General features: G+C 37.0%; 2 protein-coding genes and 1 non-coding gene across 3 annotated transcripts; 2 read left to right on the top strand and 1 right to left on the bottom strand.

The window, feature by feature from the left end:
• Positions 1 to 53557: 53557 nt before the first annotated feature.
• On the bottom strand, positions 53558 to 70858 carry NTMT2 (N-terminal Xaa-Pro-Lys N-methyltransferase 2). The gene is made up of 5 exons (XM_052654173.1): positions 70705 to 70858; positions 61349 to 61408; positions 59839 to 60014; positions 54554 to 54803; positions 53558 to 53829 (listed from the first exon to the last, which is right to left on the bottom strand). The coding sequence occupies exons 1-5, from the start codon at positions 70856 to 70858 to the stop codon at positions 53558 to 53560; spliced, it is 912 nt and encodes a 303-aa protein (XP_052510133.1).
• A 57415-nt stretch (positions 70859 to 128273) lies between these two features.
• LOC128061918 (U6 spliceosomal RNA) lies at positions 128274 to 128381 on the top strand. The gene has a single exon (XR_008200769.1). It is a non-coding gene; the product is annotated as a U6 spliceosomal RNA (small nuclear RNA).
• A 2653-nt stretch (positions 128382 to 131034) lies between these two features.
• Positions 131035 to 277657, top strand: KIFAP3 (kinesin associated protein 3). The gene is made up of 20 exons (XM_052653813.1): positions 131035 to 131235; positions 150853 to 150984; positions 157062 to 157216; positions 160080 to 160135; positions 160708 to 160849; positions 167555 to 167654; positions 169049 to 169173; positions 170982 to 171080; positions 176597 to 176775; positions 183651 to 183813; positions 208145 to 208245; positions 215872 to 215980; positions 217453 to 217565; positions 218010 to 218175; positions 218791 to 218916; positions 222697 to 222795; positions 224551 to 224636; positions 235649 to 235838; positions 246571 to 246670; positions 277227 to 277657. Exons 1-20 carry the CDS (start codon positions 131204 to 131206, stop codon positions 277333 to 277335), a joined length of 2382 nt encoding a protein of 793 aa, XP_052509773.1. The 5' UTR covers positions 131035 to 131203; the 3' UTR covers positions 277336 to 277657.
• Positions 277658 to 288358: the final 10701 nt, after the last annotated feature.

Genomic DNA, 288358 nt, shown 5'->3' with positions numbered 1-288358 from the left:
AATGTATGCAAATAAATGTTTTTTAAATAAATAAAAATATAGATCTCTGTTCAAATATCACCATATCTGAGAACTCCTACTCCATAACTCTTCATTCCCTTACCCTGTTTTATTCTTCTTCTTAGCATGTCACAGATATTATATTTCCACTCAATGTCCTCAAGAACTAATGGACATTTGGAGATGCGACTTCACTGTTGGATAGCTGAAAAGAAATACAGCAGTCAGCAATTAGCAGACTACAAATGTGTCATACAAATGTTGACTTCCAATCTGATGCATCATACTATCTTACATGAGAGCTTCTCAAACAAAGCTCATAACTAGCTCTTAACTGGTGATAATTATAAGTTAAACTTATTCCAATGATTTGTTTCCTTATATAATAGCCTTTATATCAGTCAGGATTCCCATAAGTATCAGTTGGATAATCAAATTAAGAAAATTCTTGGAAATTCCCTGGAAGCCCAGTAGTTAGGGCTCAGTGCTTGCACTCCTGGAACCTGGGAACTGAGGAAGGAAACTTTCTGATGAAGAAACTGAGGTCCTGTAAGCCCCACAGCACAGTCAAAAAGAAAAAAAAATGAAGAAGAAAACTCCAGGAATTTTTAGGGACCTATTCAAATGCTTTAATAGTTTCAGGGGGTTCCTGTACAAGAAACTAGGTAGCTAAAACAGAAACAAATTCATTATGGGATGGGTTAGGAGGCCAGAAGCCCAAGATCAAGCCTTGATGGCAGGGTCAGTTTCTTCTGAGGCCAGTAAAGAGGAATCTTTTCCATGCCTGGCTCCTAGCTTCTGGGGCTTTGCTGGAGCTCTCTAGCATCCTGTAGTTTGCAGATGCATCACCCTGATCTCTTCCTTCATCTCACATGCTGTTCTTCCTGTGTGCATGTCTCTGTGTCCAAATTTCTCCTTATTCTAAGAACATGGTCACGTGGAAGTAGAAAGTAAAAGCGGTAATCGCTCAGCCATGTCTGACTCTTTGCGATCCCATGGACTGTAGCCCGCCAGACTTCTCTGTCCATGAATTCTTCGGGCAAGAACACTGGAGGAGATAGCCATTCCCTTCTCCAAGGGATCTTCCCTACCCAGGGATCAAACCTGGGTCTCCTGCATTGCAGGCAGATTCTTTACTGTCTGAACCACCAGGGGAAGCCACATTAATGACCTCATATTAACTTGACCATTTTCAAATAATCTATTATATTTCCAAATAAGATCATATTCCTAGACACTGAAAGTTAGGACTTCAACATCTTTTGAGTGGACATGATTCAACCTGTGACACATGGTATAAATATTCATAGAGAATTGCACTGTATACTCCAGCAAATAGAACAGCAGAGCTGTTACTACCGCTAGGCCTCAAAGGATGAGAAGAAGGTTTGGATACTAGCAAGCTGCCACAGAAAAGCAGTGATCTTGGTTGAGCAACAGAGCCAGCTTCAGATGACCCAAGAGGAAGAGAGCTGAGATAATAAATACTCTGACCTCATGTTCCTCCCTTTTCCAGTCTTCTGCCAGGGCTTCCCTTTGTTCCAACCCAACCTGAATTCAGACAGCAAAGGATTCTTTTGCTATAATATTTTAGAAACATTCCTAATTTTTAATGTAATCTTACTGTTTTTAACTTTTGGCTTTTAGCATTTTAAAGAGGAATTTACCTGAAAGATTGGTTTACTTTAGAATTTTTTCTTCCATTTTTATTGAGATGCAATTGACGTACATCACTGTAAAAGTTTGAAGTATACAGCATAATAATTTGACTTATATGCATTATGAAATTATTATCATAATATGCTAGTGACTATCCATCATATCATATAGATACAAAATTAAAGAAAGCTTTTAAATTACATAGTGATTAAGGAATCAAATCCAAGAAGAAGATATACAAATGTTAATATATGTTACACACACACACACACACACACACACACACAAACACACACACCCATCATCGAAGCACTAAAATACATAGAGCAAATGCTAACAGACATAAAGGGAGAAGCTGACAGTAACACAATAATGTAGGGGACTTTATAACACCCCATTTACGTCAATCCACAGATCACCTAGACAGAACAGTAAGAAAACCCTGGCCTTAAATGACTCATTAAATCAAATATTATATATGCATCAATCTGTGGTGCTGAAGAAGACTGTTGAAAGTCCCTTGGACAACAAGGAGATCAAACCAGTCAATCTTAAAGGAAGTCAGCCCTGAATATTCATTGGAGAGACTGATGCTGAAGCTCCAATACTTTGGCCAGCTGATGCGAAGAACTGACTCATTGGAAAAGACCCTGAAGCTGTGAAAGATTGAGGGCAAGAGGAGAAGGGGGCAACAGAGGATGAGATGATTGCGTGGCATCACTGACTCAATGGATGTGAGTTTAAGCAAACTCCAGGAGATAGAGAAGGACAGGGAAGCCTGGTGTGGTGCAGTCTAAGGGGTTGCAAAGAGTCAGACACAGACTGAGCAACTAAAGAACAACAAAAACAACATATATACATGACATTCTATCAAATTAAAAAAAAACAATACACATTTTTCAAGTGCACATGGAACATTCCCCAGGATAGATAACGTGTTAGGCCAAAATATGAATTTCAGTATATTTAAGAAAATCAAAATCATACCAAGTATCTTTTCTGATCACAACATTAGCCAATTAAAAATCAACTACAAGGGAAAAAATGCAAAAACACAAAACATGTGGAGGCTAACCAGTATGCTACTAAACAATCAATAGATCACTGAAGAAATCAAAGAAAGAAACAAACAAAAACCTGGAGACAAATGATAATGAAAATACAATGATCCAAAACCTATGGGATGCAGCAAAAGCAGTTCTAACAGGGAAAATTATAGCAATACAAGTCCACCCCAAAACTCAGGGAAAACAACCTCAAACAACCTAGCTTTACACCTAAAGGAATTAGAAAAAGAACAACAATGACAAAAACACACCATAGAGTGTAAATAGGGTGAAAGAAATTATAAAGATCAGAGTAGAACTAAATGAAATACAGATCAAAAAACAATAGAAAAAATTAACTGAACTAAGATCTGGCTCTTTGAAAAGATAAGCAAAATTGATAAATCTTTAGCAAGATTCATCAACAACAAAAAAGAGAAGACTCTGATCAATAAAATCAGAAATGTTAGCGTCAGTGATTTCTATTTTATTTTTCTCTTATTGGTATAAAGAAAATGCAGGGCTTAAGAGGAATGAAAGTGAAAATAGCTCAGTTGTGTCCCACTCTTTGTGACCCCATGGACTATACAGTCCATGGAATTCTCCAGGCCAGAATACTGGAATGGGTAGCTGTTCCCTTCTCCAGGGAATCTTCCCAACCCAGGGATCAAACCCAGGGCTCCTGCATTGCAAGCAAATTCTTTACCAGCTGAGCCATAAGGGAAGCCCAAGAATACTGGACTGGGTAGCCTATCTCTTCTCCAGTGGATCTTCCTGACCCAGGAGTCAAACTGAGGTCTCCTGCATTGCAGGCAGATACTTAACAAACTGAGTTCTCAGGGAAGCTTAAGAGGAATAGCTTGGTGAATAAAGAAGTTTCTTTTCTCACTTGAATTGACTCGATCAGCCTATCTGCTAATAGGATACCCTCTGCAATCCTCGCTCCACCATGTACAAGATAGTTGGAAATGACTTGTTTGTCAAGCATGTTTGTTCTTGTGTGGAATGAGGACTGGAAGGGAAGCCAGGAAGTCAATAATATTGTGTGTGATGTGACTTCTCCCATAACCTCTCAGATCTTCAGAAAAACCATAAAACGAATCACGTATTTTGGGAAAGTGGAGTCTATGTTTGGATGATGCAGAATGAGTCCAAAGCAAAGCAGAGAAAACCATGAGGAAGAAAGCCATTAAGAATTCACAAAAATTGTAGAGATGGCTCTGAGCTTGCATAGGTACCGAACTGGAATTTTAAACCCAGCTGATCTGTCTCCACAAGATAGTAGAACCACAGCTGACAGCTGGGAAATGTTTAAGGATCCTTAGGGATTTTTATACTTCAAAATTTTCCAATCCACTTTTCATAATCTTTACAGTCAAGAACTTCATGTCTTTATTTAAATTCGTATTGCTGCAATTTCAGCTCAGCCTAGTAGTTGTAGTAATAACCATAATAGTTGCCAGGTATGAGCAGTAAAGTCAGATTGTCTGGGTCTGAATCTCAGCTACACTGCTTATAAGATCGGGAAAGTTACTTAAACTCTCTAAACTATGGTACAGTGTCTTCTTCCACAAAATGGGTTTACAATATCTGTACCCACCATAATATTGTTGTGAATGCCAAATGAGTGAACAATTACAAAAACTTGAAGTATCTAGTATAGAGTAAGTGCTTGATATTTGTTATTGGTATCATTACCATATGCCAAGCATTCTGCTGTTTTACACTAATCATTGTGTTTAATGCTCACAGTTACCCTCAGAATTAGCTGTTATAATCTCCATTTTATAGATAAGGAAATCAAGGTGCAGAAAACTTAAATTTGAATAAAGAATGGCAATTTTATATGTGTCTTTTCTGTATTTATTATGGAATCAATATGATCATGGAGAAATATGTATCTAATAAAGAGCATAAACATTAATATTTTATAAAATATAAGTAAATTTGTCTCAATTATGTCATTTTTTAGTGTTCAGTAAGACTCTCAAACTAAGAGTTTAAGTGTCAGTTTCATTAATATTCCATATTCTTTTTCTTTCAGTGAAGCAATAAAAATAATGTATAAGAAAGAGATGTAAACCACATTGCTTTCCAAAATCTAGCACCTTGACTTTTTGTTTTCTTGGTTCTTTCACAAGCAGCCTTTGAAAAATAATATATCCCAACTGAAAGTAGCTTTCAAAATAAATACATAATTTTGCAATTTCCAGCTAGTCTATAAAAACTCTAGTAGATAACAACCACTTTTCCTTTCTCACTAATATTATACATTTTTAATCAAAAAAATAATATAATATCCTTGGTATAATTTTCCTGCAAAAGTCCATGATCTTTCTAGCTTCTGATTTCCTAACTCTTTGGGTATTTCCAATTTTTTTTCTCAGAGAGCATTTTAATATTCCTTAGAAATAACGTTGAATTATCCAAACGGTTCATCTCTGACCATAGTCTGTCTATTTTGGAGCTGAATCTATAATTTGAAGTTAGCATTAAAACCTAGGTCTTCCCAGGTGGCACAGTGGTAAAGAATCTGCCTGTCTCTTTTGAGGCAGGAGCCTCTTTTGATCCCTGGGTTGAGACAATCCCCTGGAGGAGGAAATGGCAACCCACTCTAGTATTCTTGCCAGGTTAACCCCATGGATGGAAGAGACTGGTGGACTATAGTCCAGGGGGTCACAAAGAGTCTGACAAGACTTAGCACCTGAGCAGCATGCATGCCTTAAATCCTATTGTCATAGTTTTGCATAAGCCAATCCTTCTTGCAGATACAGAATGCTCTGCTAAGACTGTCATTGGAACATAAGCATCATCAAATGTTTACATTTCCCTTCTCTTGCCTGCTACTGATTCTTCTGCTATTTTTGCAAGTAATTCTTTACTATAAAGTAGTTCAAATTCTGCCTTTCATTTGATTCAAGGATGTAATGAGAAGTAAGCCTGTGGTGCAAGTACAATGATCTTCTGGGCCTCAAAGTACACTCTGCCAGCTTCTAGGACATTTTGCCACTTATCACTAACTAGTCCATGCCATGATATTAAAAAATAAAGGGACTTCCCTTGTGGTCCAATGTTCAAGAGTCTGCCTTCCAGTGTAGGGGTCATGGGTTCAATCCCTGGTTGGAGAACTAAGATCCCACATGCCAGGGTAGTGGGGTAGGGGGCAATTAAGCCCATACGTTGCAACTACTGAGGCTGCATGCCCCAACTAGAGAGAAGCCCGAACACTGCAATGAAAGATTCTACATGCCACAACAAAGATCCCCCATGCCACAACTAAGACTTGACACACAAATAAATAAATATTTTTTAAAAAGAAGTAAAGTGTACAATGCAGCCTAGAGGGCATGGGATCTAAATGGTCAGGGGTATAGACTTGGCACTTATCTTCTATTGCTGTGTAGCATTTAGTGAAAGATTAATTTCTTCAAAATTCAGTTTATTCAACTTTAAATGACAATGCTGTTTTCCTACTTCCCCAAGATCATAAGCAACTTTAACATCCTCAGATGAAAGTTGCCAGGTGAAATCACAGTATAGCAGTTCTCTCCAGAGACTGACCATGCATACTTCTCAGTTGAAGGGCCTGTTCTCTTTGCCTACCTGTGATGTTCATCTCTGGGTCACCACTTGCTCTTCCTCAGAGGCTCCTCTGCCTTCATTTCTGTGACAGTGGCTCTGTTTTCTGCCTATCTTTTGGACTTCTTTTCCTTCACTTTCCTCACCATGAGCACTGCCTAACTTCTACACCTTTGTCCCCACACTCAGGAAACAGGCACAGAGGTGAGGATCCAGGGACGGGTGGCATCATCCTTGTCCTCAGGTGGCTTTTAGGCTGTTAGACAGAGACGAGCATGAGGGTAAATAAGTGAACTGATGTGTGATGAGTGACTTTGAGTTCCCTCAAGTATGGAATTATTTATCCTTCTCTCACTACTAAATTTTTGGGGGGAAAAAAAGAACTACAGTGGCTACTGTGTATCATTGGTTAAAATTTCTCAAAGCACTACTATCTCCCTGTCTAACTCCTGGTGAGTTGGTTTCCTAGAATGAGAGCTTTTCAGAAGCAGCCCTTTTTTTCCAGATAACTGAACTGAGCCCAGAGAGACAACCACTTGCTGACGACCACACAGCGTGTAAGTGGCAAAGTGGGACCACAACCAGACCTCCTGGCTCTTGCTGCTCCTATTGTTAGACCCTGTAGCAACGCTTGGTGGGCTGAATTTTCCGTATTATTCCATAAGTAATTCAATACTCAATGGAGTAATGATTTGGTATTTCCCTCCTGTTCCACAGAGGGCAATGGCAAGGCCTTCAGATCTGAGGAAGGATAAAAATCCGCACCTCTCCTGACAGTTTATGGAAGATTTACCTGGAAAGCCAATGACCTCTGACTCCCAGGCTGGAGAAATGGTTCCGAGTCCATTAAAATTCATGCTCAGAGTCTGATGGTTCATAAGGGAGCTGCTGTAAGAGAAATCATTCCTTGAGGTCACACGGTGCATTAACCCCCTTGCTCCTCGTCACAGTGATGATGGCTCAGATAAACATTCATGGATGGAATGAATCCTTAGCTAGAGGAGAAAGTCTATCTGGAAAAAGGATAAACGACCTTCCCCCTCAATGCTGCCTGATGTGGGAGACAGTAAAGAAGAGCAAACACTGACAGAAACCTGATATTATCTGGGGAGTTGATTTTAGTAGTCAAGACAACATCCAGACATTCTATGGCCAAGTTGAGAACTGGAAGAAATAAAAAAGGAAGAGGAGGGACAGGAGGGGAAAGAGAGAGAAAGAAAGAAAAGGAAAGGAAGAAGCAGAGGGAGGAAAAGAGGGATAGAGGGAAGGGGAAGGAAGGAAAGAAGAGAAATAGGAAAGAAAGGAAAAAAAAGAAAAGAAAACGTCAAGAAGGAAAACTGTCTCACCAAACTGACGCCTGTCAGATAAAAGAGATTGGGGCCATAAATTCCTCCCAGCGTTTCTAATGGGATTTTAATACAGCATTTGGCCATCATCTTTTTTTCATTCCTCTAATGACATACATGCCCGAAGTGTAGCCACGGAGCCTCTGAACTCTGTATATTTCTGTAATACACAAAGAAAACAGCCGTCACATCCATTTTAAGGAACTTTTAAATACATTGCAGTGAGGTCTATAGGCCCCGAATCCAAAGGGACCTGCACAAAGCCTGTCTGTACATCATCTGTGACGGGCCTGAATTCTAGCCAAGGCAGGTTTTTTTCTTTTAAATAATAAAATAAAATACTGTTGTTTTTTTTTTTAAGAAACATTATATTTTTAAACTGGAAATAATTGTATTTTGTATCTTATGCAGCATCTGAAAGTGATTTAGTTGAACAATGTGGTTTCTGATTGGTATTTGAATTGGTTCCAGAACATTTTTCATAATAACCATCTTAAAGATCCCAATTATCTGATCCTTTTTCCCCCCTTCACATGGTTTCATAGGAGGTTTCCAGAGAAAGAGAAACCTTCAGGGGCAGGCAAGCCAACTCCCATCTAGCTAAGCAGTGTTTGCCTGCTAGGCTCAAAGGGAAGGGCCTGCTGGTTGTTCTGAGTGGTCCAGGATACATTTATGACTCAATAAAGAAGGCCTTGGCATTACCAGAATAATTACTTACTCAAACAAGCCTATAAAACCAAAGGGTCGCCCCAACAAAAGGCAAACAGGGAACTTTTTTCTTTTAGTGTTAACATGTAAATCTAGTAAAGTGTATTTAGATTTCTATAAAATCAGCTCTTGGTGCAAAATGAATGGTGGATTTACCAGGTGGGCAGCAAAATCAACTCCCCAGGGTTACAGAGGAGCTAAGGGAAAGCAGTCCTGTGAAATATGAAAGAATGCTCATCCATAGATGGACTCGGCCTCATTTGTAGCAGGCAGGAATTGCAGTGTATTGGAGAAAGAAGGTCCTGAAATCAGTTGGATCTGATGCAGTCTTCATGACTTGAATGTTATTACCAGGGCAGTGATCCAAACTCTGCATCTTGTTTGTGTAAAGTGGAGATAATGTAATACTTTTTCAAGGCTCACTGGAAGAAATGAAAGGAATAATACATGTGAAGGGTTTAGAATGATACCTTATATGTAGTAGGACACACAAGAAATTGTATTCATTGTTGTAAGTAATGGGCTTCCCTGGTGGCTCAGTAATAAAAAATCTGCCTGCTAGGACAGGAGATGCAGGTTCAATCCCTGTGTAGGGAAGATCCCCTGGAGAAGGAAATGGCATCCCACTCCAGTACTCTTGCCTGGGAAATCCCATGGACAGAAGAGACTGGTGGGCTATAATCCATGGGGTTGCAAAGAGCCAGACACAACTTAGCAACTAAACAATAACAAAAATTATAAGTAATGGAATCATTGCAATAAATAGTACTTTTTATTATGACATATATTAATGAGAATACAAGTAATAAAAAATTTTTTAAACAAAAAAATTAATAATGAGAATAAATATTTTTGAGTGCTGTGTCAGCACATAGTACCTGAGATTATACTAAACCCTTTAAATCTTATATCTCCTTTAATTCTCTCAATGCAAAATTCCTATCTAAGGTGTGAAATCTAGTAAGTGGCAGAACTAGAAATAGGCTTCCACATGAAGCAAATAAAAATAGGATTCCCAATTAAATTTTAAATTCAGATAAATAAGAAATAATTGTTTTAGAAAAAAGTATCTCCCAGATATTGCATGGGACATACTTATATATCTGGCAAACATAAACTAGATTTACTTGAAGCCCATGCTCTTTTTTTTCTTCACTATACAAAGTTACATTCAGAATATAACTGATTCCTTGTATATTTAATTCTCTAGGTTCCCCAACCAAGAGTTTTTTTGGTTAAAAAAAAGAATCCAGAAATTGTATGTGGTTACCAACTATCAGAGAAAGTCAAAATACTTAAGGCAAATAAGATAAACGAGGGCAGCTGGCTGGATGGCTGGTAAAAGAACTGTAAATCAAGTCCTGTGTCCCATTGAGATGATGATCTTAAAGTATGTCAGCAATTATTAAAACACTTAAAAACAAAGTGGCAAAATAACATTTAATGTTTAGAAAAACATTTTTGCACCATAACATGCAGCTATAAATTATACCTTAAAATGTTTTCTTAATGATGTGAGTTAACAGTCTGATTCATTCATTCAACAGAAATTACTGATTGTCCTATATCAAGCCACTATGTAAAGGTTGAATGAACAAAAACAGATGCTGTGCCCCGCTCCCTAACAGAATTTATAGTCTAGGAAAAAGACATAATGTAATTAAATGAGCATACAAAAAATATAAAGTTATAGTCATCACAAGATCTATGAAGGAAAATTACACAGAGAGATGCATGGAGAGAACTTGAGTTCAGAAAGGACATTCATGAAATAGTATAATCTGAGATAAGGTCAGGTTTCCCAGGTGTCTCAGTGGTAAAGAATCCACTTGCCAATGCAGGAGACGGAGGTTTGATCCCTGGTCGGAAAGATTCCTTGGAGGAGGAAATGGCAACTCACTCCAGTATTCTTGCCTGGGGAATCCCATGGACAGAGGAGACCAACAGGCTATAGTCTATGTGTTGCAAAGAGTTGGACACAACTGAGCAACTTAGCACTGTATGCACAAGCTACTATCTGAAGGATGAACAGAATTAATGAGGAAGTTTTAATGACAGGTACCCATCTACATTATTCATGATCCTACCCTGGAATTGTCTTCAAATGTTCTATGGGAAAGAAATAAACAATTATTGTCTTGAGTCATTGTATGTTTGGGTCTAATGATCTAATTGTTGCTGCAGACTAGTCTACTATAGGGCTTCCCTGGTGGTTCAGTGGTTTGAGAATCTGCCTGCCAATGCAGGGGACACTGGTTTCATTCTGGTCCAGGAGGATCCTGCATGCCATGGCGCTACTAAGCCGGTGTACCACATCTACTGAGCCCATGTGCCTAGAGCCTGTGCTCTGCAGCAAGAGAAGCCACCACAATAAGAAGCCCGTACACCATAAGGGAGAGAAGCCTCCACTCACCGCAACTAGAGAAAGCCCATGCACAGCAATGAAGATCCAGTGCAGCCAAAAATAAATTTAAAAATTTTTTAAGACTAGTCTGCTATAACCAGTACATTATCTTCTGCCCCTCCCCCACCTACCCACAATGCTGCCCATTGTGTATTGTCTCCACATCAGCTGAACAGATCTTTCAGTTCTTCATGCTTGCCATGCTCCCTTCTTTTACTGTGTCCTTGCAATTCCAAGTTAGAGGTGGTGTTGACTGATCCTGAGGAACCCACTGTCAGAGATGCATGCTATGCTGAAATTATTCTATCATCTTAAACATGTGGCATTCAAAGTCATCATAAGTTTCACCATCTCAGTCATCTGGTACTATGATGGGGTTTTTACGGGCCAGGCCTGAAAATAACAGAGTATCATTTTAGCTCTCATTCCATTAGTTAGGTTCAGTTACATGATCATCACTAACAGTCAGGGAGACTGGGAAATGTAAACCATCTATGTCATAAGAAAAGAGAAATGGGTGTTATTAACAACCTGCAAAGACTACAATGAGCAGTTGGAGCTTCACGATACAGGATCTTACAAGCCTTGTTAAAAGATTTGGGTTTTATCTAAAGATCAGTGGAAATCCAATAAAGGAATTTAAGCATATAGAAGTGACACAATAAGATTTATATTTTTTAAATGTGACTCTGTCAACAAACTGCAGAACAGATTTGGAGAGTACTGAGTGGTTGTGGGGAGATCAGTGAGGAGGATATCATAGCAATCCAGGCAAGAATTCTTGGTAGCATGGAACAGAGTGGTAGCTGGCGGTGCTAGAAATGGAGAGAAATAGATGGATGCAATAATATCATGAAACATAGCATTGATTACAGAGCAGTAGGTAAATATGTGATGTCCATTTTCTTTGTTAAACTAATTTATACTTTTTGTCATCCCCCTGGCTCCTTAGTTTCTTTTGTACCAGTAGATTTCCTGATTAGCATCAATAACAATGAAAATACAAGTAAGAATCTTCATAAGGAGCTCCTTGAATTTGAAAAACATTATCAAAAGGGCTTTGAGAGATTCTATTCAGATTCTCTGAGGTGTAAAGTGGTGCAAAACAGCCTGATTTTTTTAATACCACACATCCTGGGATCGAACCCCTGTCTCCTGCATTGCAGGCAGATTCTTTACAGTCTGAGTTACCAGGGAAGCCTCATGTAAAATAAAGTTTAAAAATAAGAAAAAGATATTATAATGTGCATTTTGACAAGAAATCAGAAAACACAGGACTTGTGTTACTTTCTGATTTTCTTTTTTTTAAAAGGAGGACAGTAATACCTGCGCATTCTACATCTTGAAATTTGGTTGTTGTGTGAATCAAATGTCACAGAGATCACATCTACTGAAATGCACAGTGGTTCATATTAACAGGGCTCCCTGGTGTTTGAAGTTTCTATAATTGCTTGCTCTAACTATTTACGGAGACATTCATTAAAGTATTTGCACATAAAATAAAAAACTGCACGTTCAAAAGCCTGTTCATTCTTTTCTTGTTTTTACTGCTACCTAATATAAGAGTAAGTGAAAGTTGCTTGCCTAGTATAATAGGCTAAAAAACGCAAGATATACAAGCTTGTTATTCAGTGTTCAGTTTAATTGGAGAGTTGAGAGTTTGGTGGTTGTTTTTATTGGTATAAAAGAGGAAGGCTGCTCAACCCTCTAGATAAAAATGTCCTTTTTCATGGCTACTGGACCTTGATTTTTTCCTCTTATTCATCTAACAAGTTAAAAATAGTAATAAGCAACATATTAAATACCAAACACCATTCCCATAATACATGTAAGTACACACACGTATATCCATCCATATATATATATAAATATAACTCTCACATCCATACAATGTGGAGGATACTATTATTACCATCTCCATTTTTCAGTTGAAGAAACTGATGCACTGAGAGACAATGAAACTTAAACAGAGTCATAAAGTTAGTTAATAGCTGAGCCAGACTTCAAACTCAGGCTCTATCCACTGTATTTCCTCTTTATAATATATTAAGTGCTGAATTAAGTGCTGTAGTCTGCCCCTAACAAGATTATTCTAACTGAAGCTATTGCATTATTTTCTCTAGAAGAATTTTCACCAACAGTATTCTAAATAAATTACTCCAAGAATTACCACTCACTTGACTCCATTGCTATTAAAGGAGGCCAGTAAGATTATCCCAGATGGGTGGAGAAACTGGAAAATTCCACATCCAACTTCAGCCAGTTAAAGTCTTGCCCAGCAAGGAGCAGTTTACCACCACAAAGTTATTCAATCAGGGTGATGAATTCCAGGATCCACAGAGATAAGAAAGTATGGATTCTGGATTCTGATGGTAGAAAAGGCTATATTTAAACTGAATCTTAGAAGTCGAGTAGATGCTCACTGATTTGACAAAGAGAAAGTGATTCCAGCTAGGACAAAGGAAAAAAAAAAAAAGCACAGGAAGGAGAAAGCAAAGAGCAGCAAGAGTGGAGAGAGTAGAAATTAAGTAAGAGGGAAGGCTGGCAGGTGGTCATGGAGGACTTTACGGAATTTAGGAACTTTATTCCATGTAGCTCCAGGAAGCCTCTGAAGGATTTTAATCAGCTGAGTGTGGCCCAGATCATGAACTCCTTATTGCCAAATTCAGACTTAAATTGAGGAAATTAGGGAAAACCACTAAGCCATTCAAGTATGACCTAAATCAAATCCCTTATGATTATACTGTGGAAGTGAGAAATAGATTTAAGTGACTAGATCTGATAGACAGAGTGCCTGATGAACTATGGACGGAGGTTCGTGACATTGTACAGGAGACAGGAATCAAGACCATCCCCATGGAAAAGAAATGCAAAAAAGCAAAATGGCTGTCTGAGGAGCCTTACAAATAGCTGTGAAAAGAAGAGAAGTGAAAAGCAAAGGAGAAAAGGAAAGATATTCGCATTTGAATCTAGAGTTCCAAAGAATAGCAAGGAAAGATAAGAAAGCCTTCCCCAGTGATCAATGCAAAGAAATAGAGGAAAACAATAGAATGGGAAAGCCTAGACATCTCTTTAAGAAAATTAGAGATACCAAGGGAACATTTCATGCAAAGATGGGCTCAATAAAGGACAGAAATTGTATGGACCTAACAGAAGCAGAAGATATTAAGAAGAGGTAGCAAGAATACACAGAACTGTGAAAAAAATCTTTGTGACCCAGATAATCATGATGCTGTGATCACTCGCCTAGAGCCAGACATCCTGGAATGTGAAGGCAAGTGGGCCTTAGAAAGTGTCACTACAAACAAAGCTAGTGGAGGTGATGGAATTCCAGTGGAGCTATTTCAAATCCTGAAAGATGATGCTGTGAAAGTGCTGCACTCAATATGTCAGCAAATTTGGAAAACTCAGCAGTGGCCACAGGACTGGAAAAGGTCAGTGTTCATTCCAATCCCAAAGAAAGACAATGCCAAAGAATGCTCAAACTGCTGCACAATTGCACTTATCTCACACCCTAGTAGAGTAATGCTCAAAATTCTCTAAGCCAGGCTTCAGCAATACGTCCACTGTGAACTTCCAGATGTTCAAGCTGGTTTTAGAAAAGGCAGAGGAACCAGAGATCAAATTGCCAACATCCGCTGGATCATTGAAAAAGCAAAAGAGCTTCAGAAAAACATTTATTTCTACTTTATTGACTATGCCAAAGCCTTTGACTGTGTGGATCACAATAAACTGTGGAAAATTCTTCAAGAGATGGGAATACCAGACCACCTGACCTGCCTCTTGAGAAACCTGTATGCCGGTCAGGAAGCAACAGTTAGAACTGGACGTGGAACAACACACTGGTTCCAAATAGGAAAAGGAGTACGTCAAGGCTGTATATTGTCACCCTGCTTATTTAACTTCTATGCAGACTACATCATGAGAAATGCTGGGCTGGAAGAAGCACAAGCTGGAATCAAGATTGCCGGGAGAAATATCAATAACCTCAGATATGCAGATGACACCACCCTTATGACAGAAAGTGAAGAAGAACTAAAGAGCCTCTTGATGAAAGTGAAAGAGCAGAGTGAAAAAGTTGGCTTAAAGCTCAACATTCAGAAAATGAAGATCATGGCATCTGGTCCCATCACTTCATGGGAAATAGATGGGGACACAGTGGAAGCAGTGACTGACTTTATATTTTTGGGCTCCAAAATCACTGCAGATGGTGATTGCAGCCATGAAATTAAAAGACGCTTACTCCTTGGAAGAAAAGTTGTGACCAATCTAGATAGCATATTAAAAAGCAGAGATATTACTTTGCCAACAAAGATCCATCTAGTCAAGGCTATGATTTTTCCAGTAGTCATGTATGGATGTGAGAGTTGGACTGTGAAGAAGGCTGAGTGCCGAAGAATTGATGCTTTTGAACTGTGGTGTTGGAGAAGACTCTTGAGAGTCCCTTGGACTGCAAGGAGGTCCAACCAGTCCATCCTAAAGGAAATCAGTCCTGGGTGTCCAATGGAAGGACTGATGCTAAAGCTGAAACTGCAGTACTTTGGCCACCTCATGAGAAGAGTTGACTCACTAGAAAAGACCCTGATGCTGGGAGGGATTGAGGGCAGGAGGAGAAGGGGACAACAGAGGATGAGATGGCTGGATGGCATCACCGACTCGATAGACATGAGTTTGAGTAGACTCGGGGAGTTAGGATAGATACGGAGGCCTGGCACGCTGCGATTCATGGGGTCGTGAAAGGTCAGATATGACTGAGCGACTGAACTGAACTGAACTGAACTGATCAGGTTTAGGGGAATGATTGTGGTTTCAGCTTTAGACTTTCTAAGGCTGAGAAAGTCAAACTGAGGGAAATCCAGAAGAAATGTTCTGTGAACAAACAGACATGCATTCTAGTTGAGGAGAGAGATGTAGGCTGGAAAAAGATTTGCGAAACAACTCCAGTCAGCTAGCTATGGAAGTCATGACTGTACAAGAGATTTCCCAGGTGAGTGTATACCAGGAGATTTTTTTAAAGGAGAGATTAGGATCTTGAGGTCTACATTTGAGGGTGGGGACAGATGAAGGATGAGCCTGAAGAGAAGCAAAAGTCAAGAGAATTACTTGAACAGGACATAAGCCAAGGGAGGAGAAAGCATTATTTAAAAGCGTGTGGGCAAAGATGTCAGATGTCTCAGGGGGTCAAAGGAGGTAAAGGCTGAAAAACCCTTGTTCTTTCAGTCGAGTGGCAGGACCAGCTCTAAAGAGCAGGAGGTGAGACATGAACACGAGGTTCAGAGATGAAATGCAAAAGCAGGTAGAGAGGACTCTTCTGAGGAAGGTGAGACAGAGACAGCAGTTTGGCAACCATTCTATGCTGTGTACCTCCTTGGCCCAGTTTCTTTAAGAGACAGGGAGGCTGCACTAAGTTACGTGGCCCTTGTTTCTCTGACAGTCTCTTACAACAGATCAGAGTTAGAGAGACCCCTCCCAGATGCGATTTCATCTGGGATTCCAGCAACCTGTATTGAGATTGTCTTCCAAATTCCTAAGCTGTGCAATATGACACATTGGACCCTTCTTTGGAACTCACTTATATACGATGATAACATACATATGTCCAAAAATGAAGGTCTTAGATATGTCAGGGGCACGTTGACTGAACTGAGTTTTCTCTTGTTATAAAACCCTGGTGATTATTTTTATTTTCTTCAGGGTTTATTAGTCATTTTAGTTTCTAATAATCGTGCAATCACAGGAGTATCAGCTAGAGACAAAACTCATCAAACAACCCCAAATTCATAAAAATTTCCCCACTAGCCTTTTACCATATTTAAAATTTCATGGTTTGTTATATTGACTGCTCTCCTTCTTTTTGATGTGATCTTGGACATGTCAGTTAAGCTCTCAGGATCTCAGTGACCTCATCTATCTAAAAAGGAGACCAGACAAGTTGTTCAGTAAAATAATATTATTCTACACCAAGGGTTAGCAAACTTTTTCATAAACATTTTTGGCTTTGCAGGCCATATAGATTCTGTTGCTACTACTCAACTCTGTTGTCACTACTCAACTCTGTTGTCATACTGAAAAAGAAGCTGGAGACAAATGTGGAAACAAATGAGCATGGCTGTGCCCCAATAAAACTTTATTTACAAAAACAAACCAGGCTGGATTTGGCCTTCTGGCTGTAGTTTGCCAACTCCTGTTCTAAACATTAAAATTAACTCCTTCCGTTTACAAAGTTGGACCTCTTAGAATCACCCGCTAAAACACCCATATCCCAGAAAAGGTAAATTATGCAATTATTGTCAGCCATGATGTGAAAGGAGCCACAATCTTTAGCCTATACACTGCAAATGAGAAAAGCAGAGAAGTATTAACTAAGGGTTAGTATTTTATGGGTAAACACTCTGGTTTTCTTCAAATGCTAAGTGCAAAAAATACATAAAGAATCCAGGCAAACTTAAAATTCAGTTAGATCCAATAATTGAAACAATCTATTTTAGAAGTAATTAACATCTCTTGGTTACAAATTCCCATTATCTTTGAAAGCCTCCTTCCCCTGTGTAAATATATGAGTGAATGAGAAAGAGAAGGGGGGACTTGTGGGATCTCAGGGTGCTCAAAATTCTCCAAGCCAGGCTTCAGCAATACGTGAACCGTGAACTTCCTGATGTTCAAGCTGGTTTTAGAAAAGGCAGAGGAACCAGAGATCAAATTGCCAACATCCGCTGGATCATCGAAAAAGCAAGAAAGTTCCAGAAAAAGATCTATTTCTGCTTTATTGACTATGCCAAAGCCTTTGACTGTGTGGATCACAATAAACTGTGGAAAATTCTGAAATAGATGGGAATACCAGACCACCTGACCTGCCTCTTGAGAAACCTGTATGCCGGTCAGGAAGCAACAGTTAGAACTGGACGTGGAACAACACACTGGTTCCAAATAGGAAAAGGAGTACATCAAGGCTATATATTGTCACGCTGCTTCTTTAACTTATATGCAGAATACATCATGAGAAATGCTGGTCTGGAAGAACCACAAGCTGGAATCAAGATTGCCGGGAGAAATATCAATAACCTCAGATATGCAGATGACACCACCCTTATGACAGAAAGTGAAGAGGAACTAAAAAGCCTCCTGATGAAAGTAAAAGAGGAGAGTGAAAAAGTTGGCTTAAAGCTCAACATTCAGAAAACGAAGATCATGGCATCTGGTCTCATCACTTCTTGGGAAATAGATGGCGACACAGTGGAAACAGTCTCAGACTTTATTTTTTTGGGCTCCAAAATCACTGCAGATGGTGACTGCAGCCATGAAGTTAAAAGACGCTTACTCCTTGGAAGGAAAGTATGACCAAACTAGATAGCATATTCAAAAGCAGAGACATTTCTTTGCCAACAAAGGTCTGTCTAGTCAAGGCTATGATTTTTCCAGTAGTCATGTATGGATGTGAGAGTTGGATTGTGAAGAAAGCTGAGCATCAAAGAATTGATGCTTTTGAACTGTGGTGTTGGAGAAGGCTCTTGAGAGTCCCTTGGACTGCAAGGAGGTCCAACCAGTCCATCCTAAAGGAAATCAGTCCTGGGTGTTCTTTGGAAGGACTGATGCTAAAGCTGAAATTGCAGTACTTTGGCCACCTCATGAGAAGAGTTGACTCATTGGATAAAACCCTGATGCTGGGAGGGATTGAGGGCAGGAGGAGAAGGGGACGACAGAGGATGAGATGGCTGGATGGCATCACTGACTTGATGGACGTGAGTTTGAGTGAACTCCAGGAGTTGGTGATGGACAGGGAGGCTGGCATGCTGCAATTCATGGGGTCGCAGAGAGTTGGACATGACTGAGTGACTTAACTGAACTGAGCTGAAGGGAAGAACAGGGTCCTCAGGAGCCGTGCTCCTCCTTCTGTCTCTGGATTACCATCTGGGTCAACATGGGTGCTGCTTGCCCTGCTAGCATGCAGCAGTTGAGGGCTGTGGGCAGTACAACTTTCCATCTAGCCAGTCTTAGCTTGGACATGGTGATCCTTTTCTGTGGAGGTGGTGGTTTAGTCACTAAGTCGTGTCATGGACAGTAGCCTGCCAGGCTCCTCTGTCCATGGGATTCTCCAGGCAAGAATACTGGAGTGGGTTGCCATTTCCTTCTCCAGGGGATCTTCCCAACCCAGGAATCAAACCCAGGTCTCCTACATTGCAGGCAGATTCTTTACCAACTGAGCTATGAGGGAAGCCCAGTCCTGGGCGGACTCTACATCGTCTCTGCTCTTACTGGTGTTAGAGAACCCTTTGAGGTCTGGCTGTGACTATCATTAGGCCCTGGGTTAAGAGGTCTTCATTGCAACTCTTGCTATAAAACCATTTCATTCTTTTCATTTCTTAGCCAGATTTTCAGCTCTTTTTGAGATCTGTCAATGCACATGAGACCAAGCATGGCTCAGAAAAAGTCAGCTTTGGAGCCTGTCTGCCTGAGCTCACTGCATTATCAGATCTCTGTGACTATGACCCAACCTGATTTAAAACAGCCGCAAAGGTGGCTTCATGTCCGATCCCAACTTGTTTCTTGGAGTTCCCTTCAATTTACCTAATGATAAAGAAGGAGAAAGGTGTCTGACTGCTTTACTCTCTCTTCTCTTCTCTTTCTCACCATCTCTGGAGTCAAAAGAGGAGCTGGTTCTCCCTGGACTAGTCTTCCATTTTACCCTCCTGATGCCATTGTCGTTGTTGTTCCTTAGTCACTATGTCATGTCCAACTCTTTTGCAACTGCCGTGGAGCTGCCTAAATATCATAGGAAAAGACCTATCTTTTCTACACTGGAGGAGTAATCACAGAGCATAAGCCCTTTAGGCTAAGTTGTAACTAAAAGGGAGCAATGTAGAGAGTTGGAGAAGACTTTCTTAATGCCAGGTTGGCCCTCTGGCCTAACGTTTTGTTCACAATCTATTTCGCATGTTAGAAGCTGACTGATTCCTATCTTTCTCACTGAATTCCTTATGCAAAAAATTATAATCTCCCCTCAGGTTGATGGATGGATGAATGCATTCAAAGCACTAAAGATCTTATATTCTAATAGGTAAAATGAGGAGTGCACATTTCCAAAGTATTTTATTGTGCATTTAATTTCTTAATTTATTCAATAGCTTTTCCTATGCAGACAGCTGAATAAGGGGAGGTTCTTGATAAAGCTAAGTTTAGGATGGGGTTGGTATCAGTGCTGAAGTGTATGGAGAGGTACCTGGCAGTGTGTCAAGGGAGGCACACTGAGTGTCCAGGGTACAGTCCATGACCACACAACAGAGCGAAAAGGGGAAAAGTTGTAGAAACGTATTTCACAAATGTATCTAAGACCACCATAGGCAAACATTACCAAGGGAAGAAAAGGTACTGAAGCACGAATCCATCTGCAATCCAGTAAAATATCCTGGGAAGAAGGTTGAAGTAATAAGCTAGAGCAATGATATTGCATTAAGGCTGGAGCTTTGAGTCAGAGTGTGTGTGTGTGTGTGTGTGTGTGTGTGTGTGTGTGTGCGTGCGTGTGCGTGTGCGTGTGTGTGTGTGTGCGTGTGCGTGTGTGTGGGTACTCAGTCATATCCAACTCTGTGACCCCATGGACTGTAACCCGTCAGGCTCCTCTGTCCATGGAATTTTCCAGGCAAGAATGCTGGTATGGGTTGTCATTTCCTTCTCCAGAGAATCTTCCTGACCCAGGGATTGAACCTGCTTCTTTTGCTTTGGAAAGAGGATTCTTTAACATTTTACCACCTGGGAAGCCCTTAAGAGTCAGTAGCTTCAATAAAATAGTACCAAAGAACATAGAACCTTGTTCAGAAATGGGGCAGATTTATTTAGTTGATTGTCCTTATGTGTTTCCCTTGACCATGGGACCTGACTCAAAATGGAGGAGGTATTAATGGTGAAGGGTCCATAAGGATGCCCCCCAAGAGAATAGCTTAAGAGAAACATATGTGAAAATATTTAGCAACTGGATAGAAAGTTTATATTTCACTACAGTTTGGATAATTGTTTATGGTCAGAAACCTTTACCTACGATTTACATGCCATCTTGCTGCCTAAACAGCCAAGGAAAATGCATAGGTAATTTACTCTTGACTTCGAATTGTATTATATAATTTTAGAATCATATTTTTCCCTAATTTTGTCCTCCCATGGCTGATATCAGCATTTCTTGATATGCACTGATTAGTAAAGAGATGGAAGAAGAAGTGAGTGAAACAAGTCAATCTAGCATTAGAAAGCTCCTCAGAGAGTGGAATGTGTATTTCATTACTGACTCCACGTACGATTCACAAAACAATCCCAGGCACTAGGGGATACAGAATAAAGATTACACTGATTCCAATCCTTAAGGAGATTAAGGCCTGATGGGAGAGAAATAAAATACATAAAATCATCATAAATACATACAGATGTGTACAACAATTACAAGAGTGAGATGGTCATATGGAATCAAGAGTTAGGCTGATTAGTTGGGGAATGATTAGGTAAACTCCAAAAAGATACATAAGGGAAATAGAGCTATAGTATTCAAGGTTGTTATCAATGCAGTTTCACAGAAAAAACTTAGTTTCATGATACTCCTGGAAGTCTAAATCTGTAGCATGCCACCCCAGCATTTAAGAAACTTTATTTCTAGGACTTACCATTTGGTACCCAACATAACTGCAGAGTTTAACGACCTGTTATCAACCCTCATAGATTACTACTTCTCTAGTAAAAACATCTCAGTTAAATATGAGAGTTTAACAGCAAACATTCTCATACATAAATATTTGTGCACTAGGACAGGTGCAAAAAATAATATACTGTGACCTACTCTGAAGCCTGATATAAGCAGGTTTTTAACTCTCCACTCTCTGGGATCTTCTGATCTTCTTCTCCAAGTCAGAGGAATTAGAAAGAGAATTGTCTGCCTGTCAGAGAAGAATGCTTTAGATATAATTTTCAAGAAGGGAGATATTAAAAGCAGAGGCCATTGAGAAATCGTATTTTTTGCCCAAAGATGGAACCAGAAAAGACATCTCATTAGAGAAAAAAGAGAACCAGAAATTAAAAATACATCAATACTGCAGAGTCTAGAAAGTGCTTAGAAGGCTCTGGAATCCTACAGGCTGTTTCAGTCATTTATTTGCCTTGCCAAAACCCCGCCCCGTGGTTCTTAAAAAAAAAAAAAAATAGCCCATAGGGACTGAAAACGTTGACTAATAATTCTTGAATCCATCTCCACAATATTATTCCTCTCTGCCAAGGTCAGTTTTGGTCACTGCATGGCTGGAGGTCTGGGCTTGCTGTTCCCAGTTTTATTTTTACAGTAGTTATGGAGCCCTCTATATTTGCAAGGGCCCTCCTGTCACTTATTACCTACCCATCCAGACCACCCACCCACACTCCCACACAATACATCCAGACACACCCACAAATACCCAGATTCTTTAAACCTTATGGTGATTCAGGCTACAGGAAAATTGTCAGCTCCAACTGACTTGTCTCTACATTCTCAGAGTTCCCCAAAATAAATGCTTCCCCTCTCGGGGACCCATTTGTAAGTCTTTCCACTTGGCAAACATTTACAGAGCACCTACTGTGTGCTGGGTACCAAAGGAGGTAGGAGCTAAAGGAAGCTACCCAGGAGGCCAGGAAATGCAGGAGTTCCCAGCTGCCCTCTGTTTCGGGTAACCAGATGGCAACGAGGGAAGGGGAGAAGGGGGAGGTAAAGCCACATCTAACTGGGGAGACCATTTCTTTCATCTACTTTTTCTCCTTCTTTTTTCTTCTTTATTCATTTCCTCTCTTTATCTCTTCAGCTTTCATGTCTCTCTGACTCCCTTCTCACACTCCTTCTTTCTGTTTTTTCTAAGATAAAACCACCTCAGAGTTTCCATCAGGCTTGGGAGCTATCACTGTGCTTCTCCTGCCTCTAAATAAACTACTCACGAAAGTAGCAGACCCTGTGGCTGTACAAACTCTCAAAACATAAAGGTGGGGGGGAAATACTTGTCCTCACTCAGAACACCTGATTTTGGGGAAACCGCATTCCTCCACTCCCTGACACTGGTGCCTGCCTATCAGAAAGGCTGGGAGCGAGAAGGCAGGCCTGAGTTTAGCAGGACGTCCAGCCTTCCGCAGCCTCCCGGGCCCTGAGCCCTTATGATAATTTATGAGGTGTCAGGATATTCTGACCACAAGGTCGGAATAGAATGGTTTTTACACTTCAGCTGCCATGAAAGAGAAACAATTTAATTCTGTTTCTCTCTGGCACTGTCTGTTTTCACAATGAACAGGGGATTTGGGTCTCCTGGAGATTATTTGTCTAAGCACAGAGCGTGACTGCTGCTGAGATTTAAAATGTCTGATTTTGACTCTCCTTCTGCTTCCTTCTCAGTGAAGGAAGGAAGCACTTGCCTATCCTATCGTCCCAGAGTGAGACAGGAAGCCATTTCACCGTGGCAATAGTTATGTGCTAGCGACTAAACCAGACTTCAGAGTCACTCCATCCTCTAACTTTTAGTGGGAAAGAGTGGTTGGGGTAAGTAAGGGGTATGAGATAGCCCTCTCCAAAATTCAGCAGGCCCCAGAGTCTTGGCCAAGCCATGGTCTTGAGTCTGAAGCAGTGTTTCCCTTGGCCGGCAGGCACAGTCTCCTGGCTCCTCCTGAAGCTGCAGAACCAAAGACATTCCACGGAGCAGCCCGAAGCTCTGCCTGCCAGCAAAACCCAACGTCTCCTCAGAGAAATCACAGAGTAGGATTGCAATACTCCAACGACAGAGCAGCCAAGACACAAACGCAAAGCAAATTTGCTTCTCAGGACCCCACCAACCCTCTCCACTAAGCCAGACAGGGAAGGTCATCGAATGCGACAGATAATCACATTACAGAACAGTCACCCAGGAGCCTACTTGACAGAGAGGGGCTCCTGGATTCTTGGGCCTAGAAGCAACAGACCTTTCTGGACCAGGTCATGTGATCTGCTCTGTTAAACTCATCTTCCAGGGTTTGGCCACCTGACAGGCACTAGAGGAGTACCAGAATGAAATAGAGTACATTTCATCAATCTTTTAAAGTTTAACTATAATTAAAATGAAAAAAGTAAAACTCTACATAATAGGCAATAATTTTAAAGAAACATCAGTGAGAAAAAGCAAGGGTACAATACAATGAAAATAATATGCTATGATGTTTTTTAAAAGAGGCTGTTGTATATTTACATATTTTAAAATAGATATTGTTTAGGAAAACAGAAGAAGCTTTTTTTGGGATTCTTTAGAAAAGAGAACCAGAAGCCCGAGGGTCAGAATTCAGATGGAGATTTTCTTCTCACAATGTATTTTTTTTTAATTTATCTAAGAACTGATATTAATTTTCCAATTAAGAAGCAAAGTAAAATTCTTGAGAATAGTAAAGAGAGAGAAGTAAGAAGAGAAGCAAATGATTCCAGCTTAAAATGCAACTTACTATTGGGCCAGACAATTCTCAAAAAAATCACTCCCCTAAATTTAAGCAATGAATTCTTGGTGGGAAGGGTAAAGGAGCTATTTGGTAAATAACCTCTTTGAGTTCCCTTAATAGTAGTACTAAAGTGCATATGGAAGAATTCCTTGCTTTCATGTGGGTGAGAAGATTACTGCCCCCAAAAGGATTTCAATCAATAAGATGGAGCCTCCTGTAATTAGCATCCAATAAGCTTCAGTTTCAAGCAAAGTGCTGAGTCAAACTGGTTTGCCCTTCCCTCTTTCCTAAATCAAAGTTTCTGAAGTCCCTTCTCTATACAACTTGTCCCAATAGTAATCAGTCTTTGCATTTCCAGAGAATGTCATTGACCCAGGAGATGGGTGGTATGGGAAAGAGCACTGGATCCCGGGTCAAACAACATGTGTTCCAGTATTAGCTCTCTCTGGGGAAAACTGATAAATTTTTTAATCTCTCTAGACTTCAGTTTTCTCATCTGTAAAGATAAAGATTTGAATGAGATACATTGCTTTAAATGTCCTAAATGCTACACATCTCTGGTTCTATAAAAACACAGTCATCAAACTGTATGCAGATAGAGCCTGGTAAGTATCACAGGCCTGTCATGCATTTCTATGGTTCCACTTGACCTTTGGGCAGCTGCATATATGAACGTACTTTCTGATTTACTTCTTCATTAAAAAGGGATAATTGAATTGCTGTCCCAAAATGCTCTTCGCCACCAGACCATGAAAACAAGATTCTGAAGGTACCTTCAGCCTTGCCATGTGACAAGCAGAAGAATCTACTACATTATGAATTAAGCCTCAAGGGTATCTTGGTATTGCTTCAGGACCATGGCTAGCTGGCTCACTGCCCCATCCATCATCTGATAGGGAGAGGCTGTCACTGGGGGCTACATCCCTGGTTAGACAAGAAATGCTTCAAAATGAAGACCTCTCTTCCCATTTGTCCTCACACAGAAGGTGTCTGGGATATCAGAAAGTCCTTTCTCCATGTCAGGACAAAGTAGTCTTGTAGAACAGCTTCACAGTGATGCCGTGGTCATGTGAACCACAGAGTCCAGAGAGATGGTGAGAGAGAACGTATAAAAAAGTTGCCAGGACAACAACCCCATTAACCCACTTTACTCTCAGGTGGGAAACTTAAGAACTCAGTTGGTTAGCAGCCAACTTGAAATATATCTGATTATTTATCTGTGACTTTCTCCTTCTCCAACATGTTTCCATCCAAAATATAACTGTCCCTCATTTCTTTCCCCAAACCTTCCAGTTCATCATTGCCATGTGTGTCCTATTCTTCTCAATCCCATAAGACCATCTTGATTGATCTTTTCTATTTGGCTGTATTTTTTCGTTTATAAACCTGCTACAATTTTAGTATTCTAATTTAGTGGTGAAAAACACAGATTCTAGAGAGAAAATATAGGGTAGGGGTTAAGAACATGAACTCTGGAGATAGAATACCTGGTTTAAAAGTCAATCTCTTGCCTTTATAAGATGGCAGTGGCTAGATGAACTATCAGGGACTAGTAGCTTTGGATGTACCATTCATGAGGGAACATGAGTTATTGTACTGGGCCTAGCTGTATCACAAGAAGGTTGTTGGTTATTCTAACAACAGAGAATTCTAACAATGAACAAATCCTTGACAAGACATCCAAAAATGTTTGAACTAGATTGGTGAATGTTCCTGCTGATTGTAATGTAATGAAGTTATAGATTCAAGTGAATGAAAATGTAAAACTTACAACTGCAAGGTTTAAAATATTTGGTTGTGGTTCTGAAATTGATCCAAGCTCATTAGTCTTCAAATCGGTGAAAGGAAAAGAGTTGAAGAAGCCATGACTATCAAAAGCACAGGTGCTGCCAAGGAACCATGCCTTCCTCTCAAAAAATTGCACTGCTCCATGCTAACTGAAAATGCAATCATGATGTCCCTGGTAAACTCTAAACTGGAAAGTGATCTCAAGAAACAAGAGAGACGAAATAAGCCAGTGGATAAACCTTCACTGAATCAAGTCCTTTGTCTTCCTAGTCTCAGAGTAATCACCATAAATGTCAAAAGGCCCATTACACTGTCATTAAGGATTATGAGATAATATACATTTTGCCATTCAGATTATTGTTCTGATACAAGTGAAATATATAGATTAATTGCTCAGAATAGTTTGATTTATTTCAGTCTGCCTGTATTGCCTTAACCCAACTGATGTTTACTTTGAATTATGTGATTGTGGCTGAAACAGTTCCTTGATTAAATTAACACTAATAACTTCCAAAGCATGCTTAACAGTAATTATTCTTGTTGTTTATTTGCCCAGTCATGTCTGACTCTTCACAACTCCATGGACTGCAACATGCCAGGCCTCCCTGTCCCTCACCATCTCTCAGAGTTTGCCCAAGTTCATGTCCCTTGCATTGGTGATGCCATCCAGCCATCTCATCCTCTGTCACTCTCTTCTTTTCCTGCCTTCTATCTTTCCCAGCATTGGGATCTTTTCCAGTGAGTCTGCTCTTTGCATCAGGTGGCCAAAGTATTGGAGCTTCAGCTTCAGTATCAGTCCTTCCAACGAGTATTCAGGGTTGATTTCCTTTAAGGTTGACTGATTTGATCTCCTTGCTTAAGAGTAAAGTCCATAAATAACCACATTTTCCTGTATCTGTTGTTAAGGAATGAGATGTTATTAGGCCTCTTGATGTGATTATTTGAAAGAGCCAATCATTGGGCATAAAACAGATGCACATGAATAATACATTAAAAGAATGTAAGAAGCCAAAAACAACAAAACACAAACTTGACAATGCCTGACACATAGCACTATGTATTAATATTGTTATTGTTGCTGGTGTTGATTGTCTTAGATATTAGATTATCCTTGAGGGCCTTGGCTCACTGTGTTGGGTTCACCAAAAGAGAGTAAGAAGGCTATCACTGAATCTTTCAGGACTTTTCTGAGCCTCTGACTACTTCACCCCTTGTCATGACTGTCATTAGCTGTTTCTTCATGTGCTGTAGCAAATGTAAAGCTTCATCCATCTTTAGTGACACGTTTACTTACTTACATACCTATCTCTCACTTGTCCATATCCTCTCAAAAAAATAAAGCTTGTCTTGCTCTTTAATTTTGAATCATTCTCCTCCACCTTCCTGCTCAAAGCCCTCCTAGTATTTAGATTGGAATAAGAACAGAATAGCTGAAAGTTTGAAAGGAAGAGTCAAACTAACTATAATATTTCATGGGATTCTTGCTTCCTCACCATCTTTGTGTCCATTAGGCAAAATATTCCATTCAAGTCTGCTTTCAGTTGAGGGAGATTAAGGAAGGCATTTTTCCATGTGAAATAAATAAGGTAGTATAGCAAACACTGTTAATTATTTACCCAACATCCACCTCCCCACCCCTTACCTGTTAAATAAACTTCAAGTGTAATTTAGGTAGCAAGCAGACTCCACACTTTTGAAGAAGTTTAGCCCCTTCTCTAGCCCCACTTGCTATTCCATTCCCTTTGCAAATGATTAGAGGTTGTCATATGACTCAGCTCTAGCTAACAAAACATAAGAGAAAGCCTGCTGAGGGGCAGGGAGGAGGAAGTTTCTGGAAACTATTTTCTTTCTTAAAAAAAGAAGACAAAAATCACACAAGGAAGAAAACTTTCTGTCTATTCCTAAATGTCATGAGATGAGAATGTGAAGCTGGGAACTGTGGCAGTTAACTTAGCATAATGAGATACAAGTCTAAGGACCAAAAGCCAATATGCTGACAATGGTAGAGTAAAAATAGAGGGAAAAATGGGTCTTGATAACATAACTGAGCCATTCCAACTGCCCTGGAAAAGTTTATCTCCAGACTTCTTTTAGGAAAGTGTAAAGCAGCTATAATTCAGTCTTCTTTTTTTTTTAATAGTTTATTTTTATTTAGTTGCATCGAGTCTTCACTGCAGCACACAGGAGTTGTGACAGGCAAACTGTTAGTTGCAGTATGTGGGATCTAGTTCCTTGACCGAGCCCCCTGCATTGCGAGTGTGAAGTCCTAGCCACTGAACCATCAGAGAAGTCCCTGGTCTTCTGGTCTTGATAGCTGATCATAATTTATGCAAAGAAATTAGAATAATTGTTAAGTCCTTTTTAATAGCACATTTATTCATTCTTGAGAATCTACTGTGAGATTTAATAAATAATTATTTATACTTTTAAAGACCTTTCTGTATTTCAAGGTATTCTTGCATCTCTATGATTTCTTCTTTACAGTTTCTCTCTTAAAAGATACTTATCCTATAATGTTTCAATTATCTCAGCTCATTTTACTCCAAATTTTCATAAGTAAAAATGTTTTCATTTTTTAAAATTGCAAATCTAAATAATTATAATTTTTTATTTTCTTCTCCCCTCTCTACTTATCCTTTCTTAGGGAAAATCTTGCTAAGAGCATTGAGTTGGAGTCAAAGAGACCCAGAGTCACATCTACTAGCCATGTGGGTGGGTAAGCTACTTATTTTCTTTGCCAATTTCTTCATCTAAATATAATATCTAGGGCTATTACCTAGATGAAATGACGGGACATGGTGAAATGCTTCTCTAAACCTTGGCACAGAATGAAGACTTCACAGATAATAGAGTAAAAAAGGAAGAACTGGGTGTGGGGAAGAAAACGTGAAGGAGGAAGAAGAAAAGGAAAAAGAGGAAAAGAAAAATATAATGAGAAGAAGAAAAAGAAAAGAAGGAGGAGGAGGGCCAAGGGAAGTAAGGGGAAAAAAAAGAAAAAGTGGGGAAAGAAGCCAGAAAAGAAAAAAGAAAAGAAGGAGGCAGAAGATAGAAAGGAGAAGAGGCAAAATAAGGGGAAAAGACGAAGAATAAGATGAGAGGAAAAGTGAGGATGGTGATAATGAGGATGATTTTAATTCAAAGAAGAACTGAGAGTTTAAGGTAAATTTTACAGCCCAGACAAAACTCCCATCATCCAAGTCTCAATACACTGTGATTTTTTCCCTCTAAAGCTTTGGTATTATGTATGGCTGACTCTAACTCTCATGCAGCTTGAATCTGGTTACTCCAGTATCACTACAAAGAAAATTATCAAGGGTTATAAACTTGGGCAGTAGTCCTCATATTTCAAAGAAGGGGTCGATTCATTTAGATTCCAGTGCAATCAAAGAACTTGAAGAAGTACCTGGAGTTTGTTTTTGTCACACGTGAGGTATTGCTAAATTGAATGAGTGAAAAATGAGTGATTCATTAGATTTCTTCTATAATGACCAGGTGTCCTCCTTCAGTGATGATGGAACAAGAGGAAAGAGGCTTTTTTTCTGATACAAGAGAGAGGACTTCTTGTCAGTGCGGGCTACTAAAAACATTTTAGTTACCATCCTATTGGTTAGAAGTCATTTCCTACAATGTGTAAAAAACTGGACCTATTTTACATAGTCAGGGTCAAGTACAGGGCAAGTGATGATAGGTGGAGGACAAGGAAAAACTCTCAAGGCACTTCTTTTTGTACTGCAGCCAGTTCCCATTTATTTTCTACTATGGGGGGTTCAGTTCAGTTCAGTCGCTCAGTCGTGTCCGACTCTTTGCAACCCCATGAATCGCAGCACGCCAGGCCTCCCTGTCCATCACCAACTCCCAGAGTTCGCTCAGATTCATGTCCATCGAGTCAGTGATGCCATCCAGCCATCTCATCCTCTGTCGTCCCCTTCTCCTCCTGTGCCCAATCCCTCCCAGCATCAGAGTCTTTTCCAATGAGTCAACTCTTCGCATGAGGTGGCCAAAGTACTGGAGTTTCAGCTTTAGCATCATTCCTTCCAAAGAAATCCCAGGGCTGATCTCCTTCAGAATGGACTGGTTGGATCTCCTCGCAGTCCAGGGGACTCTCAAGAGTCTTCTCCAACACCACAGTTCAAAAGCGTCAATTCTTCCGTGCTCGGGGAGAAGGAAATGGCAACCCACTCCAGTATTCTTGCCTGGAGAATTCCAAGGGCAGAGGAGCCTGGTGGGCTACAGTCCATGGGGTTGCACAGAGTTGGACATGACTGAGTGACTGACATGGGGGATTGGTGGAAGGGGGTCTTCCTTTCACTTCTTTAGGTTTGTTTGTGAGCATCTGCTCTCTCTCCTCATCTTCCTGTCTCTCTCAAATGCTGACATGGGTCCTACATCTGCAGCCCTCTCCTTCCTGCTATGAGAAACGCATCCACCCTTCCCCTTTTGTCTGTCCTTCCCACTCTACCCAGTTGTGTTCCAAGCTTTCATTGGTATGCATTCAAGCCTGAGACTGTCTGACTTTCCCAAGTAACATATTCCCGCCCATATCCTCCTCTGTTTCAGTTAGCAACTGCTTCTCAGAAATGTCCTGTGATATTATTGCTATTTCTCATTCTCACCTCTGTAAGGTTAGAACTAATACTATCCTTCATCACCATTACCCTAACCATCACCCTCCAGCCCTGATGCTCCTACCTTCCACATTTAAGCTTTCACTTTGGAATTTTGCTACCTTACTTCACAATTCCAGTATAGTGATTTCACCCAAGAATGACAATAGAAGGAAATGCTTGCATTGGCCTGAATTAATAATGAAGAAAAGGGAGAAGTCTAATGTTTTCAGTGCCAAAGATGTGTATACTGTTTGTTGTGAGTAGCCCTTGGGGAGAGAGAGGTTTCAAGTTCAGCATTTATGGGCACATTTTTCAATTAGACAATATGCTGTATGGTATTTCCCTTCCTGCCCCCACCCCTTCCCTTTTATTACCACATGACTTCATCTCCCCATGTGACTGACAGAGCCCATTGGGCTCAACATTGACAAAAAACATCTGGGGGAGAAAAATTGCAATTTAGAAAACAATTAAGTACATCAATTTCAATTCATTTAGTTGGCCAGAGAAAGAAAAGTTCTTTCAAAGAGGTAACTTGATCTACAGTGGTCATGGATTAAAGGGCACACAGATCTGTTTTCACCAGGTCATAGTGTGGAGGAATGCATCTTAGCCCAGAGGTTTAAATGCAGACATAAACTCCTATTTGCAATTTTTATCAAAGAATAAACCTCTGAGGATTTCCTTAATTTTCTCATTTCTTCTCATTTCTAAGACATTTTCCCCTATTCTTCCCAAATTCCCAAAACTTAAAGAGTTTCCTCCATGGATGTGTGTTCCTCTCTCAAATGCTCACCATATGCTCATTTGTTATGGGAGCTCTCCAAGTGAACCTTGGTTTACTGTTAAAGACCCCGTTTGAGGTGGGGTGTTTATGACCTCCCCATCCACTTTCCTCCCTAACTCTGTGAGCACCCATGGGTCCATTAGGTGTTCAGAACCTTTATGAATCAGGATATACCTTTTTGTTCACAAACCTTAAAGAATTGTTTTCCAGTTTTACTAAGAAATAATTTATGTTCATCACTGTATAAGTTTAAGGCATACAACATGATGGTTTGATTTATATCTATTGTGAAATGATTACCACAATCATTTTAGCTAACAGCCATCTTCTCATATAGACACAATAAAAAGAAAAGAATGGAAAAAAGGAAAAAAAATTCTCTTTATGGATGAGGACTCAATATTTACCTTCTTAACAACTATTCTATGTATCATTCAGCAGAGTTAGTTACAGTCTCATGTTGTAATTACACTGGAGGGTTGTGCATTTTGATCACCTTCCTTTAATTTTTCCTTTATCAAACTCACTCTTCTGGTAATCACAAGAGCTTTTGCTATGAGCTTGGTTTTCTTTGGCTTTTTTTTTTCTTTTTTTTAGATTTGATACATAAGTGAGATCATATAGTATTTGTCTTTTTCTGACTGATTTATTTTGCTTTGCATCATGCCCTCAAGTTCTAAATGGTAAAATTTCATTTACTGGCTGAATAATATTCTGTTATGTGCATATATACAGTTTCTTTATCTTTTTATCCATTGATGTACAGTTGGGTTGTTTCCTTATCTTGGCTGTTGTAGGCAGTGCTGCTATGAACATGGGGGTGCAGATATCTTTTCAAGTTCATATTTTTAATTCCTTTAGATATATTCCAGAAGTGGAGTTTCTGAACTATATGGAGTTCTATTTGTAATTTTTTAAGGATCTTTCATACTGTTTTCCATAGTGGTATCTTGTCCTTGAATAGATGTTAGTCAGATTTTTCTAAGGGGGAGCAAAGTTAGAATTAATCAATGTCATCACCTTGGTGATGTCATCCCCCAAATAAAGAATTTTAGTACCAACAAGTTTTGGCTCTGGGTGCCTCCTCCCGTGCCAGAAACATATCTAGGTAAATATTATAACTGCTGCTCTCATTTATTGAACACCTACTATAGAACAATCACTGTAATTCCCATCTTGATCATAATATCTAATTTACTTGGCACATCAATAACATTAAATATGTATTATCATTCCCAAACTTTACAGATGAGAAATTGATGACCTTATTTTAAGACATTAAGATTTTTATCCCCCTCTTTTATAGAGGAAAAAATTGAGCACAGATTCCTCAGCTTCTTAGGTTCGTGCTCTAAATATCACATATAGAAAAATAGCTGTTGAGGAAATAAATTCCAGAAGGTAGAATTCATTGATAACTGAATTGTAAGTCTCTAGCCACTTTTAATTAAGAGAATGTATGTAAAATAAGGAGTTAGTGCCTGGCCTGAAGTAGTTCCTCAATAAATGATAGCTTAATTATTACATGAGCTTCCCTGGTGTCTCAGAGGGTAAAGCATCTGCCTGCAGTGCAGGAGACCCGGGTTCAATCCCTGAGTCAGGAAGATCCCCTGGAGGAGGAAATGGCAACCAACTCCAGTACTCTTGCCTGGAAAATCCCATGGATGGAGGAGCCTGGTGCAGGCCACCGTCCATGGCGTCGCAAAGAGTCAGACGTAATTATTACATAAAACCATCTTCACTTAGTCCCCTACCTTTACCCCCAAACTCTATGGTACACTTGGGATTAACATGTACACTGCTGAGATTTCCTTACAGTCTCTACTTAAAATCATCATCTATGTAGTCTAAGGACCTAAAAGCAAGATCCAGAAGCAGGTATTTTATGTGATCTGATAGAGAATTATTAATTATCAGGAAATCCCATTCCAAGTAGAGGCCAATGGTTGGAAAAGATCCTAAAGGTGATCTGGCTCATTTTCTATTAAAGTCTGCCTCGGGAACCAGCTTAAAATATACCCACTCTTGGGATTTCCCTGGCAGTCCAGTGGTTAAGGCTCCACACTTCTACTGGAGGGGGAGCAGGTTCGATCCCTGGCGGGAGAAGTAAAATCATACATACCAGGTGGCAGGGCCAAAGAGAAAGCATCCATTCTTACAGCATGTGTTTTGTTTTGCCTACTGTAGACAGAGAATGCAACTGTAATAATATCATGAGGCCATATGGAAGTGTGGGGTTAGAACATATTCATGCTGTGATGAGCCAGAGGTGACTGACAGGATCACTCAACAAATGGCACTAGGAGGGCTGATGGCTAAAAAAACATGAACAAAGAGTGGATTTGATGTTAGTGAATAGATGGTAAAGTAACATTGAAAAGGATGTGTGAATTAGAAGGCATTTGAAAGGCAGAGGGAGCTGGCCACTGGAGGGGTTGCTGTTGAACCAAGGAACCTACAGGCTACTGAAATTCAAGGGTTTAGTCTCTGGTGTAGGAAATCAAGGGGTGATCTGGCAGCTCAGGAAAGTCAGAAGGTTTCTGGGGAGAGTTTATTTGACTTAATTATAACAGTAGAGAGATGGAAAAAAATACCTAATTCCAACAGTAGAGTACTTGGGTCCCTGGAAAATCTTTGCTCTAAGTGAGAAATGGGGACATCATGGTGAATTGGAAGGTTCAAGGCATATCTGTCAAAAGAGGTCTCTTGGTGGAATTTGATAAAATGAGAAGTCAGAATGGCCTACTTCTTAAAGGTGAACAATTAAACAACAGCAAGAAAGCAAACCTGGGCATGGTGACAGCAAGGGAAAGATGGAACTAAAAATGTATCTAAAGATTACTGAATCCCTCACCATCCTCCATTCCATCCTGAGTCCGGTAAGTGACCCACGAAGAAATCTTGTGCTTGGTTTCGTGATGAAAATAGGATGAGAACAGTTACCTCCTACTGGCTCAAATTTGCTTGCAGAGAAAGGAAACAGTTGTTCATGATATGTTGGTTTCAGTTTCTGTTTTTATTTTTTGTTTATTTTGGTTTGGTTTGGTTTTTAACCTCCCCAGGTCAGCTTGGGACAGTAAGGCAACTCAAATGGAAAGGTACTGCTGAACTTATCAGAACCATTTGTCTTCTTTGACTTTAAACACCAGGCAGAAAATGTTGCAAAATAAGATTTCCAGTCTTTCTGGCCCCTGTTCCTGCCAAGAATGCCCCATGACTGCCCTCTGAGAGGTAACAGCCTTTCAGATGGTCAGGATACCCTGAAGCTTGCTAATAAAAGGAAAATGATTTTCCATACAAAGTAAACAGATCCCTACCGCACATCTCAAAGGGCTTGGCTTTAGATGTGAGTGAGGGTTTGGAATAGAGTTTTAATTTTTATATTACAGAAGCTCATTCTGAGCTTGAATATTCATGTTTTTCTTCAAAGCACAACAGAACCCCCTGTCAGGAGATATCCAGCAACTGCATTCTTGTGGAACAGCTGTACATTACCCTGCTTTTTGTTTTCTCTTTCCTTTCCTCTTCAAGAAAGGAACTTGAGTTTCCTTTCGGGGACCCAGTAAAAACCTTCTAGGAAGCAGGAAGTGTTTAGAGGATGCATGCTGTTACCTAGAAGCTTGCTTCAATGGAATCTAGCCTTCTCTAATTTCCCCCCTAAAGCTGAAGCCTACTTTTTAGCAGCAACAAATCATAACAGGCAGATTCTGAACCAGAAGAACCATCTTCTTGGGCCACATTGCTTTGTCATTGCACAGCTGAGCAGAAGGTTTGTACAATAAAATTTTCCATGTGAATTAAAAAGAAAAAAGAGAATAATTTTCTCCAACATCATCATTTTATTTATAAAACACTTCTGAGTTCATTGGCAGAAAATCACAATCTAATATAACATACAGGGTGGTCCATTTAAAATAGTCCCCTTTAACACAGGATAGTTTTAAGTGTGGCCCATTCTAAGTGGGTCACCAGATGTATTGTTATGTCACTCCTTCCTGGCATTGTAAAAATAGGGAAGGCTTTCAGGGGTTGGGAGTATATGTGGAAATGCAGCGAAGCTGACTGAGCTTTAGAACTGTGAGAAAACAAGGAATTTATAAGGAAGCCTGCTACCCGGGATATAAAAGTACAAGAAAATAAATAAAAAATGTATTCAATCATAGGACCCTTATTGTCACATGCAAGGGTTTTGGTTGCTATTATGTTTTGTTTTGATGTTTTAGGGTTTTTTCCTAAACTACTCTGATGGTTGCATTTCATTTACTCATTCAGAAAATATTCATTGATCATCTATGTTGGGACAGCCCTCTACTGAATGTTGCAGGTAACAATAAAACAGCTAAGGCAATGCTTTCCAGAGCCTATATTCTATTGTAGAGAGATAAACAGATATATCCATGGTATATAGCTGACATCATGTTAGATACTGATAATGCTTTGGAGAGAAATACAGAAAATGAGGACGAAAGGGAAGAGGAGAATTAGGGAAATCCTCTTTAGTAAAGTAACTTTATAGTAGAGACCTGAAGAAAGTAAAAAGGTAAGTCATGTGCAAATACCAAGGAGAGGAAAGAGCAAATGCAGAGGCCAATAGGCAAGAGCGTGCTTGGTCTTTTCAGGAATGGCAAAGAAAGAAGAACCTAGAGTATAGGTCTCTGGGAGACTCCAGCTTTATTTAAACCTTCCTAAAGTTGACTCATTGGAAAAGACTCTGATGCTAGGAGGGATTGGGGGCAGGAGGAAAAGGGGATGACAGAGGATGAGATGGCTGGATGGCATCACCGACTCAATGGACGTGAGTTTGAGTGAACTCCGGGAGTTGGTGATGGACAGGGAGGCCTGGCGTGCTGCGATTCCTGGGGTCGCAAATAGTCGGACGCGACTGAGCAACTGAACTGAACTGAACTGAACTGAACTGAAAGTTAAAGGATGGAAGTGGAATGGGAGAGAACTTGGGTTACTGTTGTTCAACTGAAAGTAGAAATTGAAGGTGGTGCTAGTGGTAAAGAACCTGCCTGCCAATGCAGGAGACATAAGAGATGGGGATTCCCTGGATCGGGACGATCCGCTAGAAGAGGGCATGGCAACCACTCCAGTGTTCTTGCCTGGAGAATCCCATGGAGAGAAACCTGGCTGGCTGTGGTCCATACGATCACAGAGAGTCAGACATGACTGAAGCAACTTAGCACAGCACAGCACAGAAATTAAAGTAAGGAGACAATAATTAACCTTCTTTCCAAGCCCCCCAGGAAAGTAATCACAGAGGATGAAATATGATTAGCGGGGATTTAAAGGTTGAGGGAAGAGAGAAGAACTTTGCCCACTAAAGCAAATGGGGGCAATCACAACTGGACTGAAAACGAGGTGACCGTCATTATGCTCTACAAGGCGGGCATCTGTAGAAGGGATCACATTTCAGATTAAAAGCAATCCACCATAATTTCCCAGGGACATTTAGATGTAAATATGCCTGTTTGTGCACTGAGTCACCCTTATTCCTGATCACCATTGTTTGAACCTGGGAGGGAAAGAGTGACACATGCATCATACACCCAAGCCCCAGATTAGAGCCCGCATTGAGTGTTCATCTTTCCTTAGTCAAGGAGCTAATCCTCCACTGTGGACAGTCTGGGCTCCTGGCTCCTCAAACCATTTCTTCTGAAGCCAAGTTTATGGTCCCAGGACCTGCTCACATTCCACAGAGGGTTAAGGTTTCTCATTCATCTCTGTCTGGGCCCTGTCCTCAGATTAGCAACCACTGAAACATAATCCTTGTGATGAGGAATGAAAAGCCTGGCATAGAAGATATGTGTTTGGCATTTGTTTATTTACTTATTTTTTTAATATTTATTATTTTATTGACGTATAATTGATTTACAATGTTATGTTAGTTTCAGATGTATGTATATACACACATATATATGTTCTTTTCAGATTCTTTTCCATTATAGGTTTTTACAAGATATTGAATATAGCTCCTTATGCTATACAGTAGGTTCTTATTGTTTATTTTACATATAGTAGTGTGTATATGTGGGCTTTCCTCATAGCTCAGTTGGTAAATCATCTGCCGACAATGCAGGAGACCCGGATTCGATTTCTGGGCTGGGAAGGTCCTCTGGAGAAGGAAATGGCAACCTACTCCAGTATTCTTGTCTGGAAAATCCCATGGACAGAGGAGGCTGATGGGCTACAGTCCATGGGATCGCAAGAGTCGGACATGACTTAGCAACTAAACCACCACCAGTGTGTATATATTAATTTCAAACTACTAATTTATCCCTTCTCTCCACTTCCCCTTTTGGTAACCACAAGTTTGTTTTCAATGTCTGTGGATCTATTTCTGTTTTGTAAATAAGTCCATTTGTATCATATTTTAGATGCCACATATATTAGATTGGTGCAAAAATAGTTGCAGTTTTTACATTGTTGAAATTTGCCATTTGATATTGGAATACATTCTTAAATGTGGTTATGTTATATATCATTTTAAAGTGCATTTCTTGCTTTATGGTTTTTTTTTTTGCTAATTGCTTATTACTTGCCGTTTATTTTAGTTATGTTAAACAAATCATGTTAAACAAAAAGAAAATTTGAGTGATTTTCTTATTCAAGTTCAAAATGGATCATAAAGCAGCAGAGGTAACTCAAAACATCAACAATGTATTTGACCCAAGACAGCTAATGAATATACACTGCAGCGCTGGTTTAGGAAGTTTTGCAAAGAAGACAAGAGACGTGAAGAGCACAGTGGCCAGACATTGGAAACTGACAATGACCAACTGAGAGCCATTATCAAAGCTGACCCTCTTAACTGCTATACAAGAAGTTGCCCAAGAATTCACTGTCAACCATTCTATGGTCATTCAGCATTTGAAGCAAATTGGAAAAGTAAAAAAGCTCAACAAATGGGTGCCTTGTGAGCTGATCACAAATCAAAAAAAAAAAATCATCAATTTGAAGTGTCATCTTCTCTTACAACAACAAACCATTTCTCTATTGGATTGGATTGTGACATGTGATGAAAAGTGGATTTTATATGACAACTGGTGATGATCAACTCAATGAGAGGGTCAAAAAGACACTCCAAAGCACTTCCCAAAGCCAAACTTGTACCAAAAAATATCATGGTCACTGGTGGTCTGCTACCTGTCTGACCCACTATAGCTTTCTGAATCCTGGCGAAACCAGTACATCTGAGAAGTACACTCAGCATATCAATGAGATACACCAAAAACTGCAATGCTTGCAGCCAGCATTAGTCAACAGAAAGGGCCCAATTCTCCACAGCAATGTCTGACACCACATAGCACAATTAACGCTTCAAAAGTTGAATGAATTGGGTTACAAAGTTTTGCCTCATCCGCCATATTCACTTGACCTCTCACCAACTGACTGCCACTACTTCAAACCTCTCAACAACTTTTTGCAGGGAAAACACTTCCACAACCAATAGGAGGCAGAAAATGCTTTCCAAGAATGTGTCAAATCCTGAAGCATGGATTTTTATGCTACATGAATAAACCAACTTATTTCTCATTAGTAAAAATGTGTTGATTGTAATGGTTCCTATTTTGATTAATAAAGACACATTCGAGCTTAGTTATAATGATTTAAAATCCATGGTCCAAAACCGCAAATATTTTTGCACCCACTTAACAAGGGATATCATAGAGTATTTCTTTCTCTTTCTGACTTACTTCACTTAGTATGATAATCTCTAGGTCCATCCATGTTGCTGCAATATATATATATATATTTATATATTTATCATCTTTTGGTAGACATTTAAGTTACTTCCAGATCTTGGCTATTGTAAATAGCGCTGCTATGAACATTGAGCGTATGTAACTTTTTGAATTAGAGCTTTCATCTTTTTTAGATATGCAGAGGAATAGGGTAGCTGGATCATATGGTAGCTCTATTTTTAGTTTCTTATGAAATTTTCATACTGTTCTCCATAGTGGCTGCACCAATTTTCATTCTCACCAACAGTAAGAATTTATCTCTCCAGCATTTATCATTTGGAGACTTTTTAATGATGGCCATTCTGACCCATGTGAGGTAATAACTCATTGCAATAGTTTTGATATGCATTTCTTTAATGTTTGCTTATTTTTAAATAAATTTAAAAATACTCAGTTTCCTATCTCACAGGACTGTCAAAAGAACTACATGAAATCACAGAAATAAAGAACTTAACCATTCACTGAGTGTTTATTACTATTATTATTTTCCACTTCAAAGGAAATTTCAAAGAGTGGAGTTGAGGAAACTACAAAAGAAAAGTACTTCTCATATACCTTCTGAGCCAGGGAAAGGGCTGAAGCGCTAATATTCCAAAGACAGACTAAAATTTCACATCAAGAAATGGTAGCTTGACCCAGTGCAACACCCAGAGAGGCCTGATGAATGGGAATCAATAGGCCATTGGATATTTCATTGTTTGGTGGGCTGGCTTCATAATTTAAATTCAGTTTTTAACAATATATATTGTCAGAAAACATCTGGCAGACACAGAGGGCCTGTCTGCTGCATTCCTTTTTCCTTCTTGACAAATATTCCTAGAGGGGGTGAGAACTAGACATTCTTCCAGGACATCCTTTTTATCTTACAATAACCCAAATCCTTTCTGTGCACAAATTTAATCCTGTAGTGCAGAAAACTTGCAGCCTTCTTCATCTGTCCCAAGTGCAAGTGTTGGTTGCCTTCCCAAGATTCTCATTTTAAGAGTCCCTATCAAGAGACTGCTTCATTTCATCTCTAGCGCATAGCATGAAGATGTTACAAGTTTTAAAATTTTCTCGTTATTTCCTGATCTCAGTTCCTGAGGACACTCAGACACTGAAGACAATTTGGAGTATCTTCCCAGCTCTGCCCCTCTTTTACCTGTGTTCCACAACTACACCCACAATTTGCGGTGGAGAGGATTGGATACCCACAGTCATATTGCAAAGCTGATGGGACAAGAAGCGAGACTCTGATCTATGTCAGGTCATTGGGGATTCTTTCCAGTGAAATGAGAACTGAGAGCAAAATCAAGGGCGACTGAAAAGAGTTAGCCACTCCCTGTGGCTAAATCCAGAACACACAAACCAATAAGCAATGGTTGCCCATGTTTCCTGTTATGCAAGGAGGAAGCAGAGAATGCCACCCACGGGGAAAGAGAAAAATGAAGCATCGAAGGTGAATCCAGCCTCTGTACCTTGACACTGAATTAAATCTCAGAGACAAAGTTTTGAGTGAAGTAGAAAAGAATAGCTTTACTGCTTTGGCAGGCAAAGGGGGACACAGCAAGATAATGCCCTCAAACCTGTCTGTCCCAACCTGGAGGGGGAAGCAAGGATTTTTATAGCAGTGGTTCAAAGAAGGCATGATCAGCTCATGGGCATTTTTCTGATTGACTGGTGGTGAAGCAACTGGGAGTCAGCATCATCAACCTTCTGGTTTCAACTGGTCCAGGGTCTAGTTCTTATGGGCAATATATACAGTTAACTTCTCCCACCTGGTGGGGGTTTCAGTATCTGCAAAAGAGCTCAAAGATATTGTTAAGTATATCCTTTGAAGGGGAACCAGGACACTGCCTCAAGACTTCACTATTTCCTTTGACTGTTCCTCCTTTGACTCTGCATCCCCTCCCTTCCCTAAATAGAAATTGTTTGAATTTGCTCATTGGAATTCAGGGACGGTCAAGGAGGCGGACTGAAGCTTGTTTCTTGTTATCAAGAAATGGCACACAGAAAGGTTTTTTGAGCCCATAAAGCACCAGAGAACCCTGCTCAGTTTCAGTGTATGTGTCTAGAGAAGCAGAGGCTAAAGGTGGAGAGGGTCTATTTCCTGGTTCCCAGTGGCTTTCTTACCTCTGGTCCCATCCTGAGGCCCAGCTGTACCCTGCCTTGAGTTTTACAAGGCACCCTTGCATCCATATACTAAAAATTCTCCTTTGTAACCCAGCTAGAAAGTGATCTAGTACATTTCTTGAGTCTTCTATCTTCCATTTCTCTCAGTGCCCTGACCCTGCACTTTGTATACAGGGAGGGAGAGACACATTCTCCTATTTAGAGCTCACGGATGACTGAGCTACTTAACCTGCAATTATATTTCCATGTTGGGAATGCATATTACTCCATCCCTCAATTTCCACGGAAAAAAACATGTGTGTGCATGTATACTCAGTCTTTGCGACTTTATGGGCTCTAGCCAGCCAGAAATTCTCTCTCCATGGAATTTTCCAGGCAAGAATACTGGAGTGGGTTGCCATTTCATACTCCAGGAGATCTTCCTTACCTAGTGATTGAACCCAGGTCTCCTGCATGGCTGCATTGCAGGTGGATTCTTTACCAGCTGAGCCACGAGGGAATAGGAAGGCACAAATTTCCATTCCATTTTCAGGAGATATCAGTAGGGGAGGAAGGGAGCATCTCTGTCCATTATCCTCTTCTAACTCATGCTTTCACACAGAAAAAGCAGTAACTTCCCTCACTGAGATTGGGAGAAGTGACTGAACTCCCAGTGTAGGCGTTATCTTCTCTTTCCTGCTCTAGTTTCACTGTGGAAAGAAAGTGTAGAGGCCTGACAACCCTTTCCCATCAGTCCTGCATCATCCCTGGGTCAAGGGAGATTGTAGATCTCCTTGTAAATGTTTTGGCAAATATCAGATCTTCAGATCTGATTCTTTACTGCTGAGGTTGAAATGCAATGGGCAGATGAGGGTAATCAAGTCCCAAGATCTAGACTTGTGGAGGGGAGACAGGGCTTGTGAGGAGGGCTTAAGTGGGCTGCAGATGCATGACACATTACATGATACATTGCATGATAAAGTAATATTTGGTTCCTGAGTCTATTCCTAAATTGGATAAGCCATTTAGAGGAAAGAATATGATCGGTTCCTCAGAATCCTCACCAGTCTTGAAGATACGTTAAAGAATGTTGAGTTCCATGAAAGAAATAAATACCTAACTACACAATAACTACACCATAGTGCGTACTCATTAAGACTTTGCTGTGTGACTGCCTATTTAAAGATGGGTAATCTATCATGGTATCTTAGTTGTTCTCCTTTATTTCCTAAACTGGTTAAAAGTAACATATTTATACATAGTGACAATAATTAAAAATCTTCTAGTCTTTCTTGACTCCTTTCTTTCTCTCATTGGTCTTGTTTATTTGTCAAGCAGTGTCAAACTTTTTTGCGACCCCACGGACTATAGCCCATCAGGCGTCTCTGTCCATGGGATTCCCCAGGCAAGAAAACTGGAGTAGGTTTCCATTTCTTTCCAGGGGATCTTCCTGACCCAGGGATCAAAGCCACATGTCCTGCATTGGCAGGCAGATTCTTTACCACTGAGCTATCAGGGAAGCCCCTCTCTCTTATTAACCGCATCAAAATCAACAACTCTTATATGTTTTTACCTTCCGAGGGTTTCCTCTGTTCTTATTTATGGGCATTACTTAAGTTCAGGTCCTAGTTTTAATCACCGCTGAAGCTTTCTGTCTGTCTTCTTTGCCTCCAACAACTTTCACATTGTAGCAAGATTTACCTTTATGAAGCAAGTCTGATGAGGTCAGTGCCCTGACTAAAAGCTTTAGATAGTCCTACAACCGTTTACTTCCAGGAATATCTGAGTGTATTAATATAAGACATCACAATTTGCAAATTTAAGCAATCTACAAATTTCAGCAAGTTCATTTTCTTCCATCATGCCTAACGATATCTCAGTATGTTTACGTCTGCAGCACCATGCCCCATCCTGATACCCTAGCCAGATTTATATAATTACATTTCTTCATACATGTTATTAAATGCCCAACCACTTCACTATGCCTGTAATATTCTTTTGTTGGCGAGGCCATAAGAATAACAACTTACCCTTGAAGTCTCGGCTAAAAGTTTAAATCTTATGTGAATTTGGTTCCATCCATGCTCCTCACTGCTATTTGCAAATCATTCTCATTCTGTTTCCTCCCTAGACACTCTCAGGATTTGAGTTACATATCAATAAATTATATTACTCATTATCTGTCATTGTTGATGTCACTAATGAACCCCTAGAAAATATCCCTTTATTTTCCACAGATCTATGTTTGTTCACTTTCCCTCTCTCTAATACTGCTAATGTCTTAATTCTTTGATGCTTGCAATATACACAGTAGATGACTTAATGCAGCACTTCAGCCTCTCAGTTTCTTAAACTCCTCTCTTCAAGGGATCCAGTCCTCCACAACTTATGGGCCTTTCATTCATGTATTCAATAACCCTAGACCTTCTCATTACCAATAATCCCTCCATGATCTTAATTTAATTCATTTTATTCTCTGATCATAACCTCCATTCATCCTTCTATTGCCCCAATTCCAACTTCACCAGTACCTCCAATCAGTTGATCTTTCTGTTTTTTCACTGCCTCTAACTTTCTTAATAGTCTCTCTTTCTCCCCTACTTACTCATTTTAAATTCCACAATCAATCAATATACTCACTTCTTTGTATATACCCTCAATTCCTTGTTGTATTCACTTGACAAAACCACAACCTTGGTTAAATTCATCTTTTTACCTAATTTGTGCTTTCATTCATGCAAAAAAATGCACTGAAGACAAATGCTCTTGATTATGAAACTCAAGTGAACCCATATGCTGCTTGATGCTCATATAATACTATTTTTCTCCCATTTAAAGTCAGTTCCTTCACTTGAAAACTAGATCCCATCTTGTCTTACTTACTCAATAACATTGCTCTAGCAATTCTCCCATTTCCTCTCCTGAATCACAAATGTCTCCCTCTCTACCAAATTTTTCCCATCAGTCTACAAACTCAATCGAACTATTTATCCCATCTTAAAAACAAAAACAGTATACACTCCTCTTAGCCTTACTTCCCTTGCTTCAGTTCAGTTCAGTTCAGTCGCTCAGTCGTGTCCGACTCTTTGCAACCCCATGAATCACAGCACGCCAGGCCTCCCTGTCCATCACCATCTCCCGGACTTCACTCAGACTCACGTCCATCGAGTCTGTGATGCCATCCAGCCATCTCATCCTTGGTCGTCCCCTTCTCCTCCTGCGCCCAATCCCTCCCAGCATCAGAGTCTTTTCCAATGAGTCAACTCTTCTCATGAGGTGGCCAAAGTACTGGAGTTTCAGCTTTAGCATCATTCCTTCCAAAGAAATCCCAGGGTTGATCTCCTTCAGAATGGACTGGTTGGATCTCCTTGCAGTCCAAGGGACTCTCAAGAGTCTTCTCCAACACCACAGTTCAAAAGCAGCAATTCTTCAGTGCTCAGCCTTCTTCACAGTCCAACTCTCACATCCATACATGACCACAGGAAAAACCATAGCCTTGACTAGATGGACCTTAGTCAGCAAAGTAATGTCTCTGCTTTTGAATATACTATCTAGGTTGGTCATAACTTTCCTTCCAAGGAGTAAGCGTCTTTAAATTTCATGGCTGCAGTCACCATCTGCAGTGATTTTGGAGCCCAAAAAAATGAAGTCTGACACTGTTTCCACTGTTTCCCCATCTATTTCCCATGAAGTGATGGGACCGGATGCCATGATTTTCGTTTTCTGAATGTTGAGCTTTAAGCCAACTTTTTCACTCTCCTCTTTCACTTTCATCAAGAGGCTTTTTAGCTCCTCTTCACTTTCTGCCATAAGGGTGGTGTCATCTCCTTGATGTTGACTTATTTGTTCACAAGTGTTTCCCTTTCTAGTAGAACCCCTTGAACGAGTTGTTTATATTCATTCTCTACAATTCTTTTCCTCCCATACTTATTAATAAATGCTCCAACCCAGCTTTTGCTCCTACTTACTTATCAAAACTGCATGGTCAATTCTCAGTTCTCCTCTTACTTAAATTACTAGAAAGAGTTGATAGCCAATTCCTTTGTTTTCCTTGATATACTTCCTTTGCTTTGGCTTCCAGAATGCTCCACTCTAGCTTTACAGTACTGTTCACACTTTAGTCTCCTTTGCAGTTTTTCTTCTTCTTCCCATTCTCTTAATGTTTAACTGCTCCTTTGTCATTCTATTTTCACTCATTCTTTTACACTCTCATCCAGGATCATGGCTCTGAATACCATCTCTATGCGAATTTTCCACTTCTCCCAGACTTCTCTCCTGAACTTCAGACCTGCATATTCAATGGGCTTCTCAATATCTTCACTGAGTGTCATTGTCATCTAAAAACACACAACTGTTGAGCTTAAACAGTTCTAATTCCTGATCTCTCCATGAAAACTGTTTCACTATCAACTTTCCTTATCTCAAATGATAGAAACAATGTTCTGGTTCAGGTCAAAAAAAATTTACACTCATCTTTGACTTCTCTCTGTTACATTCCCACACACAATCATTTAGCAAATAGAGTTGGCTGTAATTTCAAACATAGCCGGAATCAAACACTCCCCAGTATCATCATTACTGCCACCCTGATCTGAGCCACCATTACTTAACTCCTGAATTTCTGCAATATGATAATTTAGGGATTAGGATAGGTTTTTTGTTTGGTTCGTGTGTGTGTGTGTGTGTGTGTGTCTGTATATGCGTGTGTGTGTGTGTAAGGGCCATTTAGTAAATGTAGGCCATGTTGTCATTGTGGCAACTATAGTGTAATTAGGTGTAGCCGTACTCTGATATACATTTATTTACAAAAAAAGCAACAAGTAGAATTTGGACCATTAGCCATAACTTACCACATCTTCGTCTATCTGGTCTCCTTTCTTCCATCCTCACCCTACTGTTACCTTTGCTCAACACAGCAGCCAGAAGAATTAAAAGCACAGGTCATATCATGTCCCTTCTCTGCTCAAAATTCTGTAATGTCCTCCATTCTTGGTCAGTACAAAAATCCTTTCCATAACCTACCAGACCCTGTGTGATCTGGCCCCAGGCATATCCCTAAAGCTCTTCTCTTACTGCATTCTCTCCCTCATTCACTCAGCTGCAGCTGCACTAACCTCCTTATTGTTTCTCAGATAGCCCAGGCACACTCAAGACTTGGAGTGTTTGCATCAGCTGCCCGTGTGTGGATATTGGCTAAATACCGATACAGCCAATGCCCTCACCCTTTTAACTTGGTGCTCAAATGTCACGTCCTCAGCAAAACCAATCCTGACCACTATTCGAAATTACAGTCTCCCTCTATGAATCTCAATTCCCCTTACTTTCCTCTATTTTTCCCTGTTCTTTTTCCAAAATTTGCCACTTTCTAACATTAAAAAATAATTTATTAATTTATATTTATTGTAATACTATCTCTTCTAGAATACATGCTCCACAAGGCCAGCGATTTTTGGCTTTTACTCCCTGTGTATCCTGAGACCGTAGAGCAGTGTGTGGCACATAGTAGGCATCCGGAAAATATGTACTGAATGAATGGAATCTGTATGAACTCCTTCCAACCCCAGAGATGTAGTAACTCAATCTATTCTCTATGTTATTTAATTCTTTGTACATACTATTATTTTAATCTTTTTATCCTAAATTATTATTACTTTTGTATCTCTCTTGCCCATTACAGAGTCACATTCTTCTTGGACAGCTCCTGCATGTTTATTTGCAGTAAGTAATACAGCCTGTCACCTAGAAAAAGGACAAATCATGCCAACTTAATGAACATACAAAGGTGCTATATATGTGTAGTACTCGGACACCAAGTCACTAACTCTGCAAGTCAGTTACTATTTTGACAGTCTCTCCTTAACCCCACTTCAGATGTATGTATACACACACTTTACTAATTGAGATAATTTTAAACTATTTTTCACATATTTGCTTAATTAGCTTGCAGTGACCTTTGTGAAAACACTGGCCTCTGATGATTATAAGAGGTATTTTTCTGGCATAGACACCAAAGCATCAAAGAATCAGCTAGAACTAAAGAAAGCAATAACACAACTGGTTTTAATTATTCCTGACAGGCAGCTGAATATATCACACAGGCCTTCTCCCCAGTACATCACTCAAAACAGACCAGTTATAGGAAATGGTGGAGTTACAGAATGGGGCCAAAATGTGTCCACAGTATAAAGCAGCTCATCTTTCATGTGGGTGACCTTATTCATTTTGTTTTATATTTTTATGATGATCCTGAATCTATAAAATTGTTGACCCCTTGAGATTTGGCATGCTTCTATACTATTGCTGAGGAGTGGTGGCTCAGGTTCTCAGAAGAGGAGGTAGGTGAAGACTGCACCCCTTCATGAATCATTGGATAAACCAAGGGGTCCTCCAAAGTTCACCTACAACTGCAGACATGTTTGCAATTAATTCATCTATGAAGTACAGGTGCGCACCTTCCACTTCTCTTCAGTTTTCAGAAAAGGATTGACTTCCTCTAAGCCTAGCTGCTCCTTCGGACTTATTGCTTTGCAGGAAGCAGATGAGGATTACAAGTCACTTTGTTAAGACCTACTCACAATTTTAGGGCTTCCCTGGTAGCGCAGATGGTAAAGAATCCGCCTGTAATGCAGGAGACCCAGGTTTGATCCCTGGGTCGGGAAGATGCCCTGGAGAAGAGAATGGCAACCCACTCCAAAATTCTTGCCTGGAGAATTCCACGTGGTCTCAAAGAGTTGGACACGATTAAGTGACTAACACTTTCACTTTATTTTTTTTTCTGTTTCACTCACAATTTTAACATGTCTCTTTTATGAGGTATACCTTCCCACCTAATGAAACAATGGGTCTATGGTTGGCCATATCCTTGAATTGGCTGCTATTGAAAAAAGAGATTTCCTAACTAGGCAGGATTTTGCCCCAGGCCCTAACTTTCTTGCCACAGTCTTCTCCCAGAAGTCTGACCCCTGAGCTTCCTGGTTCTTGCCAGTTTGCATTGTTTGGTTACTCCTTGGACCTGTCTTGTACATTCCAGTGCTCATGGAACTTTAGAAGCTCTTGGTTTTTCCTGCTGCTTTGCTCTGATTCCTGTTTGATGCCTCTTGAAACAGACTGTCCCCTGAGTCTCTCTACTTACATACTTTCAGTAAAATTTGGAGTTCCTTCAGTGAGGTAGTTGGGCTTCCCTTGTGGCTCAGCTGGTAAAGAATCTGCCTGCAATGTGGGAGACCTGAGTGCGATCCCTGGGTTGGGAAGATCCCCTGGAAAAGGGAACAGCTACCCACTCTAGTACTCTGGCCTAGAGAAGTCCATGGACAGTATGGTCCATGGGGTCACAAAGAGTCAGACACAACTGAGCGACTTTCATTTCACTACTTCACTTCAGTGTAGTAGGGGATATAGGTTTCCCTGGTGGATAAGTGGTAAAGAACTCACCTGCCAATGCAATAGATGTGGGTTTGATCCCTGAGTCAGAAGGATCCCCTGGAGAAGAAAATGGCAACCCACTCCACTATTCTTTCCTGGGAAATTCCATGGACAGAGGAGCCTGACAGGCTACAGTCCATGGGGTCTCAAAAGAATCAGATACAACTTAGTGACTAAACAACAATAACTAGGGCATATGACAAAAACTGAGGCTCTAACATGAATGTCCCATTAAGGAGCTCAGAGTTTAATAGAGGAAATGTAAGCAAGCAATAACAATGGCACATGATAAGTGCTGTGACATGTTAAGCAGATGGTATGAGGGGGGCACATAGTAGGGGCATCTAACCCAGCACCTGGAAGGAAGCTTTTCTAGAGTCAGTAACATCTTTACAATCTGAGACCGACAAAAAGAATGGGAGACATTCTGGAACTTCCCTGATGGTCCAGTGGTTAGAACATGCATGTGTACTTAGTTCCTCAGTCATGTCCAACTCTTTGGGACCACATGGACTGTAGCCCCCCAGGCTTCTCTGTCCATGGGATTTTTCAGGCAAGAATACTGGAGTGGGTTGCCACTTTCCTCCTCCAGAGGATCTTCCTGACCTGGGGATCAAACCCATGTGTCCTGTGTCTCCTGCATTGCCCATAGATTCTTTACCCACTGAGCCAGGCTCAGCTTCAAATGGGGGGCATTGATGGGTTCAATCCCTGGTCGGTGAACTAAGATCCCACATGCCACGTGGTATGGCCAAAAAATTTAAAAAATAAAAAAAATAATAAAGTAAGAATGAGAGATAAGGAAGTAACATCAGTAAATGCCATGTGCCGTAAGTCATAGCTCCTTGAGAGATCTATAAGTAGTTAAGCACAATTTCAAGAAATGTGGGAAAACTGAGGCTGGAGAGAGAAGCCAGGGCTAGATCACAAAAGGCTTTATGTCATTCTAAGGTGATGGGAATTCATTTTATCAGTGATGGGGAGTCATTGAAAGTTTATACATAACATGGGCAGTTCAGGTTTTAGAAAGCTAGCATCGGTGTGGAGAATGGATTTCACCATCCAGCTACTTCCCTGAATCTGGCCTGCATCTTGCCTGCCCTATCTTATCTTCCTTTGACTCTGAAGAGCCCAGCTCCACACCTCTTTTATCAGTATCCTCAAAAGTAATGATCTGAATCAGTTTAGAACTTAAAAAATACGTTATTTGATCCCATTTCACAGAATCAGATTCTCATGGGGACCAGGCCTGGGAATCTCTATTTCATAAAATCTGCCCAAATGATTTCGGGGCACTTGGACTATGAACTAATGTAGATTGTCACTTACCATACAACACAGATGTATTGATAAACATCAGAAATATGTTTGCCTTGTTGAAGACGGCTGGAGTAGGTCTCACTCCAAATGCCTTCCTTCTATAGCATCCTTGACTCTACCCAGAAGACCAGAAAATTCAGCCCCTTCCTTGTAACCTCAGATCTTTCCATCGTTTTTAAACACATGCTAACCTTCGCATGAACTATCAGGCAGCATGCTCTGACTCTGATGGCCTCACCTCTCAAGCTACTCTTCCCTTTAGTTGCTAAATCATGTCTGACTCTTTTGCAACTCCATGGACTGTAGCCCAGGCTTCCCAGGTGGCACTAGCAGTAAAGAACCCACCAACCAATGCAGGAGACATAAGAGCTGAATATTCAATCCCTGGGTCAGGAAGATCACCTGGAGGAGGGCATGGCAACCCATGCCAGTTTTCTTCCCTGGAGAATTCCATGGACACAGGAGCCTGGTGGACTACAGTCCATGCATGCATGCATGCATGCTCAGTCGCTTCAGTTGTATCCAACTCTTTGAGACCCCATAGACTATGTAGGCTGCTAGGCTCCTCTGTCCATGGGATTCTCCAGGCAAGAATACTGGAGTGGATTGCCTTTTCCTTCTCCATGGGATCTTCCAGATCCAGGGACCAAACCTATGTCTCCTGCATTGGCAGGCAGATTCTTGACTGCAAGGCACCAGGAAAACTCGCTCTTCCCTTTACCTTGTACTAGCTATTAACTTGTTATAGAGAGGAGATATTGGTATAATTTACTTCCTAATTTTTGTTTTGGCAATTAAGTAAAAAATAGATATGGAGTTGGGAATTTTTTTGTGGCACAATAAAGATGTGGAAGTTTTCTAAGAAGAACAGAAAATTACATAGGAAGAGAAAAGGGACTGCTGATCTATTCCAAAGATTCAACTGAGTTAAAGATTATGTATTCATATTCAGTCAGTTCAGCCGCTCAGTCGTGTCTGACTCTTTGCGACCCCATGAATCGCAGCATGCCAGGCCTCCCTGTCCATCACCATCTCCCGGAGTTCACTCAGACTCACGTCCATCGAGTCCGTGATGCCATCCAGCCATCTCATCCTCTGTCGTCCCCTTCTCCTACTGCCCCCAATCCCTCCCAGCACCAGAGTCTTTTCCAATGAGTCAACTCTTCTCATGAGGTGGCCAAAGTACTGGAGTTTCAGCTTTAGCATCATTCCTTCCAAAGAAATCCCAGGGCTGATCTCCTTCAGAATGGACTGGTTGGATCTCCTTGCAGTCCAAGGGACTCTCAAGAGTCTTCTCCAACACCACAGTTCAAAAGCATCAATTCTTCGGTGCTCAGCCTTCTTCACAGTCCAACTCTCACATCCATATATGACCACAGGAAAAACCATAGCCTTGACTAGACGGACCTTAGTCAGCAAAGTAATGTCTCTGCTTTTGAATATACTATCTAGGTTGGTCATAACTTTTCTTCCAAGGAGTAAGTGTCTTTAAATTTCATGGCTGCAATCACCATCTGCAGTGATTTTGGAGCCCAAAAAAATAAAGTCTGACACTGTTTCCACTGTTTCCCCATCTATTTCCCATGAAGTGATGGGACCGGATGCCATGATCTTCATTTTCTGAATGTTGAGCTTTAAGCCAACTTTTTCACTCTCCTCTTTCACTTTCATCAAGAGGCTTTTTAGCTCCTCTTCACTTTCTGCCATAAGGGTGGTGTCATCTGCATATCTGAGGTTATTGCTATTTCTCCCAGCAATCTTGATTCCAGCTTGTGTTTCTTCCAGTCCAGCGTTTCTCATGATGTACTCTGCATATAAGTTAAATAAACAAGGTAACAATATACAGCCTTGACGTACTCCTTTTCCTATCTGGAACCAGTCTGTAGTTCCATGTCCAGTTCTAACTGTTGCTTCCTGACCTGCATACAGATTTCTCAAGAGGCAGGTTAGGTGGTCTGGTATTCCCATCTCTTTCAGAATTTTCCACAGTTTACTGTGATCCACACAGTCAAAGGCTTTGGCATAGTCAATAAAGCAGAAATAGATGTTTTTCTGGAACTCATGTATTCATATTAATGGGACAATTATGTTATTTCCTCCTTGAGCTCAGGAACCGGGATGCTGAGGAATGGACAACTGTGTCAATCAGCATGTGAGTACTTGCAAAGCAGAAAGTCAAGAAGTAAGAGAATAAGGGTGCTAAATGTAAAAGAAGCAGAAAATGCCTAGGATGGGCTGAAAAGGAAGATTTAGTTAATTTTTTTTTTCAATACATAGAGGATGAAAACATGAGAATTCTTGTTTTCTCACAGTAATCCTGTTTGGTAATGATTCACCGTTTTATTTAATTTTGGTCTCTGGTTTCTCCAGCAATGGTTTTAACTCACATTTTGTTACATTACCCTAAAATGTTGTGAATGACATACTGCAGCTGGAAAGTGCCTGTGGCAGAGTGACATAATTTTCCAGGACATAAAATCAAACTACTAAGTCATGCTATATCAACATAGTGTTTTATAATAATTATTTTCCTCCTAATTTAGAGCTATGACTTACAAACATGATTTTAGGGTGATAACATATGCATTTAACAGATTTTCTTTACTTAAATTGATTGTATTTCATAGAAGACTCAATATATAATACATCAAAAGACAAATAAATCCTTCACATGAAGACTTCAGAGCATTTTAAATAAAATAGAAGTTATATTTAAACATTCTGCTAATAGAAATTAAATTACATTTTTGTTTTTGAAAGATTTTAGATATTTTTAATTAAGCTAATTAATTAAACTAATGCAGTTAGTTCAGTTTTCAGGTTTACCATTTCTTATCTCTTTCCAGTGTACATTCTTATCAATCAAGGAAACAGGAGTAACTGCAATGAAGCAAGTTGTGTTAGAAGCCAGTGACTAAAAGTAGATTATCAGTGACATTCACTTATATGTTCACAGCTGAAATTTCAAGGGTAAAACATTTCCTCCTGAAAGGAGACACTTCCCCATCACTGAAATGCAGACTTCTGTTATGAAATTACATCCATATTATATCATTGGGCAGAGAAACTGACCCCAAATAGAAAGTGAAACCATATTCTTCTATTCCGCTAAAGACAAAATTAAGTAATGGAATTGTTTTACAAGGTTATTTTGACTGGTGCTTTCTTAATTAGGGGGAGATTTTTGTCTAAGAGAAGTAATATTCCCAAAGAGGAAGGAAGGGTAAAGCATCCAGCATGAGGGCAGAGAAAGGTGGTCTAGACTTTATCCCACCCATCCTAAACTACTCTTTCATGCAAACCTTCAGAGACCAACGCAGTTTATATTTTGTGAACGTTGCTCCCTTTCCTGTTTTTATGGGTACACTGGTACAGTTTAGATGTTTTTCCGGATGTCACATTCCATTTGTCTTTTGGAAAAGTCACAGCGTATGTGCACGTACTTACATAATTAGTGGAAACGTGACATCAACTGTTTTGAAACATACATTGTCTCCCTTCTGTTCATTCCTCCATGGATCACAAGGGGTGTAACTTGTGAATCAGAGGAGGGCCACTCTTCCCAAAGCACCTCTGTGCAGTGCAGTCATTCACTCCGGCAGCTGGTCAGGAGCTTCCATCGCTGTGCAGCGCAAACATCCACACCGGGACACATTGCTCTGGAAAGCCGTCCTGCTTTTGCTGGCCTAGCACCACCAGCCCACTCTTCCTAATGAGGGTCTGGAGGATGTCCATGTCCCGAGTCACGCTGCTGTCAGAGAGATCGAAGATGCAGCCCTCCCGGGCCACATTGTCCTTCAGTATGATGATGCCGTTTTCCTTCAGGCCATCTCGGCACCGGGAAAGAAACGCAAGAAGGTCTTTATCAGTCAGGTACCCTACAGGTGAGGCCAAGTAAATGGGGGAACAGGATGAAAGGGTGGGTGGGGAAGGAGGTGAGTAGGAAAGACTGAACGGCCACAAGGCTACAAATCGGGAGCTTGTTTGTTGACTCATTCATGAATTATTTCATAGCCTGAATTGTTTTGTTGCGGAGGCTTTGAGAATTTAGGTAAGAGGACAGGTATCCTCTTTGAGGAGAATCAGTACACTCTCTGTAAAACAGCTATTATACCAACCTAGTCTATCTACCTACCTCCCAGGCACAAAATAAACCACTGCTCATCCCTTGGATTCACAGCTCAACTCTGCCATCGTTCCTCTGTGTCTTACACACACACACACACACACACACACACACACTCAGATCAAAATCTAATTCACTGCTATCTCATTTCCTGAGAATTTAAATCTAAGAAAGCCAAGGTTTGTCAATAATGGGCATACACTTTTTAAAGTTTTTCAAATATTCAGTTTTCTTCTAGGATTTAGGTTGGCACAAAGACACTCCATCCTAAGAATGGGAATCACCAGCCTTGTTCAGTGGATGTTAGGGGCAGAATCCAGAGGACCAGAGCTTGGGGGGAGTTCCCATTATATGTTAGACTAGCTAACTATTCTAAGTGCAGCTAGAGCCAAATATCGCTTTGTGTCCTTGCTCTGCCTCCACAAGTCCTCCAGTTAGCGGGGAGAAGGGAAGATGCAATGCCATGCAGAACTAACCAATGACCCACTGAATCCAGATGACGTCATATCTTCCCAGTGGGGGTGTGAATTCCTGCAGGCTATAGCAGTGGTAGCTTTCTACCTTGTCGCCTTTGACCTGCAAGTAGTTCTGTGCTTCGAGGAGGAACGATTCCATCATGTCCACCAGTTCCACGGAGTTGAAAACCGGCAACAGGACATGCTTGCTGACCCTTCCTATCCCAGAGCCACAGTCCAAGGCACAGTCCGTCCCAGCTCTCCCGGGCCCCTGCAGAAAGGTACCTTGTGGAACAGTCCAATGACAGACATTCACCCTGAGTCTTGACACACAGTTATCTCTTTAAGTAAACTTAATTTAGGTCAAGTTCATATAATTAAATGTGGGTTTCCTTGGTGGCTCAGACAGTAAAGAATCTGCCTACAATGTAAGAGACTTCGGTTTCATCCCTACATCAGGAAGATCCCCTGGAGAAGGGAATGGCAACCCACTCATTATTGTTGCCTGGAGTTGTCTTGCCTGGAGAATTCCATGGACAGGGGAGCCTAGCAGGCTACAGTCCATGGGGTTGCAAAGAGTCAGACATGACATTGCAACTAACACACACGCACACATAAAATTTAATGTACTGTTGTAAATCTACCATTCAAGGAATCTGGACAAATGTATATAGGTATGTACCCACTACCGTGGACTTCCCAGGTGGCACTAGTGATAAAGAGCCCTCCTGCCAATGCAGGAGACATAAGAGACATGGGTTCAATCCCTGGGATGAGAAGATCCCCTGAAGGAGGGCATGGCAACCCACTCAAGTATTCTTGCCTGGAGAAACCCTTGGACGGAGGAGCCTGGCAGGCTATAATCCATACGGTAGCACAGAGTCATAACACTGAAGCAACTTTAGAATGCCCACACCCACTGCCAGAGTCAAGTTATAAAACATCCAATGACTTTTTTCAAAACATATCCAAACATGTCTAGTTTTTGCCTTCTTTATTTTATCCAGTTATAGGTCTTTCAAAGAATTAAAAAATAAGATTTTAGAAAATGTCTTAGGTTTGAGAACTAGGTAATGTTTTATAAGAAGTGGGCCATTTAAAGTCCTATGAAAGTAGAACTTTGTTAATTGCCAATTTGGGTCAAATCCATAACAAATGGACCTGCACTGTAGCTTATTGCCTTGTGGAAAAAGAGAGAGCAAAGACGAGAGAATCTTTCAGACTTTTAAAATTGCTTTTCAAATTCGTGCAGTGAACACATTTCAATTCAGACTGGAGTGGATGACTAAAATTTATTTTTTCAAAACTGATTTTGAGGGCTCTGAATTATCTACTATGCTTGTGTGGAAGATAATTTTTAGGACCTGAGCTGAGGAAATGCAATCCGTTCCATTCTTGGGCCAGAATTTCACTTCAAACTCAGCCTCGGTAGCTTATAGCACATTTATGAGGATAAAAGGTAGTTGCAGCAAAGTCCCCCTGTCTCTTTTCATGCTGAAAATTGTTTCTGCTTTTGTATCAGAAACCACATGACTTATTGGACAAAAAGCCCTTACACTTTTTAAAAGTAAAATTCTGAATTCAACTAACTGACAGTGAAAGATGAATAGTTAGTAGAGATAGGAGGATATCAGCCAGTGAAAGCCTTCTCAGATGTGCTTCTATAAAGTAATATACATATTTACACACACACAACATGTTTATTTATCTATGAAATAAACATGTTATATATGTATATATATGTGTGTGTGTTTATGTATGTATGATATTTGACTGTAGCTATCCTTGAAACAACAGTTATATACAAAACAATTGGGCTTCCTTGGTGGCTCAGACAGTAAAGAATCTACCCACAATGCTAGTGGTAAAGCACCCTACTGCCAGTGCAAGAGACATAAGAGACGCGGGTTCAATCCCTGAGTCGGAAGATCCCCTGGAGGAGGGCATGGCAACCCACTCCAGTGTTGACTGGAGAATCCCTGTGGACAGAGGAGCCTGGCAGGCTACAGTCCAATGTGTCACAAAGAGTCAGACACGAATGAGGTGACTGAGCACATACGTATGCACAAATACACTAATATACAAAAACTGTTATACAAAAATACAGAAGATGCCTCTTACTCAAGTGCTGTCCGCCTTTGCCCCTCACCACTGCTGCCTAGTTGTCTTTATTCCATGCCATTCCCTGTGTTTGGCACAGCCTCGCATATCCTGGCACCAAGTTTTTTCCTCTTTCTCACATTCTCATGCTGTGCCTCCGAGAAGAGACATTTAAAGACTGACCTCTGGGACAACATCTCTACTCTCTTGGACACTATGGCTGCTTATTACTGTGCTTGGATTGAAATTTGATGCACCTCTGTGAATGTGACCAAAACCACATAAATGTGTGATTGCAGAACTTTACTTTTATTATCCTATCTTCATATTTATGGATTTATATAAAATAGTAAAATACTCTTGGAAATTTCATTTTCATTTTGATTCTGTCTATGTCTTTTGTTTCAAAGAATATTATTTTACCTTCTTTCCACTGAAGTTTGACAATAAAGTGTTAAATACCACTGTATAAAAACCATGAAATACAGTTAGCCCCTGATTTTTCAGTCATCCAATCACTGAGAAATATCAAGAGATAAAATCATCAAATACCAATTACTTTTTATAAATTTTTACTTTCCCCTCAAAAAGCTAAAAGTAAGGAATGTTATCAGCTATGCCATTGATATTATCTTGGTATCGTTTGTTTATTTGCTAAAGTAAGCACATTTGCAACAAGTTTAAAAGTGTTTTCCCACTGTCCCAGGTCACTAAGTGTTGAAAGGAAAGCAAAACTTTAAATTAAACAATCTGCCTTTTCCCAGTTGACACAAGGATAAATCATGTCAGATACTCTTGTTCCCAAACTCCTTGTATCTTGACCTGGATACTAATTTAGCATATTATTAAGGTCAAAGTACCAAAATATCATTTCTTTAAAAAGACTGTGTTTGTACTTTGAGGTCACAGCTTCACAATGAGCCTTGTCTACTAAGAAGGACTCCTTATATTTGTTTGAAAAGAGCAGACTGCTCATTTCCAACATAAATATGCCAGCAGAAGGCTATTTCCTTTCCCAGGTCCGTGGGCCTGTGTATGGGCTCTGTCTGAGCAGCATCCCTGTGGTCAGTTTGGCATTCCACATGGAGTGACAAGACAGCTGGATTACTAACTAAGCTTCTGAAATGCACTGGGATCAAAGTCAGCCTCACCTCGAGGCGAGCAGGAAGGATTGCTCTTGGCCAGATTGGGGGAGAGTTGAGGTCTGTGGTCCACACACACACACACAGAGCAGGGATTTTTCTGCTTCATGACACAAATAGAAAAAAATATGTCGTGGATAAGAGCTGGGAATTTGGTATCAGACAGACCTTGCCAGGCATGAGTCCCAGCTCTGTCTCTTACCAACTGCGTAAACTTGAAAACATACTTAATCTCTATAAGCCTCAGTTTCCCCAAGCATGAAAATGAGAAATAATAATAGTACTTACCTCCCCAAATTATTATGAAGAACAAATAAGACAGTGCTTCTAAAGTGCTCATCAGAGTGACTATCAGATAATGTGCTCGGTGAAGTCAGTCAGTAACACTGATTTTAAAATATTCCAAATTAACCTGATCTATAAACAACCACAGCCATCATCTCTAGTTTTGTAGTCCTTTACGGCCACAGCTGATGTCCAGACACTTTGCCCCAATGACTGCTCCATCGTGATCCTATTTTTCTGTACTCAGGCAAAGGGTACTTCAGAGAAAGTTGGATATAAAGTGAACCTCACCTCAACACTAGGGAAACTATTAATATTATGCTTCTAAATAGGTTGACAACCTAATCCCAAATATTTGTAATATTCTTAATGGTTCCTTCATCAGAATAAAATGGAGTCCAAATTTCAGATGAATAACTTCATAGTGAATTGGAACAAAACCTGTTTGCTAGTTAGGACTTTATTCTCAGTAGAACCAACAGCAGCTTTATTATGTGGGTTGTCTGTTCTGAAAACTAAATGAAAAAGTGAAAGTGAAGTCGCTCAGTTCTGTCCAACTTTTTGCAACCCCATGGACTGTAACCTACCAGGCTCCTCTGTCCATGGAATTTTCCAGGCAAGAGTACTGAAGTGGTTTAGCCATTTCCTTCTCCAGGGGATCTTCCTGACACAGGGATCGAAACTGGGTCTCCCGCATTGTGGGCAGATGTTTTACCACCTGAGCCACCAGGGAAGCCCCAACTAAATGAAGCTCCATAAAGTACAGTGACTGAATTATATGAAAGCTTGTTATTAGTAGTAGCAGTAAATGAGCTATATTGCATAATAATTGGGTGCACTAAAGTAAGCATTTGACATATATTATCTCATTTGAGCTTCACATTATCCTACAAGATAGGGTCTGTGGTTATACTCTAGACATAGGTAAGAAAATTGGGGTTTAAGAGAATTTAAGAGTAAACCCAAGGTGGTTTATACTGTAAGAACCATAATAACTCTGGGACCCAAGATTCTGGCTCCTAAAATATATGACTCATCTCCATGTGGCCTGAAAGTCAGGAAGTGGAGTTTTACCCAACACCAAGTCTATAAAGGGATCACATTTTTTCAAGGCAATGTCTCAACTGTGTAGAAAATAATATAAAGATATTCTACTATACTTACCATTTTTAAACTAAACATAAGGCTGCATTTCCCTACAATGTTGAATTTTTATTACAGAGACTCAGTAAATCACCCCAAGATCCCAAATGGCATGATCACTCATCAGTCATCTGAGTGTCAATTGCTTATCTATGGGATCTGAAAGAGAAGTCTTCTTAATCTACTACTTGTAATATTAACGCTGCTAGTTCACCTTCCCCTGAAGCATAAGAAATAAGCTGGTGCTAGGAAAGTGAAATGCTAACTAGGATAAACCAGTCATTTAATGTGAAAGTGAAAGTGAAGTCGCTCAGTCCTGTCCGACTGTTTGCGACCCCATGGACTGTAGCCTATCAGGCTCCTCCGTCCATGGGATTTTCCAGGCAAGAGTGCTGGAGTGGATTGCCATTTCTTTCTCCAGGGGATCTTCCTGACCCAGGAATCGAACCTGGGTCTCCTGCATTGCAGGCAGATGCTTTACCATGGAGCCATTTGAACCTCTTAAAACAGGCTTTCACACTAAACTCGTGGCTCACCCATTTGGCTTTCATATGACTGAAGCGACAACACAGAAGCATGTGAGCTCATTGTTTGCAAGAACTTTGCTTCCTAATCAAACTACAGTTGGATACTCACCCCAACAAATTTCCTGAGAAATTTCCGAGAGGCCTGGATATCTGGGTTGGACAGTTCAATGAAATTTCCCATCATACCCTCTTCTGTAGCTGGTACTTCTTGATAGAAGAGTTTAGCTCTGGCATAGAACTGCATCTCACCATTGATGACTTGACTTGTTAAAGCATACAATTTCACTGAAAATAAAACATTATTAATATTTAAGTGACAAAACAAGTTCATTCTTATCATGCAGCGAATTTCCTCTTAGAAGTCTGCAAATCAGTGGTATGGAGGAAAGGGTATTCATTTGATGTCAGAAGATCTGGGTTTGAGTTCTAGCTCAGTTATTTACTTGCTATTTAACCTTGGGTAAACTTCTCAACCCCTGTGATCTTCAGGCGCCTCATGTATAAATCAGACATGTGGCATTTTCATGATTTAATAAACCTAGAGTTTAATTTTCAAAATAGCTTGTCACTGTGTTTAAAACTATTCAATAGTGTTTGCTACAGTAGAATAAATAATTTCACAAGTTCCACAGTAAGTTTTATCTTTGACCTTAAAATACTTTATGGAAATTTGATCACTAATCCTTACTTCTAACCACACGGTAGATTAGGGATAGGTATTTTTTTCATTTCTTTTTCAAGCAATTTATACCCATATATCTCTTTGTACCAACATGACAGAAAATGTGCTTGAGCCCTAAGTTCTGAAAATAAAATACTAAAAAATATAATATTTTTTGAGCAACAATTTCGTGCTAGATATTATACTAGGCACATTCACATATACTATGTCATTATTTCAGAAAAGAAGTGAGGTATTATTTTTAAACATTTATTTTCATAAAAACATGTGTTCCCACTTCTGAAGGGTAAATGAGTATGCCCTTAAATGTGATTTGTAAATTAAAATGCATCCTTGCAGATATAAAATATTTTCATTAGAGAACATTCAGAAGGAAATTATAGAAAGTGAGTTGAAAGGGAGGAACTTTTTGTTCAAGATTATAAACTGAATCCATCCATTTGTCTTCTCTCATTCCCAATACTCCCCATGAATTGTCTTAATAAACTCAATCTGTAACAATGAAGAAAATGAGGAGGGACCACCAATGAATTCATGATTTCAACAAATTTCTGGCAGACAAAAAACAGATGGAACAAAACTATAGAATTTACAGCTTAGGACATCTGCAAAGGAAATAAAAGTTAATTTAAAATCTGCCTGTAGGCCAACTGGGAGGTGACCAATGCACTCCCTCCCAAAAGTGACAAGCAGCACAGCTATAATCTAAGGGGGGTAAATAGTTTCTTCTCTAAAAAAAAAGGATAACTAGACCCATTAGTGTTGGGATCCTAAAATAGTAATTCTGGCATATAGAAGGTTCCAGGCACCTCATCTGCTCACATTCATCAGAGTCTGGTAAGGTCAACTGGCATATGTAGAGCTTCTGGGCATCCTTTCTATTCAGTGGAGAAGTATATAACAGAGGAAATCTTCTCCACTACCTAAAATCATGTACCTTGTCCTTCATCCCTAACCATGGATAAAAAATGACTTCCAAATACATGAGGGTGAATGTCTGAAAAACAAAAGAGAGATAAACAATCAAAACTGACTCCAAAGGAAATAGAAATAATCCAGGAAATTAATGAGAATTTAAACCAAAACCAAGCAAAAATTTATATCCAGGAGGAGAGATGAGAACAGGTGCATCCATAAATTGAAGATAAGATGTCAAGAAAATAACAATGTAAAACATAATAAAGAATTCTTAGAAATTAGAATTTTGATTGCCAAAAACTTTGGAGTTAATATTGAGTAAAGATTTGGAGTTAACATTGAGTAAACAAATCAGGACATAAAGGAAAAGGTAGATTCAGAAAACAGAAGTAAAAATATTAAAGCTATAAAGATTTAATTCAGAAGACCCAACATCAAGCTAATTAAGATTCTCAAAAACAGAAAATGAAGGGAAAAAAATTATTACAGAAAAAATAGATAAAATTTCTCAAAGCTGAAAGAGATTGTAAGGTCCAGAAGTACTAAGCAATATGGATTTTAAAAACCTGGCTGACTCATGTCACTCTATGGCAAAAACCACCATAATATTATAAAGTATCCTCCAATTAAAATAAATAAATTAATTTAAAAATACTTAAATATACTTGAAATAAAAATAATTTTTTATTTATGAAAATTTTTTATTAAAAATAAAGTCACATTTATACATATCTTTAGGAAATTTCAAAACACCAAGAGAAATGAGAAGATTATTAAGTTATTTATAGGGAAAAAGTTTGCTGAATTTCAAGCAGGGTTGCCAGATATAGCAAATAAAAATATAAGACATGCAATTACTTTTGAATTTTAGATAATCAATGGATAATTTAGTAGTATAAATATGCTCAAAATATCACACATTGCATGGGACATGCTTTTACTAAAAAATTGTTTGTTGATTATCTTAAATTCAAATTTAACTGACCTCATATTTTACCTGGCAGCCATAAAGGAGTAGACTCAGGCTTATAACACAGATCTCATCAGAAACACTGAAAAACAATGTCATCAATATTTTAAGGGAAAATTATTTTGAAGCTAAAATATGTTACCATTCAAATGGTGAGAGAATATTTACCTCCCATATTCATTCTTCAGAAGTTTCTCAAAGCTATATTCCAGCTCAGTGAGTGTTAAAATTGAGACGATATATCATGAAAAACAACACAATTAACCCAGGAATCCAATGAAAAGAAATCCCAAAATGGTAAATATTATTAGATCTAGAAAGAAATCAGTTTATACTACAACAGAAAGCATTGGCTTCAAAAAATATCTTCAGGAAATAAAATGAACTGGATTCTGGGCAATAGATAGTAGGGAAGAAGCGAGAAGACATGAGTAATATCCTTAGGAAGACATATTTTTAACCTCAACAAAAATAAAAGACAGTTGAATGCTCCAAGTAAAACATACAACTGTATAAAAAAAAGTTACAATCAGGATATGAAGCAAACCAAAATATGACATAATTGTACATAGGAGTATAAGAAAAGAGAATCTATTTAAACTTTACTAGGAACACCAAGATTGTGACATTGGTTAATGCACCACATGGCTCTGAATTGAACAACGGTTACATAGTTCCAAATTTTTATTCTAAAGGTTAAAAATCCAATAAACCCTCCTTCTATCCATTGTAGTATATTTCATCTGTGGAGTTACATCATTATTTCCTACCTTGAAGACGCTGAGGCCAATATTTAGACCCTTGAGTGATCATGAATTTGCTAAAAGGAATAGGAATCAGAACACATGTATGTTATTTTCTAGAGACTAACAATATTATATACTATATTTCCTGTATATGTTAATTAATACAATAGATTGTCATTTTAAAAATATAAACCTTTTAAAACTGTTAATAAATAGTCCAGTAGTCATGTATGAATGTGAGAGTTGGACTATAAAGAAAGCTGAGCGCTGAAGAATTGATGCTTTTGAACTACAGTGTTGGAGAAGACTCTTGAGAGTCCCTTGGATTGCGAGGAGATCCAACCAGTCCATCCTAAAGAAGATCAGTCCAGGGTGTTCATTGGAAGGACTGATGCTGAAGCTGAAGCTCCAATACTTTGGCCACCTGATGTGAAGAACTGACTCATTTTAAAAGACCCTGATGCTGGGAAAGATTGAGGGCAGAAGGAGAAGGGGATGACAGAGGATGAGATAGTTGGATGGCATCACCAACTCAATGGACATGAGTTTGGGTAAACTCCAGGAGTTGGTGATGGACAGGGAGGCCTGGCATGCTGCGGTCCATGGGGTTGCAAAGAGTCAGACATGACTGAGCGACTGAACTGAACAATAGATTGTCATTTTAAAAATACAAAACTGTTAATAAATATATAGATTTTTTGACATTTTATATACAAGGAGCATCTGATTGAGAAAATATAACTTTAAAAGGAATGTCCTCATGTTCAAAATCATTGGGTACCGACACCAGTCCCCCTTCCCTAGCACTCAGTAAAGTGTTATGTCAACAATGACATATAATGAATACAACGAATGCTTATAAATTCAACAGGGACAGCAAAAATTAAGCATCACCAGGCCAAAAAAACACGACTGTTCCAAATTCGTCTGGATGTCTCAGAAAATCAGGTTAAGAAATCACAACTCACAAAGTCCTCCCAGAGATGAATGCTTCTGGGGCAAGCCACAGGTAAGCCACAGCCCAGTGCTCTCTTGTTGATCCAACCAAAGCAGCAAAACAACCACTCTCATCATCACCTGCTTAAGTCAACTAGTTGGTGGAGTTTATTAAAACCTTTAATCTGAATATGGGAATGGTCCATTATGCCAGCAACATTTAGACCACAAGTGAATTCCAAGCTCAGCAGGGGTCAGACTCAATAGGTAAGTTTTTATGGTTATGGGCTTGTCACCTAATTGACAGGAACATTTCACTAAAAAGATATATGAGGTGTAATGTCCAGCCCCAGGTACTCCCCTCCTGATAGCTCCTGCAATGGTGCCAGTTGATTGATAAGGTAATCAAACATCAGCCTATGCCTTTTTATTATAGAAATACATCTAGTGGCTTATTCTTGTGGGATTGCAATGTTTTTGTGACACTTGGTGTAGTCTAAACCAGAGGCTAGACACTCTATTAGCTCTTGATATAACATGGTGCTTATTTCTTGACCTACATTATAAGCTGAACTTCCAAGGAATTTCCAATGTTACAAAAAGAAAAATAAAGTACATGTGAATTTGCCCTGAAGAAGAACAAAGATCTTGTGAACCCTCTACGAAAAATTTGTTGAGAGCATAGTGTTTATGCTTGCTGAATACCTTCTCAATTTTCTTTTTTGGTTTGTTTTTTTTTAGTAGGGTTGTATATAACTATTTTAGACTTTATGCTATATATTAGACCTATTTGTCAACTGGAAATTGACCTAAGAGTCTTCAGAGGATATCTAGGCTAGATTTAAACAGTAAGTTTGAAATGATTTGAGATAGAATACTGGATCAAGTTAGTCTTTTATTTATGAGAAGAAAGAAAGCCCAACTAGGAGATGCCTTTAGGAAGTATAAGGTCTTCCATAAAAGAGATTTGTAGGTGATAACTTCTCAATTTAGCCATTAAAGAAGTGACAGTAAAAATTAAGACAGGAAGGGAGGAAAGATAAAAGGAAGGGAAGAAGGAAAGAAGATGTGTCTAGGTACAATAGAATATTACTCAGCCATAAAAGGAAGAAAATTCTGCCATTTGTAACAACATAGATGGACCTTGAGGGCATTATACTAAATGATATAAATCAGACAGAGAAAGATAAATAATGTATGATCTCACTTATATGCGGAATCTGAAAAACACCAAAGTCTTATCGGTTTTCTCATCCACAAGAAAGAGTAGGAGGGAGTGGAATTTCATCAGTGTTCCTGGTAGAATCCAAAGGTCTGTGTGTGCCAGAATACTAGAAAGTCATCATTAACAAGCCTTAGAATTACCCTGAGAGTCCCTCTAGGTTTCATTTCTTCCCTGAATGCTTTAGGAGTCGAGGGTTCCTTGCCTGTAAAATAATGCACTCTCAACCCTGAAAGTGTTAGTGGGCTTTTTCCTTTCTGACTGAGAGCTATTTCAGGGCTTCCCAGGTGGCTCAGTGGAAAAGATTTTACCTGTGAATACAGGAGACACAGATTCAATCCCTGGGTCAGGAAGATCCCCTGAAGGAGGAAATGGCAACCTGCTCCAGTATTCTTGTCTAGGAAATCCCATGAACAGAGGAGCCTGGTGGGCTACAGTCCACAGGGTCGCAAAGAGTCAGACACAACTGAGCACACAAATTCTTTTCAGCCTTCAACACAAGTAAGGTAAAGAAAGGTGAGGAGGGAGGGAAAATACACGTTCCCCACTCCAGCAAGGGTGTATACAAGTTCCCACTGCACATCGTATCCCATACCCACTTGGCCAAATGTCTTCCTCTTTAATTCCTACTTGAGTGTTCTACCTAACCCGCTGTTGAATGTGAAAAGGTCAGAATACAAAGATACTGGGGACAGAGTTTTCACGGAGAGATTTTGCATCGGAAGAGTCAGAAGCGGATCCAGCAGTCACCAGGCCTCCTCTGTACCTCCCTCTGCAGCATCCTGTAGTGATGCCTGTCCCTGTCGCCACATTCCACGAAAATTATCTGTGCGCATCTCTCTCCTACATTAAACCCCAGGACTTACCAACCTGCTGACCCACAGCAGGCCTCCTTAGAGCGTTCGCTGAATAAATGAATATTGTCTAGTTTTTCGTTCTTTGAATGACAGGTTCAACAAAGTAGTGAATGGATATAGGGAATAGCCAACCCACTCCAGTATTCTTGCCTGGAGAAGTCCATGGACAAAGGAGCCTGGTAGGCTACAGTCCACGGAGTCGCAAAGAGTCTGACACAACTGAGCACATGCACGCACACACAACATAATCACACACAGGTCACACTTTTTGTAGTTAATGGAAAGCTATAGGAGGATATATTGATTTTCCTAATTAGGCAAACCAAATAATAAAAATTAGCAATCATCACTGATCAAACATGTATATATGTACTATATATGCTAGCATTTATGTCTCACTGAATATATAAGATAGATGTGACTTTCTCCAGAAGAAATTGCCAACTAGTGAGTGACACAACTGGGATTTAAACCTAGTTTTATTTAAATCCAAAATCCATATTTTACCCATTTAATACTGTGTGTAGGATGGTCTGCTAAAGAGAGGAATATTATCCACTTCTTCATTTCTTTAAAATGAAAAATGGTCTTACATAATTGGTATTGCAAAGGCAACAATAAACATTTGGAAAATGTATCACTGCACAGTGAGTTGTGCAGCCATGCTTTCCACAGGGATGAAATCAATTTGCAAAATGCCAAAAGTTGTATGCTGAGGTGGGCTGCCATCTATGGGGTCGCACAGAGTCGGACACAACTGAAGCGACTTAGCAGCAGCAGCAGCAACAGCAGCAGCAGCAGCAGCAGCAGTGTATTGAAGGGAATGTTTTTATTAATTCTAGGTTTTAATTGTGATAGCAAAGCTGTGACCATTGTTCTCAATTTCTTCCTCAGAGCCTAATTCTTCTAAAAAGAGGTAAGTGAAGGGGAGTTAATAACCATTAGTAGATACCTCCCTTGTGCCTGACATTATGCCAAGGCACTTTCATGTCATCTCTTCATGTTATCTCTCTTAATCCTTACAAAAACTGGAATTGTAATCACTATTTTACAGGTAAGTGATGAAAAAAGTCAGAAAAAGGTAGTAACATGCTCAATATTATGGAGAAAAGAAGTGTCACAGCCAAGTCCTAACCCAAACTTATTTAAATGTAAAGCCTTTGTTCCTTTTGCTAAACTGCATGGAAGTATTATTCTAAGTGCCAAGTTAGACTAAGCCTTTAACAATATCCAGGAGTAATAGATTCTTGCACATTATATAATGAATAAATATTCACTGACTTCTGTGTCCTAAAAAATATGCTGTGGATAGTGCTAGAAGAATTACTGAGGAGTTGGCTTATGTGTCTACCTCCAAGTTGGATTGTATACAGGCCCACACTGTTATACAAACTGGAGATTTACATAAATTGTTTTCCTACTCTACTACCCATTTGTTCACAAACAGCCCCCTATGACAAATTCATTCACTCCAGACCTGTAGCTGAATTTGGGCTGGTATAACTAGATTATATGAACCCATTCACTGGCTCACCCATCTTTCTGATTTCTTCAATAGAAAGCCAGTTCTCCTCATGGACTATTTTTTATATTCCTGTCAGTTGGAAAAATTTGGTAAAACTTAGAGTGCTCCCCTCATTAGTCAAGTTGCCATTTACACTGGGAGGCAGCATGATTTTGTGGTTAAAAAGCCCAACTGGCCTGGGTGCTAATCCTGCTCCACACTCATCACTGTGTGATCTTTGGCCAGTTACTTACTTCCTCTGTGGATCAGTTCCTCAGATTCAGGAGAAAGAAAATAACACCACCACCTAATACAGATGTTGAGAGGATTAACAGAGATAATATATACAAACCACTGAGAATAGTAACAAACATGTTTCCATTTCTTTGTGAAGACCTGTCATAGTCAATGGCATAGCTAAGAGTTCCATTGGAGACTTTGAATATGCATGCTCTTGCTTCTCCAGGAATCACTGAAGTTAGCCAGGGATAGTTCAGCAAGTGTCCCCATGACTGAATGTCACTTCACAGGGAGCTGGTGTGAGGCTGATTGCCTAACGCAGGCAGTTGGAGGGAGGAAGGAAGGAAAGAAGGAATCAAAGAGTCTGGTTAGCCGCCATTCTTCCCATAATTACTCCAAACAACAAACTCTCTGTGCAGATGCTACAGTAGGGTTCCCCAGTCTTTTAAAAGAAGGGCTTTATTTTCATTTCTATGAAGTCTTGAAATCATCAAGAGGAGGGGAAGCCAACTCTAAAACACCCCAGTGAGGGCTGGGGAAGGAGTGCTTCCACTGGCTGAGTTTTACTTCCAAAGTGAAAACATTAATATCAACCGAAGCCTGAAAACTCTCAAACACCAAATTAAGCTTATCTTCGGTAATGCCTGTTCTAAGGAAGGGTGTGTGGTAACTTTAAAGAGAGCTGGATCTAAGGAAGGAAATGAAATGCTACTGCTTACTGAGCATTGATGAGTTTCACATATATAATTGTATTTAATACTCCAACAGCCCCACAGTTTTGAAGAAAATGATGCTCAGAGATTAGCAACTTGCAGGAGTGATTTCTCTGTCAGTAGCAGTGCCAGAATATGAACTCAGGATGTTGGAAACTTGCAATTAATTATTAGTAAGGGGCCATTTAATTTTTCTAATAAATACTTATTGGGGTCTTTTAAATTCATCTTTAGCTACTTTCAGAGATGAGGTTTAATCTCTAATAATTATTTTTAAAATTTGGCAGTCATCTACCCCTTAGCATGTCTCTCATAAGTCATTGAATTTATATCTTTTGCCAGACTAACGCAACATGAGCCAACAAGGTACTGTTACTGAGGTATCGTCCAAAGAGTGTCTCCAGTGGTCTGACAAAACATATGGAGTGGTCAGAACATCATCATCTTCCAAATAAACTGCTCTAATTTTTCCATTTGGATAAAGATGAGATGTCCGCTACGTCCTAAAGGAATTACTTATGGGTAGATCAGAGAGTTTGGATCATAAAGCAAGCTGAGCACCGAAAAATTGATGCTTTTGAATTATGTCACTGGAGTAGACTCATGTGATCCCATGGACTGCAAGGAGATCAAACCAGTCAGTCCTAAAGGAAATCAACTCTGAATATTCATTGGAAGGACTGTTGCTGAAGCTGAAGTTCCAATACTTTGGCCACCTGAAACAAAGAATGTACTCGTTGGGAAAGATCCTGAAACCAAGAATGAAGGCAAAGGGAGAAGAGGGTGGCAGAGGATGAGATGGTTAGATAGCATCACCAACACAAAGGATATGAATTTGAGCAAACTCCAGGAGACAGTGAAGGGCAGTGGAGCCAGAAGTGCTGCAGTCCATGAGGTCACAAAGAATTAGGAACAACGTAGCCACTGAACAACAAAATATGGTCTACCAGAAAGAGCCCTGGTTCTTGCTTTGGTATCTAGGTGAGACCTATCTAGACTGATCTCATCATCTCTGAATTTTCTTTTCCTCATTTTGAAAAAATAGTATAGGGGACAAGAGTGAGAAGGTGCATAGAAAAGTAATAATGCTGACCCTATCTATTTCATCATGTGGTTGGTTATAAGGATCAAATAAAGTCATAAATGAGAAATCTGAATAAGGAATATACATCAGTTCAGTTCAGTTCAGTTATATATATATATGTATATATGTGAGATGAAGCCATTTGTATATCTAGAATTAAAGATTCCCCTCAGAAATGGACTTAGAAAGTGACTTTGGTAGGCTGGTAACATAGTCTTGAATGCAATACAAAGAATTATGTAGCTCCTTGCCCATCTGGAAAGCCTGCCCACATCAAGTGTACAATGGGGCTTTCAGGAACCTTAAGAAAACAGACTGGGGCAAAACATACTGCTCCTGCTTTCACTGGGGGAATATAAATCAAAGGGGATACTTCACTCTTTAATCACAAGTTATTTCCTCTTCAGGGCTGTTGAGAGTGCGCTTAACTAACCGCTTTCACACAGGCTAAGAAAAGCAGTGTAGACAAACCAGATAAGCTTTATGTTGCCCTATTGTCCACCTCCCTGAAAACTAGAGGTAATAATTAAAATGGAGACAGACTGCTGCCCAATTTTTTTCTTAGCATTCAAAGATCACACTAAAATCAGCTCCTTTAAACTCTCAGACTATTATTGCAACTTGGAAAGGCCAGAAAGCATACACATGCAGACACACTCTCACCCCAATAACCTTGATCTATTATTATTTGATCTATTATTGTTTATTCTTTTTCCTTCTTAGTTGATATGCTATTGCGTTAATACTCTCAACCTAATTTACTCACCTCTAAACTTTTGCAAATATCAAAAATGTCCTTTCAAACTCAAGAAATTCATTTCTACAAGCCTGATATTCAGGCAACCAACACCCAGAGAAGCAAGTTACTCATGTCTGCGGTGCATGGAAATCCCAAAATAGAGGCTTGACCTTCCAGGAAGCACTTGATCTTTGCACTCTCCATAAAAGAATGCCATTGAAACATTCAAGCCCATTTAAATGGTTGTGGGTCCTTTTTATTTGAAAAGTGTCCTTGTTCTAATTCCTTTTGGAAAAACCCCACAACCTCACACAGTGGCTCCAGTCATTTCTTATCCCTTATCTAGGAGCTCTGACTCACTTACCCAGGGGAATATTTTCCAGCAGGTAGAGATAGCTCTGAAAGAAGTCATTGCAAATGGCTTTGTGAAGAATAAAGGACATGCTATGTCGACAGAGTTCATCATCGGTCTTCTGCCAGCGGGATCTGAAGGCAAAGTGGGCTCCCAGGTGGGCCATGGTGAAAGGGGATAATAATTATTCCTACAGAGAGAGGAAGCTTGCCTGACAGTTTCTTTGAATTAACTTTCTCTTCCTACACGAACTTGAGACTGTCATTTTAAACCAACCCCTGTCCATCTATATCAGGAGAGGTGTCATGGGGCTTGGGGGAGGGGCAGCAGACACAGGGAGGTCAGACTCTTGGCACGTCTACTGTCTGATTGCTCGGGCGACACCACTCCTGGCCAGCAGGTGCTAAGTAAAGATGAAAACAGGCTGAGCGAGATCCTGCTTCATCCAGGGAAAAGCACACCTCCCTCCTTTAGCTGCCACTTCAAACAAGCAGGAGCACAGCCTGCTAACACCCTGAATACTTGCTTTAATTTGATTCCTAAATTGGAAGAGCCTCATTTCCATTTCAAAGAGTTGTGAATATTTTGCAGGAGATCCAGTTCCCTGATTTCCATCCCTCCTCCTGGAATGCCAAATCCTCAAGTTACAAGGACCCTTCAAAGTCATCTTAGCTACCCATGCTTCTTTCATCAGTTCAGTTTTGCCCAAATCTTTTCCTAGAGATGGATGCATGTTTCCCATTTCTGAGGATCTTCAAGAGACGCAATTATATGAAAGCCTGTTCTGATGTTAAATACCTTTCTCTGTCAGTAAACTCTTCCATCTAGCTTGCACTGAATACCTAGTCATGGAAGACTGTTTCTTCATTTTTCCCTATTAAGGATATGATTTTCCTCATATGCACTCCTTTGAAATCTGTACTGGATATCTTCTCAGCGTCCTCCTGATCTACTCTCTGCTGTTCCCACATTACTGTGTGTGGTTGGAGACTGGACTGTATTGACCCTATTAGTGGATGTCTTGCCTTCTGGCTTCTGGTTGAGTTCTGCCAGTGGGTGGTACCAGCAGAAGGGTGGAAGAAAGTGATTCAGCATATTTATTCCCCTGGCACCCTCCCTGTTGAGATGCTGTTGGCTGACTACTTCATAAGGTGAAAAGTCATGGCTTCTGCCCTGGGGTCTTCTCATACAAAACCCCCTCCCAGTTCTGGTAACTGCTGCTTCCTCATGTTGCTTCAGACCTCAGGAGAGTGATACACCAAGCTGTCTCAACCTCTCGGGTAATGCACTATTCCTTGTAATTCTCTGTACCTAACTTACCACACCTTTGGAAATAGTCACTTTACTAAGCTGGCTCAAATTCTCAATTTGTGAGTGTCATTATGTTTCCTGTGGGGACAACTATCATTTAACTCTCCTATACTCTTAACAGGAAAAATTCATAAGAACTCATACTCCTTTGGCCAATGCCATGTGCAACCACTGACTGCCCACCATCCCTAAAACACACATACACACCCACCCACCTGCATACAAATGAACACATTATGTTTACTTTTTCTTTTTTTTTTCAGTCAATAAGTCATGTCCGATTCTTTTTGCGGCCCCACAGATAGTAGCCCTGTCAGGTTCCTCTGTCCTTGGGATTTCCCAGGCAAGAATACTGAAGAAAAGTTGCATGGCTCAAGGTAACCTGGAATTAAAATTCCCCTCCAGGTCCTCCCCACCATGTGAGGCAAAACAAAGAACTCTCTCACCCGAAGGAAAAATAGACATTAGGTTGATTACGCCCAGCTCCAAGCCGGCCCAGCCTCTGGCCCATCTCCAGAACTCCTTGCCCCAGCCATTTAAGAGATAACTACTCCCAGCAACCTTGGAGAAGAACAGGCCCCCTTAAGACAGTAGCTTTCTACATACATGCCTATATATACTTACTTTTTTCTTAGATAAGTGCAGCAGCTCGCTAATCTGACTGCTGCCCCTTCTTGCCTCATTAAAGGTGATCTGTTCCTGTAGAGTGCCAGTCTCATTCTTTTTCTGAACCTTGCCTACTCTAATTCCATACCTTACAAATACTGGAGTGGGTTGCCATTTCCTTCTCCAAAGAATCTTCCAGACCCAGGGGTCAAACTCCCATCTCTTTCTTTGGCAGACAGATTCTTCATCACTGAGCCACCTGGGAAGCCCACACATAGTAGGCAGCTTCTAAGATGGCCCCATAGATCCCCACTTTATGATTGATTTTCACACTTATCTGTCTTCTTTCTTGAGAAAAGGATAGACTTACTGACTCACTTCTAAAGAATAAAATACAAGTGGAAGCAATAAGATGTCACTTCAAAGATTAGGTTATGAAAAGACTGTCCTGGACATTTTCCTTTGCTCTCTTCCTTGCTTGCTCTCAGGGAAGCCAGATGCCTGCTGTGAGCTGCCCTAAGGAGAGGCCCACATGACAAGAAACTGCCTCAGTGCAACAGCGTAGGAAAAGCTAAGTTCTACTAACAACCATGAGTGAGCTTTGAAGATCTTTCCCCAGTAACTGGATAAAAAGCACTGAGGAAGCTAAGCCATACTGAGGTTACTGACTCACAGAAGTGCTTCTTTGAAGCAGATACATTTTGGAATAATTTGTTACAATGCAGCTGTGCTGTCCTTAGTCCTTTAGTCATGTCCAACTCTTTGTGACCCCGTGGACTGTAGCCCGCCTGGGTCCTCTGTCCATGGGCATTCTCCAGGCAAGAATACTGGAGTGGGTTGCCATTTTCTTCTCCAGGGGATCTTCCCAACCCAGGGATCAAAACCAGGTCTCCCATATTGCAGGCAGATTCTTACTGTCTGAGTCATAGGCAAAGCAACAGTGCAACTAGTGGAGGGCCAATTCACACATTGTCAGTGGAATTCTTTTAAGATTGGGGATCTAACCATGATCTTTCTTTCAGTTTAGTGTATGTGTTAATCTTTTAGTGGAAAGGAACTAAGGATTCCATTTGTTTGACTCATTTTTCTTCATTTCCCTGTGCTTCTATATTCCCATTTCCCCTCTCCCCACCTCAAGGGGCAGCCATTCGATTTCGATGGGATTTTTCCCATCCCTGGCTTCAGGAATTGACTAAACTGCCATCTTAGTTATCCATTTTCCCCTTGCCAGAGTGTGTGCTTCATGGATGGGTACATCATCCTGTCCTGAGCCAATGATGTTCCCCCAGCTCCAGTTTTCATGTGGAAGTGGGCACATTATCTAAATCTGTTACTAATGCCAACTTGAGCCAGGCTTTCTGTGCTAGCAATATGGAATCTCATTTAACACAAATATCATCCTGCCTCATTTTTACTCAATTCTCATGTGGACAGAGATAAAGTAGATGATATTAAACAGAACAGGGAAACTTCAAGTGAGAGTATTTCATGGTATTAAGAAGGAAGGCTCTTAACTATAATTCAGCATATTTGACTAAGTTAGAAACTCATTTCTACCACTTCTATATCTGGAAAAATTAACAAATTCTTAATCTTTCTGAGCCTCACTTTTTTCTTGGGCAATATGAGAGTAATAATAATAATATATATACCTCATATGATGTGTATTGTAAGAATTAAATACACTCCATGTAAAATACCTCAGTGCCTGGAACACACTCCATGCTTAATAAGTGCAAGCTATTATCATTACAATCTTTGGAGGAAAGTTGATAAGTTATGCATCCTAAAAATACTTTCTGTCATCTGGCTCTTTCAGGTTTATATTTAATGTGACATTATCTCTTAGTGTGAAATTTCACTGTATATCCAGGAGAATTTTTGCACTCTAGGCATTTAAAAGTTGAAAAGAGAAGAAACCCAAATTAAACGTGCTACTGGAATTCATTCATCTATCCAACAGAATTTTCTGTTGTTGGAAAAACTAAGCAGCAGAAGAAGATGACTCAGGGAAACCCCTTTGTTACTTGACTTGTCAATTCATCTAACAGGAGGCAGGTTCTTAACCTCAACATTTTAGTAGTATTTTGATAACAGCTCAGATATTGAAAAGGTTAGAATGTGTGGTCCTAGGAGAAGGCTGGTGATCGCTGACTCCAGCTACTCAGTATTCTTTATTTAGCAATTGATACTAGCAAGTTTCTCCATTGTTCAGTTCAGTCAATCACTCAGTCATGTCAAACTCTTTGTGACCCCATGGACTGAAGCACACCAGGCTTCCCTGTCCATCACCAACTTCTAGAGCTCACTCAAACTCGTGTCCATTGAGTTGGTGATGCCATCCAACCATCTCATCCTCTGTCCCCTTCTCCTACTACCTTCAATCTTTCCCAGCATCAGGGTCTTTTCCAATGAGTCAGTTCTTCGCATCAGGTGGCCAAAGTATTGGAGCTTCAGCTTCAGCATCAGTCCTCCCAATGAACATTCAGGGTTGCTTTCCTTTACAATTGATTGTTTTGATTTACTTGTAGTCTAAGGGATTTATTAGCATAAAAATAGCTTGAAAAGATTTCTGAAGCAGAATACAGAGCCTCTAAACAAGCCTATTCACATACGTTAAGTTAATATAAAATAGAGATAATATTGCAATAGAAAAAAGATACTTTCAATAAGACCCCTGATGTTGGCACAATTGGGTTCCCACCTCATAGCCTACACAAACTAATTCCAGGTGGATTGAAGACATAACCGTGAAAAGCACAATTCTGAAACTCTTTGAACAAGTTACAGGAAAATATATTTATGATACCAGGGTATAAAAAAAAGATATTTTTTAAGATGCCAAAACATAAAGAAAGAGAGCTAATTAATTTGACTGAATTAGTATTTGAATAATGAATTTCTGGCCATCAGAAATACATGAAGAAAGTGAAGAGTCAATGAACAAAAAGATAAATATTTAGAGCATCTATAATCAACAAAATTTGTGTGATAAATACCTGAATCAGTTCAGTTCAGTCGCTCAGTCGTGTCTGACTCTTTGCGACCCCATGAATCGCAGCACGCCAGGCCTCCCTGTCCATCACCAACTCCCAGAGTTCACTCAGACTCACGTTCATTGAGTCCGTGATGCCATCCAGCCATCTCATCCTCTGTTGTCCCCTTCTCCTCCTGCCCCGAATCCCTCCCAGCACCAGAGTCTTTTCCAATGAGTCAACTCTTTGCATGAGGTGGCCAAAGTACTGGAGTTTCAGCTTTAGCATCAGTCCTTCCAAAGAAATCCCAGGGCTGATCTCCTTCAGAATGGACTGGTTGGATCTCCTTGCACTCCAAGGGACTCTCAAGAGTCTTCTCCAACACCACAGTTCAAAAGCATCAATTCTTCGGTGCTCAGCTTTCTTCACAGTCCAACTCTCATGTCCATACATGACTACTGGAAAAACCATAGCCTTGACTAAAGGACAAAAATGGTATGGACCTAACAGAAGCAGAAGATATTAAGAAGAGGTGGCAAGAATACACAGAAGAACTGTACAAAAAAGATCTTCACGACTCAGATAATCATGATGGTGTGATCACTCACCTAGAGCCAGACATCCTGGAATGGGAAGTCAAGTGGGCCTTAGAAAGCATCACTATGAACATAGCTAGTGGAGGTGATGGAATTCCAGTTGAGCTATTTCAAATCCTGAAAGATGATGCTGTGAAAGTGTTGCACTCAATATGCCAGCAAATATGGAAAACTCAGCAGTGGCCACAGGACTGGAAAAGGTCAGTTTTCATTCCGATCCCAAAGAAAGGCAATGCCAAAGAATGCTCAAACTACCGCACAATTGTACTCATCTCACACGCTAGTAAAGTAATGCTCAAATACCTGAATAGTTCCTATAAATAAATAATAGTGCAAAGAATCCTATAGAAAAATGGAGATTAAAAAGTATATTGCTGTTCAGTCCCTAAGTTGTGTCCAATTCTTTGTGATCCCATGGACTGCAGCATGCCAGGCTTCCCTGTCCTTCACTATCTCCCAGAGTTTGCTCAAACTCATGTCCATTGAGTCAGTGAAAACAAAAAGTAGAGAAAGACATAGAAAACAAACTTATGGTTACCAAAAGGGAAAGAGTGGAGAGGAGGGATGAATTTGGAGTATGGGAGCAACAGGCACAAACTACTATATATAAAATAGGATTTACTGTGTAGCACAATATTCAATATCTTGTAATAATCTATAATGAAAATATAGATACATACACATATATAACTGAATCACTTTGCTGTATACCTAAAACTAACACAATATTTTCAATCAACAACATTTTGATCTTTAAAAGAGTATATAGAATTGGGGCTAAAACAAGACTGAAATAAAAGTACCTGGATCAACATTCCCAATTCCAATCCAGGGAGGTAGATCTAAAAGACTAAAATAATAGGCCAAAATCAGCTGAATTAAATTTAGGATAAAATCAATATATTTTATTGTACACAGGTTTTAATGAAAATTAGTGCTGAGAATACAGAATGAGTAATTATTGCTTGATTAACTCAGTGTATCTTTGTACTAAAATAGACTTTTAAGCAGACTTTAAGCTTAAAATGAGACAGTAGTGTGAAAAAATGGTAGAAATAGGTTTCAATGAGCAGACCACTAGCTCTCACGTCATTCTATACCTATAACCTCATATGAACTGTTTGCCTCTTTCTTTATCCTATTGTGTTTAAAAAACAGGCACCGAATCAAGATTATCCCTGATTATAACTTGGAAATCATTAAGACAGTTTATTACCCTATATGGGGCTTCCCAGCTGACACAGCAGTAAAGAATCCACCTGCAATGCAGGAGATGTAGGTTTGATCCCTAGTTTGGAAAGATTCCCTGAAGAAGGAAATTGCAATCCATTCCAGTATTCTTACCTGGAAATTTCCATGCACAGAGGAGCCTGGCGGGCTAAAGTCCATGAGGTTGCAGAGTCTGACGTAACTGAGACGCACGCATGCACATTACCCTAAATGTGCTTAGAATATATGGTACAAGAGGAAGTTTGGATAACTATTTTCATCCACTGCAGTGCTTCATATGGTACAGAAAAGCTGTCCATTGGGCATATGAACCAATTAAATTCAAGGTCAACAATCAGATTTCAACTTAACAGCCATTATTAAACAAAAATGTGGCTTAATGTAAATGACCTTCACAGCTGAAGAAATATTTAAACTCATAATTTTCAGGTTAAATCATACAGTTAAACAGAGAGAAAGGCTGGAGTAGCCATTGAAGGACTCCTTCCTGTTGTACTGAGGAGGAGAGAATTTAATTGGGAGGCTTGGTTCTAATTAGGGGTTTGATTCCGCAAGCATTTAGATTTTAAAAAATACATTCACATCTCTAACTAGGGGACATATGCTCTTACCTAAAACATCTGTGCGTGTCTGTGTGCATGTGTGCTTTTATCATTTCTCATTTATGTTAATTTAAGAAATTATAGGGCTTCCCAGGTGGTCCAGTGAAGAGTCTACCTGCCAGTGCAGGAGACGTCGGTTTGATCTCTGATCTGGGAAGATCCCACATGCCACGAGGCAGCTGGGCCCACAAGCCACAACTGCTGAGCCCACGCACCCTGCAGCCCATGCTCTGCAACCAGGGAAGCACGGCAATGAGAAGCCCACGGACCGCAACTGGAGAGTAGACCCGGATCACTGCACTAGAGAAAGCCCAAGCACAGCAATGAAGATCCAGCACAGCCGAAAATAAGTAAAGTTCTCTTTTTAATTAAAAAAATTATAAAACATTCAACTTCATTTCAAATTCTCCTTTTAAAATATAACAATGCTTGATTTCACATAATTTCCATCATGTAATATTTCAATATGATTTCCAGTAGCTAAAGGTGAACACATAGAACACTGTCTAGGCAAATTAACTTTTGCACATTTTCCCTAATTAAAAGATATCAGACAATTATTAATAAAAGAAAATCAGATTATCTTTTTTTTTTAATCTTAAACAATTAAGAAGTATGATGAAGTCTCAGGTTGCTATCTTAATATTTCAGTTTTCCCTTCAGGGTATCAACTCCTATTTTCCTTTTCAGTAGGAAGGAAGACAGAGGGAAGAGGTAGGAATGTGAGCAGAAATGTAAAGAGAGTAAGCCTTATCAGTACTACTCAGTCTCTGTAGATAGGGGCAGAGCATGATGAGGTGAACAAGCAGGGGGGCCCTGGCCTTCCCCACTCACATCGGCCAGAGGGGTAGATTTTTATATAGAAGAATTCTGCATAGATTTTCACTTGAAAATTCAGTGTTCTGCCCCCATCCTTTCCTTTCATCCTGTGCATGTGTGCTGAGTTGCTTCAGCCATGTCTGACTCTGCAAGTCCATGGACTGTAACCCACCAGGCTCCTCCCTCCATGGGATTCTCCAGGCAAGAATACTACAGTAGGTTGCCATGCCCTCCCCCAGAGAATCTTCCCAACCCAGGGATTGAACCGATGTCTCCTGTGGCTCTTATAGTGTAGGTGGATTCTTTACTGCTGAGCCACTAGGGAAGCCTTCCTTTCACGCCTCCCCTTTAACTGGTATCTTTGCTCTAACTCAAGTTGTCCTTGGCTTTCTCCTCAACAATGTTTTCATATGTATATAGCCTCTACAATTACCCTATTGGGCATTTCACAAGCTAAATTTTGGGATAAGTATTCTATCCTCTTCTGTTTTATGGAGAGGGAAATGGCAACCCACTCCAGTATTCTTGCTTGGTAAATCCCATGGACAGAGGAGCCTGGCAGGCTACAGTTCAAGGTATTGCAAGAGTCGGATTCAACTCAATGACTGAATAACAAACTGATTTCAGCTGAAAACTGAACATGTATCAGTAGCAGGTATAAGTTTTTTAAGAACTATACGTAAAAGAATATGCTGTCCAACCCACAATATGTAATACAAAATTAAGTTCCCTCTGTTCTGTCTCTCAATTTCAATCCCTACCTGCCCCCCTCTCTCTCTTTCTCTCCCCAGTGTCCTGCCACTCCTCAACCCTAGAAACTTGTATTCTTGGTGTCCTTTGGATAACTTGGCATTGATAACAGAGTTTCTCAAAGTGTGAACCTCACCCAGGGAGCTTCAAAAACTTCTGGGGTATTTATTTGTTCCAACTAAAAGCTGGAGAAATAGATACTTTCTTCTCTGCCACAATTATGTTTTTTATTTCCTCATTTACTGGATTTTGAAAATTCAGCCTTATGGAGATTTACAAAACAAGCATTCATGTTACCATCAAATGTTAACAAATGCTTTATTATGCTGTATAAGATTTAGATTTGTTTGTCTTTCTAAGAATTAAACAGTCACTCAAGTAGTTGGGAGCTCTTCCCTACCAGGATTGCTCCACTGCCTTTCTGAGAAAGTGAAAGTGAAGCTGCTCAGTCACGTCTGACTCTTTGCGACCCCAAGGACTATAGCCTACCAGGTTCCTCCATCCATGCCATTTCCTTCTCCAGGAGATCTTCCTGACCCAGGGATTGAACCCAGGTCTCACGCATTGTAGGCAGATGCTTTACCATCTGAGCCACCAGGGAAGTCTGTTTTTCTCAGAAAACATATGCCAATTTGAGGTATGCATCCTTCCTATCTAGGTGTTTGTATTTTCATTATATATGTACTTAGCCATAAATTGTCTTGCTAATTTTTAAATGGATACAAGTTGGTATTCTGCAATTCACTTTACTGACTCAGTTATATGTTCTTGATATTTTATCCAGGACATTACATATTCAGTGTACAATGGGGAGAGGGGGAGCCAATACACACACAGTCATTCATTCATCCATTCATTTTAACTACAATATAGTATTCCATTATATAACTGTATAACTTTTCATCTTTCCCTATTAGTGAACATTTAGGTTGCTTCCAATCTTTTACTTTACCACCATCCTTCTAAAAGCCTCCTGGTGCACAGATAAGAGAGTTGCTTTACAGAGTGTGCTCTAGTGGAATTCTTTGGTTGTAGACTATGCACTGGAGAGGGCAATGGCACCCCACTCCAGTACTCTTGCCTGGAAAGTCCCATGGACGGAGGAGCCTGGTAGGCTGCAGTCCATGGCGTTGCTGAGTTGGACACGACTGAGCGACTTCACTTTGACTTTTCACTTTCATGCATTGGAGAAGGAAATGGCAACCCACTCCAGCAGTCTTGCCTAGAGAATCCCAGGGATGGGGGAGCCTGGTGGGCTGCCGTCTATGGGGTCGCACAGGGTCGGACACGACTGAAGCGACTTAGCAGAAGCAGCAGCAGCAGACTATGGACTTCTTTAACTTTGCTACGCATTGCAAAGCTGCTTTCCAATGTGGATACAGACATTTATCATCCACCAGCAGTGTGAGACTCTCAAATTCCCTATATTCTTCCTAAGCTTTGTGATACTTTTTAAAAAGTTTTTCTAATTTGCTTTTATGGGCATTTCACTAATTTTGTTGTTTAGTTGCTAAGTCCTGTCAACTCTTTGCAACCTCATGGACTGCAGCATGCCAAACTTCTCTGTCTTTTACTATCTCCTGGAGTTTGCTCAAACTCACTGATAATACTAAGTAAACATTTATAGAGCACATAAATTATTCCAGGTATTATTCTATGTACCTCTTTGAGAAGGTTCTTCTTTAAATTCCCACTTGATAGATCAGGAAATTGATGCATAGAGAGATTGTATAATATGTTCAAGGTCACAGAGTTGATAAATTGTAGGATTAGGAGTTTGAACTTAGGTAGCCTATCTCAAAAGTGCACTTTCTTCTTAAGTCTCTGCACCAAATCACGGAGGCCTAGGAAGTCATTGCTAAGGTGTCAGGACATTAAAGGTCCTTCCTTCTGTTTCTAGGGTATATGCTAAGTCACTTCTAGGGTATACGCTAAGTCATTATGCAAAGAGTCGGTTGTGCCTGACTCTTTGCGACCAGATGAACTATAGTCCACCAGGCTCCTCTGTCCATGGGATTCTCCAAGCAGGAATACTGGAGTTTCCTCCTCTGGGGGATGGTCCCACTCCAGGGACTGAACCCATGTCTGTTATGTCTCCTGCACTGGCAGGAGGTTCTTTACCACTGGAGCCACATGGGAAACCCGTGTGTGTGTGTGTGTGTATGTGTGTGTGTATATCCCCTAGACACTCTTCCCAGGTGGTTCTAGTGATAAAGAACTCCCCTGCCAATACAGGAGACATTGAAACATGGGTTCCATCCCTGGGTCGGGAAGATCCCCTGGAGGAGGGTGTGACAACCCACTCCAGTATCCTTGTCTGGAGAACCCCATGGACAGAGGAACCTGGCAGGCTATAGACTATGGGGTGTCCAACAGTCAGACATGACTGAAGTGACTGAGCATGGATGTATATATATATATACACATGAAGACAGAGAAGTCTGGCATGCTGCAGTCCATGAGGTTGCAAAGAGTTGACAGGACTTAGCAACTAAACAACAAAATTAGTGAAATGCCCATAAAAGCAAATATAAAATATTACTGTATTTTTTTTTACCTCATTGCTGGATGTTCTTTCACCGAGATAGGAGCAAGAAGAAAGAGTGGAAAACAAACTAACAAAGTTTCTTCTTGCGTGAGCAGATGTGGCAACACTGACCAAAGATGATGGCGAACATTTCTCCACATACTCGGGGGGAAGGCTGAGGCCAGCCTGCAGTCAACCTTGGGTGGAAGCGCATTCCAGTGCCTGGAACAGCCTGTCATGAAGAGAGAGGAATCTGTCCCTTTGCTGCCAGTTGTCCCGAACCCAGGGAAGTTGGAGATGTTACAGGTCTTGATCTGGATCTCCCGACCACTGCCCACCCACTATGACTGAACAGAGAAATGCGCACTAGGAGGCTCCGGCTGCCCTGTGCTCCAATGTGGGCAGCGGCCCCACTGGACTGTGGAGTTGTCCTAGGCTCTATATGAGCCAGTGTCAGTGGACTGAATTTGGACTGCACCCCTCCAGGCTCTTGTGTCCGTGAGATTCTTCAGGCAAGAGTACTGAAGTGGGTTGTCATTTCCTTCTCCAGGGGACCTTCCCCACCCAGAGATCTAACCCCACATCCTGCAAATCTCCTGCATTGGCAGGCAGATTCTTTGCCTCTGAGCCACCTGGGAAGCCCTTGGGTCTATATAATAATCAGCTAATCCCATAGGATGCCATGGTATCAGCTCCAAATTTTCATTCTGGCTTTGAGTTCCCTTTTTGTTTCTGGTACCTAGAAACTTCCACATCATTTTTAAGTACAAGAAAGTATTTTGCATTTTTAGTTGTTGTCTTAGCTCAGACTGCTATTAACAAACTACCACAGACTGGGTAACTTAAACATAGACATTTATTTCTCACAGTTCTAGAGGCTGGGAAGTCCAAGGTTAAGGTGTGAATTGGTAGACCCATTCTCTATTTCCAGTAATTACTATTCTATCATTTAATCATTATTATTGCACTTTTCCAGCTCATATTATTCAATGAGGTTCTTCTGTGAAAGAAGAAAAGAAATATCTTCAGTTGTACAAGCTGCCCCAGCCCCTGGAAAGCAGACATGAAATGGTTGAGATGGCCAAAAGTTGTCACTGGGGACTAGGGATTAGAACCTGGTCAAAGCAGCAAATAAAAAAAATTTAAAAAGCTCTTAAAGGAACCTGACAAGGGAAGCTTAAATCTTATTTAAAGGGTTGGGTTATAGTAAGCCTTGAAAAATTCAATCCTCTGGAGGACTATATCTCACTAAGAAAGCCCCATGTAAGTTTATCATGTATCCAACACCTAGACATTGGACCTTGGAGACCACTAGGATAATATTTCCTCTGGCTTAGCACTGAAGCTTGGAAGTGACATTTGTACGAGGCATACTTTAAACTCCAGGGCTTTTCCGATTACAAAATGATAATTCTGAAGGGAAAAAAGTGCTTACTGCAGAGAGAAGGCCATGATTTATATGTTTTGGACAGTCTTCCTTTTTCACACAGAATAACTTGTTAGACCAAGTATGTTTTGCTTTTACTTTTGTTTTTAACTAAAGCTGTCTTTTGATTGATATTAAGGGTAGAGCATATTTGTTTTAGTGTGTTTTTATTTTTATAGTTCCACCATTCCAAAAGAATGATTGTATAAATGCTAGTTACGGGTGACACTGGCAATTAAGCTGTACACACACCACAGAAACATTACTATGAAATGCCAGTGTTAGGCCAGGGTAACCTCTGAAGCTTCACTGACTGGTCCTCTGTGCAGAATCAACGGATCACTCTCCAACTGCTCTGACTCTCTGATGAAAGCCAGACAAGAATAAAGTGAGGCTGAGATGCTGTCCCTCCTTTACGATTGGTGCATCTATCAAGATCTCTGGAATCATTGTAAAAATCTCCCCGATCATTCCAGTTATAAAGGGTGCTTTGAATGAATTAAATACCTAGTGACAGCCAAGGTCATAAACTGCTTGATTCTCTTGGGTCCTTTTTCTGGGCTGATTTTAATTATATTTCGGCCCCCAGCATGTTATGTTTTGCGCAGTTGTGAATACTGATGGACTCAGTGACATAATTTAAAATAATACGTCTCTCTATTGGCGCTTACATGTGTACATCCAGGGTACCTAGAGAGTAAGCAAGACAGACTTGCATTTGAAGCCAGATGAAGCCTCCTAACTTTTGTTCCATTTCTTAACTGCCCAGGCTGGATTCCTAATTGACTCATCTGTTTTATAAATCTGTGAAACTTGCCAGAGTAGGACTGAGTAACAGATTATGACTAGATCACAGCAAATCCATCACTTCTGGTAGAAAAACAACTCCTAGACTTGCTGACGAGGTCAGTAAAATCATCATTATACAGGGAATTCTTCCCCCTCTAACCTAAAATGAAACTTGAAGCCAAATTTCAGAAGCCAAGTATCAGAAGACAATAACTTTTTTACACCTCCACATATTCTATAGAAAGAATTAGAAACCTGGTGTGAAAAAATTCCTGGCTTCACTTTGCTAATCCACTCTGTGTTCACCTTCCTTTTTCTTTCTTTTTTGTTTTCATCACTCATTCCCTATTCTTAGGCTCACCTCCAATACTTCTTTTATCTGGATTTTGAAAGTTTTTATTAATATCTGAAAGGTATAATATGAAAGTTCTGCACACACTCAGAGCAGTCTAACCACATTTTTTAAAAGTTAGAGTACACATACATTTAGAATTGGTGGTTCTTAAAGTTAGACAACTCTAGAACCACATTTAAAATTGGCTTTAGCCAAAGTGAGCCCAATTAATATAAAATTGTGTGTGTGTGTGTGTGTGTGTGTGTGTGAAGTCGCTCAGTCGTGTCCGACTCTTTGCGACCCCGTGGACTGTAGCCCACCAGGCTCCTCTGTCCATGGGATTCTATTCAAGTACAGTAATTGACATCAAGATTCTAATTTTGAAGAGCCACATGAGGCAATTATTAAGAACTCAAGGAAGACCAACAGAAGAGCAGATATATCCTCCTGTGACTTTGTTGAGTGTAGTACATATCACTAGGTGGAAAAAGAGCAAGTCTTAAAGTTTAGACCACTAATAATCTGGAAGAATCATGGAACATTGGTGATTCAATAGGATCTAATATAGAATGAAAGTCAATGGCTAAATAGTTTTACACCCATGCATCCATTTTGAAACAATTTTTGGAGGGAATTTCCTGGTAGCTCAGGGGTTAGGACATGGCCCTTTTGTTGCCAGTGTAGTGAAGTGAAGTGGTTCATTGTGTCCAATTCTTTCTGACCCCATGGGCTGTAGCCTACCAGGCTCCTCTGTCCATGAGATTTTCCAGGCAATAGTACTGGAGTGGATTGCCATTTCCTTCTCCAGGGGATCTTCCCAACCCAGGGATCAAACCCAGGTCTCCCACATTGTAGACAGATGCTTTGCTGTCTGAGCCAGCAGGGAAGTCTACTTCCCTGGTGTTGTTGCCAGTATCCAAACTTAATCTTCAACTGGGGAACTATGATCCTGAAAGCTACATGGCACAGCCAAAAAAAAAAAAAATTTTAATAAATGATTTTTTGATCACCTACCTTGATACTGCTGTACTAGGCACTGAGGTCAAATAGTGAACAAAACTAATCTCAGTCCCTTATCCTCATGAAGCTTAGAGTCTAGCGCAAGCAATAGAAAGTAGCCAGGTAATCACAGGCTTGTGAAAGCAAACATCTCTCTGTTGAGTGCTAAGGAGAGAGCCTCCCAAAGGTGGAGATGGTCTCTTTAGGGAACACTGCCCTGAGAAAGCTATCCCTGAGCTGAGGCCCAAGGAATAAGCAGGAGTTAATGAGAAGGGAAAGACAGATGCTTCTCATTAGAGTAAATTGGACAGTGTTTCTGGGTTTTTTTTGTTTGTTTTTATTTTTAGCATAATTAATCTATTTAATAGTTTTAAGGACAAGGACTAGAAGATATTAGAAGAAGCACTGTGAACTAGTGGTAACTTTTTCTCCCTCTGAGCTTTACTGAAGTGTTGGTGGTGGTGGTTTAGTAGCTCAGTCCTGTGGGTCTTTTTGGTGACTCCTGAACTGTAGCCAGGCTCCTCCCAGGCAAGAATATGGAATGGGTTGCCATTTCCTTCCTGGGCCTCCTGCATTGCAGGCGGATTCTACACCACTGAGCCACCAGGGAAGCCTTACTGAGGCCCAATTGACCAATAAAAATGGTCTATTTTTAAGGTGTACAGTGTGATGCTTACATATACATAGACATTGTGAAATGTTTATTAATTAACATATCCTTTACCTCACAGTTATCTTTTTTTTTATAAGAATGGTTAAAATATACTTTTTGCAAATTTCAAATATACAATAATTTTTTTTTTTTTTTACTGTGCTTCACAGCTTGTGGGGTTTTATTTCCCTGACTAGGGATTGAATTCAGGTACACTGAATCCTAACCACTGCACCACCAGGGAATTCCCTACAACACAATGGTATTAACTATAGTCTTCATGTTATACATTTGATCACCAGAATTTATTTATCCTGAATATCTGAAACTTAAATTTTTTATAAATCAAAGAAACCTGCTCAGGCCCCTTGCATGGTCTTATTTCCAGGCTCTTTCCTCCACTGTTAGATGTGGCTTTGATCATGGAAATAATTAAGCAAAGGAAGGAGGGAAAAGCATTCCAAGAAGAAGGAACAGCTTGTGCAAAGACCCTCTGGCTTAGATTGCAAGAAGCAATCTGTGCAGAGTTTTATAAACTGTGTCAAAGACTTCTGTCAAACCTAAAAATGCAGAAAGCCATTTAGCACATCTTAAGCAGAAGGGAAGAAGGTGGAGACGGGGCTAACATAACCAGGTTTGCATTTTGGAAAGATTATTTTATCTACAATATGGAAAACAGATGGAAGGAGTAAAATGATGAAAAGTTTGATTGTATATATAACCTCTGCCTCAGAAATGTTTCTAAAATGAATGGTCTCTGTCACATTATATGGAAGAAGACTATAATCGTCTGTCCTGTTTATTCATTCGAATGGCATTTACTGTGCACCAACTCTGTGCTGATTTGGAAGTGGGGCTGTATGCGTGACACAATAGATGAAGTTCTATTCCTAGAGCCTAGAGCCTAGGAAATAGACAAAATATAAAAGCAAATAATATAGCTTGTTAGAAATCGAAAATGCCACAAAGAAAGAAAAACAGAGCAGGATAATATGATTTGGAGTCAAAAGAGAGGAAAATGACATGTAGTTTAAAACGGGATAATCAGGATAGTTTTCATTTACCAGGTGAGTTTTAGTAAAGACTTGAAGGAAGTGAAGGCATCCGCCTTGCAGATGTCTGGGTGAAGAGCTTTCCTGGCCAAGGGGCAACCAGTGCAAAAGTGGAAATGCATCTGGCCTGTTTATATAGCAACTGGGTGGCCAACGTGCCTGGAGCAGAGTAAGCATGGAAGAGGACAGCAAAGATGAGAACAGGGGACACAGGGCCTGGAAAGACGCTGACGGTGCTCAGGGTGAGGACGGAAGTCATTGCAAGGTTTTGAACAGAGAGTCTCATGATAGGACTTCTTTTTTAAATTTATTTTAAAAATACTAATTTTTTTTATTTACTGTGTTGCAAACTTTACAATGTTGTGTTGGTATCTACCATACAACAATGCAAATCAGCCATAATTATATATACATCACCTCCTTCTTGAGCCTTCCTCCCCTCCCCGACCCTAGGTCATCACAGAGCACCAGGCTGGGTTCCCTGTGTTACACAGCGACTTCTCACCAGCTATCTTTTTTACACATGGCAGCATATATATGTAAAATGGTATTGATGAGCCTATTTGTAGGGAAGGAATGAAGATGCAGATACAGAGAACTGGCTTGTAGACACAGTGGGGGAAGGAAAGAGGGATAAAAGGACGTCATTTTTAAAAGGATCACCCTGCTGCTACTTTGAGAATGTACTATAGCAAGGCAAGACTGGAAGCAGGGAGACTACTTAGGAGGTTTCTGCAATAGCCAGATGAGAGATAATGATGGCTCAGACCATCATCGGGGCTTCCCAGGTGGCTCAGTGGTAAAGAATCGCCAGTCAATTCAGAGATGTGAGTTCGATCTCTGGGTCTGGAAGATCCCGTGGAGGAGGAAATGGAAATTCGCTCCAGCGTTCTTGCCTGAAAAATCCCATGGACAGAGGAGCCTGATGGTCTACAGTCCATGGGGCCGCAAAGAGTCGAACATGACTGAGCACACACACCGCACCACAGACTATCATCAGACTTTTGAATGGTAGCAGTGGCAGCGACATAGCAACAATAGGAAGATTTACAAAATTGTGAAAAAGTATTATTTCCATTCTAAAATATGAATATTCCACCAAACTATCCATTATGACATGTAGGAAAAACAATGACCTTTTTTTGACATGGAAGAAGGTACTAAATATTACCTCCCATGTACCATTTTACTAAAAGAAGATACTAAAGAATGTGCTACACCAAAATGAGAGTGTAAAACCAAGAGGGAGACAGGAGATTGTTGATGCTAAATGACATAAAACTCTTACAGTTTTGACTGTATAAAGAACACAGCAGTATCATGGATTTTTTTTCATTTATGATCTTTTTCTCGCTCAACAAATAAACTTCAGAAGTATTTATAGTTTTCACCTCAAAAGACATGTCCATTTGAATATTATTTGAGTAATATTACTGAATATTATTATTATTTGAATCTTATTGTCAAGTCAAAAATTGGAAAGAATATAGTATATATAATAGGATATAGCAATATCTGGGTGTCTTTAAGATTTCTTCTACAAATAATGCTTCTAAGAAATTTTAAATGAATAACATAGTAAGCAAATTTATACTTATAATTGGACAAGAGTATAAAAATTGAGATTTTTGTAAACTTCTTTGATCATCATTTTATCAGGTTGAGTTTTATGATACAGAGATTATCTCTTTTACATAAATGTGAAGAATGAGGGGGCATTTTCCCCTTTTGGTTTTCCTCAGTTTTTTTCACCATGAGGAAGACCTGAAATTTTTAAGGTTAAAAATTGAAATTCTATTATTACTAAGAAAAAAAGAAATTAGCAGACCCCTGAAGCTCAAAGTTTATATTATAAAAATTAATGCACAGAATGTGATTATTGAAAAAAAAAGAACAATGGGGCATGAAGTATTTTGAATCTACAGGATCAAGGAAAATAAGGAATACATGATCTAAAACAAAGAAAACCTCAGGGTTCTAGTGAAAGAAACCTCCAGAACAGCAGTATACAGTTCTAGATAATCATCAACCAGTTTAGAGCAAGACAGTTGAGGTCTCTGGGAGGAAATAAATGCCTTACTTGATATCTTGGATGTAGTAGGAAGAGACCAACAGAGTGTAGGGAGAAATATGTAATAAGTACATAGAACTCTAAGGAACTAGAAAAGGAGGTTTTTAATATTGATTCCAGAGAAAATCAAAAGTTATAAAAGAATAAAAAGTGTAAGTTACTATAATTCCATAGGCTTCCGCAGTGGCTCAACAGTAGACTCTGCCATGTAGGAGATATAAGAGACACAGGTTCAATCCCTGGGTCAGGAAGATCCCCTAGAGGAGAAAATGGCAACCCACTTCAGTATTATTGCCTGGAAAATCCCATGGGCAGAGGAGCCTGGTAGGCTACACTTCATAGGGTTGCAAAGAGTGGGACATGACTAAGCACACATGCATACTATACCTGCATAGCACAGCTATGAATATTACTCATAACACTGAATATGGTTTTAACAAAAATTATGGTTTAATGGTTTGAAAAATGTAGAAGTGAAGTGGGGATAAGAGGCAGGGGTGTAAGAAACCTAGATGTTTGTTTTTCACTACGAGTTTGTCAGTACATAATATCTAAAACTGGAAAATATCAAGAAATAGAAGAGAAGCATGTTATTTAGAAATAAGCTGGTAAATGCAGAAGAAACAGCTAAAAAAGTAACTTTGGGGGAACAAGAATAAAAACTGGGTAGTTGGGCTGAGGCTGGGGACCAATGGACCTTTAATTAGCACCACTATCTGTCATCACGATCCATCAGCTCTCAGGGTCTAAGATGGTGCAGAAACTTAAAGGCTTATACAGATCAGGTTTGTGGTTCATCAGTGCAAAATATATACTTAGGACTGGGGAGGGGATTAGTACAGCAAATTTGGGTAGGTGCTTGATGACCTTATTTCCTTTCCTTTCCCATGAAATTTCAGGGAAATGAGGTGGTAGTTTAGTCACTAAGTCGTGTCCAACCCTGGCAACCCTGCAGACTATAGCCCACCAGGTTCCTCTGTCCATGGGATTTTCCAGGCAAGAATATTGGAGTGGGTTGCCGTTTCCTTCTTGAGGGGATCTTCCTGACCCAGGGACTGAACTCAGGTCTCCTGCATTGCAGGCAGATTCTTTACTAAGTCACTAGCAAAGCTGGCCAAGTTTGAAACAAGATAGGATAAGGGACAGACAGTGTTACCTGGAGGTATAATCAAGTATGTAAGGTTTGGAGGTAATGTTAGTTTTACCAGTGACCTACCTCCTTGCCTCTATACAGATCTTGGCTGTAAACCTGAATCAACATATTTTCATCCTCCCTGAATTTGACCTACAGTTTTCTGACCTTGGCTTAACAATTCTCCTCATTTGTCCCATTTTCTGATTTTTCTGTGGTCCTCTTCTTGCCTTAACAACTCTGCTCTTATCATTAGTGTTCCTAACTTTGGCTTGGAAAGCTGATATAATTTTCTGCATTCTTGATTTTCTTCCAGTTTGCTGCATCTGTCACTTCCTTCATGCTAATCTATTTCTCAGGCCAACCTAGTAACCTGAACTTGATTCTTTGGTTGCCCCATCTGATTTAGGATTTGGTTAAGAACTCATGACACTATTTCTGATTAATGCTGCCATATGTTCCAGACTTTTCTCCTGACTGCGGTATTACTGTGCCAGTATTGGTTGGCTACTTCTTATGAGTGGTAGTGGCCAAACCAGGCCTATGCAGCTGAACCAGATGACTGGACAAGTTAGATCAGGTGCTGACAATGCAGAAATTATAAATAGAATGAACAAAGCACAATAGGACACCCTCAGACCTAGACAGATCCAGACAGAGTTGGTCTTTGAGTCCCTCCACCCCCTCTCCATAGTCAGGGGAGAAACTTTCAGAGGAAGAAGAGAGTCCAAAGAAAGATCTGGAAATGTCATAGCAGGATTTCCGCTTTCAAAGGAATTTCCTGAGTTTACTTTAGAGTTAGGAGGTTTAATGCTCAGGATTCCCACCGTGAACCTAACTTTGTGTTGAAATTTTATAAAACAAAGGATTCTTAAGCCTCTAGATAGTGCACAGTCTCTCTAAATATCAGTACCACCTCAAAGTGAATAAAATTGTTCTTGCCTGATTAAATTTCAGTAGATTAATATTAATATACTCATATTTGACATTAGCTATTCTTTCTTGACTTTCTTTTACCCTGTTGTATTCAATAACCCTTGAACACACTAATTAAGATAAGTCTAAAAAAGGGAAAGAAAAGAAGGAATAAAAGAAGCAATTTAATGATATACTGACTCTAGTGGAAGGAAATACACATAATTGCTTATTCCTTCTTAGAGAGTCCTTTTAATGGGTGGTAATTTTCATCTCTTCTTGGAAAAACAATGAAAAAAAGAACAAAACAGTAGTGAAGACAGTACTTAACCACTTATGAGTATGTACTAGCTGCTACATCTTTATACACATTAATTCAATTAATTCTTATATCAACTCAATGAGATGGGTGTCATTTATTCATGAGGAAAGTGAGATTCTGAGCCATTAAGTAGTTTGCCCAAGGTCATTTATCTGCTAGGGAAAGGGATGGGACACAAAACAGACTAGATGATGCCAGCGACCATAGTCCTAACTTCAAAGACATATATGCCCTTCCCAGCAATGCTGGGAATAAAAAGAAATGATCATTCAAACTGTTAGAGGATCAGTGAGGATTCAGATGATGTTCAAATCCAAAAAGAAATTATCTCCCTTCCTCTATCATTCAGTCAGGAACTCAAAATATCTCACAGGAAATCAAGTGAGAATTCAGTTCTACTAATACTTTATTGAGTACCTACTAATATCAGACTCTTTACTAGGGTTTGGGAAGCATAAGAATGAGTTAAGACAGGCATAATATCTGCCTTCAAGAATGCTGCAGACATTTTAGAAGTAAAATAATATATAATAACTATTAACAAGAAGGGCTTCCCAGGTGGTGCTATTGGTAAAGAATATGCTTGCTAGTGCAGGAGACCTAAGAGACACAGGTTCAATCCCTGGGTTGGAAAGATACCCTGGAGAAGGGCATGGCAACCCACTCCAGGAATCTTGCCTGGAGAGTCCTATGGACAGAGGAGCCTGGCTGACTACAGTCCATAGAGTTACTAAGAGTTGGACGTGACTGAAGCAACTTAGCACGCATGCATGCATTAACAATGAAGAGGAGCAAAACTCTGTGGGAAGGAAAAGTAAGGGTATTTTATGGTCTAGAACATAGAAGCTCTTGATTAGAAAATGAAGGTTGAGCTAAAATGTAAATGATACTATGAGTTAACTAAGTAATGGCTTCAATCTGATATCACAAGGTAATTTAATGAACTACAATCAGAAGACTGACAAGCTCTTCTCGGGAGAGACAGCACTCACCACTGTGTCTCCTTTGACAGAGCAGCAGAAAGAGAAGGACATCAACCCAGCCATGGGTAAAAAGAAAAGAGTTAAAATCTTGATAAATATTAAAAGGCTATGTCTGGGCTGGCATGATAGTAGAGACTCCTGAGAGTCCCAGGCAGGAGGAGAGTCTGAAACATTCATCAACTGTGAAAAAAGTTCACAGTTGAGTTCTTTTCACAGTCCTTAACTGAGAGCCCATGAAAAAGCCTGAGAGCAGGCCTGGAGAATTGCAAGAGTCATCTGCTAAATCACACACATGCAAGGCACCCCTAAGACTGAGGACAGAGCAGAAAAACTGAGAGAATTGCTCTGTGCTCTGGCCCCTGCACTATGTACAAGACAGCAGCCATCTGCTGCTGAAGAAGAAAGGAGACCAGAGAGTTTCCTCGGAGCTCTATGCAAGCGGAAGCTGCTTGAGTCAAGGGCAGAGATGGAAAACCAAGTGAAATCCTTTCTGCCTCCCCACTAACTCTACACACACACACTCTAAGTCTTGCACCAAACACTAGGCAACAGCAGTGTGATGCTAAGGGGAGTAAAGGAGCATTGAGAGAGACTCCACTATGAAAACACAAGGACCCAGGTTTCCCTAAAGCTAAGGCAAAAGCAGCAGAACTGAGAACACCCTTCTGGGTTGTCATATGGGTGCTCAGTTGCTTCAGTCATGTCTAACTCTTTGCAACCCCACGGACGATAGCCCACCAGACTCCTCTGTCCATGGGATCCTCCAGGCAAGGATACTGGAGTGGGTTGCCATGCCCTTCTCCAGGGGATCTTTCCAAGCCAGGGATCGAACCCACATCACTTACATCTCCTTCATTGGCAGGGGGGTTCTTTACAACCAGTGCCAACTGGGAAGCCCATGGGTTGCCATAGATGAAGAAATCACAGTCTAATTCTGGAGAAAAAGAAAGATCTTTGAGACAGGACTACCTTTTGGTGAAGACTTGCTAAATTTTGTGAACTGAGGTACACATTTGGCACTCCATGCTTTATAGTAAGGCAGCATCAGATGACAACTGGGAAAACGTGAAAGCTGTGTTTCCATGAACATACTTAAAGCACTCACAAAATCTGGACTTAATTCAAGCACAGACTAATTTAATCATTTCATGACCTCTCAGAAGAAAAGGAACACATTTTTCAGAGAGTAAATGTTTTTTACCTTACAATCTACTATACTTCTACTCACAGTGTCTTGCATTCAATCAAAAATTATGAGACACAGTCAAAAAATATGAGAAGATAACCCATCATGAAATTACAAAATAGAGAAAACATAGAGATGGCCCAGATAATCACGATGGTGTGATCACTCACCTAGAGCCAGACATCCTGGAATGGGAAGTCAAGCGGGCCTTAGAAAGCATCACTACGAACAAAGCTAGTGGAGGTGATGGAATTCCAGTTGAGCTATTTCAAATCCTAAAAGATGATGCTGTGAAAGTGCTGCACTCAATATGCCAGCAAATTTGGAAAACTCAGCAGTGGCCACAGAACTGGAAAAGTCAGTTTTCATTCCAATCCCAAAGAAAGACAATGCCAAAGAATTCTCAAACTACCACACAGTTGCACTCATCTCACATGCTAGTAAAGTAATGCTCAAAATTCTCCAACCCAGGCTTCAGCAACACATGAACCATGAACTTCCAGATTTTTCAAGCTGATTTTAGAAAAGGCAGAGGAACCAGATATCAAATTGCCAACATCCACTGGATAATCAAAAAAGCAAGAAAGCTCCAGAAAAAATATCTATTTCTGCTTTCCTGACTATGCCAAAGCATTTGGCTGTGGGGATCACAATAAACTGTGGAAAATTCTTCAAGAGATGGGAATACCAGAGCACCTGACCTGCTTCTTGAGAAATCTGTATGCAGGTCAGGAAGCAACAGTTAGAACTGGACATGGAACGACAGACTGGTTCCAAATAGGAAAGGAGTACATCAAGGCTGTATATTGTCACCCTGCTTATTTAACTTCCATGCAGAGTACATCATGAGAAATGCTGGCCTGGAAGAAGCACAAGCTGGAATCAAGATTGCCAGGAGAAATGTCAATAACCTCAGATATGCAGATGACACCACCCTTATGGCAGAAAGTGAAGAAGAACTAGAGCCTCTTAATGAAAGTGAAAGAGCAGAGTGAAAAAGTTGGCTTAAAGCTCAACATTCAGAAAATGAAGATCATGGCATCCAGTCCCATCATTTCATGGCATATAGATGGGGAAACAGTGAAAATAGTGGCCGACTTTATTTTTGGGGGGTCTCGAAAATCACTGCAGAAGGGGATTGCAGCCATGAAATTAAAAGACACTTACTCCTTGGAAGGAAAGTTATGACCAACCTAGAGAGCATATTAAAAAGCAGAGACATTACCTTGCCAACAAAGGTCCATCTAGTCAAGGCTATGGTTTTTCCAGTAGTCATGTATGGATGTGAGAGTTGGACTATAAAGAAAGCTGAGCGCTGAAGAATTGATTCTTTTGAACTGTGGCGCTGGAGAAGACTCTTGAGAGTCCCTTGGACTGCAAAGAGATCCAACCAGTCCATCCTAAAGGAGATCAGTCCTGGGTGTTCATTGGAAGGACTGATGTTGAAGCTGAAAATCCAATACTTTGGCCACCTGATGTGAAGAGCTGACTCATTTGAAAAGACCCTGATCCTGGGGAAGATTGAGGGCAGGAGAAGAAGGGGATGACAGAGGATGAGATGGTTGGATGGCATTATCAACTCAATGGACAAGGGTTTGGGTAAACTCCAGGACTTGGTGATGGGCAGGGAAGCCTGGTGTGCTGCGGTTCATGGGGTCACAAAGAGTCGGACACAACTGAGCCACTGAACTGAACTAAACTGAACTGATACATGGCCCAGATGTTGGAATTATCAAACGGGGATTTTAAAATAAGTATGATAAAAAGTATTTTGAAATCTAATGAAGAAATGGACAACTTACATGAGCAGATGGGGAATTTTAACAAAAAAGATTGACATTATACAAAAGAGTCTAAAGGAAAATCTAAAAATGAAGAAAACAAATTATTGGGGATAGAGAATACATTCAGTAAGTTAATAAGCAAAATGGACACAGTAGAGAAAAGAATCATGGAACAAACTCAGAAGGATGTATTGGTAAATTCTATGAAGCATTTAAAAAAGAAATAATATCAATATTGTACAAAAATAGAGGAGGAACACTTAGAAACCAGCTTTATGAGACTAGTATTACCCTGATACTAAAAACCAGACAGAGAAAAAAGTAAAGCAAAAAAGAAATGAAAACTGAGACCAATATACCTTATGAACATAGATGTAAAATTCCTTAACAAAACACTAGCAAATTGAAAACAGTAATACATGAAGAGGATAATACACCATGACAAATTGGATTTGGCACCAGAATGTGAAGTTTACTTAACATTTGAAAATTACTCAATGGAATTCACTACATCATCAAATTAAAGAAGAAAATCTTATTATTATTTCAGTAGATGCAGAAAAGGCATTTCTCACATTTATGATAAAACTTTCAGCAAGCTAATAATAGAAGAAAATACCTGAAACCGTATAAAATTCATCTACAAAAAACTTAGTTAGTATTATACCTATCAGTGAAAGAGAAAATGCTTTTGCCCTAAAAAGAAAACAAACCCTGTTTACTAAAGAAAACAAAAATGTTGACTTCAATCACTTCTGTTGAACTTTATACTGGATATTCTAGCTTGTGCAAGAAGCAGAAGAAAAAATAATAGAAATTGGAAAAAGGAAAAATCATCTTTATTTGCAGATGACATGATTGTATATGCAAAAGCTCCTAAGGTAACTCTAAGAAAACAACTAGAATTAATACGTGATTTTAATAATGTTTCATGATACAAAGTCAACATACAAAAATCTACTGCATTTCTATATAGTAGCAATGAACAATTAGAAAAAATTTTTTAAGCAGTACCATTTACAGTAACATCAGGAACTGAGACATGAGTGGGAGGCAGTTTTGCACTCTCAGGCTACTTTTCTAAATGCTGCCACTGGCTGGGCAGCATTCTCCCTCCAACCTGTTAGTGCCAGAGGGCACACACCACTGAGCGCCCTGCCTGCTCCCACACCTTGGCTGGACCTCATAGTTGGCCCGCACCCACCAGAGTTCCTCAGCAGCCATTGCAGGTCCAGTAGCCATACTGAAAGCCAACCACACAATGGCATGCAATAGCAGCTGTGGCCCCACCACAACAGGAGGACACACATGGCCCATATACAGGATATCCCTGGAGCACCCAGCTCTGGTGGCTAGGCAGGATTGCACTTCTGAGACCCATAAGACTGCTTCTAAAAAGTGCTACTTCTCAAGACTAGGAGAAACAGATGATTTACAAAAAAACACAAAGGACATGCAAGCTCATGAAGACATCCTCAACATCATTTGTCATTAGGGAGATGCAAAATAAAATAACAATGACATTGTGGTTCTCATATAACAATGGCTAAAATAAAAGAAATGTATATCACATTTTGGAGAGGATGAGGAGTAACTGGGATGCTAATACATTGCTGCTACGAATACAAAATAATGCAACCTCTTCAGACAGCTCTTTGGCAGTTTCTCAAAAGGTTAAACATGCATCACTATGTAACATAGAAATTCTATTCCTGGGTATTCAACCAAGAAAAATGAAAACATATGCTCACAAACAGCCTTGCTTATAGCAGTTGTAACACTAAAGGCCATAATATGTGTGTGTGCTAAGTCGCTTCAGCCATGTCCAACCCTGTGGACCCCATCAACTGAAACCCACCAGGCTCCTTTGTCCACGGGATTCTCCAGGCAAGGATACTGTAGTGGGTCACCATGCCCTTCTCCAAGAGATCTTCCTGACCCAGGGATTGAACCCACATCTCTTATGTCTCCTACATTGGCAAGTAGGTTCTGTACCACTAGTGCCACCAGCTGCTGCTGCTATGTCGTTGCAGTCATGTCCGACTCTGTGCGACCCCATAGATGGCAGCCCATCAGGCTCCCCCATCCCTGGGATTCTCCAAGCAAGTACACTGGAGTGGGTTGCCATTTCCTTCTTCAATGCATGAAAGTGAAAAGTGAAAGTGAAGTCGCTCAGTTGTGTCTGACTCTTATTGACCCCATGGACTGCAGCCCACCAGGCTCCTCCATCCATGGGATTTTCCAGGCAAGAGTACTGGAGTGGGGTGCCATTGCCTTCTCCGAGTGCAACCTGGAAAGTCCTAAATAAAGGCACTTCATACCTAATCATGTGAGACACACAAAACTAACTGTCATCTGCAATTCTGAATGCCCCAAATCCATGAAAGCCAATTTTTTAAAAAACTTGACACCAAAACCTGACCTAATGTGATATGAGGCTTAGTCTTTATTATTTCAATGTATATAAATAGAGATCTCACTGGGGATTTTTTTCACTTTTTATTTTGTATTGAGGTATAGCCAATTAACAAACAAGAGAAGCTAAAGGCAAAGGAGAAAAGGAAAGATATACCCATTTGAATGCAGAGGTCCAAAGAATAGCAAGGAGAGAAAAGAAAGCCTTCCTCAGTGATCAATGCAAAGAAATAGAGGAAAACAATAGACTGGGAAAGACTAGAGATCTCTTCAAGAAAATCAGAGATATCAAGGGAACATTTCATGCGAAGGTGGGTGCAATAAAGGACAGAAATGGTATGGACATAACAGAAGCAGAAGATATTAAGAAGAGGTGGCAGGAATACACAGAACTGTACAAAAAAAACTTCATGACCCAGATAACCTCGATGGTGTGATCTCTCACCTAGAGCCAGACATCCTGGAATGGGAAGTCAAGTGGGCCTTAGGAAGCATCACCACGAACAAATCTAGTGGAAGTGATGGAATTCCAGCTGAGCTATTTCAAAACCTGAAACATGATGCCGTGAAAGTGCCACACTCAATATGCCAGCAAATATGGAAAACTAAGCAGTGGCCACAGGACTGGAAAAGGTCGGTTTTCATTTCAATCCCAAAGAAAGGCAATGGCAAAGAATGTTCAAACTACCATACAATTGTGCTCATCTCACATGCTAGCAAAGTAATGCTCAAAATTCTCCAGCTAGGCTTCAAGAACATGTGAACCGTGAACTTCCAGATGTTCAAGCTGGATTTAGAAAAGGCAGAGGAACCAGAGATCAAATTGCCAACATCTGTTGGATCATCGAAAAAGCAAGAGAATTCCAGAAAGATATCTACTTCTGCTTTAATGATTATGCCAAAGCCTTTGACTGCGTGGATCACAACAAACTGTGAAAAATTCTTCTTCAGATGGAAATACCAGACCACCTGACCTGCCTCCTGAGATATCTGTTTGCACATTAGGAAGTAACAATTAGAACTGGACATGAACAACAGACTGGTCCTAAATAGGAAGAAGTACATCAAGGTTGTATATTGTCACCCTGCTTATTTAACTTCTATGCAGAGTGCATCATAAGAAATGCCGGGCTAGATGAAGCACTCACTGGAATCAAGATTACCAGGAGAAATATCAATAACCTCAGATATGCAGATAACAACACCCTTACGGCAGAATGTGAAGAAGAACTTGAGCCTCTTGATAAAAATGAAAGATTAGAGTGAAAAAGTTGGCTTAAAATTCAACATTCAAAAAACTGAGATCATGGCATCTGGTCCCATCAATTCATGGCAAATAGATGGGGAAGTAGACGAGAAACTTTGTTTTTTGGGGCTCCAAAATCACTGCAGATGGTGGCTGCAGCCATGAAATTAAAAGATGTGAACCTAGAAAACATATTAAAAAGCAGAGACATTACGTTGCCAACAAAGGACTGTTTAGTCAAAGCTATGGTTTTTCCAGTAGTCATGTATGGATGTGAGAGTTGGACTATAAAGAAAGCTGAGCGCCGAAGAATTGATGCTTTTTTGAGCCATGGTGTAGGAGAAGACTCTTGAGAATCCCTTGGACTACAAGGAGATCCAACCAGTCCATCCTAAAGGGAATCAGTCCTGAATATTCATTGGAAGGACTGATGCTGAAGCTGAAACTCCAATACTTTGGCCACCTGATGCGAAGAACTGATTCATTGGAAAAGACCCTGATGCTGGGAAAGATTGAAGGTGGAAGGAGAAGGGGACAACAAAGGATGAGACAGTTGGATGGTATCACCGACTCGATGGACATGAGTTTGAGTAAGCTCTGGGAGTTGGTGATGGACTGGGAAGCCTGGCATACTGCAGTCCATGGAGTCACAAAGAGTTGGACACGACTGAGCAACTGAACTGAACTGTAGTGATAGTTTCAGGTGAACATTAAAGGGACTCAGCCATTCATGTACGTATATCCATTCTCCCCTAAACCCGACTCCTATCGAGGCTGCCACATAACGCTGAGCAGAGTTTCATGTGCTATATAGTAGGTCCTTGTTGGTTATCAGTTTTAAACAGAGCACTGTGTGCATGCTCATCCCAAACTCCCTAATTTTTCCTTCCCTCCATCCTTCCCCCACCCACACCATAAGCTCCTTCTCGAAGTCTGTGAGTCTCTTTCTGTTTTATAAGTTAATTTGTATCATTTCTTCTTAGATTGTATTTATAAGGGTTGTCATACAATATTTCTCCTTTTCTGTCTGACTTACTTCACTCAGTATGACACTCTCTAGGGTCATCCATATTGCTGCAAATGGTACTATTTCATTTTTAATGGCCAAGTAATATTCCATTGTGGGCTTCCCTGGTGGCTCAGAGGTTAAAGTGTCTGCCTGCAATGCAGGAGACCTGGGTTCGATCCCTGGGTTGGGAAGATCCCCTGGAGAAGGAAATGGCAACCCACTCCGGTATTCTTGCCTGGAGAATCCCATGGACAGAGGAGCCTGGTGGGCTACAGTCCACAGGGTTGCAAAGAGTTGGACACGACTGAGCGACTTCACTTTCAATATTCCATTGTATGTATGGACCACATCTTCTTTATCCATTCCTCTGTCGATGGACATTTAAGTTACTTCCATGTCTTGGCTATTGTAAACAGTGCTGCCATGAACATTGGGGTGTGTTTCTTTTCAGATCATGTTTTTCTCTGGATATACACCCAGGATTTTTATAGTGTTCAGTATGTAACACATTGCCATTCTAATATCCAAAAACACTAAATTCTGAAACACATTTGAGCCCAAGAATTTTGGATGATGGATTGTGGACCATGTAATGTATAACTTTTACTAAAATTGCTAGTTTTAAAAATTAAAAAATAATGAGCTAAACATTCCACATATAACAGAGAAAAATTTAAAAGACAGAAATGAATAAAATAAAATCAAAGATATGACAGAAAAGAACAATAAACCAACAGCTGATTCTTTGAGAAGATTAATAAAATAAATAAACATCTGGCAATACTGATTTTAAAATCCTAGAGAAATCACACATAGCATAATATTGGGAATTTAAAAATGAGACAAATATATAAAGACAGCAGAGAGTTAAAATTTTATATATAATGCTAATGGTTTTGAAAACTTTGGTTAATGGGCATATTAGAAAATTTTTTAAAAATTGAAGGAGAATATCTAAATATTCACTTTATTTTCTTGCCTTAGAGCATCAATGAATAGGTGTTTTCAGGTAATCTGATCTTTTTTTAAAAAGTATTTTAAAATGTTACTTTATTAATTCAAATTCTTCAGAGAATCAAAACCAACAAGATGAAAATAGATAAGTAGATAGACAGATAGATACATAGGGATGATTTTAAATAATTGGCTCACTCATTTATAGAGATTGGCTAGTCTGAAATCTGTAGGATTGGCCAGATGGCAGGAAACCCCAGGGAATAGTCAATATAATTCCAGTCTGAAAGCCATTCGCTGACGGTCAGTCTTCTGTTTTATCAGACCGTTAACTGATTGAATGAGGCCCATCCATATTATGAAGAGCAATCTGTTTTACTCTAAGTTCACCAACTTAAATGTTAATATTATAGAACAACTCTCTCATAGAAACATCTGAAATAATGTTTGACCAAATATCTAGACACTATGGTCCAGCCAAGTTGACACATAAAATTAATCGTTACAGCTACCTTTTCAGAATATTGAGAGGAGTAAACGTGTAAAACAAGATGATTCTGGCTGTTGACTGAGAATAGTTATAAGATGACAAGTGTGGGCTCAGGACACAATTTAGGAAGCTACTGCATTAACAGAGGTAAGATGATGCAGGCTCGAGCCAAATTGTTAGCAGTGGAATAGTGAGGAATCAACAGAGTCCAAATATAGTTTGATGGTAAAGCTAATAGAAGATAAGTAAGATATCCACTTGACAGAGTGGATGTGGGATGTAAAAGAAAGAAAAGAACCAAGAATAACTTCAAGGTTTGGAATGCAAACACAGAGTATAGAGTATCCTTCAGTGAACAGAAAAAGCTGTGGGTTCAAAAATTTTGAGAAAATCTCAAAACTTTGAGATGTTAGATATATAAGTGGAGAAGTTGACAAATTAGTTGACATCATAATTCTGGGTTTCATAATTCTGAATTTAATTTTATATTATACTTGTTTACTAGGAGTTATCAGTAAACAAATACAATATAAAGCACTGCAACTAGACAAAATGAAGGAATTGAATATAGATATAGTAAAAAATCCTATAAACACCAAAGACCCTGGGCACTCCAAAAGAAAGAAGTCAAAACATAATTTTTGTTAAGATCTCATACATAATTTTCAAGTAAAATGAAATTTTTATTGGAAATGTATCTTTTAATAAGATAAATTGGATCTCATATTTTCACATACTTTATGTATCTGTAAATAAACAATTGACTAGTACAATGAGACAGAAAAGTGAAAGCGAAAGGCACTCAGTCATGTCCGACCCTTTGTGACCCCATGGACTGTACAGTCCATGAAATTCTCCAGGCCAGAAAATGGGAATGGTTGCCATGCCCTGCTCCAGGAATTCTCCAGGCCAGAAAATGGGAGTGGTTGCCATGCCCTCCTCCAGGGGATCTTCCCAATCCAGGGATTGAACCCAGGTCTTCCACATTGCAGACAGATTCTTTACCAGCTGAGCCAGCAAGGGAAGAACAAGAATATTGGATAGTGGGTAGCCTATCCCTTCTCCAGGGGTCTTACTAATCCAGGAATCAAACCAGGGTCTCCTGCATTGCAGGCAGATTCCCTGATAGCTCAGTCAGTAAAGAATCTGCCTGTAATGTGGGAGACTGGGTTTGATCCCTGAGTTTGGAAGATTCTTCGGGAGAAGACAAAGGCTACCCACTCCAGTATTCTGGCCTGGAAAATTCCATGGAATCACAAAGAGTTGGACACAACTGAGCGACTTTCACAATGAAACAGGGCTGATCAAAATTTTATTTGTTTTAATAGGTATAGACACTGAGAAACAGTCTTCATAGTATAGGAATAAAAGTATTATTACATTATATCTAAATTTTATTTATATTTATGATTTTATGTCAAAATCATGTATGACCTATTCTCTTTTAATTAGATATCAGCTATTAGTTAAATTATATGTTCTTTCTGCTTTGTTGGAAACAAAGAAGTGGAAATTTTATTTGCAAATGAAACTGTAGCCCACAGCAATGATTTATCAATACCACATTAATATTTCAAATCGTCCTACTGTTTGGAGCCACAGAGGTTTTTTTACACCTCAGAAAAATGTATCATAGTAATATCTTAAATGGGATATCCGGAATGTAAAGTGGAGAACAAACAACTGAGAAAAAGAAGGTGAGAAAGTAATACTTGTCCTTCAAAATACTTACTTTGTCTAGGCAGATCAATTTTGGAGACAGGTATATATCAAAGTCAAATGTCTGGATATTTATTCCTTTAACCTATTTCAGACATTTTATTTCTGAGAAAGTCTTCACATACCACCCAAGATTTGTGTACCTTAGCTTGAAGAGTAGGATAAAAGATGAAAGTCAGAATCAAGATCAAGTTTGAAATAGCAATAATAAAATCTTGTATTTGCATAGGAAGTTTTAGTTTACAAAATGCGTTTATTGCCATTATTTCTATTTACTCCTTCAACAATCATGTGAGATAAGAAAGAAGCACAGAACAACAACAAAAAAACACCTTATCATGTGGAAATAGATTGTCTTTAAAAATGTGTACTCCTTGGAAGGAAAGTTATGACCAACCTAGATAGCATATTCAAAAGCAGAGACATTACTTTGCCAACAAAGGTCCGTCTAGCCAAGGTTATGGTTTTACCAGTGGTCATGTATGGATGTGAGAGTTGGACTGTGAAGAAAGCTGAGCACCAAAGAATTGATGCTTTTGAACTGTGGTGTTGGAGAAGACTCTTAAGAGTCCCTTGGACTGCAAGGAGATCCAACCAGTCCCTTCTAAAGGAGATCAGTCCTGGGTGTTCTTTGGAAGGATTGATGCTAAAGCTGAAACTCCAGTACTTTGGCCACCTCATGTGAAGAGTTGACTTATTGGAAAAGACTCTGATGCTGGGAGGGATTGGAGGCAGGAGGAGAAGGGGACGACAGAGGATGAGATGGCTGGATGGCATCACGGACTCAATGGACGTGAGTTTGAGTGAACTCCGGGAATTGGTGATGGACAGGGAGGCCTGGTGTGCTGCAATTCATGGGGTCACAAAGAGTTGGACACAACTGAGCGACTGAACTGAACTGAAAAATGTGTTAGCAACAGTATTTGAGAGATTTGTTATTTTATTCCTTCTCCTTCATATTCAGATAATATTTTCCAGTGACTTTCACCTAAACAAGCTTTGAAAGGGATATACATAGTAATACTTCAGCACTTCCACATTTAGTTTTCATTAAGGCCTACACTTCACACAGATAAAAATATGAATCCACAGGTAAAGCTTATATAGAAGGAAAATTTTTTCTCAAGATTTAAGTCATCAAACCTGCTAAATTTTAAACCTCCCTATTCTAAGAATTTTTTTCCTCATTTTTTGCCATAAGTATTAAGACAATACTGGAAACAAAAATTTGTCCAATAGACTGGCACTGATTTGATTTTTACGATGTTGTGTAAAACCCTTATGGCTAAGAGATAAGCATATGTAATTTAAATCTTCAGCACCATGGCCAGCATCTACTTGGTCTAAAAACTTCTGCTTAGGCTAGTGATGAAAATCACAGATATCATTTAATTTCAGAGATTAAGGAATCCGTAGGTCAAACAATCAACCATCCATTTAATCCCTGCACCTCCTCTACTGCCATCCAGACTCTCACTTGAATGCATCACTCTATGGTTATAGTAATATATACAGTTCACTTTGCTAATGCCATTAACACAAATGAAAAAACCAAGGCTAAAATAGTCCTATAGCTCTGAAAAAAAAGTTTATTCTAAATATATATAACTTTATTTTAGTGTCCAGTATATGCTGGTTCAACTTATTTACTGACTTTACTTATTACTACATCCTTCCATCGAGTATAAGGCAAATTGTTCTGAGTTTCTAGGAACTGAAATGGGTTGAGAAGGGAGAAAAAAAAAACTGAGGAAGACACAAACCTTTCTCAAAGAATTCATATTTCAGTGGGTAATAGTCACGAGAATACAGTAAACTACAACACTGTAATACCTTCTATAATCTAGACAAAATTATTAGAGGAGATAGAAGAAGGAATTCATTCTATTTTAAAATCAATCACTACTTCTTAGGAGAGTTGGCAATGAAAGATGAGTCAAAATGTTAAAGGGAGATAAGTAAGAGAAGAGGAATTCAGAGAAAACAAGCTACATGAGCTAAGCTATAAAGTAGTGAAAAAACAGTGGTTTGTGTTTTAGAAACAGTCTCATATAATTGGAAAAGAGAATATGTGGTGGGTGGACTGCAACTTCTGAAGCCTGCGTATGCTAGAGTCTGTGCTCTGCAACACGAGAAGCCACTGCAATTAGAAGCCTGTGCACTGCAACTAGAGAAAGCACATATGCAGCAATGAAGACTCAGCACAGTCAGAAATAAACATTTATAGTAAATATATACATTTATTATAAAAAAAAAAAAAGTAAGCAGAACTCTTCCTGGGCCAGCTGGCTCAGATGGTAAAGAATCTGCTTACAATACAGGAGACCTGGGTTGGATCCCTGGGTCAGGAAGTTCCCCTAGAGGATGGCTTGGCAACCCAATCCAGTATTCTTGCCCAGAGAGTCCCATGGATAGAGGAGCCTCTCAGGCTACAGTCCATGGGGTTGCAAAGAGTCACAGATGATTGAGTGACTAACACTTTCATGATCATAAATAAATAAAAATATTTCAAAAATACAATAATAAAACATGGATACTTTCTTGAAGAATTTACTCTCAATTGGGAAAGACAGCGGGTAAAAAGATAATTTTGATAAGATTTGGAATGTGCTCTTTTTAAGATAAAAACAGGATTCTGTGGATACTTATTCTAAAAGGAGACTTAGCAAGTGCTTCATGGAGGAGGCAATAATAAAGCTGGTTCTTAAAGAGTAATTTTAAAAAAAAATTTTATTGGAGTATAGTTGATTTACAATGTGTTAGTTTCAGGTGTACAGCAAAGTGATTCAGTTATATATATACATATATTCATTTTTATGTTCATTTCTCATATAGGTTATCACAGATTATTGAGTAGAGTTCCCTGTGATATACAATAGGTCCTTGTTGGTTATCTAATATATAGTGGTATGTGTGTTCATACCAAGCCCTGATTTATCCCTCTCCACCACATTTCTCCTTTGGTAACCATAAGCTTGTTTTCAATATCTGTAAGTCTGTTTATGTTTTGCGAGTATTCATTGGTATCATTTTTTAAAAAATAGATACCATGTATGAATGATATCATATGATATTTGTCTTTGTCTGATTTACTTAGTATGATAATCTCCAAGTCCATCTACATTGCAGCAAGTGGCATTATTTCATTCCCTTTTTTGTCTGAGTAATATTCCATTGAAAATATGTACCACATCTTTATCCATTCCTCTGTCACTGGTCATTGAAGTTGCTTCCAATTCTTGGCTACTGTAAATAGTGTTGCAGTGAACATGGGTGCATGTGTCCTTTTGGATTATGGTTTTCTCCAGGTATACGGTTTTCTCCAGGTATAACTCATTGCAGTTTTGATTTTCATTTCTCTAATGATTAGTGATGTTGAGCATCTTCTCATTTGCTTTTTTGGCCATCTGTACCTTCTTTGGAGAAACGTCTATTTAGATTTTCTGCCCATTTTTTGATTGTGTTGTTTTCTTGATATCGAGCTGCATGAGCTGTTTGTATATTTTGGAGACTGACTCCTTGTTGGTCACTTCATTTGCGAATATTTTCTCCCATTCTGTTGGCTGTCTTTCCTTTTATTTATGATTTCCTTTGCTGTGTGGAAGCTTTTAAGTTTAAGTAAGTATCATTTGCTTAGCTTTGTTCTTATTTAAATTATTCTAGAAGGTAGCACAGAGTCGGACATGACTGAAGTGACTTAGCGGCAGCAGAAGGTAGATCAAAAAATACATTTTGTGATTTATATCAAAGAATATTTTGACTATGCTTTCCTTTAAGAGTTTTATAGTGTCTGGCTTGCATTTAGGTCATTGATCCATTTTTAGCTTATATTTGTGTACAGTGTTAGAGAATGTTCTCCTTTAATTATTTTACATGTAGCTGCCCAGTCTTCCTAGTACCACTTATTAAAGAGACTGTCTGTTCTCCACTATATATTCTTGCCTTCTCTGTCACAGATTAATTGGCCATAGGTTCACGGGATTATTTCTGGGCTTTTGATCCTCTTCCATTGATCTGTACTTCCGTTTTTGTGCCAGTAGCATACTGTTTTTATGGCTATAGCTTGGTAGCATAGTATGAAATCAGGGGGTCTGATTCTTCCAGCTCCTTTTTTCTTTCTCAGGATTGCTTTGGTTTGGGGGAACTTTTGTGTTTCACATAAATTTTAAAATTTGGAATGATTAAGATTAAGTGAGAACATAAGTTGGGGGTCCTGATCTGATGAGACTGGTGTCCTTGTAGGAAAAGACACCAGAAAGCTCTGTTTTATCTCTTCTCAGATGCATGTATCTTGAAAAGGCCATATGGGGATAGAGTGAGAATGCAATTGTTTACAAGACAGGAAGAGATTCCTTACCAGGAACCAACCTTGAATTACCTTGATCTTGAACTTTTAGCCTCCAAAACTGTGAGAAAATAAATTTCTGTTGTCCAAATTACCCAGCCTGTGGTATTGTAGTATGGAAGTCCAAGCAGACTAATGCAGCTTGTAAGTAAAAAAATTAGCACATGCGCTCAAGTCTTCTAACCCCAAATTCTAAGATTTTTAACAGTGCCAAGTATTTTAAAATCTAAGAATCCAGCTACACAAGAAAAATGCACATGAAATAAAAAGGAAAGGACAAAAAATGGCAAAATGTTCAATGAAATATAATCAGATGTAAGGAAAGTGGTATTATTAGAGATCTAATAAAGGATTTAAGGATCTATACAATTTTGGCTAGATAGTAAGATTATTAGGTGGAAATGGTGGAGAAAATAGATAAGAAGGAACAGAAATGAGCCTGGAATATTAAGGCAGAAGGTTCTTACACTCCATGGGAGAACTGGGATCTGAAACATGATTAGTGAGGTAAGACTAGCTGTGGGCTTGAGGTAATAGCAGAGCCTTGGGCAGGCCCAGCAGAAGTTCATTGCTATTGAAACCATCTCCACTTCTGAGGCAGCTTTGAAGACTGGGTTATGCCTGGCAGGATAGAGCACCTTTACCTCCAAGCCAGGGGCCTGGCTAATGTTTAATCACCCTTAATTCAAGATATTCCTTTGTGACAGGAGTTTTATGACAGGATACCTCACCAAAAAGGAGTGTCTAATAATGTTAGACATGGTCCAGAATCAGAAAGCTTTTTAGTAGTAGGAAGCAAAAAGAGCTAGGGGGGGAAAAAAAGCCAGGAATTTATGACAGGGATGAATGCCAAAATGTATTACAATGCACCCAGAATTGACTTTAATCAAGTATGGTGAGGTCAACAGACTAGGAATGACCACTACTGAAAAAAAAAAAAGGCTTATTGCTACAGTTCCCAAGAGGCAGGGGCATTCCATGGCCTGCAGGACCACACAAAGAAGCACTTGGGTCAGTTAGGAGCAGAGGGGAGAAGAGGAAATTATGAGGCAGAGTAATTCCGAGGTAGATGTTTTGAGAGGAGGAATGGGTGAGTACACAGTGGATAGTTTAGGATCACATAGTTTGAATAATTTCAATAGGTTCTAGGCTATAGAGGTGATCCCCGGTTGCATGCTAAGCCACTTCAGTCGTGTCTGATTTTTTGTGACCCTAAGGACTGTAGTCTGCCAGGCTTCTATGTCCATGGGATTCTCCAGGCAAGAAGACTGGAGTGAGTTGCCATTTCCTACTCCAGGGAATCTTCCAAAATTGTATAGATCCTTAAATCCTTTATTAGATCTCTAATAATACCATACCCAGGGATTGAACTCGTGTCTCCTGTATTGGCAGGTAGGTTCTTTACCACTAGCGCCACCTGGGAAGCCAAATCCCCAGTTATCTGGTACCCAGTCACAGGGAGACTACTTGCTTGGTGGGTAAGAATTTGCCATGGAGGTGGTTGGAGGTTATGAGCTCTGATTGGTTGGTTTGCATGTCAAAGGTATGCTCATAAGCAAGTTGTTTGCTATCTCTAGGAACTAGAGAACTGCTGTGAAGGGCAACACTTCCCATGTTCCCCAAGGCACCCAAGATGTCAAATATAGGAAATTAAAAATATGACTAATATTCAAAACACTGTCCAAAATGTGTAGAATGAAAAAGTGAACTGAAAGAATAGGTAAGGAGTCAAGAGGTGATGTGAATCTGATATCTGGATCTTATAATACTTGATTTAGCCACTTGGATTCAGAAATGTAGATAGATGATAGTAGATAGATAGATGGGCTTCCTCAGTGGTTCAGTGATAAAGAATCCACCTGCAATGCAGGAGACCCAGGAGACATGAGTTCAGTCCCTGGGTTGGGAAGTTCCCCTGGAGGAGGGCACGGCAACCCACTCCACTGTTCTTGCCTGGAGAATCCCATGGACAGAGGAGCCTGGCAGGCTACAGTCCAAGGGGTCACAAAGAGTTGGACATGACCAAAACAACTGAGCATGCATACAGGTAGATAGATATTATTAGGCCACTGAAGATGGTTGCTCTCTTGCTCTCTGATATCCCTGCCTGACTAGTGCCTACTTCACATACACCTATTCATATGACTGACCATCCGGCATACTTGTCCCAAGCTCCAGCTAGTGATTACTCTTATCAAAGGGACAGTGAGAGGCATTCCTCTCTACAGATTTCCCTGGTCACAAATAAACCCATCTGACATCAATTCCCCTATAACTGGAAATCCTCCCTTCCCTGTACCCCTCCCCTGGGAGCAAAGACTACCACTATGTCCCGCCTACCATCTGTGGCACAATGTGGGGTGTTGCTCCAGAAGCGTGCTCCAGACATATAAGCTCCCCCATCCATTAAACCCTTGATGTCTCTGTTGCTGATTACGGGTTCTTTCTTCCATCTTGAAGCTGGGCAAGTGCAGGCCTTACAGGCCTATGGGGTGCAGCCCAACAGAGAGAGGGTATTTTTTCCCCTTTTGTTTTAAAGGGGCTACAACATAACCAGGCTGCATTTGGCAACAGCCTGTAGGTTTGTTAGGTAAACCAGAAATAGATTCAGATAACTGCATTTTTGGAAATTTATGAAGGCATTAAGGCCTAAGAATATTGTGCTGGGTATGACCTTACCAAATCATGCCCTTGTGGGTTGAAGCAATTAATGTACCTCCAAATTTACAGTTATGATATTCAGGTATCAGCTTACTTAACTTTAAGTCTCTGGCCCAGTAACTTTTAATGTTCTGAACTTTTAATTCTGAGCATTAAATATTTAAAACAGACATGATTCTAAACCACATTTCATTAACAGGCTCTGTTTTAAATGAGTTTCTTTGTATAAGTAATGCCACTTTGTGCTCAATTTGTTCAAAAGCTATTTAAAATCCCTCGAACCTCAAATGTATTATTATGTTGTAATGCCAATCTCATTTATGGAAATACATGTAAGAGAACAGAAATATTTCATGTCATTCTTTCTTTGCTTCCCCAGAGAGAGCTGAATGTGCTTCTTTAAAGCAAAGTGACAATTTCTGATACAGGTTTATTTAATCTTTAAAAGACTTGCATAGAACAATCAAACATGAGCGTTAATGAGAAACATATGTGAGGTTCCAAATATTCTGTAAATGAATGCAAAGTAACGTTCCAATCAACAAGGGGTCAGGTTTCCTTGCCTGTTTCCGTACATGTGAAATCAGAGAGCACGAAAGGGTGAGTGGAGGTGTGTGACCATTCATGATTCCATGTGTATGTCTGTGTGTGTTGTGAAAGGCCTGCCTCTGCTGCAGCTCCCAGCAGCCTAAAGAAGCAATCTTTTACATGAAGCAAGACACACTCCGGGATATTAACACTCTACCATTTCCAAGAGCCTCTGTTCACACCAGCTCCAGAGTAAACACCATGAAAGAAGGAGCCTCAAGCTGCTAAAAAGCACACAAAGCAACAAGGAGAAACAGTTCCAAATCCCATAAAAATGGAAAATGTTTCAAGAACAACTGCTCGTTTGTTCAGAGAGTGCCCACAGAGCAGGAGGGTAAATAAAACTCAGTACCTGTTAGATTTATAGGCAAATAACCATTATCTACTATGTGTAGATGAGTGAAGGATAATTTTATGCAAACCACAATGAGTAAATTCAAACAGTAAGAAACAAGCTTGCACAGTAAGAGCAGGAAGTTCAAAAAATAAAGAAATGGCATTTTCTGTTGCTGGGTCACCAACCTGGGAAATCCATTATAGAGCGAAAGACTGGAACAGGATTTTATAAAGGCATTGGCTTGAAATAGAGCTTTGAATCCCTTAGGATTTGTGTGGTGACTTCATATAGGCAAGATTTTGCTCCCCAAGATCTAATTACTAATTGGCCTTACATAGTGGATTATGGAAAGTGAAAATGAAGAGTGAAAAAGTTGGCTTAAAGCTCAACATTCAGAAAACGAAGATCATGCATCCAATCCCATCACTTCATGGGAAATAGATGGGGAAACAGTGGAAACAGTGTCAGACTTTATTTTTTGGAACTCCAAAATCACTGCAGATGGTGACTGCAGCCATGAAATTAAAAGACACTTACTCCTTGGAAGAAAAGTTATAACCAACCTAGATAGCATATTCAAAAGCAGAGACATTACTTTGCCGACTAAGGTCCGTCTAGTCAAGGCTATGGTTTTTCCTGTGGTCATGAATGGATGTGAGAGTTGGACTGTGAAGAGGCTGAGCACCGAAGAATTGATGCTTTTGAACTGTGGTGTTGAAGAAGACTCTTGAGAGTCCCTTGGACTGCAAAGAGATCCAACCAGTCCATTCTGAAGGAGATCAGCCCTGGGATTTCTTTGGAAGGAATGATGCTAAAACTGAAATTCCAGTACTTTGGCCACCTCATGTGAAGAGTTGACTCATTGGAAAAGACCCTGATGCTGGGAAGGATTGAGGGCAGGAGGAGAAGGGGACGACAGAGGATGAGATAGCTGGATGGCATCACTGACTCGATGGATATGAGTCTGAGTGAACTCTGGGAGTTGGTGATGGACAGGGAGGCCTGGCATGCTGCGATTCATGGGGTTGCAAAGAGTCGGACACGACTGAGTGACTGAACTGAACTGAGTGGATTATGGAGAATTAGTATATTGGGAGATTTTAACGTAACAGAGTGCACTGTATAAATTCCCTGGGAGCCTTCATGGTGTATCCAATTTTTGAGTGAATCAGTTTCAATCAAGTATCATCAGAAGCCAAACACCCTAAGCAAAGGAGCTTGGGATTTTATGGACGTGGGTCCCAGGGCAGTATAGTTTTTAAATCAAAGCAGTGCTTTTATAAAATTTTTCAAGAGCAGGACATTTGACTTAGTCAAGTTTAAAGTCTCCTTAAATTCTGTAGATTTTAAGCTTGAAAGTGAAATCAAGGTGTTTTAGGTTCAGGTTTCAACTGTGTGTGTGTGTGTGTGTGTGTGTGTGTGTGTGTGTGTGTGTGTGCTCAGTCATGTCCAACTCTTTGCAACACCATGGACTGTAGGCTGCGAGTCTCCTCTGTCACCAAGATTTTCCTGGCAAGAATACTGGCGTGGATTGCCATGTCCTTTTCCAGGGATCTTCTCAATTTACTTCTTATTAAATGGTGGTTTCCTGGGTGGAGGTGAAAGATGAAAAAGGAAGTTTTTAAAGAATTACATAAAATGCCTGTAAATATATTCATTAAAATAAGAGCATCAATTTACTTCTAACAAACCATGTTTTAATGAGGCATGTGTCAAAGAATATGACATTTATATAACTCAACTGAAAAGTATGTGAGCATAAAACCAAGAGGAAAATGTTCTTAGAGCAAGACGAGTGTAGGTTTTAGTGAAACTAATTTTGTTTAAATGGTTGCACTGAATTAAAAGCTCCAGTGACTTCACATTATGGGTTAGATGCATAGTATATCAAATAAACTTGCAAAGGCTTTGAAGTCAGATATAACTGGATTTAAATCTATGCTCTGGAGGGAATGAGGAAGAAGTGGAGCAATGAAAGAAGAGAAGAGGGGAAGGGAGAGAAGGAAGTAGGACAGAAAGAGCATGCATTGAGCAATTTCTCTGTACCACGTCCTAATCAAGATGCATTAAAATACATTTGCCTTCTGCTGCTAGCTGTGTGATCTTAGGCAAATGTATCTTCTTGAGCCTCAGAAAGAACAACTGTTGTGAGATTCTAGGAAGATAGTAGTGGCAGCATAGATTTTTAGGTCCTCCTGGATTACCACGTTAAAAAGACAGCATCTAGATAGCAAAAAATGGGCTTCCCTTGTAGCTCAGTCTGTAAAGAGTCTGCCTGCAATGAAGGAGACCTGGGTTAGATTCCTGGGTAGGGAAGATCCCCTGGAGAAGGAAATGGCAACCCATTCCAATATTCCTGCCTGGAAAATCCCATGGACAGAGGAGCCTGGAAGGTTATAGTTTATGGGGTTGCAAGAGTTGAACACAGTGAACGACTAAGCACACAGATAGCAAAAACAAAAATTCAGCAAACTGGGTAACAAGGCACAACACAACCTCAAAATAAAAACAGGTAGAGACAAACTACCATTAGCCACAAGACCTGTGTGCCATTGGCATCTGTGTGGGGGGAAAAAAAAAAAAACAGTGGAAAATAACAAGGCATTTGATGATCTGAAGAATAAGAGAACAAAGAAACTTCCGGTAGATAGTACCTGAAAAGTACAATGTGCCAGTGTGAGGATAATGGCTGAAACTGAGAAAGGTGTTGTTCCCTCCAGCATCATCTGAATGTAAAGGACCTATTGCCAGTTCTTTAAAGGTGAAGCAGTCTACTGTCCAGGGATGCTCACACTTGACGCATTATGGCACAGTTCTCTATATTGAGGAGACATTTGAAATGCAGGCATGATTTAGAAAGAAAGAGACAAAAAAGGGAGAAGATACAGACAAAAGTGGGGAAGCAGAACAGAGTCTGAAAATTTCAGAAAGCAAGATGCTCTTTTATTTAAATCACTGTATGCAAATAGAAGGGGGAGGACTATAAAGTTAGAAAATCTACAGCTGCTGCTGCTGCTAAGTCACTTCAGTCGTGTCCAACTCTGTGCGACCCCATAGACGGCAGCCCACCAGGCTCCCCCGTCCCTGGGATTCTCCAGGCAAGAACACTGGAGTGGGTTGCCATTTCCTTCACCAATGCATGAAAGTGAAAAGTGAAAGTGAAGTTGCTCAGTCGTGTCCGCCTCCTAGCGACCCCATGGACTGCAGCCCATCAGGCTCCTCCATCCACGGGATTTTCCAGGCAAGAGTACTGGAGTGGGGTGCCATTGCCTTCTCCAGGAAAATCTACTACTACTTTCTAAACATTCAGGTAAAATAATTTTATAAAACATGAACAACTAAAAATGTATCTAGTTCAAATCCCATATAATCACAATGAAATCACACCAGAAAGACATGAAAGAGAACAAAAAAAAAGGTCAAAACTGTAAATTATTATTTCAGAAGAACCCAATCTATGTTAATAATATAAAACATAAAAGAGTAACATAACACAGAAGTGAGGTAATACAATTCAAAACATAATTAAAATTTTAAAATATTTAAGAAATGGAAATTCTACTAGAATACATGAGTAAATTAATGCAACAAACAATTAAAATTTGGAAATCAAGAGGAAAAATTAAATTATAATGAAGTGATGAAATGAATTTAAGAGAAAATGACAAATATTTAAGATAAGATAAAGAAGTTGCAATATACGAATATTAGGAATCTCTGAAAATGAAAACCCAAGGAAGAGAACAAAACAAATTTTTAAAATTATAATTCAAGAAAATATTCCTGATATTTTTTAAAAGGATATGAAACTACAAACTGAAGAAGTGAAGTGAAAGTTGCTCAGTCGTGTACGACTGTTTGTAACCCAGAATTCTAAACAGCCAGAAGTAGCATTTCCCTTCTCCAAGGGATCTTCCCAACCCAGGGATCAAACCCAGGTCTCCTGCATTGCAGGCAAGGGAAGCCCAAGAATACTGGAGTGGGTAACTTATCCCTTCTCCAGGAGATCTTCCTGAGCCAAGAATCAAACCAGGGTCTCCTGCATTGTAGGCAGATTCTTTACGAATGGATCTATCAGGGAAGCCCTACATATTGAAAGAGTACACCATATAACTGACTCTATTCTTGCAAAATAGCCAACCTCAAAACATGGCCCAATAAAATTACTAGACCTTGTGAGAAAAAATATTTGAACTTTTAGGCAAAAAACATGTGTGACTTATAAAGGACAGAAAATTACATTAACAACCTTAATCAGCAACACTTTAAGCCAGAAGAAAATAAAGTAACAAATTTAAGACATTTAAGGAAAGAAAATGTGAGCCAAGGGATTTTATATTTAGTAATACTGAATTTCAAGTATAAAAAGCACAGACAGCTCTTAGCAATAAGCAAGACCTCAAGGAATATTGTTTCCATGAGCTCTTCCTAAAAAATATAGTAAAGACTATTCTTCGGACCACCAAAATGATTACAAGACATTGAATAAAGACTGGAGGACAACCTAAAAGAAAAGGACAAATTCCTAGAAATGTATAATTTCTGAAGGCTGAATAATAAATAGAAAATATGAACAGACCAATTACCAGTAATGAAATTGAATTAAAAATTTTTTTAAACTCCCAACAAAGTATAAGATCAGATGTCTTCACAGGTGAAATTTACTGAACATTTTAAAGAGGAGTTAACACCCATCCTTCTCAAACTATTCCAAAAAATTTCAGAGGAAGGAATGCTTCTGATCTCATTCTACAAAGCCAGCATAACCCTGATGCCAAAATCAGCAAAGACACCACAAAAGAAAATTACAGGCAAAAATCCCTGTTCAGTATAGACACAAAAATTCTCAACAAAATATTAGTAAACCGAGTTCAACAACACATTAAAATGATCATATATTATGATAAAATGAGGTTTATCCCAGGGAAACAAGAATGGTTTACTACCAGCCAATCACTCAATGTGATACACCTCATTAATAAAATGAAGAAGAAAAATCAATCATTTCAATAAATGCAGAAAAAGTTGTGAAAAATTCAACATTTATTTATGATAAAACTCTCAACAAATTGGATGTAGAGGGAACATACCTCAACATAATAAAGGCCCCATATGACAAGCTTACAGTTAATATTATACTCAACAATGAAAAGCTAAAAATATTTCCTCTAAGAGTTGGAACAAGACAAGGATGCCCACTCTCACCATTTTTATTCAATTTAGTACTGGAAGTCCTAGCCACAGCAATTATACACAAAAATAAATACACTAATAAAAGAAATTCAAATTGAAAAGGAAGAAGTTAAACAGTAATTGTCTGCAGATGACACAATACTATATATAGAAAACCCTAAAGACACCACCAAAAAACTACTGAAACTAATAAATGAATTCATTAAAGTTGCAGGAAACAAAATTACCATGCAGAAATGTGTTGCATTTCTATACACTAATAACAAACTACCAGAGAAAAACAATCCCATTTACAGTTGCATAAAAAAAAGAATAAAATGCCTAGTAACAAATCTAACCAAGAAAGCAAAAGACCTGTACACAGAAAACTATTAGACACTGATGAAAAATTGAACACTATACAAGTGCAAAAATAAACTGTGCTCATGGATTAGAAGAATTAGTATTGTTGAAATGACTCTATTTCCCAAAGCAATTTACAAATGCAATTCAATTCCTATGAAAATACCAATGACATTCTTTCATAGAACTAGAGCAGATAATTCTAAAATTTGTATGGAAACACAAAAGATACCAGATAGCTGAAACAATCTTGAGAAAGAAGAACAAAGCTGGAGATACCACGCTCCATAATTTCAAACTATACTTCAAAGCTACAGTAATCAAAAAAAGTATAGTATTGGCACAAAAACAGACACATAGATCAATAGAACATGATAGAGAGCCCAGAAATAAACCTAAACTTTTATGGTCAATTAATCTACAATGAAGAAGAAAATACAACAGAGAAATGGCAGTCTTTTCAATAAAAGTTGTTAGGAGAGCTGGACAGCCACATGCAAGGGAATCAAACGGAATTACTTTCTCATACCACACACAAAAATAAATTTAAGATAGATTAAATATGTAAATGTAAGGCCTGAAACCATAAAACTCCTAGGAGAAAATACAGGCAATATGCTATTTGATAACAGCCTTAGCTATGTATGTTTAACTAGGTCTCCTTAAGCAAGTGAAACAAAAACGATAATTAAAAATAGGACTATATCAAACTAAAAAACCTTTGTACTGCAAAGAAACTATCAACAAAATGAAAACGTCACCTACTGAATAGAAGATATTTGTAAATGATACATCTGATAACTGATTAATATCCAAAATACAAAGAACTCACACATATTAACATAAAAAACAAATAACCTTATTAAAAATGGGTCCTCCATATGACTATATAGTTTTTTTAGTACACTAAAATAGATTTATCCTCAGGCCAGTAGCAACCAATAAGATAGAGACAAAATAAATGCATACTGAGGTGGAAGTAAACAAAGGACTATCACCAACCCTCCCTCTGTCCACTACTCTCTCCATGAAGAATACTATTATTTAAGAGGAAAAAATGCAAAAGCCCCAGATCCTCTTTACTCGAGCGGCCTACATGCAGTTAAATGTAGAACCTACTTTGTTGTTGTTTAGTCGCTGTTATTTCCGACTCTTTTGCAACTCCATGGACTGTAGCTCGCCTGGCTCCTCTGTCCATGGGACTTCCCAGGCAAGAATACTTGAATGGGTTACCATTTCCTTCTCCAGAGAATCTTCTTGACCCAAGGATTGAACCCATGTCTCCTGCCTTGGCAAGTGGATTCCTTACCATTGAGCCACTTGGGAAGCCTACAGAACCTACTACTTTATGAAAAGCACCAGTAATTTTCATTTTATCTGGTGATTTCCCTCCTTGTCTATAGATATTCATTCAAAACTTATTTACTGAACACTTCCTATTACCTATTTTACTTTTCCTTTGCTTTGAGTAAATTGACCAGCAAAATGAAAGAGTAGAGTATATGTTCCTTTTAGTTTATATTTGACTTTCCATTTCAGGCTTTTCATATTTGTTCAGTTTTAATGATATTATAAACTCAAATGTACTGGCAACAGAATAACCCTGGAATCAATCCTAGCCCAACATCTCAAGGGTTTAAGAGAGAAAGGTATTCTGGGAGCCATGAAAATATTTTCATAAGGTAAAATAAAACCAATCTTGTTAAAAAAAATGTTTAGTTGTTAATGTTTCCTTAGTTCAGATGGAGAAATTTTCACCAGCATGTCCACTTGGTTATGGGGGAGATTACTTGATAAAATTCAGTCAAGATACTATTTAAAGTGAAGTACACATTTCCACATCCTGAGGAGACAAAATTCTGGTAAGCACACAAGCAGCATTTTGTTTACTTCGTTTTTACTTTATTTTGTTTTTGTGCTGGAATACTAGCATCTTCTACTTAGAGTAATGCTGACATAGTCTCAACAGACTCATCTGGAAAGAAAAAGAAGTTCATATGCCAGTGAATGGGAAAGGCAGGGAGCGGATTGATTTGAGAGAAATATTTTACAATTTGTCAAACTTGGAATAGCAGCATCTTATTTTTTACCTCTCTCACTTATAAAAAAACAGTAATGTGGATAAAGTATTGAAGTATGAACTGAAGCAAAATGAATTTCAAGTACTTTTGGTTACTAACACACACTGGAAAGACTCTGATCTTATTTCAACCATTTCCCATGGTCTTTGATATGTATCTACTACCTTCCCCGGTATGGTAATGGTTGCTTAAAGGGACATCAATTTGGTAGAAATTTTTCCAAATCAGAAAAAATTCTTTTTCCATTATGCTATTATTTTTATGGCACATGCTATCTACACACAAAAAGAAAGAAAAACAAAAGGAAGAGAATAAGGGATAAAGAAGGAAGGAAGAGAAAGGGAAAAAAGGAGAAAGAAAGAAAAAAAAGTTAAATGTTTTATAGTCAAATACATATTGAAGTGAAGTGAAATGAAGTGAAATCGCTCAGTCGTGTCCGACTTTTTGCTACCCCATGGACTGTAGCCTACCAGGCTCCTCAGTCCATGGGATTTTCCAGGCAAGAGTACTGGAGTGGGATGCCATTTCCTTCTCCAAATACATATTACTTAATTTCAGCCCTATACTTTAAAAGATCGAGTTATGTCACTCATTGGAACATCATATGTTTCAACCCAGGAAGCACAAATTAATTTCTTATCCAACTTTAAAATTGTTGCTAACTGGCCGTTGCTAGGAACTGATCTAGAATGAATTGGCAGTTCTGGTTCTGTTCTTAGTAACCCAAAGGGTATGTCATAAACACTTTGCTCTAAATGCTCTAAACATTTTCTAATTCTGCTACTAAGGTTTCATGGGAGAGGTCTGATTACTAATATAGCCTTTGTCTGAATTTATCCAGACTACTAGTTCAGCTCCATAGTGTTTCTGGAACACATAATATGCACTAAACAAATGTGTATTTAATGAGAGAGAGATAGAATTCAATTAATATATCTAACTCAAGTGAAACTTCTATCATAGTGAAAGATCATGGAATTGAAGCAATAAATTGAAAAGAGATGGTGTGGCATATTCTTTATAGCAAAAAAAAAAAAAAATCCTAATAGGTAAGAGCAGTTTAAAATAATCTAGGATAAACACAAGACAAAATTTAATGTGGAATGTAGATGTGTGGCAAATAAGGCTGAGACACCAATTACTTGTTCCCTGATTGCCTATTCATATATTTGAACTCCTTCAAGGTAAGGTCTGTATTTTATTCTTCTTAAAGCCTCAATTCTTGGGTGAATGCATTGTGCAGAAAAGAATTAAGTGTGTGAATCCACAGTCATCTCCTCAGTTTCTACAGAGATAAATTATAGCTCTATCATAGAATGAATTTCTTTGAAATGTATTCATTTTGTGTGTATCTCTACTGGATGTAGATACAATTCTTCAAGTCAGGAACTACATCTATTCATTTTACCATACTCAAGTTTAAAGTAATGCCTGCTTATAACTTTTGGTTAAGTTAACAAACCCAGCTGATCTGGCTGGATATACTCAGATCCTCTTCTTCCCTCAACATGTCATGCACACATCTCCAAAAGTACATACACAAAAGCTGGGAACTTCCAACTGAACATGTACATATATGACTACACATACAAATTAACAAACACAGTTGTTTGTGTGTGTGCATGAATGTGTGTGTATAAGTGTGACAAAATACATCTTCTGTTTATACTGGATAATATTCATTTTACTGTATGTCTTTAAGAATCATCAGGCTGACATGTATTTAAATAGTTGATACAACTATTTTCTAAAAGTATGGTTCAGGCTGTAAGAGAACATGGGGGAGAAAAAGCACAGAGATTTCTTATTTTCCCTGTGGGCCACTTCCCTCCCTGTTCTGACCTGTGGAGAAAACTAATGATGTCATAGATGTTGTCTTACATCACATTAGTGAAAAACAGAGGTTACCACCATCAAAAAGAGGATGTATTTTAAAGGGTCCTTGTAACTTAAATCTCTTTTGCATTAAGATGTGCAACGTGAGCTCAAATTAATTTGAGAAGATGACTGCATTAATAGCCAGTGGATGTGGATTCTTTGGGCCACAGTGGCCATTTGATGATATCCCAAAGGCAGTCACAAGGTAAGACACGATTTTCTCTGAGCTTTTGAAGTTAATCAGCATTGAAATTTAAAAGCAACTTATATGGAGAATAAAAAATTGTAATTCTTACATCTCTGTTCTATGTTGCTGTGAGGATAAAAATAGAACAATTAATTGCTAAAATAATAAATTTCAACATATAATTTTTCTATATCAAAATGCTTTCATGATTCCTGGTGTGTGCAGAGAATATCCAAATACCATATTCTCTTACACCAGGCTTTCCACAATTTCTCCCCTCCTGAATTTTCCAAATTTACTTTCTACTGCTCTCCCATTTGAACCTAATTCTCTAATCATCTCAACTACTTGCATTTACCTAAATATACAATGATATACTTGCATTTACCTAAATATACAATGATATTTCATATGTTTGTATATACACTGTGTATATATTATACGCATGCATGCATGCTAAGTCGCTTCAGTCATGTCTGAGTCTTTGCAACCCTACAGACTGTAGCCCGTGAGGCCCCTCTGTCCATGGGATTCTTCAGGCAAAAATACTGGCGAGGATTTCCATGCCTTCCTCCAGAGGATCTTCCCAACCAAGGAACTGAACCAGCCTCTCTTACATCTCCTGCATTGGCAGGCAGGTTCTTTACCACTAGTGCCAGCTGGCAAGCCCTTTGAAAAGTGGGGATTCTCCAAGCAAGAACACTGGAGTGCGTTGCTATACCCTCCTCCAGGAGCTCTTCCCAACCCAGGGACGACCTCAGGTCTCCCACATTGCAGACAGATTCTTTACCGTCTGAGCTACCAGGGAAGCCCAAGAATACTGGAGTGGTTAGCCTATTTCTCCTCCAGGGGATCTGCCCAACCCAGGAATCAAACCAGGGTCTCCTGCATTGCAGGCGGATTCTTTACCAGCTGAGCTACCAGGGAAGTCCCCACATATTGAATAGATACTGTGTATAAAGTATTGCCTTTTCCTAGGACATCTCTATTATGCTTTTCTGGTAAGCAATTTTTTATTCATCCTTTGTGAGCTCTAACCTTAGCCTCTATCTGCCATTAGTGGATTATACTCTTCTTGTGTCAACATTTTACTTGTTTCATGCTGCCATTATGACATGTCTCACCATGGTAAAGTTATTTGTTTACATACATAGTGAATATTTCATGTACTTCTTGAAGGTTATAATTATATTTAATAAAGCAGAATTTACCATTTATTAGTTATCATTATGTGTTAAGAACTGTGATTGGAAATGTAATTGGAAATTCATGATTTTATACCTTTTGAATCACTCATAAACAAATCATGTCCATAAAGTCCAGTAAATGCAGTAGGAGAACAGAGAAACACCTAAGTTTGGAACTTAAGAAAAACTTCTAGAAGGTACAGTTTTGCAGAAGAGAACTATGGCATTACAAAGAAGGCTTCCCAAAGCAATGCAGCCCAACTCCTGATGAATATAGGCACAAAAATTCTCAACAAAATACTAGCAAACTGAATTCAAAAGTACACTAAAAAGGACCAAATAACCATGATCAAGTGAGATTTATTCGTAAGCTGCATGGATGGTTCAATATACACAAATCAATAAGTTTACATCATATTGATAGAAAGATGACAATCATATGATCATCTAGATAGATGCAGAAAACGCATTTGACAAAATTCAATCCTTTCTAGATAGAAACACTCAAGAAACTAGGAATAGAAGGTAATTATCGTATTTAAGGCCATCTATGAAAAGCCCACTGCTAACATTATACTCAACAGTGAAAAATGGAAGGCTTTTATTCTAAAATCAGGAACAAGGCAAGGATGTTCCTTCTTGCCCCTCCTATATGACACAGAACTGGAAGTACTAATCAGATCATTTAGGAATGAAAAATAAATGAAAGTCATCTAAATAAAAGCAAAAATAAAAAAATTGGATCTAATTAAAACTAAAAGCTTCTGCACAACAAAGGAAAATATAAGCAAGGTGAAAAGACAGCCTTCTGAATAGGAGAAAATAATAGCAAATGAAGCAACTGACAAACAACTAATCTCAAAAATATACAAGCAACTTTTGCAGCTCAATTCCAGAAAAATAAACGACCCAATCAAAAAATGGGCCAAAGAACTAAATAGACATTTCTCCAAAGAAGACATACAGATGGCTAACAAACACATGAAAAGATGCTCAACATCACTCATTATTAGAGAAATGCAAATCAAAACCACAATGAGGTACCACTTCACACCAGTCAGAATGGCTGCGATCCAAAAATCTGCAAACAGTAAATGCTGGAGAGGGTGTGGAGGAAAGGGAACCCTCCTACACTGTTGGTGGGAATGCAAACTAGTATAGCCACTTTGGAGAACAGTGTGGAGATTCCTTAAAAAATTGCAAATAGAACTGCCATATGACCCAGCAATCCCACTGCTGGGCATACACACCGAGGAAACCAGAATTGAAAGAGACACACGTACCCCAATGTTCATCGCAGCACTGTTTGTAATAGCCAGGACATGGAAACAACCTAGATGTCCATCAGCAGATGAATGGATAAGAAAGCTGTGGTACATATACACAATGGAGTATTACTCAGCCGTTAAAAAGAATTCATTTGAATCAGTTCTGATGAGATGGATGAAACTGGAGCCGATTATACAGAGTGAAGTAAGCCAGAAAGAAAAACACCAATACAGTATACTAACACATATATATGGAATTTAGAAAGATGGCAATGACGACCCTGTATGCAAGACAGGAAAAAAGACACAGATGTGTATAATGGACTTTTGGACTCAGAGGGAGAGGGAGAGGGTGGGATGATTTGGGAGAATGGCATTGTAACATGTATACTATCATGTAAGAATCGAATCGCCAGTCTATGTCCGACGCAGGATACAGCATGCTTGGGGCTGGTGCACGGTGATGATCCAGAGAGATGTTATGGGGAGGGAGGTGGGAGGGGGGTTCATGTTTGGGAACGAATGTACACCCGTGGTGGATTCATGTCAATGTATGGCAAAACCAATACAGTATTGTAAAGTAAAATAAAGTAAAAATAAAATTAAAAAAAAGAAAGTCATCTAAATAGGAAATGAAGAAGTAAAATTATTTCTGTTTGCAGATGACATGTTTTTGTATAAAAACCCTGAAGATTCCACAACAATCTATTAGAATAAATGATTCAATAAAGTTTCAAGATCCAAAACTGATGTACAAAAATCAGTTGTATTTCTATATCCTAACAATTAACTATCAAAAGAAGAAATTTAAAAAGCAATCCCAATAATAATATTAAAAATTTTAGAAATAAACTCCATGGAGGTAAAAATCACATACAATGAAAACTACAAAACACTAATACATGAGAAGAAAGAAGTCAAAAAACAATGGAAAGACAACCCATGTTAATGGATTAGAAGATTTAATATTGTCAATTTTTCTATACCATTCAAAGTTACTTAAAGATTCAATCAAATCTGTCAATGCGAATGAGATTTCAATAGCATTTTATTTTACAAAGTAGAAAGACAATCCTATATTTTATATGGAACCAAATGGGCCTCAAATAGCCAAAGCAATCTTGAAAAAAAACAGTATACCTAGTGGCATCTTACATTCTGATACATACACCAGTGGGACAGAAGAGACAGCCCAGAAATAAACCCACACAGACATTCTTTATTAGAGTGAGGATGTCATCTCTTATTCTTAGTTTTCTGATAGCTTTTTAAATCATGAATTCTGTCAAATTGATTTTCTGCCTCTACTGATGTGATCATATGGTTATTTACCTTTATATTTTTAGTATGGTAAATTATTGGATTTTCATATGTTAAATAACCTTCAATTTCTAAGTTAAACCCCATATGGTCACAGTGTAGTGTATTTTTTATATATTGCTGATTTGACTTACTGGTATTTTGTTAAAAATTATTACATGTATGGTCACTAAAGATATTCGTCTGACTATGATACCATAATAATGCCGACCCTTTTAAATGAGTCGCCAAGTATTCCTTCATTCTCTAATTTCTGCTTGAGTATGTAAGCTGACCTTATTTCTTAGGTAGAATTTATCAGTAAAGCTGTGCCTGGAGTGTTCTTTGTATGAAACATTGTAATTAGGTTTTTTATTTCTTTAAAAAACATAGAGCTTGAACAATTTCTATTTCTTGTTTCAGTTTTAATGCTGTGTATCTTTCAAATCTAATATCTGTTTCTATCTCTCTGATCAGTTTGGTCAAGCTGGTGAAAACATAAATAAAAAATGAAAAAAAATATTTGAACAAAGACTTCAACCAAAATACAAATGGTAAATAAGCACATGAAAATATGCTTATACCATTAATTATCACAGAAATACAACTCTAGTCAAATGAGATATCCCGACACATCTGTTACAATGACTTGATTAAACAAATTAAAAACTTGATAATACCAAGTGCTGGTGAGGATGTGGATGGAGCTATCTGAAGTCATACATTGTTGATGGGAATGCAAAATAGCCCAACCACTTTGGAAAACAGCTTTGCAGTTTCATAGAGTTAATCATATATTTTCCATATAGCTGAACAGTTTTACTCTTGAGTGCTTTCAGGAGAAAAGAAAACTTTAGTTGACACAAAAACCTGTGTGTAAATATTTATAATGGCTTTATTCATTGTTCCCAAATGCTAGAAACAACCCAAACATGGTGAATGAATGAACTGTGATACATTCATTCAGTGGAATATTACCTAACAGTAAACTAGAATAAATTAATAAAACCATATGAATGGCCTCCAAATGCTAAGAGAAAGAAACCAGACTTGAAAGCCTGTATCAACACACTTACATTTAGGTGAGAGTCTGGAAAAAGGGAAATTATAGGAACAGAAAGCAGATCAGTATTTAACAGAGCTTGGTGTTGGGAATAGGATGACTCTAAAGGAACACAAAGGAACTGAAGGGATGATGGAATTGCTCTATATTTTGAGTATGAGCCATGTGCTTGTCAAAACTCATAGAACTGCATACAAAGAATGTATTATTGTATGCAAATTATACCACAGTTTAAAAAACACCGTACATAATCTGCAATTTACTCTTTCATTCAATATAATGTTTCTAAACACTCATTCATGTTGTCTGTATGGTTCTAGTTCATTCTCTGGTTCAGAGAAATCTGATGCATAATATTGCACTGTGTGAATATTTCAAAACTATTTACCCATTCTCCTGCAAAACTATTTTGGAGTTCTTTTTCAGTTTTTCTTTTTCTATTATGCACTACACTGTTCTGATAGTTCTGGAACAAATCTTATTGTGCACATATGCTAGAATTTTCTGAGTTATATAACTATGGGTAGAAATGCACAAATTTAGAGAATATCTTTATTCAGCTTTACAAAATAACAAAGACATTTTATTCTTAAGTGGTAGTCGCAGTGAATACTCATGCCTGAAATGGTTACCACATCATTTCTAGAATGTCACATTTTTACAAGCATTTGATATTGTCAGACTTCTTAAATTTTGCACCCTCCTCAGTGTAACATTATATCTTTTTATGATCTTAATTGGCATTTTCCTGATTATTATTGAGATAAAGCATCTTTTCATTTTTCGTTTTCCTTCCTATTCCTAATTCTTTTTCTCCTTTGTCCATTTTCCCATCGAGTTATTTGTGTTTTCCTTTTTGATTTATAGCAGATCTTGAAATAGTTTAATTGTTTGTTAGTTTTTATGTGAGGCAAATAGATCACATCATTTTTTAACTTATCTTTTTCACTTTCCTTACAGTGGTGGTGTTGATAATCAGAAGTTATCAATTTTAAAGGAGTGAATTCATCAATATCTTATTTTTAGTGCTTTCTGTATCTTGTTTTAAAATGTATACTTAACTGAATGTCATAAAGATAATTTATATTTTCTTCTGAATGTTTTCAGAATTTTCCCTTCTACACTTAAGAGTTTATTCAATGTGGAATTAGCTTTTGAATATGGCATGAGGTAGGGATCCAGTTTGGGCTTCCCTGGTGGCTCAATGGCAAAGAATCGACCAGCAATGCAGGAGATTCAGGAGATGTGGGTTTGATCCCTGAGTCAGGAAGATCCCCTGGAAGAGGGCATGGTGACCCACTCCAATATTCTTGTCTGGAAAATCCCATGGACTAAGGAGCCTGGTGGGCTACAGTCCATGGGGTTGCAAAGAGTTGGACACAACTGGAGCAACTGAGCATGCATGCATACAGAGATCCAAATTAATTTGTTATATATGCATAAATAATTGTTTCAAAAACATTTTGTAAAAATACATTTTTCCCATACTGATCTGAAAAATTCATTTCCATCATATTTCAAGTTTACTTACTTGCATGGGTCTTGTTTTCTGTTTCACTCAGGCTCACTCTCTATGTCAATTCTATACCTTGTAATTATTATTCTGATATATCTTGATATCCAGTTATGTTCCCCACTCTTTGGGATCATCTTCTTTATTTAGTTATGCATGTGATATCTGTTTACCTGAAACTAATAGACTGCCACATATTTCTTTAGCAAAGATGTGTTTATTTGGGCTCAGCAGAGCATTGTAATTTGGGGTCTGAAATTGAGATGAACCACTTGCAAGTGCCTATTAGGCAATGCTTTTATAGAAAGAAAAATTATGTTGGGAGGTCTATAGTAAACACAGAGTCCATGACTTTTCATTGACTGTGACCTTGCTAGGAAAGAGGAAGACTCCTTCTTCTGTCAGGCTCTGCTATCAACAGGGGCCATAAGAGCTCCTCATTCTGCTTCCCAACTCTATTTAATTGAGATTTTCATTTATTAGTCTTTTATGAAAGTGAAGGTGAAAGTCGCTCCGTTGCATCCGACTCTATGCGACCCCATGGACTTTACAGTCCATGGAATTCTCCAGATCAGAATACTGGAGTGGATAGCCTTTCACTTCTCCAGGGTATCTTCCCAACCCAGGGATCATTTCATTGCAGGCTGAGCCACAAGGCTAAGCCCTTTTATAGATATAGATTAGTCTTTATAGATAGAACAATTTCGTTAAATTCAGGTTAATTTTCATAAAAAATACTTAATAGGTGCTCACTTCAGCAGCACATATACTAAAAACTGGAACAATACAGAGAAGATTAGCATGGCTCCTGCGCAAGGATAACACGCAAATTCATGAAGCGTTCCATATTTTTAACCACTACAATACTCCAATTAAAATAAATTAAAAAAAAACTGTTAAGTTGCATAAGGAAAAAAAAAAGAATATTTAATAGGTGATCTTGTGTGCTTCCTATTGCATATACTATCAGGGACTATGACTACTAATGATGCCTCATTTACCTGTTTGTTTAAAATGCTGATCTCCCCATTGTAAAGTGACATATTTTTTTCCATTTAGAATTATCAGGTAATCTGTGGGGTGAAATTTCGCCACATTTTACATTATTTTTTGATAAATCAATGAGGTGTATTATTTCTTGGTGTTCACAAAATAGTAACTGTCTATCATGATATTGCTCCAATACTAGCAGACATTTTCTGTTAAAAAAAAAAAAAGCTTTCCCTCAGTAAAAGGAGGTAAAATTATGGTTTCCAAAAGGCTTTGATTAAACGCTTTATTATTTCCTTCAATTATCACTTTTCAGAGTAAGGATTTGATGTAGTCATTACCTTCAATGAATGTGAAGCTTTGTTTTTCTGTTTTTCTATGAGTCACAGAGTATCATTATGGACTCCTGGATTTTTATTATGTGCTAAATCAACCATGTAATTATTCCTTTTAAGGAAAATTGCCTCAAAATTGACTAGTGTCTTTTGGACACAATCCTATTAATATTTCTTACTTTCAAGAATAAGATGCCTAGGCTCAAGAATAAGATGCCTACTGTTCCCACTATAGACTGACAGTTTCTCTAGTTCAGCCCCAATTTCAGTTTATCTTCTTATTGATCTAGTTTTCAGTTCTTCCTGCCTGGCTTCAGGGCATTTCTTCTAGTTTTTTAAAATTTATTTTTAATTGGATAATAATTGCTTTACAATGTCATATTGGTTTCTGCCATACAACAATGTGAATCAGTCATGAGTATACATATGTCCTTTCCCCTTGAGCCTCCCTCTCTCCTCTAGATTTTTGTTGTGGTTATTGTTTCAAGATCAGATATGCATTTTTTTCAACTCCAGATATTTATTTGATGTCAACTATGAGCCAGGTGCTGTCCTAAGGATTCAGAAGTAAGCAAAGCAAAATCTCTGATCTCAAGATGCTTACATTGCAAGAATGTGCAGGAGATGCAGGTTTGATCCCTGGGTTGGGAAGATCCCCTGGAGAAGGAAATAGCAACTGACACTTGTATTGTTGCCTGGGGAATCCCATGGACAGAGGAGCCTGGCAGGCTACAGTCCATGGGGTCACAAAAGAGTCACACAGGATTTAATGACTAAACAACATACATTTTAATAGATACTGTGATCTGGCAATATTAGATATTGTGGAGGTTTTAAGGTAATCTACCTATAAGTGATGATTTGTAAAATTTGTATCAGTTAGGAGAATGAATATTTAAAAAAAGAAAAAAAAAAACAAAATAGGAAAGAACTGCAGTATTCCAAGTATGAAATGATTAGGCTAGTAGGTAGAAGTGAGAATGGAAAAGCTGGATTGCAGAAATATCTTGAAGGAAGAAATGATAAGATTTTCAAATAGCTTGATAAGAGGTCACGATACAAAGAAAGCTGTCAAAGTTAGCTTTATAACCTTCCCTGGAAGACTGGAGGAATGGCTAAAACACTGATAGAAATAGTGTAGCCTGTGTAAATGGGTAGGCAACACCATCTCTTACTGGTTTGGACTGTGTCCATACTTATATATTCCATGTACTGCATTGCATTAACTTAGTGCATGCGAAAAAGACAGTAGAACAGTGGTGTAGACATAGCCCAAGGTGACTGAAAATATAGAACTAGAATAAGTGACAGGATTGCAGGTGGGGAGTAGAAATGCCTTCTTCATATCCCTTCTTTGATTCCACATATAAGTGATATCATATGGTATTTGTCATTCTGACTTCATTTAGAATGATGAGATTGGCACATTATATCAACTCTATTTCAATTTAAAAAAAGATAAAACCAAAACAAACAAACAACAACAAAAAAAACAGCCCCTTGCCCTATGGCCAGAATTGCCAAGAGCTGCCTGTCTCAGGGAAAATGAATCCAAAAGTATCCAAAGTTCAGAATAGTTAGTTGAAGTTGTAATTTCAGGAGCTGTTTTCGTGTGTGCGGTGGGGAGGGGGGAAGTGCATTGTAGATTTAGGATAAATGGAAGAGACAGATTTGCCCTTGATCAAAGTTGATATTAATTGTATTCATTTTGTACAAGGGCTACACAATCGGCACAAATTCCAACTTCTCAGCGCAATCAGTGCTCTTCCTTTTCCACAATGTCCCACGTATATGCCTTTCTTTACAGGTTCTTAGCCAAAGGCTGGACTGTTCAAGAGCATTCTCTAATTAAATGGTTAATGGATTTCTTCTCCCTGTATTGAAGCAAAAGACCAGAAATTCCAATTCGACTGCGGGGGATGACTCTTTCAATTCCCATCCTCAAGGGGGCGGTGAGCACGGAGACACCCTTTAACTAAGCACTCTGAAATCTGCCGCAAATACTTTCACGTTCGGCTGCAGGGTGCGTCAGATTAGTCCCAAGGGCCAGCCCCGCATACTGAGCCTGCGCATACTGGCGCCGCTGAAGCAGGCGCATGCGCCTTGAGGCGGAGCTCACCCGGGCAGCTGTGGGCGGGTCTGAGCAGCTCCAGTGTTTTGGGGCTCAGGAGTGGTGGGAGGAGCCGGTGGCCTCACCGAGGTAACCGCAGCGCCGTAGCTGCCCCGCCTTGCAGGCCTCAGGACTGTCATCGCCTTTGGGTGTGGGGTACTTTGGCCAGCGTCCCCGGACATAGCCCGGCCGGCCTCTCTCAGACACCCCCATCCTCCCCACGCCGCCGTCGCCGTCGCCATGCAGGGGGAGGACGCCAGATACCTCAAAAGGTGACGACTCCCCAAGGGTCGGTCCTCCCCTCCTTGCTCGGACCGTGAGGATATTCTTAAGAGGTTCTTGGGTTGACCATGAAGTGTCGCTGGGCAAAGCCAGAGGCCTAGATTAGAGATGGGAGACAGGGGAGAAATCACGGAAAGGGAGGGATAAAGGTGAATTGAAAAGAGGAAGGGGCCCTTGTGGGGTGCGGTTTTCTCCAGCCTTCTTCCCTGACTCAGCGGGGCCCTGACAGCATTGAAGATGGTTTCCTCGATACCTCACATTGTTCCTGGGAGAGGGGAGAAGGGCGGAGTAAACTGCCTCTTCCTCTCTCCCCCTATCCCATCCTCCGGCTCTCTGTTTCCCCCTGCTAGATAAATCTTGTGGGTGCATGGAAATGAAGTATTCTGGCGCCTCTGTTCTCCAGTATGGGGTTCGCTGCCATGGGGTTTTGAAATAATGAAGGGGAAAGAAGTGGTGGCTTTTAATTCATGGAAGGCTGGATTGAGATGCTGATTTCCAGTCTATTTCTGCTTTCCTCATCCATTTCGTTCATTTCACTGCCATGTAGTGTAATTTGTGTAATTTTTGTTAATTATCAAGAGATTTGTTCGGAGCATGACATGAAACTGGCATTTCTTTAGTTTAAAAGTGTTTGTAGTATCAATTACTCCTTAAAGAAAAATGTAATCTCCGATTATTTATTTGACTTAGATCGAAAATAAGATCATCCCTCAAAAAAAAAAAAAGAAAAAGATACCTTTCATTGGACCAAGAGTTAGTAGTGATCCAAGAGAAAAAAATATTTTAATAAGAACTCTTCATTTTTAGCTAAGGCTTTATCACTGATTGTGTAAGTACTCTAGTCAGTCACATGTATTTTTTTGGACTCCGTTTCTAATATGTAATAGTGGGGCAAATATTACTTAATGAGAGATACGAGAACCAAATACAAAAATATTTTTAAAAGATAAAACATACATGTAAGACAGTGACATCATTTCAATTCATAATATACTTTTACTAAATATATTTATCCTGGCTTGAAGGGCCCTAATCATCATAGAAAGATCTAGCCTTTAATAGACTCTTAAAAATGATTGAAACTATTGTAAAATCAACCAGACAACCAACTGCATTCACCTTCTTTGCAGGCCTAAGGTGTATATTGCCTGTCTATCACATTGTATGGAAATATATCTGAAATTGTTACATAACCAGGGCTTACCAGTAAACATTTCAAAAAAAGAATATGTAATCATAGCAGGTATACAGTCAGCATTTATTTCCTCACTGAATTTTGCTTACATCATTCATTTGAAATATCTTGATTGAAAATTTTGTGAAAGAAAAAAACAAGAAATTGTCCTTCACCTCTTAAATTCCAGGTTCTTCCAGAGCAAAGAGCTAATATTACATTATTAGCTTATTTTCACGCAATTGTAGTTGTGCCAGAAGATAGAATTCTTGTACCCTGTGGTCCCTTAGGCATCCTATGACTTGTAATTGTCAACCCATTGCTTACTTTCATATGATGGGGAATCCAGCAAATAAATGAGCCACTCTGATGTAATGTTTGCAGTAAAATAAGGTCAGAATCGGGAAAGACTGAAATATACACTTCTCCATTTTGTCTGATTTTGACAACATAAATAAAGAGTTTGCATTGCCTGCCTTCAGTTTAGAAATGTGCATCCAACAAATAATCATATAGACTGGATGGCTTATAATATTTTACAGAACATTCCATTTTAATGATTGATTCTTTGATACTAATTACCTGTATTCCTTTTGTAATAAATTTACTTTTGTTTTTAACAAGAGGGCAGTATGTTTTCAACCTAATTGATTCACTCTAGTTTTAATTAGAGTGATTATTATAATTTCAGTGGTTACAATAGCTATTTCAGATAGCTATAGTAGTAGCTATCACTGAAAAGTCTCTAGTCTCTATTTACATTTATGTAATACATTAGAGAATCAAAAATTGGGCTTCATTTTTCTACTGCCAGTTAATATTTTTATTTAATAATGCTTAATACATAGTTACTAAATACTTAGTGCATGCCTAGCATTGTTCTGGTCACTGAGGAAATGATGAAATAGACACGGTTCATATCCTCAATCAGATATACACACAAATAAATAGTATAAATAGTTAAAATCTAGTGGGGATTAAACAATTTTTTTTGACTCTTAAAACTCTCTAATGGCTTTCCATTGCTTTTATAGCACCTACCTTTTCAGTTTCATCTCTCTCTCTGTTCCCCTCTTGCCCCCAACATTTTCAGAAATTACCTCTTTTAAATCCTTGTATGTTTCCATGTTAAGAATCCAAGTGCCCTACTCATTGTCTGGAACTTGCCTGATTCATCACCCAGCTAACTCTTCATGTTTCCTGTTGTAGCTTAAATGTCACTTTTCTGTGACACTGTCCTTTCCCACCTCACAGTCTACCTGAGCTGCCCTTCCCCACCACAGAATCCACCATGCAGGTCAGATACAGTTGCTAGCTTTCCATAATACCCAATAAATTGTCTTTTCCCACTCGTAACTACTTTGTTGTTGTTGTTTGTCTTTCTTGTTGGTCTATAAGCTGCAAAAGGGTAAGAATTTTTGTGTACATATTCATAAAGGATATTCATAAATTATATTAAAAATATGTTCTGTTTTGATGGCGTCTTTGTCTTTCTTTAGTATCAGGATAGACTGGCCTCAGGATGAATTGGGAAGTGTTCCCTTTTTTTTTGTAATTTTGGAGGAGTTTGAGAAGGATTGGTGTTAATTTGGTAGAATTCACTGTTGAAATCATCTGGTCCTAGACTTCTCTTTGTTGGCAAATTTTTCATCACTGATTCAATCTCTTTACTTATTTGAGGGAAATTCAGAATTACTATTTCTTTTGCATCAATTTTGGTAGTTTGTGAATTTCTAGTAGTTTCACCATCTCATCTAGGTTATCTTCTTCGTTGGCTTACAGTTCTTAATCTCTGTGAGGTCAGAGTTAATAGTAGTAGCATCCCACTTTAATTTCCAGGTCTAGTAATTTGAGTCTTAGTTAAACTAAAGGTTTGTCAATTTTTTTGATCTCTTCAAAGAACCAACTTTTGATTTTTTAAATTTTCTCTGTTGTTTTTCTATTCTCTATTTCTTTTATCTCTGTCTTTATTATTTTCTTCCTTCTAATAGTTTGGTGTTTCATTTGCTCTTTTTCTAGTTCCTCAAAATATAAACTTAGGTCATTACATTGAAATCTTTTTAAAATATTGATATATAATTGACATAGACCATTATATTAGTTTCATTATGTACAACATAATGATCTGATATATATATATATAGTCAAATGATTACCACACTAAGTCTAGTTAACATCCATCACTACGCAATAAAAATTTTCTTGCGATAAGAACTTTTAAGATTTATTCTCTTCGCAGTTTTCATGTTACAGTATAGTATTATTAACCATAGAAACCATGCTATACATTGCAACCCCAGGTCTTATCTGTTTTATAACTGTTCATACCTTTCAACCACCTTCACCCACTCCCCATCCCCACTTTTGGCAACCACCAACTTACCTGTATTTATGAGTTCACTAACAAGTTTTGTTTTACTTTTATATTTCACATATTAGTTTGAAAATATGGTATTTGTCTTTCTGTCTCTGAATTATTTCACATCGTATATTGCACTCAAGATCTGTTCATATTGTCGCAAATGATTTTCTTTTTATTGCTGAGTGTGTACGTGTGTGGGAATTGTACAGAGATGTGTGTTGTATGTGTGCATGCGTATGCATGCTTGCATGCTCAGGAGTGTCTGACTCTTTGTGACCCCATGAATTGTAGACCGCCAGGCTCCAACCAGTCCATCCTAAAGGAGATCGGTCCTGGGTGTTCACTGGAAGGACTGATGTTGAAGCTGAAACTCCAATACTTTGGCCACCTGATGTGAAGAGCTGACTCATTTGAAAAGACTCTGATGCTGGGAAAGATTGAGGGCAGGAGGAGAAGGGGATTACAGAGGATGAGATGGTTGGATGACATCACTGACTCGATGGACCTGGGTTTGGGTGAACTCCGGAAGTTGGTGATAGACAGGGAGGCCTGGCGTGCTGCGGTTCATGGGGTTGCAAAGAGTCAGACACAACTGAGTGACTGAACTGAGGCTCCTCTGTCCATGCGATTTTCCCAGTAAGAATACTGGAATGGGTTGCCATTTCCTCCTTCAGGGGATCTTTCCAATTCAGGGATCAAATCTGTGTCTCCTGCATCTCCTGCATTGCCAGGCACATTCTTCACTACTGAGCTACCTAGGAAGCCCATACACTTACATACATATATTTTATCTAGTTGTCTACTGATAGATACTTAGGTTCCTTCCGTGTCTTAGCTATTGTAAACAATGCTGCGATGAACATGGAGATACATAATTCCTTCAAGTTAGTGCTTTCATTTCTTTCAGATAAATACCTGGAATAGAATTGCTGGATCATACAGAAGTTCTATTCTCAATTTTTTGAGAAATCTCCATACTGTTTTCCATAGTGGCTGAACCAATATAAATTCCCACTAGCTGTGTACAGAGTTCCCTTTTCTTCACATCCTCTCTAGCACTTATTTCTTGACTTTTTGATAGTAGCTATTCTAACAGATGTGAGAGGATATATATTGTGATTTTGATTTTATATTATGATTAGTGATGTTGAACACCTTTTTATGTAATGTAAATTTTGGTCATTTGTATATGTCCTTTGGAAAAATGTCTTTTTATATCTTCTGCCCATTTTTTTCTCAGATTGTTTTTTTGACAATCTTGAGTTATTTTGGATATTAACCCCTTGCCAGATACATGATTTGCAAATATTTTCTTCCATTTGGTAGGTTGCCTTTTCATTTTGTTCATCATTTTTTTTGCTCTCTAGAAGCTTTTTGGTTTGACATAGTGCCAGCAGTTTATTTTTGCTTATGTTGCCTTAGTTTTTGGTGTCACATCCAAAAAAAAAAAAAAATCATCAAGACCAAAGGCAAGGAGCTTCCTGCCTTTATTTTCTCTGAGGAATTTTATGGTTTCAGGTCTTATATTCAAGAATTTAATCCATTTTGAGTTGATTTTTGTGCATGGTGTAAGATAGCAGAGCATGAGTGCTATGTTGCTTCAGTTGTGGAGTCTAGCCTGTCAGGCTTCTCTGTCCATGGGATTCTCCAGGCAAGAATACTGGAGTGGGTTACCATGCCCTCCTCCAGGGAATCTTCCCGACCCAGGGATGGAATCCTTACCTCTTAAGTGTCTTGCATTGGCAGCGAGTTGGCTTCCCAGTTAGCTCCACTGGTAAAGAATCTGTGGTGCAGGAGGCCCTGGTTCGCTTCCTGGGTCGGGAAGATCTCCTGGAGAAGCGATAGGCTACCCACTCCAATATTCTTGGGCTTCAAACATTAAAGAATGTGGCTTTAGACATTAAAGCCACAGACTAGACATTAAAGCCACAGACATTAAATAATCTGCCTGCAATACAGGAGACCTGGGTTCAGTGCCTGGGTTGAGAAGATCCCCTGGAGGAGGGCATGGCAGCCCTGCCAGTATTCTTGCCTGGAGAATCCCATGGACAGAGGAGCCTGGCAGGCTACAGTCCATGGAGTCACAAAGAGTCGAACACCACTGAGTGACTAAGCACAGCACAGCACCACCTAGGAAGCCCATCAAATAGCAGTTGTTGTTCAGTCATCAGGTCATGTCCTACTCTTCATGGCCCCCTGGACTACAGCACGCCAGGCCTCCCTGTACAGTTTCATTTTTTTGCATGTGTCCATATGGTTTTCTCAACAGTATTTATTGAAGGGACAGTCTTTTCCCAGGTGTATATGCTTGGCTCCTATGTTGTAAATTGATTGGCCATATGTGTGCAGGTTTCTTTATGGGCTCTCTATTCTGTTCCATTGATCTGTGAGTCTGTTTTTATGCCGATACCATATGCTTTGATTACTGTAGCTTTGTAATATAGATTAAAATTAGGATACATGATGCTGCTAACTTTGTTCTTTCTCAGATTACCTCGGCTATTCAGGCTCTTTTGTTGTTCTATACACTTTTAGGATTTTTTGTTCTATTTCTGTGAAAATTGCTATTGAGATTTTTTTGTATTTTTAAATTTATTTTCAATTGGAGGGTGGTTGGTTTATAGTATCGTGTTGGCTCCTGCTATACAACAACATGAATCAGCCACAAACATGTGCCCCCACCCTCCTGAACCTTCCCCCCATCCTCCCTGCTCCCCATTCCACTCCTCTCAGTTGTCGCAGAGCACTGGAATGAGCTCCCTGTGCCCATACAGCAGCTGCCCACTGGCTCTGTTTTACACATGGTAGTGTATATATGTCAGTGCTGCTCTCTCAATGCGTCCCACCCTCTCCTTCCCTCACTGTGTCCAAAGTCTGTTCTCTATGTCTGCATCTCTATTTCTGCCCTGTTGATTGGTTCATCGGTAGCATTTTCTAGATTCCGTATATATGCATTAATATACGGAATTTGGTTTTCTCTTTCAGACTTATTTCACCTGCATAACAGGCTCTAGGTTCATCTGCCTCACTAGAACTGACTCAGATGTGTTCCTTTTTATGGCTGAGTAATATTTTCTTTGTATATATGTACCACACTTCTTTATCCATTCCTCTGCCTGCCAGTGGACATCTAGGTTGCTTCCATATTCTAGCTATTGTAAATAGTGCTGCTGTGAATATTGGGGTACATGTGACTTTTTAGTTACGGTTTTATATGCCCAGTAGTGGGATTGCTGGGTCATGTGATAGTTTTATTCCTAGGTTTTTAAGGAATCTCCATACCGTTCTCCATAGTGACTGAAACATTCCCACCAATAGTGCGAAAGGGTTCCCTTTTCTCTGCACACTGTCCCAACATTTATTGTTGGTAGATTTTTTGATGATGGGCGTTCCGACAGGTTTGAGGTAATACCGCATTGTAGTTTTGATACCTCATTTGCATGTTTCTAATAATGAGCCATGTTGAGCCTCTTTGCATGTGTTTGTTGGCCATCTGTATGTCATCTTTGGAGAAATGTCTGTTTAGGTCTTCCTCCAACTTTTTGATTGGGTGGGTTGTTTTTCTGGTATTGAGCTGCATAAACTGCTTGTATATTTTGGAGATTAATCCTTTGTCAGTTGTTTCATTTGCAGTTGTTTTCTCCCTTTCTGAGGATTGTCTTTTCATTTTGTTTTTGTTTTCCTTTGCTGTGCAAAACCTTTTAAGTTTAATTAAGTCCCACTTGTTTCTTTTTGTTTTAATTTCCATTACTTTAGGAGGTGGGTCAAAGAGGATATTGCTGTGACTTATGTCAAAGAGTGTTTTGCCTATGTTTTCCTCTTAAGAGTTTTATAGTTTCTGCATTGAGATTTTGATAAGGATTGCATTTTAATTTTTAGATTGCTTTGGGTAATATGGACATTTTAACAATTTTAATTCTTCTAATTCATAAGCATGGAATATATTTCCCTTTATTTGTGTCTTTTTCAATTTTTTTCATTATTGTCTTACAGTTTTCAATATACAGGTCTTTCATCTCCTTGGTTAAATTTATTTCTTAGATATTTTATTCTTTTTGATGCATTTGTAAATGAGAGTGTTTTCTTCATTTCTCTTTCTGGTAGTTCATATTAGTGTAAGGAAAGGGAACTAATTTACGTATGTTGATTTTATATCTTGCAACTTTACTTAATTTTACTAGTTCTTAACAGTTTTTTTGTGGAGTCTAGAGTTTTCTATGTAGTATCATGTCATGTGCAAATAGTGATGGCACTACTTTTTCCTTTCTGATTTGGATACTTATCACTTCTTTTTCTTGTCCAATCATTTTGGATAGCACTTCGAATACTATTTAAATAGAAGTAGCAAGAATTGGCATCCTTGATTTGTTCTTGATCTTTCAGGAAAAGCTTTCAGTTTTTCACTCAATATAATGTTAGCCATGGGGTTGTCATATACGGCCTATATTGTGTTGAGATTTGCCCCTTATAACCACTTTATTGACAGTTTTTATCATAAATGTATATTGAATTTTGTCAAAATTTTTTCCATATTTATTGAGATGTTTATGACTTTTATTCTTAATTTTGTTTGGGTATGTTACATTGATTGATTTGTGTTTTGTTGAGCCATCCTTACATCCCTGGAATAAATTTTATTTGATAATTGTTTTAATGTATTGTTGAATTTGGTTTGCTGGTATTTTCTTGAGGGTTTTGCATCTATGTTCATCAGGTTATTTTTCTCCTTGTAGCGTCTTTGTCTGGTTTTGGTATCATGGTAATGCTGGCCTCATGAAATGAGTTTGGAAATGTTCTTTCCTCTTCAGTTTTGGAGAAGAGTTTGAAAAAGATTGGTGTTGATACTTTAAACATTGGTAAAATTCACCCATGAAGCCATCTGATCCTGGTCTTTTGTTTGTTGGGAGGTTTTTGGCTACTGATTTAATCTTATTAGTAATCAGTCTATTCTGACTTTCTATTTCTTCATGATTCAGTCTTGGGGGGTAGTAGTGTATGTTTCTAGGAATTTATCTATTTCTTCTATGTTCTCTAATATGTTGGAATATAATTGTTAATAGTAGTTCTTGAAATCTTTTATATTTCTATGGTATTAATTATAATGTCTCCTCTTTTATTTCTGGTTTTATTTATGGACCTACTTTATTTGATTGTAGTTTGCTCTATTACACTTTGCAGATATTGCATTTTTATAAATTAATGTTGTGGCAACCCTGAGCCAAGCAAGTCTGTCAGTACCATTGTTCCAATATCATTTGTTCACTTGGGAAATAGATGAAGAAACAGTGGAAACAGTGTCAGACTTTATTTTTTTGGGCTCCAAAATCACTGCAGATGGTGATTGCAGCCATGAAATTAAAAGACGCTTACTCCTTGGAAGAAAAGTTATAACCAACCTAGATAGCATATTAAAAAGCAGAGACATTACTTTGCCGACTAAAGTCTATCTAGTCAAGGCTATGGTTTTTCCAGTAATCATGTATGGATGTGAGAGTTGGACTGTGAAGAAGGCTGAGCGCCAAAGAATTGATGCTTTTGAACTGTGGTGTTGGAGAAGACTCTTGAGAGTCCCTTGGACTGCAAGGAGATCCAACCAGTCCATTCTGAAGATCAGCCCTGGGATTTCTTTGGAGGGAATGATGCTAAAGCTGAAACTCCAGTACTTTGGCCACCTCATGTGAAGAGCTGACTCATTGGAAAAGACTTTGATGCTGGGAAGGATTGGGGGCAGGAGGGGAAGGGGACGACAGAGGATGAGATGGCTGGATGGCATCACTGACTCGATGGATGTGAGTCTGAGTTAACTCTGGGAGTTGGTGATGGACAGGGAGGCCTGGCGTGCTGTGATTCATGGGGTTGCAAAGAGTCGGACACAACTGAGCAACTGAACTGAACTGAACTGTCTCTGTGCCATATTTGGTACTTCTCCCAATATTTCAAATTTTTCCATCATTATTATATATGTTATGGTGATCTGTGATCAGTTATCATTGATATTACTATTGCAAAAGATTATATCTTGCTGAAGGTACAGATGGTTAGCATTTTTTAGAAATACATATTTTAAAATTAAGATGAGTACATTGATTTTTAAGCAGAGTGTTATTGCACACTTATATCACAGCATAGTGTAAACACAGCATTTATGTGCACTGGGAAACAAATGTACGTGACTTGTTTTTTAATGATACTTAATGCTTTATAATGATACTTTATTGCAGTGCTCTGACAATGAACGCTTAGGATCTCCAAGGTATTTGTACACCTCTGTCTTTTTCCTTGTTAGCCCAGCTAAAGGTTTATCAATTTTGTTTACCTTTCCGAAGAACCAGCTCTGAGTTTCATTGATCTTTTCTGTTGTCCTTATAGTGTCTATTTCATTTATTCCCCTTTGATCTTTGTTATTTCCTTTCTTTTACTAACTCTGGGTTTTGTTTGTTATATTTTTTTCCAGTAACTTAAGGTGTAAAGTTATGTTATTTATTTGAGATTTTTTTTTGTTTTTTTAAGATTCATTTATTTCTGGATGTGCTGGGTCTTCATTGCTCTGTGCAGGTTTTCTCTAGCTGTGGTGAGTGGGACCACTCTACTCTTCATCGCAGTGTAAGATTCTGATTGCCGTGGCTTCTCTTGTTGCAGTGCCTGGGCTCTAAGGGCGCAGGCTTCAGTAGTTGCAGCACATGGGCTCAGTAGTTGTGAATCACAGGCCGTAGAGTGTTGGTTTAGTAGTTGTGACGCATAGGCTTAGTTGCTTCATAGCATGTGAGATCTTCCCGGATCGGGGTGAAACCCATGTACTCTGCATTGGCGAGTGATTCTTAACCACTAGATAGACCACCAGAAAAGCTGTTGTTTTTTTGTTTTTGTTTTTGTTTGATTCTTGATGTAGGCATTTATCTCTATGAACTTAACCTCCTAGAACTGCTTTTGCAGCATCAAGTTTTATGTTTTATTTCCACTTTTATTTGTCTAAAGGCATTGATTTCTTCTTTGACACATTGGTTGTTCAGTATTATGTTGCTGAAGTTTTACGTTCAGTATTATGTTTCTAGATGTGTGTGTGTATGTGTGTGTGAAGCCAGCCTACATAACCTGGCTGTATAGAGTAAAAACTGGCTGGCAGTTTTTTCCTTTCACCATTTTGATAATATTCTGCTACTTCTGACCTACAGAATTTCTGTTGAATATCTGCTGATAGTCTTATGGGGGTTCCCTTGTATGCCACAAGTTGTTCTATTGAATTTAAGATTCTCTCCTTGTCTTTAACTTTTGACACTTTGACTTTTGACATTTTTAACATGCCCTATTGTGGCTCCCTTTGGATTCATCTTATTTGAAACTCTCTGGGCTTCCTGAATCTGATTGTCTGTTTTCTTCAGATTAGTGGAGCTTTCAGCCATTATTTCTTCAAAGAAGTGTTCTTCCCCTTTCTCTTCTCTTTCTGGGACCCATATATTGGAAATATTGCTCTGCTTGATGTTAACTTAGTTACCTTCACTCTTTTTTCATTCTTTTTGCTTCTCTGGGTATGTTGCATTGCCCTGTCTTTGAGTTCACTGATCTTTTCCTCTGTTTCATCAAGTCTACTGTTGAATGCCTCTGTTGTATATTTAAGTTCTGTTATTGTATTCTTCAACTCTGTAACTTCCATTTGGTACTTTAATATTTTCTGTCTCTGTTGAAATTCACACTTTGTTCATCCATTCTTCCTCTGAGCTTGGCAAGCATTTTTGTGATTACTTTTTACTACCATATAAATCACTTATTTCTGTTTCATTACGGTCTTTTTCTGAGGTTTGATCTTATTCTTTCTTGGAACACATTCCTCTGTTTCTTCACTTTCCTTGACTCTGTTTTGGTTTCTATGCATTAGATAAAAGCCACCTCTCTCATTCTGGAAGGAGTAGCCTTGTTTAGGAAACGAACTTTTTCATTCAGCCCTGCCTAACTCTTGGTTGTCTTTCAAACCTTTGTGATTATACAAGTAGCCTACTTTATTTTGAGTGCTCTGCTTTATTTTGAGTGCTCTCTCTGAGCTGAGTCCTGGGATAATAGCCAGTTAATTTCTTTTGTTGTTTTTGTTTTTATTCCTTTCACTATTGTTCCTTTGAACTCATGAACACTATGATCACCTGGGCGGCAGCCACAGAAACACTCCAGATATGTGTACAAACTCCCCTTCAAGAGATACTAGTGCTGTGGGGTGGGACAGAGTGAAGGCTCAAAGATAGCATCTGCCCTCCCGGGTCTCTAGAGAGGATGACAGTCAGCCTTAGGTGTGTGTTTAATTACAACTCTTGCCCCCTAAATCCACGACTGTGGAGATAAGCTAAGGGGTCTCTTTCATGGAAACATTGGTTTCCTCAGTCCGTTGCCTCTCTGCTGTGCCTTGGGAGTGGTAACCAGTTAAGAATTCTTTCTCTGCTATGCTCCTGTATACCTGGGAATGTAAGCCATTTGGGCATCAGAGTCAGGTGATCTAGAGGTGTCCCTGGGCAGCAGTCTGAATAATTGGAGCACCAGACAGGGGTACAAGCTCCTTTTCTTGGCTGGGGAGGGTAGATACTGGTGATCTGGAGAGCATAAAGATGATACCTACTGGCCTCCATCCTGATTATTTCAGTAGACTCATACTTTAAATTAGATGCCAGCCCCTCAGGCTAATCCTTTAAGATGAGCAAATAATCCTTTTTAACAGAAAGTCTGGGCACTTTTCAGTCCGGTGCTTGTGCCCTGGGCTCTTGGCTGAGTGAGTCTGCATGCACAAGTCCTTTAACAACTGTTTCAGTCCTTTGCCATGGCCTTTGGGTCTCATGGAAGCTAGATATCTTGGGAGTGGTGTCTCAGGTATAGGCCTTAAAAGTTGGGGTGCCAGATGCTGAGTTCAAATCCTTTGCTCCTCAGGTAGAAAGCTCAGGTTTGTGACTTTTTGCCCGATTGTGGGTCTCCATACCAGAGGTGGGTTTAGGGCAAGACTGTCTCTCAGTCTGTCTTATTTGCTTCGGTGTGAGTTTTCTTGTTTGCTCACTTTGTAGACGTTGCTCAACTAGTTTAGGGGTGTTTTTTCAGAGGAAATTGTTTCATAGATGGTATAGACTCTGTGGGAGGAGGTGAGTTCAAGAGCCTGCTACATCACACTTTGTTTATTTGTTTAAAGAAATAAGCATGGTCTTTTTCTTTTTTTCTTTCTTTCTTTTTTAAATTTGGCTGTGCTGAGTCTTAGTTGTGGCATAGGGACTTTTTTTTAAGTCACGGCATGCGGGCTCCTGGTTGCAACATGTGGGATCTAGTTCCCTGAGGTGGTGGTTTAGTTGCCAAGTTGTGTTTGACTTTTGGGACCCATGATCTGTCGCCCACCGGGCTCCTCTGTCCATGAGATTTCCCAGGCAACAATGCTGGAGTGGGTTGCCATTCCCTTCTCCAGCATATCTTCCCTACCTAGGGATTGAACCCATGTCTCCTGCATTGCAGGTAGATGCTTTACTGCTGACCCACCAGGAAAGTCCCTAGTTCAAACCTGGGCCCCCTGAATTTGGAGCATGCAATCTTAACCACTGAATCACCCTGGAAGTCCCCCTGCATCACGGTCTTGAACACAAACATGCAGTAAATCCTTTTGACAGGAGTAATTTTTCAAAAATAAATATGTGTTTGTTGAAAAATTAGGGGCTAAACTTTTGTTTCTTTAGAAAATTAATGATGAATATGGAGTACAGTGTTAGTGTTTGTTGTCTATTTTAGGGATCATAATGATATCATCATCTATATGAAATCTAGAAACATCAGGATGTACTTTAGAAGTCAGTAATTAAGAATACTGCCTGAAGGTGACAGTTATCATATGTGAAGAAAGATGTCTCATATCAGTCTGTGAAGCCTGACTTCATATTGAGATTTAAAAAGCACAACTTTTTCTAAGTCAGTATATTACCACATTGGTTTTAATTCTCTTGTACAAAAAAAAGTGAAAATCCTCCATTAATAGAAGAAATTTGCAAAACAGTTAAAAAGTCATCAGTTTAGTATCAGTGTCATCAGTTCAGTTCAGTCACTCAGTCATGTCCGGCCCTTTGCATCCTCATGGACTGAAGCACACCAGGCTTCCCTGTCCATCACCAACTCCCGGAGCTTGCTCAAACTCATGTCCATCAAGTCAGTGATGCCATCCAACCATCTCATCCTCTGTCGTCCCTTTCTTCTCCTGCCTTCAGTCTTTCCCACCATCATCGTCTTTTCCAAGGAGTCAGTTCTTCACGTCAGGTGGCCAAAGTATTGGAGTTTCAGCTTTAGCATCAGTCCTTCCAATAAATATTCAGGACTGATTTCCTTTAGGATGGACTGGTTTGATCTCCTTGCTGTCCAAGGGAATCTCAAGAGTCTTCTTGAATACCACGGTTCAAAAGCATCAATTCTTTGATGATCAGCTTTCTTTATAGTCCAACTCTAACATCCATATTGGAGAAGGAAATGGCAACCCACTCCAGTATTCTTGCCTGGAGAATCCCAGGGACAGAGGAGCCTAGTGGGCTGCTGTCTATGGGGTCGCACAGAGTCGGACACGACTGAAGCGACTTAGCAGCAGCAGCAGCAACATCCATATATGACTACTGGAAAAACCATAGCTTTGACTAGATGGACCTTTGTTGACAAAGTAATGTCTCTGCTTTTTAATATGCTGTCTAGGTTGGGAATAACTTTTCTTCCAAGGAGCAAGCATCTTATAATTTCATGGCTGCAGTTACCATCTGCAGTGATTTTGGAGCCCAAAAAAGGAAAATCTCTCACTGTTACATCGTTTCCCCATCTATTTACCATGAAGTGTACCATGAATAGTGCCATGATTTTAGGTTGTTTTTTTTTTAATGATCTTAGTTTTTTGAATGTTGGGTTTTAAGCCAACTTTTTCACTCTCCTTTTTCGCTTTCATCAAGAGGCTCTTTAGTTCTTCACTTTCTGCCGTAAGGGTGGTGTCATCTGCGTATCTGAAGTTATTGATATTTCTCCTGGCAATCTTGATTCCAGCTTGTGCTTCATCCAGCCCAGCATTTTGCATGATATACTCTGCATAGAAGTTAAATAAGCAGGGTGACAATATACAGCCTTGACATACTCCTTTCCCTGTTTGGAACCAATTGTTGTTTCATGTCCAGTTTTAACTGTTGCTTCTTGACCTGCATATGGACTTCTCAGGTGGCAGGTAAGATGGTCTGGTATTCCCATTTCTTGAAGAATTTTCTATATTTTGTTGTGATCCACACAGTCAAAGGCTTTGGTGTAGTCAATAAAGCAGAAGTAAATGTTTTTCTGGAACTCTGTTGCTTTTTTGATGATTCAATGGATGTTGGGAATTTGATCTCTGGTTCCTCTGTCTTTTCTAAATCCAGTCTGAACATCTGGAAGTTCACAGTTCATGTACTCTGAAGCCTGGCTTGGAGAATTTAGAGCATTAGTTTGCTAGCGTGTGAGATGAGTATAGTTGTGTGGTAGGTTGAACATTCTTTGGCATTGCCTTTCTTTGGGATTGGAATGAAAACTGACCTTTTCCAGTCCTGTGGCCACTGCTGAGTTTTCCAAATTTGCTGGCATATTGCATGCAGCACTTTCACAGCATCATCTTTTAGGATTTGAAACATTCAACTGGAATTCCATCACCTCCACTAGCTTTTTTCATGGTGATGCTTCCTAAGGCCCACTTGATGTTCCATTCCAGCATGTCTGGCTCTAGGTGAGTGATCACACCATCGTGATTATCTGTGTCATGAAGTTCTTTTTTGTATAGTTCTGTGCATTCTTGCCACCTCTTCTTAATATCCTCTGCTTCTGTACTGTTTGTGTACTTTATTGTGCCCATCTTTGTATGACATGTTCCATTGGTATCTCTAATTTTCTTGAAAAGATCTCTGATCTTTCCCATTTTATTGTTTTCCTCTATTTCTTTGCATTGATCACTGAGAAAGGCTTTCTTTTCTCTCCTTGCTATTCTTTGGAACTCTACATTCAGATGGGTGTATCTTTGCTTTTTCTCCTTTGCCTTTAGTTTCTCTTCTTCTCTCCTCAGACAACCATTTTGCCTTTTTGCATTTCTTTTTCTTCGGGATGGTCTTGATCACTGCCTCCTGTACAATGTCACGAACCTCCATTCATAGTTCTTCAAGCACTCTGTCTGTAAGATCTAATCCCTTGAATCTATTTGTCATGTCCACTGTATAATTGTAAGGGATTTGATTTAGGTCATACCTAAATGAATGGTCTAGTGGTTTTCCCTACTTTCTTCAATTTAAGTCTGAATTTGGCAATAAGGAGTTCATGATTTGAGCCATAGTCAGCTCCTGGTCTTTTTTTTTTTTTTTTTTTTTTTGCTGACTGTGTAGAGCTTCTTAAGGTGTTACAAATAGTAAATCAGGTAATTCCAATAATGGGCTAAATTATTTCTCACCTGATTGATGAATTCCAAGTATTGGAAGTTCATTCTCTTGATTGTTAAATATCTGTCATCATTATGAATGACATGTTAAATTCAGTTAGGAAGTTTGCTTTTAAGATAAAAGTATTCATTTTGTGGTGATAATACAAGTATATATTTTGATGTGGCGCATTGCTATGGTAAAAGCAAATTATTTATAGACATAATTCATGATTGTGCCCAAACAAGCTGGAATATTTTACTAACCAAAATAGAATTTGAAACTGTGGTTATCAATTGAAAAATGTTTATATTGTACATAAATACAGAGCGACTGAATTATAAAATGTTTTGAACCTTTAGAAAAACTACTTTGTAAATCAGCCAAATGTACTGCTGTGGTTTGTGAGGGAATCCTGTAAATTTTGTGCAGTGTAAGTTAGAAATAAAGAATCAAGGTGTTCAACAAATAGGAGTATCTGGAATTTGAGAATATGAAGTATTAAAGACAAGGTATTATTTTTTTTATTTACTTATGGCTGCACTGGGTCTTTATTGCTACGTGCGGGCTTTCTCGAGTTGAGGTGAGCGAGGACTATCCTCTAGTTGTGATACATGGGCTTCTCAGTCCAGTGGCTTCTCTTGTTGGTGAGCACAGGTTCTAGGCACTCGGACTCCATTAGTTGAAGCATGTGGGCTTAGTAATTGCAAGTTGCTGGCTCTAGGGCACATGGGTTTCAGTAGTTGTGGCTCATGGGCTCTAGAGTGTGCAAGTTTCAGTAGTTGTGGCACACAGGCTTGCTTAGTTACTCCAGAGCGTGTGGAATCTATCAGATCAGGAATCTAACCCGTGTTCCCTGCATGGGGAGGCAGATTCTTAACTACTCCGCCACTAGGGAAATCCTATGGTAAATTGTTAATGTATTTTTAATACACACAGTGTTTATAACATGAACTTAGTTTGTAATATGTGTATTTTATATATTCAGTGGTAGTGCAAAGGGGAACAGGAAAGAAGTTTTTTCTACCTATAATCTCCATCAGCCCTCATACTGATATAAACAATTAGTACTTGTATCACTCTTATGTCAGTTGCTATTAAAATATAGTTTCAGCCCTGCCAAATTGCTGCTGTAAGCCTTTTCTTTAAGGAAATTCTAGAGCTAACATTCTCTGGTTATATATGTATAGATAGGAAAATGTCTGGATGTATGTGTGCTGAAATCGTAACAGTTGGTTTCTCCTGGGTTTTTTGGTTTATTTTTTTCTTTTTGCTAATTTATGTGTTCTGTTTTTCTCTACAGTAAACAAGTTGTACTGGTGGTAAATAAATAAATAAAATTAGTTTCTTTAAAATACATGTACAAAAGAAACCCCCCAAACTGAAAAGGAATAGTGAAGTTCTTTGAACTATTTAATTTCCTTGGGAAAGGCAAAATATCAAACCAAAGGATAACCATTATGCTTTTCTGTCAGTTGTTAATATGTAGAAGACCCACGTTGAAAGTGTATTATGAGGTTGCTCTTAGGATCTGCAATTATGTTTTATCCTTATGATTCTCTTCAACTGAATACAGTTACCACCTCCTGTTTAAGTTCGGTACTGGGGTTGGTCTCCATCTCATCAGGAAGGGAAAAACTGTTTCTCTTTATAGTGAAGATAGTTTCTTTAGTGCTATATTAACATTTGTTTTTTAGCTGTACTTGCTTACTGTCTTGAATTCCTATGGTTCCTCTATCTTTTGACTGCTAGCTTGAATTTACATGCATTTATCTTACCTTTTAGAAGCTGTACCATTCTCTTTAACATGTATGTATATGTCTGTGTGTGTGTATTATATATATATATACACATCCATATTTTTCTAATTCTCTGTTTTTTACTGGCATCCCTAGTTTCTGCTTTTATTTTTTATATCTGGATATCTTTCTGTCAGTTAGTTTGGTTGCTGACATACCTAGACTTTAGCTTCTGTATATTTGATTTCTGTCTCTACACTTGACTGTTAATTGTTGTTCTAATATAGATTACAGAACCAAAGTGATGTCTCTGCTTTTTAATACGCTGTCTAGGTTTGTCATAGCTTTTCTTCCAAGGAGCAAGTGTCTTTTAATTTTATGGCTGCAGTCATCATCTGCATTGATTTTGGAGCCCAAGAAAATAAAGTCTGTCACTGTGTCCATTGTTTCCGCATCTTTTTGCCATGAAGTGACGGGACTGAATGCCATGATCTTAGTTTTTTGAAAGTTGAGTTTTAAGCCAGCTGTTTTACTCTCTTCTTTTACCTTTATCAAGAGGCTCTTAAGTTCCTCTTAAGAGGGTAAAGCTCTGTAGCCTTACCTTGTAAGGCTTACCTCGGTAGCCTTGTTGTAATAAAGAATTCTGAAATTCTGTCAGTTGTTAATATGTGGAAGACCCACTTTGAAAGTGTTAGTATGAGGTTGCTCCTCGGATCTGCAGTTATATTTTATCCTTATGATTCTCTTCAGTTGGATTCAGTTACCCCCTTCTATGTAAATTCAGTACTGGAGTTGCTGAACTGAAGTAAAAAGTTATTTTAAAATTACATTGAAATATGCATAATAGCCAGTTATTCCTACTGAAGAAAAAGTTTTGAGTTTCTGATTTTTGGAATTTAAGATGTTGTCATATTTCTCTTCCTTCCCATTAGGTTAAAAGATCCCACTGTGCAGATACCCAGCTCTGATTACAGTGAGAAATTTTACTTGCTTCCATTGCAGTCTCTTCAGTCTCTTTTAATAAAACTTGTTTTATCTGCTGCTAAAGTGACCAATAGCAAGTAGTGATTACATTTGTGACAACACGGATGGACCTGGAAGATATTATGATTAGTGAAATAAGTCAGGCAGAGAAAGACGAATACTCTGTGTTTTCACTTATATGTAGAATATAAAATAAAACAAGTGAACAAGTATAACAGCATAGAAACAGACACTGAGATACAGATAAACTAGAGGTCACCAGAGGGGAGAAGTGTAAGAGGAGAGCAAAAATAGGTGAAGGGAATTAGTAGATACAAACAACTTACAATAAGGGACAAGGATGTAATGTACAACGCAGAGATTATAGCTTGCTAATGTCACTATAATTTTGGACATATGACTATAGAATATAACCTGTAAATTCTCTTTTGTTACACAATTTGTATGTGATTTAGGTACTAATTCAATTTATATAATTATGTTAATTGATAACAGTATTATTTTGCAATTTGGATAATTTCTTCATGTCCTTCTGTGATACAGTTAATGGGTTAACTATTAAGCAGGTTAATTTTTTTTTTAATATAAATTTTGGGGCAGCTGCCTTTGGTTTTAAATTGCTGACTTTCAATTGAGATTATTCTCTCCACAACCATTTTAATTTTTTTTTTTTTTACTCACTGGCTATTATGCATGATTCTTTGGATAAATGCATTTTTTTCAGAGCTCTTCATAAAGGTACTTTCTGCAAGACCAAGAATTATATGTAAAACAAAGAGTTTATAAAATTGGAGAAAAAGAATTATTTCTTGGCTCAATTCAAGAGTAAATCTGATTTAAATGCATGTGTTAATGTAACACACATGCTTTTGGAACTAGGAGCTAGATAAACACCTGGATGTTTTGTGAGCTTTTAATGTAGCTATCCTGTTTCTCTTTTATAGGAAAGTTAAAGGAGGAAATATCGATGTACATCCATCAGAAAAAGCACTTATTGTTCAATATGAAGTGGAAGCTACCATTCTTGGAGAAATGGGGGATCCCATGTTGGGAGAACGAAAGGAATGCCAAAAAATGTAAGTTTTCTTCATTTGTGCATATTTGAAAGTAGTAAACCTTATACAAAGTTTGTAGAAATCTGATGTTATTTACATTTGCATAGATAATGAATGACTATGGCATTCCTCTCAACCTACATTATCTTAGTGAAGCAGAGACTATATTAAGCTATAAATATAGAGTATATTCCAGAGAAAATCATGTTTATGAACTTAATTGGAACCTAATGAAAAAATGCTTGTTCCTATTAATCCCATTTTATAAATGCATATAGTAGAATATGACTTGTGAAATCAATTATAAGAGATATGTTTATGTTAGACGTTTTAGCCTAATTTAGCAAGTTTGTATTTTAGCTGATACCATATTCTTTCTTCCCTGGAATTACAGAAAGGTATATGACTTCTAGAATTCACAAATGGGACATGTACCTTGAATTCATCCCTTAAAAATCCAGCCATCTGAAAGATGTTAATAGTAGGACAAGCGTTTTCTGACTCAGTGAATTGACCTTAGATCTCCCAGTATTCTACACACTTTCCTTTCTGCTTTTGTAGTACTTTCAGGAGTCCCTTGGGAACTGGCCTTTTTCATTTGTCTTCAGTTGTGCTGGCAATGATCTTGCACTCTTGCCATAGTTTTGTGGAAGTAGAAAGGGTCTGAGATCACCTAATATTGTTTCCCAACTTTATTCCCTGCAGAAAAATATTTGACTTGGGAATTAATTAAAAAGTTAGTATGTTTTGGTATATTCAGTGGTTAAGTACATAGTGTAGAATATAATGTAGTTAAGTATAGTCAGGATACTAGGAGTGCATATGATGTTATTTAGCTCACTGAGAAGCACCACAGCTTAAATGCATAGCAGTGGTTCTCAACTGGTTACAATTTTTTTCCTCAGGGAACATTTTGGTTGTCATACTGGAAGGTGCTATTGTTATCTAATGGATAGAGGCTGAGGTGCTGCTAAGCATCCTACTATGCACAAAAGAGCCACCTGCTAAGAAAAAACGATTTGGCCCCAAACTTTAATTGTGCTTCAGTTAAGAAACTTTATTGCACAGCAACCTGAAAAGAGAAGCTACCGACTGTCTTAAGATCTCTAGTCTGTCTTCTTATTTGGGTTAGAAGGACACTAAATTTCATAGATAGTTCTTTAAAAATAAACAAGTCCTGAGATAACCACTAGACTGAAGAGATACACACATGTATACACACATACTTAATGCTGTAGATTTTAACTCACATGCTCAGTTTTTTGTATTCTGTCACACTGTCTTCCATTTGTGTGTTTGTGATTGCTGCCTAAATTTTATGCATATTGAAAAAATATGAAATCTCTTGATATTTTTATTCATTTGATTTCCAAAGAAAAGCTAGCAGATTAGGGGTCTTTGCCTTTAGAACCTCATGCATCCACATTTCGTAAGTGAAATTTTTTTAGTTTCTTAGTAATGTAGTAGTAGCCTTATTCAACCAGTGAGAACTGGTTGTTTTTATTTGAAATGAGAATAAGTGAGAATTGTAGTTTGAAAATCTGTAGGTGCTCAAGACAAGGGATATATTCACTAAAGAGTCAGCCACCTGGAAAGAGTTACTATAGACTGACTAGAGTAAGTGGATTTAAACATCAGTAAGGGAGGAAAAACCTCTGTTACCCAACTTTGTGATAGTCATCCTTGGTCACTCAAGATTTGGAGAGGAGTATTATTGTGAGACCAAAAGGAGAATATGATTTGTTAATAGTTCAAGAGGATTTATCAATGACGATGGCTAGGATGAGGGTTTTGAGGGAGAAACTCATAGTTTGAGATAGATGTGAAATTAAATCGTCATTAAATTTCATTTAATGCAGTGGCAGTCAGTGCTATGACTCAGCTCCAAAAGATGTATTTCATTCTCCCTTATTGGATAAAGGAATATATAAGCCCACCTTGAACAGAATCCCAGGTTTCTGAATATTTCTGAGAAACCTATGGTTATGATCTGAAAATAACATGCACATTTTTTGTGAGTTTTTTGTGTTCTTAATAGGCATGGGATGCCTATGAAGATTATTTTTTTGATTAAAGAAATAATCAGTAAACATATAGCTAGTCGTATATATTTGACATTAAATCTTAGTCATATATATATATATATATATTTGTCTCTTTTAGTAAGGGAAGGATTTAGGACAAAAATGTACACACTAAAAGAATAGAGTCTTTCTATTACTTGGAAAGATGATGATGAATTAGATTGTTTATATATATAGTAGAAGATAAATCTAAAAATGATTTTAAAAGGTCTGCTTTATTAAATCAAAATACTACTTACAGACCTGTTAAATGTTCAAAGTCTAAAACACTAATAGCACTAGATGCTGGTGAGGATGTGGAACAACAGAAACTCACTCATTGCTAATGAAAATATAAAATGTAACAGCTACTTTGGAAGGCATTTTGGCAGTTTCTAAGCTAAACATACACTTACCATATGATCCAACAGTTTTGCTCTTAGATATTAACCCAAAATGAGTTGAAAATTTATGTCCACACAGAAACCTGCACGTGAATCTTAATAGCAGCTTTATAACTGTCAACAGTTGGAAGCAGCCAAAATATCCTTCAGTAGGCAAAAGAGTAAGCAAACTGTGTTGCATCCATATAGTCAAGTATTATTCAGCACTAAAAGAAATCAACCATCAAGCAATGAAAAAACATAGAGGAACCTAAATGCATATTACTAAGTGAAAGAAGCCAGACTGGAAAGGTTGTATACTGTATGATTCCAACTCTTTGACCATCTAGAAAAGGCAAAACTGAAGTAAAAGTAGATTAGAGGTTCTTAGGGGTTATGGCATGGGGAAGGGGAGAATATGTGGAACACAGGGCATTTTTAGGGTAGTTCAAACTATTTTGTGTGTGTGTGAAATTAGGCATTTGTTCAAGCCCACAGAACTATACACTGCAGACTGCACCCTAATGTAACTGTACACTTTAGTTAATAGTATGTCAAAATGATTCATCAGTTATGACAAAGTTACCACAAGATGGTGATAATAGAAGAAACTGTATTGAGGGAGGGTGGTGGGGACATATATGGTAACTCTACTTTCTGCACTATTTTTCTGTAAATCTAAAACTCTCCTGAAAAAGACTAGCAAGAAAATTTCCAAAATTATATTTATAGAATTTCTACCATGCCTGTTCTCAATCAGATTTATGGAAACTCAAGATTTCCCAGTTCCTTGTTAAAATTAAACATGGAGAGGTCTTTTGAGAGGTTTTCTCAGGATGAATTCTCCTTTATATTTCTACTTCCTGATGTGCAGCTAAAATTATACAATAGTATTCTGTAGTTTAAAAGACTTAAAAGGTAGGAAGTTAAAAAACCAAATAAATTATAGAAAAAACTAAAATAAAGAGACAGAGTACTGCTAGGATTCTTGTTGCAGACCATAGAAACCTCTCCAGCAAAGTCAAGCATAAAAGGAATGTATTAAAAGCTGTACAGTAGCTTATCGAATCCCAAGAGGACCAGATTTGGGGATGACTGTATAACTGGGAATAATATTCAAATCACTTTACTAGACTGTTTCAGGAGAGAGCATCTGTATCTGAATAATGACTTCAGAGATGCTGAGTGCAGGACATTTTTCTAAGGTCTCTGTCCCTGTCGCCTCTTTTTCTAAGGTCTCTGTCCCTGTTGCCTCTAATACCTTCAGTTTCTCCCAAACTTAGCCATCTTCAGTTCATTCGCTCAGTCATGTCCACCTCTTTGTGACCCTATGGACTGCAGCACACCAGGCTTCCCTGTCCATCACCAACTCCCGGAGTTTACTCAAACTCATGTCCATTGAGTCAAGGATGTCATCCAACCATCTCATCCTCTGTCATCCCCTTCTCCTCGTGCCTTCAATCTCTCCCAGCATCAGGGTCTTTTCCAATGAGTCAGTTCTTTCACATCAGGTGGCCAAAGTATTGGAGTTTCAGCTTTAGCATCAGTCTTTCCAATGAATATTCAGGACTGATTTCCTTTAAGATGGACTGGTTTGATCTCCTTTCTGTCCAAGGGACTGTCAAGAGTCTTCTCCAACACCACAGTTAAAAAGCATCAATTCTGTGCTCAGCTTTCTTTATAGTGCAGTTGTCACATATATACATGACTACTGGGAAAACCATAGCTTTGACTAGATGGACCTTTGTTGGCAAAGTAATGTCTCTGCTTTTTAATATGCTGTCTAGGTTGGGAATAACTTTTCTTCCAAGGAGCAAGCATTTTTTAATTTCATGGCTGCAGTCACCATCTGTAGTAATTTTGGAGCCCCCTAAAATAAAGTCTCTCACTGTTTCCATTGTTTCCCCATCTATTTCCCATGAAGTGATGGAACCAGATGCCATGATCTTAGTTTTCTGAATGTTGAGTTTTAAACCAGCTTTTTCACTCTGCTGTTTAACTTTCATCAAGAGGCTGTTTAGTTCTTCTTTTCTTTATGCCATGAATGTGGTATCAGTCCTGAATATTCATTGAAAGGACTGATGCTAAAGCTGAAACTCCAATACTTTGGCCACCTGATGCAAAGAACTGACTCATTTGAAAAGACCCTGAAGCTGGGAAAGATTGAAAGCAGGAAGAGAAGGGGATGACAGAGAATGAAATGGTTGGATGGCATCACCGACTCAATGGACATGAGTTTGAGTAAACTTTGGGAGTTGGTGATGGACAGGGAAACCTGGCATGCTGCAGTCCATGAGATCACAAAGAGTCAGACACAACTGAGCGACTGAACTGAACTGAACTGTGGTGTTATCTGCATATCTGAAGTTACTGGTATTTCTCCCGGCAACATTAATTCCAGCTTGTGCTTCATCCAGGCTAGCATTTCTCATGATGTACTCTGCATATAAGTTAAATAAACAGGGTGACAGTATACAGCTTTGACATACTCTTTTCCCAATTTGGAACCAGTCTATTGTTCCATGTCCAGTTCTAACTGTTGCCTCTTGACCTGCATACAGATTTCTCAGGAGGCAGGTCAGGTGGTCTGGTATTCCCATCTCTTGAAGAATTTTACACACACACACACACACACACACACTGGTATTCCCATCTCTTGAAGAATTTTACACACACACACACACACAGAGTCAAAGGCTTTAGCATAGTCAGTAAAGCAGAAGTAGATGTTTCTCTGGAACTCTCGCTTTTTCAATGATCCAGCGGATCCAGCGGATGTTGGCAATTTGATCTCCAGTTCCTCTGCCTTTTAACTAAGCCATCTTCACTAGCGATCTTCACTAGGAAGTATTTCAGCACTGTGGCTCCTTTCTTTTGTTTCTCTTTTTGAATCTAAGCCTTGCATGAGTGCATCTGCTTGCGAGAATCTCTTGCCACCAGTTTGAGTCTTCACCCTGAACCTAATTTTTTGTCCTTATAGCTTTCTTTGTTGTCATGAATCCATGTAAATTGGCAATTGCTTCCAGATTTTGAACAACCTTTTCTTATTCATCTTGCAGTGAATTTCCTGGACTAAATTAAAAAGGAGGAAGAACCTGTTTTTTTTTTTAATGTACTGACAAATATAACTATATTCATTTGTTCCTCAGCATTCCTCATATAAGTCTTAAAATGCATCCTACTTTTTTTTTCCTTCTGCATAATTTCCATCAGAATAATCAAATCTGAATATGTAAATATTGTATTCTGTCCTTAACTGAAAACTATGACTGTGAATATGGTCAAGAAAATGATTTATTTTTGTCACTATGGATTTTCATATCTAATAATTAAAAACTTTATATGATATAAATATATATCTATGACATCAGAAAGACTGTTTTATAACTGGTCTCTGGATATGCTATCCTCCCTAGATGAGTCAGATGTAGACTTTACCATTCCTTTTGTTATCTCATTTGTCCAATTTGAGGAAAATCATTGTTTTGCATTTTTTTCTAAGTCTAGCTATATCTTATACTTTATTACATGTTACTAAAAGAGACTATGTCAGGTACATTTAAATATTTTATAAATTATTTAAAAGAAGTACTGTTTAAATTGTTACTTACTTTAATAATAACTGAGTTGGAAAATTCTGATTTGCCTGCAGCATCCGTCTTAAGAGTCTCAATGCCAACACAGATATAAGTTCCCTGGCACGGAAGGTGGTTGAGGAATGTAAACTCATTCATCCCTCAAAGCTAAGTGAAGTAGAACAGCTGTTGTACTATCTCCAGAACCGCCGTGATTCAACGTCAGGAAAAGGTAAGTAGAAGAACAACTAAATTTTTAACGCAAAACCATAGCAAAACCCACCTCAATATTGTAAGTAATAGCCTCCAATTAAAATAAATAAATTAATTTAAAAATGAAAAAAAACAAAACCAGAGTTGTTTGACTGTAGTTTGTACTTTTGATGTTTAAATGGTGATGTTTTTTTTTTGTTGTTGTTGTTAGTGCTATGACTAAGTGAATGAAAGAATAAACAAAAAAAAAAATTAAAAAAAAAAGAATAAACAAACATACTAGTATTCCAGGCTTACAAAATGATCTATTTTATACTAAGTGTGTGTGTGTGCATGCGCACATATGATAAAATAAGGAATAAAAAAGCAAATATCTTTCATATTGATTCTGGAATAGTAAAAAGAGAGAATTGAGGCGTGGAAACCTGTTTTCTCCACCCGAGCAACTTATTTATATTTTCTATATTTCTTATTGACAATTAATTGATAATTTGGATTACTAAAGTATTTAAGTGTTAAAATATTTGTGGTATGCATATGTTTTGTGAATCTTTCTTAGGGAAACTTACCTTTTCATTGCCAAACATCTCTATTGTTACTATTCTTCTATCTTTAATTGCCTCATAAAAGAATAAATTCATTATCTTAGAGCTAAGTAATTGATTATTTATAGAAGACATTTTCCAATGTCCAAGCTCAAAACAAAAGTACAGGTATTTAAATGGAAAGTTATCTCAGATTAATCAGTGGTTACTTACTCCATTTCATAGTATTTATTAATGGACAGTCCATGGAGTCGCGAAGAGTTGAACACAACTGAGCAACTTTCCCTTCACTTCACTTATTAAGTTTATGTATATCTTTCTTTTCATTCCTGAGTTCTATTATATGGTACCCTTGACATAGCTTATACTTCAGTTTTGATTGTATTAAGTAGAAAAAAATGAAAGAGAAGATTTATTTGCACTTTTAAAAAAATTAAGCAGTCATTTCTCTCCATCCATAGCAAATAAAATGCCTTGTGCCTAATATGTACTTTTATTAGTTAGCCTTGTATACAGTATATAGCACACATTATATGATCAGTATGTATTTGTTGAATGAATTGAATAGCTGTGAATTTATTTAAAAACAAAAATAAGCATTTCGAACTTGATTATTTCCAACTGCATAGCTGGCACTCCAACTACTTAGCTGTATACCTATTAATTATTAATAATAAGTGCTATAAGGAAAATATTATCAAAAATTTTTAACTACTTTGTGATAGACTATTTCTGTAACAGTGTTACTGGATGATAAAAGATAATATCTTCAATAAGTTAAGTTGAAAATGAGAAAAGTAAATCCTGTGCTTTAAAGATGTGTCTGTTCCTACTGTAGGTTTTACAATATAATTAAAATTAATCTTTCCTAATGCTACTGTACTGAAGTACTGAAGTCGCTCAGTTGTGTCTGACTCTTTGCAACCCCATGTATTGTAGCCTACCAGGCTCCTCCCTCCATGGGATTCTCCAGGCAAGAGTACTGGAGTGGGTTGCCATTTCCTTCTCCAGGGGATCTTCCTGACCCAGGGATCGAACCCGGGTCTCCCACATTCCAGGGAGATGCTTTAACCTCTGAGCCACCAGGGAAGCCCTTAATACAATTCTGAGGACATTTATAATAAAATAATATCTTTAATGAGAACCCTTTCACTGAGTTTTCAAGGTAAATCAGTCTTCTTACCTCCTTCCCCAGAAATTAGAGTAATATGAGGAAATTTTCATATTATCATAAATTCAAATCAGTTTCTTTATATAGATACTAATGTTTGGAGCCATATATGAAATGCTATGCTATAGCATATATACATTTATTTTTAGAAATGATTCTATGTTCTTTCTTTTTACTTGATATTCACTATTTCAAAGCCAGAAACCTAGCCCTAAAGGTGGTTAAAATAAAATTATAGTAGCTTTTGATTATATGATTCTTTACCGTAAGTCTTTTTTTTCTTTATTTATTAAAACTACTGTCATAGTAAGTTATCTGTTTGAGGAAAAATCTAGCTGTTGAGAAAACATAACTTTGTTTAGAATGGCTACCTTCCTCCAAAAACAATCAGGATTAATTCCTGTTATATGTAAAGCATTTGCTAATTTTAGAATCAAAAATTTGATATTACTTGAACTTATTTTAATGTACAGTCATTGCTTATGTTTTTGATCCAGATCAGATCAGTGAAGCATTTTTTTATTTTCTTTTTAGAATACGAAGTTCTGCTTTTAGTCAAATAATTCAACATAACAAATGACTCAGAGTTATATTCACCACCATTAACGCCTCTTTAATCCATTTGGGAGCAAGTGAGGATTAAATTAGCACAAATATTAAACATTTGCCTTTTAATTTATGGACCTAATTTTGTTTAAAAAATCAGCAACTGTATTTTAGCTTCTTAACTTTACCCAGGTTATTTCTTTTCCATTTTCTTTGTTAATTTTAATTTTAGTCTTTTTATTACCTAATTCATTAGTTTTTGATTTTCTCATTCTCACCTTAAATGTGAATTAGGAAAAAAAAAGAAAAAATAGATTTTTTGCTTCTTGTTGGCAAGTCTAGGTATTTACATACCTAACTGTTAAACAATGAGGAAGCTAAATTGCGACCTAACGTAACTTGGAGATTATTTATATATTTTATTAAACTCTCCTGGATATCCTCATTAGAACAAATGTATTATAGATGAGCATTTTTTATACATTGGAAAAAGATTACCTCATAAATTACTCATTTTAAGATCCCCAGCTTAGCTAGAATTAAACTCAGCTGCTGAAAATAAAAATTAGCCAGAAATCCAAAATCCTGGTTCTTCTCATTAAAACAAAATCTTTTTACAGAAAAAAAAGAGAAGTCAAGCAAGCCTAAAGATCCACCTCCTTTTGAAGGAATGGAGGTAAGACTGTATTTTTATATATTAGAGAACTGATTGTAAGGTAATGCTTTTACCATCAGTAGTTCCTATAGTTACATTAGACAAGTGTGGAATTTTTAGAAGTGGTTGAACTTAAAGTTCCCAAAAAAGATAGAAAATAAATATTTAATAAAGGAAAAAATTATTGGGTATGTTTTTTAGACAATTTATTTTCATAAATTGTGAAAAGTATTAGCTATTCTAATTGCAGTGTGTTTTAAAATAGTGTTTAATATAGTATGGTAGATACAATTTTACATTACATTTAAGATACTTTATTAATATAAATAGGCCAGTTTTAGAGTTTGTTTACATCCTGTTTTTATCATATGGTTTATGACTATTTTCATATTGAAGTTCCATCACCCAAAGATCTAATCTCTCCCTGTACAAAAAGATTGCTACTATGTACAAAAAGATTGCTACCATGAGTCCTTTGAAAACTTGTCTCATTATCAAGAGCAATATATTGATCACAAAATATCATTCCTTTGACAACTCTGTTGAGCGCTGCTGTTCTTTTAGAGTACTTCCTTCCTCTTCCTTTGTTTCAGATTGATGAAGTTGCTAACATTAATGACATGGATGAGTACATTGAGTTATTATATGAAGATATTCCTGACAAGGTTCGGGGTTCTGCTTTGATCCTACAGCTTGCTCGAAATCCTGATAACTTGGAAGAACTACTACTGAATGGTAGAATTTATGGACTTATATCTATAAATGTTTAAAGTTTAAAATTATTGTGAATATGATTTTTAAATTATTATAATAGAGAGGTAAGCTAAAATTATTTATATCAAACTTAGAAATGCAATTGTTTTCCAGATGTTTATTACTTCCCTTCTTACTCCAGTTTCTTAACACGTAGGCATAATGTTTAAATATTCTCTGGAGAATGGACAAATAATTTAAACAAGAAAAATAAAGTCTTAATGGTACTGTTTATTTTCTTCTATTCTGGAAGACTTTTTATTCTTTCAATTAGGATATAAAATCAGACTTTTGACAATTGCACGTGTATGCTTTCATTAAATTACAGTTCCAATATTTTTTAAACAGCACAGCCCAAAATAGTACTCTTTTAAATTTCATTTAGCTTGACTTTCATGCCATGTATTTGCTTTCTTTTCACTAGAAGTGCTAGGTAATAAAAAAAAAAGGAGATACAATACTCTTAAAACCTTCTTTCTCGTTTTAACACTATAGAATACCACTATAGAATTATTATAATTTTCTGATTATACTTTAGCCAAAATTAAAATATAGAAGATATCATTATGATCTAATTTCTGTCACATGATAATACCTTTTTATCTATTGTCAAACTCCTTTTATGGAGCTGGTCCAGCGTACATCTGTACTTTCTAGCTTGGACAAAATATCCTGGGATCTATCCAGAGAGTCATAGGATATTACCAATATTCCAGTTAGGAAATTTGTACATTTAAAATATTTTCTAAATTGTGCAACTCATATATTCATATATTCTTTTTAAGAAATTAGAGTATTACAGATAAAACCCCTTTGACCATTACTCTATAATCTGTTAGGAATTTGGAATTCATTCTTGCATATCTTTTCCATACTTTTACACATAATATATATAGAGGATTTTTTTCCTGTGTTAAAATATAGAGTGAATTTTTATGTTAATTATATCATACTTCTTACTTGGTAATTTTTTCTCCATGTAGTAATGTTTTGAGATTACATGCATATAGCTACATACAGTGTTAATTAGTTTTGAACTACTTTTGATTATTGTATTTTATGAAGTTATATACATATTCTTTAGCCATTCCCCTATTGATGGTTATTAGACTTTAAAATTGGGTCTTAAAATTTCCAAATTTTCCAATAGGAAACTTCAGTGAACATCTTTGTTCTTATTTATATATACAAACCAGGGGGTTTTTTAGTGTGTACACAGAAACAAAAGTTATACAGAAATACAGGTCGTAATGTCTTAGGGATATTGTTGAATTGTCCTCCAAATTGTTTATGCCACTGTATATCCAGACCCATGGAATATGAAGGCTGTAAAACTTAAACATTTTTGCCTTTGTGTTGTTGCTAACAAACAGTACCTCTTTGGTTTAAGTTGCATTTACCTGATTTCTAATGAGTTCGATCTTTTTCTCATGTCACTAGACTTTTGGAATTCCTACCCTGTGGAGCTTGTATTTATACATACATGTGAATATATGTATATTTACATATAAATATACATCTTTTTTTATATATGTATATATATAGTCATCCCTCAGTATCCACGGGGGATTGATTCCAGGGGATGCCAAAGATACCAAAATCTGCAGATATTCAGGTCTCATAGTTGGTCCTCCATATCCATTTCTTCTACATCTGTGAATGCAACCAATCATGGATCATGTACAGGTTACCGTTGAACAACATGAGCTTGAACTGCCCAGGTCAACACATGCATACATAAATTTAAGTCCATGTTCAAGTATAAATGGACCTGTGTGCAGTTCAAACCCATTCATCTATTGATATATATCCTTTTTCTTTTATGTACTTAGAAATAGTTACTTTCAGTCTATTGTCTTTTTTTTCCCTTGACATATCTTTTTCCATTCTTTAACTGTCACCCTTTTGGTGTATTTGAATTTGAAGTGTTTTTGTTAGATTGGATATAGAGTTGGGTCATATTTTTAATACATTTGAATAATCTTCCGTTTGATTGGCATGTTTATTCTATTTACCATTAAAATAATTACTCATAAAGTGGGATTGTCATCTAACATTCTGTTTGTTTTCTGTTTATCTTGTTTTGATCTTCTGTCTCTCCGTGACTGCCTTCTTTTATGTGAAATATTGTCTTGTATTCCATTTTAATTCTTTTTTTATTAATTTACTATTATGTGTTTTCCTGAATTAACTTTCTTAGTAGTTACCCTCGGATTACAGATACCAACTTAAGTTTTAAAAATCTAGTTTAACTTAATGCCAATATAATTTTAATAGTCCATAAAACCTTTTTTTCAGTATACTTCCCACCCCACATCTTTATACTATGAATTCATACATATTACATCTGTATATATTATCAGCCTGTCAGCAAGAAATATAATTATTGATATATGCATTTTAAAATCAGAAGAAAATAATACAGTCAAAAATATGTTTATAATGTCTTTTAGATACAGAGAGAGTTACCTTTACTGGTGCTCTTTATTTCTCTGTGTGGATTTAAGTTACACTCTAATGTCCTTATACTTCAGCCTGATGGAATCTCTTTTGTATTTCTCATAATGCTAACAACAAATTGTCAAAGGTTTTTTGTTTTGTTTTTTTTTAGTAATTTGACTGTGTCATCCCTCTGGCTTTATGTCTCTGTGGTTTCTGATGTGAAATCAGCTGTTAATCTTATTGAGGACCCTTTGAACATGTTGAATTAATTTTCTCTTGCTACTTTCAGTGTTTCCTTTGCCTTTGGCTTTTGCCCGTTTGACTACGGACTCTTTGCAATCCAAACGGACTGTAGCCCACCAGGCTCCTCTGTCCATGGAATTCTCCAGGCAAGAATACTGGAGTTGGGGAGCCATTCCCTTCTCCAAGGGATATTTCTGACCTTGAGAATCAAACTCAAGTCTTCTACATTTGCAGGCATATTCTTTACCTTCTGAGCCACCAGGGATGCCCTCTGATGTGTCTAAGTGGTGATATCTTTTAGCTGATCTTGCTTGAAGTTTGTGGAGCTTGTTGGATATGCAGATTTTCATCAGATTTAGAAAGTTTGGGCCATTATTTTCATAAGTATTTATTCAGCTCTTTCCTCTGTATATACTCTTCTCTTGGGACTCCCATGTTAGTAAGCTTGTTGATGTCATATAGGTCTTTGAAGTTCTCTTAATAGTTTTCATTTTTTTCCCTTTCTGTTCAAGACTGGATAATCTTAATCAACTTGCCTTTATACTTGTTGATTTTTTTTTCTAATTCTCATCTGTAGTTAAGACCTTGTAATGACTTTTTCATTTCAGAGGTTGAACTTTGCAACTTCAGAATTTCTGTTTGGTTCATCTTGTATTATTTGTATCTCCTTATTGATATTCTTTGGTGAGACAGCATTCTCATACCTTCTCGTATTTCCTTTAATTCTTTAGACATGATTTCCTTTAGTTCTTTAAATATATTTATAGTGACTTAAAATAATTTAAAATCTTTGACTCATAAATTCAGAATGTGAGCTTCCTCCTGGATTGTTTGTATTCAATGCTATATTCCTTGAGTTTGGGATATACTGTCCTTTTTTCTTTGTATGTATTGTATTTTTGTTATTGTTATTGAAATAATATTGTAGCAACTCTGGAAATCAGAATTCCACTCCCTTCTGGGCTTGTTATTTTTACTGTTTGTTTTTTTAATGATTTTCCTGGATTACTTCTATAAAGTCTGTATTATTTGTCCATGCAATCACTGAAGCCTCTGCTCCGTTTAGTGGTAACTAATGATTTGATAGAGATTTCTTTAGATGCCTGGAACCAAGTATCCTAACCTTTGCTGAGGGGCTGTGGGTATGAACGTATGGGCAGGAGGATGTCTTCAGTGCTCAAGCAAGTAGTTTACAAACCTTAGCCTTTAATTGCTGTTTGAATATTGTGTCAAGGTTGGGTAGAGATGAGAGACTAGGCTTTTTTAGGGCTTTCCCTGACATGAGGCCATTCCTGCACATGTGCCTGACCATCTAGAGTACCAGGAATATGTTGGAGGCTTTCAAGACCCTGTGAATATATTATTTCCCAGTTTTTCTTTTCAAAGTGTTTTGGTCAGCCTCTTGTTAATTCCAGTTGGCTAGGCTGCTGCACATAGCTGTAATGTTGCTACTAGTAGTTTTCAGCAAATGCCCTGGTACTAAGGTTGTTTATAAGAGCAATCTCTGAGTCATGTTAAATAAAGCAAACCCATAGAAATGGAGCTTTTCAGCAAGCGTCCTGATGTATCAGGTATTGATAATTCACCAGAGTGCAGACCTAGGGGAGGACCACACTGCTCGCTCTCCTCCAGTTGCTGCTGGGCTACTGTTTTTCACAGATACGATGCTCTTGGTTTTCAAAGTTTCCACAAAGTTGCATGGAGGAAATGGAACTAGAGCAAGTTGAAATGCCACAGAGTTCACTGTTTTTACCAAGTCAGCCTGTTTCTCAGATAAATTCTTCTCGAGTTGTCACAAAACTACTTAAGTTCCAGATCTAAAAAAATTTGATTTTGAAAAGTTCTACCAGTATTATATTTGCTTATGGAGGAGTGGATTTTTGGAGGTCCTTAGTCTGCTGTTCCAGAAGTGCTTGGCCCTGGAATTCATTTTTGTTGAAAGTGAGCAGTAGAGGTGTAATTTTATTTTATTCCATGTTTTATAGCCAGTTATTCCAATGTACATATTGAATACTCCTTCTTTTCCCAAAGATTTGAAATGCCTTTTCTATTATTAATATAGGCCAGCCATTCTTTTACTCAGTAGATACTTCTTGAAAGCTTATTCTGTGCCAGGTACTGCTCTGATATATTCATAGGTGTGTTTTGATACTCTATTTTCTTTTCTATTGATCTATTTGATCATTTCCGTTCCAGTATCATACTAGTTTTGATACGTTTTGTTTTGTACTTTGACTAGAGTTTTAGAATAAGTAGGAGACATGTTCCAGTGAGTTGATTTTTTTTTTTTTGAAAGTGTTGTTGCTGGTCTTATACATTTTGTTATATATTATTTAGCAATCACTTTATTATATTCTCTAAGAAAATCATAATGAAATTTTAATTATGATTACATTCAACTTATAAATTAATTTGGGGTTTATTTTAATATTTTGTAACCTTTCTATTTTCTTCTGGTTTATTTCATTACCTGTAAATAATTCCTATAGCTATAGGTTTTTTTAGACATTTTTCTATTCCTCAGTAAAGAAAAATGTTAAATTCATGACATTATAGCACATCATTTTCCAAAGTATATTCTAAGAAGTACTGAATCCTCTGGATTAATAATGATGAAATGCCTTTGGTAATACAGAATTAAACAAAGCTAAACCAGGTCTTTATTAAGACTTTTTAAAGCTTTTACATATTGTCTATTTATTTGACTTCAGAATAATTTTGTTCAAGGCCTGTATTATACCAGTGCTCTGGTATATATATATGAGTATAAATATGAATAATATCATGAAATGCTATTATGGAATATTTTTCAACTTGTAGAAAAAATTCCCCACTTAATGGATTACAATATATAGTGAATTCTTGTTGTTCCATAATGTGAATGGCCAGAAAGCTCAAATAAACTACTTTTATCATCATAATAAATACTGATAATACAGTTCACAATATATCCTACATGCCTATTATAGAAAGTTGAATTATGATCTCTATATAATACAGTTATTTCAGTTTTTAATGATTTTAAGTCAGTCATGAACAATACTATTTGAAAGTAGTCACATTACTGTATGTTTACTTAATGTATAGTAATTCTCATTAATCAGTTCATTGATTTTACCATTTTAAAGCGAAAGGCCTAACAGGGATGTTTATCAGTCTGGCCTGAAGTTTTGGGGAAGATTTTTTTGCTCTATTTTTGCCTGTTAGCATCAGCTTAACATGACATTAAAATATTAGACTTATTTTTCAGTTTATAAGTTTTGTTTGATTATTAATTTGCTTCAGTGAAGCTAGTGTTATCCTGCTATAAACTGCTCATTATTTTTTTAGACTTAAGCAATTTTTTTTTTTCTTACAAATACATTAAATCAGATTTTAAAAACCTGGCCACTGCAGTTGCATATAGAAATGAAAATTAAGAATTAAATGGTTCTTTTCATTATTTATTGTCATTCATAGTACTCTTATTTTGTTACTTTGTTTAAATTATATTTTATTTTTCTGTTTATGATAATAGACTTAAAGTTGCATGTTGTTGAGTTTTAGTATTTGCTGCTGCTAAGTCACTTCAGTCGTGTCCGACTCTGTGCAACCCCATAGATGGCAGCCCACCAGGCTCCCCCGTCCCTGGGATTCTCCAGGCAAGAACACTGGAGTGGGTTGCCATTTCCTTCTCCAATGCTTGCATGAAAGTGAAAAGTGAAAGGGCAGTCGCTCAGTCATGTCCCACCCTTAGCATGGACTGCAGCCTACCAGGCTCCTCTATCCATGGGATTTTCCAGGCAAGAGTACTGGGGTAGGGTGCCACTGCCTTCTCCGAGTTTTAATATTTAAATTTTTAAAATAGCTTTCTGTTTTTATGTTGGAAAGAAGCATCCTACTTTTTGTCCCAGTTCTACCTTAGCTTTGTTATTTATTGATAAGTAGACATTTAAAACCAATTACCCTTTCTATCAGAGTTGATTCTGAGTGATCATTTTTGTACATCCCCTTTTTCTTTAGATACTGCCCTTGGTGCATTAGCAAGAGTCCTGAGGGAAGACTGGAAACAAAGTGTTGAGTTAGCTACAAACATAATATACATCTTTTTTTGCTTTTCCAGGTAAGTGTAAAAATTAGGAAATAAAAGTTCTAATATCTCTCTCTCTGTCTGTGTCATTGCTTTAAATAGTAGATCACTAGTTTTCTCAGTCTCCATATGTGTCTAACAGTGCTCTGCCTCTCAACTTCTATTTTCCATTCTCTGTCCCCTTTGTTGTTCTGTCTTTCTTTCAGTCTACATTCATCAAGCATGTGCATATGCAGTAGGATAATATAATGGTATAAATTTTAAGAGTTATGGGCTTTGGAAATAGACTCTCTGAATTTGAATCCAAATCTTGCTGTTTTAACCTCTGTGGTCTTAGTTACTTAACTTAACCTTTCTATGCTCAGTTTCCACATCTGTAATTTTGGAAAGTAATAGTAGCAGCCTCTTCAGATAGGTATTAGAAAAAAGCTTGACCTAGAGTAAGTGCCAGTAAGTGTTATTGTTTTATATATAGTTGACCCTTGAACAGCATGGGGTTGAACTGCACAGGTCCACTTGTATGTAGTTTTTTTCACTAAATATGTACCACTATACTATATGAAGGTACTAGTTGAATTTGTGCAGAACCACCAATATGGAGAACCCACTATAAGTTATATGTACATTTTTGATGACACAGAGGGTTGACCACCCCAGTCATTGCATGATTCAAGGGTCAGCTATCCTTGTGTATATCCACTATATATGTTTGCAGATGTGTTCCTGTTATGTATTCATGTATATCATTTATAGACATTTATTCTTTAGAAGGATGCTTATTGAAGCAATGTGAAAAGTTTCTGACTTTTCAGAAATTCTAGGGAATTTTTTGCCTCTGTTCTAAAAATGTGCCAGCATTAGCAAAATAAAAATTTACTGAATAAGTACTCGGTTGAGTAAAGTGCCTAGGAAACATATAAAACCTGATTGTTAATACTTAACTAGTTTATTTCCTAGCATAAATAATAGTACTGTTATATTATTAGTTTTGTTTGGTGGTAGTCTGAAATTTTATTTTGAGGATATCTAAACTCGATGGATGTGAGTCTGAGTGAACTCCGGGAGTTGGTGATGGACAGGGAGACCTGGCGTGCTGTGATTCATGGGGTCGCAAAGAGTCGGACACGACTGAGTGACTGAATTGAACTGAACCTGAAATAGTTCAAATGGTGGTTAGTTGCAAAAACTCATTTTGTTCAATTTTTAACTTAAAAATTACTTCATTTCAAGTAAAGATTGTATTTTAAAATATATTTAAAGTAATCTCACAATTTCAAGTCTTCCTAGTATACTCTGGGTATGTTCATTTATTAAAATATGTATGTAAAGTCTGTTTTACATTGTTTGTACAGTGTTTATCCAAAACAGATTTCCTGAAGCCTCAAAATATATTCCTTTAAATACATACTAAAAACTCTTCTTTAAAGCTTTTCTCAGTTTCATGGACTTATCACTCACTATAAAATTGGAGCTCTGTGTATGAATATCATTGATCATGAATTAAAAAGACATGAGCTTTGGCAAGAAGAACTTTCTAAGAAGAAGAAAGCTGATATCCTTTGAGGCAGCATTTCACTCCACTGCTGTTGCCTGTGAGCTTTGGGTAGAGGGGATTTTATTTTGTCACTCACATTACTTGGAAAAATGCAATAGTGTATTGAAGGTTAAGATGAAGATTGAAATTAACAGAATGAATATATTTTCACATATAGTGTTTATCTTTTTTTAACTTTGATTAGGTGATAAGCTAGAGGAATAAATGATTGTTGTCCTGGATAACTGAATTTGTGAGTTTCTAAGTGACTGTGCTATTATGTTCCCTAAGACCATTTAGTAAGCTGAAGTCTGGCTCACCACTGTTGGCCTATGTAGTTCTCTCTTTGAAATAAGGTAGCTTTGATTGGAATGAGTGTGACTTTGGTGAAGAACATAGTTTTAAATTCTATTTTTCTAATTAAGTACAAAAATTATTTTTAAAAATACATACAGATTTGAGATGCCTGTAGAATCATAGAACCCATGAAAGAAACATTAATGTTTTCTGCAACTTCCTTACCAATGGATTATTAGTCTCTTCTTTGACATGTCACTGCTTATTCTTTAACTCATTCTGTGCTTTGGCATTCTACTCATTATAATGCTCTTTTGCCTAGTGTACCAAAGTCTACTTCCCAATAACTTCTATTCTTTGATTCTAGTCTTGCAAACTGAAGCAATATAGAATAAGGATATTCTCTTCAATATCTCATTTCTTATATTTAAAGATACTGATCATATTTCCTCTACAACTGTAATTCTTTTTTTTTTTACAACTGTAATTTTTAATTGAAGGCCCAGACTTACTCATATGTGTCTTCATATGATATGTTTTGCAGATGAACAAGCTATATTGGTCACTTTCTTTTGAACCCAAAATTTATTGATCTCTTTTAAAAACTAAAAATATTGTTTTTGTTGTGCCCAATATCTCATGTTTTTACCTCCCCTTGGTGAGATCCCCAAGTCACTATAAAAATACACACACACACACACACACACACACACACACACAGATTTGACTTTTCTTAATTAGGATCTTTACAAGTTTAGAAATTTTCTGTGCGTGCTCTAAGTTACTGACATCTAGATTGGTATTGACTTAACCCATGTGGATAACTTAATAATCCTAGAGGCTGTAGGTAATTTCTTGAGTCCCAAGTTTACTGAATGTACCTAAAATTTCCAAAAATTGAGGGGGAAACTGTGTTGTCATGCAAGTAGCATTCAACAAAGGGGATGCTTTTGAATGCTTGGGTATCCTGAAGTCATACTGCAGTAACTGGTTATTTCTGCAGGTGTGCAGGGAACTGTTTGGGGTTATAAGATATAATTTTAAAATGTTTTTCTCTTGCTTTGGGGTATTTTATTTTTGTATGTAGTCTGAAGAGGGTGCTAACAAGCTTTAGATCTAATCAACATCCTTTGAATATACTAGACATCTGTCTGAAGTAGAATTCACTATCCTTACCAACTAAACCATTCTTTAACGCTGTAACCTTTTTGGTTCATGGACCCAGTTTTTAATCTGGTGAAAGTTGGAGACTTGTGCACATTTGTAAAATGCATACAATTTTTAAGGATTTATGTATTTGGTGAAGCCTAAACATGTGTTTACCCAAGGTCTGCAAGCACATCCTTGAACCCTAGGTTAAGAAGTTCTATTCTAACACAATTATTGTGCAGAGAAGAATATTTTAATTAAACTCTTGGTTGCAGAAAATAACTGGGTAAAATTGCACATAAAATTTAATAGTTTTTCATAGTGTTTTTCAGTAGGTTTACTTTGCTTCATTGAATATGGATGATCCTTAACTTGTTTACTTGATGAAGACCCTGAAAACCAAACCTTGAGAAAAGATTATGAAAAAACATTTAAAAAATACCAGGGGCTTGTGGTAAAACAGGAACAACTGTTACGAGGTATGAATACCTAAGCAATGAGAATGCAACAGAGTGCTTACTGTACATTTAGTTTGTTTTATGTTTGTCAGATGAATAAAGCTGATGTCAGAATAATTGAAAAGTCTGTGAATCTTAATGTGCTACAAAATCTTGTCTTTAGCATTGATATTAATGTTTTAAATTTCACTCCACTATCTTTCCACTGAAAGGCCCCATTTAGTTCTTAAATGTATAAATTACATTCTTGAAATTGTTTTGATCAGAAAGGGTTTTTTAATCCAATGTGTGACCTTTTCAGTAATAAGAGTCTTCTTATATGGTGACAATTTTGTTACTTTCTTAGGAAACTGATGTAAAACTTTTCAAGATATATCTCTTTAATAAAAAAGTCTCCTCTTTCTAGGGTTTGCTGAGAGATTTAACAGTTTAATAATATGATTTCTCAGCCATTGATAAGATGCAAAATCTTATATCATTTATAAGAAATTAGCTGACTATTGGTTTTTCACCCAGCTTTTATTGAGATATAATTGACATAAAACAAATATTGTATAAGTTTAAGGTATACAGTGTAATGGTTTGATACAAGTATATATAGCAAAATGTTCACCACGATAAGATTACTTAAAAAATCCTTCATCTCACATAATTACCATTCTGTTGTTGTTATGGTGAGAACAGTTAACATCTACTGTCATAGCACCATTCAAGTATACAATACATTATCTTTACCTGTGGTCACCATGCTATATATTAGGTCCCAGAACTTACTCATCTTATAATTGAAAGTTTGATTTCTTTGAATACCATCTCTCCATTTCTGCCACAATACAGCTTCTGGTAACCATCAGTTTACTTGTTTTTGTGAAGTCAAAGTTTTTACATTCCACGTAAAAGCATATAAGTGAGAACCTACAGTGTATGTCTTCCCCTGTCTGACTTATTTCACTTAGCACGATGCCCTCAAGATCCAACTTTGTTGACTCAAATAATCAGAATACCATCCCTTTTTAGTAACAAATAATATCCTATTCTGTATATATATGTTACATATAACATATGTAAGTAATAACAGTATATATTTCATATATATTATCAGTTCAGTTCAGTTGCTCAATCGTGTCTGACTCTCTGCGACATGGACTATAGCACGCCAGGCTTCCCTGTCCATCACCAACTCGCTGAGCTTCTCAGACTCATGTTCATCGAGTTGATGATGCCATACAGCCATCTCATCCTCTGTCATCCCTTTTCCTCCTGCCTTCAGTCTTTCCCAGCATCAGGTCTTTTCCAAGGAGTCAGCTGTTTGCATCAGGTGGCCAAAGTGTTGGAGTTTCAGCTTCAGCATCAGTCCTTCCAATGAATATTCAGAACTGATTTCCTTTGGGATTGACTGGTTTGAACTCCTTGCAGTTCAGAGAACTCTCAAAAGTCTTCTCCAACAGCACAGTTCAAAAGCATCAATTCTCTGGTGCTCAGATTTCTTTATGGAATATATATTATATTTTATATAAATGTGTATTTCACATCAACTCTATCCATTCATCTATCTGTAGACACTAGGGTCACTTCCATATTTCAACTGTTAGGAATAACACTGGAGTAAACATGGGAGTGCAAATCTGTCTTTGAGATCATGCTTTTATTTCCTTTGGATGTATACTCAGAAGTAGGATTGCTGGATCATATTGTAGGTCTGTTTTTAACTTTTTGACGAACACCATATTGTTTTCCAGAGTGACTGAACCCAATTTATGTTCCTTTCAACAGTACACCAAGGTTTCACTTTTGTCCACATCTTGCCAGCATTTATCTGTTGTCTTTTTGATAATAGCCGTTCTGACAGGTGTGAGGTGTTATCTCAGTGTAGTATTGATTTCATTTGCTTGATGATTAGTGATGTTGAGTGTTTTTCATGTGTGTGTTGGCCATCTGTATGTGTTCTTCAGAAAAATTTCTTTTCAAATCCTCTGCCCATTTTTTAATTGAGTTTGATTTTTTGATGTTTAGCTGTGTGTGATATATTTTGGATATTAACCTCTTATCAGGTATGTCATTTGCAAATATTTTCTCTCATTCAGTAGGCTGCCTTTTCATTTTGTTAATGATAGTATCCAATGGTGTGTATAAGTTTTTTAGTTTGATGTAGTCAGATTTGTTTGTTTTTACTTTTGTTTCCCTTACCTTCAGAGACATATTCAAAAAATTATTGTTAAGGTTGATGTTATAGAGCATCTTGCCTATGTTTTCTTCTAGGAGTTTTATGGTTTCAGGTCTTATATTTAAGCCTTTAATCTATTTTGAGTTTATGTATATGGTGTGAAAAAGTAGTCCGGTGTGATTCTTTTACATGTAACTGTCTAGTTTCCCTAACACTATTTATTGAAAAAGCCATCTTTAGCACTTGTATATTCTTGCCTTCATTGTCATAGATTGACAGTTATTCTTGCACTCTCTGTTCTGTTCCATTGATCTGTGTGTCTGTTTTTTGTACTACACCATACTGTTCTGATTACTGTAACTTTGTAGTATAGTTTGGAATCAGAGAGTGCGATGTCTCCAACTTTGTTCTTTGTCAAGATTGTTTTCACTGTGGTCTTTGTGTTTCCATATGCATATGTGTTTAAAATTGTATTTTATTGTTGGAGTGATCCGTGTATCATTATGTCATGTCCTCCTTTGTTTCTAGTTATAGTCTTTGGCTTAAAGTGTATTTATCTGATATAAGTATTGCTCCTCCATTTTTCTTTTTGTTAGCATTTTCATGGAATAGCTTTTTCCATCCTCTCACTTTCAGTCAGTTTGTGGCTTTAGATCTGAACTGATTCTCTTGTAGGCAACATATGTATAGGTCTTGTTTTTGTATCCAGTCAGCCACTGCATGCCTTGATTGGAGCTTTTAGTTCATTTGCACTTAAAATAATTATTGATAGGTATGTAAGTGGCTCAGTGGTAAAGAATCCACCTGCCGATGCAAGAGAAGTAGGTTCAGTTCCTGGGTCTGGAAGATCCCCTGGAGAAGGAAATGGCAACCCACTCCAGGATTCTTGCCTGAAGAATGCCAAAGACAGAAGAGCCTGGCAAGCTACAGTCCGTAAAGTCACAGAGTCAGACACAACTCAGAACTGAGCATTCACATACATACTTTTTGCCATTTTTTTGTTTAGACTAGTTTAATTATATTATGCTTTGGTGTAGCTGGGCTTCCTTCATAGCTCAGTTGGTAAAGAATCCACATGCAGTGTGGGAGACCTGGATTCAATCTCTGGGTTGGGAAGATATGCTGTAGAAGGGAAAGGCTACCCACTTCTAGTATTCTGTCCTGGACAATTCCATGGACTGTATAGTCCATGGGGTCTCAAAGAGTCAGACACGACTGAGTCAGTTTCACTTTCACTTTCATGTAGCTTTCTTCATGTTTCTTATTCTTGGATTTCACTGACCTTATTGGGAATTGGATTTATATTTTTTATCAAATTTGAAAAATTACCAATTATTATCTAATCAGGGACTCCAATTACAGTTATATTAGGTCACTTGAAGTTGGTTCCATAGTTCGTTGATATCTTTACATTTTTGCTGTTGTTGTTTTTCTTTGTGTGTTTAATTTTGGATAGTTTTTAGTTTTAATTTCGGTAATCTTTTCTTCTCCAGTCTCTAAACTACTATTAATTCAATTTAGTATACACATCTCAGGCATTGCAGTTTTCATTGCTAGACATTTGATTTAACTTTATGTATATCTTCCGTGTCTCTACTTAACTTTTAGAATATTCGTAATACAGTTATATGACTTTCAATATTCCTGTTCCATCATTCTAATTGTGGTGTCAGTTCTGGGATACTTTCAACTGGGTGATTTTTCTTCCCCTTATAGATTGTGTTTTCTTGCTTTTTAAAAAATAGTTAGTTAATTAATTTGACTGTGCTAGGTCTTAGTTGTGATTCACATGATAGTTGGGGCATTCAGGATCTGGGTCCCTGATCAGGGATTGAACAGATGCCCCCAGAATTGGGAGCTCAAAATCTGAGCCATTGGATCACCAGGGAAGTCCCTCCTGCTTTTTTTGAATGGTTAATAATCTTTGATTGGAGGCAGGATTATGTGCAGTTTTCATTGTTAGGTGATGAATATTATTTTATTCCTGTCAATATTTGTGAGCTTTATTTTGAGACATAGATTACTTGGAAACAGTTTAATCCTTTTGATCTTGCTCTTAAGATTTGTTAGTTTGGACATGAGTGGCATTTAGTCTAAAACTAATTATTCCATACTACTGGGGCAAGACCCATATGAATATGAAAAATAGGTTTCAGTGCAGTTCAGTTGCTCAGTCGTGTCCAGCTCTTTGCGACCCCATGGATTGCAGCACGGCAGGCCTCCCTGTCCATCACCAACTCCTGGAGTTCACTCAAACTCATGTCCTTCGAGTCAGTGATGCCATCCAGCCATCTCATCCTCTGTCATCCCCTTCTCCTCCTGCCCGCAATCCCTCCCAGCATCAGAGTCTTTTCCAATGAGTCAATTCTTTGCATGAGGTGGCCAAAGTACTGGAGTTTCAGCTTTAGCATCATTCCTTCCAAAGAACACCCAGGACTGATCTCCTTTAGAATGGACTGGTTGGATTTCCTCGCAGTCCAAGGGACTCTCAAGAGTCTTCTCGAACACCACAGTTCAAAAGCATCAATTCTTTGCCGCTCAGCCTTCTTCACAGTCCAACTCTCAAATCCATACATGACTACTGGAAAAACCATAGCCTTGCCTAGACGGACCTTTGTTGGACCTTTGTTGGCAAAGTAATGTCTCTGCTTTTGAATATGCTATCTAGATTGGCCATAACTTTCCTTCCAAGGAGTAAGTGTCTTTTAGGATCCTTAAATTGAGGCTCTCCAGGTGGCATTAGTGGTAAGGAACCCACCTGCCAATGCAGGACATATAAGAGAGGCTAGTTCAGTCCTTGGGTTGAGAAGAGTCCCCTAGAGGAGGGCATGACAACCCACTCCAGTATGCTTGCCTGAAGAATCCTGTGGACAGAGGAGCCAGGTGGACTACAGTCCATAGGGTCACAGAGTTGGACATGACTGAAGTGACTTAACATGTACATCCTTAAATTCAGCTCTGGCTATACTGTACATTTTTTTTAACACAGCAGCCCTTTTGTGTTGAAATTTTACCTTGTTTTCCACATGTATAAAATTATTTTTCTCTCTTTTCCTGTTATTATTTTCTAATATATACCTTTAATTGACATTTGATTACCATGAAACTTTTAGTTTGAAAAAGGTAGGAATCATTGTCCTATTTTCGTTATTGTGTCTTTCTCAACATCATAAGAATATTATTATATATATGCTTTATTTATTATAGCATATATGTCAGTGTTAATAATTTTCTAATGAATAGCTAGTTAAAATTTTCAAGATAACATTATCTTCTTAGAACTACATCTGTCACTTTAGTGAGTAGAAATGATTTATTAAATTGTTGATTTGACGTGCTATTTATTTAACTCTCGTTTATTTTATTTTTCCAGTTGCTCTTTATTTGCTTCTGAATCTTGCTGAGGATACACGTACAGAGCTGAAGATGAGGAACAAGAACATAGTTCACATGCTGGTGAAGGCTCTTGATCGGGACAATTTTGAGCTGCTTATTCTAGTTGTGTCATTTTTAAAGAAACTCAGCATTTTTATGGAGAATAAAAATGACATGGTAACTTATGTTGAAACAGTCCATGTTCACTATTTTCAAGTTAGAATATTTTGATAAAAAGTAAACACATTATCCCCCAATTAAGATAATTCTGAATAAAAAAATTTATAATAGCAGTAATTCACTTAAGTAGCTTCATTAGGAAATATATTTCTTATTAGTTAATAATCCAGATAGTTGAAATTTTCTGAATAGAATATTTTCCTAATATACAGAATGAATCTTTCCACATTAAACATAATATATAGAAAGTCATTTTAACTTTACATTGTGATTCAGTCATCTGGCCTAATTATTTTCCCCTAAGCTCTTTTTTCTCCTGCATTTCTGGAATTAGTGTGTAGCAGCAGCAGCAGCAGTATAGTTTAGCCCAGCCTCCTCCTCATTTATTGTTCCAGTTGGTAGCTGCAGCCTGTTGATTCTGCTTGATAGATCCCTTGAGGCTATCTCTTCATTCTGTTCCCAGAGCCATTGTTTTAGTTAATGCCCTCTTTATTTGTACCATCTTCATTTCTTTTTGTATCATTACAGGAGGTTCCCATTTGCCATCTTATATTGTATTGATGCAGTTATTTTTGATAAATGGTACAAAGTGATCATATATTATTTCTCCAGCTTAAAAGTATATGTAATACAGAAAGATGTAAAGATGGAATAGGGAATTCTCTGGTGGTCCAGTGGCTGGGACTCTGCACTTCCACTGCAGGGGTGCAGTTCAGTCCCTGGTTGGGAAACCTAAGATCCCACATGCCACAAGGCACAACAAAAAAGTAAATAAATAAAGACAGAATAAAAATTATCTGCTCTTTTCTGTGTCATTAAAGAGTCTTTGTAAGAACGATGTTATTGTTAAAGAGATCATACAATAACCATACCTTGCCTTCAGATGCTGAAGTTGCTTATACTTTTAGCTGTTATAAATAAGACTTTAGTGGACACATTTGTACATGCATTTTTGTCTATATTCTGTTTGTTTTCTTAGGATAGATTTCTAGGAGTGAAACTATTGGGTCACTGGCTTTAACTTGATTGGAAACTTTTAGAACTATATGCTATTACAAGTCATTAGGTGACTGTGTATTATCAGTATAAATGGATTCTCTTTCAGATAGTCTAAATATACAGTATTTCTACCTGTTTTTTTTCCTCTTCTTTTAAAATCTAATGAGCTAGGAAATAACTTATGCTTATTGAATGACATGGTGTGCTCTTTGAACACCTGAGACTGATTTATCAGGTTTATTAAATGCCTTGAATTCTGATACTTGAAATACATGAAATTTTATTTTACCAAAAAATATTTAGTATGCATCATTTTCATCATTAGTTTTGATGATTATTGAAGATCACTGTGTCTGATACTGTTTTAGGATTGCATTTACTTAAATTAATCAAAAACATGTTGTTTTCATTGATCTTATATTCTAGAAGAATATGACATGGTGATATATTAATATATACTCCTGAGTATAGTTAGAGTGTGGCTAAGTATTTGTTTCCCCTTGCTGTAAGTTGAAATATATTCTTCCATTTATGTGTTTGCAATAAGTTCACTTTTAACAAGTGTGCACAATTCACATTGATTTGCCCTAAGTATGTATCTACTATGCATTGCTTATATTTGTATTTAGATAATACTCTTCTTCTTATGTATTTATGTCAAAAGATGATCTCAGAAACATAATGAAAAATTATTTTCTGGTAAAATAATAGATTCAGAAGATACAATATAAATTATCTTATCAAATGTCACAAATTATTGGGGAGGAAAAACTGAGGATCAGAAAAGGTAATTCATCCAAAGTCATAAGAATAGTTTGATTGGCAAGAATTTTAGTGTACATGATGTGCATTTCATCTTTCATTGTGGAAAATTCATTTTTCCTAAGGGTATTCTATAGAGTCAGGATTCTTAGAGCTCAACAAGACCTAATATCTATGTCTGCATTTGTAGATTAACTCTTAATTATACAGATGAAGTAGCAGAGAGTTAGAGAGGTTAAATAATTGGCTCAAGGAAACATCTCCAGGATTTGGCCTCCTACTCTTCCTCTCGGCTTCCAAGACAGAATTCATTTTATGTTGCTTTTTAAGATGAAGTATAAGCAATTTTTACATGTTGGCTTTCAGAAACACTAAAAAATAATTACTTAAATGCTGAAATAAATTTGCTCATAGTGTTTGATAAGCTGTCACTTTGCATAGAACTTTCAATAAAAGTACTAATTAACTAAATTTCATTTTAGAAGCATCAAATTGAGAGGGCATTATTGAGATAAAATTACGAAATTTAGCTTTGGGGATTGGGCTTTTATCAGTCAAAAATGTGATTAGAAGACTGTGTTTAGTTTGCATAGAAAACCTTTCGATTAATTTTTTAAATTGAGTTTTCATTTTTAATATAAATACAATATGCTTAAAAGGGACTAAGTCATTCTAAAATTTGAATTTAAGAACAACATAGTGTCTAGTGTTTAACTATATGATTGTCCTACCTGGCACATTTTACATTTCATTCTGTGCAATGGAAATACTAATTAATTTAAAAAAAGCTCTCCAGGTTACTTTATTAAGTTTTCTATAACAACCAGTGTGTACTGTGGCTTTTTTGAAAGAAAAATATTGCTTAGTATAATTAGTAACAGATGAAACCTGTGGCAATTTTATTTAAAAAGAACAGAAGGGAGGGATAACTGATTTGTTTGTGATATTTTATTATTTATTTAAATAAAGAGTTCATTTTACTGTTGAAATGAACTAATATTAACCTTGCTTTTTGGGGTTATGTATTTTAAAGGAAATTTAGTTTGCATAAAAAGTCTTTCAAGTAATGATTTAAATTGAGTTTTAATTTTTTAGTATAAATACAATATGCTTAAAAGGGACTAAGTCTTTCTAGAATATGAATTTAAGAACAGAGAGAATATGTATTCCTTGGGTTGCATATCTTCTTACTAATTTTTGAGCCTTGTTTTTGTATTTTGAATGTAAGTCTTTTATAAGGTATGTTTTATAAGTATTTACTCCCTTTTATGGTTCATGTTTTTATTTTCCTGTGAGGAGCAAAGGTTTTAATTGTTATTAAATCCAGTATATAAAAAAACTTCAATGGATTATTTTTTGAAGTTATATCTAAGAAATCTTTGCTTAATTTAAGAGCATGGAGATTTTCTTCAAAAAGCTTTGTAGTTTGTAGTGTTGGTGTTGTTGCTTTTGTTTTAGTCTATGATCCATGCATTTTTAGTTAATTTTACATATGGTGCTTACATATGATTAATTAATTTTACATATATATCAACATCCATGTTTTGAATATGGATTTCTAATTGCCCTTACACCATTTGTTGAAGAGACTGTCCTTTCTCCACTAAATTGCCTTTGTACCTTATTGAAATGCCTTTGTACTGTTGTTGAAAATCAATTGCCCCATGTAAGTGTGACTTTATTTTTAGACCCTTTTCTGTTCCATTAATCTGTTTCTATGCTTTTGCTGATGCATGTTTGTCTTGATTACTGTAGCTTTTGTAATAAGTCTTGAAATCAGGTAGAGTGAGGCCTCAAAAGTTGTTGGTGTTTTTCAGAATTGTTCTGGCTACTTCAAATTCTTTATCTTTCCGTATATATTTAGAATCAAGTAGTCTGTTTTGTTAAAGAAAACAAAATATCTTGAAATCTTGATTGAGACTGAATTGAGTCTATTGGCAGGATACCGTGTGTTAACCGTATTGAAGTTCCCAATCCGTGAACATGGACTATCGATTTTTTAGGTCTTTCTTGATTTCTTTCATGATTTTTTAGTTTTAAGCATACATATTTTGCACATATTTTGTTAGATCTATACCTAAGTGGTTTACTATTGTAATGATAGTTGTTAAAAAACAAAGTATCAGTTTTCTGCTGTTGAATGATAGAATATAGATATATAATTTGTATATTGACCTTCTTATGTCTTGAGACATTGCTAAATTCATTTTTTACTTGTGGCTTTTTGACCTACCCGCCTCTAGGTTTACTTATTCTGGCATTAGCTATGACAAGTCTACTAATGAGCCCTTTGAAGATTTCCTTCATATGTGTTTTGAAATTTAATTCTTTTGGTGTCATTTTTTCTCTGAGATACTCTGTCCATTCACTTGTGGTTTTCATCTTTTCCAGTAGGGTCTTTAACATATTAATCATAGTTATTTTAAATTCTCTGTCTAGTAATTAGACAAGTCATATCTGAATCTGGTTTTGTTGATGGCCTTATCTTATCAGTGGGTTATTTTCTTGCTCTTTTGGTATCATAATTTTTTTTTGTTGAAAGCTGGATACTATGTGTAGATTAGTGGAGAGTGAGATAAATGATATTTATGTATGGAAATGGTCAGACCTTTTTTTGGTTTTTAATGTTGGGACTTAAGTCATTTTTGTCAGGAGTTTAACTGTTTGGCTACCCTCCAGGCACCATCAGCTTCAAATTCATCTAGCATTATTTTGTCTTTGGTGGAATATTGATTGCCAGAGGATTTTTCTCAGGTGTTCATGTTCCACCCTCTACTTCAGGCTTTTGCAGTATCCCTGTACCTCAAAGAGAATCTTTCTCCTCATTTTAACTCTCCTCTGGTAATATACTGCTGTTGTTTTGTCACTTGGCTTTGTTAATTTGTGCCAGGTGTGGGGAGTGGGAGAGAAGAAACTTTTTCCATTGTTCTAATTTAGTTTCAGGCTAGTTTTAGGCTTGTCCTGTGTCCATGATTTTTAGCAGTGGGGCTTCCTAAGTCATACTGTCAACTTCTTTCCTTAGAATTTTTTTTCTGTTTGCTTCCCCTTGCTGCAGTGGGTCTTCAATGCTTCAGATGTGACAGGATTTGCCATACTTCCCTGAAGCTCAAGTCTTTTGTTTTTTAGGGGAAATAGGAGAAAAAAGATCTGAACAAGATTTTGTGCCTTTTCCCCATTAACAGTAATGCCCCTTTCTTAGGCCCATGCCTCTGTGTGGAAGATTTCTACCATCTTCTATCCTATCCCTAGTATTTCTTGTGACCCTTTGATAAGGTCCTTGGAAAAGAGTTTGCAAGTGGTTGCAAACTCCCTGAGCATCTATAGCTTCAGAGTTCTGTAGTCTCAGGCTGCTTAACATTTGGCATTTAACTAAGCTATTTGTTTAAAAGTTTTTGTTTAGTGTTCCTACTGAATCCTATGGTAGCCCTCTTTTTCTTCAGTGCTCTGCTCCATACAAACCAGTGCTCATTAGCCTTATCTCGTTGGGTATGCCTGTTTTCCTTATATTTCAGACCAATTGATTTCCTGGCAGCCTTAGCTCTGATGCTGTTTTGTTTTTTAAGTTGTGATTTTGTATTTGGGTTTTTCTTACAGTTAGAGTAAAAACCACATGCCTTCTCAGTTAAGAAACGTTTGTTGAATGAATAAATAAACCGAGAAAGAACTTATTCACTGTAACCATAGAAGCTAGTAATAGAATTACAGTTCTGTATAGCATGGCAAATACTTGTCACTGGCCTCAGTGGGAATTATTGTGTAACGTTAACGACTGAATCCCACAGCCTGCTTGGAAGATTAAGCTGGGAGAATCAAAGTTAGAGAGTCTTTGGAGATGGACTTGTACTTCTTCATGAAGAGCTCTAGGATATGACTGCAGTGTGTCCATGGAATATAGATAAACGTCTGAACGAAAAATTGTTGGATTGTCAATTTACCATTAAAAATAGTTGTTTACTCCTTGGCATAGAATGAAAGGAAAAAATTATATTGAGGCCTCAGTTATTAATGTGATTTTTATGAGGTCATTGAAAATTTGCACTAGAGATATCAGAAGGATGGTATAAATAGATGCTTTCAGTTCAGTTCAGTCACTCAGTCATGTCCGACTCTTTGCAACCCCATGGACTGCTTTACGCCAGGCCTCCCTGTCCATCACCAACTCCTGGAGTTTACTCAAACTCATGTCCATTGAGTCGGTGATGCCATCCAACCGTCTCATCATCTGTCGTCCCCTTCTCCTCTCTCTTTCAATCTTTCCCAGCATCAGAGTCTTTTCAAATGAGTCAGCTCTTCGCATCAGGTGGCCAAATTATTGAAGCCTCCATGGGGTCATAAAGAATAGGAGACAACTCAGCACACAGATACACAGATTATCATTGTCTTTGTTATTGCTGTCTAGCCGCTAAGTCCTGTCCAACTCTTTTGCGACCCCAGGGACTGTAACCCCACTAGGCTCCTCTGTCCATCAGATTTACCAGGCAAGAATACGGAGTGGGTTGCCGTTTCCTTCTCCAGGGGATCTGCCCCACCCAGGGATCAAACTTGCATCTCCTGCTTGGCAGTCAGGTTCTTTACCACAGAGCTACCAGGGAAACCCTGTCAATGTATTTACCAGACAGCAAATTATTACACATTGTTTAAACCTTTGTTTCAAATTTAGTGTTTTCTAGGTAGCTTGTCCTTCCTTCCACATTGTTTCTAGAGTACTTTGTACATTCCACATTTGTCACATTCCATTTTAATTATTTGTTTAATTTCTCTGCTCTGTTTTTAGACTGGAATCCTTAAAAGCCAAGACAGAATCTTGTTTAATCTAGGACAGGTTCTGGCACTTAAGAGGTGGAGTTTATAATGTGCTTTCAAGAACCCAAAGTAATTTGTCTTCCATTTGATGCTATGAAATAAGAGAAGGAAGAGATGAACTGGAAATATGTATTTTCTCCTCAAAAGTTTGGTTCCAGAGAAGTTTACAGATTAAAATGAGAGTAATAAACACATAGTACTTACACATATTCATAAGGGTGAAAAAAATGAAAAGATAATTCTTTGTAATCTTTTTTGTCTTATTGTGTAATAGAGACTGACTGCATTTGTATTATTATTTTCTATAGGTAGAAATGGATATTGTTGAAAAACTGGTAAAAATGATACCTTGTGAGCATGAAGATCTGCTAAATATCACCCTCCGACTTCTACTAAACCTGTCCTTTGACACAGGACTGAGGAATAAGATGGTACAAGTTGGACTGCTTCCCAAACTCACTGCACTGTTAGGTATGCTTTTTAAAAATTGATAGTGTTGCTTGGAATTTCCAACATCACAGGAAAATCTAAGTCTGTCTTTAAAAGTCTACTGAAAAGATTGTTATGTATATGTTCTTTGATTAGGTACTTAATTATTAAGAAGAATGAATGAAAAATGACCTGTGCTAGAATTTCCATGGTGGTATAGAATGAAACGAAATAGAAACTTTTAGCTGTTTGACTCTTTACCCCTGTGAAAGTGAAGCCAAAAAAACCAAAAAAAAAAACAAACAAAAAAAAAAGTGAAGCCAAAGTGAAAATATACTACCATGGGAGCAAGAAGGAAAAATTACCCTCTCTTCAGCATTTTTTTAAAGTAGATAGATACTCTTTGAGTTCTTATATTTTGCCATACCTTTAAAATACTCATTACCAATACACAAGCCTTTATGGAGCCTTTTTGTCATTAAGTAGAAAAGGTCATTTTTACATAGTGTTAGAAAATATTATATTAGAGGATTCCATTTATATATCATTTTCTTTTAGCTTTTAGCAAGATACCTATATAGCAAAAGTGGATTCAAGAGTTAATGCTTTTGTACTCAAACATAATGCTTCTCATACATAATGCTTCTTAGTACATAATGCTTCTTAGCAGAGTATTTAAAAAACCCTTTTTGGTCTATTAAGTGTCTGTCTTTATAGGCACCTGCTCCTCCCCAGCATATGCTTTACACCTTGTCCGTACTGATCCCCTTACCATCCTCTTAAAAGTTCTTTTATGTGTAAGTGCCTGTCCACCTGCCTTTTTCCTTCACCTTGAATGCTACTGCCTTTCTTAACTAGAAAGCAAATTTTTACTCAGCTTTTATAACTGTTTCTTTGTTTAGCACTGCAGTTTCATTTGTTTGTAGCTTTCTCCATATATTCAAATATTTTAAGTAGTGAAATAGTTGGAATGATTTAAAATTAAGCTTATTCTTAGTTGTCTAAAATTTGTGAATCTACTTTCTCATTGAATTCATCATTACTTTTTTACAACACTGGAAGTAAAATTTATTGAATGTTTACTTTGCCAGCTATTTGCTTTGTGCTTTGTATATCATCTTGTGGAATCCTCATCTGAGATCTTTACCCATGATTACCGTGGATAAAAGACAAAGCCCAAATTCACACTCAGGTGTATCTGCTGCCAAAGTTGGATTTATTATCTACTATAATAAGCGACTCTGTATAATTATATTAAGTCAACTATGATTAAGTAGATAGGGAGCATTATAATTTAAAATTTCAGTTCTCCATGTCCCTTTGAAAAAAAAGTTTTAAGGAAATTTATTTCTTACTTTCTTTTTCTCAGAAAAGGAAATCTTTTAGGCTGTTAGTCAAAGAACATTTGATCCATTGGCCATTCCGCAAATATTGCACAGAGCTTTGATTATGCATTTTAGAAGAAACTCTACTGAGGAGCACTCTGAAAAACTGCTTATGGGGAACCAAAGCAATACAACCATTTAGTGAGGAAATAGGAAAACTTTAAAAGTAAAATGGGTGGGACTCGAATTTAATATATATGATCCTTTTTTATCATAAATTCAGCAGAATTAGGTATCAAATATCAGGTTAGATTCTTAATGTATGAAGATGAATGAAAGTCCTTGTCCTCATAATTCATAGTCTGTTTGGCTTGTTCAGTATCCAGTCCACTTATTCCTAGGAAACAAATGATTTAAATGAGATTTTTGGGAAATTACTCATAGGATTCTCATTTCATATTTTATTAACAAGTAGTAAATTTTGGCATATATAAGATAGTCAATACAAAAAATATTTTTTTAATCTCTCCTGGGGCTCATTTCTGGAGTCAGGATGTCTTATTAGAATTGTTACTCTTTATACTTTTTAAGAATGTTACATTGGGCAAGTCACCCAAACTCTGATTTGGTTTCCTCATCTCTAAAATGAGGATAATAATTAGAACCAATTTAAACTTATTTTGAAGATTAAATGAGCTATTGCATGCAAGGGGCTTAGAATGGTACCTGACACATAGTATTTTCGTAATAAATATTAGCTATAATTATTTTATTACCAACATCATCATTGTTATCATTTAGTATAAAGTGGACATTCTATAAGCGTTGCTGACTTACCTTTCTGTAAGCACAAATTTCCTTCTTACAGATATTAAATCACTGTTAACAAACAAGGTAAATTATTTATTTTTACTTCCCTGTGATATTTATGTTTATTCAGTTTAAGTCATTAAAATGTTGCTAATCTACTAGGCCAGAGCATAATGCTAAACATTGTAGAAAATATTTTTCAATCTATAGACATTTTGAAATTTAAAAGAAAGAATGTGTCCATATTGTTACTTCATTACAAAGTGCCATTTGAGACAGATATTGATAGACTTATCTCTTTAACAAGATGATATTACAAAGAAAGGAAGAATAGAGGCTGTAGAAAGAATTTCAGATAAAATGGTCAATATTACCTAAGGCATAGATGGTGCCAGGTAAATATGAGGAACAATAACTCGAAATATAGTGGGAGATAACGTTGAAAATGGGTTCATATACATTTATGTGATAGTATGAAGATTAAGGCTGTGCTAAGAGTTATACTTAATATAATTGATGATAGTAATCATTAAGGATTTTGAGCTAGTTGGGTCATAATCAGAGTACTGCCCTAGGGAGAATAATCTGGCATTATTCTATAGGATACACAAAAACTAGAGTCTAAAGATGAGAACAATAGCATGTTGTGGTAGCAGGACAAGTAAAGAAAGCCTCACTTAGGGAAGAGGTGATATGTCAGGTATGAGGCAGAAGGAAAGGGTAAAGAGATACAGCGTCATTGTTCATCATTCAGTCACTCAGTCGCGTCCTACTCTTTGAAACCCTCATGGACTGCAGCACACAGGCTTCCCTATCCTTCATCATCTCCTGCAGTTTGCTCACTCATGTCCATTGAGTCAGTGATGCCATCCACCCATCTCATCCCCTGTCATCCCCTTCTCCTCCTGCCTTCAGTCTTTCAAAGCATCAGGATCTTTTTTAATGAATTGGCTCTTCACAACAGGTGGCCAAAGTATTGGAACTTCAGCATCAGTCCTTCCAATGAATATTCAGGGTTGATTTCCTTTAGGATTGACTAGTTTGATCTCCTTGCGGTCCAAGGGATTCTCAAGAGTCTTCTCCAACACCACAGTTCAAAAGCATCAATTCTTTGGCACTCAACCTTCTTTATGGTTCGACTATCACATCCACACATGACTACTGGGAAAACCATAGTTTTGATTATAAAGACCTTTGTTAGCAAACTGATATCTCTGTTTCTTAATATGCTATCTAGGTTTGTCATACTTTTTCTTCCAAGGAGAAAGCATCTTATAATTTCATGGCTGTAGTCACCATCTGCAGTGATTTTGGAGCCCGAGGAAAACTCTATCACTGTTTCCATTGTTTCCTCATCTATTTGCCATGAAGTGTTGGAACCTGATGTCGAGATCTTAGTTTTTTGAATGTTGAGTTTTAAACCAGCTTTTTTAGTATGTAGAGTACATCTTATGAAATGCCAGGCTGGATGAAGCATAAGCTGGAATCAAGACTGCCAAGAGAAATATCAACAACCTCAGATGTGCAGATGACATCACCCTTAAGGCAGAAAACAAAGGTGATGAGGTGAAAGAGGAGAGTGAAAAAGGTGCCTTAAAACTCATCATTCAAAAAATAAAGATCTTGGCATCCAGTCCCATCACTTCATGGCAAATAAATGGGAAAACAGTGATAGGCTTTATTTTCTTTAGCTCCAGAATCACAGCAGATGGTGACTGCAGCCATGAAATGAAAAGATGCTTGCTTCTTGGAAGAAAAGCTATGACAAGTATAGACAGAGGATTAAAAAACAGACACATTACTTTGCCAACAAAGGTCCATATAGTCAAAGCTATGGTTTTCCCAGTAGTCATGTTTGGATGGGAGAGTTTGACCATAAAAAATCCTGAATGCTGAAGAATTGATGTTTTTGAGCTGTGGTGTTGGAGAAGACTCTTGACGGTCCCTTGGACTGCAAGATCAAACCAGTCAATCCTAAAGGAAATCAACCCTGAATATTCATTAGAAGGACTGATGCTGAAGCTGAAGTTCCAATACTTTGGCCACCTGATGCAAAGAGCCAACTCATTAGAAAAGACCCTGATGCTAGGAAAGATTGAAGGCAGGAGAAGAATTGGATGACAGATGATGAGATAATTGGATGGCATCACTGATTCAATGGACATGAGTTTGAGCAAGCTCCAGGAGATGGTGAAAAATAAGGAAGCTGGGCATGAGGCAGTCCATGGGCTCTCAAAGAGTCAGACATGACTGAGCAGCTGAACAATAACAACTCTGCTTAGAAGTTAAATAAGCAGGGTGACACTATACAGTCTTGACTTACTCCTTTCCCCGTTTTGAACCTGTTCATTGTTCCATGTCCACTTCTGACTGATACTTCTTGAGCTGCATGCAGGTTTCTCAGGAGGCAGATAAGGTGGTCTGGTATTCCTATCTCTTGAAGAATTTTCCACAGTTTGTTGTGATCCACATAGTCGAAGGCATTAGCATAGTCAGTGAAACAGAAGTAGATGTTTTTCTGTAATTCTCTTGCTCTTTCTATGATCCAGTGGATATTGGCAATTTGATCTCTGCTTCCTCTGCCTTTTCTAAATCCAACTTGTACATCTGGAAGTCCTTTGTTCACATACTGTTGAAGCCTGGCTTGAAGGATTTTGAGCTTTACCTTACCAGTATGTGAAATGAGTGCAGTTGTGTGGTAGTTAGAACATGCTTTGGCATTACCCTTCTTTAGGATTGGAATGAAAGCTGACCTTTTCCAGTCCTGTGTCCATGGCTCAGTTTTCCAAATTTGCTGGCATATTGAGTGCAGCACTTAAACAGCATCATATTTTAGGATTTGTAATAGCTTAGACATATCATAGGTAAACTTAGTGTGACATGGCTGCTGTTTGGATATGGATAATGATAAACTATTCATAAACACTCAATGACTGTTAGAATGTTACTGCTAGGAACAGAAATAGAGAAGTATAAAAGAAGTAATTTGAGGGCATCAGTGATAGATTTAATTTCAGACATGTTAAAGATATCTTCAACAAAGATGTTTGATGAACAGATAGAAAAAGGTCTAGTGTTCAGGAGAGTTACAAGATTAAAAAAGAAAAACTTGTCCATTAGATGAATAAAACTGGAAAAAGGACACCACCAAATGAGATATAACAGTCAGAGAAATATGATTATTTTCAACAAATACATTAAAAACATGTTAAGTTTGGGCTGTTACTGAGAAGCAGTGAAGTCCGTGGACTCGTCATGAAGTAGAAAAATGAAGAAAAAGAATAGGAAGAGCAACTGAAAACTTTTTACTTCCTTTTACTCATTCTTTCAAAGTGTTACTTCATTTTCTTTGAAATATTGTTAATTCCTAGGGCATCAGATTTTGCTACACTAGGGAGAGTGAAGAGCTAGTATTATTTTAGCCTTATATTATATAGCTAGAAATTGATGATCTTAAAAGTTTCCCCCTCTGTTTTTGGCTAATCTGTAAAAACTGATTGAAAGCAAAATAATTCTGTTGAGATGTTTACAGTTACCTTGCCTTAGTAACTTCTTGGCTTATCTTTCTGGGTAAGTAGAAGATGACGGCTAAAAAGCATTGCTCATAAAAATATACACAAAATTTTTCTTGTAGAATAAGTTGAAAAATAATATGAAAAGTTATTGTGATTTGGAGAAGGCAATGGCACCCCACTCCAGTACTCCTGCCTGGAAAATCCCATAGACGGAGGAGCCTGGTAGGCTGCAGTCCACGGGGTCACGAAGAGTCGGACACGACTGAGCGACTTCACTTTGACTTTTCACTTTCATGCATTGGAGAAGGAAATGGCAACCCACTCATGTATTCTTGCCTGGAGAATCCCAGGGATGGGGGAGCCTGGTGGGCTGCCATCTATGGGGTCGCACAGAGTTGGACACAACTGAAGCGACTTAGCAGCAACATTGTGATTTGAATAATTATTAAAAGCAAAGAGGAAGTTGGTTACAGCTTGGCTGTTTTGCCATGTGAAGAACCAATATTTACTTATAAACTCATGAAGACTTTTCATTTATGTGAGAACTACTAAATAGGCTCTAAAATCATTCCTATTTAGTCATACTATTTTTTTTCCCTTTTTTTCTCTTTCATCGCTCACAAGTCATTAAATTTGAGTATAAGCAATTTCTTTTCTTTTTCTCAAATGTTCATGTTTTTTGCTTGATAACTTTCTTTAGTTCTTCATTTGCATTCCACTTACAAGCCTTAGAAGCAATGGCAATCCTGTGTAGTAAAGAAAGAGAATATCTTCTGATGTTCCAGGATCAAGTAAAGGGAAAAAAATGTACATATTAAAGAGAAATTAAAATATACTAGAGAACAGTGCCTTCCAACTTATAGTCTATAAAATGCTTCAAAATATCTACGGTTGTTCAGAATACCCAACAACTGTTTCACATGCTTTTCATTTAATTATTTAATGGCACTTTTATTTTCAATTCTTTTTCATTTAAATTATAGGCTAAATAAGCTTATATAGTTGAGCCTTTGGTGGGAAAATATTTCAAATTCCAAGTAACTGATTCAGTATGAATTTTTTTAATAGAACCATTTTATAAATTTTAGAATTGTTTCTATTTTATAAAGTCCCCAAAATGGCCCTTTTATCCATCACTTCCCAGAAAAACAACCCATTTATTAAATGTATTAGTCAGGAGGACAAGACTATGATTATTAATAAACAACTCTAAGCTCTCAGTAGCTTGAAATAGAAAAAAGTTATTTTTTGCTCATGTTTATATCCAGTATAAGGAAGTTGAAAGTGGTGGTCCATGTTAGTTAGCATCAGTCAAGGACCCAAATTGACAGAGCCTCCAGGTCACCATGGCACCAGAGAAGGGAGAACAGAGAAAATGGAAAATTGCAAACTTAAAGGCTTCCATTTTGAGGTAAAAATGTCATTTTTGTTCACATTTCCCTTGATAAAGCAAATCACAAATGAATTTTAAGGGGATGAGCAAATGCTTGAAAGGATTAGAACTGGAACACTGGTGAGCTAATGATCCTGAAAGACACTTTTAAATTTTCCTGAATTTTAGCTGGGTTTCCAGGATTACCAGAATCTCTTGAAAGTACATCCTGAGACATTACTGCAGATATTACCATATATAGCATACCTGGCAACTACAGTAGCACAAAGCACATAGAGTAAAAGCTAGAATTCTGGAGCCAGACTATATGACTTTGAGTGTTAGTTTCATCAGTTACTAGCTATATGATATTGTACAAATCACTTAACCCATATGTCAGTTTTCTCATCAGTATGTAGATAATAATGGTACATATTAATAGGGAAGGTTAAATGATATAGTACGATAAATATTAGTGAATATTAGCAATATTATATATGAAATTACTTTAAAAATACATAGAACACAAATAATTGATATCCAGAAGTGGGTCTTTATTGATGTTTGTTTTTCAGGCTTATACCATTAAGAGAAGGTAATCCTTTTGTATTGAAAAATTGATTATATCATTCTTTTCATAAATATTTCCTTAAATTTACTTTAATACATAAATGTAATTTAAACTTTTATTGAGAAGCAGTATAATGTGGTTAAAACCATGGGCTTTGGAGCCAGAATGCCTGGGCCAAGTTCTGTAGTATTCCCTACTGTTTTTGTTATCATTGACTAGAATTTGTAATTCTGAAGATAATTTATTATACAGGGCTATAAATATTAACAGCTCAAGTATTCCCCCTTGCTAAATAACCCCAGAATGCCATGTATTCTTAATTTTTTATATAGTTTTTCGGTTTTCCTCTCTTGTCCTTGGCTGTCAGTTCTCATTTCTTCTGTACCAACAGCAATTCCTTGGCAGCAATTTTCCTTTCCTCTAATGATATATTTCTAATCTCCTTTGGTCTTGGAAACCAACAAAACTTATTTGAAATTTATATTTTGTTAAAACTGAATTCCAAATGAGTGCCCAAATGGTGCTCCTCCTAGTAACATTTATTGCATGGACTTTGCAACATTTCTTTTGATTGTGAAGAACCTGTTTTGCTTGATTGTGCTCTTTGCTGTATTCAAAGAAATTATATGTAGTGTAGACAAAATGATTTCCTGATAAGTGATTAATAAAATGGTCATTTTTACATTTGTTAATGTATATGTTATATGTGTGAAAAATTAAATCATTAACTTCTAATACAATAAAACAAACATCTCAGTTGAGTTTTCAAGATTTCTGGCCACTACTACTATGTATAAATAGAAGTTGGCATTATAGAGAGCACAGATTTTAAAGGCATAAGAAATAATTCATCTAGAGCAGTGCCTTTCAAATATCTTTTATCCCAGACTATAGTATCATACTTTACATTGCAACCCAGTACTCACATGTGCATGTATGTATATGTTTGTATGCATATATGTGTATATATTAATATACATTGTTTTGCAATAAATATTACACATTTTGTTTAATATGTAATTTTTAAATATTCATGAAGCAGTATTTACCATTTCTATGTGCAATGTGGTATATTTTCTATTTTTTATTCTTTTTAAATTTACTTATGACTTAATCATTGATTTTATGTCCTTTGATTTATTCGATGTTCAGTTAGACCACTGAACTAGGGAAAGTGATTAGACTTCTTTCCCTTCAAATCTTCAGAAATATCAGTCTCTTTTAGAATTTTAATGTGTTAATTAAAAGTCAACACATTAGTGAATAATCTACATTGTTCTAGGTTACTCCTTGGCTGGCACTTGGAATGATTCTATGGAATTGGAAATTTCTTGAAAAGAGGAAAAAACTTTCTATAAATCAAGTATTTGAAGAACTTGAGTTACATTTTCTTCACTGTAGTTATCAAGAAGGAATTAAAGAGCATTAAGTATATAATACAATATGACTGGTCAGTTTGCTTTCTTCATTAGAAATAAATTCTTTATTCATTATATGTTTAAGTTGACAAATGACTGAATTTAACATTATATATAGAAATTACTTAATTTTTTAAAGAGGTAAAATGCAAAAGCACTTTTGTAAAGCTATACATCTGATAGAACTTTTCAGAAGTGATTTTTGAAGGATGCTGTTTCAACTGGAAATGCTATAAGATTTTAAGTAGGTTTATTATTATTTGGGGACCCCATAACTGAAAAATCTACATATACTTAATAATAGGTTGTTTTAACTAGAGAATAATGAATCATGAATCTTTGAGGCTCTAATAAAGCGGCACTATATGAACATTTAATCCCTTTCCTTTGGATCCTGAAACATTTAACTAGTACATTGCGACCCCTGCTGTTGTAAGAATTGCCGAATAACTGGGAAAAAATATCTACTTGTAGAAGGTTTTGTGATTTGAATAATTATTAAAGGTTAAGGAGAAATTGTGCTATAGGTCAGCTCTTTTACCATGTGAGGCTCTTAATAAAACCAAAAATTTTATTAGTACTGTTTTATCACATGAGTATTTTATTTAGAAATTTTGAATTTAGTTTTTTCCTTTGACATCAGGGACATATAAAGGGATTGATAAGGAATTTTAGAAATTATCATTTAAATTGTTATTTGTTGATTTATCCTGAAATCAATTTGCTTGGATAGTTTTGATCTTTTCTTAGGCATAGAGAAAGAAGGCATTATCTCACAAAATATTTAAAAACTTTTATTTGGATCCTTGGAAAACCTAGTATCCAAAGATTGTAAAAATTTATATCTAAGTTCCTTTGTTTTATTTTCCTAAATACCACCAAAATTATTCACTTATTTGACTTTTTGATATCTTAGGATTTCATAAGGATCTTAAATTTATCTCCGCTTAGTTCAGTATCAATTTATAATCTTTTCAGCTCTATTAATCCCTGTACTTGACATAGTTTCTTATGCTTAGTGACTTTATATTACCATCTGGGAGACCTATCATAGCCAATGGTTTCATCAATTGTAATTATATGCAAATTGAATTAGACCTACAAAGTTTAGCTTTACTTATATAATTGTTAGTTTGTTCAAGTTTCTTATGATATTGAGTTAACTTTTATGAAGTGTTTAAAGATTTTTGGCTCATCTAGGAATCATATTAAAAGGAAAATTCCCCTGTCATAAGTCCTTAAACCATTTGACATTGATACGTCTCGAGTACTTCCTTATATCACAATATCCTGGGTTGGGAAATGGCAAGGAAATTCCTTGTCATAGTGTATTCTTCAGTTCCCTAGAGAATGCACTGATAGTGTTTCAAAAGTAACTTGAAAAGCTAAATTTTAATAGCTTTTTGTCAGATGCACCAGGCGAATAATGTTTTTGTACCTCCTGAGAGATGCCATAGTTTTGCTGCTTAATACACTGAGTACTGTCTAATGTGCTTGGGGATGATGTTAGCATAGAAGCAAGCATAAAAATACAACTGAAATGTATTCTTTAGCAGAGCCTAGTTCATTGTGACATTGGTTTGTGCATAAAGCTTAAATATCACAAAAGCAGTGAATTACAGAGTGCATGCGTAATGATTTCATTAAGGAACTGCCACAGTTCACTGATGAACTCTTTGGGACAGTTTTGAGTTTATTTACACTTTTTCCCCTTTTATGAATGACATTGATGTGTATTTTAAATTGAGTAGTGTTCTTCATTTTCATGTCAGCCTTTCAGTTTTTAACTTGATTTTCACTTTAACTTGATTTTTCAAAGGCATTTAAACTCAATGGAATAAACCTTACAAAATATACAGACAGGTCTTATATTATAAACATGAATTTTTGCATGTGTTAAAATAAAAATAGAGTAAGCACAACCAACCTAATGATTAGGCAGATTAGGTAGCTACCTGTAAATTACAGGCAGTCACCACTTTCCACACTTTCTCTGTTATTTTGTAAGTTCCCTGTTATTAGGAGATTGCTGGAATTCAATGGTTAGAGCATCAAATTTCAAACTTTTGGTCTCAGGACATTTTTATACTCTTAAAAATAATTAAGGACCCCCACTATTTTTGGTTTATGTGGAGTTATGTTTATGGATATTTATTATATTCAAAAATAAAATGTTGCATATTTATTTTAAAATAATCTGCTATATGTTAACATAAATATTTTTATGAAAAATAACCCTTTCCCAGAAATTACTGAGAGGGGTGGACATAGTTTTACTTTTGCAGATTTGTTTACAGTCAGACAACATCTGGCTCTCATATCTTCCTCAACAATATATTGTGAAATCATGTTGTGTATGTCATATATATTATGTCATGTAGCCTTTTATGAAATAGTGAGAGTAAAAAAAATGAAAATAATGTATTAGTAGCATTATAAAATGGTGTGACATTGTGGATCCCCTTTAGTGAATGAAGTCACTCAGTCGTGTCTGACTGTTTGCGACCCCGTGGATTGTAGCCTACAAGACTTCTCTGTCCATGGGATTCTCCAGGCAAGAATACTGGAGTGGGTTACTATTTCCTTCTCCAGGGGATCTTCCCAACCCAGGAATCAAACCCAGGTCTCCCGCATTGGAGGCAGACGCTTTAACCTCTGAGCCACCAGGGAAGCCCGTGGATCCTCTTTGGGCATCCTCAAAACATAGTTTGGAAACCAGTGAATTAGAGCATTCTTTTCAAGCTTTTAATTCCTATTAAATGCAAGCACTCCTCGTAGTAACAGTATGTCAGGAGTCTCAAATTAGCAGGTTAAATCTAGCTGGAAGACATGTTTGGTTTTGCCAAGATACATTTTCTTAATCTTATATTTGGATTTCTAGTCAAGACCCAAGCACTCCTATTCCCATAGGATACTCCTGATTTTCTCTTACACTTCAATTCAGTCGCTTAGTCACGTCCGACTCTTTGCAACCGCATGAACTGCAGCACGCCAGGCCTCCCTGTCCGTCACCAACTCCCAGAGTTCACTCAAACTCATGTCCATCGAGTCGGTAATGCCATCCAGCCATCTCATCCTCTGTCGTCCCCTTCTCCTCCTGCCCCCAATCCCTCCCAGCATCAGAGTCTTTTCCAATGAGTCAACTCTTCGCATGAGGTGGCCAAAGTACTGGTGTTTCAGCTTTAGCATCATTCCTTCCAAAGAACACCCAGGACTGATCTCCTTTTTTTTTTTTTTTGATCTTTATTTTATTTTAAATTAAAATTTATTTATTTTAATTGGAGGCTAATTACAATATTGTATTGGTTTTGTCATACGTCAGCATGTATCCACCACGGGTGTACACGTCTTCCCAATTCTGAACTCACCTCCCACCTCCCTCCCCATACCATCCCTCTGGGTCATCCCAGTGCACCAGCCCCAACCATCTTGTATCCTGCATCAAACCTAGACTGGCGATTCATTTCTTATATGATATTATACATGTTTTAATGCCATTCTCCCAAATCATCCCACCCTATCCCTCTTCCACAGAGTCCAAAAGACTGATCTCCTTTAGAGTGGACTGGTTGAATCTTCGTAGTTCAAGGGACTCTCAAGAGTCTTCTCCAACACCACAGTTCAAAAGCATCAATTCTTCGCCACTCAGCTTTCTTCACAGTCCAACTCTCACATCCATACATGACCACTGGAAAAACCATAGCCTTGACTAGACGGACCTTTGTTGCCAAAGTACTGTCTCTGCTTTTGAATATACTATCTAGGTTGGTCATAACTTTTCTTCCAAGGAGTAAGCGTCTTTTAATTTCATGGCTGCAGTCACCATCTGCGGTGATTTTGGAGCCCCCAAAAATAGTCTGACACTGTTTTCACTGTTTCCCCACCTATTTCCCATGAAGTGATGGGACCAGATGCCATGATCTTTTTTTTCTGAATGTTGAGCTTTAAGCCAACTTTTTCACTCTCCTCTTTCACTTTCATCAAGAGGGTTTTTAGTTCCTCTTCACTTTCTGCCATAAGGGTGGTGTCATCTGCATATCTGAGGTTATTGATCTTTCTCCCGGCAATCTTGATTCCAGCTTGTGCTTCTTCCAGCCTTGCCCTTTGAATATCTAAGTGTTCATCCACCACATCTTAGTAAGAATCATTTTTACCAATTTCTTTAATACTTCGTGAAGGTTTAGAATATGTGTCACAGTACAGGAAGATGAAAACAGAAGACCCTGAGCTCAGATGGACAGCCACATAAAGATAATCTAGATAATCTAGCATCTGCATAATCAATAGTAGACCTTTAATGCTACCCAGCAGTTATACTGTTTCTTTTGTCTAGTCATTCTCCCATTCTTTTAAGTGAGAATATCATTCCTCTATCTTCTAAATCCAGCACCTTATCCTCATCTCAAAAGGCTCTCTCATCCTTTTGCTTCCTATTTGATTGAGAAAGTAGAAGCGTAGAAGAGAATTTCCATGAGTTTCTGTTGCCACAGTTACCCTCCTGCCTGCATCTGTGTCTACACTTTCCTTCTCTCCCATTATTATGAACTTGCCCCTATTCTTACCATAAGCCATACTCCCTCCCTATTCTATTCTCTCTCCTACTCAAGATTCTTGCTCCAGAAGTTCTCCTCTGTCCCACATTATTAACTTTCCCTCTCTATTACATCATTCCCATCAAATACAATTATGCTATCATTTCATCCATCTTAATAAAGATTCTTCTTGACTCTTCACTCTTTTACCTTTTAGCTGTCATCCTATTTCTTTTGTTTCCTTTTGACTTCTTTAAAGTTGAGAGTCGTGAATCTATGCTAATTTGCTGAAACTAATTTTATTGGTTATGGCAGAAAAATTAGGATTCCTAGATTCAGCAGCGCTTTGTCATGCCTGTTTCACAATTACACATGAATCATTTCAAAATGAATCCAAATGTTAGACCATATTCTCTTCAGTTGAAGATAAAATAGTTTCTATGGTGTTGTAAATGAATATAAGTTTTTCTACATTATGTGAGTAGACCCAGAATAGTTTTAAGAGTAAGAATAGCACCTGATTCATCTTGATCAGGATTAATTAGGTAATCTGGGTTTCAGGGCATTTTCCAAGGCTGTAGAAAGATTTTATCAGCATGTAGGGAGTCAGACCAGGTCAAAAGTTAAGTGATAAATGTTTGATTTCTTCCGGTTGAAACAAGTCCTATTTTCCTTATTGTTGGAGATCACCAGAGTAGATACTGTTAAACTCTAAACTTTGATCACTTAAAAATTAAGGGTTATTTTCTTTGACCATTCTGTCATATGTCCTTAAGATAAAATTTAAAAAGTTAAATTCTAAACACTCCTGAAATTCCCTCATAAAGTTAAATTAACTTTTCATTATATATGAATATGACTTTATAAAGTATCATAAAATGAAGAAATAAGCTTGTCTTTATAAACAGATTAACATTTTATAAATAACCTTTTCTGACTTGTTTATAAAAAGCAAAATGGTCAGACATTTTTCCAATAGGAACTATTTTTCATTTTTTAAATACTAAGTTGCCTTTACGATGATTTAAGAAAGTTAAAGTAGTTTTTTTATAACTTTATTTGGCCTGTTTATTACACAACTGTTATGGAATTTCACACATCTATTTCAGTACGTAGCTCCTCATAGACTACTACACTGTTTCTCAATTTTAATAGGCCTCATTTATCCTGTAAATAGACCTACATTTTCTTACCTGATCAAGTAAGCAAACAATAAGGGTCAGATGTGGCCAACACTTTAACAAAAAGCACATGTCTGGCTGTCAGGGTGAAGTAGAGTCATATCAAGATTGCTTGAAGTTATTAATGGCAGTAAAATTTATGCTTCCTCCTGTTTTCCCAATTAAATCAAGAAGCCTTTTTTCTTAGGATTCTTCTATCACCAGCTGGTTCCAATACTCGGTGTGTGAATATTGCCTGGGGTGTCTCCAATTCTAGGTGGTAAAAGCTGACCGAAGCACATTAACTGAATGATGTGAGCCTATAGGCTTGAAAGCAGCCATTGTTAAGGGCTTTATGTTGGACCTTATCATTTTTACTACAAATATGCATATTTTGTAATGTATTATAAATAAGTTGCAGTATGCTCTGGATAAAAGAATACTCCAGGCAAGGTAAAATTGAAACGTTGAAAATATTTTAAAAATAAACCACATGACAGAATGTACCACTGTACATACTAAAGAGAAAGGGCTTCCGTAATGGCTCAGCTGGCAAAGAATCTGCCTGCAATGCAGAAGACCCAGGGGATGTGGATTTGATCCCTGGGATGGGAAGAACCCCTGGAGGAGGAAATGGCAAACCGCTTTAGTATTCTTGCCTAAAAAATCCCATGGACAGAGGAGCCTGGTGGGTTACAAAAGGTCTTAGAGTTGGGCATCACTGAGTGACTAAGCACAGCACAGCACGTAGTAAAAAAGAGTGAAAATATGTCAAAAGTGCTGAATTTTGGAGTACTTATTTCATGAATATGTCTTAATGTGACAGAACTATTAAGCTTAATGGTAGATTTACAATTTAAGTTTTGTTACAATTTTTAAATTAAGTAATTGGGCACAAAAATCATCCATAATCCATTGTATCACAAAACTATTTTTACACTTGTTTTCATACTGATCATTGTAACCTATAAATTCTGTCATCCCTCCCCAGCTCATGGTTAAAAACTCTTGGCTTTTATCTATTAATATCAAATCTCTGTTAGAAATGACTGAACAGATCCGTTCTAGAAAAGAAGACGATCCAGTAGCGTTGCAATCTTAAAAATTGGTCTCTCCAAATTCAAGTTTTAACTAACGCTATCAGTCTAGTCATGCTGGTTAGCTGCAGTGTGTGCTCTAATAAGTTAAACAAAAAACGATATGGAAACATGTACAAAGGAACATCTAATATACTTGCAATATATTTTTTAGTGTATTTCAATATAGTCAATACATATGTTCAATAATTGTTGCAGTTATCTTTTAAGTGGTGATTTTCCCTGTGACATTTTTCACTATATTGATAGAGCATTAAGGGCTCCAACTCTACCGTAAATTTAAAAGCACTTATGAATTTTGAAGTATGCTGTATTCACATAGACTTTCCAGGGGTAATTCATCACTTTAATGCTGCTCTATTCTAATAAAGGGGGTGTTCATATTCCCACTTCTCTTATCTTTTCATGGACCCTTTGTGACTTCAAAGGGAGTTTTCTGCTTTGAACGAAGACATGGAGTGCAGAAGGGAATGAGAATCTGGCTAATAATGTGGCCCATAACTTGTGTTCTCACTCTGTTTTTACAAAGTGTTGGGCTGGGTGTACTGCAGAAGCGGAAATTTGGCTTTGAGTTCTGGTGTTCAGAACTCATGTCTCTGCTTGACTGAACTGTGAATGGAAAATCCCAAGTGTCTTACAAAATTAGTAGCTAAATGATGTTTTTACTAATCACTTGAGATGAAAAAAAACTGGAGACATTTTAAAATTCAAAACCCATCAGCATGCGTTTGCCCTTTAATTGGCAGAAAATCAGTCATGAGAGCAACCCAGAGTGGACTTTTTTCCTGCTTCAGCTGCTCCAGCTGAACTACAGCTGCAAATTTCTTTAAAAAGAAAAAAAAAAATCTTGAGTGTACATTATAAGTGCAGTAATTCCCACAAAATCAGTTGCTGGAGTTAATGACCAGTTTGTTAAGGCATTAACTGCCCTCAGCTGGGAATGACCAATTTTGAGGCGAATGGCTGCACAACTGCTAAGATAATTCAGTAACGCTTTCAAATAATGATCCAGCTAATTAACGGTGAATTCCTGTGGAAATCCTATCGAAGTACTTATGACCTCTGTATTTAATAGCCAGTGAGTTCATCATGATTCATGTTTATTACCATAAATACCAAAGGAATCATAATGACTAGGCCGTTTTTTTTTTTTTTTCATCCTGCGCTTATTACTTGAACAGATCTGACTAAGCCACCTCTAGTCATTAAGGACCTTAGTTCCCAAAATATTCAATCTTTTCACTGCTCTACTCAGAATTCACAGAGCCTTTGGTGCTATGCCAGCATAGCAACTATTGGCAGACTGTTTTAGCTTGGGATGCCATTAGGGAATAATTGATGTCTATAAGTCTTAAAGGAACCCTTTTGAAATGTCTGCCATTTGTAGGATGTGGAGAAATCATAGTTGGTTAGTTAGAGTTTATGGTTCTTAATCATGAGTTCTTATGGGAAAATTGTAACTCCCAGTCCCAGATTCCTTTAGGATATGCAAGAATTTTGGGGGATTTGTTTTTTAAGAACACATCTTTTCTACCAGTGAGTGAAGAAGACTATTAAGGATAAGCCTTAATTTTACTTGGACCATTTAATCTCTCTTAATGGCTGTTTATTGCTATGTGATCTTTAAATTTTTTTTTTTAAGTAATAGTTAATAATACACGTTGGCTGCCAGAAAGCCTCTACTTTCTGTGTGCAGCTGTGTTTGAAGAGAGGAATTCGGGTTATTTCCAGACACCTTCTCCCTCCAGGTAGTCACTTTTTTCCTCCAATGCTTTGTCCTTCTGCTGTAGCTGTCAGATATCTGCTAGATGCCATTAAGGAATAGGCTGTGTTTTTATGAAGCAATCAATCATTTGTATAGTCATTTATGATTCAATGAGTAAGATACCTGTGGTTCATATACTATAATCTTCCTATCTTGCAGTTCTTTAGGGGAGATTGGAAATATGTGATTTGTAACAATAAAAGAAGTTAGAACCATCAAGGTAATATATAGGTAATAATATGATTTATAAAATATTTGCATCATTTTTTAATAAAAGGACGTGTCATTTTATATTTTTTTCATTTCCTAAATACAAAATGAGAAGAAAATCAATTTTATAGTTATTTGCAAATCAATTGATTGAATTCTAGGGAAACTTTATCCAGATAAAATCTAGAAGACGTATCAGCAAATTGGGTATATTTGCTGATATGACCTCTGCGTGCAGTATTGTAGTCCCTTAGATCTGTCATCACCCCCTTTCACACTTTCCTCAAGGGAAAAAAATATACATCTCTGGTGTAGTGCTGGTTGTATTTCAGTTTCTATTGTATAGTTGTGCTCAGCTCAAACAAATGGGAAACACCTATACATTTTATTTGCCCGGGACTTGCTACTTAAAGATAAGTGAAGTAATATAGTTAATTGTGAGGTTTGTCTTCTGTGTTTTCAGACTGTTTCTCTCTGTATCCTTTCATCTTATAGCCCATCACCTCCACAGCTGTTCCCTGCTCTAGGAGTGAAATGAAGTTCTATTACAGGACAGAAGGAAGAGAGGTTCACAGTGTGTTTGTGGTAGTGGTGGTGGAAGAACACATACTGGTGACAGTTATCTATCCTTTAATCATTTTCGTTTCCCAATTTTTGTTCTGAGTAAGGGGTTTATAACCCTGTCAGAATGAGAGGCTGATGAATGATTCAGATGAAGCTGATAGGGGTCACTGAACGGAGCCTTGAGACAGAAGATGACTCTCCCAAGACCATCCTTTGGGTATAAAAGAGCTTTACAGGAAAGTGACTGGGAGCAAGTGGCTCACCTGCAGGGGCAGAATATACCTGTGAACCCTGTATAGCCATCTCAGAGGAATCTTGGCTGCTTCTTAAACCTGCATTACCTCTAAACTACAGTCAAATCTTGAGGATAGAAAACCACAAAGACAGCATATATATTAGGAAAACGTGATATGGCAGAAACCAACACAATATTGTAATTATCCTTCAATTAAAAATAAATTTAAAAGAAAATGCAAGAATAGTGTTCTATTGGTAAAACAGAAACATTATTTTCAACATAATAATAGTAAGTAATGGCATTTATTGAATCAGTTTATTGTGTATCAGACTCAGTACTAATTGTTTTACCAGGATTCTCTCACCTAATCCTTGCATACCAACTCTTTGAGATAGATATAGTTGTTATTCCAGTTTCATAGATGAAGAAACTGAAACACAGAAAATTTAAATAACACTCAGAAGGCCATTTTTCCTAGTAAGTGGCAGAGCCACAAATTGAACCTAAGCAGTCAGCCTCTAGGGCCTGGGCTTTGAACCACAATGGTATACTGCCTCTATTGACCACTTTATTCAACTTTTAAGCATTTAAGCACCTCATTTTTCTCATAAAATCAAGCTCTGCTTGATAGCAGTTCTTGTCCAATTCAGTGAGAATGAGTTTCAGAATGGCTATAGAGCTAGTCTCCCATACTGCTCGGGACACAATGTAATTTGTCCCTGTCAGGATCTTTCATCCATTGGAACCTATTGCATCTGGACACAGGTACTCTGATAAATAACTGATTGCTTTTCTGCATTTCATCTCCCTTCTTCCCCTCTTCTATCATCTTCTTACCTTTTTTTTTTTCCCAAGACCCCCAGATCCTATAGAGTCCCTTCTTAACTGCATTTTCTGTCTGTACCGTGCCTCTAAGGAATAATGATAATAATTCCTGTTTATTAGGTTTTATTTCACCCTTTATGCTATTTCCTGGAAGGCCTGCTTACTAGAGAGTACGTGCACACAGGCTTTATAGTCAGACCTAGGTTTGAATCTCAGATTCATAGCTGTTTACTTTTGAAGGATTTATAGCCTTAATGAATGTCATTAGCTCTCTCCAAATCAAAGATAATATCTACCTCTTCAGTTTTAAGGGTTAAATGAGAAAATATATGCTTAACATACAATAGGAACTATCAAGTTTGCTTAATTCTGTCTTCCTCTCTCTCAAAGAATTTTAGTTATGTAAACATTGGCTGTCCACCAATCTTTTGGGATAGCCTTGTATCCCTTAAACTTCTGTTCCCTTCAGTCCTTTCTTTTTAGCACATTTTGGGATTATGATAATCATTATAGGTTAAGATTATGGGAAATTAGGGATATATATGTATATTCCAGAGAAGGCAATGGCACCCCACTCCAGTACTCCTGCCTGGAAAATCCCATGGATGGAGGAGCCTGGTGGGCTGCAGTCCATGGGGTCGCTAAGGGTCGGACACGACTGAGTGGCTTCATTTTCACTTTTCACTTTCATGCATTGGAGAAGGAAATGGCAACCCACTCCAGTATTCTTGCCTGGAGAATCCCAGGGATGGGGGAGCCTGGCGGGCTGCCGTCGATGGGGTCCCACAAAGTCGGACACGACTGAAGCGACTTAGCAGCAGCAGGGGTATATTCAGAGATTTTTTAAAATAGAAGATCACAGATAAAGAATTAGGAAGGTATAGGAGAACTCAAGGAGCTTTCACCTTTCTCTGTCCCATGAATATGGGGAGAGGAGAAGGAGAAAGCAAGCACAGAAGAACAGAGTTAAAACAGGTAGCACAATGAATCATCCTACGTTTTGAAACTAGAGGGTTTTGCTGTGTTAAAAAAGAAAGTAATGTATTAATAAGCTATTGTATCTGAGATGTTTCTGGCATATTCATCTACTTTTAAAAAATGACTGTAATTTTAGGACTGTAGACTTTCTGTTATATCACATACCCTTTCTCCTGAGTTGTCCTTTGTAAGTGATAATGATACAGATACATAATCACATATAATACATATACACACATACATATGTATGCACACATATAATTTGCTCTAGAAAACCTTCCTTGTTATCCTGTTTATGGAGCACAGATCTCTTAAAAGTGAATCTTTGTTTCCTCTCGCCTTTCATGAATGGATGTACCAGGAGAATCCTGCAGTTTAGGATCTTTTAACTAATACCAGCAGTAGACAAACTCTTCTCAAACAGAATAGCATCCTATTTCATTCTTAGTGCTACTCTGAATTTTAATGTTTGATGATTTACTTTGATATTAAAAAATCATTTATTTTAGATATTGAGTTCTCTGTTTCTTTTACCATTTATTTAGTATTGCTTCCCTGGTAGCTCAGAGGGTAAAGCGCCTGGATTCAATCCCCAGGTCGGGAAGATCCCCTGGAGAAGGAAATGGCAACCCACTCCAGTACTCTTGCCTGGAAAATGCCACGGATGGAGGAGCCTGCTAGGCTACAGTCCATGGGATTGCAAAGAGTCACACACACGACTGAGCCACTTCACTTCTCCATATTTCATTCTTAGTGCCATTCTGAATTTTAATGTTTGATTATTTACTTCGATGTTAAAAAATATTTTAATTTGGATATTGATTCCTCTGTTTCTTTTACCATTTATTTAGTAAGTTGTGTGACTTAGAATCCTATTGATCAGTTAATCCATTACATACAGAAAATACCTTCAAATAATATTTTGTAAAAACTAAGTAGGACTAGAACCTACCCACAGGTGAACAGCATACAGAAAGAAGCTGGAATAGCAAGGAAAGAGATTGTGCCTTCAGAATATTGAGTTTACTGTTAGAACTTCCTTAAAAAGATTTTTTAATATCTCAGCCCCAGAAGAAAAGCTAAATACTGTAAAGTATACATACTCTGACCAAAACCCTAAGAGATACTTTTCCTCTCTAGAGAAGAAAGTTGGAATTTTTCATTTTTAATCTACATATCATGCAAACCCAAGTCTTTTCTGTTAAGATTGCTCTCATCCCCAGAGCAGAATAATGAAGTTGGGAATACCCAGTTAGTCTCTACTTTTCTCTTTCTTGGAGTTATTTCACAATTTTTCAATTACATTTTCCTCCAAATGTAGGTTCTGCATATATTATATTCCAAGTGGTTGAGTATAGTGAATTCATAGTTTTTTAGTGAAGATGAAAGTGTTTACTAGTGTGTATTCATCTGACAAACATATGCTAGATTTTACTGTTTCTGTTTTACACCATGAAGTTATTTTTACATTGATATTGAGAGTCCCTAGAAATAGGCTCTAGCCAAACAATTTAAAAAGTGAGAGTCCCTAGAAATAGACTGTAGCCAAACAATTTAAAAAGGTGCAAAAGTGTTGATTTTTTAAAATTCTTTTTTTAAAATGTGCTTTACCCTATCATATGTCAGCATATGTCAGTCTTTTATATCTGCTAATAGTACCTCTTGAAAGACCATTTCACCTTATGATACAAAACTATTTGAGAGACATTGTAATGTACCTTTGGTGTGTATATAACTTCACCTCTGGTGAAGATTTTTGAGTCAGAGAGACCTGTGTTTAAAGCCCTGCTCAGCTGTTTAACATGGCTATGTAGGAAGTATTTTTCTCTGTTAGGTTCCCCTTCTGACACATAAGGATGACAAAATTGATTTGACAGACTGTTTTGAAGATTCACATTGTTCTTTCTTAGCATATGATATATTTTTGTCTAACATAATAAGCTCCATGAAAACAAGATTGTAGAAAGAGGCTCACTATATTTCTTAAATTTACCTGTAAAAGACCCTTGGAGATTTTACTTAAAACACTTCTGTGTTACATCTGAAGATCTTATAAAACCAGTGACGTCTTTGTGCTTATTTTTTCAGTTTTAGCCTCTGATTTTTTAAATATAACATTGTGTTTTTTTCCAGCTTTATTGAGATCTAATTGATGTAGCAATTGTAAGTTTAAGGTGATAACTTGATATATATATATGTATTGTAAAATATGTTAAGTTTAGACATAAGGTTAGTTACCTATACCACTGTAAGGTAAGTTAAGGTTAGTTACCACATACAATACTTTTTTCTGGTTGTGAGAACTTTTAAGATATATTCTCTTAGTAACTTTCAAATATACAATACAGTTAACTAGTTATAGTTAACTAATTGTTAACTATAACAGCTCCTCTGGTGGCTCAGACAGTAAAGAATCTGCTGCAGTACAAAAGGTCCAGTTTCAGTCCTTGGGTTGGGAAGATCCCCTGGAGAAGGGCATTGTAACCCAGTCCAGTATTCTTGCCTAGAGAATTGTTAACTATAGTCACCTTGCTTCTTAAATATTAAAAATAGAATCAATCAGCAGATATTTTTTGACAAAATTCCATATACAGATCCTGTAAGAATACCAAAGTTTATGTCCTCTAAGAATTGCTCACCACCTTACAAAGATATATCTAATATCTGAAAAATTCAATAAGAATATAAGTTAGTATTATTAAAAAAACACAAAGTATTTTAGTAATTTTGTACTATAGTTGACATAGGAATACAGGTGCTGAAATTGTCTTCCTTGTTAAAATATATTTAAAATTTTCTTGATATATTAATTAAATTTATGTACATATTTGATTTTTTTTAATTCCAAATATCTCCCAAGATTTTCTTATAACCAAAAATTTTTTAAAGAATATTATTTTTTGGATAAAACTTTTTAGCAAAACAATTTTTCTAGGTCAAGTTTTGTCACTGACTTTGAGATCATATAAAGATCCTCAAAATATGGTATATGAAAGCATATAGAAGGATTAAATGACATATTCAAGTTCCATTTTATTTTTCAAATCTATGATATATTATTCACTTTCCTTTTTTCAGTTTCAAGGTGTATAAAACGAGAATAATCTTACCTCGAAGTTCTAAGACAATCCTTAGACTATGCTTATTAGTCTATATTATACCCTTTAGCAATTCATAGTCATGTATTTTTTTTCTGTTCAATCTATCAATGTTTTTATTTATTTATTTTAATATAAATTTATTTATTTTAATTGGAGGCTAATTACAATATTGTATTGAATAGTCATATATTTTTTTAATGTTGCAAATACTGTTCTACTTTTTATCATTTATGTTCTTTTTCCAGTTTCTGATTCATAGAAATTAAATAAACTTTTTTGTTTACTATATTTACTGTACATATCACTGAACTGTGTTAAATATATTTTGATAAAACAGGGATGGGGAGGCCAGTGGCCAAATCTACATTTTAGTGGGCTGCTGAGAACAATTAATTCTTCAGTTTGTGATTAACTTTTCTCACAAGTATACCTTGTAAAATACTTGCAATTTCTTGGAACTTAGTGATATTTCGCAGTTGGTGTGCTCCAGACTTTGAAATTGAAATCAGTCCAGTTCAGTCGCTCAGTCGTGTCCAACTCCTTGCAGCCCCTCCTTGCAGCACTCGGGCTTCCCTGTCCATCACCAACTCCCGGAGCTTGCTCAACTAACTTTTGGCTGTGCTAGGTCTTCCTGGCTGGGCAGGCTTTTCTCTAGTTGTGGCAAGCAGGGAAATTGAAATAGGAAGCTCAAAATGTTCATATTTTTCTAAATTAGAAAAATTTCATATTTTCTAAATTAGAATTTGTATAAGGATTTTTATTGATTCCATAGTTTAAGTTTTAATGCATTAATTTGAGTTTATTATACAAAAAATTAATTTCTTTGTGGTCATTTCATGCAAAGCATAGCATAATATAAAATCTCACCATATCCATGATGTCTTATTTCCAGGCAATGAAAACTACAAACAAATAGCAATGTGTGTTCTTTACCACATAAGCATGGATGACCGCTTTAAATCAATGTTTGCATATACTGACTGCATACCACAGGTGAGTGGTTTAAGTGTTTTTTTAAAAAATCGTTTAAAAAATGTGTTTTTTGCTTTCTTCTCTTGATTTGTCAAATAGCTTTTTTCTTTAAAAATTCCCTACTAAAAGTAATATAAATTTGTTATATACAGTCTGAAAGTACAGACAGTATAAAAATGAAAATAACTTTCTAATTTATCCCATAAAAATTGATGTAAATGAACATATGTAAGCAAATGAAATAATGTGGGAAAAAATCATAGTATATAGAAGCTTAATCATATCTCGATTTTTTTCTTTAGTTTTAATTCCTAAAAGTAGAATTACTAAGTCAAAAGGTGTTTTGTGTATTTGACACAATATGGCCAAATTACCTTCCAAGAAGACATGAGTTGATTTCTCCCAACTATCATTTCACTTTTAACAACACTAGATACTATCATTTCTTTAAAAATGGAATGTTTGGGGTTTTTTTAATTTGCATTCTGTGAATATTGGTGAGATTGAACATTTTTTACATTTTTACTGTTGACATTATATTATAAATCTTTTACTTCTATTGATAATTTTTCCATTGGCATGTCAATATTTTGGGACTAATACATAAGATCTGTATATATAATAACCATTTTAACTCCTTGTCATATTACAGACATTTCCCAACTTTGTCATTTGCCCTTTAATTTTGTTTGTGGTCAACTGTTTTAAATGCTTTGCATGCTCTGATGAAAAAAATGCTTCATCAAAATACTTTTACTTTCTTTTATAGCACTGTTCTCAAGAAAGATTTTTGCTACAACTCAGTTGTTTAGTATATTTCATATGTTAGGTTTATTTGTCTTGAAAGAGTTTAGTGATTTTCTTTCATGAACTGTAAGGGTTGAGATTCTTTGTTGTTCAGTCGCTAAGTCGTCTCTGACTCTTTTTGCAACCCCATGGACTGTAGTCTGCTAGGCTCCTCTGTCCATGAGATTTCCAGGCAAGAATACTCAGGTGGGTTGCTGTTTTCTTCTCCAGGGAATCTTCTCAACTCAGGGTCGAACAAATGCATTGGCAGGCGGATTGTTTACCACTAAACCACATACGTATGTGATTTTACTCTTAAGAGAATTTACATTCAAAATCACTATTGTGCCATTAATTTTATTAAACTGAGCTCTACTAATTTGATTATTATCTGCTGATCAGAATACTAGTTGGGCTGATTTTTAATATTATATTTTATAATATAGCTTTCTAAAATAGAGAAAGCAGGGATTCCCTGGTGGTTCAGTGGTAAAGAATCTGCCTGCCAATGAAACAGACATGGGTTTGATCCCTGATCCAGGAAGATCCCACATGCCTTGGAGCAAGTAAGCCCTTGTGCCACAAATGTTTAGCCTGTCTCTAGAGTCTGGGAAGCCCAACTACTGAGTGAGCCCATGTTCTGCAACTACTGAAGCTCGTGCACTCTAGAGTCTGTACTCCACAGGAGAAGCCACCCCAAAGAGAAGCCTGCACACCACAACTAGAGAGTAACCCCCAGTGCCCACAACTAGAGAAAATACCATGCAGCAACGAAGACCCAGCACAGCCAACATAAATAAATAAAAGAAAACTTGCAGGATGTATAATATACAATAAAAATATAACACTTTCAAGAGATACTTTAGAAGAATATGAATAGTAAATTATGCTTATTAAAGTAATCTTCTTAAGCCTCCTACTAGGTAATTCCTTATTAGCGTAATGTAAGTTATTAAATGTGTATTATTTGGACAAATGATTAATATGTAGTAAAAAAAAGACCATAACTTTTCTTTTTATTAATTCTTATTAATCCTTCTATTCATCCCAAATTAATAAAACAGTTCTAAAAATTGAATTTGCTATTCCAGAATTTTAATACTTTATCCACATGGAATTAAAAAGCTGATAAACTCTCAAGGATAATTTCTTAGGCTTTTAAATCAGGGGATAAACTAATTATGCTTATTTACAGAAAGTAGACATCCTTCAAATATACTGCATATTTTATCTAACATGGCAAGTTCTTATAGAGATAACACATGTCAGACTAGAGCTGATGCAAAGTGTAATCAAACTCTTTGTCAAACAAGTTTTCAATAAAAGAGTAGCCATGTCAAAGGGAGATTACAAGTGATTTACTACAGTCTCACTCCATATGTTCCAAAGGTTTTCCTTCACAATTTCAAAGGGTATTCTTTTCCAAACCCATTTAGTGTCAGAACTTCATTGACTACAAGATACAAATTGGAAAGCAGTAACGAAAAAATAATATTTTGTCTAAATTGATTGTTTTTATCCAGATTAGATTTTAAAGAGAATGACATTAAATAAAAGAAATGTAAACTAAAAAGAGATGGAAAACTTATTTTGTTAAATGTTTAATTCAGAGTTACCCTTCACTCTATACCATAGAATTTATAATCTCAAACATAAGATATAAAACTATTTTCAGTAAATAATCAGAAATAAAAGTCTGTTTAGATTTCTTTTGAAACATTAATATTATTGTAGTTAAAAGACTGAAGAAAATTCTTCCATACCTTTTCAAGAGCAAAATTCATGCATATTTCCTTGCCAGATAATTTTCTAACATCAAACATTTCTGCAGAGGGATTTTCAGGATATTTATGATCTATATTTCATGAACAGAATCTTCGAAAATTCATTCAATGGTCATTGTTCGGGGGTTTTAATTTATTATATTCTGTTTTTAAAAGCTCAAAATGTCTTCAAGTTATTATATTGTAAACATCCTGAAACTTCTTAGTATGAAGCCATAGTTTGAGAAAGTAAATGATACTCTAGAATATGTTTGTTCCTAAAGTGCTATCCAGGCTATAACTTGTACTTATAAGGCTCAACTTTGACATATTGGGGAAAAATTGACATGGTTTAATTGCCACCTAGTGCCAATTATGAAAGTACATTGTAAAAGAAAGAAAATTTGGTATTACATTGAAATTTCCAGGCTTCCTTCAGAAATTAAAAAGATACTCCTTTCAGAAATATTGACTACTCAAAGTAATGTTTATAATACTAGCAGAGCTTTAAACTCATTTGTGACAGCAACTGATTAACTTTCTTAAATAAAACTATATATCTGGGTTTTGGAATATGTTAGAATTAATGTAATACTTTGTTCACTTCGAAATTATGCACATTAATTTTTGTGTAGTAAATATTGTGAAAAATTACAGATGAATTTTTCAAATGACAAGCCTAAAATAACTTTGAAAGTAGGAATGTTGCGTGCTTAGTTGCTCAGTCATGTCCAACTCTTTGCAACCCCATGGACTGTAGCCTGCCAGGCTCCTCGGTCCATGGGATTCTCCAGGCAGAATACTGGAGTGGGTTGCTATTTCCTCCTTTGAGGAATCTTCCCGACCCACGAATTGGACCCCCAAATCGAACCTGCATCTCCTGCATTGGCAGACGGATTCTTTACCGCTGAACCACATAGGAAGCCTGATAGTAGGAAAGTGGTGATTAAATTGTCATTCATATTCATTTCAGCAATCAAAAAGAATAGGTAGTATGGTCACATTCTTTAATTACGTTAGCTGTATATGTAAAGAAACTTTATAAACTGTGAAACACTGTACTAAAACAATATGCCATTAGTAAATAGTTCTCACTGTTTTGAAACCACTCAGAGTCCAATTTAAATACTCATTTTCTTAAGTGTGTTTACACTTAAGAAGCCTATACTGTACTTTTTAAATTTTCTTCAGAATTTTATTAGTCCAAATAAACAGTGTCTTAACACTGCTCATAGAATAGCATTTCATAAACTAGATTAACCTAAAGAGGTTGTATAGGTACATAATGGTGGTCTTTTGGGGAAAAATTATTCTGTTGATTCTTAAAGAGCTGGACTTTGGTGGAAATAGATTGAGATGCTCTATAATTAGAGCTCACTTTTGTAAATTATTTAACATTCAGAGTAGGTGTTATAAATTCATCATGCCTCATAATCTCTTCCACAATTATGTTGCTTTTCTTCTTTTGTATTTTATTGCCTCTAATTATCCAATATATTCTAATTTTTTCCTCTCCCGGTTTTCTATAAAATTTGGGGGTCAGGGCAAGTCTTTCTTCATATATGATCTTAATGGTCTCAGTGGGTGAATTGTTTCAGGTGAGCATACTTGGGGATAACCAGGAGTTAATGGTTGTATTCTAATAATAGTTAAGAGTACACATTAACAGTTCATTGTTATTTAGACCTCTGAGATGCATGTTTTGTTTAAATAGGTGCAAATGCCATCCAGATGCTTATAAAAAGTATTTATTGGTAATAGAATGGCCAAAGTACATGTTTAGGTAATGATGTCATGGTGTTATTCAATATTTTTCCCTAGAACAGTGTGCAAGAATCTTCATAGTAATCCACATGTTTTCCACCACAGTTGTCCTATTTGGCCCCTCTTTGATCTACATGCCTCTTTTTAGCTGAATGCTGGTAAACGTCCTTTCTGACAGCCCCCTTTGCTCCTGCCTGCCATTATCTGCTGAAGTTCAGAAACCAGAGCATCACTTCAAACAGCAGAGTTAGGGAGTAGCCAGTCAGAAGAGATTCCTGAGGCATGCAAAGTTCTGCCATAATCATTCAAAGATGTTTGGGTAGGGGGGTGGTGCTGGTAGAGGTGTATGTGAATATAGCGAGCTGTGGGGGTTGGCCTCTGGTCACTGGTAAATAAGTGAAGTCAGGTGCCAGAGAGTCTAGACACAGTGATTTCAGTCCTGTGTCTTTGGTATCTGATACTCAATATGGGACTTGTCTGATTGAACACTATTGCCTCTTCATTGCAAAGACTGAAGCCCTTTTAGTGCCTTCCTGTTAAATTAGTAAAAGATGACAATGGACATAGTTAAAACAGAGCAAATCTAGTTTTAATATTTCCTAGTTGTTAGCAATTACATTTACTTTTGAAGTGCTGTAACAATCAAATTAAAGACAATGTTGCACATGGAATTTGAACTAAATATTTTAAAGTGTGAGTGCTCTAATTAAAATTTAAGTGTCTCTCTTACTGTGAAAAACTAATTCTATATCATGATGTTTCTTTAACATTTAGTCTTGATTTGGGAATATGGGGAGTTGGGTAAGGTTTTAAACCACCATTATTTTTTAAAAAGCTAGCTCCTGAATATTTCACCACAAAACTTAACATAGAAATTACAAAAACAAGGCAAAACAAAACCCCTCAGCTTCTAACAAATCACCTATAATGCCATTTTTAAGGGCAGGTTTCATACTACAAGATTAATTTCAAGTAAATAACAACATAGTTTGCCTTGTTTAAGCGTTACCTTAATGTAACAAACAGACTTTTGTTATTTTTAAAAAGCTTCTTGTATCAGGAGAAGTTTGAAAGAAATCTATATGTAGTAGGTTTTTAATTATAGTATGAAAAACATACTGTATATATTTATAGTACTGTCATCTACATTTTTATTAATTTATAATTTAATTTTAACTGATAGTTAATACATAGGTAGCAAAATCTGTTAAATGTATATCCAGTAATTTAGGGTTGTTTTATCTATACCATAGATATTTTGTTGTTCTGCAACATTATTAAGTGTTAGTGATTAAAGATTCCACTAGTGGCAACATTTGTGTTAAAGAGGGGCTCTGTGAGAAAAGGCATGATACATACTAACCATTTACCGGCTATAGTGTTTTTGTTCAGTTCACAGCAAATAAATGAATTTTGCACACACACACACACACACACACATACATACATACATACATACATACATACATACATACATACATACATGGGCTTCCCCAGTGGCTTAGCTGTGAAGAATCCACCTGCAGTGCAAGAGACAAGGGTTTGATCCATAGGTCGGGAAGATCCCCAGAGGAGGGCATGGCAACCCACGCTAATATTCTGGCCTGGTGGATCCCATGGACTGAGGAGCCTGGCGGGCTTCATAGTGTCACAAAGAGTGGGAGAAGTCTATAGGGTCACAAGGAGTGGGACAAGACTGAAGTGACAGTACCCATGCACGGACACACATGTATACATATTGTTTTGTTAGAATGGTATCAGAGTGTTTTTTGGAGCAGCTTTAAGTGGATTTGTGTTTTTAATTCATTGCTAGTATATAAAAGTAAGATTAATTTTTACAGACACATGATATGTTGACCATGTATCCTTTTTGAAACTGAGAAGTTATTTGGAACTAACATAGAAAATAACCACAAGATTTAACAGAATAAGGTCTAACCTATCAACAAAGACATGTTGATCTTAAAGGTATTGCCTCGAGATAAAACATAAGAAAATTTTAGGTTATAAATTTTAGGATTAACTTCCATATATTGTTAGCAGTTTGACTAAGAGAAAAATATCTTTACATAATATGCATTGTTAATTTACTATTTACCAATAATAGTAGACTAGCTTCTCAAAAGTATGGCATAAGATTTGTCATTTCTCCTTTATTATATAGCAATGACCTCTTATCATGACAAACGTAGATATGGCTAAATGGCATAAGTAGCCTGTCCTTTCCTTCCTCTTTTTCTGTCTGTTGTTTCCCAGACCCATCCTTTTTTCTCTTATTAAATAGAGTTCTTTCCTTATTTTATATACATTCCTGGATGATTGGGTCAGACCTTGCAGGTTCAGTTATCAACCGTAAATGACAATTCCTAAAATCATACGTTCAGTCTGAACACATGTCTTCTAAAATTGTGTTTATAACTTTTATTGACTATCTGCACTAGACTGTCACATAGGCAGCTTAAATTCAACATATCCAAAAGCCAAAATTACTGTCATCCCTTTGAGGTTTTCTCCTATTCTAGTTTCTGTCTTTGGGTAAGCATTGGCACCATTGTTCATGTTGTTCAGGGTATAAACCTAGGAGTCATCTTTGTTTCTTCTTCTCCCTTAATGCCAACATCCAGTCAGTTATTAAATCCTGTTTGATTGTCTTTCCTAAATATATCTCTGAGGTGTCCTTTTTATCTCTATCCCCACTACTCTAACTAATCCGAGCAGCCATCGCCATACCTGGACTTTTCTGCTAGCCCTTTAGATAGTCTTAGCACATTTTCTTACACTATTTCAATCTGTTTTCTACACTGGTCAGATTTTCTTGAAACATAAATCTTATTCTGACACTTTCCTTATTTGGAAGCCTTTAACATCTTCCTGTTTTCCTTAGGATGAAGCCCCAAATCCATAACATGTACTTCAAGACCCTCCATTTTCTGGCTTTTACCTTCTTTTATCACTGTTTCCCTCATTCCATCCATGTTTGCTTTCTTTTAATTTTTCAGAAGAATGACATTTTTTCCTGCCTTACAACCTTTGCACAAGCTGTTTTCTTTGCTCAGAGTGTTCTACTTCCCCACGATATTTTAAATCCTTAAAAGAAAAGTCTTTATCTGATGTTTCTGTTACATTCTCCACTGTACTTGAAAGCTTATATTTAATACTGAGCATCTAATAGTTCACTAAGGTATTCAGTAGTAAAAGCCTACTCTATGTTGAAAATGTAATTGTATTATTTCCAACATACCATCTACGATAACATACTATGATTAAACATTGCCTGTGTTTTTCATGTGTTCGGGGGTGTTTTAAATGAAATATGTCTTGTGCTTCTTGCTAGTTAATGAAGATGCTCTTTGAGTGTTCAGATGAACGAATTGACTTGGAACTCATTTCTTTCTGCATTAATCTTGCTGCTAACAAAAGGAATGTACAGCTTATCTGTGAAGGTTAGTGCCTTTGAGCTTCATGGATAATCTCTATAATATGCCAATGGCAAATGATAGAAAATAGATAATAAGGAATTAAGAATTATAGTAAATATGTGAATTACATCTTTCTATAATTTAAAAAATTATAGCCCAAATCCTTAAACATCAGACTCATAAATATTCTTACATCATGAGCAGACTTACTCTCTGCTGCTGCTAAGTCGCTTCAGTCGTGTCCGACTCTGTGCAACCCCATAGACAGCAGCCCACCAGGCTCCCCCGTCCCTGGGATTCTCCAGGCAAGAACAGTGGAGTGGGTTGCCGTTTCCTTCTCCAATGCAGGAAAGTGAAAAGTCAAAGTGAAGTCGCTCAGTTGTATCTGACTCTTAGCGACCCCATGGACTACAGCCCACCAGGCTCCTTCATCCATAGCATTTTCCAGGCAAGAGTACTGGAGTGGGGTGCCATTGCCTTCTCCAGTAACATTTAGTAAAGTGTTTTGTCAGTTACCCTTAATTGCAATTTGATTTTTAAAAATATTTTCTAGGTGAAACAAAACTTGTTATTTGTAAAGCAGTCTGTTACAGTGTAAGATGTTGCAGTAAAAATGTATTAACTATTTGTTTCTGTAGTATCTTCGTAAAATGATTTGTCATGCATTTTGGTATTTCAGAGTTTGCTCAATAGTTTTAACTATATTTGAGAAGTATACATGTAAGTTATCAAAAAGTACAAATGAGCAAATATGAAAAAATAAAAAATTTTATTTCCACTATCCAGAGATAGTCATAGATAAAACTGGTACAATGCTTCTGCATATTGTAAATTAAAATGGGATTCTTTATATTTGGTGACATGTTTTTTAAAGTTAATAATATCTGAATATCTTTCCATGTGATTAAATACTTTTATAAAATGTAATTGCCAGTAGCTGAAAAAATCGCTCATTAAAGGATTTTCCATCGTTTAATCTGTTGTTTGGATAGTTTGTGCCACTTTTTTTCTTTTACAGACAATGCTACAGTAATTTTTCTTTCTTTGAATCTTTCATGTTTCCATTTTTATATTCTTACGATAAATTTCTAGAAATGCTCTTTTTATGGATCAAAAAGTATTTATATTATACAAATTTGTGGTACACATTTCATATACATACTGTGTTTCCACTTATGTGATATTCTAGAAGAGGCAAAAATCTGTGTTTAAAAAGAAAATACAAAAAAGAGGAATGTGAGGAGGAGAAAAGAAAAGTAATTGTGTTGGGGAGATCAGCTAAGCACAAGGGAACTTTCTGCAGTGAATGGAAATATTCTGTCTTGACATAATATATGAATTATAGAGAGGCATACATTTATTAAAATTAATAGATTCTATAAAATTTATGTATTTTCTGTGTGTAAATCGGGTTTCTGAGAGCTGAAAATTTTAAAGATCATTAAATTTAAATGAACCTTAATTTTATTTGGGAATTTCTCTGTTGTTATTATCAGGAAACGGACTGAAGATGCTCATGAAGAGGGCTCTGAAGTTCAAGGATCCATTGCTGATGAAAATGATTAGGAACATTTCCCAGCATGATGGACCAACTAAAAATTTATTTATTGTAAGTGTTGTCTTTGGCTTTCTGTCTATTAAAATAGCCTGGAACTGAAGTTTTAAAGTGCTGTGTTTGGAATATAACTCTTCCTTAACTCTTGTCAAATATTAATTCATGACCCAAGTTGGTTCTTCTTGTTATCAACTTCCTTGGAAGTTTAGCTCCTAGAGATTTCAACGTAAGTTTTAATACTGTTTTTGTTTTATGATCCCTGTCCCTAACCCTTTCAACCTTACTCTAGTTTTCTTGCCTTGAACCAATTCCCCATAGACTCCCTTAGCAAGTTAGCAGCCCATGGGGTTGCAAAGAGTCGGACACGATTGAGTGGTTGAAGAACTACAATTAAAACAAGAGAATCACATTTGATACTTATCTTCCTATGCATTAAATTAGTAGATTAGTTCTTCTGTAGAAATATTTTAATTTTATATTAAATTTTGTTTTATTCAGGATTATGTTGGGGACCTTGCTGCTCAGATCTCTAATGATGAAGAGGAGGAGTTTGTGATTGAATGTTTAGGAACTCTTGCAAATTTGACCATTCCAGACTTAGACTGGGAATTGGTTCTTAAGGAGTATAAGCTGGTTCCGTACCTCAAGGATAAACTAAAACCAGGTCTGTGCTAAGTATTTCACTTCTGCATGATTTATTTCTCTCTTTTGTGGGTAAAGCTGCTAGAGCAGTATTTTGTGACCACTATTATACTATGTTCCCAGGCCTCTAGTTCTAGCCCTACTTCTAATTTCTTTCTCCCAGAAAAGCAGTCACTAGTTCTCCTCTTATATGTATATACTATTTTCCCTAACAATGTTTTCTTAATATTAGTTTCCCTTTCCTATCCTGCCTTACTATTTTTTTATCCACCCTTTTTAAAATTAACAGATAACCATCCTGCTCTACATGAGTTCACATGCACACACAAAGTTCTTTGAGGCATTGAAATGACTCCTATTTTCTGTGTTTACATTGTCATTCATTTATATTTTCAAAGACTTATTGAAAATACAATACCACCTCTCTACTACTCCAGAAACCATGAACTGTCATTGTGGAATGGAATTCTCTGAACATGGAACTTTGGGAAAAGGACAAATTTGTACATGTTAAAGATTCATAGGAACTGATTTAATAGCTTTCAATATCTTTTCTGTGGATTAGAATCTTGGAAATATAAAAGGATTTGTATCAGGACATTTCAATGAAAACTTTCTGTGATGTTCACTTCACTAGGTGCTGCAGAAGATGACCTTGTTTTAGAAGTGGTTATAATGATTGGAACTGTATCTATGGATGACTCTTGTGCTGCGTTGCTAGCCAAATCTGGGATAATCCCTGCACTCATTGAGTTGCTAAATGGTAAATTATAATTTATCTTATTTTTATGCTAATATATAAACCCATTATCTGCAGTGATAATATATTATCTTGTTGCATTGCTCATCTTATAGCTACTTAAATTATATAGTTAGCAAAATGAATTAAATATACATTTTACGAGAATTAGATAGCATAATACCAAATAGCTTTAGGTTGCAAGGTTAAGAATGTTCCTATAAAGTGATTGAGGACCAATTTTATAGATAACTACCCTGCGCTTATCAACCTTGAACAGCTAAATATTCTGCCATTTATTCTTTCTGTTGAGCTTTGTCTTGGTTGAATTATATCTCTTTTCTTGCACAAACCCTTTTTTATAATAACTTGATTTCTAATCAGAAAGGTTTTTTAGGAAGTTAATTCTACTCATCATATTCCCTCCTGGATCCATATATAGTGTTGTCCTCTAAACTTTCTGCAATGAAGAAAATGTTCCTGTCTGCACTGTCCAATACATGTGGCTATTGAATACTTGAAATGTGGCTGTTGGGATTGAGAACCTGGATTTTAAATAAAATTTAAATAAATTTAGTTAGCCACATTGGCTAGGATTACAATATAGGCTAGGAGTTCTAGATAGTCTTCCCCTTACCTTTATTTTGCTCTTAAGGACCCAGGTTCATCATTTTCCACTGCATACAAAATTTGTGTGACTCTAAATATATTTTATTAGGGCCAGGTTCTCTAGGACCTTGTTTTATTAGTCTGCTTGGACTGCCATAATAAAATATCACAGACTGGGTAGCTTAAATAACCGAAATACGTTTTCTCATATTTCTGGAGGTTGGGAAGTCCTATTGAAGTGCCAGCTAATTTGATTCCTGGTGAGGTCTTTCTTCTTGGCTTGCACAAGGCCACCTTGTTATATCCTAACATCCTCATATGGTGGGGGGAGTTGGGTGGAGAGAGAGCAAGAGAAAGCACAAGCATACACAAGTGCTCTGGTATCCCTTCTTATAAGGTTACTAATCTTATAGGATTAGGACCCCAGCTTTATGACCTCATTTAACCTTAATTACTTCCTTCTAGCCCTATCTCTGAATATAGTCACATTAGGGTTTAGGGCTTCAACATATGAATTTTGGAGGGATGCACTTTGGCCCATAGCAGATTTAAAGTAGCTAATTAGTACAGAAGTTAAATATGCTAATATGGAAAGCTTAAAAAGACTCTCTAATTTCAGTCTTTCTTGTACCAGATATATATGTATTTTATATTATTTTAATAGTCTTTTTTTGAAGTGTACATAAAGAAAAACACAAGTTATAGGTATATGTAAAACAGTGAATTTTTAAAATGAGAGTTCTCATGTTATTCCCACTTGTATAAGTAAATGAATTATTACCAGCACCCTAGAAATTCCTCTTCTGCCACATCCCAGTCAATACCACCTTCTCCAGAGGGGTACTCTTTTTCCTCTTATCACCCATAGATGAATTTTGCTTAGTTTTCAACCTTTTAGAAAGAATCTAGTTTATTTTGCCCTGTATTATAACTGTGAGATTCATCTTTGTTGTGTACTGAAGTGTTTCCATTTATTGCTTTGTAAATAAATATACTACTATTTTTCCTTTCTAACTATTGGTTCATAGTAGGGTGGGTTTTCTGTTTGTTTTTTAAGAGAAAGGGGCTTTTATAAGTAATGCTCCTATAAACACTCACTTAAATGTTTCATTTAGTGAACATATTTACTCATTTCTATTAGACACACACTTAGGAGTAGAAGAGAGTATGCATGTATTTGACTAAAAATAATGCCAGTCTGTTTTCCAAAGTAGTTGTGCCAATTTTCAGTCCCTCTAGCAATGTACAAAAGTTCCAGTTATTCTACATCACCAACATATTTCAGCATCCAGCCTCTTTAATCGTAGCCTCCATAGTGGTACTGCATTGTGATCTTAATTTGTACTTCCTAATAATTAATGTGGAGAAGGAAATGGCAACCCACTCCAGTATTCTTGCCTGGAGAATTCCATGGACAGAGGAGCCCGGTGGGCTACACTGTCCATGGGGTCACAAACAGTCAGACATGACAACAAAAGTTAATTAAATTAGTACCTATTTGTGTTTATTGGCTGTTAGATACGGCAGATAAAGTGAGGTGCCTATTTATTCTTTTGCCCAGTTTTCTCTTCTAAATCTTGAAAAGTCTGATTTGTAAATTCTTTTACATAATCATTTTTAATGGTCATCTAGAGATAGTACCTCCATATTTGAAGTATTTCTACAAGTAATATATATGGATTTGCTTTGGTACACCCTTCTCACAGCCAGGAGTTTTCATGTTAGAAGTAATTGAAAGGCTAGGTAATTGGGAGGTGAAACTAAAGACAATGTAGTTGTTATAATGAGAATGAGGATTTTGTAGTGAGCTGGAGAAAGTTGAAACAAAATGACCTAGGTCCTTAAATTGCTGTCTCACATTGATTATTACTGAGAGATAAGATAACAGAGCCAGCTCAGTGTTTTACCATATTTTGGTGTTCTCTGACATGTTATCACAGGCAGAGGCTGTATATACTAATATTTTTTGGAAATAAATGGATTTTCGAAACTAAAACCCTTGGGGTTAAGTGAGGGAACATTGTATGCCAACAGAGTAATTAATAAAATTTTGACCCAAATAGTCTGAGTGGTACTTTGGTAAATTAGTGAGGAAAATTATTTGGAATGGCTAGACTTTGAAGGAATCACAGTTTATTTCACCCAACTAGTTGGATGCTCTGTTGACCTGTAAATATTTGTCTAACAGATATCACTGAACTGTTGCCAGGAGTTGATGTCAAACTATTAGTAAATCAAATTTCATAACCAGTACCTAAACATTGTATTTCTATAAGTATTTGCCTTTGCCATTACATAATATTAATCAGTGGTCATCCGATATTCTGTTAAAGTCATCTTCTTCTGATAATAAACATTTCTTAGTTTGTATGCATGCATAACATTCCTTTTACTAGAATAATTAATGAGTGCAGCTAAAGTTACTTTATTGCTTCATGCCAATAATTGAAGTTTAATTTTGTTAACATTATTCAATGAAGAAAAAACCTGTTTATAATAATCTAATTTCTACCAGAAACTTAGGATTTAGAGGGTGTGATTTTTTTTTTTTTTAAGAACCATTTTTGTCCTGTGAGGGCAACATTATAGAGACAAAATAGAACAAGATTTATTTTACAAATTAAAATTGTCTGAAGAATTTTTATGAGGAACCAAAAAAACCTCCCCATAAGTGGTGGTAAGTTTTACCATTTCACATTAGAGACTTAGAAGTTAATTTAGTGAATTTCTTTATACTTGGTATCGATATAGCAAACATTACTGTTAAAGCATGTTATTATTCTCTTAAACCTATTTTGTTTCTCAGTTCTTCCTAGATACAGCCTTTTGACATGAACAGTCTCAAATGGTTGGTTTGGACTCAGAGATGATATAATTTCTCTCTTCAAAATCTTATTTTTTATTTTTGTTTTTCAAAGTCATAACCTATTTAGTTTAACAACAACCAAACTTAATAAAACTTCTGAAAATATATAATTATGAAAATTTTGACTGATCATCATGTAATTTAGAGAAAAACATTTAAGACATAAATGATGTATGGCAGCCATATATTATAAACAATTTAAACTAACTGTCCTTTACCTGTCTCCTTGTCACCTTTGGTTTTTCTCATTCCCCACTTTTTCCCCTCAATGTTTTTCAGTTTTGTATATAACTTAGTATTTTTATTTGAAGCTTTCTGTTGCCTTTTAGCTCAACAAGAAGATGATGAATTTGTTTGTCAGATAATTTATGTCTTCTACCAAATGGTTTTCCATCAAGCCACAAGAGATGTCATAATCAAGGAAACACGTATCCTTTCGGTGTTCATCATACATAATAACACTTCACATATTCAGAAAAGATACACTTTTAGGTATTGGGAATTCTAACTTTCTCTACTGCCTCTTCTAGATTCATTGAGGCTTCTATCTGGATTTGAGTTTTCTTTATTTATCCTTCCCTTTTCCCATACTGTTGTTTATACATTCTATTTCTTTTTATAACATTTCAAAATTAATTATTGAGATTATTGCTTTGTAAAAGCCAGTGTTTATTTAGGATTTATGGTATGTTAAACCCACTCCAGTATTCTTGCCTGGAGAATCACATGGACAGAGAACCCTGGCAGGCTACAGTTCATAGGGTTGCAAAGAGTGGAACACGACTGAAGCCACTTAGCACACATGCATGGTATGTTAATGCATTTATTTCATCATTTACTATTTTTCCTGAATTCAGTCCCTCTGTTTCTCTACATTGATTTTCTTTCTTAATTGATTACGTTTTCTTATACTGCTTAGTGAACATCTATAGTAATAAAATGCATCTGTATCTGAAAATAACTAGTTTGTCTTCTTTAAATATAATTTGGCAGAATATGAAATTTCTAGATTGCCCATTATTTTCCTCATCAGTTTGAAGGTATTTTTCTACCTTTAATTGCTGCCAATGAGAAGTATAGTCTACTAATTATCTTTCATAAAGTCTAATGACAGTTTACTTTACTTTCCCTTTTAAGTGACTTGATCTTTCTGCCAGGAAGACCAAAGCATGTTTCTGGGTTTTGTTTTGTTTTTTAAGCCACTATAGTTTTATTAGAATTTGAGTTGGTATTCATCACCCTTGCTTGGTTTTTCTAAGTATGCAAATATAGTGTTTGTACTTCGTCTTTTTCTAATTTTAGGAAAGTTTTCTTGAGTTGTAGTTTATAGTATTTGTTTTGTTCTGTTGCCATGATTGTCTTTAGAATTCCTATTATGTTGGATCCTCTTTGCCTACCTTTAATACCTGTCATTTTCTAATCTTTTTCATCTCTTTTCATCTTTTTAAATTTTACAAATTTTCTTCTTTTTTGCCTTCTATTTAAACTTAGAGTTTATCTGTTGCTTTTATTTATTCTTGTATTACTATAAACTTTAGTTTTAATATATCTGAAATGATTTTTAGTTATTTCCTGAATTACTTCTGAGTTTTCTAATTCTGATTCCTATTATTCTTTCATATATATGTGTGTGTGTGTATTATTTTCTTAAATTTTTTTCTTTTTTTAAAATACTAGAGTTATATGAAATTATCTTATGTTCTCTCTTCCTTATAATAACCATATCCATATATGTGATTTTTTTGTTGTTCTTGACTTGATTGACAGTGATTCTTTTCCTTTATTGTGTGAAATACTTTGTATGTGAGTTTCTGTTTGAAATTAATTTTTCTTAACTTTTAGGAGGGTCAAATCAATCAAGAAAGTTTTACAGTCATGCAGCTCTAGAGCTTCTTCTTTAGTTACTTTCATAATTTTCATGTTTTCAAAAATATTACCTTACACATTTTAAGATTTACTGGCTCATTTTCTTGCCCATTTTTATCTCATTTTTTTTCCTTTATCATCCCTGTTTTTCAAATAAATGAAACATTAGATTTTTTGGTCACCTTGTATTAATGATTGCATTTTAAAATTTAAAGTTAGATTTCAGATTAATATTTGAATTTGGAGAAATGCAGAATTCTCTAACATGATTGAACAACCTCAATATCAGTTTGTATCTTTAACCACTTTTTATATAGAGGCTCCAGCATATCTCATAGATCTGATGCATGATAAAAATAATGAAATCCGAAAAGTCTGTGATAATACATTAGATATTATAGCGGTAAGTAATTTTTCTTCCTACCAAAAGTATAATAGTATTTATTTTATGGAATGAAAGAGCCATTGTACACTTGTTTAGAACTTTGCATTCAGGGTACAGCTAGCACAAGTTTGTATTTTGGTAAAGCTCAGAAAATGAAATGATACTAAATTCACTTTTTAATTGCAGTATGGTTGATTTACAGTGTTGCACTAATTTCTACTGTACAGCAAAGTGATACATATACATGCATTATTTTTTATATTCTTTTCCATTATGTTTTATCATAAGATACTGAATATAGTTCCCTGTGCTATACAGTAGGGCCTTGTTGTTTATCCATTCTATGTATACTAGTTTGCATCTGCTAATCCCAAACTCCCACTTTATCCCTCTCCCACCGCTCTATCCTTTGATAACCACAAGTCTGTTCTCTATGTCTGTGAGTGTATTACTGTTTTTGTAGATAAGTTGATTTGTGTCATAGTTTAGATTCCACAAATAAGTTATGTCATATGATATTTGTCTCTCTGTTTTTTACTCACTTCACTTAGTATGATTATCTCAGTCCATCCATGTTGCTGCAGGTTGTGCTAGTGGTAAAGAACCCACCTTCCAATGCAGGAGATATAAGAGATATGGGTTCAATCCCTGCGTCAGAAGATCCCCTGGAGAAGGGCATGGCAACCCACTCCAGTATTCTTGCCTGGAGAATCCCCATGGACAGAGGAGCCTAGCAAGCTACAGTCCATAGTGTTGCAAAGAATCAGACACAACTGAGCAACCCAGCAGCAGCAGCAGTATTTCAGTGTGTATTTGTACCACATCTTTATCCATTCATCTGTCAATGGATCGATAGGTTATTTCCATGTCTTGGCTATTGTGAATAGTGCTGTTATGAATATGGGGTGCATGTATCCTTTTGAATAATAGTTTTGTCCAGATATATGCCCAGGTGTGGGATAGCTGGATTATATGGCAGCTCAATTTTTACTTTTTTGAGAAACCTTCATACTGTTCTCCATAGTGACTACACCAATTTACATTCCCACTAACAGTGTAGGAGAATTCCCTTTCCTCCACACCGTCTCCAGCGTTTGTTATTTGTAGATTTTTTTTAATGATAGCATTCTGACTGGGGTGAGGTGGTGCTTCATTGTAGTTTTGATTTCCATTTCTCTGATAATTAGTAATGTTGAGGATCTTTTCATTTGCCTATTGGCTATCTGAGTCTTCTTTAGAGAAATGTCTATTTAGGTCTTCTGCACATTAAATTCATTGTTTAAGCATTATTAAAACCTTTGGCTTTCTACTTTTGAGCAAGGGTTGCTTACTTAAAGAGATTTTATACATATTCAAAGTTTTTTATTTGGTCTGCATGTCATCTCAGAATCACTTGTTTTTCAGAAAAATTATTGCAGAGAAGCAGGGGGGTTGATGACAGTCTTGCCAAAACTCAACACCATCAACTTTACAGTTTGGTCACTAAATTTTTTTTAATAAAATAGAATCTCATAACTATTTTTTAAGTCTTTGATAAATTTTGTTGTATACATTGACTTGTTTTACAAGTTGTTTTGGAATGATGTTAGTTCACTTCAGTCACTCAGTCATATCTGACTCTTTGTGACCCCATGGACTGCAGCACACCAGGCTTCCCTGTCAATTGGCAACTCCCAGAGCTTGCTCAAACTCATGTCCATCCAGTTGGTGATGCCATCCAACCATCTCATCCTCTGTTGTTCCTTTCTCCTCCTGCCTTCAGTATTTCCCAGCATTGGGGTCTTTTCCAATGAGTCAGTTCTTTGCATCAGGTGGCCAAGTATTGGAGCTTCAGCATCAGTCCTTCCAATGAATATTCAGGACTGACTTCCTTTAGGATGGACTGGTTTGATCTCCTTGGTCCAAGGGACTCTCAAGAGTCTTTTCCAACACCACAGTTCAAAAGTGTCAGTTCTTTGGTGCTCAGCTTTCTTTATGGTTCCAGCTCTTATATCCATACATGACTACTGGAAAAATCATAGCTTTGACTATACAAACCTTTGTCGGTAATGTCTCTGCTTTTTAATATGCTGTCTAGGTTTGTCATAGCTTTTTTCCTAAGGAGCAAGAATCTTTTAATTTCGTGGCTGCAGTCACCATCTGCAGTGATTTTGGAACCCAGAAAAATAAAATCTGTCACTGTTTCCATTGTTTCCCCATCTGTTTGCCATGAAGTGATGGTACTGGATGACATCTTAGTTTTTTGAAAGTTGAGTTTTAAGCCAGCTTTTTCACTCTCCTCTTTCACTTTCATCAAGAGGCTGTTTAGTTCCTCTTCACTTTCTGCCGTAAAGGTGATGTCATCTGCATATCTGAGGTTATTGACATTTCTCCCTGCAATCTTGATTCCAGCTTGTGCTTTATCCAGTCTGGCATTTCGCATGGTGTACTTTGCATATAAGTTCAATAAGCAAGATGACAATATACAGCTATACTCCTTTCCCAATTTGGAACCAGTTCATTGTGCCATGTCTGATTCTAACTGTTAGAACTGTTTGGAATGATGAAACACCCCCATATTTTAATGTTTTTCATGACTTTAGAAATTTTAAAAGTATATGTCACTGTTAAGAGTTTGATCAGAGGGATAATCTGAGTCCTGCATTAGAAACTTGCTCACTTTGCAGACTTTTCTTCAGACTTTGTGCTGCCCTTCCACCTGGATTTGACCCTTGTACCTGGGATGTGCTAGATGCTACCTTTCTTTGAATATTTTTTTTGCTTGTGACATACACACATGGGCAATCTCGTTCCTTCTTTGGACTCTATTTACACTATTTATTTTGGCTGACCCTGTAAAAAATTTCTTGAATATAACCTACTCAGTCGTTTTCAACTTAAGTGTTTCAAAAGTATCAGCTGAGCCACTAGGGAAGTCCAAAAATACCAGAGTGGGTAGCCTATCCCTTCTCCAGCAGATCTTCCCAACCCAGGAATCAAACTGGGATCTCCCGCATTGCAGGTGGATTCTATCAGCTGAGCTACCAAGGAAGCCCCTTAAAAGGATCAGAATAGAAGTTTATAAAGAATCAATTAATAACGCCCTTGAAATCCTTTAGGCTGGCATTTCTGCTAGTGATCTCATTACAAAATCAGATAATCAACAGGTACTTTCTGGTCAGTCTCCTACATTTTAGTTCAGAAATTTCATGTTTATTTGGTATCACCTGATTTTTGGATTTGACCAATATATCTTTACTGGTTTAAAACTAAATCAGTACATTGACATTTTAGCTTTGATATATAAATTAAAATAGGGAAGCTTTATGTATTTAACCATTGTTTAACCAAGATGTTTCAACACATAAGCCAGTGGTCACAAGGTTTATGAACAGTTTCATGGTTCTTGTACTATTTTCTAGGAGATCACTAATGTCATTGTTGTATATAAAGTATATAGTGTAACAGTAAGAAACTTCCTAAAATTCTATATCTGATTATCTTACCTTAAGCAAAAAGAAGAGAGATATCAGTCTGTTATGAATCGCCTTTATCATACTTTTAAAATTACCTTATTTTGAGAAGAATTGATGGAAAGTAAAAATACATTTAGATGTTTGTATTAGGTAGGTTTGGCTAAGAATGTAAGTTAGTGATAGTTCCAAAAGACTGGCTTAGTCTTATAAAAATATTTATTGTAAAATATGAATATGTTTCTTATAAAATTTTCATTCCCAGTATTTCTAAGCTCTGGGCTCAATTCTCTGATCTTAAGTAGGAGTTTTCCCCACCCTGCATCTTCTGTCCTAGCTCTCTCTTTCTCTCTAGAATCCACATTTTGAAAAAATCTCTAAATATTACTTCCTCTATTTTTTCATTTCCCCATCTTTCCTACCTTCTCCTTTCTCTTTTCTACCAGTTCTTCCTCTGTATCCATTACTCCATTGCAATGGTGCTTATGAAAGTCATCTGGACCTTCATGTTTTGAAATCCTATGAACATTTTCAGTCTTCATTTCACTTTGTTGATCCTGCAAGGACTTACAAATTTTGGTCAGAGTTAAAATGTAAACTCACAAAGATAATTATTTTAGATTATTACATTCATAAAAACTCCTGTGAATAAGAGGACATCTGAGAAGAAGAATCAGTGAAATGAAACTGGTGATATATCAGCTACCTATATATATAGTTCCCTAAAATGCTATCTGATCATGTGAGTTAGTATAAAACACATTCGAACAAGTAATCTGAAGGTTTACCTAATCTCTCTACATCAGACTTATAAGTGTGTTTGATATGCTGCCAAGCAATTTTAGATTCTTTCATTTCATACTTTGGAAAACTTAAACGTCTAAAACGTTATTCAAAAATCTCAAAGTTGTTAAACTGAGACCATTTAAAGATATTCACATTTTTGGGAGAATGGCATTGAAACATGTATAATATCATATAAGAAACAAATCACCGGTCTAGGTTCGATGCAGGATACAAGATGCTTGGGGCTGGTGCACTGGGATGACCCAGAGGGATGGTATGAGGAGGGAAGAGCGTGGGGAGTTCAGGATTGGGAACACGTGTACATGGCGGATTCATGTTGATGTATGGCAAAACCAATACAATATTGTAAAGTAATTAGCCCCCAATTAAAATAAATTAAATTAAAAAAATAAAGATATTCACATTTTAATTATTAGTGTGATCTGGAAGTCCTATCCTGTGCTACTGTACCAACTGAGTCATAGTTATAGCTGAGTTTCTTAGAAGAGAAGTCCAATACAGCAGGTAGATGGACACCAGACTTTGGAAACTTCCCATATTCTGTTCGAAGAATGTTTCTTTACCTTTCTATACTATACACCTATAGGATCCGAGGCCCTGGCTCAATTTTAGCTTGTCAATAGGGAACTGCACCAGCAGGAGCAACTTCTTGAAACATTTTTCTCCTCCATTGAGTAGGGGTTCTGATCTTAGATTCAACCTTTGACCTTTATGAGGTGGCAGCTTGACCCTATAGAGTATTGCATTTAGAATACAACTGATTCTAGTTCTCTCACCTGCTGAATAATCTCAAGCAAGTTATTTAACTTTTTGAAGATCTAGTTTACATTGATACTTCTGAAGATTAAAGCAATTAGAGAAAATATATATGAAGCATCTACCATATGATGGTCACTTGATATGTTTTGTTCAAACTAAACCAAAATTCAATCCTAGTTGTGACGTTTATATATAGATTAAAAATCTGAATCAGCGTTTCCTTTCCTTAGTGAAAATGAAAGTCATTCAGTTGTGTCCGACTCTGTGATCCCATGATCACTCTTTGTGATCTAGCCTGCCAGGCTCCTCTATCCATGGAATTCTTCAGGCAAGAATACTGGAGTGGGTTGCTAGTTCCTTCTCTAGGCAATCTTGCTGACCTAGTGATTGAACCCTGTCTCCTGCATTGCAGGCAGATTCTTTACCATCTGGGCCACCTGTACAGTTAATCATTTACATTATTTTCTGTTCATTTTGACTGTTAAAGTGATATGGGAAGATAATCTGTTCACAGTTTGGATTTTAAGTATGGAAAGTTATTTGGAATATATGTTTTGGCCAGGCATAGTTGTATTTGTAGTTTACTTTAGGATTGTCTTGCCAAATGGTTGAATTTGGCATTTTAAGACTTTATGTCAAAGAAGTTAACTGAATAGTGCAGTTTACTCAAAGATCTTGATTGGTACAGTGTAGAAAAATAGGAAACTACCTATGCTAGTGTAGAAGTGCTTCATGTGTTCAGTTACCCACGTTCTGAATCTGTGTTGACTAAGTTGAATTTGGACTCAGTTTATCAGCTAACCTCAGACCAAAGGTTTTTCCTGGCTTGCTAGGCCTCCTTATTTGGCAGAAATTTGAGGTGTGGGCCATTTTAATGCATCAGGAAAAGTTTCTCAGGTTCACTTGGGATGTTGCTGCCATTCTTTGGATTTTTTAACTTAAACTCAATTACTGATCACAACTCAGGGTGCTATTTGCTTGTCCCAGATCTTTTTAAAGAGTAAAACAAGAGAGAATGGGCTTAATTTGAAACAGGAGAAACTTTGATTAGACACAGCAAAGATGATGAAACACTGGGAATATACTGACAAGGGATAATATAAAGTCTTGTCCAATTAACATTAAAAACAGCTAAATAACCAACTTTCTAAAATTGTTTGTTAGAAACCTGCCTAGAATGGAAGTAGATGATCTCTTAAGACGTTTTTATCTATAGATTTTGATTCTTGAGTAATTTCAGCATAGCTGTAGTCTATAATAATAAAAAATAAAATAGAGTGGGAGTATTTGTAGCTTAAGGCAATTTATCTGTAAGAAAACAAACTTCTTGCACTCAAGACAAACGTCATGAAATAATACTAAGAAAAATTAGATGCCATGCGAGCCTTAGGGAAATATGCCATCTGCAGTAAAGTGTTTGTCCCCCAAGTTATGCAAATGTTATTTTACACTAGTGGTTAAGTGTTTAATATACAGTATTTAGGCCCAATTAGTGATTCGAAACAGATATATGTTCATAGTACTCTCTCTACCATAGAGGACTGCGTGATTGGTGATGCAGTCTCTGTGGTCTCATCAGCAAATTGTCACAGGTCTGACTAGGCCTTACATGTAGCTTTGGGAGGCGGGGAATTGGGGTAGTTGCAGAAAGGAAAAGGGAAGCAAGGAGAGAGAAACCTAGCTTTCTCATCTTCCAAGGCAATCATGCAGCAATTGACAATTGTCTTTTCTCTTCCAAGCCTTGGGAATTATCAAGGGAAGAACAGAGTCCTCTATACATAGAGAGCTTCTGAAAACCCCATTAGATTGTTATACCTCAGTATTCCTTCAGCTTTGTATGAAGTATTTGAGAACCTCAGATTCCTCCCCAATTAATAAATGATTTCCTCCCCTGACATTACTGGGTTGTCAACCATCTAATACATGTTTAGTAACCACATGCTATGTTCCAAACACTAAAGTTGACACTGAAAATTAAAGGCAACATGAAGTCTCTAGAATATAAAAATTTACAATCTGGATACCAGGCTACTGTTGTCTAGACATGAACTGACCTTTTAGGAGAACTGACCTTTTAGGAGCAGTACTACCACATGGCCCTATCAATAGATACTCTGTACTAATGGCAAATTGTATCTACAGGTTGTTTATGGAAAAGGGAATGAGCCTAGGTTCTCTGGTAAGACTGATGTCTATTGTCTTTCCAGCCAGCCACAGGCTACGTGTGGTTTGATGCTAACAGAGGTTTGTGTCACTGAGATTTTGAATGGCAGCCTTTTACTTTTAATAACTCTTTATTTTGACCATTGGCAAATTGTGTGTATTGTAATAATCTGGAATTATTTCAAACTAGGAAAACAAGGTGCCTTCTTCATTCTAGGATAGAAACAATTATATCTAATAAGACTGGCATATTGAAAGGAGGTAAACTAATGTATGCTTGCATTAACTTCTGACACATCTATTGTTTGTTAGAGTCTCCACAAAAATTATCAGGGCAAGTCTGTGTCAGACAGGAAAGGTGGGTTTATTAATAAACTTCCAGCAAGGAAGACCACTTCTAAAAATGCCATACAACATCATGAAAAGGAAAGCTGTAGAGAAGTTTTCATAGGGTTAGCTTTAAAACTCAGGTTATTTCAGGAGATTTCAAAGGCATGGAATGGATAGAAATTGGTAAAATGAATAGAAAGTAGTTACTTTAAATTAGCTTGCAGGTTGGTGATGGGCACAGAGCAGGGATTTTTGAATGAGTTGTCAGAAACTTCTAAAATGTTCTTTCCAGTGCAGGTGGAGTTCATTCCTGTTTGTTTAACAGTCTTCACAAATTTTCGTTTATCAGATTTGTAAGTTTGTTGTGTATTTTCAATTCCATGCAATCAGATTGGACTTTATGAGATAAACCCAGTTGGGTTTAGTGTTTAGTCTTCTTTTGGAGTTCTTTTTTATATTGCAGAAATTTATGGCTTTTCCTAGTTTGTTAGAATTTACATGTGTGTGTGTATATATACATACGTGTGTGTGTATGTGCATGCATACATACCAAGTCACTTCAGTCGTGTCCAACTCTTGTGCAACCCTGTGGACTGTAGCCTGCCATGCTCCTCTGTCCATGGGACTCTCCAGGCAAGAATACTGGAGTGGATTGACATGTCCTCCTCATACACATACACACACACACACGTACACACATACACACACATGCATGTGTGTGTGTGTAGTCCCTGCCAGTATTATGCATGTTACTTTATTGGTTTTTTTAATTGTCAGCAGTTGGATTAAAAAAAAATAATATGAAAGAAAAGTTATGGTTTCTCACTTAAATAAATTTCCTTTGGTTATATCTTTTACTTTTGGGCATAATATTTGAAGTGATATTGCACAGATAAGCCTCCTCAGTGCTTTAAACAGAGGTTGAAGAGATAATTTTACTTTGAGGTCTGGTTAGAAAATGCTATAGTCAAGACTAAAGGGCAACTTTTGGGACAGTACTACTGAGAAGTAGGTAGTATGTGCATAAAAAAATCAACAACTCTATTATGTGTGTGTGTTTAATTACTTGTATATCTGTGTATACATATTATTGGGAAGAAGTATTTTCTAACATATAAAAGGCATCTTTTTAGCAGCTAATACCATAACCTTAATGAGCAACTCAATTACTCTAGATCTGCTTTAATTTAGTATGAAGAATTGTATTAAATAAACCATATTACATTCTCAATCAGGGGGCTGCCACATTAAAGGAGAAAGAGAAATCTGTTTTCCATCAGTTACATTAGAACACAAAGCAGATCTATGTAGTTCTATGTTACCCTATAGTGTGTTAATCAGATACAAGGTGTGACGGAAGCCAGTGACAAAGAGTTTTCCTGATAGTGAACAGGCTCTGATAATAGGCTGGTTAAGGCCTCATAACGTTTCAGTGGTTAAGTAGTAAACAAAATGATACAGGACTTCAAAAAGGATGGCACATTCCACCTAAAATCAAACCATAAGTCTTTAATGATACTTACAGAGTTTTTGAAAACTAGTGCTTAAGATAATAATGTCATGACTTGAGAAGAGAAGAAAATAAAAGATGAGGCATGTTTACCTTTAAATACAAGACAAACTAAAGTTCCATAGCAAGGATGTTAGGGTGCACTCCTTGTGAAAAGAAGCATTTCAAAAACAAAGAAAAAGAACTATATTTCTAGAGTATTTCCACAATAGCTTGATAAATTTGGATGACATTTCTTGGCTGTTTTTGAGCATCTGAGCTCCCAGAGTTATTTTCTGATGATGAAGAGGTAGTAGTGTAAGAGGAAAGTAGAGATTTGGGGGAGAGGGGTTAAAGGGAATTGGTTTTAATTGATACATGTTGAATTTCTTAAATTTCTGATACTGTATATTCATTTAGAATTGCTATGTAATTTTTAAAAGATGAACTCCATATATTGCTGCTATTCTTCAGTTTGGCAGAGGGATAGTTATTTCGACAGCTTTATGAAGTAATGGTGTTAATCATAGATTTTTATTTAAAGAACATTAGAACTTGAATAAATATTAGATTTGATTTATAATTAAAGAATCTGAGACCAAAAGATACTGAAATACTTTTAGAAAGTTGCATACTTACGCTAGTATCAAACCTAGAAGGAGAACCCAGGATAAGACCTGGGTTCTTATCCAATGTTTCTTGTGTAATACCATACCACATGATTAGTATCTATAAATTTAGACTCTGAGACATAAAGAAACTATGACTTTGCCATGATTACTAAGCTAGATTCATTGAGGATAAAAACAGAAGATAGCTGAGGCTAGGGATTTCAGAATGTTGATCTGTGGGGGTACAAGTTTCAGAGTTGTGCACTATAGAACACACAGCATGACAGCTGACACTGCTGAGAGATATACCAATAATGTGAAATTTCAAATTTAACAAGAAAAACTTTGATAATAGTAATTACATTTATTATAAAATTTCAGACTTATTTTACATCCCAGAAATTTATTCTGTGATGACAGTTTTTTACTTGCGCCTTACTTAGCTTTGGATGAAAATTGCTCGCATTTAAAGTTATTGTAATCATTTCAACTACTGGAGGACAATAGTATTGCCTGGTACCTTTCCAACTTAAAAAAAAAAATAAGTATAAATAAAAGTGTTAAAGATATGACAGAGGAATTTAATACTAAGAATCCTGTGATTAGAATGACAAGAAATACCAGAAGTCTTTTTTCCAAGTAATCCATGGTACTGTCCAGTGATTTTTAAGTGAATATACTTGTCAGAAGTAGCCACAGCCGGTGAAGCTAGATAGGTTCAGCTGTAGCTTTTCTAATATTTATAACTTGTCTACTTGTCCTTCAAAAACAGCCACCAATGAAGTTCTCTGTGAACAGATGTTACGGATACAGTGAATACACCACAATCTTGCTCCTCAAGAGTTCATTGCCAAACAGGAGATATTTAAAGAAATAATTATGACCAAATAAGGCATTATTATTTCTGTTGTTGAAACATAATTGAATTAAATTCTATTTATTTTTTGTAGTAAACCATTTCAATTTTTAGAAGAAATACTTTAATGTTTCTTTTTTTTTTGGCTGGTGAAAATGTTATCTAAACAAAAAGATATAGCAAAAGATATAATTTTAATGCCTAACCACCTGTCATTAGTGCCACATAATTATAGTCACAGAACTATTTGGAAGTTTAAGTCAGGCTGCTTACGTAAATTCTAGTAATACTTAGATAAAGAATTTGTGAAATTTGAGCTTTTCTAGTTTTTGCCATCGGCAGTAGCAGTTGGTAATCCAAACAGAGATGTCTTTAATATATGTAATAAATTGATTTCTATTGATTATTGTATACATTATTCCAAAAAGGTAATTTTAATATTTCCTCTAACTGAAACAAAAGCCCCCTCAAATTATCTTCTTGTAAGATAAAATTACTGCTGAGTATCAAAGAAATTCCTTCATTGAACTTATAAAAAATAATTGACTATTTGTTTACAATAGGAATATGATGAAGAATGGGCCAAGAAAATTCAAAGTGAGAAGTTTCGCTGGCATAACTCTCAGTGGCTGGAGATGGTAGAAAGTCGTCAGATGGATGAGAGTGAGCAGTACTTGTATGGTGATGATCGAATTGAGCCATACATCCATGAAGGAGATATTCTTGAGAGACCTGACCTTTTCTACAGCTCAGGTAAGATGATAACCAAGACAAAAATAAATACTTTTAATGTATGCTATAGGGGTTTTTTGTCTGCCACCTTTCTCATTCCCAAGGTTTATAAGCACTTCTTTTAGTAGGTAAATGGTCTTCTGCTAATGATTTTAGACATAACGTCAGTATACACCAAGCAAACCTAGTAACTCATCATTATCTTTTTCCAAGGTAGTCTTTGATGTGATCTCCGTTAAAAAGGCTGTGACAAGGAAAATTAAAACAAGGAAAATTGCTCTTAATTTATTACTTTCTAGAATGTATAACTTAAAATGACATCTTCAAGATTTACTACTGTTTGAAAATGTGGTATTTTTCTCTGTTCTGTATTTATTTAAATATATAGTTTACTAATTTATGTTTTGTTTTCCAGCGTGTTTAATTTTAACAGTCTCATTTTGCCATGGTTTTGCATTAGTTGGGGCTTCTCTCATAGCTCAGTTGGTAAAGAATCTGCCTGCAGTGCAGGAGACCCCAGTCCAATTCCTGGGTCCAGAAGATCCACTGGAGAAAGGATAGGCTACCCACTCCAGTGTTCTTGGACTTCCCTTGTGGCTCAGCTGGTAAAGAATCTGCCTGCAATGCAGGAGACCTGGGTTTGATCCCTGGGTTGAGAAGATCCCCTAAAGAACAGAAAGGCTACCCACTCCAGTATTCTAGCCTAGAAAATTTCATGGACTGTATAGTCCATGAGGTCAAAAAGAGTCGGATATGACTGAGTGACTTTCACTTGCTTCAGTTTTGAAATAGTAACCCCTATTTGATTCTCTGATTGGGAAGATTTAGACAGTTTATAACAACAGTTTTTTTTCATTCTACACTCTGCTAGTATTTTCAAGGTAAAATTTAATTTTTACATGAATCTTACATTTATTATACCCTTGTTGATTGTGCCATCTTCCTTTGTCCAGGGATTCTGTACTTAGAGCCTAAGTTGTTGCATATTCTGCCTTCTAATGTGTTGTACTATTGCCAATATTAATTACTTTATTGAACTCATTTAGTTGAAGAGATGAAGGAAAGGATTTCTAAGATCTTTAGTAGGTTGGAAATAAAAGGCATTGAAAGTAATTGTATCTGAATAAACGGCTCACTTTTTTTCCTATGTAGTCATTCATATGTTTTCATAATTGTATGCTCTGCATATTGCTCATAAGGCTGAATTATTTTTATATTTGATTTAAGGTACTTCAGTCCTGGAAAGTTGGTACTTCACTTTCAAAATTAAATGGATTTCTTCCTAACTGAACTTAACAGTAGTTATGAAATCTGCTTTGTGTTTCAGCCCAGATGGAGTAGATCATTAATTTCAACTAACCAGAATTTCTTAGTTCAGTAATGGCTAGCAGCTGTTCCTTACCTAGTGAGATCGTCATGAAGTAAAATAATGTAAAATATATGTGATATGAATTTTTTGATAATAGAAATCAGAATTTCTTAGAATCAGGTTTCTTGCTTTGAAAATTGATAGCTCCTTTTCAGTGTGAATCAATGAGCAGTTTCCAAAAATGAATAAAGCTTTTAACCACCTCAGTATTTAACTTTGTTGTTTCAATACAATTAGCTTCTGAACAGATTTCTAAAAAATTATTCAATTTTTCCAAAATCAATTCATTTAAATTAACCTCTTAAAATGAAAATCATAACATTTTTCTGTGAGATACAATTAAAATGTACAATTTAAGCTTTGTGAGAAATCTAAATTGTACATCTTTTTATAAATCTAAATTTAGAAACAGCCACAGCTGATAGAAAAATAAATTGAAGCATTTGAGGAGTGAAATGTTATCATTAGATAGCCTCGTGGTGGTGGTTTTTTTATACCTGTAGCTTGAATATGGTAGACACTTGACAGCAGGGATTACACTGATATAGTTCTCATATGAAGCCATCTGTACTCTTTTATCTACTTTATTTTTCATAAATAGTTCATCAACTAAAAAAATATCTGTGGTATTCTTGATATGTGTCATGGAAATCCAGATAGTGGTAGTCTCTTGTCTTTTATTATGTAAAGTTGTATCTTCAGAAACATCAGAAATTTTATAATACTACAGATTTATTTAGATGCTTGAGCCATCTTATTTGAGTCTCCATGAAACTTAGGGCTGCTTCTGATAAAGGCAACTTTAGAAGTTTTTCAACCACAGAAGTTAAGCTAAATGGCCAGTGATACCCTGGGCTTATCTTTTATTAAAAAATGAAATAGTATTTGCTACTTCCTGGTCAATAACCTCAGATGCAGATGACACCACCCTTATGACAGAAAGCAAAGAGGAACTAAAGAGCCTCTTGATGAAGGTGAAAGAGGAGAGTGAAAAAGCTGGCTTAATACTCAACATTCAGAAAACAAAGATCATGGCATCTGGTCCCATCACTTCATGGCATATAGAAGGGGAAACAGTGGAAACAGTGACAGACTTTATTTTCCTGGGCTCCAAAATCACTGCAGATGGTGAATACAAGCCATGAAATTAAGACTCTTGCTCCTTGGGGAAAAAAAGCTATAACAAACCTAGACAGTATATTAAAAAGCAGAGATATTACTTTGCAAAAAAGGCCCACCTTGTCAAAGCTATGGTTTTCCCAGTAGTCATTTATGGATGTGAGAGTTGGACCATAAAGAAGGCTGAGCGCCGAAGAATTGATGCTTTTGAACTGTGGTGTTGGAGAAGACTCTTGAGAGTCCCTTGGACTGTAAGAAGATCCAACCAGTCAATCCTAAAGGAAATCAATCCCGAATATTCATTAGAAGGACTGATGCTGAAGCTGAAGCTCCAATACTGATGTGAAGAGCTAACTCATTAGAAAACACCCTGATGCTGGGAAAGATTAAAGGCAGGAGGAGAAAGGGACGACAGAGGATGAGATGATTGGATGGCATCACCAACTCAATGGACATGAATTTAAGCAAGCTCTGGGAGATGGTGAAGGACAGGGAAGCCTGGCATGCTGCAGTCAATGGGGTCACAAAAAGTCAGACACAACTGAGCAACTGAACAACAATTTCCTGGTCATTAGTATTGCCTTCTGTATTTTCCAACAGTTAAATATGTCAAAACGTATCTGTTTCTTTCTTGCTATTTTTTTCATTGTTTATTTCTTTATTTTTTTAATATAAATTTATTTATTTTAATTGGAGGTTAATTAAAAATGGATCTTCATTTTATTATATGAAATAGGAATATATTTAACATCTCTTTATAGTTCAGTTCAGTCGCTCAGTCATGTCTGACTCTGCCACCCCATGAATCGCAGCACGCCAGGCCTCCCTGTCCATCACCAACTCCCGCAGTTTACTCAGACTCACGTCCATCGAGTCAGTGATGCCATCCAGCCATCTCATCCTCGGTCATCCCCTTCTCCTCCTGCCCCCAATCCCTCCCAGCATCAGAGTCTTTTCCAGTGAGTCAACTCTTCACGTCAGATGGCCAAAGTACTGGAGTTTCAGCTTTAGCATCATTCCTTCCAAAGAAATCCCAGGGCTGATCTCCTTCAGAATGGACTGGTTGGATCTCCCTGCAGTCCAAGGGACTCTCAAGAGTCTTCTCCAACACCACAGTTCAAAAGCATCAATTCTTCAGTGCTCAGCCTTCTTCACAGTCCAACTCTCACATCCATACATGACTACGGGAAAAACCATAGCCTTGACTAGACGGACCTTAGTCGGCAAAGTAATGTCTCTGCTCTTCAATATGCTATCTAGGTTGGTCATAACTTTTCTTCCATGGAGTAAGCGTCTTTTAATTTCATGGCTGCAGTCACCATCTGCAGTACTTTTGGAGCCCAAAAAAATAAAGTCTGACACTGTTTCCACTGTTTCCCCATCTATTTCCCATGAAGCGATGGGACCAGATGACATGATCTTCGTTTTCTGAATGTTGAGCTTTAAGCCAACGTTTTCACTCTCCTCTTTCATTTTCATCAAGAGGCTTTTGAGTTCCTCTTCACTTTCTGCCATAAGGGTGGTGTCATCTGCATATCTTTATAGTTACATTATTTTTCTTAGTCTAAAATAATTGTGGTTGTAGTTACTAATTCCCTTTCTATTATGAAATTGCTGCTGTTTGCTTTAAACCTTTTACCCACAGAGGAAGTATTTTATAATCTGTAAAGCTGTATTGCTATTTTCATTGTTGTTCAGTCACTAAGTCATGTCCAACTCTTGGCGACTCCATGGACTATAGCACATTTCTAAATGACTTTTTACTTTTTCGCTGTTCTTCTTTATTAATTGTAGTGAATCTTCTTAGCATTTAGTATATAACTATATTATAGAATATGAAACTTAAAATGGTTAGTTTCTGTCTCAGAATCATTGTAAAACTGTAATTTTCACTTACCTGTATATTTATGTGATATATCTTATCAAGTGTGGCCAAATAAGTTATCATTTATCTATTTTAGTCATTTCTTTTTGTCACTTTCTCCACTGTTGATATCCATGTTCTCCCACACAGTCATTTCACTTTTAGCTAGTTCACCAAAGAGCTTAATACTGTGTTTCCATTTGACTTTTAGAAATAAATATATTTCAGTAACAGTATATAAAAAGATACAGAGTTTTTGTAGTTTTTTTATTTTTATGCGCAATATGTGTAAGCCACTTTTTTTTTTACTTTATTTTAATTTACAATACTGTATTGGTTTTGCCATACATCAACGTGAATCTGCCACGGGTGTACACGTGTTCCCAATCCTGAACCCCCCTTCCACCTCCCTCCCCGTACCATCTGTCTGGGTCATCCCAGTGCAGCAGCCACAAGCCTCCTGTATCCTGCATCAAACCTAGACTGGTGATTCGTTTCTTATATGATATTATACATGTTTCAATGCCATTCTCCCAAATCATCCCACCCTCTCCCTCTCCCACAGAGTCCAAAAGACTGTTCTGTACATCTGTGTCTCTTTTGATGTCTCTCATACAGGGTTATCGTTACCATCTTTCTAAATTCCATATATATGTGTTAGTATACTGTATTGGTGTTTTTCTTTCTGGCTTACTTCACTCTGTATAATCGGCTCCAATTTCATCCACCTCATTAGAACTGATTCAAATGTATTCTTTTTAATGGATGAGTAATAGTCCATTGTGTATATGTACCACAGCTTTCTTATCCATTCATCTGCTGATGGACATCTAGGTTGTTTCCATGTCCTGGCTATTATAAACAGTGCTGTGATGAACATTGGGGTACATGTGTCTCTTTCAGTTCTGGTTTCCTCAGTGTGTATGCCCAGCAGTGGGATTGCTGGGTCATAAGGCAGTTCTATTTCCAGTTTTTTAAGGAATCTCCACACTGTTTGCCATAGTGGCTCTACTAGTTTGCATTCCCACCAACAGTGTAAGAGGGTTCCCCTTTCTCCACACCCTCTCCAGCATTTATTGCTTGTAGACTTTTGGATCGCAGCCATTCTGACTGGTGTGAAATGGTACCTCATTGTGGTTTTGATTTGCATTTCTCTGATAGAGTGATATTGAGCATCTTTTCATGTATTTGTTAGCCTTTTTAAATTGAGTTTCAGAAATGACAAAGTTGACAAATTACCTATACTGGCAATAAATTTGCTTTGATTTCATTTTTATTCTAATACATATCCCCATTTTACTCATAACCATATTATCATCAGTACTTTGTTGTTGTTGTTCAGTTGCTCAGTCTTGCCCAACTCTTTGCGACCCCAGGATTGGCTGGTTGATCTTTTTGCAGTCCAAGGGATTCTCAAGAGTCTTCTCTAACACCACAGTTCAAAAGCATCAATTCTTCAGCACTCAGCCTTCTTTATGGTCCAACTCTCACATCCATACATGACTACTGGAAAAACCATAGCTTTGACTAGATGGACCTTTGTTGATCTGCTTTTTAATACACTGTGTAGGCTTGTCATAGCTTCTTTTCCATGGAGCAAGCATCTTTTAATTTCGTGGCTTCAGTCACCATCTGCAGTGATTTTGGAGCCCAAGAAAATAACATCTGTCACTGTTTCCATTGTTTCCCCTTCTATTTGCCATGAAGTGATGGAACCAGATGCCATGATCTTCGTTTTTTTAATGTTGAGTTTTAAACCAGCTTTTTCACTCTCCTGTTTCACTTTCATCAAGAGGCTTTTTAGTTCCTCTTCGCTTTCTGCCATAAGGGTGGTGTCATCTGCATATTTGAGGTTATTGATGTTTCTCCCAGCAATCTTGATTCTAGCTTGTGCTTCAAACAGCCCGGCATTTCTCATGATGTACTCTGCATTTAAGTTAAATAAGCAGGGTGGCGATATACAGCCTTGACATATTCCTTTCCCAAGTTGGAAGCAGTCCATTGTTCCATGTCTGGTTCTAACTCTTCCTTCTTGACCTGCATTCAGGTTTCACAGGAGGTAGGAAAGGCAGACTAGTATTCCCATCTCTTGAAGAATTTTCCACAGTTTGTTGTCATCCACAAAGGCTTTAATGTAGTCAGTGAAGCAGAAGTAGATCATCATTACTTAGAGCACCTCAAAAACGGTGTGTTACATAACTTCTCTAAAAGGTTTCAAATAATTTAATAACGTTAATGTATATAATGCTCTACAGTTTACAAAATGTTTGGTATATATCATCTGTCTTCTCTTTGTTCTCTGGCCGTTTAAACATCACATGAAAGTCTTTGATTCCTTGCTGCTATCTTTGAACCAGTGAGGTAAAGTAGAAGCCTGGGAAGAATACTCCTGAATTTATTTGAATACGATTGCAATCAACAATGCATAATTCCTTTCTAGTATTTCTGTAAAAGAATTATTAATTTCAGATACAGAATACTGAGAAACAGATAGTTCCAAACAAGTTAAACTGCTTGTATTGAAGATTTAAGATATCATTTAACTTCATTCTAATGAAGAATGATTACTCATACATTAGAGTTACCTAAATTTTTTCAAGTCATTAAAGGGCAGTGTACAAGGTATAGTTTATTGAATGAACTGCAGTGTCTTAGGTTTATTAGAAATTAAGTTCAGAAGTATAAATTTACCCTTTTTTATTCATATAGTATCAGGCTTATTTTATTACTAAACTTATTATATTCTAGGCCTATAAAATTTCTTAAAGTAGCTATATTCTGGGTTTATAAAATTTCTGGCTGAATCTTTAAACTGAGTTTTTTTTTAGTATCATCTCTGTTTGATGAAATCCCTGTTTGTAGCTTCCTGTATTCCATTTATCCTTTTTATTCATTTTTCCCTTTGAAGACAATGAGAACTCTGAATCAAAATGAAGATGTTGAGAATTTAACGGTAGTTTTTAATTTAATTTCTTCCTCATCTGGTTCACCTCACTAGACCATGTTTCATGTAATATAAACTTTTAAAGTATAATTTGGGTATTTTTATTTGGTTGTATTTTTATCTGAGTGTTATATTTTTATCTGAGTGTTATATTTCTGAGTGTTAAAATCTTTTATTCTCTGGCATGCTGAATATCTTTGTATTCATTTTCAACGTGTGGTATACATTTTATTTTGGCATTTTACTTTGCTTTGTTCCTCTAAAATTGGCAGGTTTCATAAAACTTGATCTGTAATTATTTGGTTTTAATTTAACAGAGAAACTTGTTGATTTTTGCAGTATTAACTTTGTTAATTTTAGCCAGACCTTAACAAAGTCTTAGATGGATAAAAAATAATCTTTTTAGCTGCTTAACTTTCAATCTGTGGTGTCTTGGCATTCCCATAATTTTGTTTTTGTAACTTTTTTGTGTTTAGCTGGTCTTTTGGTTTATAGAATCTTCAGCTTTTAAGCTTCCTCTTAAGTATTTTAAATTTCCTAAAGTAATAAGGTAAATACCAAAGGTATGATTAACAATTCAACAACTAAATACCAATACAAGTCTTTAATATATGGTATACAGCAAATAGTGAAAGTCACTCAGTCATGTCTGACTCTTTGTGACTCCATGGACTATACAGTCCATGGAATTCTCCAGGCCAGAATACTGGAGTGGGTAGCCTTTCCCTTCTCCAGGAGATCTCTCAATCCAGGGATCGAACCCAGGTCTCCCGCATTGCAGGCGGACTGTTTACCAGCTCCGCCCCAAGGGAAGCCTATATATCCATATAGCAAATGGATAGTGTTATGGAAATACAAATTATTTTACTTTTTTTTTTTAAATTTTAAAATCTTTAATTCTTACATGCTTTCCCAAACATGAACCCCCCTCCCACCTCCCTCCCCATAACATCTCTGTGGGTCATCCCCATGCACCAGCCCCAAGCATGCTGTATCCTGCGTCAGACATAGACTGGCTATTCAATTCTTACATGATAGTATACATGTTAGAATGCCATTCTCCCAATCATCCCACCCTCTCCCTCTCCCTCTGAGTCCAAAAGTCCATTATACACATCTGTGTCTTTTTTCCTGTCTTGCATACAGGGTCGTCATTGCCATCTTTCTAAATTCCATATATATGTGTTAGTATACTGTATTGGTGTTTTTCTTTCTGGCTTACTTCACTCTGTATAATCGGCTCCAGTTTCATCCATCTCATCAGAACTGATTCAAATGAATTCTTTTTAACGGCTGAGTAATACTCCATTGTGTATATGTACCACAGCTTTCTTATCCATTCATCTGCTGATGGACATCTAGTTTGTTTCCATGTCCTGGCTATTATAAACAGTGTTGGTGGGAATGCAAACTAGTACAGCCACTATGGAGAACAGTGTGGAGATTCCTTAAAAAAATTGCAAATAGAACTACCGTATGACCCAGCAATCCCACTGCTGGGCATACACACCGAGGAAACCAGAATTGAAAGAGACACATGTACCCCAATGTTCAAATTATTTTACTTATTCATTTGCAAGCTCTATTAATTTTACCATATACTTGATTTTTTAATACCCTTACTCTTAAACGGATTTTGTCATTAATTCCCAACTATCTATTGATACTCAAATCAGTTACACCTCTTCCTCCCTCCCTTCCAACTGGGACTTTCTAACCTCTGCAGAACACAGTAATCCAGCTATAGCTTTTTCACCTCCAGCACTCATTTGGCACATAAATCCCTTCCTGTTATATAATCATTTATTAATAAAATATATTATTTAATTGCATCTTAAGTGTCTGTTTTATATTTCACTTAACATAAAACTCCTTTCAGAAATTGTGTATTGTAATTTTTTCCACAGGACCTAGCGAAGTATTATTGCATGATAAGTATAAAATGATCATCTCATTACTAAATAGCTTGCTTAACTGTGTGCCAAATTTATAAACAATATTGTGGATACAACCTAGCCAACATTTACCTAGAGGTCACTTGCCAACTTGGAATACTTTAAACTTTAGAAAGTCTCAGAGCTTTTCAACTAGTAATTACAAGAGCCATATAGGACAGCCCTGAAGCCATTACTGAGATTTTTTTTCCCTCAGATTCTTCTTATTCTTAACTTATTCATAGAGAGTGAGAGTGAGTGAGAGTGAAGTCACTCAGTCGTGTCCAACTCTTTGTGACCCCGTGAACTGGGGCCCACCAGGCTCCTCTGTCCTTGGGATTCTCCAGGCAAGAATACTGGAGTGGGTTGCCATTTCCTTCTCCAGGAGAACTTCCCGACCCAGGGATCGAACCCACGTCTCCCACATTGCAGGCAGATGCTTTAACCTCTGAGCCACCAGGGAAGCCCAACTTATTCATAATTCTATCAAAAATAGGTTATCTGAATTCTTAGATTGGAACAAATGGGAAAGCAGTATCTAAAATCAGCAAGAAGTAATAATAAATTCTTAGGTTTAGGGAAAGGAACGCTTTATAAGCAAATTAATAAGTGCTCAAAAAGCATGGTAGTATAACCATTTAGTATAGATAGTCCAATATATCTAATAACCTAGGGCATTACTATATAATGGTTGATGTTTATAATGAAGATTGTGTTATCAAGAAGTTTTTAAATTATATTCAGTATACTTTGTAAAAACACAGTTAGTGTAAAATGTATTTACAAGGGTTTCTAACCAAAGTGTGTGTGTCTGTGTGAAGCATTGCTTATATAAAAATTCACTTGTTTGAAATATATAATTCCCTAATCATGCTACACAAATGAAGCTGCCCAGATATAAAATGTGGAATATATTAGAGAGTTGCTTTTTACCAAAACCATGCTATTTAATGTCTGTTCTATTTCCTTACTCATTCTCTGTCTTAGCCTGAAAGGCTTATTGTTCCTCTCTATCCTTTCTCACCCCCTATCTTTGTTGTCTTTCCACAAAACTATAAGCTCCTTGAAGGCAGAGACCGTGTCTTATTCATCTGTGTAATAAAATAGGACTGCAAAATAGGTAGGTTTACTCACTCAGTCGTGTCTGACTCTTTGCAACCCCATGGACTGTGGCTTGCCACACTCCTCTGTCCATGTAATTTCTAGGCAAGAATGCTGGGGTGGGTTGCCATTTCTTTCTCCAGGGGATCTTCCCTATCTAAGATTGAACCTGAGTGTCCTGCATTGAAGGCAGACTCTTCAGCTACTGAGCCACCAGGGAAGCCACTGCAACATAGTAGATGCTTAATAAATGTGCAGAACAATTATGTATGCTATTCATTCATACTCTCAGAACTGAACATCATGCTAACATTTTTCTTCTGGACTAAATATACAGGTTATTTTCTATTGTGTTACTTAATAGAATAGTTTCCTTTTTATTCCCTACAAAGATGTTTCACTAGTTACTATTTTCTTTCTAGATGGATTAGTTGCCTCTGAAGGAGCCATGAGTCCAGATTTCTTCAATGATTATCACCTTCAAAACGGAGATGTAGTTGGGCAGCATTCATTTGCTAGCAGGTAAACAGTCTTCCAAGAAAAATCTAGTATATGGTGTTTCCCTTGATTTTAAAAAGCTAAAATTCTCTCATCACTTCCCATTTTTCTTTTTCCATTAAAGGGTAAACAAATCCTGAATATTTTCAAGAACATGCTTGTTTGATTTTAAATTAACTTACAAAGTCACATTTTTCTATGTAAAAAAATGAAGATATCACAGTTCTAAGAAAAAAATATATTTTTTTCCTCAGTTTGGAAAATATAGGCTGTCTATTGAAATAGGCAGTACTTTTGACAAATTAATGATGCAGGTTATTTCATGTTTTCCAAATGCAATAAAATATAAAATAACACAATACATGTATTTTAACAATTACTCAGATACCACTGTTTTTAAAAAGTTGATGTGCTGATTAAATTAAGGACTTTTCCTCCTTGCATGGCATTCAAATAAAATATTTAAAGAAAAATCCTGACATGCCAGCACTGTTGTACAATTATAATAAAGTTTCCAACAGATATTCTGCTTCATTACTGATCTCATAGATTTTTAAAATCTTGCCAGAAAGTATAAATAATAGTTTTCCCTTCATATCATTGCTAAGGTATAATACTTTAATTTAGGATGACTATTGCAAATTCACATTAAAATGGTCCAAAGAATAGGTGTAGTCTTTTTACCCTTAAGATTATTTTTTTCTTTAAATTATTGATTTAATTTTCTCTTCTAAAATTACATATTTTATTAACAAATATTTCTGTTTGGAGAATAAGAATACAGTTGTGTGCTTTAAGAATACAGTTGCATGTTCACCTGAAACTATCACAACATTGTCAGTTGGCTATAACCCAATGCAAAATGTTTTTGGTGTTAAAAAAAGTTAAAAAATTAAATTAAAAAAAAATTTTAATACAGTTGTGACCAATGTGTTATAACTCTTGAATCATCACTTTATATTAGCCATTTTAATTCAGTAGTAAAATTCTTAAAATAGCAGTTACTCTTCCTGCATGTAATTCACAATGATATGTTCTGTTTTAGTCTATTCTATTTTTGAAATGCAGATTGTGACCCACTGTATTGGTTTCACAATTCACTGATGGTCATGACAAAATTTAAAAGCAGAGTAGAAAATACAGGAGTATTTTATGAATGCAATATCCTTCAGTATATTCAGTAGCCATTAGTGAACTTTAAATAAATAATAATACTTTAGAAATTGTTTCATCGGTGCACTGGATTGTCATGGTAAGAAACTACTTGCCTTAGGGAAAAAAAATTAAACATGATTAAATACCAGAAAGCATATGGCTTTTGACTACTTCTGATGTCTCTGTCTGTATTAGTTATAATTAGAGATTCTATTTAATTATTATAACTAATATATTCCATTGTATGACAGTTCACTGTACAAATGTTTTCTGAAACATAATTAGAAAAGGAAGAAATTATTTTGCTATATAATCCCAATGTTTATATTGAAGATTTTTGCTGATAGCACTTAAGATTAATTTTTCTGCCATTTGTGTTTCACTATGGACAAAACATTGCTTTTGTGTCTCTTGCATATACTTCCAGCTTAAAAAAAGCAAATTAACCGTGCATTACTTACTTGAGAAAGACCTAATGTTTTGTATAGTTATGTGATTTTTAAGAACCTTATTGTATGTTTTGAGAGATGGCTACACTCACTAAGTTTTGTACTGTGTCCAAAGATTTCAGAATTTCATTCCTCAGTTCTGTTAACAAGTTTCTTTTTATAAAAAGACTTTGGGAAAATTCTCTTACTTTTGTACCTTTAGTTCTTTTTCAACATTAAAAAAACATAAGTAGCTTCTTTCACATCATAAAAGACATGTGATGGTAACATTGGCTTAAAGGATTTGTTAATAAAACTTGATGTAGACTATATATTTTTTCAAATAAAAAAAAGGTATACTTATTTATTATAATCATTTTAAATTGAGATTGTTTGCCCTTTAAAAAGAACTTCCCCTGAGAAAGTTAAGTCTTTCATCTCTTGTCTTTTTTAATTTTTCAGGCCTTAAATGTAATAACTGTATCATTTTCTTTTTGTATTTCCAGAAGAAATAATTTACAGTGAATTTCCTTAGTTTTTTTTGTAGGTAACAGATCAAATAAAAATAGACTCTAAATTTTATCAACAGAGATACAAAGAAAGCTTAGAATATAGCCAAAAACTCATAGTTATTCTTTGCTACATAGTTTTATTGATCCTCTGTAGAATCATTTACTGTGTTATGCAATTATTTTTAGTTGTTTAGGATTGTCTTCTAATGGGATTCCTATTTTGTTCTTTGTAGTAACTGTGGATTTAGTCTGACTTAGTTTTTTAATTCTACAAATATTTTATTTTAAATTGCTCCACAATTATTCACATATTTTGGCATGATAATTTTGATGCATAATGTCCCAGATGTGAAATTTTAAACTAATGGCTACCTTTAGGTTTCTGGGATCCAATAGGTAAATATAAAACCTATTAGATCAAGTATCATTGACTTAAAATAATATTTTTGAAATATTTCATTTTAATTGATTTTAAGCAAAGTGGGATTTTTTAAAAAATGTAGACAGAAGATGTTGAACTCTTACTCTTCTTCTCTACTGTTGAAATGAGAATAAACAGATTTAATGAACAACATGAAGAATTTGGGTTAATTATGAAAGAAAAATGTTGATTAAATTTTAAATATTGAAAAAGCTGATTTTAAGAACAGGAGATGTTATCTGTTTAGAGAGGTTTTTTTTTTCCTTTAAATGAGGAAAATTGTCCACATGACTTAAAAATTCATTCCCTGTTCATCATATGTCTTTGATTAACAAGCAATGTCAAGTTAATTGAAATAGTAATAATTTTTTAAATAATATATAAAATGTGAATGTTTATAATTACAAATGTTTTTAATGATTTGAGAACATGAAAGAGTATGACAGTGCCAAGTGGCATGCTGTCCAGCCAGTACTCGTGACTTTTCAGTCTTTGTGGGTTTTTAACATATCAGTTTCAGTGGGTTCAGGTGAAGTCTATGATCCCAGATTTCTGCAAGGTAAAGAATAAATTTCTAATTTGTGTAAGAGGTTTTTTTTAATTGTTCAGAAAAAAATTCTTTCTTTCTAAAATGACCACATTTCATAATGTGACGAATCTGTTAAAATGGGGAAACTGAGTCAAATTTAGAGAATGCTTTAAACAGTTCAAATTGTATGTTTCTTAAAATCCAAGTCAGGGTGCCCTTCTTAATATGAATGTCTACATCTGTGTAATATAGCAAGGCAGTTTAATTGGACACCAGTGAAAACTGTTAAGCTCATCCATCCTATTCTACAAGAGGGACTGGGTGTTTAATAAAATACATACTGGCAGTTAGTGAATCCCAGGTTTTAGACATGTGTCACTATCAGTTTGAACCTCTTGCCACCAGAATTTCCCAACATTTAGGGGGTAATGCAGAATATATTAGGGCTCCAAGGCATTAGCTATTGGGTTGCCATTCCCAGAGGGTTAGATGTAAATCTTGCACTCCCAAAACCTGAACTGGTATTAGAAAGTAAATTGGAACTTGCTATTGAAGCTAATTAAAAATAATAGGAGTATGACTGGCTTTTTTCCCCCCTTATATACAATGTATCTGTACCATATTTTTGAACCTTTTTTTTTATTATAACTCTTACTTTTCAAGACTAACAAGAACCTCATGTTGAGAATTTTTAAACTGTTTCCAGCTTTTACAAATCAGTTTTTGTTGCAGTAAAAATGGTCCATTTTTCTTTTATAGGAATCCAATTTTCATAAACTGGAAAAAAATTTCAGGGACTGCTTGGATATCCTTGGGGCTTTGAAAAATATTTTTCAGAGGGCCTGGATTTCTTCTTTGTGGTTGGCACAATGATGTCACTTACTGATGGTTTCACTAAAGTCAGAGATGAACTAGATGTGTGAATTATCTGAGCCATCTGATTCTCACACTTTCATTTTCTCTGTGTGTGCCTGCCTCTTTTTTCCTCTTTCTTAAAATACTTGGGCATTAACTTTTCTGTTCAATATATAGATGTTTCACATGTATATATTTTATTCTGTTTTCTCTAATTTATTTTCTTTAAAACATTAAATCATTGTTGAAATGTTAGTCATTTGCACAATTTTAAATGTTAGTCAGTTGTACAATTTTAAAAAGTACTAGATAGGACTAACACATTATTTTCTTAATATGTAAGTAGAAAAATTTATCAAAATTTTTCCTTCATATGAAACTCCAAATGTAAAATTTTGACTTATTCTTTAGCTATAAGGTCACCTTCATTATACTCAACTATTTAACTCAGTTATTTCACTTGAGAAAAGCAACCTTAAAATTCAATATTCCCTGTCTAAAGGGCATTGTGTAGTATTAATATTTACTGCCCTTTGCATTATTCCTTGAATTACATATTAGGATATTATGTTAAAGCAGTTATTCAAAAGATAAATTATTATCTATATTACAGCCCTTAATTTGGCAATTGAGAAATTATCATATATTGAGGTAAAATTAAATATGCTTATAAAATCCCTTATTTGATAAGTCCTCTATAAAGTTTTAATTGATAAGCCAAATTCTTTCATTTGTTCTCCTAGTATAAGTTTTAGTGACCTTCATTACTGTGGCAGGAGTATAGAAATTATATGGAAGGATCAAAAGAAATGAAAAGAACCTCACAGAAACATTTTCTTTGATAGATATTGAGACCAACCATTTGCTCTGCAGCATTTTAAGAACTAAATGAATTATTATTATTTATTATGAAATACTTATTAAATCTTTTAAAAGATAATCATTAAAATCACTGCTTTATTAAGTATGTAACTTTTTTGTTCCTAATTTCTTTCCCTATAAACTTTTTCTCAGAGGAGAACATGCTTCATGAAGTCTTTAAAAAACTTCTAACTTTAGTAATTTTTCCAGTCATGATGAATACAAATAAAGCAGCCAGTTTCCATTTTCACCTATCAGTTGCAAAATAATTTTTAATGCTTATATCCACACATGGGAGCAAAGAGGTTCTGTGATACACCTCTTGTGGGCATTTAAATGGACAAAACCTCAGTGAACTATATTTGGTAACAGAGAACAGAAGCCTAAAATTCCCTAACTCTGTAATTTCTTTTCTAAGAATTTATCCTCAGGAAATAATCAGAGATAAAGACTGAGTAAATAATTGTGTGTCAAAGAAAATAGATTCATTGAGTGTAGTGAGATCCACTTACCTAATAGTGGAATAAATGTTATTTTTGTGAAGTTTTCTAATACTTGATCTTAGCTGTATTGAAGTTGGGATACTTGCAAGAATTGCTCTTTAGCTTAAATGGAATTTTGTTAAATCATGATTAAAACATATACAGCAGAATCTAAACCATGGTCTTGGGTAATAAGACAATATCCTGTTTACTTTTAAGTTACTCCTTTTTAGGGTGTATGATTTGATCTAAACATATCCAAATCTGTGCAAATTTTTATTATAATTATATTCAGTTGTCCAAATGACATTATTTTAGCATATATAAACATGTTATTTCAGGCTCAGTAATAATTGCTATAGCTAAGTATAACCAGTAGAAATAATTTTAAGTTCTTCCCATCTTTATTAACCAATCAGAAATGCATGGTAAAATTTCTTGAAATGAATAAAACTATTTATAGGAAATAACACTCTGTGATAGGTAAGATTCCATCTAAGGTAATGAAATGGTTTAATTAGTGGGATGTGAAAACAGGAGACCGAGTGGCAATAGCTATGTGACAGTTCTGAAGAGAGAAGCAAACCAGTGCAAGCAAACGGTGTCTTAAGCGTGAGACTCTGGCTCTAACACAGCCCTTACATTAAATGGCATTACATTTTTTTCTCTCTAAATACTCTCAACAATTATGCCAGTTGTTTACTTTTCTTATCTCAGAAGATGGAATGTCTTAGGAGCCCTCTAAGAGTTTCAAAGAATAAAATTTAAGGTGCTTTTTTGTCTGAATCTTATTATACAAAGACTAATAACTTGCATGTAGCTAACATTTGGGCTTCCCTGGTGGCTCAGTGGTAGGAATCCACCTCAATCCCTGGGTCAGGAGGCTCCCCTGGAGACAGAAGTGGCAACTCCAGGATTCTTGTCTAAGAAATCCCATGGACAGAGAAGCCTGGTGGGCTACAGTCCATGAGGTTGCAAAAAGAATTGGATACGGCTTAGCAACTAAACTAAACAACAACAAAGCTAACATTTATTTCATCATGTGTCTCATTTGATCATCAACAGTGTGTAAGGTATATAGGGCAAAGTAGTATTCACCCTGTTTTAACAAATGTAGAAATTAAGGCTCAGAGATTTTTAAGGCACTAGCCGAAAAGCAGTTAGGTAATATAGTGAGGCCTTTAAGCTTGGTAAGAGCCAGCGTTCTTAGTATTACACCATTACTGCCTCCAAATGGCAAGCAGATATGTTAGTCTAACAGTGAACTATGCTTTAGAAAGCTTAGGGTAAATGTTATTAAAATTCAGAGTAAGATATGTAGATTTTGTTGTATAATACAGAATATTATTTACTTATTTTGCATTAATACACTGTATATGGTTTACTGAAAATTGGTGTTTAGATTGCTTGGAGACAAATTGCTAAAATTTATTAACATATCAAGTAACTAGTTCACTACCATTAAACTGTGTTAAGTAGTTCATTAAGTTCTCTACAGATTAATCCAGTTGAACAAAAAATGAGGATGAAATGAGTGGGATCATCTCAGTCTACAAGGATTAATGTCTCCAGCAAATCTTTTATTTAGCTAATTAACCAATGTAAATGTTTATATACATGATGCTACTGTACTATGCCTATAAGTGAATCCTTATATATTAGTCTTAGTTGACTTCTTTGTTAAGCCTTTTTAATAGAAAAAACTTCTTTTTAACCTTAAAAAAGGCAAAGGAATTCAATTCAGTTCTACTGCTTGGATACTAATGATTTGCATTTCCCAAGGAAAATTGAATTACGTTTTATTAGTAAATTGGGCCTATAACTTTTAAGGCCAGATTTTATTAGATTATCACGCATCAGCATTAGCAAATTGTAAACTTTACTGAAATATAGAAATTCAAGCCAAAAATCAAGGCTTAAAATACTGGAAACCTGGGAAGATATTTTATCCTAGAAAAATTATACTGACTTGAAAAAAATATTTTAAGTGATTTGCTTTCCTTTGGAAATTTAGAAGCGAGAGAAGTTGGCTGCAGAACTGCTCTCATCAAATTCGTGTTAATTTTCAGTCAGTCTGGTGATCTGAGCTTGGGTTTTGGAGGCAGGCATGATAGCTGTGTGTAAATCCAAAGATCCTCCCAAAGAAAACCAAATTTGTTGTCTCTTTATTGGGACTTTCATTTAGGAGAAGAATTTCAGTATAATTGAGTCTATAAATTTAATAAGTAATCTGAATATGTCTAGATCCTATAAGAATGTTAACACATCAATTACCGTGTAGTTTTGTACCAGAAGAAATGACATGGGAGTTCATCCAGTCATGACTAGGAACTTAATATATCACCACCATTTAAGTGTGATTATCCAGTGTTAAAGTTCATTCATTTTTATAATTATTAATAGCATTTTTGTTGGCTGTACAGATATACAAAAATGAGTTATAAATTTAAAAAGAAAGAAAGTCCTTAAGCATGGATGACTGCTTTTATGATAAATTTGACCAATAAAATGCTCTTATTTTTTTTAATTGAGTTTTTTTAAGATAATAAGATACACATTACAATTATAAAGACTTGCTTATTCATAGTCTAATGAGAATTTTAAAATTATAAGCAATTTGGTTGATAAGCACTACCACCCCTCCAGAAAAATAAAAGAGAAAGGAAAATAGAGCATGTCATCTTTTATTTCCCTTAAGTCTGGATCCAGTGAATCTGAGCTTACTCCTAAACTTAGGGGTTGATTTGTCTAGCCCGTCTGTGTTTTGATTGATTTAACAATATGATTTAAAGTATTTATGATTAATTGTTTTGAAAGCCCCTGTATTAGAAACGTGAACCAAATGGTTTTTTTTTCTTAAATAATTTTTTAAAATAGATGAAACCTAGAGCCAATAGGTTTTTTAGTGTAAAGTTAATTAATTCCCATATTCTCCATATTGCCCGTAGACCTTCCAGATGTGCTGTTACAAATAGCTCACCCCTCAGATATGAGCCATATGGGTTCTGTAAACTGATTTGCACTTATTTTGAATAGGGATTGTACGGATTACAGATGAATTATTAAAGTAAATGTATATTGCCAAATAAATCTAATGGCAAAATATTAAACTGTAGTAAATGAGAAAAGGAATGTGCAAATGAAGACCTGCCTGTTGTAATAAGTTTAGTGGTTACCTTCTCAGTTTCAACCAAAAGAAAAGAGTTTCTTTTTTTGTTTATTTGTTATTGTGTGTGTGTTTTTTAAAGTCTATAAAACTGCTTACAGAAGTATCTAAGACAAAAACAAGGAAATATAATGTTCTAAACTCAACCAGTCCAAACCACTTGAGCTGCTATGACAGCTCATAAAACTGAGAGTAGTTTTTAACTGGGCTCTGTTTTACATTGCCAAAGTGAATTTTCCTTGCAGGAAGTAGCCAGAGGGTTTATTTGGTTTCCAGTCCAAGGCTTTGATCTTTCTGTACTGTCACATCTCGGGTTACATAGCCCTTTTTCACTGCAGTAAATCTGCAACCGTTAATGAGAATAAAATTTCCTCCTCCTTACTGATCGCATGCTGTTAAATGCCAAAACACAGCCAACTGCATATTTGCAGATTTCAGCTACAGTGTATGAAAATAAGGCAATCAGTTTAATCTTGTTGTCTTTGTAATTCATTTTATTGGTCGTTCTTCCTTTCTAAATGACCTATTTTATCAAGTAAGTGGTTGCAAGGCTAAAGCTGGGAGAAAGATTTAGAATGTTAATAAGCTGAGAGGAGAAAGGTGTGCATGTGAGGGGGGGCAGGGTGAGGGAGTGACTGCACATGGCGCATGTGCTACCATCAGTGTTCAAATTAGGTCTAGTTTAATGCTCTTGAAAGCGCAAACCTCTCCTTCTCCTCAAATAAAGAAGCTAGTTTTTTATTTCTTGGATCATGTTGTATATTCAGTTTCAACATAAATTTGCACTTAATTAGTTTATTTAATAAGTCAGAACATTATTTTTCACTTTTGACTTCAGAGATTTCATAGTATTTAAAGGATTTCAAAAAACTTGACCTCTACATTGTAAGAGCTATTCTTACATCATTTTAAGTATCCACCAAACCATCTTACTATATGGGTCCTTACAAATACTGGAAATGCTATAAATATCTGTTGAATAAATCAGTGGAAATTCAAAATCACATTTAAGCAAGCTGAATCTTATACATTGTTAAACATATACATCTTCATAGTGAAGTACAATAAAGTCACATTTATTTTTTGCTACAATGAAACCCCCCCAGTTGAAGCATTAATCATTTGATTCAGTTAATATATGTTACTAAGTTTATTTTTCACTTAAACCTATTATCTTTATTACTGACTTATTTTCTGGTTGGTAGCTGGAACTTATCTCTGTCAAGAAATTCACTTTTAGAATGCCAATTTAGATGATGGGCATTGATAAATATATTTTATTAATATTGTATGTTTACATAGATCACATTATACATAAATATGAAATATAAAATATGTAAAAGAAATCTGCTTCTGGTTTCTCACCAGTGAAGTCAGTTTCTGTTGTAGCCGTTTGTTTTCACAAAATAAATTATTTCTATTTTCATCAGCAGTGTGTAATACCAGTTCATTGATTTATATAACTGTCATTAAAAACAACTGAAAACTATGTTGAAGCACAGAATAAGATTCTAAATTGGGGAAGTAGAGTCAGATCTTCTGATAAAACAGAGGACCCACTTTGGATAAAGTGCCTGTTAGTTACCCCAGTAAGAGGAGAAGGGTAAGAAAAAAGAATGGCATGAAAATTTGAAGAGAAAGGGATGTATAGCACTACCCTTGTCTTTTCAGAAGATATTTGATATAATGTAGAAATGTTGAACTTTAAAACTGTAGCTTGTGCTTTTAGAATTAGTGTTTCCAAATAAGCCTATCTACGTGTAGTTAGACTATAACATGAAAGTTTGCATGTGGGAAAAAAATGATGGAAACTAAAGCAGAATTTTTAGACTCTGTATTTGAGGGTATTGGGGGCTGTTAAGTAGTTTACTTCTTTGTTTTTCTACTACTTTTAAATCTGCATCAGACAGTCCATAACCCATTCAAAATTCTGGACATGAAAGTTCACAGAAAATTCCTGCACAAAACAATTTTTTTAAGTTTTTGTTAGTCTTTAAAAAGTGAAAGAAAAATCTTAAATGAGTGAAACTGCTCCAAAAAGTTCATTTCTATAACGTAAACCATCCAGTCCAATTTTAAATGAAATTGCTAGAATGGAACAGAAACATGCAGGCTTCAATGCCATACAGACTTAGTCTTTATTCTAATTGTATTATTTAAAATGTTATTCTCTAAAGTTGTTTCAAATCTGTCTATAATTTGAGATATGCTGATTAATGATAATGTGGCATTTATTGAAATTTATTTACTGAGTGCCAGATAGTATGCTAATTGCTATTGTTATATCCCTTCTCTAATTTGATCTTCACAACAACTCAGAGAAGGAGACATTAGGGAAACCAAAGCTTATTGAGTTAAGCAGCTTGCCCAAGGTTATCTCCTTACCTCCAGGTGTCTATTCTTACTTTTACTCCACATCACTCTCTTCCTTCTATTACAGTAAAGAAAGTGCCTTTTCCTTCAAGTGCAGTTGATTCATTTCACTTGGAACCCCATCCCTTCTTGCCTTCCTGAGGTCTTCTTTCACGTCATCCTTCTTCTCCCTTCTACCAAATCATTCCTGTCTGCATATAAACTCAGTGTGGAATCTCCAAAGTTAAACTCTTTGCTCCAACATCACATTCCAGCCTCTACCCATTTCTCATTTCTCTTCATACAGTACATCTCAAAAGACTCTCATTCACTCTTCTGTTTCTCCAGTTTTGTCCAGAACACTCGTAAGTTTCAAATTGCCAAATCCATGGACCTTTCTCGTCTTTAACTCTCAGCGGTGTTTGACACACATGTCCAGGCCCTGCTCTTTGAAACTGGCCCTTTTTCAACTTTCAAAGCATCCCATTTAACTTTCCTCCTAGGATCTTCCCCATTCCTTCCCAGTGTTCTCTGCTGGATATGCCACTTCCTTTTCACCATTAAATGCTGGTTACTGTAGAACTTCAACCCTGTTCTCTATCCCTATCATTTTGAGGAGCCCTCTTCTCTAACCACCCATGACCTAGATAGAGGATTTCATCCAGATCCCATGTCATTAAATGTTAATACTATCTAAAGGCTTGTATTTTTATCTGATACCTCTCCTCTGAGCACCAGCTTTATTCTTGTATTTAACATACCCAATTGAATGTTTAGTAAAATCATGAGACTTAACTTTTGGTTTCCCACATGCAAACAGGTGCCTGCTCTAATCTTCCACTTAAGCAAATGTCACCATCAACCGAAGTTCAAACCATAAACTTTGGAGTTTCCCCTGGTTCCTCCCTTTTCTTCACTATTACCACTATCTCCAGTGCAAATCATCTGCAAGTCCTGTTGTTTTCATTACTAGACTGTCTCAAACTTGGCCTTTTCTTTCCATATCCACCGTTAGTACCCTAGTCCACGCCACCATCATCTGTCACCTGAACCATTCAGAATAGCCTCCTGACCTCCCTGCTTCCATATTTACCTTCTCTTGCAATCCATTTTTTTCCCAGACTAACCATTGTGATCTTTTTAAAATGTAAATCAGATCATTTCAAATACACAATGTGTAGTATTTATTAAATATATAATCAAGATGTATATATAGTATTATGTACTTGTAATATAAAGTTGTTGGTAGGAGCCTAAGCTAAATAGGAAAATTTTTAGTAACCTACATAACATAAAAAACTGCCTTTTTAATTGCAGTAATTTGTATACATAAAGGTGATTGCCTCGATTGTTATGATTAAGAAAATCCTAGTGCACATGTGTTACACTACCACATATCCAGTTGAATATACCTATACTGAAAAGTACCATCTATACCAAGTGTAAGCTTTCTCTTGCTTTAAAAAAATTATTGTCAAAAGAAACTTGTAATGTCCCAATATTACAAGTTTTATATTAGTTTTCACTGTCACATAGCCTGTATTTTGTAGAAACAAATTTTACCACATATTTAAAATTAATAAAAGGTTTTTTGATCTTGTTACTTTATTATTGGGTCTTAACTAGTTGACCTGTTGATAATCAGTTTATCAGAAGTACAGATTATATACTATTGGAGATTATTTTATTTCCAAAAGATACTTTTAATTTTTACTTAAAGTTTCTGTGATGATGAATGAAGATAACTTTATAGAGTATTAAATAAAAATACAATTGAAGTAAGAATATATATTTAATGTTTTATTTTTAACATTTAAAATTTATTTTATTCAGTAACCTTTTTAATTTAGAAACACTTGGATGGGCTCAAAGGATAAAAATCAATAAGAAATAATCCTTTTCCCATTGAGAAGGATATATATAGTTCAGGGTTAAAATATAGCTTTTTGAAATGACTTAAAATATCATATTTATTATTCTTTATTTCACTCTTTAAAAAGATTTTTAAAGGTAATAGTATTATCAGGCTTAGAAAAATAATTTAATAATTAATACTAAGTACAGTGTCAGTTTTTATGTTATCAGTGGTCTTCTACATGTTCCTGCCAACTTTTATATTGTTCTCACACCTTGATTAAATGTGTGTGTGTCCCACTGACATAAATGTCTTAAACATTTTTTACTTGTCCTTAATCTTTAGACAACACCAATTAATCATTAGAGAAGAATGCCATAATATCTTAGATACTTTTTTAAGAGCATGCTATTTGTTAACTTAACTTCTGTTACAAAAGATTATACCTTTAACATTTTTTCCAGAAGAAAAAAGATAATCTAATGACAATATTATATGTCAATAATATTTCAAAACCAGAAAAAATAAAAATAATTTTTAAAGATATTGTGATGAATTCTCTTAGACAAATAAGTAAACAGGTTAATATTTTTGCATTTTAAACTAAGCAGTGCAATATTTGGCAAAGAATCACATTATTATTAAAATACAACCTCCTGAGTTTTACATAGGCTGTTTAATAATACTGCTCCTTAATGCTCTGGTGATTCACTAGAATTCAGTTACTTCATTATAACAATAAGCACTTTGGAGGGACTGATTCAGACAACAGCTTTTTGTACCTATGTAGTAGAATGCCTCTTTAGAAACATGTCAGTCAGTTAGTTCAGTCGCTCAGTCATGTCCGAACATTTGCAACCCCAGGAATCGCAGCACGCCAGGCCTCCGTGTCCATCACCAACTCCCGGAGTTCACTCAAACTCACGTCCATCGAGTTGGTGATGCCATCCAGCCATCTCACCCTCGGTCATCCTCTTTTCCTCCTGCGCCCAATCCCTCCCAGCGTCAAAGTCTTTTCCAATGAGTCAACTCTTACGCATGAGGTGGCCAAAGTACTGGAGTTTCAGCTTTAGCATCATTCCTTCCAAAGAAATCCCAGGGTTGATCTCCTTCAGAATGGACTGGTTGGGTCTCCTTACAGTCCAAGGGACTCTCAAGAGTCTTCTCCAACACCACATTTCAAAAGAATCAATTCTTCGGCACTCAGCTTTCTTCACAGTCCAACTCTCACATCCATACATGACCACAGAAAAAACCATAGCCTTGACTAGACAGACCTTTGTTGGCAAAGTAATGTCTCTGCTTTTGAATATGCTCTCTAGGTTGGTCATAACTTTTCTTCCAAAGAATGCTCAAACTACCACACAATTGCACTCATCTCACACACTAGTAAAGTAATACTCAAAATTCCCCAAGCCAGGCTTCAGCAATATGTGAACCGTGAACTTCCAGATGTTCAAGCTGGTTTTAGAAAAGGCAGAGGAAGCAGAGATCAAATTGCCAACATCCGCTGGATCATCAAAAAAGCAAGAGAGTTCCAGAAAAACATCTATTTCTGCTTTATTGACTATGCCAAAGCCTTTGACTGTGTGGATCACAATAAACTGTGGAAAATTCTGAAAGAGATGGGAATACCAGAGCACCTGACCTGCCTCTGGAGAAACCTATATGCAGGTCAGGAAGCAACAGTTAGAACTGGACATGGAACAACAGACTGATTCCAAATAGGAAAAGGAGTACGTCAAGGCTGTATATTGTCACCCTGCTTATTTAACCTCTATGCAGAGTACATCATGAGAAATGCTGGACTGGAAGAAGCGCAAGCTGGCATCAAGATTGCCGGGAGAATTATCAATAACCTCAGATATGCAGATGATACCACCCTTATGGCAGAAAGTAAAGAGAAACTCAAAAACCTCTTGATGAAAGTGAAAGAGGAGATTGAAAAAGTTGGCTTCAAGCTCAACATTCAGAAAACGAAGATCATGGCATCTGGTCCCATCACTTCATGGGAAATAGATGGGGAAACAGTGTCAGACTTTATTTTTTTGGCTCCAAAATCACTGCAGATGGTGATTGGAGCCATGAAATTAAAAGACGCTTACTCCTTGGAAGAAAAAGAAACATGTCAGTGTCCTACAAAACATAATTTGAATAGTGAGATTTGAAGAGACATTGTGTCAAAGAGCTTGATGTAAATGTTACTTTCTGATGTCTCCCATCTCATGAGCAAAGGTTTACTCAGTAGAAAGCTTTCATTTTACATAGTAAGGTAGATAGGGAAGGAAGGAGGTAGGTATAAGTAGGTAGATATTCCCAAGGAAATGAGAGATAAAACAGTTTAGCCTTTGAACTTTTTTTAATGCTGATATCATAGCTGTTGATGAATTCTGAAAAATTTTAAGTGAAAGAGTTTTAGATTTGTTAAAATGCATTAGATTTTCTCATTCTTAAAAAAAGGCAGTAAGCCTCCATTGAGGGTTATGAGCTATAATCCTGTAGGTTTTATTGTTGTTCAGTCTCTAAGTCATGTCCAATTCTGCGAACCCATGTACTACAGCACACCAGGTTTCCCTGTCCTTCACTAGCTCTCAGAGTCTGCTCAAACTCATGTCCATTGAGTCAGTGATGCCATCCAGCCATCTCATCCTCTGTCACCCCCTTCATTTACTTGTAGGAATTTTAGGCCAATATGAAGTTTTTCAGTGGTAGTCCAAATCACTTCGTAATCTCATTAAGTATTCAGTGGCTCTGCCAACTAAATATAACTCAGATCTACTTTGGAGAGACAAATGTGACACTCTGCTATAGAATCTATTTTCAAATGATGCTTTGTTTTTGTATTTGAAAAGAATGATTAGTATTTTTCTAAACTTTATACTTTTATCATTAAAGTTAATTATTGGTGAACATAAAAATCTATGTATGTCTATGTTGGTTTTTACATAAAAGCTACATATTTCAGACTAGAGAGGCATAACCAACAAATACTTTCTTGTGCCTATAGTCAAAATTAAAGGTTTTAAATAGTCTTTGGAATAGATGTATAGAGAGGAGCATAGTTAATGATTTTCTGAATATCATCTCATTTGTGGACATAAGTCTGCATTCTGTATCAAATAATATAACATACTTTAATATATTTTTAAGCCAGTCTTTTATGTTTAGCTTTATCTAAAGTTGATACATCCCACTTTTTCAGAAATTCTTTCCATTTCAGGTTTTTCCAGCCCAAAACAAACCACCTCTTTATTGGCCTGTCAGAACTTAACAGGCAAAGCAGTCTTAAAAAGGGATCCAGATTTGTGTGGACAATTTCAAGTGGCTGATTTAGAGCCCCTCAAATGTGAAAGGATGGGAGGAGGCTTCTATGATCATAGTTAGGCAAGTAAATTTTTAAATTACAACTGTAACTTAAACTGATACAAGAAACCCCATAAAGCTGTATTCACTTGGGTGCTTAAACTCCATGCTGAGATCTCTTTTGAGGTAGTAAAAGGCAGGAATTCTTAAAAGTCTCAAAATGTTTTATTTTTTAAAGATTTCTGGATTTTAAGGGCTTTATAAATATTGGGTGATTATAGCTCAACTCATTCCCTGTATATACTAAGGGAAAGCAGAAACTATGTCAATATCCTACAGTTGCATCTTGCCTTTTTCTTCTAAAATCTGGGGCAAGGAAATAGTATTTTCCATCAGCAGGTGGGCACCATCATCATTTTAAATCAATTTTTAATCTTTCCTTGTCCTTTATACTTGAAATAACTAATATACCTGTGTGCCTGTTGGAAATACTACTTAAAACCCTGTACTGCCTGTGATCTCAGAAATGTATGGTACATTTCCATCTCTCTGAAGAATTCTCCTCATAGTTGCCCAGCTTTGCTTATATATCCCATATTGTCAGGTTGGCACGATCCCAAGACAGCAAACATCACAGAATGAAAATACCCACCCTAAACACTTTTATAACCCTGTGCCCTTTTCAAAGAAAAGCCAGCACTGTAGCAGTAAACCTAAGTACAGGAACTTATGCAATGTGGGAAGTGATGATTTGTGTGGAATAACTAAAAACTTTATCCTTGATTTACTACTTTCAAAATAAACTCCCAGAATATTTTTATAATATTGAAAAAGCATGTAAAGAGACTTTCCCCATATTATTCATCCCTAAAGGTGCTGTATCATTTGCATCAATCTTGACATAGCATCTGAAGGATTTTGATTGAATAATTTTATTTAGATAAGCAGTCCAGTCTCACTATGGTAAAGAAAGATATGATTGGCCATGGCATTATTTTAGTGCAACAACAATTAGTTGCCTATGTGTTGGCATAAATCTTTATGAATTATGTAAGAGCTCTGAAAAGGCAAACAGAAAGCATGTGTAAGAAGCATGCCAAGTATGATAGAGTATCTCTTAACAGTCTGGATTATATGGCAGGAGCCAGAATTTCTTAAGTATTTTTAGGGGAAAGTTCTATCATTTTCATATGTCATAACAATAACAACACCAAATACATGCTATAAGAGTCTTTGTACTGTTCTTGTAAGAGACTTGGAAATACAATAATCTCAAGGCAGAGAGATGTTTAAAGGGATAGCCATTATTCTTATTTTACCACACACACAAAAAAGTCGTGACAAAGAAAGTTAGAGATACAGACCGAAACAAGTTATATCAGTAGAGACATAAATCATATCCAGATATTCTCGTTTTGAGGTCATCACACCCCACTAACTTTAATAAAATGCAGGAGTTGTTGATAAGCTCATACTTAAGTTTGTTTTGCTGAATTTGTAAACATAATCACAGGGGAAAAAAAGCCATTTACATCAGTGATTAAAGAAAAAAACTGTGTTTCCTTATGTTGCTTTGAAAATAATAACTTCAATTTAAAATACAGTAAGGGGACACAAGTCAGAAAAGTAATCTTTAGAATCGTATACTTCTGCATTCCAGTCTGCACTGAATTTGCTTGTCAGTTCTTGCAAAAGGTGCTTAGCCCCATCTTATGAAGAAAATATTAGAAATACCTTGTTTCATCATCACAAGACTGCAACCTGGTTGACCAGGATGGTTTCAATCAGGTTGTATCTTGACAACCGAAAATTAGCCTTAGACACAAGTAGAAAATGAATTTACCTTCTTTTGTACAGACCTATAATATAATGAATGCATTCTCGGGAACCAAGAGAGTTTATAAATTTGAGTAGAGATTTACTTTAGTACCTGTTCTTCTAGTGCTAAATGCAGTAGTGGTATATTATGTAATGTTCTGAGATCCTAAGTGCTCTAGAAGGCACTAAATAACTATTGAATATTTATCTGACCTGTATTGATTACTGAAACTACTGAGTTATTGGCTGAAAATACCTGTATATCACTGCCCAATATATGTTTTAATTATGCTAAGTGAAATAAGTCAAAGAAAAAAGTAAATACTGTATGATGTCACTTCTATGTAGAATCTAAAATATACAGCAAACTAGTGAATAAAACAAAAACGCAGACTCACAGATATAGAGAACAGACTAGTGGTTACCAGAGGGAAGGGGGAGGGGAGAGGCAAGATGTGGGTGGGGGCAAAGGTGTTTTTATTGGATCATGGGAAATCATGTGTATGAAGTTTGAAAATTGTAAAGCACTATAGATTTAAAGAATAAGTCAATCTTATTAAAAAACAGAATGTCATAATAATGTAAGGAAATACTCATTGTATATTTGATATTATAAACTCATTTAGAATCAAGTTAAAAACATGTACTTTTAATTTGTTTAAATATAGTTTCTAGTATCCATATTTGTGCCCTCAATTTTATAAAAATATTACTTAGTTTGATTTAGCTATGAAAAAAGGTCTTTATCAATCACCACTTGATTTTTATTAGCCAAAGGTAATTTGAAGGCTGCTAAGCCTAAAAATGCAAAGAAATAGAGGAAAACAACAGAATGGGAAAGACTAGAGATCTCTTCAAGAAAATTAGAGATACCAAGGGAACATTTCATGCAAAGATGGGCTTGATAAAGGACAGATATGGTATGGACCTAACAGAAGCAGATATTAAGAAGAGGTGGCAAGAATACACAGAAGAACTGTACAAAAAAGATCTTCACGACCAAGATAATCGCGATGGTATGATCACTCACCTAGAGCCAGACATCCTGGAATGTGAAGTCAAGTGGGCCTTAGAAAGCATCACTATGAACAAAGCTAGTGGAGGTGATGGAATTCCAGTTGAGCTATTTCAAATCCTGAAAGATGATGCTGTGAAAGTGCTGCACTCAATATGCCAGCAAATTTGGAAAACTCAGCAGTGGCCACAGGACTGGAAAAGGGCAGTTTTCATTCCAATCCCAAAGAAAGGCAATGCCAAAGAATGCTCAAACTACCGCACAATTGCACTCATCTCACACACTAGTAAAGTAATGCTCAAAAATCTCCAAGCCAGGCTTCAGCAATATGTGAACCGTGAACTTCCAGATGTTCAGGCTGGTTTTAGAAAAGGCAGAGGAAGCAGAGATCAAATTGCCAACATCCGCTGGATCATCAAAAAAGCAAGAGAGTTCCAGAAAAACATCTATTTCTGCTTTATTGACTATGCCAAAGCCTTTGACTGTGTGGATCACAATAAACTGTGGAAAATTTTGAAGGAGATGGGAATACCAGAGCACCTGACCTGCCTCTGAAGAAACCTATATGCAGGTCAGGAAGCAACAGTTAGAACTGGACATGGAACAACAGACTGGTTCCAAATAGGAAAAGGAGTACGTCAAGGCTGTATATTGTCACCCTGCTTATTTAACTTACATGCAGAGTACATCATGGGAAATGCTGGGCTGGAAGAAGCACAAGCTGGCATCGAGATTGCCGGGAGAATTATCAGTAACCTCAGATATGCAGATGATACCACCCTTATGGCAGAAAGTGAAGAGGAACACAAAAGCCTCTTGAAGAAAGTGAAAGAGGAGATTGAAAAAGTTGGCTTAAAGCTCAACATTCAGAAAACGAAGATCATGGCATCTGGTGGGAAATAGATGGAGAAACAGTGTCAGACTTTATTTTTGGGGGCTCTAAAATCACTGTAGATGGTGACTGTAACCATGAAATAAAAAGACGCTTACTCCTTGGAAGGAAAGTTGTGACCAACCTAGATAGCATATTGAAAAGCAGAGACATTACTTTGCCAGCAAAGGTCCATCTAGTCAAGGCTGTGGTTTTTCCAGTAGTCATGTATGGGTGTGAGAGTTAGTCTGTGAAGAAAGCTGAGCGCCGAAGAATTGATGCTTTTGAACTGTGGTGTTGGAGAAGACTCCTGAGAGTCCCTTGGACTGCAGGGAGATTCAACCAGTCCATTCTGAAGGCGATCAGCCCTGGGTGTTCTTTGGAGGGAATGATGCTAAAGCTGAAGCGCCAGTACTTTGGCCACCTCATGCGAAGAGTTGACTCACTGGAAAAGACTCTGATGCTGGGAGGGATTAGGCGCAGGAGGAAAAGAGGACAACAGAGGATGAGATGGTTGGATGGCATCACTGGCTCGAAGGACATGAGTCTGAATGAACTCCGGGAGTTGGTGATGGACAGGGAGTCCTGGTGTGCTGCAATTCATGGGGTCACAAAGAGTCGGACACGACTGAGCAACTGAACTGAACTGAAGCCTAAAAATTACTGAGACAAATAAATAAATAAATAGAGTAGGGCATAAATTAGAAACTTTACATTAACATATATTTGATAAGATTTTTAAGTTTTTTTTACAACTAACATTTGTGTACCTCTTATGAAAGGTAGTAAAAGTTAAAAGTTTCAAAACTATATTAAAATATTCCCAAACTGTATTAATAATTTATTTAAGGACTTTGGAGACCAGATTTTACCAGAAGCATAGCATTAATTTTTAATTTAGAGGAGACTGATATGTCAGTAGGGGTAGCATGAATTTTAGATATTACCTTACCTCTTCGATTATATCTAGATGTCAGGTTTCTGTGCATTTTTTAAAGAATGATGGGGAGTTGATATAGCCCATTAGGTATGGTATTTGTGATCATTTTGGTTCCATCTCTTGAACTTGTTCATTTTGATAGTGCATTATCTTCCTAAGATTCTGGTTGGTGTTTAAACTTCAGTAACTGAAGGTCATTATTCATATTTTAACTGGACTAAAAAGTTTTTAATGGCAGCATTAACTTTTGAATTATGCTCGAGCTCTTAGACTTTACAGCGTGTTTAGTTTCTTTTCATTTCTTATTAGTATTTTTCAGTACTTAATAGTCTCCTGCTCCCACCTCCAACAAGAACTCTCCTCTCTGTTCAACATCAGAAACATTTTTCTCCTTGGCATGTGCTTTTAGTTCCCCAAGCAGTATAAGCAAATTGGAAAGTTCAGCTGTCATTCTTGGAAGGTCATAGATCACACTAGCAGCCTGAGTAATCCAAGAGGTTTTAAGTATCATAGCATTTAGTTTAAAGTGAAATTTGCTCTGACAGAGCTGGCAGACCAATAGGAAAAAGAAATATTTGTGCTTAGAGAAGTGCATATGTAGAGACCAAGAGCCTAACTGATGGCTGGAAGTGATTTCAGTCTAAAAAAACAAATCATTAAGAGAGTGCATAGGGGTAAAATACACAGTTCATATTTTAAAGAGTCTCAAAATGAACCAGCAACTAAGGTTAGCATTATATAGTAATTAGCTGTGGTGTTCAGGCTTTAACTCACTCGGTACCAGACAGTATGGTCAAACTATCACTGTGAAAACATCGCTACTTAAACTCTCTACTTTAAGCCTACAGCAGTAATTTTTGTACCTTAAAAAACCAAAGTATTATGACACATTATATAAATGTTGAACCAGTAACAGATAAACAATTCTTTAAAAGAGGTGCTAATGACTCAGTTTATTGACCTAGGGGTTACTTAAGCAGCTCAGCAAGTTCCCTTAACATTTGGTAGTGTGAACTGAGGCATTGCTTGATATTATAGAACTGCTAATTTCAAGAAGTCCTGTACTAAATTGAAGAAATTCAAGTTAAAGATTACAAGATGGTATACTTTCATTAAAAGATTGCTCTAGAAATTTTGAGACCATTATAGGTTTCAGTAAGAATTAACTCCAGCATCACAGTCACATCTGACAGCTTCTATGAGGCACCTATTAGAACGCTACAACACTGGTACAGATAAGAGAAAAGAAAATATCTTCTGTCAGCTCCAGCCATTTCTTTCAAGTCATTGTTCTGTTCAAGAAAGCCAGTTTTGAGTCACAGAAATATAGGACTTATACCTTCTTTCCTTTGATGTACAAAGCAGATTAATAAGAATAAAGTAGAAGGGACTCCAGCAAGATGGTAAACTGACCTGACTTGGGTACCCCTTCCTATATAGATACAGAAAAGGTAGAATATAACCCTACATGACACACACACTAAAGATAACTACCACAAGAATATTGAACTAGGTATAGCTTACATGGTATAGAAAGATAAAACAGAATTTTAAATTCCCTACATAGAGCCTGGAACTTCAAAGAGCTGCCTTTTTCTCTTCGGTTGAAAAGAGGACTAGATGATTTTAATTCACCAGCCCAGAAAAGTAACTAAAACTGGTCTTCTGCCCTCAGACCCTAGATAGGGTCTTAGATGGGGAAGATAGTCCCTCATGAGGGAGAGGAATCATACACTTGTTCCATGCAAAAATGTGAGGTCAGAATTTATACTGTACATCTAGTTCAGGAAACCCCAAGTCAAGAAATTATCTTTCAAATGGTTTCAGGACAGTGAAATCCCAGGACCTTGATGTATGATAAATATGGAACCTCTCAGTAGAAGTATTCCCCCGCTCAACAGCTAGCAGACAGGCAAGAAACAACAAAAAAACCTAAAGTTGAACACAATAAAAAATTATGAAGCTCATGAAGAAAGAGACTGTCATGAAGAAATGTCCAAAGCAATGGCAAAAGACCTAGGATACCCAAGAACTAGAGTTAATATAAGAATCTAAATGAGATTGTAAGAGTTTTTTAAAAATAAAAAGGGCCAGATAATATAATATGAAAAAAGTACCAACTGTAATATCTCCACATGAAAAATACAATCATTAAACTAGGCTTTGTAGATGGGTTAAATAACATATTAAGATGTATAATAAGTGTAAATTGAATGATATTAGAAGAGTGTCCATGAAATGGAACTTCTTTCCATTTGAAATAAATCAATGACTATTTTACACATGCTTTCTCTATCATTAGTACAAATTGGTTTTTATCTGTAGCATCTCAGTAGAGTAACTAAATTGAAAGGATTTGTCCCTGAGGTGGTATTTTCCCCTTAGAACTGATAGGTGTCTTTTCCAAAAAAAATTTTTAGTAAGTTCCAAATTTATACATTAAATACAACCTCCCACTCCTACTATCATTTACCCTTAATTTTGAGGAAAATATTACTTAGTTTGATTTCAAGAAAAATATGATTTTTTAAGATTCTCTAGCCATTTAATTTGATCAGAATAAAGGAAAAAGTGACAATCATACATATAAAAGATTAAAAGAAAACTAAATGGGAAGTGTCAGCTAAATGATACGTATTGGTGAAACTCATTAAAAGACTGCTTCACTCTACTCATTTTCTCAGGAATACAAAGGCTCAAGCCAAAAGCAAAAAGTAACACCTTTGAGCAACCTAAAAGATCTGTCTACTGTATATACACTTATAGAAACAAAGTGTTATTGACAAGTTAAATGATAATTTTAGAAGCTTTCCTGTGACAGTAGTACTTTATTTTTTTTTTTTTTATTATTATTATTTTTTTTTAATTTTAAAATCTTTAATTCTTACATGTGTTCCCAAACATGAACCCCCCTCCCACCTCCCTCCCCATAACATCTCTGTGGGACAGTAGTACTTTAACATTATAAAGGCAGTACATTTTTCAGTGTCCAGGACAATCAGCATCTTCTGTTCTTTTCATAGGCCTCATTAACAAAACTTTTTGTAAATGAATGATAAGAGATTCCTATTTAACGCAACTGCTTAACTAAATTATATCAAATATATAAATTGAAGATATAAATTGTATGAAAAAACAATGGAAACCACATTCTGTCAATGTTAAATATGCTGAGAAGCTTAAATTTGATAAAGCTTGCTTTCGTGGTACTCAGTGATAAAGCAAGCTCTCCATCTAGTGGTAGGTCTGTAAATTGCACACACTTAGATTTTGATTAAATAATGCATCATTATTTATAATGCATATAAATGTGGCTCATTTGTATTGTATTCAAAGGTGGCTCAGTGGTAAAGAATCCACTTGCCAATACAGGAGACGCAAGTTTGATACCTGGGTCGGGAAGATCCCCTGGAGTAGTATTCTTGCCTGAGAATTCCCATGGACAGAGAAGCCTGGCAGGCTACAGTCTATTGGGTCTCAAGAGTTGAACACAGCTTAACGACGCAACAACAACAACAACAAATGCAAGTGTTAGGTATAGTTTTATAGGCATTATCTCATTCAATCCACACCTCTCTTGTTGCTCTGTGTATGAATTTCCAGAAAAAAATGTTTCTCTCTGCCAGAATAACCGAACTCTACCTATTCAATAAAAAGACAAACTGCTTCTACAATCTGATTTCTTCTATTAATACATGGAGTACTACAGCCTCTTAGTTATTTGATGGAACATATTCCCATGTTAAAGGGAAAATGTTTCATTCCAGTTAACTATAGCTTCAAACTTTTGGCCATTTTTGAAATTCTTTCTCTTCATTCTCAGTTAACAAATAGTAAAGGTATCGCTTAAAAATCCATTTCAAAAGGGAAAAGATACCTTTTTGTCATGAAATGTAGTGTATCTGATCATAGTTAGTTCTGCCATTGCCTCTACAGACTTGCGGTACCTCACATATAGACAGCCTTAATATTCTCTTAAATGTTTCCCGTGCTGTTGCTTCTCAACTGCTTGTCACCCCAGTTATCTTTCTAAAACACAGAAGTAAATTGTTTCCCTTCTTAAAAACCACTGACAATTCTCCAGAAGTATTTGATTCTTAGTGTGGCATATGAGGGCTTCACAGGTGGTGCTGGTGGTAAAGAACACGCCTGCCAATACGGAGATTAAGAGATGCAGGTCCAGTCCCTGAGTTGGGAAGATCCCCTGGAAGAAAGCATGGCAACCCACTCTAGTATTCTTGCTGGGAAAATCCCATGGACAGAGGAACCTGGCGGGCTATAATCCATAGGGTCACAAAGAGTCAGACACAACTGAAGTGACTTAGCATGAACACACGCACGTGGCATATGAAGAACTTTCAAAATCCAGTCTTAAAATTCCCTCTTTCTACCTTTTATCTCCTGCTACTGCTTCCATTGCAAACCTAAGACTTTAACCATAACAAATTGTTTGCCCTTCAGCCTTTTCTCTTGCTCAGGCTGTCACATTACCAGGAATTCTCTCTTTCCACTTGTGAAATCCTGCTTTTCCTTTAAGATTCATCCATTCATGCAATCAAATGCTTTTTGAAATCCATTCCATGTCAGACACAATATTAAATGCTAGTGGGAGAGCAATGGATAAGATAGTTCTTACCATTCCTGGTGCTTACATTCTAATAGGAAATAAAGACAAAAACAAATTACTATGTCAGGAAGTGACAGATACATTAAAAGGTAAAGTGTTTTCTATAAAGGCTTTCTAGTTCTTGAGATTCTCCTGTAACAATTTATACAACCTTTAGTATACTCTCACATTATATTAAATATTTGATCCTATTCTCCTCTGTAGTAATTTATAAATGTACTAGGGTAACACAACATATTTTCAGATTTTGTTTCCGTGTTAGTTGCTGCCAATCCATGGTCAGGGACCATGTCTTGTTTATTTTACTGCCTTCCAAGCACCACATCCTTTGTTTTTAGCATTGACTCTCAACACTATATTTAGCACATTATAGAAACTTAGGTACTATTTGAATGGATGGATGTACAAAGGATATAGACATAAACTTCCCATGACAAATCATACTTAAGCTGAAATTATAAATTTATCTGATGATAAATTTACAGTCTACTTAGAAAGATAAACATACTGATTTTCGTTCTATGTTCAGTATACTGGAGTAATTAATAAAAAGAATGACGTGTTCTAGAAGACTATTACTAAATTATTTCATACAGTGTTATAATATCCTGAAGCTGTTTCCTCCAAAAAATGCTAAATCCTTTCACTTGACAATCCCAGAAGAATTCCAGCCTTCAGTATTATCTTATGGATCACAAAGATAGATAATTAATATATCACTTTCCTACTTGTAAATATATTGTCATAAAAGATTTTAGCATAGGGAGAACAGAATCCCCAAAGACAGACCCAAGCTAAAAACATGAAATTAAACATGGTAGTTTTAAGTTATCAATTTCATGTGTGTCCATGTGTATATTACACACAGTTGTAACATACACAGTCAATGTAAGCCATATTGTGGTAATGACACCTTAAAATTTTTGTTCAAGATCAACACAGTTTGGGCCTATATTAGCAAAGAGTCAGAAACAGGATCTCATTTTTATGTTCTATGCTGGTTTCAGACCACATAAGTACTGCCTTCTTTTCAGCTTACTTTAAGATAAACACTGAAAAAAAAAATCAAAATGCTTTAGAAAGCAAATGATTTTAGAGATCATGTCATGAGGATTGATTAAATGAGAGTTGTGAAGTAGTCATATTAAAGAATAATTAGACTTCTTGTGTGGTTTGAGGAGGTAATTCTAGGACCGATAGAACCAGATTTCAGCTCACTGTCATAAAGAACTTTCTAAAGTTTGATGTGTCTATAGAAGGGGCGAACTGCCTTGACAGTGTAGTGTGATGGAGGTGTTATGACAAGAACTGTATAGACCCTGTCAAGGGTGTTGTGAATGAAAGGGTAGAATAGATTATTTCTAAGAATGTTTGCAAGTCAAAGATACTATGCGTCTATGAAAAGAGAACTTGAGTGTATCCTTTTTTTTCCTGCAATATCCACTAACATATTCATTATTTGCTTTGCATTCGTTTTGCTGATGTGGAAATTTCAAAGAAGAAAAAACTTGCATTGCTTTTATCTAACATTAATAAAATAATGATAATACTTTTCACTTATGCAGCACTTTTCACCCAAGGATTTCAAAGTGCTTTACAAATACGCACTAATTAAGCCTCACAAACACCCAGAGGTAGGTGATTTTTCTGTTTCTACAGGAATGCCATCTTCTCTGGCACAGAAGTCTCAGCAGCGCCTCGGAGTGCCTAGGACTCCCCGCTGGCTGCCATCCCCCTTGTCATGTGCTGCATGTGAAGCATCACTTATCATATCTGGATTTCTTTTTTCCCTCCCTCTCTGAATCATCTCAAGTTTAGAATTCTAATGAATGCTGTTGAAAATTTATTCTGAAGCCTTGTAAATATTACAGGAAATTTAGTCTTTTGCTTGCTGAATGCTAATTAGATCTCTAAATGATTGTTTAAAAATAAAACCTAGGGTGTGGTTTTAATGTGAACTTTAAATATATGTTTTTACTCAGGAAGAACTTACTATTTTTCTAAGTACCCCAAAATCATTGTTCTTGGGACTTGAAACTTAATAGCAAATGGATTAGAGGGGGCCTTACCTTTCCTAGGTGTCTTTCCACAGCAAACAGTAGCCATTCTCTTTAGAATTACATATTTTCAAGAAACAATATTTGCATTTTGGTATTTTTCTAATTGAGAGGTCTAAAATATGATATCTGGATGTTGAGGGTAAAGGTTAAATGACGCCACATAATTAGTCTTGTAAAGAAAATGTGGTCTAGTAGTGGCATATTCTAATCTAAAGGAACACACAGCTTTTTTATATAGGTTAGGAGTACCAGGAAGAGAATACCTATGTACAGAAACACACATGCAAGTGTTGGATTAAATTCCAATATAAACAGCCAAATACACGAACTCTTGTCTGAAGTAGGTTGGTCACATAGGGCAAAAGCAGGTACGGCATATCACAATAGTTTCTCTTGGTTCGCAAGGGCCCTGGTGATGGCATGCAAGTGGCTTAAGTCAAGTCTTAGTGGATTATGAAAAGCCAGTTTTTGCTGTGACACTTCCTTTTATTTTCATGTGTCTATCCCTTTCCAGCAGAATTTATATAATCTATCTGCTTCTATTCAGAAAACTTACATTAGGCTCTCCTGGTTTTGAACCAGATTCAGTATTATCAAGGCTACATCTTTAAGCCAAGGGAGAAAATAAAGTGTCCACATGTCCCAAAAGAATATCTGTCTCCAGGTTTTAGCATCCCCAGAAGTCTAACTTCCCCACTGTATTAGAACCAAATAAGTGACTAAAGAATCAAACTATTCTATTTCAGAGTGAGTTTTATTTAGAAGGTATTAATTGTAGAGATATGATTGATCTTTCATAATACAAAAGGATGTAGGACTTAATGTGAGAGTATCACCCAAACTGGTTACAATGTTTCAAATATTCTTTAAACAGCAATTTGATCTGTGATACATGATGGATAATTTCGGAAAAACTCATTTTATGAGTTGATTTCAAATTCTTTTATTTGAAAAATTTTCCCGAATGGTATTTATGGAACTTCAAAAAAATCAGCTTGTATGTTGTCACTGGGTTGAGTGCATAAATAGAAGTTTATCACAGTAAACCTGCAGGCTTGGAAATTCAACCTCTGATGTTCAAGGTTTGGTCTTACTTTCACTGACATGGGGATACATAATTCTTATCGAAAAATGTGACTGACATATTAAACAATATCCATTTGTCAATTTACAATGAAAGTATAACTATCAGATAAACTTAATGTCTTATTGGCAGGTCATATGATGAAATAGTAATTAGACGTTTGCTTATTAATCATAGAAATAAAAAATAGTTTTGCAGTTTGAATATATAATAACCCCAGACTCAGAACCTTTGTTAAGGCCCCTTCCTCAATGAGGACAAGCCTGAGAAAGTGGTCATGTAGTCCTAATGATGTTATAAGTCACCCCAAGGAGTTGCTTGGGTTGGTTCTACTACAGCGTTGCCTCTGAAGAGCTTATTCTGTGCCAACATGGCTGACAGACTCTCTTCTCAGTATCGTCATCACGTTTTAGATAGAATTGAGGTCATATTGTTCTCTTGTGAGATGTTCTGTTTTGAAGGCACTTTTACATATATATTCACTGATCAATCATATGCCTCTTGTTTCCAAGTTCTTGAACGTAGTCTCACCACAGCTGCTAGACTGATAAAGACAAAATTAAATCGAGTTTTACCTAAGTCTCCTGCTATTTAGCTTCAGAAGAGATGCTTTAAAATATAAGGAGGGAGTAGCTGAAAGATGAAAAAGGAAAGGAGCTAAAATCCACAGGCTATATAGTCATCCTTTATATAATTGAGAGTTGTTTAGTTACATGAGTATTTGTTAGCCTTAGTGCTTCAAGAGAAAATTTTTCAATGACCAACTTTTCCTGTTTTTAAACTGATACAGAGGTGTCTAGTCATAGACTCCCATTAATTTCTAAAACATCTTTAAAGCTACCTCTAGGGTAATAATTTCCCTTTATCAGAAAATTTAATCTTTTTTTTTCATGGGACCAAAGTGGTAAGGGCATACTTACATTGTGGCATTTCAAAATAAAATTCAGACTTAAAAATTTCAAACAGCTTTTAGAAATAACAGACACGATTTTTTATGTAGAAGGAGCCCAAAAGTTTGATCTGTCCAGGATCTTTCATTACAGATTCTAACGTAAACCTTGTATTTCAGAAATCCCATTCCCCTGCAAGGTAGATTCACATAAATTATTAACATATGCCCTTTATTTTTAGTATTTAGTCCTAATCCAACACATGCACACAAATTATTTAAAACCTTAACATTTTAATAGTTACTTCTAAAGTGTTTTAACTTAATCTCATGTTGTAAGAGAAGTTACTGCCTATATGAATATATTTTTTAATCGTTGAGGTTTTGCTGATAAAGGGGAAAGTGTCTTTCCATTTAGCATAATCTCAAACAATCTTAAATCATTTAAATATATTTATTTTTCAAAGCTTACATTTCTGCATTATAAATAATTTCTTTTGATTGGAAATAAGCTCACTAGCATTCACTGCATGAGCTATGCATGAGCATGTTAGAGCTGCCATATTTGCCTGGCAAAATAAGTCTCTTGTCATTTTGCTAAAGTGTTTAATAATTCTCTGACTCTTTAAAAGTTTTTTCTTCTAAATTTATTATTAGATAAAAAATAATTTTTAAGTAATAGTTTATCTGTGTTTCAATCTACATTTGTAACTTCAATCTACTGTTATAATCAGCTTGCTATAACTCAAAACATGCACTATTTAGTCTTTTTTTTTTTGCATTGAAGAGTCAGAAGAAGAATTTGCATATCAAATCTGGCTAACTTCCAAATTTTTAAAAATTCCTTATCTTCTTTAGTCATAGTCTTGTAGTATGATTTGGCTCTGAGTGAGAGATTACTGCTAAAACTCAATTGCATGTCCTTACTAATAGTGGATTAGTCTTATGGAATAGAGATCTTATTATAAATAGCAAACTCTACTAGTTTTAATTTTATCATTTCCTAGCAATGTATTCTATTACTGATAATTGCTAACATGTAAAATCTTTTCATATTCTGGCATATAAGCCATCTGTGAATGTAATTTATTAAAACTTTTCTGATCTTTCTCTTTGCCCTGATAATGCCTGGTGACAGAGATTTTCAACATTTTTAACATGTTATTAGAATTAAATAGTTATTAATAAACATATTTTTATGGCTGTACTAATTTAAAAAAGAAAAAAGTTAATAATAGCCAGCCACGTAAGTTATTTTGCTGCTAGAGAGAATTTCGGAGGTGTAAATCTCCAGGCCTCTTACTTGACCTGCATTGGGATGAAGAATATAACTGACTATTCCTCTTTCTCTCCTTAGCCTTGGAGTGGATGGCTTTGGCCAGTCTGTCGGCATTCTTGGACGCCCTGCCACAGCTTATGGATTGCGCCCTGATGAACCTTACTACTATGGCTGTGGATCTCGATAAAGTCATCCCTCTCCTTGTGTGCTCTCAGTTGAGAAGGCAGCTGTGTGGGTTGGGTTAACTTTGAATCTTGGCCTAATAATGCATGTTGATACTATTTGCAGGTCTGTGTCTCTTTTTAATTTTCCCTGTTGTTAGCTGCAGGTTAACTTGAACCCCTTCTGTCCTATGTTAAGTACAGCTGATGCTTGACCCTGTTCACTCATCAAACCACATCTCGATGCTGAGAAACATTTACCATGAGACTCAAAAGTGAATGCCGAAAAGCACCTAGACTGGAAAACAAACACTGCATTATGTACATTAATTGACTAACTTAATTTCTATTAAAAAGAAGCATAAAGTACAAATGAATTGGCAAAAATCATGTGTTTCTATTTAATGAGTTTCATTAGGAGTTACATGCTTATATAGAGTGCATATAAATTTTATTTTTTTCCTGCCCCTTTTTTCCCCCTTGTAAACTCTTGAGTATTTCACGTGACAGTGCTACCTTTAAAATTTATAAAAAGAATATCACCTTTTTTATTTCATGCCATGTGCCTGAAAGGTTGCTTCCCAAAGTTATTAACTGTGATTTTTTGATTAATGGTGGAACATATACCATAATTACATTGTGAGTAGAGTTTCTTCAGCAGTTAATTCAATTAATTTTGTCTTTCTGATTTTAATATAGAAAACCTAGAACATATATTAGTATACATGAAACTAGGTGAGTATTGGGTTTTTAAATTTTATTATTCATGAAGTCTAAAGTATGGAAAAGCTAATAAGTCTCATTGACAAAAACTAAAGAACAAAATATTTTGCTCACTTAGATACCCATTTCCCCTTCATTCACTTGTTTTTATGAGATAGGTAGAAATAAATATAATAATGAGTTGTGAAAATAACTCATTCATGTTATAATATGGAAAAACTTACTTGAAAAACAGAGCAAATAAAATAAATACAATATACAGATATTTTCTTGAGCATCTGCTGTGGAAGAAATTATATGAGGCTTTGAAGTGAATTCGTAGATCAAAGACAAGAATTTAAAATCTCACTGGTCTACTATACTATTTATTGGACTTGATTCATATTTTAAGCATAAATTAGTAGAACTGGAAAGAGCCTTTGAAATAATTCAGTCCATCTACTTATTTGTGAAACCAATCACATATAAACTTAATATAGTCAACAGATATTTTCTTACCACTTGCTACATATAAGAAAGTATATGATGCTCCTTAAGGAATAAATGAATCTAAGACATGATTTGTGTCTTTGAACTCACAACATAATTGATATTTATTCATTTTTTGTGTTTATAAAAACATGTATTTATTTGTCTTGGTTTCTATTTTAACTATAGGATAGTAAAACTGGAAAGGGCCTTAGAAACAACCCTATCAAACTCCTTTCAGTTGGAAAAACCATGCCAAGAGAAATTAAATGACTTTCCCAAACTTATGTATTTATCTGTGACATAACTTGCTTCCAATGCAATAACTTTAATACTAAGTATTGTGCCTTATTATTTGTCATATGTACAAAGTATAAATACGAATAAGAAGTGATATTATTAGAGAGATAAAGCAAACATCCTATAACTTAACTTCCTTCATACTATTATAAACTGATTTAGGAAGAATATTCCCAACAATTCATAACACTTCGAGGGTGGGCTCCAGCATTTACACAGACATGTTCATTCTCCCTGTATATATTTTTGTAATTTTTATTTTAGAAATTTACAAATTTAGAAATTGTGATCTTTCCACTCAGGCCTGGACTAATTTACCTTTGCATTATTTATGAAGGAAACTTTGACTAAAGGAATAAGGAAGACTATCTAACATTCTTACATACTTAAGAAAACAAAAGTTTTTTGCCTTGGGCACTTTTAGAAATACCTTTTATATGTAAGCCAGATATCCTGGCCTTACCAGATTTTGACTACAAATTAAAAGTCACATTTACTTTAAGAACTAAATTATCATGGCTTCAAGCCATGGTTTATAGATGGGAATTATTTCTTCTCAAGAGTTTTCTGCTTTCTCAGGGTTCCCTAAAGTGCTTCCTCACATGGGGCCAAGAACAGGTTCCCTGTGTTCTGTTTACTCCTCTTGTGTCCACACCAATTCGTCTAGCTTGGTCATCTTCCTGACATCACAGCTGCCCTCTCCATGGAAGAGCCACCATTACACTCGCTCAGTATCTGGGGAGGAGGACAACTGTTCCACCCTTTGTTTGCCCCTTCCATATATGAAACACCTATTGCTTAAATCTGCACAGCACAGTAGAACTAAAGCCACGTGTCCTACCGTGACTTCACAGAGACTTCAGAGATGGTTGTGAGGTACATCACACAAAATACTGTGCTACCGTCACTAGCTGTAGCTCTGATCAGAGCCTACCGTCACTAGGCTCCCACTTAGCCTCGTGTGGCAGGGCTTGCTCCGTGCCACCAGGAACATGCCAAGAAACTTTAGTACTCAGAGCAAGACTGTCAGAAGGTCTCACAGGAAAGAGAATGCCTTTTCTTCAACCCAGTTGAAGGCCTGTTTTCAAAGTCTTTGTTTCTTGTTACAAGATTTTTTACAAGCTGCCTGGTCTTCAAGGTTTTAAGGACCTCACACGTTTTAGGTCATGAAGCCGTGAATAAGAGAGAAATATAGATTGATCTTCCTACTTTTTGCCAAGTAGTACCTGAATAATTTTTTCCAGATCCAGCCAGTTTGTCCTGTTTATTGACAAATTTTCCAAAATTCTATCATTGAAGATACATTGACACTTTCAGTGAGGTGAGTTGTATTCTTTTGGGTCTTTGTTGCTGGCTCAATGAAAGTTTGGAAAATACTGCCATCTCCTCAGATATCTAAAGTCCCACATACACATTTTAGCCAGATACATGACAGCCTACTAAATTGAAGAGACAACATTAAACTTCAATATATGTTTTCTTTGGAGTATACCAGAACCTACCTACTATTTGGGATAAAGACCTGAAATAGAACTACATTAAAGAATAGAATTTTTGATAATACTGAAAAAAATCAGCAGTGGGGAAGGAAAATTTGATAAACTCTCTAAGATGACAGAGGAAAATAACAGATTAAATAATATGTAAGAAAATAATGTAGAACATTAAAAAGCAGAGCATCAAACATTTGGCTGGGTCATTTTCCAATTAAAGAGTTGTTTTTTTTTTAACGGTACAGAAGTAATAGCCAAAGGTAATAAAAGACGATATTTTTCAGCTAAAAAGGATTTTTACCCCTGCAATATGTGAATCATTGTTTAAAATGGACCCCTGATGCCAAGAACTGACTCACTGGTAAAGATCCTGATGCTAGGAAAGATTGAAGGCAGGAGGAGAGGGGGATGACAGAAGATAAGATGGTTGGATGGCATCACCAACTTGATGGACATGAGTTTGAGCAAACTCTGGGAGTTGGTGATGGGCAGGGAGGCCCGGAGTGCTGCAGTCCATGGGCTCGCAAAGAGTTGGACATGACTGAGCAACTGAACTGATTGACATCTATTTTGACATACGGTGTAAAAGCTCTTGACAAAAATGAATTAAAATTTCATGAGAATCCTGAAAAGAAAGACAAAATACCTTCCAAAAACTTAACTGCCCTTAGACTTTTGACATCAAGTGGCAGAAGATAGTGGAGTCTGATCCATAGAGTTGTTTGGTTTTAATGATATTTAGAACCCAAAAATAACCACACTTAATCAATTTCTTTGCTTTTGGTTTTTCAGGTTCTGTTTTTATTTGGTTTTTGTTTGTTTTAGTTTTTTTGTGTGAAGGAGATGGATACTCTTAAGTGAGAAAGACCTCATGGGGAAGAATAAAAAGTCTATCTGTGAAGAGAGAGAAATCTCCCCTGAAAATTCAAACATGTTTGAATATCTTTGAAATTAGAGTTCAAATTTATACTATCTAAATAGTATTGGAAACTCTGGAGCACATGGCAGAAACAGGCACAATTCTCCTCTTGAGAAATATACCTTCAACCCAGGTTTCACAAGATTCTCACAGAATAAGATCGACTGAACATGAACTCACATGGAAAGATTACAAAGCACAGGAAGAAACAAGTCACAGTCAGAGAGCAGAAACAATAAAATGAGGCACCCTTCCCCCATCAGATGTTGGAATTTTCGTGGAATATTCAAATGTGTTAAAGTATTTAAAGAAGTAGCAGGGTAATGTAAACATGAGCAAGAAATAAAAGACAAGTGGAAAACTAGAAGTTCTAGAAACTGATATTTCAAGTTCAGTAGATGAGTTATATAAACAAGTTAGATACAACTGAGGAAGATAATAAAGTTAGATTTTTTTTAAGTTAGCCAGAATACATCACAGAGTTATAAAGATATATATATATATAAGCCATTATGGGATACAAATATAGGTGGAAAGTTCTAGAAGAAGAGAAGGGATAAGGCAATACTTGAGATAATTTTCTAATATAAAAGATGAATATATCTTCAAAATGAGTGTCTTAGGCTGTTTAAACCACTAAAACCATACTGCAGACTGTATGGGTTATAATCAAGCATTTCCTTCTCATAGGAAGTCCAAGATCATGGTGTTGGCAGATTTGGTGTGGTGGCTAATAAGGGCCACTTCCTGTTTCATAGATGTTACCTACTCACTGTGTCATTTTTACATGATGAGAGAGACTCTAGAGACTCTTTTAAAAAGAGCACTAATTCCATTCATGAGTATTCCACCCTTATGTCCTATCCTAAGCACCTTCCAATGACTCCACCTGCTAACATCAACCCACCTGGAGGGTTAGGTTTCAACATATAAATTGTGCAATTGCACAAACATTCAGGTCAGAGCAATGAAGAAGAACTCCAAATCTGAAGACAGGAAACACACAGATGTACCAGCATGAAACTACAGCATATCAAAGGAAAAAAACAAAACCCTCAGCAGGATATTCTATACTATAATTAGGCTGACAATTATGGAAGCAAATAGCCAGCAGAAAAATATCTTCAATGAGTTGACAGAAAATAACTGCTGATCTGTAATTGTATATCCATCATCAAGTATACAAGGAGATTGAATAAATATGTATAAACTTCTGGTTTTGCCAGCAACCTTTGGCATTATTTGGCTGGTAAATGCAGCACTCTAGTAGCAAGAATGTCCTGGTTTCTCAGGCAGAAGGATTTTTAAATGATACCAGAGGAAATAGTGATCTCTACAAAAGAATGAAGAACACTGAAAAAGGTAACTATGGGGAAAACATTTCCTCTCTTCCTGGTCTTAGTCTTAGAAGCGCCTACCGTGAATCTCTTATGGCACAGGGGGAGGGAGGAGGGTGATTGACGGGAGGGAAGGGAAGAAAAGGGAAAGAAAAAGAGGAGGAAAAAGGAGGAGGGGGAGATAAAAGAAGTATTAGGTTAGTGAACAACAATGTGACGCTCCAGAAGAAATCTTAATTTTCCTGGAAGTGTATCAGGCATTTTCTTAGGATAATTAATTTCTTCTCAAAAAGAGCAAATAGTCATGTCAGACTACAGAGTTCTGCCCCAGCTCATCCCTGAGATGATTGTCTGTTTCACCCATTAGAAGTAAAATGATGCTTGCTTAAACTCCATCGAATAATTTCACCAGTTCAGTGGCTCTCAAACATTAGCTTACATGAGAATCACCTGGAGGACTTCCTGGACTACATTTCTGGGCCACATCCCAGTATTTCTGATGAGTAGGTCTAAGATTGGGCCCCAAATTTTGCATCTCCAGCAAGTCCCCAGATGATGATGGTGCTTCTGAACCAAGGACCACACCTTGAGAACTATCACATTATTTCCTAGGGTGGGTAATATTTTTTTTATGTACTAGTATGCATTCAATAGAATTACCTGAGGAGTTTTTTTTTAAAATGCAGGTACCCAAACTCCAACTCAAGCCAATTAAATAATAATCTCTGGGAATGGAGCCCAAGAATCATTATGGTTTAAAAGTTCCTCTGGGTGATTATAATGTACAGCTAGAATTTATAATCTCTGATTCACAGGAAACCAATTGGTAAATACGAGCTTCCCAGATGGCTCAGTGGGAAAGAATCCACCTAGAAATGCACAAGATGCAGGTTCTATCCCTGGGTTGGGAAAATCCCCTGGAGAAGGAAATGGCAACCCACTCCAGTATTCTTGCCTGGAAAATCCCATGGATAAAGGAGCCTGGCGGGCTACAGTCCATGGGTTTGCAAGAGTCAGACCCAACTTAGCGACCAAACAACGATTGGTAAACATGCAGGAATTCCCAACTGAGCATGTTTTAAATGGCCATACGCATGTCCATTCACCTAAGTTGCAGGTTATGTCCAAATTATATGGAGAGTAGTGATACTGTGAGCATGAAATTCCCGTGCTGGTAGATCCTGTATCAGTATCATTTATTGCAGCACATGTCGCAGATGCTGATGTTTTGGTATTACTACAATTATATGTAGTTCAGGCACCAGGACACAGGGACTCTGCTTCCACCTAAAGCAGCCACAGCAAAAAAAGGACCAGCCTGAATACCTGCAAACACACAACTCAGTACACAGAAAACCAAACATCCTAATGGTCATCACAAATGGAGGTTGGGTTACACAACTGGTCATAAACATTGTCATTGTCCCTGAACACAAATGTAAGGCAGTAAATCAATACTGTCTGTTGTTACTTTGATCAGAAGCCCTATAGAATCCTTCTACCTTGTTCCCTGGGAAAGGGTATCCTAGGAACACAGTCCTGCATGTGTGCGTGCTAAGTCACTTCAGTCATGTTCATCTCTTTGTGATCCTATGGACTTTAGCCCTCCAGGCACCTCTGTCCATGAGATTCTCCAGGCAAGAATACCGAAGTGAGTTGCTATGCCCCCCATCCAGGAGATCTTCCCAACCCAGGGATCAAACCTGCAGCTCCTGCATTGCAGGTGGATTCTTTACTGCTGAGCCATTAGGGAAACCCCAAGAACACAATCCTAGGACCTGTTTATACTATCCGATAAACTAGGACACCAATTAGAGTGTATTTCATTACCTTTCACTAGTTTAGATCCCAATTTGTATGTCAGTTACTTATAAGGGTAAGTGCCTGCTTCTCAGAATGTTGTCTAAACCTACCTTCCTAACACTTCCATGAAAAGAATCAGTGAAGGATGGAACGCCTATTGTCTGTTTAGGGTTCAGGTTACACCCTCTGTGTGATTTAGAAACCTCTTCCTTAACAACTGAGTATCTACACGTAACACCATTGCTTGTGATAGTTCCTTTTCCCACAGTGGTTTGTCATTAATTATCTACCCATTTTGTTTGCCTCTACTTGACTATATGGTTCATCCATTAGTTACAGCTCACCAGCCACTTGGCTTCCTGTGCTGCCTGCACTGAGATGGCCTGGAGCTAAGCATATTGTGCTGATTAGCTTAGTCCTTTGACAAGGGATTCATCAGATAGAAGGAAGAAGCCTAGCATTTAACCTAATTCCAGGTTGCTGTGGTGTTGCTCTCCTTGACCCACAAGTAGTCTTTGTGTTTCCTCTGTTAGTGCTGCCGGTGCTGCTGCTTTTTATCAGAAGCCCCACCTTTGATCTCAGGGCACAGAGCCATCCCTCAGAATAGGAGAGGACCAATGTTTGTCTTGCCACCTGCTTGTCAGTATAATAGTTTAGCCCTTTCCTTATTTTAATCAGGTCAGGATCTAGGCCATCATTCTGGATTGTTCAGAGTTTTAACTGATGGAAAGTATAATTAGAAGCTTTGCTGTTATGGCTGTAGACAGCACACCCATGAGGTCTTTGAACTCACATAGGTTCAACTAGATAGAAACTGGTTGTTTTTCTAAGGATATAAATTTGTCTATGTCCCCTGAAATTCCTTGCATCAAAATTCCACTGTTGGCCGCTACTCTTTTCCTAACCTTACAGCGATCATCTCAGATCCGAGATCCAAAGCCCACAGTGAGTAATACCACTAAAGAAAATGCTGGGACAGATGGAGTCAGCTATTTTTAATTGGTCTTATATCATTCAGAGTTGGATCAGAAAAACAGAGACACTCTGAGTGATATAGCATATGGAATTTATTACAGGAATTAGACTTTGTATAATTGTGGGACCAGTAGAGAAGTCTGTGAACACTGCTTCTTCTGAGTGTTGTGTGGGGTTTGAAGTTTCTGTAGGTCAGCTGAACTAACACCTGGGAATGGAACAGAGAAGATTCTGCGGTAGCAAAGCTAGGCCTTAACTAAGGACTATTCCCTGACCCCAGAGTAAAAGGAATGAGCAAACATGCCCGGCAGGATTTCAGGTTTGCCATGAACCAGCAGTTCCCACAGCTCCCCTTTAGGCCTGGGATTGTCCTTTGTGGTTGTCCCATCCTTGTCTCATCATTGCATGCTGAGTGGGGGTAGTAGGGTGGGGTGTCAAGCAACTTCTTTCAGTTCACAAATCTCTGAACCAAAAGAAGCTGTAACAGAGGGGAACCTGAAACCCACACCCAGGAGCCTCGTTCTCACCCAAATATGATTTTGATGGCCTTCACATCAAGCCAGAGCCTAAGGGCATAATGGTAGATGACTTGTGGTGGGGGTGGGGGGGAATTGAGTATATTCTGCATGTGGACAGAATATAAATAATTGTGGCCATAAGGCCATGTGTACTGGTTGAAAAAAGATGTCCGTGGTATTCTTCTGCTCTCCTCATCATGAGACAGACTCTGTTTCTTCACTTCTTGAATCTGGGCTCACTTTGTATCTCACTCTGGCCAATTCAATGTGGCAGAAATGATATGTGAGTTCTGGGGTCTGCACCTCAAGAAGGCTTATACCTCCTACCTTTGCCCTTGTAGAATGCTCCCTGAGACCGACATGCTGTGAAAAGACTTAGAGAAGCCCAAACATCCCGTCTCTCTCAGCTCTGGTGACCCCAATCCTGAGACCAGAAGAAGGACCACCCAGTCAACCAAAAACCTGAGAATGATAAACTGATGTTGTTTCAAGCCTCTAAGTTTTGGGTTGCTATGGTTGATTGTGTTTTCCAGTGATGACCTCCCCAACAGATCCCATCCAACCTGCTCATCTCACAGAGTGATACTGGCACTCCTCCCATCTGGTAATGGAGTCCACGTCCCTTCTTGAACCAGATTTTCAACCAATAGGGTTAAGCCGAAATGATGCCACATGACATCCTAGACCAAGTCATAAAAATACTTTCACTTCTGCCTTGTTTTCTGGGAACTAGCTGCCATGCTGTGAGGGGGCCTAGCCATATGGAGATGGTCCCACCTGAGGTCCCTGTAGACAGGCAGGATTAACAGCTAGATGTAAATAAGCCTTCAGAAGATTCCAGCCCTCCCCACCCTCAAATCCCCACACAGGACACCACAGGAACCGAGATGATCTGCCCTGCCAAGCCCTGCCCAAACCCTTACAGATTTGTGAGCAAAAAGAAAAAAAGTTGCTGTTTGAAGCCGCTAAATTTGTGATGATTTGTTACATAGCAATTGATAACTGATGTAAATTATATAGAGAACAATATATGTATTAAAGCCTATACAAATGTTTCAAATTACAGGTACTAAGCCTTCTTTAAACCTTTCACTTCAGCTTCACATCTACCACCACACAAGTATAGGAAGACTGTGAGTCATGAGTTACTACCTAAATAATCGAGAAGAATAACATATCACCTTGTAGAGCAAATACTTTAATTTGTTTCTCAGCAAAATTATCAGTTCCTACAAATCTTGATCTCTCAAGGCCATTTAGAAATAACTATTTAATGACCAGAGTTCCCACACATGAGACTTTGCAGTAAAAAGAAATACTAGTACTTGATCCTCATTACAGCTCAATATAGAAACCCTGCACTTAATTAACTTGTGAGAAGAAGTATTTTGTGTTTTTTTATTATTTATTTTTAATTAAAGGATAATTTAGAATATTCTGTTGGTTTCTATCACAAGTCAACATGAATCAGCCATAGATACATGCATGTCCCCTCCCTCTTGAACCTGCCTCCCACCTCCCACCCTGAGAAGAAATGTTTAGCGCATACTTTATTTCCGCTACTGTTTCCTGTTCCAGGAATCTTAATCTTGCTGGGTTGGTGGTTTGGGGAACTGAAGTAAGTGAATGTGGAATCTAGATGTTGGTAAGCGCTACTTCAGAGCAGAATAGACACCTCTTAGGAAGTCAGCTTGCCTGGAAAATCCCATGGATGGAGGAGCCGGGAAGGCTGCAGTTCACGGGGTCGCTGAGGGCCGGACACGACAGCGACTTCACTTTCACTTTTCACTTTCGTGCATTGGAGAAGGAAATGGCAACCCACTCCAGTGTTCTTGCCTGGAGAATCCCAGGGACGGGGGAGCCTGGTGGGCTGCCGGCTATGGGGTCGCACAGAGTCGGACACGACTGAAGAGACTTAGCAGCAGCAGCAGCAGCCACAGCAGGAAGTCAGCTCTTTTTCCTCCTTATCCGAAATTTACCGGTGTCTCAAGTCTGCTTGAGCTGAACTGTCATCAGCACTGGGCTAGGGCATGACTGTGAAGTTGAACCTCACAGAGCACAGATGTTATTGTTTGTACCAGATGGGATGTGAAGCTGCCCATTAAGGTCTAGACTCCAGGAGGGCAAGTTAAGGAAGAGCTGAAACTTCTCAGTGATCTTAACTTTCACAGCTCATTGATTTCCAATCCTGGGCTGAAGGAATCCATCTTAATTTTGTGATTTTGGAAAGGAGACCCATGTTTTTTGGAGACGGAGCTCAAACCTGCACACAAATCAGAAATGCAGTGAAATACTTTGGAAATAGAAGTGAAACCTATCAATCTTACCTCATTGAAGTAAAGTCTGACTACTTGTTTGGTTTTTTAACATTCCTAATGTTGTCTTTATGACTAACCCCACTTAATTTTTCTCACACTTGCCTTTTAGTAACATAGAATATGACACAAGGCACCAGTTAATTCAGAGTTCACTTTTGTTACAAATGCTGAACAACAACTTGATGAAGATGATAT

Source organism: Budorcas taxicolor, chromosome 16 (genome assembly GCF_023091745.1).
Source record: "Budorcas taxicolor isolate Tak-1 chromosome 16, Takin1.1, whole genome shotgun sequence".
Classification (NCBI taxonomy): Eukaryota; Metazoa; Chordata; class Mammalia; order Artiodactyla; family Bovidae; genus Budorcas; species Budorcas taxicolor.
The sequence above is the reverse complement of the archived record's forward strand: the minus strand, read 5'-3'. Positions and strand labels throughout refer to the sequence as shown.

Bases quoted from the DNA above. Each gene is read 5' to 3' on its own strand.
- NTMT2 (XM_052654173.1), bottom strand. From the start codon at position 70,858: ATGGCCCACCTGGGAGCCCACTTTGCCTTCAGATCCCGCTGGCAGAAG. The intron at 61,409-70,704 runs GTAAGTGAGTCA...TTTGTTTTTCAG, and splicing joins GCTGGAAAATATTCCCCTGG to ACATTCACCCTCATGTATTT. The intron at 53,830-54,553 runs GTTAGTTCTGCA...CCTCACCTGTAG, and splicing joins CTGGATTCAGTGGGTCATTG to GGTACCTGACTGATAAAGAC.
- KIFAP3 (XM_052653813.1), top strand. From the start codon at position 131,204: ATGCAGGGGGAGGACGCCAGATACCTCAAAAG. The intron at 157,217-160,079 runs GTAAGTAGAAGA...ATCTTTTTACAG, and splicing joins TGATTCAACGTCAGGAAAAG to AAAAAAAAGAGAAGTCAAGC. The intron at 218,176-218,790 runs GTCTGTGCTAAG...TCACTTCACTAG, and splicing joins CAAGGATAAACTAAAACCAG to GTGCTGCAGAAGATGACCTT.